This window comes from Sinohyriopsis cumingii, unplaced genomic scaffold, assembly GCF_028554795.1.
Source record: "Sinohyriopsis cumingii isolate HCF-2022 unplaced genomic scaffold, ASM2855479v2 utg000349l, whole genome shotgun sequence".
Classification (NCBI taxonomy): Eukaryota; Metazoa; Mollusca; class Bivalvia; order Unionida; family Unionidae; genus Sinohyriopsis; species Sinohyriopsis cumingii.
In genome coordinates, this window is record NW_028315889.1 from 1,453,499 (window position 1) to 1,705,572 (window position 252,074).

General features: G+C 35.8%; 2 protein-coding genes across 3 annotated transcripts; both read left to right on the forward strand.

Moving 5' to 3' along the window:
- The first annotated feature begins 848 nt into the window (after positions 1-848).
- On the forward strand, positions 849-7,221 carry LOC149774314 (uncharacterized). The gene is made up of 2 exons (XM_089945436.1): positions 849-929; positions 6,753-7,221. Exons 1-2 carry the CDS (start codon positions 927-929, stop codon positions 7,179-7,181), a joined length of 432 nt encoding a protein of 143 aa, XP_089801562.1. The 5' UTR covers positions 849-926; the 3' UTR covers positions 7,182-7,221.
- A 35,713-nt stretch (positions 7,222-42,934) lies between these two features.
- Positions 42,935-164,914, forward strand: LOC149774315 (WASH complex subunit 4-like). Of its 2 annotated transcripts, XM_089945461.1 has the most exons (35): positions 42,935-43,014; positions 44,457-44,596; positions 51,512-51,677; positions 56,373-56,529; positions 60,624-60,672; positions 63,684-63,787; positions 64,701-64,821; positions 66,623-66,740; positions 72,422-72,549; positions 76,056-76,216; positions 89,227-89,344; positions 89,785-89,910; positions 92,722-92,829; positions 94,564-94,654; positions 97,184-97,239; positions 101,938-102,017; positions 102,976-103,081; positions 105,708-105,824; positions 107,656-107,824; positions 108,606-108,760; positions 109,250-109,324; positions 112,937-113,041; positions 116,298-116,387; positions 121,079-121,123; positions 128,447-128,555; positions 133,434-133,587; positions 135,968-136,031; positions 136,822-136,905; positions 141,723-141,819; positions 143,215-143,309; positions 145,633-145,731; positions 147,455-147,551; positions 148,482-148,532; positions 151,522-151,540; positions 162,846-162,964. In XM_089945461.1, the coding sequence occupies exons 1-34, from the start codon at positions 42,960-42,962 to the stop codon at positions 151,527-151,529; spliced, it is 3,498 nt and encodes a 1,165-aa protein (XP_089801587.1). In that variant the 5' UTR covers positions 42,935-42,959; the 3' UTR covers positions 151,530-151,540; positions 162,846-162,964. The 2 variants fall into 2 exon arrangements, with proteins under 2 accessions (XP_089801587.1, XP_089801586.1); XM_089945460.1 differs by lacking the exon at positions 151,522-151,540 and having other exon boundaries at positions 162,846-164,914.
- The last annotated feature ends 87,160 nt before the right edge of the window (positions 164,915-252,074 follow it).

Here is a 252,074-nt window from a genome sequence, read left to right on the forward strand (position 1 = left end):
AATTAATAAAGTTTAGAAAACATATTTACCAGATGTGGTGCAATAGATAGTTCAACATGTACAGAAAGACATGAGACGAGAATATGAATATTCTAGACCCTTGATTTTGTGGATCATCATAATATTTTGGATTCAAATTGTGTAATTATTATTATTATTATTACCAAAATGCTGGGAGAATTCTGTTATTGTCTTCATCATAAAATACTTCTTATGACCAATACAGGCCTTACTACCTATTTTCAGGAACTACTGCCAAGGTTGATCAAGACTGAATAGAATCTATTTTATTTGCAAAACGTTTGTGCAGAAAAAGTGTTGATGTTCAATTTCTAAGTTTTATTCAAAATCCTAATCTCCTTTCCACTAATAGATTATTCATAAGTGTCAGTGGCATTTCATTTTTTCACCAGATACAGACTTCGTATTGCTGTAACTGCATCAAAGTCTGTGGACAACAAGGTATTACATTTTTTCAAAATATAAGTCATTCTTTCACACACTTACTTCTAAATGGTGCACGAAACTTAACTAAAAGAAATGGGACATCATCACTATTACGATAATTTGAAACCATTTCTTCACAATCAGACTAGCACCCCTCACCCTCCTGTACTGAATTTGGTATTACCAATAGCCTGAAACTATTACTGTGTTACGTTTTATTGAAAGTGTAAATACCCCATGAGGAACACCATTCTTTTACCTCTATTACTCACCACTAAAGACTAAACTCTGGACATAATTGGTCAAGTCCTCAGTCATCCATAAAAAACAAGAGACACTGATTGGTTGGTTTTTAGCAGAGACATATATATATACCATGACGTTGTGTAGAGACAGGCTAGTTCTGCCCATGCTTAATCACACGAGACCTGATCATATACAGAACCACTGACATATCATTGGAAGCGAAGAAAATTGACATGGTATGTAGTTGGTAAATGCGTTAAGTTGTTTATTTACATTATTTAGGTCCATGGCTGCTGTTCTCTTAGAATATGATTTCATATTTTGTTATAATGGTAGGACTCGCAACACTTTAAGGGCTATTGGTAATTCACAATTCAGTAGAGGTTTTACAACATGGTAGCAGCGTGCAATCAGGTGTGAAAATCGCTGGAGAAAACAGCCGCTTTTGATGTGATTTAGATTGCATTTTGTATATTTCGAATGCGTATGGTTTTTGTGCGAAACAAGACTGTAGGAAACTTTAAAATTTTGAACGATATCGTTTAGGTTTGCTATCTTTTGAGTAGTTTATTTATTTCGAGCTCTACTGTATTCATGGAACTGGATCTAGATCGAATGCTATCTTTGAGTACAAGCAGCACGGACTCCCCTGACTGGGCAAGTGTGCATACATGTACCTGTGTGTGTGTCTCGCTATTTTTAGATTAACGTTGTGATCATTGGAATGTAATGTAATGTCCAGTCTTAAGGTATTTAAATTTTCACTAAATTTAGTTGAGATGTGTTGAATTTATTTAGTATTTATTTAGTTTCAACAATGTATCAAGTATTTGTTCAAACTTTAAAATAATGACATCACTTCCCCAGTTGTATGCTAAATTAACCATCAAATTATCTCGGTCTCCAGAAACTTGCAAGCTGAATCTCGTCTATTGTTTTCTCTTTCACACTATTCTTATTTTCTCTATCTCCTTCTATACACAATTGCAGTAACACGGTGTTGTACAATCAGACTATTACATGATTTTAAAATATCTTAACAGAGAACAGTTGCCACGTAATAAAATTCCCAATAATAATGGATAACTCCATAACGAGGTATAGAATCTCCATTGATATTCAACAATCGTTTGATAAAATGGGAAAACATTATGTTCCCCAAAATCAAGCGTCTGGAATATTCATATTCTCTGCTCAAATGTCTTTATGTACATACTAAACTATATATTGTTCCAAAATTGGTAATTCGGTTTTCTAAACTTCAATAATGAATTCTGAGTTTAAATCTCTAGCCACTTTCTTGGTATTCTAATGGGATCCACTTCAAATGTACGAAATCTTAGACTTTGGTCTAATATTTTCGCTTTATGCAGACCACCAGCCACATTAATCTGCCTCGTTGTATTCTGGCTTCTAAAGCACCAATGTCTCTGCAAATGACGACACCCAACAGCGATAAAAACAAAAACTAAGTTATTCAGTCTCTTTCAAATTTTCTACAAAAACAGAATAAATAACTAGTTGTCACAAATGCACAAACGTCACTAAATCACCACATATATATGTACATACATAATTGTACATATACGTATAAAACTATCTTCCTATACGTGGCCCATGCGACTCACCGTACAGTCCAATAAAGAAAAGCACATGGATATGTACATCATTACATCTCATATTCACCGTCCTTAAACACGTTGCGCTATATTTCATTTAACCTTAACGATTAGTGACACTCGTAACAGCCACCAGAACTGTACCATCTTGTAAACTATGCAACTGCTAATATATTTTACCGAATATGTTTGTAAATCTTTTTAAATTCCTTTTCACAATTTTATAGACACTCCTGTTTTGCTGGAAGTTTCTCACAATCTAGCGGAAACACATACCACATCTTGAATAGTTCTCATATTTGCAAACTAATTCATTATACATCATTAAACATGCCATTTATGCATGCATAAAAGGTATATTTAAGAAAGTTAACGGCAGGTATTTTTCCTTACCATAAGATGGATATTAAGAACGAAAGACTGATGATACCTGAAGATAGACACTTTGGCGGATTAATACTTACTGAAGTACATGCAGTTAAAGTTGTGATAAACAGAAGTAAAATGTAAACAATCAGATGTATAGTATGTATTCCAGAAATGTTTTGCAATTGCTATTACCGTTACCGACCATAACTGTACTTTCAATATGGGGTTTGATAGCCATCGGGTTGAATGTGTATAATATGACTCAGTCAAGAAACCGGATTGACTCAGAAAAGATTAATATGGCAGCGCCCATTGCTTGGCATCGTGATGTTTACCACATCATTGTGTGCAAAACCTTATGCATATGCAAAATGTAATGCTCGTTCCTTCTTGAATAATCTTCATGGAACAAGAAAGTTGCATGCAATAGCTCAATACTATCTCAATGCCATGATCTGCTACGCGTAAAATGCAGTATTATATTGCATATTTTAGCTCAAATACATGTTCCGCAACACCTATTGTACCTGTACATTTAAGCGAGTTTTTAAGTACTATACAGGATTTTTGATTATACCACACCCACCCACTCGTTAAGCCAATTCGTATTATCAATAGCCCTTACTAGTTATTTATGTTCTTTTGTGTATGACATTTGGACACGGGATAAATTAATTCTTATGGTTGTACAGTGTCGTCATTTGCAAGGATACTTTAGAAACCAGAATACAAGCAGTTTAATGTAGCTAGTGATACATAAAGGTAAAATGTTAGATCAAATTATAAGATTTCGTACATTTTGCCTCAAACCAATATTAGGATAGCAAGACAGGGGTTAGAGATTTTAACTCAAAATTCATTAATTAATAAACTTTGGTAAGCCGAATAACCAATTGTAGTACAATAGACCATTCAGCATGTACAGTAAGACATTTGAGCAGAAAATATGAATATTCCGGTCTCTTGATTTCGGGGAACATCATTTTCTTTGGAACTAGCATTATGTCATTGTCATTATTAATCGTACTAGTATTATTACCAAAATACAGGGATAATTGTTATTGCCTTATCATAAAATGTCGTATATGGCCAATACAGACCTTCATAACTTTTCTAAGAGCTATTGTCAAGGTTGTTAATATATTATTTTGAAGTTAATTGCAACTTAACACGTATAGTCTTACCTAAACCTTCAGTTGCATTTTTACTTGAATTTAGTAGTTTTACTGATTTGTAAAAATGTACATTAGCCTCAGTATGTTTTTCAGTGCTATTGGTTTTGACCCTATAAAGCTGTGTTGATAGCTAAATTATTCTATTTTCAAATGTTACAAATATTTTCCCTAAAAAGCGGTTTAAATGATGTTTTCAATTACTGCGTCTCTCGCGTTTCTTACTTCTAGTACAAGAGAGCGTATGGTTAAAGTTACCAAGTAGTTCCTAATACCCTATACTATTTTAGACACGTGTCGTGCAGTGTGGAGAAGCCATGTAGCATGGAAAAATACTGCACGATTCTGACAATGTAAACGGTGAAAAAAATGAGCATATAATTGTCACAGTTGGAATTTGACCATTCCATAAAGGTAGCCTATATACTAATTTCCATTAGCACAAGAACGGTCTTATCGGGACAGAAATATGTGACCAATCTGCACAGGATTCCGGTCCGGTGGCCTAATGGTTAGAGCGTCTGCCTCGGATGCGGGAGGTCGTGGGTTCGATCCCCGACCGAGTCATACCAAAGACTTACAAAAATGGTACTAACAGCTGCCTCTCTTGGCGCTCAGCATTAAGAGGTTGGTGTTAGGACTGGTCGGCCTGGTGTCAAGATAATGTGACTGGGTGGGACATCATGCAACATGTCTGCGGCATGATGCCACAGTGCTAGACATCACTATAAACTGTTACACTGCAGACATCGTAGCGATATGACTGAAAAATTGTTAAAGCTACGTTAACAATCCAAATCACACACACACACATACACACAGGATTCCGTGTTGTAGAGGAGGAAGTTCAAGGGCCTACCGTTTTCTGTAGAAAAGTAATTTCACCAGAGTCCCAAAACAATTTTCATAACAGATCCGTCTCTTGGCAATTAATAGCAAAGACAAAAACCGACTTGGTGAATGTACAAAATACGAACATTTTAAAAGCGATCAACACAAAACACGAGAAAATAGGTTAGTAATATGATACTTTATTGTATGAAATGAAATACTTGGCAAATGATCTAAATATACATATGCATACATCCATCATGCTTCTTCCAGTAAGAACTCGAAGCAAGCAATCCACTTTTTATTTCAAAAAAATACCGCCATTTCCTAACTGCATAGCATGCCATAAGCAAACAATGTTAAAAATCAGTTCTTGGAAAATTTACTCTGAATATGTTAAACAAACCGCCATTATACTATTACTTTATTAAAACTCGGCTTCGTCCAGTTTCGCATTGTAGAATCCGATTGTATGTAACCTATTGCATGGACGATTATGCTTTGCATAAACCGAGATTGTGGTTGCGTACTGAGCCGTATACGACTTTAACAAATATCGACAAGATCCACTTGAGTTAAGTTTTTAAAAAAAATACTTTATTCCAATTAAACCCGCAATAACGACGTCACAAGAAAAATCTCTTCAAACCATATGAATAATACTGAATCTTGAAAGATATTGGTCCTTAGCATCGATGGTTTCTATTAAAACCAGATAATATCGACGTTACATCACATTTAGAGCCGTGTAATTTCTTCATCGTCTACAAATTAATCCAATTTAATAGACGCCATCCGTGGGTCAACCGATCCCAGTCGAAATCTGGAACACAAGATTTGATGACGTAACCGTTGTCGCTATAAAAGAAGCCAACCCCACGATATGTCTGATTGTTATCAGCCCAAGTTCGCTATTCAAATTATTTCAGCATCCCAGCTAGTCGCCAATATTCACCAGAGTCTTACTTTTATCTGATGCACGCTTTTTCTTCTCAGATCTGATTTAAAAGCTGATTTGCCTTGTTCGTTCTCTCCCGAATAAATTCGTATAACACAACTACTTTTGGGGCACACCCTAAAAAATATCGGAATTACGAGCGACTAATTTACTAAATAAAGGGGAGGCATCGATTAATTCTAAACTGAATATTTGAACGTCCTTTGAACCTACCATCTTGATTATTTCAAGAACGGTTTATGTCGGATAGCTTTACTACAAACGTAATAAGTGACATGATTAATTTAAACCCAAGTAATGTGACTTGTAGAGTGCTGATACTGTTATTAATAATCTGTTAATCGAGCGAGATACATGTCAAAAGGTTATTAATACAAAACGTACGTAAAAGACGCTTTTGTAAGACACGAAAATCACACTGCGTTGAAATCAGAACTTGAATTTTCTCAGTCTCATCCACGAGCTTGACATTACGTGACAGTAGTAATATATATGGTAGTAATATATATGTTGGAAACCTCTGCTAAACTGTCTGAAATACTTGTAATATTTATAAATCGTCTAATATACGTTCAAAAATATTAAAACAAAGTGTAGGATTTGGTTCAATTTCAGAAAAATTTGAATGAAGTTTTTGAGTGGTTAAAATTATGCTCGAATATGCCGTGTTTTGTTCTTCTAAAACTACTCTTGAATTTATTTGAACCCAAGCTCCTGGAATGTCAATTAAGGATCAAGAGCAAGACTGAGTTATCAATGCAAATACCCTTATTCCACTAGGAATCCTTTTATGGACTTGGCGGAAAACGATTTAATTTGTACTATATATTGATAAAACTTCATCAATAATGATAGATTTTTCGTATCGACTAGCAGCCAATGCCATTGTAAATCAGTGATGTCTCAAACCTTTGCCACCGATAGTATTGATCGGCGATACATATGTATTGGAACGTGTCAGAGATTTCGTTGATCTGCGATAGTTAATTACTGTATGATATGATACTTAGATATTTACTCAGAAAATGTGTTTGTAGTATTCACAATAGCACTAATGTGTTAATGCACAATCATCGTATTGCAGACTTTTGAATGCTGATTTGTTTGCAGGACGAAGCAGACACCCACCTTGTGGCTCGCATTGTGTTTGGCGAAGCGAGAGGCGAGACCGAAGAAGGACAGCTTGCCGTTGCATACTCTGTGGTTAATCGCATGAATCTTCCAGGGTATCCTAATACCATATATAAAGTTGTGTACCAAAGATGCGGCAACAAGCACCAGTTCGAGACACTAGATGTTAAGGGTCATGATGAAGCATGGAAAGACGCTGTAGCGCGCAATACCGATGAGTACCAAAACGCTATAAGAGCCGCAACCGATGCTCTCCTTGGAAAACGGCCTGATCCCACTCTTGGCGCTACAGACTTTTCCATACGTGATCCAGATCCTGCAACATCCGACAATGAGCTTTACGAAGCTTCCGGCAAGATACAAATTGGGGATCATTATTTTGTTTGCAAACGTCCAAAATCCAGCTAAAATAACAAAATATTTGCATCATTAAAGTTAAAGAAGCTTATTTTACAGACTTGTCCTTATAAGTGTATATGCTTACATTAAGAATCGATCTATTGCAAGGTCCGTGGGAGTAATATTAATAAGGCGATGTAAGTAAATGATAATTGTATTTTATTGTTCAATAGTTCATTTAATTCTAAAATAATAATAATAATAATAATAATAATAATAATAAATTCCAAAGTCAATTACTTTAGCACATAAGATAAGCGCAGTTCGAATCCAGCTAAAGTGAATCACAATTCTCTACTTTATTTCATTGATTCTAACAGGAAGAAAACCCACACAAATTTGTTGAAGCATGATAACTATCACTTCCACCAACCTTAGACAAAGCAAGTTGATTACATACCATGCCACGTATCCACTAATCTTAGACTTAACTATTAGATTACATACCATGCCACATATCCACCAACTTTAGACATGACAATTAGATTCCATACCATGCCACGTATCTACGAAGAATAGACTTAACATTTAGATTACATACCATGTCACTTATCCACCAACCTTATACTTGACAATTAGATTACATACCATGCTACGTATCCACCATCATTAGACTTAATATTTAAATTACATATGAAGCCACGTATCCACCAACATTTGACTTAATTAGATTACATACCATGCCAGGTATCCACCAACCTTAGACTTAACAATTACATTACATACCATCCCACGTATCCACCAACATTAGACTTAACATTTAGATTACATACCATGCTACGTATCCACCAGCCTTGGACATAACATTTATATTACATACCATGCCACGTATCCGCCAACATTAGACATGACAATTAGATTACATACCATGCCACGTATCCACCAACATTAGACATGACAATTAGATTACATACCATGCCACGTATCCACCAAGAATAGACTTAACATTTAGATTACATACCATGTCACTTATCCACCAACCTTAGACTTAACATTTAAATTACATACCATGCCACGTATCCACTAACATTAGACTTAATATTTAAATTACATACCATGCCACGTATCCACCAACATTAGACTTAACATTTTGATTACAGTTCATGCCACGTATCCACCAACATTAGATTTAACATTTCGATAACATATCTTGCCACGTATCCACCAACATTAGACTTAACATTTAGATTACATATAATTGCTACATTTCCACCAACATTAGACATGACAATTATATTATATACCGTGCCACGTATCCAGCAACCTTAGACTTAACAATTAGACAACATACTAATTGTTTGCGATAGTGCAGAAATGGCAAAACTGCAGTCTTGTCAGTGGTGTATCCTGCATACCTAGAAGCGAAATATTACCATTTTACAATTCAATGAATTTATATATTTTAAGTACCACCCAGTCAGCGCTATAACATTAACAATTTAATATATAGTTTTATTTCAAAAGCACAACATTTTATAATTATTTTGTATTAGCCACTATGATCAACGTCTGGATGTGTGAAAAACCACCAAATGATCCGCCAACCAAAAAACACCTCCCCACCATAACAGTGGTATTTATGTCTTAGGCTACCACCACCGTGTTTCTTCTCCATCAAGAATCACACATACTCTCGGTACTCGCTTGTAAGTCGGATCCAACTGCAAACAAAGTTGATCATGATCTGAAGTCTGATCTGGGTCTATATAATGCTTATATTCTTAATTAGACAAACGGTTTCACAAGCCCTATATAAAATCGACCTCCTATCAGGTTTTTGACGCGATCGCAACCCTTAGCTAAACGAATTCGAGTGTGTTGTGTGACAAATAATGGACCTAATGTTTAAGAAATGAACTACAGCAGATCATACTGCTTCTAAAACTTGGAATAACAAAGAAATTACACAAATATTTAGAGCAAGGATTAACAAAGAAATTGGACATATATTTACAGCTTAGATTACAAAAAATTGCACAAATATTTACAAGGTGGATTAACGAAGTAATTGCACAAATATTTACAGCTTAGATTAAGAAAGAAATTGCAAATATTTACAACGTAGATTAACAAAGAAATTGCACAAAAATTTACAGCTTAGATTAAAAAAGAAATTGCACAAAGATTTACAGCTTAGATTAGCAAAGAAATTGCACAAATATTTGCAACGTTGATTAACAAAGAAAATGCACAACTATTTACATTTTAGATTAACAAAGAAATTGCACAAATATTTGCAAAGTAGATTAACAAACATATTGCACAAATATTTGCAGCGTAGATTAAAAAAGAAATTGAACAAGTATTTACAGCTTATATTACTAACGAAATTGCACAAATATTTACAACTTAGATTAACAAAGAAATTGCACAAATATTGACTGCTTAGATTAACAAACAATTGCGCAAATTTTAGAGCTTAGATTAACAAAGAAATTGCACAAATATTTATAGAGTTGAACGTTTACTACACTGAACAAGATTAGTTTTTTAAGTGATAATATTAATCGATATGAATCTATTAACTGAAGATTCTCATACGCAGAATAGTATCGGACTGATGCAAATTAAATTGATCATTGTCTTTGTATATTTAAGGTGGTAAGTTCAAAACACAAAATATAATGCACCATAATTAAGTTTCAGAAACAAATTTACTTTAGAATTGTTGATTAGAGTCCAAGATTATGAAATTGATGAGAAACAAATCAAGAAAATATATTACAGGAGTATATTTAAGATTAATAAATGAAGCTGGATTACGCAGTTGTTGGTGAAGTTCTATTTTTATTGTATAGCAATACGATTATACAATTGGGAAGCATTTTTTAATAAAACAAATATTTCTAAAATCTAGGATTAAACTCTTTTGAAAAAAATGTCTATACAACTTCCTTTTTAGAAATAGTGATGGTAGCAAAGGTGGCCATTCTGTAAATTAGATCTGCACCAGATTCATTGACTTGACATCGTTTAAGTATTCAGTGAAAAATCCATGTTTATATGACTGTTAATGATGAACAGCAATAATAAGATTTTCAGATGGCTGTTGTGGTGGCCATATTAGATGTCCAACAATTAATCAATACTCGTGCTATAACAAGTATGAGTTATAATTTTACGAACTGTCTCCAACCACTAACCGAAAGGTAGACACTTAAACAAAAAGTAGAAAATGTAAGTAAATTCAATATATGAAAAAAGGTTGGTGACATACTTCGTAGTTGAACATAATTTAAGAAAATATCAAATTAAATAATCGAGGGTTTGATTTATATTGATGGTTGTAGGAGTTTAATTAACTTTTTAAAAATAGGTTCTGGATTTCTAAGCCATTTTGTTGATGCATCCACACCTCTGATCAAAGATGCAAGCAAAAATGAAACTAATGAAAGTAAAAACAAAAACTAAATTAACAGCAAATAAAGAATCAGCTTTGCATTATTATGTAGATAGTATTGGGCACTAGGTTTAAAGTCTTAATGAATTCTATAATAAACATTAATTACAATACATGCGTAGCTTTTTTTTATTATGAAGAAGGCGAGAGAGTAATAATATAAATATCAGTTTGTCAAACTTTTAGTTATTTTAACTTGTATAGTTATTAATTAACTAATGTAGAATAAATAAGACTTATACGAGAATTACCAAATATACGAATACACAAACTAATAAGAACAAGCAAAATGAGGTTAGACAGTCTTTAGGTTGAAATTGTAAGAATGTTGGATGATGCCTTTGAATAAGGATTCAGTATTTTCATTAGACGTATAAAAACAATCTATCTTAGCTCTACACAATAAACTTTGAACATACTTGACAACCGACTAATTTCCGCTAACTAAAAAGTTTGAGGAAAAAAAAAACAATCTTCGTTGTCTGTTTTGTTTGGTGTTGGTGGGGGCTGGGAGGTTAACGCCATTTTCCGCGCACAATAGGCTATAATGTCGGCCAGTTTAACAATGGCTACTGGCAAGCGTTCTCAAATAACGTCATCGGCCGAGCCTACGTCTCGAACCCACGTAGACTGGGGAAGATGGCAATATAAGTACCCGAGGAAATTTTCTTTGGGTGTGTGGGCAAATATGTAGTGGTCACGGTTAAAAACGGATGTAAGCAAATCAAACTGTTTATATGTGAAATCGGGGGTGAGGAGGGGCAAGCGCCCACTTTTCCTCTATGTGTTGGAGCCCATGGATGGCAGTGATCGGTAAAGGCGAGCGATTTTGCCCCACCCCCAGTCTTGATTGTATTTGACGTGCAACACAGCAGCAGTTTTTTTAAATATTTATTCTTTCAAATCTGGTCATTTTGTCATCATTTGTGTTTCCTGTGTGCATATTGATGTATAAAGTAGTGAAAAGACCACTGCATGTAGATGTGACTTCAATAGATTTGCCAGAAAATCGTTTAGTGATACCAATGATTTGTTGCGCAAACCTTTAAATTAACTAGAAAGATTTAGATCGGTATTTTTGAAATAGTGTATTTAGAAAGCAAAACGTTAATTAAAATGCATTAAACTATAAGCTTTCTTGAAAAGTTTTTGTGAGTGAAAAATCAATAATGTCAGCAAGAAGCTTGCAACTATTCGAGTTCAGCTGAATTTTGCAGATCTATTTCAGACATGTGCATCATCACAGGTGAAATCCTTTTCTATTCTCGTAAAATGTCTCGTTGACAGGACTCTGGTCAGAATCTAAAAAGAAACGAAGGAAAACATTAAAACAAACATTAGTCCAGAGTATTTAAACGTATACATTGTTTGAATTTTGACACATTGGAAAGTTCACTACATATATCAATTTATATAGAGAACATATGTGAAAAGAAATTACGCAAATTTGTTGCAAAGCTGTAAACTGATATTTTATACATTTTCTTCGCTTCTTTTACTTACTAGTGCAATGTATTATGTGTATTTAATTTATCTGGTGTAATTGACCTGTCATTGGTTGAGGATATAGTTTGGCTTGTTCCCCCCCCCCCATTTATTTGGTGTGCTTGACCTTAGTCCATTACTGAGGATATAATGTTGGTGCCTACCTGCTTTTTATTTTGTTTGTAAATTATAAATTGATAGTTACATGGGTTCAAGACCTAGACTTGATTACAACCTTAGAATGTTCTAGAAACGAATTTGTTTAGTTTGAGGTAATTTTTTTTTATTAAGTGGGGAGATATACATGCCTGAAATCAACAAGATTATTCATTCATCCTTTAAGATCAGTCTGGAATCGTTTACTGTTGTGTTCAGATATAATGTTAAAGATATTTTTTGGGCCCCGAGTGGCCGAGTGGTCTAAAGCGCTATTCGTTATGGATCACTGCCATCTCACCTCTGTCTGCGTGGGTTCGAGTCTCGGATTCAGCCAATGTGGGTATGTGAGAAAGCTTGCCAGTAGCTTCTCGTGGGTCGGTGGTTCTTTCCGGGGTTTTACCGGGTTCTTCCTCCACCATTAATACTGGCCGCCATGTATAGCCTATCGCGTGCTGAAAAATGGCGTTAAACCCCACAACAACAACAACAACAACAAAGAAATTTATTTATTTAAATTATTCATTGGAATTACAAAGTGCTCATTTCCTATTTGGACTAAAACACTTTTTGTAATTATTGTGAATTCATTTAAAGAAATTATGAATTGTATAATTGTGCTACATCGAGACTGTTGGCACATCAGTTTGTTCAAGACTGCTGGTAAATCAGCTCATTCAAGACCTGTAATTCATTCTGAACACTATTCTTTGGGACTTGTGGTAGAATTGTTATGATTGTTTGGGATTTATCTCACAATACTCTTAAGTTCCTTTGAAATTTTCACTTTGTTTTTTAGGAAATTATTTGTTGAATTTTACTAAATTTGTTGGCTTTGTTTTTTCTATTACTTAGTTTAAGACGATAGAGTGAAAAAACTGGTTTATTTATGTTGACTGTTTGCATTACTATTTCTTCCAGCATTTTTGTTTGTTGCATTTAATCATGTTAGGTTTCTTCTGCGTCATAAGGGTTTTTAAATTCTATCGTGAAATTCATCTGTTACTACAGTAGCGGGAACCATGTTTTCGTTTAAATTGATGACTTAGAGAGAAAATATGTTACCTGTTTTTATCCCTATCCAGTGTGCCAGCTATTTGAGTATCTCAGCAGATATAGATTTAATTTTCGGTTCTGTTTTATTGTTGCTTGGATAACCTATACTTGATATTCGTGTTTGTGTTCCGTCGGTCCATACTTATGCTTTGTTTTCCAGTTTAAAAGCATTTATCAACTAATATTTTTCTTCATTCATTAGTTACCTAAATGTAATATTACTTTTTTTAATTAGTAATTTTTTCTGGCTTAAAATTTAGCGATGGAGCATATCAGGAAAACGTGTGAAATCTTTGTCGGTACCAGATATAAATTGTTATTTTTTAATTCTATCGGCAATAATGTTGTCAGTTTTTGTAATTCTATCAGCAACAAAGCTGGTTAGTGCATTTGTACAAATTGATGACTTGGGTAAAATACAAAGAGGTTTTTTGAACACGACATCAAATGGTCATGGATACTGTACGTTGTTTATTTCGTTTAAGTTATAAGTAGGCGCTACTTTCGTTAATATTCAAACGCGTGAATTTAGGTAACACGACGTCACGAAAATAACAGAAAAGACAGACTAATTCATGTTACACATACTATCTTCAGCAATAAAGTTTAAAGTTTAACAGTTAACACTTTGTCACGTGTTCTTGATCCTCTTTTCGTTGAAGTTTAGCACATTTAGATCTGTTATTACTTGCTTTTAAATGCATCGTTTTCGACCAATGAAAATATTATTTCTTTTTTTCTGGATCAGATAAATCTAACGGATCACAAAGAATAAAATTATATAGAATGCTGCAGTTTCGCCTTTAAATCTGACCGACGCTGCTGCAGAATAAATCATTAGAAAGAATTCCAAAATAGCACACAGCAGAATTTGACCATCTTCGACATAAAACATCCTGATCCTATAACAGTTAACATATGATCCTGATGTGTCATCATATATAAATTAAGGAATAAAGACACAAGAAGCTTTGAAACAACTTTGTTCATAACATATGCAATCAACAAAATTGGAGGAGATTTCCACAGATAGCATATCTACAGATCCTGAATTTTATGTCAACTACTGTTTCATCTGGTTGTCAGGGATATGTCAGCCAAGTGGGCGACCTCGGGCCCATTTAACCCTAATGTTTCAGTTCTATCAAATTCGTCATAGTCATTAATTATATACAATCATACATACTCGTATGTCTATAGTAGTATGATTATGCACACAGTTTCATAGCGTATTCAAAAGGGATAAATTACCCCAGACCACCTCATTCCATAACTTTGTTCCATAGCACCACTTCATTCAGCTCAAATTATGCAGAATAGAATTATCGTTGAATACCACGATTTATCTCCAGCGCACTGCATACATTTGGTCTCAACTTCCTTTGGGCTATTTTTGCTTCAAAGAGTAAACAATGAAAACTCGTTACAGAGTTATGCACTCATCATCAAGCCACCAGAACAAACCATATCCCAACATGTGTCTAGTACTACGCTGACCAAATGTCTAGCCACACACGCGCGCCATGCTAATATTGACTATATGTGTCACTATATATTGGAGCATGCGTTTTACCACTATATTATGTATAAAGTACATCAGACTTGGTCTCATGCTCCACTTAAGTTTCATCCTTATACTTAAAGCAACATATACTGAGTCCAGCCCTGATCCACAAAAGATAAGAAAAACCTTGACATATATACGAGAAGCCTGTTCATTGGAAGCAACGAGTGACAGCATGCGATAACTGCTCTGATTGGTACCAAGTAGCATGTATGCATACGTCTTCGCTAGTGTACCGGGCCCTTGAAAACAACAGATCATCAATATATTGTTGCTGTGGCATGAAAATCTTTTCGCTATGTTTTACGAGTCCTTAAAGGCTGATACTAGCAACCTTTACTCACATCTGAATCACGCAGTGTATAGTCAATGAATTGTTCTAGCTCAATACATAATCTCAATTAAGATGAATCATCACGTCCACTTCTAGTCTTCATAATTACTATACAGATTGTTGTACCCAAGGGAAAACGGTAGACGTTCAAACAATAATATTGATTATGCATCAGCGTTTACACTCTTATCTACAATGTATGCCATACATTCATTGTCACTGCAATATGGATAGAAGACTTAAACCTACATTACAAAGCGTTGGTCCACGAACACGATCAACAATTACGAGTACATAACATCACAACTGAATCATACCAATCATTCAAAGAAGATCTTAGACTTACCCTATTAGTGAACTTTCCCACCTTTGACACAAACATCTTCTTCACAGTCCGATCCTCGTTTGTAAATCGTTTTGAACCCATACGTAGTATCATTTTAATAGACTAGAAGATATCCATTCGGCGACATTGACCACTAAACAGCAAAGTATATATGTGGAAGAAAGCTAACCTGGAAAGCATTCATTATGCAGGCTATGCAAATTCTGAAGACCTCATAAACAAATTCAGCATAGCATCCGACATAAATGTAATTTGGTACGACTTTAAAGATTGGTGTACAGACGTTCGGAAACCACTGTTCTTACTTGAACCATATCTCAATAATAAACCACCAATGCATCAGCATACCTATATGACGACTGAACAAAAGCGAGAGTTAGTGGCAACAACGTGCTAAGTCGAGAAAATACGGTCACAAACCATTAAAATCTCTAAATCACAAGACAAAAGAAGAATATAAGCGGACGCGGGACACGTATAAACGGCATCATCTGCAGCGAAGACTCCAGTCGTACAAGTTGTGACATTTTATCAAATATATAAAGAATGAACATTGGAGAAGTCTCTGTTTTAAACACAGGTAGCCTCACGTATAGCGATTATACAACCACTGCCATATATCCTTAATATGCAGTTCGCATTGGTGTTAACCAGAGACGATATAATATGTCAGACCTTGGAATTACTTCTGCTTTTCATGTATCTCTTATTACTGTGTCTATATCCCGTGCTACCAAGCTCCTCATGAATATAAATCCCAGTAAAGTCATTGGTCCTGACAATATTCTCAGTTGATTGCTACGTGAAACCGCAATCTAAATCGCTCCTGCACCCACCCACATCATCCAAGAAACAGCTAATCAAGGCAAGGTACGAAAGACTGGAAAACGACACAGGTTGACCAGGTATTTAAAAAAGATGACGTGAAATTCATCCAACTTACATCCCGTTTCACTGACCTCAATCTGCTGCAAAGTTGCTGAACATATAGTAGACAGCCCTATCTGACCAGCATGGCTAATAATCAGCCCATCCTTTCTATTCAAGACCTAGTAGCACGACTCACCATTGGTGAGCAATGGACGCTATTATTTTTTACTTCTTCAAGATTACCTACGCGTAGGACTCCTACTAAACATTTCACCGTTATGGAATGAAGGACAACGGACTGTTCTATACTGGAACTTTCTGTCATGCAGAACACATTAAGTAGTGCTTAACGGTAATATAACAACATCGTGCGACATGATTGCAGCTGTACCCCCAAAGTAGTATACATTGACCCCTACTTTTCTCGGTCCATACATGGCTTACCAAACTGTACAAAATATCCGGTCCTCCTCTTTGTTGTAAACGTCTCTTATACAGGAAAGTTAAATCAACCGAAGAAGTATCTTGCAAACTTCCAACTTTGGGAAAGTATATGGCAGATGAATTTCATTCCAGACAAGTTCGAGGTACATAAAAGAGAAAATGCATGGAAGCACAATTTATTCATTCCACTATCTTATCCTATGAAAGTTAGCAATGTCAAGTGTCTAGGAGTCAACATCAATATAAACATGTCCTGTAATTCGTCAGTATATACCATCACCAAAAAGGCTAATTCCACTCTTGCTGTTCTAAATCAAACCATGATTATGTGCCAACTTATATATAAGTCTAATACTTTTAATCCAATTTCCATGATTGGATGGAGAAAGGTCATATAAGCTTGAATTTTGGTTTTTGGTTGGCACACAATCATGGTTTGATTTAGAACATATGTATATACGCAGAGGAACATCGAAAATGTGGACAGAGTAGAAAAAAGGCACGCCAAATTCGTCGATAATAACTATCATCAAACCATGTGATAAACATGTTACAGAGTTTGGTATGGGTAGACGGAAAGGATGGGAAAAACTATATGCCCGTCGATGCAGATGTCAAACTGTGACGTTAAACCGCATAATTCATCATCTAGTGGATATACCTGTCAGTAAGCATTCGATTATTTCGGATTTCACAAAAGAAGAGACAACATAAAGTTCCTCCAATCACATGACAGAATTCAAGCATGATATTACTCCTTTTTTTACCTAGGTGCAATTAGATTACAGAATATGCCGCCACAGTCCGTTGTGCAGATTGACTCCCTGGAATACATATTCATGTTCTGATTTTATCAGTTTTTGTTCTTTAAAAATATTATTATTAAATTTTGTTGATGTTTGTTTTATTTTCGTTAAATTTCACATGTTGTTTATTTATTTTAGTTCGTTTTTTAATTTCAGGCACAGCGTATGAAGTATAGCAACTTTCATTCTTATTATTAAATTAGATGTTTAAAAATTAATGCAAACGAAATAGACTACAATATCTGTTTAACTTAAAAATCTCGAGCAAGCCTGTTTGTTTGTAAACCCTCCACCTCCAGAATTTAAAAACGGAAGGCATATAGGATATAAAAAATGCACAATACTTAGTCATTTCATTCACTGATTTTTAAGCTCTTACCTGATTGTCTCCAGGGTTTCCCTAGCACTGAACATGGCGTTTCGAATTAATCGAGAGTTTCTTTAGCAACACGATCACCATATTTGCTATGGCCAGTCTATTGTCAAACAACAGGTGTGATGTAGTTCACCGTTTTTGAAAATCTCAACAATTTCATAAATTTTGTTGTTGTTGTAGGGTTTAACGCCATTTTTCAGCACACGATAGGCTATACATGGCGGCCAGTATTAATGGTGGAGGAAGAACCCGGGAAATCCCCGGAAAGAACCACCGACCCTCGAGAAGCTACTGGCAAGCTTTCTCACATACCCACATTGGCCGAATCCGAGACTCGAACCCACGCAGACAGAGGTGAAATGGCAGTGATCCGTAACGGAGAGCGCTTTTAGACCACTCGGCCACTCGGGGCCCCCATAAATTTTTTTGTATTTATGTCTATTTGAAAACATGTATACTAGAGTTCCTACTATTTCTTTGTTCAATTTGTTTTACAAATATTAAAACTAGACATTACAAATATTTGACGCATACAACAGTTCTTACTGAAATAGATTATTCTAGAAACCAGAAATGATAGCGAGCAGTCTGTTTAATTGCTGACACCGGAAGCTTCCGTTTGCGTTGAAACGCCAATAATTCGACCTTGTTAGGGATCCCTTGGTGACAGTCAGATTCAAAATTATAAGTCAATGAATGAAATGACTTAGTTTTGTACATTTTTATACCCCTGATGCTTTCCATTTTTACAATTGGTGGGGGGTACAAACAAACAGGTGGGTCTGCTAATACAAAATAATAGAAATTTATTCTTATATCATTTACAGAGTGGATTAACTGATTGAAAATGTTAAAAATTTTAAGAATTAATTGCTAATATTTTTTACTCTTTCAACGGATTAAATTTTGCAAGCTGCATTATATGTTTCGCTGCTTTTTAGAAAGGGCCTTTCAATGATGCTGGAACAGAATCAGTTGCTTTATTGCATCTAAGGCTGCTGGTGATATTAGTTTGTTGTTAGGTCAAACCGGATACGGTCAATTACATGAGGTTGGTTCAAAATGGCGACCGACAGCCCACGACGGGAATTTTAGAAATATAAAGATGGCTCTCGAAATCTGTTAGGACTATCATGATAGGTGTATCTAAATAATTACAACTAAACACCCCCACCACTAAAAAAACCACAAAAAACTATGCGTCCGTCAGATGCAGAATTCTGTAACATTGCTTTGGTTAGCATAAAATATAACCCGAATTAGAGTTGTACATTTTCTAGGTTAAATTTATCCTCTGAATCGATGAAACAGTTACCTTTTGCCATCCTTATTGTCATACTTTTTAAGAATAACGCTAAATAACCACTTTAAAGAGTACAAACGTATTTATTTTTTGTATTTGTAATGTGTAAAGTTGAACACAATCCTCAGATATAGATGAGACTAAGTCGAACAGGTGCACAAGGTGAACTAGTCCGAGTTTCCTCTGACCCCTCACTTTCCCATTTTAGTTAGTATGACATTTATGTTGGGGTGTGGGGTCAGAGCACCAGGCCTGTCAGAAACTTCTAAAACATGAAATAAAATAATGTAATGTTTGTAAAAGGTGAAAGGACATATAATTTTCAACACATTTATTTCGAGAACAACAAGGACAAATATGTTGCTGTCACAGCAACCTAGATAAAGCCAGATTCATCAATGAAAGACAGTATCTGAATGTGTTTCATTACTTATAATTTTTCCTGTATTTTCAGTGTCAATGAGTAAGTGTGAGCAGAATTTATCAAAACAATGCTACAGTGCAGGCTGAGTATTAACAATTATTTGCAAACTTATGATAATAAATAGTGTTTGGTGTTGATATTAGAGACCGATTTGATGTCAGCCGTCAAAATGTGGAAGGGAAATTGAAACAGATATCTAAATCAATAAAACAAAGAGAATATTTACACCAACCTGATAAACTTTAAATGAGTGGATTTACCGCAGTGCAAATGTGGCAGTGTTATTATCAATGATAGGGTAAATGATTCTGTGTAAACGTTTTTTCTTAAAACATTGATTCGTAGATCTGTACCAGATCATAGTGATAAACTTAATTTAAACAAATGAATTTACCAGTTTATCACGTTGTGGGGAAATTTTGCTGATGCTTCATGTATAAACATATCTTCTTATGCTTAATTTGCTGTTAAAAGCACCTGGGAAAATGTGAATACGTAGTTTGCAAGAGTACGAATATAGACCCGATTCTGGACACAAAGAAACTGCATGTCTGTTGTTTAACTATTACGCAACGACCCGTCCATGTCAATTCAGTGGAGATTCTACCACCAGGCCGACCAGGTTTAGACTCCTATTTGTTTTGCAATCAGGCAGTGATGTCGCGACCGACTTGGAAGCAATATTGGGTTTATGGGGACCGGAAACGTAAGAGTAATAAGTAAATAATGAATTACCCAAGGGCAGATTTCAAAGACAGCAGACCGTATCCAATCAAAACCGAGAGATTCAAATCTAGGGGGGGGTCTCAATAAGCATCCGCTTATGTTCGGACTAAATCCATTTTTCAACCAGTACATGTGTGAACCTCGCCAGAAGTGGATCATAGAGAAGTTGAGAGGCATTAGACTGTACTCCCTTTTGTCCGCTCGTTAAACGGCGGAAAGAAATTCTAGTGAAATTTTGGTTTGGATTTGCGAGAAAGGTTTCTCGAGGTAACGTATCTTAGCCCGAATTTGTCTTAATTTCATAAACAGGTGTTGTAAGATTCATACATTATTATGTACATTTAATTTATTATAAATGGAATCTTCCATGTATAGCTGAATCATCAACATATCGTAACGTAGTGTGTAGCGAGTTAGTCACGTGCAAGATTAACCTATATAGAATGTTGGATTGAAATCGAAGTAGACTGTAATTTACTGTGTTGTATCGTAATGTATAACTGAATTTATTCGAGAATTGTGCTAGAACATGTACTTGCTTTAGTATATAGATTGTGAATTATGCCTAGTTAGCCATTGTCTGACTTAGATACGCATAATTAGGTATTTGTATATTTCTATGTGCCTTTTATAATTTTTAGGGTAGAAAATGCATATGATTGCTATTGATGATGATAGTTACTATATCAAGAAGTTAACAAACAGGGATCTGTATGCATGTGTAGGAGATCGTTAATAATAATATTGTTATAACATAAATATCATGGAACAAAGCGCGTATGCAATATTTAGACGAGTGCGTGAGTTGGCCTGCTAATTTATTTTTCATTATTCTGATGAAAGGTATGTGAGAGTGTGATTAATTCTTCTGAGATTAGAGCAAGGAGACAATATCATGCGTACCTTCTGATTCCACAGGAAACTTTTCAGGTGGGTATTAGATTCTACATTCAAGGATCGGAGACATGGGAAGAGAAGTGGAGAGCACGTGATATGCGTTATTGTGAAGTTAGCAGTTTGTGTGCGAGCGCAGTGCTGGACTAAGCACGTGATATAGAGTACCGGATTTGTCGAAAGGACGGATCCGGAAGTGTAATTAGAGCACGTTGCCAAGGGTACTGGAAGTACCAAAGAGAAACCAGAGGCGATCAGTGATTGACAGATGAGTAACGGAGACAACACTAAAAGGAAGCACTCTTACTTAAGACCTTTAATTTCATATCATGAAATAGTAATTGACAAATGTGAATACATTGATTGTAACGTTCGAAAGAAATTGCGACTGAGAAATTTGTTGTTGAAATTATTGAATACATTGGATATATTTTTTTGAATTGTTATACCTTTCACCTTTACTTATTTATATACCTAGACCATCGGCATTGCTGACTGAGTGCTCGGAATTATTTAAATTTTAATTGTCCACCTTCTCCAGTATTAGAAATAATACCGTAGCAAGCACGTGACACATATTAATACATACAGTAGATTCAAGTTTATCTATTAAGTCTGTCAAAATATTGTTATGTACATCTATAATTTTTTACTTTTTATTCATGACTATAAATTGTAGTCATTATGTATAACTTGAATTGGTCTGCTTGCATGGGGTCTTTTTTAATATGTTAAGAACTTACACTTGCGTAGGATCTATAAATAGATGTTTACGTACGTGTTTACAGTCACTAATAATAAAACCACCACTAAAGATGTTGACAAGTTTCGGGCTTTTTCCCATTGGATAGGTTGGTTAGGTGGTATCTTAAAAGAACTAATTTAATTTCCATTGGTTGGGATAAATCAAGTCAGTTCTTTTACGATGCTGCAAATTTGCGATTTGTCACGCAGGAGTAGTGACACTGCGTGTTTTAGCCATTCACCTGTATATAAATAGTTAAGACTGGACAATAATCTCATTCTTATTTCTTGTATTCTTTTTTCTAATACCAAGTCTGCTGACATATTTTTGTTTTTGTGTTTAGATAGTATTTGAGAGGATAAACATTTATTTGAATTAATTAGTGGAGATAGAAAGTGCTCATTGGACTGTAATATTATTTTCGAACTATTGTGAATTATTCAAAGGAGTTCTGGACAACGCCATTTTGATACGTCAGGACTGTTGGCGGACAAGTATATTCTTGGATCTGAAATTTGTACTAAACTTTTCATTCTTTGGACATTAATATAATTTTTTCAGGAGTATTTTGAATTTAATTATTAATAATGCAACTTCCTCTTAAATTTTCATTTTATAACATTGATAAATAAAAAAAATTGATACAAATTTGTTTTGCTTCTTTCTATTACGTAATTATGACCACAGGGTCTTAACAATATCCAGCTGCAGTCGAAAGGATTAAGGATCTATATCCATACATATTGGGGACCACCACTGACAAAACTCAAAATCTTGTCTTTGGGTTGTTTGACCGTCCATACTCCTAAGCGACCCGTTCGATGTCTGGGTGAGGTTGATCACGGTAATGGATGTAGATGCAACTGTCCGTGTAAAAGTACAGGACTCGATCTCCTCGAAGTGATAAGGCATTGTATAATTTTAGGCGAGGTTATGCTGTCACATAGGCTTCAATGATAACATTTACAAACTAGTCGGAAAGTGCAAACTCTGGCTCTTCTTCGAAATTGACAAGATCATATCTTAACGAACGCGGTCCCCGTGTTTCATTCGTTATCCTTTTTAGTTCATCAGTTGAAAGCAGCGGTATGGATCTGCCAAGTACGCTGTCTTAAAAAAGCACCACGCTGAGCCAGCTTTTCCCACCAGCAAATAAGCGTGACATTGGCAAATGAACTTCTTCATTCGTTCTTGTTCACGTGGTCTGAAGAGATGCCTTCGATGGGACGGTTCTGTTCTTCGAATTTGTATTGGGCTTCATGAGTGTGAAACCAGGAGGGATAGCCGCTGGCTTCTTGTTTTAGTATTAAAAATGTGTTGACGTATCCCGAGAAAATGCCTTTCTGGGAGTCGTTGTCCTTTTGGTAAAGTTCTGTGTCTGGAAAGTGGTCAATTTAGGAGACTTTTAACAAGAGTATCCCAGATCCAGACGTTCCTGTCAAAAGCTAAGTGTCATGATAGGTTTCAGCACAAGTACGGCACTAATTAAACATCAATTTTCCTTGGTAATAGTGTGGTAACACGGAATGGTATAAGTCGATGAGAGGTAAGATTTTGCATTTGATCAAGTCTTCGTATCGACGAATGTGTTCCATGTCGATGTATTCTGCCAACATTTGTGTGTGCCCTGGTGGAAATCAAACAATATTTACAAACCCAATAATACACCATGCGTACTTTTGACAATGCGTCTGAACTAGTAGGGATCGGTTATGAAGTGTCGATTGTACTCATGCTCCCACATTTATACCACTCGGTAGCCTTGTTGTTCTAACTTTAGGCGTCATTGGTCTGTTTTCGTACAATTCTTCCATGGTGTATGTTCGACCCACGACGATGACCCGGGCTAAGCACATCTAGACTTGGGAGTTGGTAATTTGGACGATGTTCTGTTTGGTGTTGTGAATATTCTCCACCAATAACACTTTGCGTGGTCCGCTCCCTTTCGGAGAGGGAACGTGGGTAATGTAAAGTGTGGCTTTTCCATCAGTGATGTGAAACTATTTGTTGGATTGTTGAAACTTGTCAATGATTTGGTGGGGTATCCATTCTGCCGGAGTGTCAGACTTGATCCAGACGGCCGATTTCGAGCTGTCATGATGAATGGAGAGTCTCAAAAGATTGTCTCTTTTGGCTCAGTTTCGCTAACCAAGAATCCCACAAATTGGTGATTAAACTTTTGATTTTTTGGCTCGGCAATTCAGACTTGAACTCTTTAAATTTCACTGTGCAAGAATAAGTGATGGTTCTAAATTTTCTGGATGTGCGTTTTTACGTCTCTCGAATATGATAATACGTTTCTGGAGCTACCGAAGGACTTTCTTTTGGGTTAAACTCTCGTGGTCTTGGGGCTGTCGTGGAGGGCGTTGATTCAGGTTCGCTCGCTCGTGTCGTCTTCGAAATCGCTTGCATAGATTTGAGCCAACACCTCACCTTGTGTGTGAGGCGGTATGTCACGTCCTAGCATCTCCTTTCTCATTGAAATGATGCGATCGTTTCATCTTGATCGCGAAATTTCATTTGACTCAGTTTTAGACGTATCTGCCCCCTATATACAGAGCCCTAATATTATTCATTCAGCTCTCAAAGGTTCGAGATGGAAGACTCAACACAGCTGAACTTTCTGGTCGGAGATCTGGCACAACAAACCGCTGTTACGATCAAACATTCACGTCAGAAAATAAGACAGATTACTTCTCCTAAGGAAAAAAAAAAAGAAATAAAAGTCGAGATACGTTCAATGTCCGTCAGGAGAGAGAACATTGGGCTCCATAATGCCTACAACATCAAAACAATAGAACGACAGGAGAAAAGAGAGACAAAAGTAGAAATATTTTTATCACTGTCAAGAGAAAGGACATTGGTCTTCAGATTATCTCAACAACAAAAAAGTAGAAAGAGAAGAAAGTGGACAGACTTTCAAAAGATGAAGAACCCATTCCCGTCAAGAAATCGAAGAAATCTAGATCACGAGAAGAAGCAGAAGAATACCCATGCCAGTGGAGGAATTTAAAAGTAGAGACAAACGGTGAAAGAATAAGAAAATCTACTTTGTGATGTTTTGTGAAAATTTGATTGTGATCAACAAAAAAAAGAGAAAAATTCCGAAAGGAAAACGTAAGTGACTCTTCGTCTTGCTTTTTTAAACTTTAGATAAACACTCACGTACTCACACTTATACCATTTAATCATGGGGAAACAGATTTTGGATAGTGTGTATGGATTGTTGGATAGCATGTTTGTGCGATTTAATTTCCTTCAATTAAACTCTGTTCTAAAAAAGTTATGACTTTGAACACCCATTAAAAGTGCATGAAAAGTCGAGTGTGTCTTTTTTAATCAATGTAATGACAAGATAGAGCTGGTGTGCTACGAAGATTTTTGGATTGCAACAACTGTCACACCCCTTTCTCAGTCACACCCTTATCTCAGTCACACCCCTATCTCAACATCTGTTTGTGATAATGACTTTCTATGCTCAACACTTTCCGGAGTTGACATGTCTACCTGCAACAGAAGGCAATGTGGCTTTAGTTTTCAAACTTGCACAGACTCACAACTTTACATATATCACGAGAACAAAAATTATCAGATTTTTACCATTTTCCAATACGTGCACACTTGCACTTTACCAGAAATCTTCACTTCATTAAAACCTCAAATTCACTAGATTGAAATTTTAAAAAGAACTAACTGGTGTAGCCTCTCTCTCTCTCCCCCCCCCCTCTCTCTCTCTCTCCGTATGTGAGTGTGTTATGTAAAAATGTCTAGGTGAGAAAATAATTTTGGTCACTTTCAAAACGGGAACCAATATTGTTACAGTTCATTATTTAGTGTGCCAATAACAAATGTTACTGCACACATCACAGGATTGCGGATTTACTAGTCTGTAGCCCTGCATTTGTAAAACGCTACAGCATATACATTGCAATTGTAAAACGTTAGAGCATACACGCTGCCTTAGAATAAAACAATTCGTCACTCATTGCAAGTGACTTCGTTGGAAAACCAATATTTTTCACTGCCCTATCATTGAATCGGCTTCAGTGACTATTCATACAGAAACAAGATGAAACATTTTTTTTTCTTCTTCTCCTAACCGCAATGCTTATAAACTGGTAGTAGTGAATGGGGGCACCCTACGGACAATGGGAATTAGCATTAAAAACACCCCTGGGGCACTCTACGGACAATGGAAATTTAACATGGAGAAAAATCGTGGGGCACTTTACGGACAAGGGGATTTAACATGGCAATAAATCGTGGGTCACTCTACGGACAAGGGGAATTTAACATGGCAATAAATCGTGGGTCACTCTACGGACAAGGGGAATTTAACATGGGATTTTTTTTCTTTAAATTTTTTAAAAAAAAGGAGTAGGCAATGGAAAGGCTATCTCTTTTCGAGAAATATGGCTGGCCCTGAAAAGGGCCTTTGGGTTTTCTTCTTCTTCTAATTTCTTCTTTTTCTCCACCAAGTTCTTATTTTATCTCCTACACTCTTCTTCCCTTTCTTTTTTTCTTCTCCTCCTCTTCTTTCTTCCTCTTCTCATTTTCTTCTTCTTTTTCAATTTTTTCGTTCCATTTTGTGACGATCGTCGATAAATACCTATGTATCTATAATCAGCTGAAATTCCTATGAAATCCCACTATCTATTTATAGCTCCAACTTGTGGGTTTTTCCTTTGGAAAATCCCACTGTCTTTTTATAGCCTCAGCTTGAGTGACGTTCCTGTTTATGAATTCTAGTATATATGTATAGCTACAAAATGTGGAAATCCCCAAGTCGATATTTATAGTCTCGAAATTTCCAGCGTCAGTGACGTCACTGTACTGAACACTAGGGATAAATATCAACAGTGTTGCAAGTGGCTGACCTGAATACGCGCTACTGTAGGTAGGTAGGTAGAGTGTATCTGATAGGGATAAAGTGAGTTTTATACGGACAAACAGAGACCAATAGACACACACAACGTACGCGCGCAGACACACACACACACACACAAACACACAAACACACACACAACGTACGCGCGCCGACATACTCACACACACACACACACACACACACACACACACATACTCACACACACACACACACACACACACACACACACAGAAACACACAACGTACGCGCGCAGACATACTCACACACACACACACACATAAACACACACTATAAAATAGATAAAATTAGTAACTACTTACAATATCAACTTCTGTGACGATCGTGGATAAATACCTATGTATCTATAATCAGCTGAAATTCCTATGAAATCCCACTATCTATTTATAGCTCCAACTTGTGGGTTTTTCCTTTGGAAAATCCCACTGTCTTTTTATAGCCTCAGCTTGAGTGACGTTCCTGTTTATGAATTCTAGTATATATGTATAGCTACAAAATGTGGAAATTCCCAAGTCGATATTTATAGTCTCGAAATTTCCAGCGTCAGTGACGTCACTGTACTGAACACTAGGGATAAATATCAACAGTGTTGCAAGTGGCTGACCTGAATACGCGCTACTGTAGGTAGGTAGGTAGAGTGTATCTGATAGGGATAAAGTGAGTTTTATACGGACAAACAGAGACCAATAGACACACACAACGTACGCGCGCAGACACACACACACACACACACACACAAACACACAAACACACACACAACGTACGCGCGCCGACATACTCACACACACACACACACACACACACACACACACACACATACTCACACACACACACACACACAGAAACACACAACGTACGCGCGCAGACATACTCATACACACACACACACATAAACACACACTATAAAATAGATAAAATTAGTAACTACTTACAATATCAACTTCTGTGACGATCGTGGATAAATACCTATGTATCTATAATCAGCTGAAATTCCTATGAAATCCCACTATCTATTTATAGCTCCAACTTGTGGGTTTTTCCTTTGGAAAATCCCACTGTCTTTTTATAGCCTCAGCTTGAGTGACGTTCCTGTTTATGAATTCTAGTATATATGTATAGCTACAAAATGTGGAAATTCCCAAGTCGATATTTATAGTCTCGAAATTTCCAGCGTCAGTGACGTCACTGTACTGAACACTAGGGATAAATATCAACAGTGTTGCAAGTGGCTGACCTGAATACGCGCTACTGTAGGTAGGTAGGTAGAGTGTATCTGATAGGGATAAAGTGAGTTTTATACGGACAAACAGAGACCAATAGACACACACAACGTACGCGCGCAGACACACACACACACACACACACACAAACACACAAACACACACACAACGTACGCGCGCCGACATACTCACACACACACACACACACACACACATACTCACACACACACACACACACAGAAACACACAACGTACGCGCGCAGACATACTCACACACACACACATAAACACACACACTATAAAATAGATAAAATTAGTAACTACTTACAATATCAACTTCTGTGACGATCGTGGATAAATACCTATGTATCTATAATCAGCTGAAATTCCTATGAAATCCCACTATCTATTTATAGCTCCAACTTGTGGGTTTTTCCTTTGGAAAATCCCACTGTCTTTTTATAGCCTCAGCTTGAGTGACGTTCCTGTTTATGAATTCTAGTATATATGTATAGCTACAAAATGTGGAAATCCCCAAGTCGATATTTATAGTCTCGAAATTTCCAGCGTCAGTGACGTCACTGTACTGAACACTAGGGATAAATATCAACAGTGTTGCAAGTGGCTGACCTGAATGCACGCTACTGCAGGTAGGTAGGTAGAGTGTATCTGATAGGGATAAAGTGAGTTTTATACGGACAAACAGAGACCAATACACACACCCACACAACGTACGCGCGCAGACATACGCACACACACACACACACGCACACACACATACACACATACACATACAGAGGGAAGAGGAAAAAACAAACCCCAAATATACTATCAACACAGAAGGGAGATGATACAAACCCCAAATAAACTATCCACACAAACGTACGCGAACGCATACAAACCCCAAATATACTATCAACACAGAAGGGAGATGATACAAACCCCAAATAAACTATCCACACAAACGTACGCGAACGCATACAAACTCCAAATATACTATCAACACAGAGTGAAGAAGTAAAAGCTTTTTGAAAGCACCTAAGCCCTCACCTGCAATGACCAACTCTGCCAAACACCTACACCCCACCCACCCCCACTCCCAACACTACAAAACCCATTTAACCCGTTATTTTATGGCATCAGCGTGTGATTTAGGAAACATCACACAAAATAATGGAGGAATAGACTGACTATTGTTTACCGACTTGCATGCCTAAAGAGCGTGCGTGAAGGAAAACATCCTTCCATTTCAATTCTAACTAAAACATGATCCAGAGGGATAGAGATAGGTGAAAGGGCACAATTTCATAAAGTGTGAGTAGAAAACAAAACACGCCATCCTTATTATACAATGTCAAGACCAAGAGACACTTACGTGTTCTTTCTGGTCTATTCTCTTTTAGAAGGTAGTATGAAATTTCACATCAGGGCCAACGCATCGGCTCACATTGTCAATTTTTCCATTTCCATGTCTTTACTGGCACAAGTTCTTCATCATCTTCAATTTCTTCTTCTTCTGAATCCCTCTTCTCTGTTTCGTCTTGTTTTTGTTTATTCTCTTTTCTCGTAGGGCACTCTGAATTCCAGTGTCCTTTCTCCTGACAACGATATTAGGTATCTTGACTTTTGTCTCTCTTTCTTAGACGAAGCAGGTATTCTGGAGACAAATACCCATTTACCTTTGCAGATATAGCAAACTTCATTAGCACTTACACACTTTCGTATGACTCTTATCAAATCAACGACCAAAAGAGTAAGTTTTGTTGCCACTTTCGCATGTGAATTATGTTTTCGTATGACTTTTAGCAAATATTTGACCAGCAGGTCGATCTGTGCTGACTCTTCCATCTTTGATCGTTTGAGAGCGAAATGAATACTCTGACGCTAAGACACTCTCCTTATATACAGAGACCTGCTGCGTATGAAACCTAGTCAAATGTAATTTTGCAATAAGATGAAACGATTTCATTGAGGAAGTAAAAGGCAATGATGTACCGTATCGCCTCACACAAAACCTGAAGTGTTAGTTCAAATCCGTGTCAGCGATTTCGAAGACGACATAACTGGGCTTTAATCAATGCTCTCCATTTCTGCCACAAAACCACGAGTCCTGATTCACGCCAAAAGAAATTTCGTTCGGTCCATAAAAAATAGTATCACATCCGAGAAACGCAAAAACGAACTTCCAGAAAACTGAGAACGACGGCTTACACCTACAACGTGAAATGTATGAGTTCAAGTAGTGCGTAAAACTTAGTCAAATTAAATTTTTATAGTCAAGACGAAACGATCTCTTTTCGAAGAAGAAAGCAGACACCAAGCGACAATGGCGATCCGTGTCACACAACACTTTTCAAAATGTATATGATCAGAGGTTTGTTCTAGCGATCTGCACGGTTAAATTAAATGTTGATGTATTTTGCAATAAGACGGACAATGGTCGCCCATGGAACCATTGTTCGTGCATTAGTTTAAATTTTTAAAATATTTTTTTTATATAAATCGCCTATAGGATAGACCCAGTAAAGCATGGCCATTCTCGTCACTGTGTGAATAGCTGCTCAAGTCAATTCGAAGTGAACGCGGTAAGAAAATAAGTATAGCCAATGAAATGGCTTACAACGGGTGATGCATTGTTTTGTTCTAGGACTGTGTGGCATAATAATCCCTATGTTCTTGCGTTGTTACCATTACAGTGCAGACAGACTGAAATGTGAACTTACAAGCCCTCTTTGTGTGTGTTGTACCATTTCTTCTTACCACATCAAAATACTGAGCGTCACAGTATTGGTTCGCGTTTTCAAGCTGACCATTTTTTTTTATATCTCACTTAAACATTTTAACATAAACACTCACACTCACATCGGTAAAGTCAGAACAGATGTGTTACAGTATTGAGGGGCATGTTATCTTTTTTTTTCAAACTAATAAATTTGGGGTTTGTATGAAGTAAAGAACCGAAAGTACAGTGAAACTCAAGGATGATGACCCAATCTGTCTGTCTATTGATGCGTGTATTTACTTAAGAAGAAATATGACCTCTAAAACACAAAGAGATACGGCGAGCATGATTAGAATGAACATAACGATGTTTTCCTTCACGCCCGTGTAATTTAGAGCTTCAATCCTCTTTGAAGACAAACTTGGTCTCCTTTTGTAGGGCTTGAAATAATAAAAAACCTGAAAAAATCTTAAGCACTTTGCTATAGATAATTTCATCAACAGACTAAACAACATAAATACCCTTACAACACTAGAAAGCCTTAAATCTTCTATCAAAAAGAAATGCATAAAAAAATTAAAGATTAACGATAACTAACCAATGAAACCGAATTTAACAAAGGCAGTGACATGTGAAGAAATGGCTCTCACTTTGGAAAGGTAGGCGAACGTACTCTGTCATGCACCATCAACTTGAAAAAAAAATTATAAACAGAGAGAAACCTGAATTCAAAATTCAGTTTTTTTTCTTCTTCAAAATTGTTTCGTTTCTTTTTTCTTTTTTTTTTTTGGAACAAATCTAAGCACTAATATAGAGTGGAAAAGGGAAAATGCACATACAAGCTTTGATATTTCTGAAAAAAATGAGGGGATATTCCTAACGTTCATAATCACCTATATATGCTTGGACTTGTCTGTGACTTATCCACAAAACAAGATGTACATATTTCTGGTCAAGTTGCAAGTGTGTGCGTGTTTTTGAAAATGGTAAAAATTGGATATACAATTTTCTCGTGACACTTATAAAGTGAAGAGTCTGTGCAAGTGTCAAAAGCCAAAGTCATATAAGTTTTGTATTTTGTACGGCTTGTAAAGATTTCCACTTTAGAAAATGTGAAGTATCACAAGTTATTATCACAAACAGAAGTGGAACATAGGGGCTTGCAAGAAAGAAAATAACCCAGACAGTTGGTGTCATCAAGAGTGCTAGAGACGGTACCCGAACTTGCTTGCTTGCTTACTTGAATTAAAGTGATTTTCGCTCTAATGGAGCATATATCACTGGTTTAATAACGCACCGCGTGATTTTTAATTACTCCTGGGGAAGGAAAGAGAGCCTCATCCCCAGGCTTTTATGTACTCACAGACTACTTTTAAATTTAGCCACTCAGGTGTAGGACTAACTAGTCCTTAACAACCTGACTGAAAGGCTTTAAACATGAGTGGGAATAGTCTCACCACACACTCATTTTTCTGTCCGAGCGTGGTAAAGGAGGAAAAAAGGTGCTCAAAAAGACAGCCATGGGTGTTAAGTACTCAACAGAACGCTAGCCCGTACTTATTTCAAATCAAGTCCCGTTTTTGCTAATAGACAGTAAAAAGTACCAATAATGTGTTAACCACTTGTGCAATTAGTTCAAATCTAACGAGTCTGTTAAATTTCCTACTTCCTAACATATCTATCTAATATTAGTACTTAGTGTAGTGTACATAAAAATAGCCATACTGATCTTATTTAAATTATTATGTCTAAGAGACATATGCCAGTTTGGTCACTGTTAGGTTTAAAAAGTTAAGTTTGTTGCGGTGTTCCAATGGGTCAAGTTTGTTTCGAGAATAGTTTAGTCAAGGAGGGATACCAAGCCAAATATGGTTCCCTAGTTAATAAAAAGCAATCTTTTGGAGCCCTAAAAAAGGCTGTTTTTTTCTGTTAGAAGGTAACACGTCTCTCTTTTGCTTTCACGTTCTTTCTCGCACTCCTAGTCTCATGATTCTTGATATCAGGAAATGCGTAGCCATGATGGGCGGCAATGTAAGCAGCGGCTTCTACCAGTTGACTGAGGGGGTATCCAGCGTAGGTTTGTTTGTAGAATTGGGGAAGAACTCTGACCCTAATCCCCATTGAGAAGGTCTTGGTTTAAAGGTGTCTAGAGATTTGTAGGCAACGTATTGTATGACTCTAATAAACTACCCTGCTTTGTTGACGTCATACAATGCTTGATCTAGTCCCATTTCGGTGTACATCTCAACGAGTGTCAGCGTCCCCCTCCTCCTCCTCAACCGCCTCAATTTCCTCTTCTGGTTCTGATACTAATTCTTTAGTTGAGGTAGATAGTTTCAAGTCCGCTGCTATGGTGTCTGTCGCTGTTATTGTTGTTGTGGTTGTTCTTTCAGCTGAGATTGCCTGCAGTGTCGGAGTGAGAAAAGAACGTTGTTGTTGTTGTAGTGTTTAACGCCATTTTTCAGCACGCGATAGGCTATACATGGCGGCCAGTATTAATGGTGGAGGAAGAACCCGGGAAAAACAAGGAAAGAACCACCGACCCACGAGAAGCTACTGGCAAGCTTTCTCACATACCCACATTAGCCGAATCCGAGACTCGAACCCACGCAGACAAAGGTGAGATGACAGTGATCCGTAACGGAGAGCGCTTTAGACCACTCGGCCACTCGGGGCCCCAGAAAAGAACGTAGTGCCTCTGATGATTACATTTGAGTTTGCCATACCGTTTGTCTAACATAATTGGCCCTTTGTTTTGCCACCACTCTTTCCGGGGCAGGTTGTTTGTTAGGTATAGTCGGATGTTGACTAGATGTTATTTGTGTTCTCGAGGTGGGTGGAGTGCTAACTGGCTAGGTCTGCATTTCTTGCTCCCGCTACTGTTGTGTATATTTCTTCCCTCCACACCGAGTTCTGGGCCTAATTCTTTTAATTTCGTTGTAACCGAACTTACATTATCCATATTATCACCAACAAAAAAAAAGGCACAAACCTAAAAGAAACACTCACTCACTTTTTTACAGAACATTACTATTTTTTTAAATTTTGATAAGCGACGGAAACGAAGGACTTAGAGTCGCACTTTCTAACCAAGATAAAGAAATCATGTGCTGATAGACTCACTTCTGTATTTTTTCTTCTAACTGACTAACATATCATAGGCAATGGAATGTTATTTCTTTTCGAGAGCATGGGGTAGCCCTGAATTTTATTTTTTTTTTTGAACTTGAAGCTATGGCGGTCGCTTAGGTTATAAGATGGCGACCTCCTCTGACGACAGGCTTTCTCACAGGATAAGGTCGCCATCTTATAACCTAAGCGACCGCCATAGTTTCAAGTTCAAAAAAAAAAAAAAATAGCGGGAGCAAGAAATGCAGACCTAGCCAGTTAGCACTCCACCAGTTTGCCAGTAGCTTCTCGTGGGTCGGTGGTTCTTTCCTTGTTTTTCCCGGGTTCTTCCTCCACCATTAATACTGGCCGCCATGTATAGCCTATCGCGTGCTGAAAAATGGCGTTAAACACTACAACAACAACAACGTTCTTTTCTCACTCCGACACTGCAGGCAATCTCAGCTGAAAGAACAACCACAACAACAATAACAGCGACAGACACCATAGCAGCGGACTTGAAACTATCTACCTCAACTAAAGAATTAGTATCAGAACCAGAAGAGGAAATTGAGGCGGTTGAGGAGGAGGAGGGGGACGCTGACACTCGTTGAGATGTACACCGAAATGGGACTAGATCAAGCATTGTATGACGTCAACAAAGCAGGGTAGTTTATTAGAGTCATACAATACGTTGCCTACAAATCTCTAGACACCTTTAAACCAAGACCTTCTCAATGGAGATTAGGGTCAGAGTTCTTCCCCAATTCTACAAACAAACCTACGCTGGATACCCCCTCAGTCAACTGGTAGAAGCCGCTGCTTACATTGCCGCCCATCATGGCTACGCATTTCCTGATATCAAGAATCATGAGACTAGGAGTGCGAGAAAGAACGTGAAAGCAAAAGAGAGACGTGTTACCTTCTAACAGAAAAAAACAGCCTTTTTTAGGGCTCCAAAAGATTGCTTTTTATTAACTAGGGAACCATATTTGGCTTGGTATCCCTCCTTGACTAAACTATTCTCGAAACAAACTTGACCCATTGGAACACCGCAACAAACTTAACTTTTTAAACCTAACAGTGACCAAACTGGCATATGTCTCTTAGACATAATAATTTAAATAAGATCAGTATGGCTATTTTTATGTACACTACACTAAGTACTAATATTAGATAGATATGTTAGGAAGTAGGAAATTTAACAGACTCGTTAGATTTGAACTAATTGCACAAGTGGTTAACACATTATTGGTACTTTTTACTGTCTATTAGCAAAAACGGGACTTGATTTGAAATAAGTACGGGCTAGCGTTCTGTTGAGTACTTAACACCCATGGCTGTCTTTTTGAGCACCTTTTTTCCTCCTTTACCACGCTCGGACAGAAAAATGAGTGTGTGGTGAGACTATTCCCACTCATGTTTAAAGCCTTTCAGTCAGGTTGTTAAGGACTAGTTAGTCCTACACCTGAGTGGCTAAATTTAAAAGTAGTCTGTGAGTACATAAAAGCCTGGGGATGAGGCTCTCTTTCCTTCCCCAGGAGTAATTAAAAATCACGCGGTGCGTTATTAAACCAGTGATATATGCTCCATTAGAGCGAAAATCACTTTAATTCAAGTAAGCAAGCAAGCAAGTTCGGGTACCGTCTCTAGCACTCTTGATGACACCAACTGTCTGGGTTATTTTCTTTCTTGCAAGCCCCTATGTTCCACTTCTGTTTGTGATAATAACTTGTGATACTTCACATTTTCTAAAGTGGAAATCTTTACAAGCCGTACAAAATACAAAACTTATATGACTTTGGCTTTTGACACTTGCACAGACTCTTCACTTTATAAGTGTCACGAGAAAATTGTATATCCAATTTTTACCATTTTCAAAAACACGCACACACTTGCAACTTGACCAGAAATATGTACATCTTGTTTTGTGGATAAGTCACAGACAAGTCCAAGCATATATAGGTGATTATGAACGTTAGGAATATCCCCTCATTTTTTTCAGAAATATCAAAGCTTGTATGTGCATTTTCCCTTTTCCACTCTATATTAGTGCTTAGATTTGTTCCAAAAAAAAAAAAAGAAAAAAGAAACGAAACAATTTTGAAGAAGAAAAAAAACTGAATTTTGAATTCAGGTTTCTCTCTGTTTATAATTTTTTTTTCAAGTTGATGGTGCATGACAGAGTACGTTCGCCTACCTTTCCAAAGTGAGAGCCATTTCTTCACATGTCACTGCCTTTGTTAAATTCGGTTTCATTGGTTAGTTATCGTTAATCTTTAATTTTTTTATGCATTTCTTTTTGATAGAAGATTTAAGGCTTTCTAGTGTTGTAAGGGTATTTATGTTGTTTAGTCTGTTGATGAAATTATCTATAGCAAAGTGCTTAAGATTTTTTCAGGTTTTTTATTATTTCAAGCCCTACAAAAGGAGACCAAGTTTGTCTTCAAAGAGGATTGAAGCTCTAAATTACACGGGCGTGAAGGAAAACATCGTTATGTTCATTCTAATCATGCTCGCCGTATCTCTTTGTGTTTTAGAGGTCATATTTCTTCTTAAGTAAATACACGCATCAATAGACAGACAGATTGGGTCATCATCCTTGAGTTTCACTGTACTTTCGGTTCTTTACTTCATACAAACCCCAAATTTATTAGTTTGAAAAAAAAAGATAACATGCCCCTCAATACTGTAACACATCTGTTCTGACTTTACCGATGTGAGTGTGAGTGTTTATGTTAAAATGTTTAAGTGAGATATAAAAAAAAATGGTCAGCTTGAAAACGCGAACCAATACTGTGACGCTCAGTATTTTGATGTGGTAAGAAGAAATGGTACAACACACACAAAGAGGGCTTGTAAGTTCACATTTCAGTCTGTCTGCACTGTAATGGTAACAACGCAAGAACATAGGGATTATTATGCCACACAGTCCTAGAACAAAACAATGCATCACCCGTTGTAAGCCATTTCATTGGCTATACTTATTTTCTTACCGCGTTCACTTCGAATTGACTTGAGCAGCTATTCACACAGTGACGAGAATGGCCATGCTTTACTGGGTCTATCCTATAGGCGATTTATATAAAAAAAATATTTTAAAAATTTAAACTAATGCACGAACAATGGTTCCATGGGCGACCATTGTCCGTCTTATTGCAAAATACATCAACATTTAATTTAACCGTGCAGATCGCTAGAACAAACCTCTGATCATATACATTTTGAAAAGTGTTGTGTGACACGGATCGCCATTGTCGCTTGGTGTCTGCTTTCTTCTTCGAAAAGAGATCGTTTCGTCTTGACTATAAAAATTTAATTTGACTAAGTTTTACGCACTACTTGAACTCATACATTTCACGTTGTAGGTGTAAGCCGTCGTTCTCAGTTTTCTGGAAGTTCGTTTTTGCGTTTCTCGGATGTGATACTATTTTTTATGGACCGAACGAAATTTCTTTTGGCGTGAATCAGGACTCGTGGTTTTGTGGCAGAAATGGAGAGCATTGATTAAAGCCCAGTTATGTCGTCTTCGAAATCGCTGACACGGATTTGAACTAACACTTCAGGTTTTGTGTGAGGCGATACGGTACATCATTGCCTTTTACTTCCTCAATGAAATCGTTTCATCTTATTGCAAAATTACATTTGACTAGGTTTCATACGCAGCAGGTCTCTGTATATAAGGAGAGTGTCTTAGCGTCAGAGTATTCATTTCGCTCTCAAACGATCAAAGATGGAAGAGTCAGCACAGATCGACCTGCTGGTCAAATATTTGCTAAAAGTCATACGAAAACATAATTCACATGCGAAAGTGGCAACAAAACTTACTCTTTTGGTCGTTGATTTGATAAGAGTCATACGAAAGTGTGTAAGTGCTAATGAAGTTTGCTATATCTGCAAAGGTAAATGGGTATTTGTCTCCAGAATACCTGCTTCGTCTAAGAAAGAGAGACAAAAGTCAAGATACCTAATATCGTTGTCAGGAGAAAGGACACTGGAATTCAGAGTGCCCTACGAGAAAAGAGAATAAACAAAAACAAGACGAAACAGAGAAGAGGGATTCAGAAGAAGAAGAAATTGAAGATGATGAAGAACTTGTGCCAGTAAAGACATGGAAATGGAAAAATTGACAATGTGAGCCGATGCGTTGGCCCTGATGTGAAATTTCATACTACCTTCTAAAAGAGAATAGACCAGAAAGAACACGTAAGTGTCTCTTGGTCTTGACATTGTATAATAAGGATGGCGTGTTTTGTTTTCTACTCACACTTTATGAAATTGTGCCCTTTCACCTATCTCTATCCCTCTGGATCATGTTTTAGTTAGAATTGAAATGGAAGGATGTTTTCCTTCACGCACGCTCTTTAGGCATGCAAGTCGGTAAACAATAGTCAGTCTATTCCTCCATTATTTTGTGTGATGTTTCCTAAATCACACGCTGATGCCATAAAATAACGGGTTAAATGGGTTTTGTAGTGTTGGGAGTGGGGGTGGGTGGGGTGTAGGTGTTTGGCAGAGTTGGTCATTGCAGGTGAGGGCTTAGGTGCTTTCAAAAAGCTTTTACTTCTTCACTCTGTGTTGATAGTATATTTGGAGTTTGTATGCGTTCGCGTACGTTTGTGTGGATAGTTTATTTGGGGTTTGTATCATCTCCCTTCTGTGTTGATAGTATATTTGGGGTTTGTATGCGTTCGCGTACGTTTGTGTGGATAGTTTATTTGGGGTTTGTATCATCTCCCTTCTGTGTTGATAGTATATTTGGGGTTTGTTTTTTCCTCTTCCCTCTGTATGTGTATGTGTGTATGTGTGTGTGCGTGTGTGTGTGTGTGTGTGCGTATGTCTGCGCGCGTACGTTGTGTGGGTGTGTGTATTGGTCTCTGTTTGTCCGTATAAAACTCACTTTATCCCTATCAGATACACTCTACCTACCTACCTGCAGTAGCGTGCATTCAGGTCAGCCACTTGCAACACTGTTGATATTTATCCCTAGTGTTCAGTACAGTGACGTCACTGACGCTGGAAATTTCGAGACTATAAATATCGACTTGGGGATTTCCACATTTTGTAGCTATACATATATACTAGAATTCATAAACAGGAACGTCACTCAAGCTGAGGCTATAAAAAGACAGTGGGATTTTCCAAAGGAAAAACCCACAAGTTGGAGCTATAAATAGATAGTGGGATTTCATAGGAATTTCAGCTGATTATATATACATAGGTATTTATCCACGATCGTCACAGAAGTTGATATTGTAAGTAGTTACTAATTTTATCTATTTTATAGTGTGTGTTTATGTGTGTGTGTGTGTGAGTATGTCTGCGCGCGTACGTTGTGTGTTTCTGTGTGTGTGTGTGTGTGTGTGTGTGTGAGTATGTGTGTGTGTGTGTGTGTGTGTGTGTGTGTGTGTGTGTGTGTGTGTGTGTGTGTGTGAGTATGTCGGCGCGCGTACGTTGTGTGTGTGTTTGTGTGTTTGTGTGTGTGTGTGTGTGTGTGTGTCTGCGCGCGTACGTTGTGTGTGTCTATTGGTCTCTGTTTGTCCGTATAAAACTCACTTTATCCCTATCAGATACACTCTACCTACCTACCTACAGTAGCGCGTATTCAGGTCAGCCACTTGCAACACTGTTGATATTTATCCCTAGTGTTCAGTACAGTGACGTCACTGACGCTGGAAATTTCGAGACTATAAATATCGACTTGGGAATTTCCACATTTTGTAGCTATACATATATACTAGAATTCATAAACAGGAACGTCACTCAAGCTGAGGCTATAAAAAGACAGTGGGATTTTCCAAAGGAAAAACCCACAAGTTGGAGCTATAAATAGATAGTGGGATTTCATAGGAATTTCAGCTGATTATAGATACATAGGTATTTATCCACGATCGTCACAGAAGTTGATATTGTAAGTAGTTACTAATTTATCTATTTTATAGTGTGTGTGTATATGTGTGTGTGTGTGTGTGTGAGTATGTCTGCGCGCGTACGTTGTGTGTTTCTGTGTGTGTGTGTGTGTGTGTGTGTGTGTGAGTATGTGTGTGTGTGTGTGTGTGTGTGTGTGTGTGTGTGTGAGTATGTCGGCGCGCGTACGTTGTGTGTGTGTTTGTGTGTTTGTGTGTGTGTGTGTGTCTGCGCGCGTACGTTGTGTGTGTCTATTGGTCTCTGTTTGTCCGTATAAAACTCACTTTATCCCTATCAGATACACTCTACCTACCTACCTACAGTAGCGCGTATTCAGGTCAGCCACTTGCAACACTGTTGATATTTATCCCTAGTGTTCAGTACAGTGACGTCACTGACGCTGGAAATTTCGAGACTATAAATATCGACTTGGGGATTTCCACATTTTGTAGCTATACATATATACTAGAATTCATAAACAGGAACGTCACTCAAGCTGAGGCTATAAAAAGACAGTGGGATTTTCCAAAGGAAAAACCCACAAGTTGGAGCTATAAATAGATAGTGGGATTTCATAGGAATTTCAGCTGATTATAGATACATAGGTATTTATCGACGATCGTCACAAAATGGAACGAAAAAATTGAAAAAGAAGAAGAAAATGAGAAGAGGAAGAAAGAAGAGGAGGAGAAGAAAAAAAGAAAGGGAAGAAGAGTGTAGGAGATAAAATAAGAACTTGGTGGAGAAAAAGAAGAAATTAGAAGAAGAAGAAAACCCAAAGGCCCTTTTCAGGGCCAGCCATATTTCTCGAAAAGAGATAGCCTTTCCATTGCCTACCCCTTTTTTTAAAAAAATTTAAAGAAAAAAAATCCCATGTTAAATTCCCCTTGTCCGTAGAGTGACCCACGATTTATTGCCATGTTAAATTCCCCTTGTCCGTAGAGTGACCCACGATTTATTGCCATGTTAAATCCCCTTGTCCGTAAAGTGCCCCACGATTTTTCTCCATGTTAAATTTCCATTGTCCGTAGAGTGCCCCAGGGGTGTTTTTAATGCTAATTCCCATTGTCCGTAGGGTGCCCCCATTCACTACTACTGGTCTATGTAAAGGGTTTACTTTGTCATTCCACCTTCCACTCATTGACGTCATTGCATTTTTATGCGGATCCTTCCGATTTCATATGGTACCAGAGAATTTTAGTGTGGTCGTAAAAAGCGATGGCTTACTGAATAGAGTGGGCCAAGTTGATCTGCACTAAAGGACACACGGTACTAATTCAACTCCAATAGTAAACATATGGAAACACCATCATATTCAGAATTCAATAACTTAAAATTTCTGGGTGCTGATGATAAGACCTATAATTCTCCATGCACATCTAACCTTGGTGCAAGCTTATGTGTGGAGAACACCATATGACCCGCGGCATTTTTTTTTACATACATGTGCATGAAACACGTGTTATTGATTCTGCACCAAATGAATCAGGTGCTACTTTCATTATTGAGTACTCCTGAGCCAAGCCTGTAAGAATGCTAAAATTGCATCAGTAGAAATTTGTCTATATTTCTTTAAAATTACATATAGGATAAGCTCTCAAAAGATATTTTTACTAAAATTTTAATTTTCATTATTAACCAATTATGGACCACCAAACCCGTAAATACTCTATTATTTCTAGACTGGTTCACAGTTCTTCCGTATAATTAGTACCGTGTGTCCTAAATTTGTCAACGTACTTGAGAAATTTGACTGATGCTAAGGAATAGTCAGTGACCGAAATATTACGGAATGTATGCACTCATAAATCTTTATCCTCTTCGCATGTTCCACTGACGATAAGTAGATAGTTAGTTTGACATATTTAAAGTCTTTCGAGCATCCTTTGTTTGCCAGACAGTATTTTTATAGTGCGATGATGTATTATAAGAGGCATGCTGTGACGGCAAATGATGGGGGACGAAACGTTCATACACACGCACACACACACACACACACACACACACACACACACACATACAAACTTATATACATATATATATGGCGATGGTGTTGCACCAGGAAATTATAGAATCCATCTTACGCATTCAGGTGTATATATATATATATATATATATATAGAAAGAGAGAGAGAGTGAGAGAGAGAGACAGAGACAGACAGACAGACCGAGAGGGACACAAAGAGAGACAGAGACAGAAGTTGTGGTGTTCTACTATCTATTGGATATACCTGCCAACCAGTGCGTGACTCCCTCCGGATGTCACACAAGAAGACGCAACATAAAGTTCCTCCAATAGCATGTCTAAATTCAAGCATGTAACAAATTCCTTTTTCCCTAAGTGTGTAGAGATTACTGAGTATGCTGTCCGCAAAACACCGTCAACTGTTAAATGGTACATTTTAAAATCGACAAATGTAAATGTAGTCTTTGTATTAAATCCAATTTACCTTATTTCAAAACGTCACAAACATGGCAGTAATAGTATAATAATAGAATGACGTTTTTTTTTTTGCAGATGTATTTAACAAAGAATGGTGATATTTTAACAAATATTATTATTTAATTTTGTTGATTTATGTTTTTATATTTCGTTAATTTTTCACGTGTTGTTTCATCATTTTAGTTTATTGAATGAAGGCGCATGATACATGACAACTCTAAAAAATATTATTTAGATGTTTGTAAATACGAATTATAATTATGCAAACGATGTACACATTGTGTTTAACTTAGAAGAAATGTATTCTTATACTGTTTAATGATACACAGATGGATGAACTGACTGAAAAGTAACAAATATTAAGAATGAAATGCTAATTTTTGCCCCTTTCAACAGATGAAATTTTCAAGTTTTCTGCTTTTCAGAAATGACCGTCTCAGTGATAGTGTTCCAAAAACAGCTGGAATATCGTGTCTGTGACTGCTGGCGATATCATTTTGGTTTTAGGTCAAACCGGATACTGAAAATCACATGATAAGGGTGGTTTCAAAATGGCGACCGACAGTCCAGGATGGGAATTTGATAAATTTGACGACGGCTCTCAGAGTTTGTTGAGGCTATCATGATGTTGTTATCTAAATAATTACAATTAAACAAACAATAGTGCGTCAGTCAGATGCAGATATCTATAACATTGCTGTCGTTTACTTATATACATTGCACTTTTCACGACTCGAATTTGTGTTTTACATTTTCGAGGTTAAATGAGTCCTCTGAATTTCTCTTTGCTTTCGTCATCTTTATTGTCATAGTTAAATAGTTTCTTTAAAATTATATAAACATATTTTCTCCTGTATTTAAAAATTTGAACACAATCCCCAAAACTTGATGATTTAGGTCTTTTAATAAAAATCAGTTGACCTTTGAATTTTCTATTGTTGAATTGCTCTGGCATTTGCGCAGGATGTTTATATAGGAATACTTAAGGAAAGGTGATACATGTTTTACTAAAGTTCTGTACCAAATTCCGAAAAACAAGCTTTCTTCCAATCCCAAAAACACCAAAAAATAACAAACATTGGCTAAAAATAGGAATTCAAAAAAACGTCTTGTGTCCAACTCTGTTGGGATGAACTTGGCATGGAATAGTGTCGGAGAGCAATCGGAAACTGTAAAAACCCAGCCAAACGACAGAATTTTTATATTTCTTGTATGCTTAGTGTGGTTGAGGGTCTGTTCACTGTGACACTTAGTATGCATAATTAATGCCGTCAGTGGTCACCCATCAGTGATCTTGTGAATTTAACTTAAAATGCTTGCTGGGTTTATGTTTAAAAAAAATATTGACCATGACCAAGATACACACATTCAGTTCAGTCTTCCTTCATCCAGTTGTCATACATTTGGCTCATATTTTATTAATGACAATGGCATAAGAAGGTCATTTTCTTTCCTGTCTCAGTCTCAGAAATGACATGCCAGTGATGACCTGCCAGGACCCTCACACTCCAGTTATTGTAAATATCAGCACATTTTCCCACCACTCAATGGCTGATCGAAGTCTTTGAATTTGCCGCCCAGCTATTGTGTTATGTTGTTTTGATGTACTGTTTTAATGACAACATGTACATCTGGGGGTCTTTCAGCCACAGTTCTGTCATTGTAAATAGTGGCACATCTAAATTTATCATTGATCAGCACATTTTCTCAGCAGGTAGTTGAAGCAAGACTGGCAAGTCTTTGAATTTGCCACCCAGCTATTTTGTGTATATGAAGCACTTTTGCATAAGTGATTTTCAGTGCCCAAGATGAAAAATTTGTGTCAAAATGTGAATGATTAAGCATTTCCTAGACCTCTGTGTATATATATATATATATATATATATATATATATATATATATATATATATATATATATATTCATTCGAGTTTATTGCAGATATTTGAATCTTGATCTTTTTTAAAATAGCTTGCATAAATTTATGTAAAATAAGACTTTCTTGTATTGAAAGATGTTTCTTTGTAAAGTGCTTGTGTTTCTTTCACAGAGATAGTTGCAGAGCTGCAGCTGAAGAAGTTTGGAAATTTTTTGGAGGACTATGCCACCCAGCTGAAAGAGATTGAAGATGCTTTAGGAGACTCTGTGGGGGACTCCTGGGACATGACTCTTGATACAATTGCACTTCAGGTAATAATTACCTCAACATAAAGAAAATCCTATATCCTGCTGTTTACCATCTTTGCTAGCCAAGGTTTCAATATGTTAACCCTATCTACACCTTGATAGATCAGTTAGATATTTCAGTGCTTTGTACTGGCGACATCTGTTGGATCTCACGAGTTGCCTCTTTCAGTCTGTAATGCCAGTGAACCAATTTTTCGTAATAGTTGTACATTGTACTTTGGCCAAAAATAGATTGAGTTGATTTCAAAAAAATATTTTGTAAGTTTAACAATCGAAAGTATGACTGTATGCAAGAGAGAACCCATTACTTGTGTATTTGAGGGAAAGGATAATTTGTTCAAACACTGACCAGAAGTGGAAAATTGATTATATATGAGTCCATTCCATTTGTGTGATCCCCTTATCTTGATCATGTAGGAACAGCTTTCAGATTTCAACAACTTGATTGATTGGATGCAGTGGCTTGCCACCACATGCAATGAAATTCACAGACCTGTAACACTGAAATATCTAACTGATACACCAAGGCATAGATAGATTAGGAAAATTGCTGTTCACAACACACACACACACACACACACACACACACACACACACACACACACACAGAGCAACAACATTTTAACAATAAATGGTGCCACTTGATCAATATTGTCAATAACTTAAATGTGAGATTGAATCATCATTGTCTTGAACAGTTATGGGTTTTTGTTAAAAGTTTTCATTTACTTTTATTTCCTAAACCCATTAGATCCTCTTCATAGCTGGTACAAAATGTTGATGGGATGTTGACAAGTCATTCTGCAACATGTTTGCTTGCCCTTTTTTGTTGAGATCAAGGTCTTGGTCATAGAAAATTTGTGTTAAGGTTTTGGTTAGAGTTACAATCATTTTCATATATCAGTATTTCCTAAATTCATTGATAGATTCTCATCTATTTTGCATATGTAGCAAAAATAATTGCATGACACCTGTGACCTTAACCAATTTGTGTATGCAACTGAAACTTGTATTAATGTTTATGTCAAAGTTTTTTTGATTTGCTTATTTTTTTCTAAACCCCTTGATGAATTCTATTCAAACTTGAGATCAATAATTATAAGATATATTCATGCTTGTTCCATTAAACTTGTGATCTAGATCACAGTTGTTGAAAATGTATGTCTTGTAAAAAATTTCTAATTGCTCATATTTTCTAAACCACTTCATGTATTGCTTCAAAATGAATCATTATGAAGCAAAGATGATCCATTCTGTGATATGTTTATTTGATTGATTCCACAAGACCAAGTCTCAGGTCATCTGTTTCTTGGTTGAACAACATGATGACATCAGTTGGATTAAAAACCTTGATGTCGGGCAAGTTAGGGAGCATCATCTTTGTATTAATAATGTAGCTGGTTACAGTGAACTCTTTCATTCTGATTTAATTTTTTTCTTCTTTCTCCCAGCATTTCAGGTACTTTCTTTGTCTTTCTCTTGATCACATTTGCAATTATTGTGATCCCTCTCTGTCTCTTTTGTCATTATCTAATTTGTGTCATTTTGATGTACACCTTTCCACATGTATACAGTTGTCACCACAGAATGCATTAAATGTTTATTAACAACAATATACATATTAAAAGATGTTGTCAATATAATTCTGGAAACTAGTTTTTGGAAATAATCATACTAATTTTCTTGATGGGTGGATGAGCAGTTTGCACCATGAGCATTTATTGGACCTTGTCTAGTGCAAGATGTTTTTAGGTTTTGAATTAACAGATAAATTAAATATTAAAGTGAATTGTGTCTCACAACCACTTTTAACTGTTATGATGGTGGCTGGCAGTAATTTTCACAGTTGCAACAGATTAGTGACAGTTATTTTTTATTTAAAATCTGTTGGCAAAAGTGAATAATGGTGGGGGGGGGGATTGGATCAGCATCAATTTTGAGTCCTGCTTATTTGGTATCACTTGGCTAATTGGATCCATTTTGTTTTTTGAAAGTTTTTTCTGCTAATTGTCTTAGATGTTAATGAAGTTAAAACATTGTTAATTGCTATATTTAACTTCCTTTTGATCAACAAGTTTGATACTTTTCCTTTCCTTGCATATTTTATGTACTGGAAGCAATATGTATAGTTTGTTTAATCTGGTGTCAAAACTTCCAAAAGTGTAATGTACCTCAGTATTCTTGGAAGAGAGAAATCTTTCCCATCAAAAGGTATGCCCCTCAGGCACCACTGTATCCATATCTCTGTCCCATTTAGTGCACTTCTCTACATTCGTGAGCATCAAAATTTTCATTTTTTAAATTAAAATTGTAGTTTTTAATGCACCTCAATAGTTAAATAGGTTGTTTGGTTAATTTCACTCTTGAATTACTTAATTGATTGTATATCACATTCTGTTTTGATAAAACACTAAGTGGTAAATGTATGTTGTTGCACGAGCTTAGCTTCAAATTCAAACAGGGTTTGGGTGGGGTTACTGCAAGCAGTTTAACTTGGAAGAGTCTATTTCATTAAAGTTCACTAAACTGAAAGATTATTTCTTTCAGACACATTAACTTATAAGTGTAAGAGAGTAAAACTACTGGGCATATATCAGTTTGTAATAAAACCAAATGGAACAGTAAACCTTACCATTTACCACAGCTGTTTGGGTTATATTCACCATAAGCATGCCAAGTGAAAATGCAGACCTTTCCAGCTTGAAAATCAGACTTTGTTTGAAGCACAATCATTAAATAACCTCTTTTTTGGGACAAACAACACCTCTTCCGTGAAAGCTATGTTTTATTCACATTTACATTCTGTATGAGGTCAATGCTGTCACAGTTGTATCAACATCTGCCCTGTTACTTGATCATTGACACTCTTACTTGATCATTGACACTTTTACTTGATCATTGACACTCTTTCTTGATCATTGACACTCTTACTTGATCATTGACATTGTTACTTGAGGTCAATGCTGTCACAGTTGTATCAACATCTGCCCTGTTACTTGATCATTGACACTCTTACTTGATCATTGACACTTTTACTTGATCATTGACACTCTTTCTTGATCATTGACACTCTTACTTGATCATTGACATTGTTACTTGATCATTGAAACTCTTACTTGATCATTGACATTGTTACTTGATCATTGACACTCTTACTTGATCATTGACACTATTACTTGATCATTGACATTGTTACTTGATCATTGCCAATGTTACTTGATCATTGACATTGTTACTTGATCATTGACATTGTTACTTGACCATTGACACTATTACTTGATCATTGACACTATTCAGCTTTATTTCATGTGAGGCTGTATCTGCTTGGCTAGTACAACATGAAATATTGAAATATTGCATCAATAAATATGAGTAAAACATAAAACCATGGCCGTTGACATTGCATCAGTTACTGCAAACTGTGAATTAGTTATGACAGTGCTCACAGAATTTGTTTTTGACACATGTCTAGGACTGGTGGCTTAAAAAAATCACAAGCCCTGACTTGGAGTTCCACATGCCTGTACTCCATTTCCATTTGCCCAAAATTTCCCCTTATTTGATATTATTTGGCACACAAAGTTGCAATTGCTACAATTCAGATATCAATTCAGTAGGGGCTTTGAAGGTAATGCATGTGTTATTAGCGTTCATCACTACACTTATTAGAAACTAGAAACCGGATTGCCCTTGTGTTTAAACTTCTGTGCCGGATTCTCTCAGCCCAGTCATGGTCAGAACCAAGTTGAGTTATGTCAGTACATGTATGTTGTTTGCATTATGTGCAAATAATTCATTGCCTCTCCCACACATTTTTTTTTATTTTTACTGGCATGTTTCACAAATTAAAATTCCATCAGCCAGTTCTGAAGTTTATTTTTGTTGGGCTTCACTGATACTGTTGATAGCTAATTACTTCCTAAAATGAATCACTTTTGAAAACTATTCTGATAACTGAAATGATCATGGTTTGCATTTTTTATCTATGCAGTAAATCTGACTTCAAAGTAACATTGCTGCTCTTCACGAACTTGTCAAAAACATATAATACATATGGCTTAAATTTTAATCAGAATGTGCTGTGTTATTGCAGTTTCTCTTTTGTCACCCTTGATGTTGCTTATAAGTGCCACTTAATATGTTGAACCATGATGCATTACACTAGTGCAAGCGTGAGCAAGGTTACAGCTCTGTTGTTATTCATCTAAATTTGACTTTAACTTCAAACGTCTTGAAGTTGAACAATGCAATAGCAGTTAAATGAGACTATTTTTAAAAAATCAAGATATTCAAGTTGTTTCTGGAGAAATAACCTTTACGCAGTTTTTCCTTTTAATCTCACCTCCACCAAAGGATAGCCAATTTTTAGTCAAAGATTCAAAAGCCACCATAGACCACCTTTGATCCCTTTATTACTTATAAGAATTCAAAGAACATCCTGTATTTGGTCTTAAACTCCCTAGATTACAACAATAAAGTAATCAGTTAACAGCTCATTGCGTATACCATAATCCCCTTATTCAGCCATGCATCACTGCAATTACTGCTGAAACAGTTCCATTTCCGACTAGACTGATTCTGTGTGGTTTCTGTAATGCACATAAATGGTATTTTGTCCTACAACAGGTAGACATAGATGTTAAATCCCAGTGTGGACTAATTATAGTAACCCAGACAATCATTTTCCCACTCATCGGTTGCATGCTTCACTTCATACAAAGTTTGTAGTGTTTGATAGTATGGAGCATTCCAGGGGATAAATATTATAAGTCTTCCAACAGTTTGACAATAAATTTCCTCATTTCATCAGGACAATAAGTGTTTTTTCAGGCAAATCAGATTTTTTGACAATCCTGAAAGACTCCTCACTTGGAATACAGGAATTTATCTGGAAAGAGGGAAAGACATAATTTTTTAGACCTGATTTTTTTACACCAAAAATTTGCCCATTGTTAGAATCAGAATTTGCTTCTGGATTTCAGACTTTTTGGCAGAGATCTAAAGAAGAGGGGTTAATGAATTAAGAAATAATTGCATATGAAGTAACAACGGTGTAAAAAAATGTTTGAAATATTTCTTTACATGTCTTGTATGTTAAAATAAATCTTGATTAAACTTTGTTTAAAATGATATAAATAATCACAGTACAGATAAATAATCACAGTACAGAGCTGTGCAAAATCTTGTAATTCAGATTATCGTCTGTGATTCTGTGATTTTTTTTGTGGAATCTTTTTAACATTAGATTTCTCAGCAGTGATCGTAGAAGTCTCCCTCATTTTAACCAATTTTAGATTACTTTCACTTTTTTTTCTGAATTGAAAATTGTTCTCTTCTTCGTCAATGACATTTGCAGTTGTAAATTCCTCCTAGGAGACTACCACTGTCAAAATAATGTGCAGCTTTTACAAAAAATACTTTTTGTTTACAAAGGAAGTGAGCTTGTAATGTGAGCAACTGAAAAACAAGAAAACTATCATACCATTATTATCTTTACTGGTTATTGACAAGAAGGATTTGTGGTTGCATGCTGTCCATTGGCCCATTGGCACAAGCTTGTTATTGCTACTTTTCTTTTACTACTTGCCATAAAACATTACACACAAAATTTCTATTTCTTCTGAATGTAAAGTTTGTTTGACATCCTGTTTTCACCATAAGATTTCTTAATGATGTCTGCATTTACCTAAATGAAAATGGTACCTATCTAAAACTCATTCATGTCTACCATTGTGTGTGATAACAGCCATCTTGAAAATCTTGTTGTTGTTACCGGGTACTCCTTCTCAGTGTATGCTCATATCAACATGGGATTTCCTTGGAAAGAATTCTTGAGATGTCTAGTTGGTTCTAAAAGAAATGGTACCAGTCTGATTTCCATTATGACTGCAACAGTTCCCATCTTCGAAGTCTTATTGCTACTCCTTCTGAATTAAGCATTTTACAGTTGAAAAAGGGAATATTACTGGGGAAAAAGATCTGGTGGAATGTAAAACGCAATCTGGTCTGAGAATAAAACATTATCCTAAAATGTCTTATGAGATACACTTACATGTCACATTGCAAAAACATCACCATAGTGTCACATGCAGCATCGGTCAGTGATGTAATGAGAAGTCATTCAACAGCTTTCATTATAGGTATTACCTGTTTCATATTAATAGCAGTAAATGTTGTTGCTACTGATATAGAGTAACATTTTGTATGGAATAGTTTTTTTTTGTATCCCTTTAAAGTTTACGACTGAAAATAAAATTTTGTTACCCTTCTATAGTGTAGGCAATCTATCTGGCAATTGATCTGTTTAATGTTGATTTGCAAAAACAATATGTATGCATTGATATTTATGACATCTGAATGTGTTTATCATTTCAAATAGCCATTTGAATATTTCATTCTTAAATCCTCAGCCATGTATTCTTTCATTTCAGACAAGAATTTCCTCATTCATTCTATACTTGTGGCTTCACCAGAGCCCTGGGGCTGGGATTTACTGGGATTAGTGTAGCTTTTATAGCTGTTCAAGAAACTAATTAGATAGTTAATGATTTTTCAATGTGATAAGCACTGTTTAACTGTACCTTTGTTTTATAGTGTCATATTTCAATTTCATAAACTAAAAGACGGTTGATTATGATTCATTAATACTTTGATCCCATAGTTGGGGATGCAGGGTGACATGAATCTCACATTTTTCCATCTCACAGTAAAAAGTTTTGCAACAAAATGAGACTTTTCACCCTAGTCACCCATTAGGATGATTCCTTTCACCTGACCTGAGGGATATTTATAGAATTATGTACAAGTTATGGCTAAATATCATGCATCCCATTTTCATATACTGGCAACGCACTGAGTTCAAAAACATTTAGTTAGACAGGTTTAGGATACTTATAATTTATATATTTTTTCCTGTAGCTTGCCCCCTATGAGCAGACCACACTGTTACAACTGATAAAAACGGACAATAAGATTTTCAACAAGATCATCACAGTGTTAGCATCACTGTGCAGTGAGATGCAGCATTTGAAACATGAGGCGGACACCAAGTTCTTCCCAGCACTTCTGTACTATGGAGAGGGAGGTAGGTTTTCAGATATTATTTTTATTTTAAATGTGCTTGTAATATTGAAGAACTGATTATGTGTATAATTTGATAGATAAGGCATTGGGTTTTGTTTGATCTGTGATGTATGGTGAGACATGTATAATGTTTATTTTGATAGATAATTCCCTGGCTTTTGTCTGACCTGTGACAATATTGTGAAACATGTATAGTGTCTCTGCTCTGAAGATACGGTCAGGCTTTTGTCTGACCTGTAACAGTATAGTAAGACATGTAGTGTATCTCTTTTGACAGATAAGGTCCTGGTTTTTGTCTGATTTGTGACATTATGATGAGACATGTATAGTGTGTCTGTTCTGATCGATAAGGACTTGTTCTTTTCTGACTTACGACAGTGCAACACATACTTACATATCTAGTACATCACATACTGACATAGGCACATTACATTACAGTAAAGAAAAACAAGAACTGAGTAGTTTTTAATGAAGGGTACAATACCGTACAGTGCCCACATAATTACAACATGCTGCCCTTTTTCTGGGTGAGATAATGCACTACATGAAAATAAGCTAATTATACTTATTTTGCTCTTGCTTACACAAAATGCTAATTGGCAGTATTATGTGTGCATTGACATTAAATACAGGGAAATCAGTAGTGACTGTCTTAGAACTAAGGGGTGAAGTCAATTTACATTAAAAACTGTATTAAATGAAACTGCATTCACATAGTGAAAATATTTCTTTTCATTCATTTGTTATGAAAATATGGATGACAAAGCAAATTTTCTTTCTTCCATATTATAGTGTTGGAGGAATAACCAGACATTTTACCCTTTGACCCCCATGAGCTTGATCTGTTCAATCACTTCTAAAATGTATTAGTGATATCTCAGGAATAATTGTGGCAAGTTTCGTCTCTATCCTTCAGCATAACATGGTTGCTATGTTGATAAAAATGCAATATGCATTTTTAAAATTACTTGCTTCTAACCATAAGGCTGGGCTTGTGTGGGAACTGCTCACTTCTAATCATAAGGCTGGGCTTGCGTGAGAATTGCCCACTTCTGATCATAAGGCTAGGCTTGTGTGAGAATTGCCCACTTCTGATCATAAAGCTAGGCTTGTGTGGGAATTGCTCACTTTTAATTACCCACTTCTGATCATAAGGCTAGGCTTGTGTGGGAATTGCTCACTTTTAATTATAAGTTTGGGCTTGTGTGGGAACTGCTCACTTCTAATCATAAGGCTGGGCTTGTGTGAGAATTGCCCACTTCTGATCATAAGGCTAGGCTTGTGTGGGAATTGCTCACTTCTAATTATAAGGCTGGGCTTGTGTGGGAATAGGTCACTTTTTAATCATAAGGCTGGCCTTGTGTTGAACTTTGCTTCTAATGAATACTGTTCTGTGAGAAAAAAATCCACAAGAATTATTCAAAAGGGCTGTTTTGATGCTTATGACTTAGTGTTTCAGTAATACAATAATAATACCTACTGGTATGTGGTTTTTATGGGGGTACTATACAGATATTATGAACTTCTGGGAGACTGATAGGTGTAGGGTAACTTTGCATTTACAACATGCTCAGTGGAGAGAATGTCATGTAATGTGGCTGATATTTCATTGGAATTCGTCTACAATACACTATCTACTGCAGTTATTAAAGGAGGGAAAACAAATTTTTCCAGACTAGACAGTACCAGTTTCTGAAAGTGGAATAAATGAATTCTCAAATATATAACTTAGTGATCAGCTTTTATTTCATTATCTTAGTGATCAGCTTTTATTAAATAAAATTTACCTCTGAAGCCTAGGAAGTGAAAATGACAGAGCAGAGCAAGATGTTTTTTTAATATTTGCACATCTGAAGTAAGGCCAGGTTGTGTACCCTATAACTCAAATTACACCCATCAATCATACACCAACATAAAGGGAATTAAAAGTTCTTTTAAAATATCCAAGAGATACAATGTCTTTTTTTAAATAACCAGTATAACTGGTGAAGAAAGCATGGAAAATGCTTTTTAAAAAAAATCTAACCCAATGCAAAATATGAAACTGTTGAGCACTGCCATTATGATTACAGTACTTAATTCATATCTTTTGTTCGTTGATTCAGAAAATGATATTAGTTCTGAGGGCAGTAGTTATCATCATTTTAGAATTCATCTAAAATTCAGAAATAAAATTTTGATAATGTTCTTTATTCGGAAGTATACAAGTAAATGCTGCTTAGCATTGCTTGTTTGTATTTAAAGATGAATTTATGTAATTAATTTGGTTATTAATCTTATCTTTTTTTGTATCATTTCTAGTTTGGTCGTATGGTCCAATTTACTGAACTAAAATCTTCAGACATTTAATAGAGTTAAAGGCAAATGAATTAGCACTGACCTTGTTTGTGACTATCCTAGATTTGTTATGAAAGGTTAACATTAAACAGGAACATACATATTCAGATCCATTAGAAGTAATGAAAACACATATTACATGTATCAGCAATCAATGCAATTAGAGATAGATTTCATATCCCTGGCAAATAGATTTCATATCCCTGGCAAATAGATTTTATATCCCTGGCAAATAGATTTCATATCCCTGGCAAATAGATTTCATATCCCTGGCAAATAGATTTTATATCCCTGGCAAACACACTGGCTTAGCAATTTCTGTCCATATACAAGGCTTCATTGATAGATATGTATTCAACATATGTTTAATAGAGTAATAGGTAAACAATGCTACAAATGGGAAGATTTTACTCTTTTATGAAGCTCAAATTGAACCAACACTCAAAAAATAGAATCTGTTTATTGTACAGAAAGTACACATATCATCAGTAGGTGCTCTTGTCACAACTAAGTTTGCTTAATAGTAGTTTCAATAGATGATGACTGTATGATCTATGTCCAGAAGAAATTAAGTAGTGCAATATGAAACAAACTTTTTCCCTGCCCGCACTTACTGACTTACTGGCCCCACCCTTTTTTTGTGCTGTGTACATGTATGTCATCAGGCATTTTACCATGGATTATAATTGCTTTTAACAGAAACTGATATGAAAAAAGTAGTTCCAAGTAAAATTTCTGTCAGTCAGAATACCATTAACACAAATATGAGTCAAGCTTCATCAAATATAACCTATCATCAGATGATAATGAACTTAAATTTTCTTTATCAGTTGACTGTTTCAGTGGTTAGAGCAGCTGCCTCACTTGATGCTCAGCATTAAGAAGTTAGTGTTAGGACATGTCAGCCTGGTGTCAGGATAATGTGACTGGGTGGGATATGATGCAACATGTCTGTGGCATTCCCTACTATTAACTACCACACTGCAGACATTGTAGTAATATCATTGTAAAATTGTTAAATGTACATTACAAATTCAAATCTCTCTCACACACACAAACACACACACACACATACACACTGAATGTGAGACCAGGCTGTATATAAAGAGATAGGTTAGAAAACTCCAAAAAGCGGTTTATCAGTTGCAGGTCTGAGGTTGAAATAGATGGAAAATGACCATTCTGTCAGACTGGTGTAGATGTGCTATTAAAATAACTTCATGCCTTCTTATTGTTGATCTTCTGTATGCGTTTGCTAAAATGTCGGGCGCCCCGAGTGGCCAAGTGGTCTAAAGCGCTGTCCATTACGGATCACTGCCATCTCACCTCTGTCTGCATGGGTTCGAGTCTCGGAATCGGCTAATGTGGGTATGTGAGAAAGCTTGCTAGTAGCTTCTCGAGGGTTGGTGGTTCTTTCCTGGGATTTTCCGGATTCTTCCTCCGCCATTAATACTGGCTGCCATTTATAACCTATCGTGAGCTGAAAAATGGCATTAAACCCTACAACAACAACAAATAAAATGTTACCTTACACAATTGATTCACCACTCATATTTTGTTGTCAGTGTCTGCGGCAACCAAGTTATTTGGGCTTGACTTAAGTTTGAAATGGTCATGAAACTTTTTTATAAGGTCACTTGACAGTTACTGAAGTTTAATAGGTACTTGGAGCATAGTTGATTGATTCATTCATTCACTTCTTTATTTGCTCATTTATTTGTCATCCATAGATTTTAGTAAATTGTGTCTGTAATGCCTTTCATAATGCTATAGTAATTTGGTTGTGTAATGCCATTCATACTGTTGTAGTAACATACCTGTTTAATACCATTCATACTGTTGTAGTAACATACCTGTTTTATACCATCCATAATGTTGTAGTAACATACCTGTTTAACGCCATTCATACTGTTGTAGTAGCATACCTGTTTAATACCATTCATACTGTTGTAGTAACATACCTGTTTTATACCATCTATAATGTTGTAGTAACATACCTGTTTATACCATTCATGCTGTTGTAGTAACATACCTGTTTTATACCATCCATAATGTTGTAGTAGCATACCTGTTTTATACCATTCATACTGTTGTAGTAATATACCTGTTTAATACCATTCATACTGTTGTAGTAGCATACCTGTTTCGTACCATTCATACTGTTGTAGTAACATGCCTATTTTGGACCATTCATACTGTTGTAGAAACGTAACAATTTTATACCATTCATAATGTTGCAGTAACATACCTATTCTATACCATTCATAATGTTGCAGTAACATACCTATTTTATACCATTCATACTGTTGTTACAGTAGTAAATTGCCTATGTAATCCCATTCATACTATTTATACACAGAACCAGAATCTGGATTACAGGATGGTGAGGCCCAGATCCAGATAGGTCGGATGATCCCACTTTTCCAGGAATTGTCCTGCTTTGTCGCACGCTGTAATGATGTGGTCAGAAATGTCATTCACCAGTTCTCCTGTCTGTACTCAGTACAAGTATCAAGGTACACCCATGATAATTATTATTGTTGACTTTATGCTGAGATGACCTGTTTTTATTTTTATTTCTTTACAGTGTGAGAAGATATACATTTACACTTATTATTTGCATAAATTACCTCATCTTGAAATTGTATAAACAGCTTACTGAATCTTCATATTTAAAAAAAGTATCTTTCACTTAGTCCACCATAAACCATATGTCAGTAAGTTTATACCACATTTTATTTACCAAGATAAGCACATTACACACAGACACAGACACAGACACACACACACACGCACACATATATATATATATATATATATATATATATATATATATATATATATATATATATATATATGTCACTGTTTGTGCAAAGGGTTTGAATAGATAGCAGGTTATTAAGAATAGACGGTAGAAAGGTAACTATTTTCATACATGAAATATTGTATTTTTAATAAAAACAATAGGAATAGATTCTGCTATCAGCTGGGAGTTCATTGTCTGCAAATATGTATGTTAAATGTAACTATAACCACTTGACTGTGAGGTGGGCTGGATTGGACAGTAAGTTGATATAATCAGGAAAGTTGTCTGGATTGGGCAGTGAGCTGGAATATACGTTAAAGTTGTCTGGATCGAGCAGTGAGCTGGAATATACATTAAAGTTGTCTGGATTGGGCAGTGAGCTGGAATATGCATTAAAGTTGTCTTGATTGGGTAGTGAGCTGGTAAAGGTGTCTGGATATGGCTGTGAGCTGGAATATACATTAAAGTTGTCTGGATATGGCAGTGAGCTGGAATATACATTAAAGTTGTCTGGATTAGGTAGTAGACTGGTATGTATAGTAAACTAGGCAGTATATTGGTATATGTAATAAAGTGTGTTCGAATGCACAGTTAGTTGGTATATAGAGTAAAGTGGACTGGATTGAAAATTTGGCTGGTATATATAGTAAGGAAGGTTGGATTGCACAGTAAGCTGGTATGTATCTTAAAGTGGGTTGGATTGCACAGTAAGCTGGTATGTATCATAAAATGGGTTGGTTTGCACAGTAAGCTGGTATGTATCGTAAAGTGGGTTGTATTGCACAGTAAGCTGGTATGTATCGTAAAAGGGGTTGGTTTGCACAGTAAGCTGGTATGTATCATAAAGTGGGTTGGATTGGACCACAAACTGGTATTTATGGTAAAGTTGGTAGGATTGTGCTGGAATGTATAGTAAAGTTGATACATTGGATGGTAAGCTAGTATAAACAATAAAGTAGGTTGGATTGTGCATTAGGTTGATATGTATAGTAAAGTTGCTAGATTGCGCTGTAAGTGGGTGTATACAGTAAAGTGGGCTGGATTGTGCAGTAGATGGATGTATACAGTAAAGTGGGCTGGATTGTGCAGTAGACGGGTTTATACAGTAAAGTGGGCTGGATTGTGTAGTAGATATGTGTATACAGTAAAGTGGGCTGGATTGTGCAGTGGACGGGTGTATACAGTAAAGTGGGCTGGATTGTGCAGTAGATGGGTGTATACAGTAAAGTGGGCTGGATTGTGCAGTGGACGAATGTATACAGTAAAGTGGGCTGGATTGTGCAGTGGACGGGTGTATACAGTAAAGTGGGCTGGATTGTGCAGTGGACGGGTGTATACAGTAAAGTGGGTTGGATTGTGTAGTAGATATGTGTATACAGTAAAGTGGGCTGGATTGTGCAGTTGACGGGTGTATACAGTAAAGTGGGCTGGATTGTGCAGTTGACGGGTGTATACAGTAAAGTGGGCTGGATTGTGCAGTGGATGGGTGTATACAATAAAGTGGGCTGGATTGTGCAGTGGACGAATGTATACAGTAAAGTGGGCTGGATTGTGCAGTAGACGGATGTATACAGTAAAGTGGGCTGGATTGTGCAGTAGACGGGTGTATGCAGTAAAGTGGGCTGGATTGTGCAGTAGACGGGTGTATACAGTAAAGTGGGCTGGATTGTGCAGTGGACGAATGTATACAGTAAAGTGGGCTAAATTGTGCAGTAGACGGGTGTATACAGTAAAGTGGGCTGGATTGTGCAGTAGACGGGTTTATACAGTAAAGTGGGCTGGATTGTGTAGTAGATATGTGTATACAGTAAAGTGGGCTGGATTGTGCAGTGGACGGGTGTATACAGTAAAGTGGGCTGGATTGTGCAGTAGATGGGTGTATACAGTAAAGTGGGCTGGATTGTGCAGTGGACGAATGTATACAGTAAAGTGGGCTGGATTGTGCAGTGGACGGGTGTATACAGTAAAGTGGGCTGGATTGTGCAGTGGACGGGTGTATACAGTAAAGTGGGCTGGATTGTGTAGTAGATATGTGTATACAGTAAAGTTGGCTGGATTGTGCAGTTGACAGGTGTATACAGTAAAGTGGGCTGGATTGTGCAGTGGACAGGTGTATACAATAAAGTGGGCTGGATTGTGCAGTGGACGAATGTATACAGTAAAGTGGGCTGGATTGTGCAGTAGACGGGTGTATACAGTAAAGTGGGCTGGATTGTGCAGTAGACGGGTGTATGCAGTAAAGTGGGCTGGATTGTGCAGTAGAAGGGTGTATACAGTAAAGTGGGCTGGATTGTGCAGTGGACGAATGTATACAGTAAAGTGGGCTAAATTGTGCAGTAGACGGGTGTATACAGTAAAGTGGGCTGGATTGTGCAGTAGATGGGTATATAGAGTAAAGTTGCCTGGATTGGGCGGTAGACTGGTATATTTAATACTGCTTCTTGACTGGGAAGTAAACATCAGTACTGTAGGCTGATATATACATTAAAAGTCTGAGAACTCAAAACATTTTTCACATCAGTTAGCATCACTTTGATTAACAGGTCTTTTATTTGCATATATTTCTCTTTCCCATAAACACAAAAACTTGAAACAATCCAAAAATGGAGGGGCCTTACTAGGAAGTTTAGCCCACATCCATGTAATTTTGCTTCATCATACCAGAAAAGCCATATTGACTTCACTTAGCCAAAAATTACCAACCCTTTCTCCAGTTAAACCCATGGATTCTTTCAAAATTAGTGAATCTTGTATTTTATTTTCTATAAAGCTTGTGTTTATCAGCATTAAAACAATAGAAACATATTTTGAAACAAACTTTTATGCTAATATGTTTCATAAAGCATCAGGTATCAGTTTGTAATGATTTTCAATGTTACTGACAACTCTATAAATGGGAACTGAGTCAGATCTTGAGTTTTTTTAACACCAGTAGCAAATGAACAGTATGGAATAAAAAGTGTTGAGACTAAAAACAGGCAAGAGATTAATGAATTATCCAACGTTTTATATTTAAACTTGGTGGGATGATGAGCTGCCCTGCCTTCAATGTGAATGTTTCATTTATATTTGGTAAGATATACCTATTTTTTGTTACCATTTGATGCTACTCATAAAGTTATCAATTAGTTTTTCACATTTAAGAAAGAAAGTTTTAAGTATTTTCTTAATATATGATCAGTATTTTGTGAAACTGTTTACAGGAAACTTGTCTAGTTTGCTCTTCCAGAATTTGACTTATAACTCAATCCAGCCTTTATACAGTTCACTTCACCTTGTCTAGAAGCCCTGAGTGGCCGAGTGGTCTAAAGCATTCTCCATTACGGATCACTGCCATCTCACCTCTGTCTGCGTGGGTTCAAGTCTAGGATTCGGCCAATGTGGATATGTGAGAAAGCTTGCCAGTAGCTTCTCGTGGGTTGGTGGTTCTTCCCGGGGTTTTCCCGGGTTCTTTCTCCACCATTAATACTGGCTGCCATGTATAGCCTATCGTGTGCTGAAAAATGGTGTTAAACCCAACAACAACAACAATCACCTTGTCTACAGACAGAATGGAGAATTTATTTAGTCTAGCATGACACTTGGTTAAGGATGCGAAGATGAAGTAGAAGTTACAGCCTAAAATGCACAGGAATCTGGAATACCCAAGGTCCAGATTAGACAGGTTCCATAGTGTATACTTTGATCTGGTATCATTGTTTGTGTTTGGCATTTTACATGTCTTTATATCTCAGTAAGACATATGACTTCATAAAATTTAGAAAATTTGCATGGAATTCAGAGTCTTTCATACTTATTTTCCAGTTCCAGAAGTGGACCCAAATTAATTGATGTATCTGATGTCCATTTCCAGGTAAAGAAAGCAGTGAATTAAGCTTTATGCATGATACAAACATAGACTTCTAATTATGAATGGAATGCTCTTAAATGTTTGTTAGCATTACTCTTCTCCATAGATACTGTGGAAGAAGTAACTTTTACCTGAAAATGTGGAAAACTATGACACATGAAATTAGAGAAATAGACTTTGGAAAAGCATTTAAATTAACAATTTTTTTATAAAGAAGTCAGTGAAAAAGAAAAAACTGAAAGATATATTACAATTTTCGATCTGCAGATAATAAAATAATTAAGCCTAATCTCAGTAAATTTCATTGCAACTCATTGCTGAGATAAATTGTATTAAGTATTTGCATATTAACAATGTTTCAGTTTGAATGATTTGCAGGAGTCTTGTTTTAAGGTAGCAATTGGCAGCATGATTAGAAAACTGACATCAAAATTATATAAAATATAAAATGAGAGACATAATCCACATGTGTAAAAATTTGGTTCGTTCCAAATAATTTACTAGTGAAGGAAAACAGAGAAATAAATGTATATGCATAATGGATGCCAGATTTGTTAGTAAAAAAAAAATAATACTGTATATATTCACTTATAAATTGAGTTAATCTCCAAACAACATAGACCCTGATTTGCCATCACATAATGCAAACACAGATTAGGGTCTGTGCAATGGGGGCCCTGAGTTGCCAAGTAGTCTGAAGTGCTCACAGTTACGTATCACTGCCATTTCATGTCTGTCTGCATGGGTTCGAGTCTTGTGCTGGGAAAATGTGGGTACATTAGAACGCTTGCCAGTAGCTTCCCATTGGTTGGTGGTTCTTCTTGCAGTTTTCCAGGTTCTTCCTCCTCTACTAATACTGGCTGCCATGTATAGCTTATCATGTGCTGAAAAATGGCATTCTGCCACACAACAACAACAACAGTAGATCATGTAATGGCACATCTGGGTCTGTGTAGCTTGCAGTTGGACTTATAAATGAGATTATTCTGTTTATTTCCATAATAATAAAGAAACATAGTCTGTAACTAAGAAAGCTGTCACCATCTTTTTCGTAAGTTTTCAGACAGTTAAAATATTTTGTTGGAACAAATTTTAAATGTGCCTTGGAACAAATTTTAAATGTGCTTTAGAATTTTGGAATATCATGGTTTATAATTTTGACCCTCATTTTTGGACAAACTAAATAAGATCAGTAACAATTCTCATTAAGATATTAACCTTGTATTTGTGACTTAAAGCTGTTTCTTCTTTTAACATTCAAGAGCATGAGAGAGAGAGAGAGATTACAGTTCTCAAACATAATGTTCACCCTGCTCAACACTAGCTAACCCATTTTTAATGTTCACTCTGCTGAACAGTAACCAATCCAGTCAGCATAAAATTTGAATTGTAATAAACAACACATGGCAATAATACTTGCACTTATGTCACATGTCACTTTATCAATAGTCATTTCCATGTAGGACCATGCATGTGTCGTGCTGGAATTTCACATGAACAGTTTAGGAAATGAATTATCTTACCTTCCATGATTTTGGAATATCAAAGCCAGACATATGATGGTAGTCCATAAATTAATGACTTCAACAACCCTGTGGAGTTTTGTTGCCGAAACAGCGGAGGTTTAGGATAATGATGGAATCAATGTGCCTGGCTGAAGAATCACATTTCTCTTGTCAGACTTTTGTTGAACAATAAGCTAGAACTAATGTTACTGTTCATTATTATAAGTTCTTGGTTATGTAGAACTTGTTATTTAACTTAATGTGGGGTGCCCCGATTTGCTGATTGGTCTCAAGTGCTCTCCATTATGGATCACTGCCATCTCACCTCTGTCTGTATTGGTTCAAGACTCGGATTTGGCTCTTGTGGGTATGTGAGAAAGCTTGCCAGTTGCTTCTTGTGGGTCAGTGGTTCTTTCCGGGGGTTTTTCATCACCATTAATACTGGCTGCCATGTATAGCCTATCGTGTGCTGAAAATGGCGTTGAAACCCTACAACAACAACAACTTTAATGTGCAAAATAGTATGCATTTGATAGGGACTATTTCTAACGATATTACGACTCATTGCATCATTAGTACATTGTACTCTCACTCGATTCACATTGAAATTCACTTGTCTATTTCATTCAGTTCTATGTAATTATAGGTATGAATATACAAATAAGATTAAAAGTAAAAACGCATAAAACAGACTTTGAGAAGACAACTTAATCGTGTCTAAATTTTGTGTTCAGAGGGATTTTTCCATGCAGTTTGAACAGTTGACTTGGTTGCTGCCATGGCTAGCCCTGAGAAGGACAAACATTAATTGGCTAACTAAGGTCATGTGACATGAATAGGAGTCTATAAATACGAGTGCAGACAGTGCACTGGCAGATAGCTGTCAGAGTGGCAAAGTATGAACATCTAAGTAGAAAAGAATTTCGGCCATATATTCCAAATCCAATCGAAAACCATAAATTATATTATTTTACATAACCGACATTGACTTTGGCACTATAAAATCTCAAAACTGAATCAAATTGTTATAAGAAATTTTAAATAGATTTATTACATGATTGCTATTGAATTTAAATGCTTTATAATTATGATATAATTCTTTATAAAGCCGCTGCTCAAGTACACTAGTACTAAAATTATTTTTTCATTGAGATCACACTACTATAACTCCAACGGGTTGTTGAAGTCACTACTATATCAGAATATGTTACAGTCAGTCTAATAAATTTAGCTGTTAGTATACACATGAATATAAAAATAGAGTTCATTTCACCATAATATGGTGTATTATAACATTGTCTTTTGGCATTTAGACAAACAAGTTTGTTCTGTATTATCAGAAATTGATAGTGTTGTGACAGACACTGTGTTTATGTAAAGTCACTATGCGGGATTGAATAGCATGTTCTATCTCACCTTTTTTTATATATAAAAATTGTTTTTAAGTCCTGAACTCTGGTCTTTTCGATATTTAACACACAGTTTACAAACTGTTAATTCCAATTGCAGGTTGTGTTTGAGCACCTTGGAGATTTACTTGCTGTGCTGATTTACCTAGATGAGATTATACAAAATCAGACCATGCTAACTGATCACTGGACGCTTTACAAGAGGTATATACGCAGAGTTGGGTGAAGAGAAGACTTAATTTTGACAAGGTTTTGAACTGAATGGATGGAAATATAGACTTAATTTTAGCATGGGTTAGAACTGAGTGGACAGGACTGTAGACTTAATTTTAACAAGGGTTCCAACTGAGTGGACAGAAACTATTGACTTAATGTAATTTAACAGGGGTTGGAAATGAGTGGACAAAACTGTCAACTTGACTAAATTTTAAGAAGGGATTGAACTGAGGGGATAGAACTGTAGACTTGACTAAACTTTAGCAAGGGATAGAATTGAGCTGATTGAACTGTTGACTTTACTAAATTTTAACAAGGGATGGAACTGAGTGGACAGAACTGTAGACTTTACTAAATTTTAACAAGTGATAGAACTGAATGGACAGAACTGTAGACTTGACTAAATTTTAGCAAGGGATAGAGCTGAGTTGATTGAACTGCAGACTTCACCTAATTCTAAGAAAGATTCATCAGAAAGGTGTATCTAGTGGGGTATTTTTTAATTATGGCCTTGAACAAAACTATAACACTGTTGAATCTGCCATTACTATCATCAGCATCACTGTTTTTTATTTTGCTCCAAGAAAGGTGAGACAAATATTAAATAAGGAAATGTCTTCTAAGGAAATGCAAGGAATGAATACATATAAATACTAAGGAAGTTTTTTATTAATAGTTTGCATTTGATGTTTACATTGTATTCGTTAAATTTATTTTAATATGACCTGAACTGAATTGCATGTAAAATTTTATATTAACATAAAATGATCAATTGAAAAGTAATACAAAATTGTAAATACTTGTGTTTCTCTTTTCAGAGTCAAACTTCTAAAAATAAAAGTTGTCACATCTTGTACTGTCAAGTGTAATTTATCGTACAAATCTGTTTGTGTATTATCAGGATGTTGAAGTCAGTACATCATGATGGAAGGAAGTTTGGTATCACAGAGGAAAAGCTGAGACCTTTTGAAAAGTTACTGATAACACTAGAAGGACAGCTTTTGGATGGATATATCTTCCAAGTATGGCATAACAGGGCAGAGAGATAGAGAAACATTCGGGACTATCTTGTTACCAAAATTTTACAGTTATATCATTACTAGAAGCAATCACTGTAAAGTACAGTAGTCTTTTCTTTTCAGCATGGGCATATTTCATTTGTCCAAAGTGTATGGCATGTTGTTTACTCTCTGTTGCCAAGGAAACTTTGTTTCTGAAATATAGTTCTTTCTATATCTTGCTCATCATTTGGCATGGAAGGCCAGTCAAAATATATAAAGGGAAGTAACTCATTCAAATCCTGAAAGGAAATGTCTTATTTGTTACCTCTCCTGATTTGGTTTGACAGCTTTCTATGCAGAACATCAAACAGAAAGACAAATTTCGTTAGAAAATGCTTACCAGAGGTAATTACTTCAATATATTGATGAAAATATGCTTTGAATTGTTAATAAAGTTTGTCAATAAATAAAGAAAAGTAAAGACTTTAAATGTGTATAATTAATACTACATGTATTTAGAAGGACATTGGGATTTGCCTGTTATCATGAAAAATGGACAGAATTATTTATATCTGTCAACTTATATTCATGTCTTTAATCCTGTTTATAGTTAATAGAACACTCCAAGTAATCTGTACTTTGATTATTTGATACATTGCTTCAGAAGAACAATGAGTAAGATATACAGGGGAGAAAATGTTATGTTGAGACGGATAAAGTCGAAAATGTATTTACAATTGAAAGAGACCATGATAGGTGGCCTAAGTGATTAGAGAGGCCTGTCTCAGATGCAAGAGGTGATGGGTTTTGAACCCCAGCCAAGTCATAGCAAAGACGTATAAAAATGGTACTTGCAGTTGCCTTGTTAGGTGTTCAGTATTAAGAGGTTAATGTTAGGACTCATGGGCCTGATTTCTTGATAATCGGACTGGGTGGGACATCATGCTACATGTCTGTTGTATGCTGCCCAGTGCTCAACATCGTTATAAACTGCCACCTAGCAGAAATCTTAGCAATATGACTGCAAAATTGTTAAAGCTGCATTAAAAATCCAAATCACAGACACACACACGCACGCACACATACACTTGAAACAGATTTTCTTTCTAGGTGAAGACAAAAAATAATTTTCAGTTAACCATGGATACAGATTAAAAATGTCAGATTAAAAATTGTTTCTTTTGTTTCTATGCTAGAGAAATATGAATCTGAAGGAAATGATCTATGTTAACACCTACCATGTTGCACGAGAAACATATATTTAGGTTTTTGTGTATTGGCAGATGGAATGATTCTTTTCATTTACCTTATTAAAAGTTAAGTGAGCTAATGGCATGGCCCTGTATCAGTCATGTATTCATCCGTCTTTCCACATTTGCTAATTTTGACCAGATTGGATCAAACTTAGCAGCACTGTTCCTTAGGGCATGCTTTACCAGACTGATGCTTAGGGTGGTTCTCTTAACAATGATGTGGATTGCATAGCAACTTCCTCACAATGGATTAGCTGATTTATATCAAATTAATTTCCACAGCATAACTTTACATGGGATTCATTCATTTTAACCATTCACCTTTATATTAAAAAGATCTTGTATTAAGTGGATTTCTAGCATTTCACAACCTGATTTGTCCAAGTTATTTTGAGGAATATTATCCCCAGATTGTCAATCTTTCTGACTAAAAAACATTTAAATGAGCTGAGCTGATGTTAGTAAACTGTAGCAATGCGGCTAAACAACACATTTCCATCATTTGCTTTCAAATAGCTTGAAATTCCCAGGTGAGCACTATCAGGCATACATGGATCTCTTGTTTTTAGAACTGTGTGGAACAGCCATTTGACAATACAACTGTTCATGTGACAAAAAATGGAGCATTTGCTGAGGAGTTTGCTGTAAATATTCGACAGTATTTAATGGAAACAGAGTCCAAAATAGGTAAGATTTGTAGTAATATAATAGGTTGGTATCCCTCCTGGTAAAATATACAAAAAATATGATAACCACTAAATTTGTGTGGATTCTAGTGATATAAAATAAAAATAATATAATGCGTATGTATGAAAATATTGGTATATAATCAAAGAAACATTTTGGACTGTTATATGATCATATCAAATATTGCATTTTAATTAATAATTTTAGATATCATATGGTATACTTTGAATTCATTTATTTTTTATGGGATGGCAGTTTTCGTGGGATACCAATTTTTTTCGATTTTGTGGTTGTTAAAAACCATGAATTTTAAACTCCAGTCAACAACGATTCATGATCCATGTAGTAAGGAAGACCACTACAAACCATGAATTTTAAACTCCAATCAACAACGATCCATGATCCATGTAGTAAGGAAGACCACTACAAACCATGAATTTTAAATTCCAATCAACAACGATCCATGATCCATGTAGTAAGGAAGACCACTACAAACCATGAATTTTAAACTCCAATCAACAACGATCCATGATCCATGTAGTAAGGAAGACCACTACAAACCATGAATTTTAAACTCCAATCAACAACGATCCATGATCCATGTAGTAAGGAAGACCACTACAAACCATGAATTTTAAACTCCAATCAACAACGATCCATGATCCATGTAGTAAGGAAGACCACTACAAACCATGAATTTTAAACTCCAATCAACAACAATCCATGATCCATGTAGTAAGGAAGACCACTACAAACCATGAATTTTAAACTTCAATCAACAACGATCCATGATCCATGTAGTAAGGGAGACCACTACAAACGATGAATTTAAAGTAATTGTTGTTGTGGGGGTTAATGCCATTTTCAGCACACAATAGGCTTTACATGGAGGCCTGAGGAAGAACCTGGAAAAACCCAGGGAAGAACCACTGACCCACAGGAAGCTACTGGCAAGCTTACACATGTACTGACATTGCCTGAGCCTGAGACTCAAACCTGAGCTGACAGATGAGATGGCAGTGATCCAAAATGGTGGGTGCTTTAGACCACTCTGCCACCCAGGGTCTCTTGAATTTAAAGACCCAATCAACATTGGTCGATCATTGATGCAGGCAGTATGACCACTACAAACCATGAATTGAAAGACTCAATCAACAAAGATTCATGATCGAAGCAGTCAGTAGGACTACTTCAAGTCATAAATTGAAAGACTCCGTCACCAATGATCCATGGTTGATGCAGTCAGTAGGACCACTTCAAGTCATAAATTGAAAGACTCAGTCACCAATGATCCATGATAGATGCTTGCAGTAGGATCACTTCAAGTCATAAATTGAAAGACTCAGTCACCAATGATCCATGATTGATGCAAACAGTAGGACCACTTCAAACCATAAATTGAAAGACTCAGTCAACAAAGATCCATAATTGATGCAGTCAGTAGGACCACTTTCCTCCCCATACAAGTCAAGACGCTCAAGACTACTTTTTCCTTTTGACCATGTTCCCAGATCACATTAACATTAGGGATATAAGCCTGCTATCTCCAGAACTGTGCCTTACTAAATGATACAAATGTGTCTTTTCTGCCCATATCATATTGACATAGGGCAATAACTCTTGCCCATTACTTCCTCATGCTGCCACCAGGTGTTTCTAGTTTGTAAGCTTTGCTGTATTGCAATGCAAGTTCAAGGCCTGAGAAGATATGAGTCATTTTAAAGGGGCTTTGGCTTTCATTTATCCAACCCCTCCTTTTTCTTCCTCTTCTCTTCTGATAGACATAAGATTGGGAGAAGGATGATATTTGACAAAAGGAGATGTGGTCGCACAGTGACAAATGGGCAGTGAAAATTATGCAAAAATAGTAATCACTGGAAATTTCTTCAAGGCTTTTCTCTGTACAAAAGGTCAGTGGGAAGTTGAGACTGATTTTCGACCGAATATTCTCAGTCAGTACATTCTTCCACTGATGATCAAGATGGAGATGGCAAGGTTGATACGGCTGTCCATCAGAAAGGACAAGTGTGCTATCAATCTAGATTCGAAGATGTTTGTTTTCATGTCCCGATTCATGTGGCATCATGAACATGTATTCATTTTGCTTACTGTAACAAGGTTTACTAGTTTCTAATTCTTGTGTTTGGCCTAAACTTCAGCAGTGATGGTGGCATATCTAGACAGCATCCTCCAGCTTCATTTACTGTGATTGTGGAATATCTAGACAACATCCTCCAGCTTCATTTACAGTGATTGTGGTATATCTAGACAACATCTTCCAGATTCATTTACAGTGATGGTGGCATATCTAGACAACATCCTCCAGCTTCATTTACAGAGATTGTGGGATATCTAGACAACATCTTCCAGATTCATTTACAGTGATTGTGGCATATCTAGACAACATCCTCCAGCTTCATTTACAGTGATTGTGGGATATCTAGACAACATCCTCCAGCTTCATTTACAGTGATTGTGGTATATCTAGACAACATCTTCCAGATTCATTTACAGAGATTGTGGCATATCTAGACAACATCCTCCAGCTTCATTTACAGTGATTGTGGTATATCTAGACAACATCTTCCAGATTCATTTACAGAGATTGTGGCATATCTAGACAACATCCTCCAGCTTCATTTACAGTGACTGTGGCATATCTAGACAACATCCTCCAGCTTCATTTACAGAGATTGTGGCATATCTAGACAACATCCTCCAGCTTCATTTACAGAGATTGTGGCATATCTAGACAACATCCTCCAGCTTCATTTACAGTGACTGTGGCATATCTAGACAGCATCCTCTAGCTTCATTTACAGAGATTGTGGTATATCTAGACAACATCCTCCAGGCACATATTCTGAGTTCTAAATTTTTCAAGGGCAGTAATTTCCTATCCCTTTTGAATCATCTTGCACTTTTTTCATGAACTGGGAAAAGTCCAACCTTCATCCACCCCAGTGTTTGTCCATCAGGGTATGGAGTTTATGACCATTCTCAATATCAATCTAGTACACATTGTCCAACTTGTTAAGTTTCTTTCCAACAGGTTTTGGATCTCAGAGAGGTTTTGCTATTTCTAGGATTTTTCAGTGTGCAGAGCGGACCTGATCTCACTTTTCTGTCTTATTATGCACCCTCACAGGTGACCTTGCTGGCTGGACAATAGTGCCCATTTTCCAATCCACTCAATTAAAAAGTCAGGATCATGAATGAGGTATGATCATTCATGTGTCATTGGCATAATCACAGTTGTCTCATGACAGGAATTCATCTGGAGAAGCCCCAACCAAAATTGACATTATGCCATTTAGTTCCAGAAATACCAACTCTCCAGGAAAACAGCCCTGATTATGTTGGACAAATCTGTAATGGTGAGCTACCTCTTCAAAACTGGGTCACCAAATCTCCAGACCTGTGCGTTCTGATTTGGTAGTTTATACATTGGTCCTAACAACTCCATATCAACATACAATTCAAGAACATTTCGGTTGACTCAAGTCATTCATATAGAATGGTCCCTCAGCCAAGAACATTTCGGTTGACTCACTGACCTGACCTACACTCTCTCTCTAGAATGGATCAAGTCATTCATATAGAATGGTCCCTCAACCAAGAACATTTCGGTTGACTCAATGACCTGTCCAACACTCTCTCTCTAGAATGGATCAAGTCATTCATATAGAATGGTCCCTCAACCAAGAACATTTCGGTTGACTCAATGACCTGACCTACACTCTCTCTCTAGAATGGATCAAGTCATTCATATATAATGGTCCCTCAATCAAGAACATTTCTGTTGACTCAATGACCTGTCCAACACTCTCTCTCTAGAATGGATCAAGTCATTCATATAGAATGGTCCCTCAACCAAGAACATTTCAGTTGACTCACTGACCTGATCTACACTCTCTCTAGAATGGATCAAGTCATTCATATAGAATGGTCCCTCAACCAAGAACATTTCGGTTGACTCAGTGACCTGACCTACACTCTCTCTCTAGAATGGATCAAGTCATTCATATAGAATGGTCCCTCAACCAAGAACATTTCGGTTGACTCAGTGACCTGACCAACACTCTCTCTCTAGAATGGATCAAGTCATTCATATAGAATGGTCCCTCAACCAAGAACATTTTGGTTGACTCACTGACCTGACTAACACTCTCTCTCTCTAGAATGGATCAAGTCATTCATATAGAATGGTCCCTCAACCAAGAACATTTTGGTTGACTCAGTGACCTGACCAACACTCTCTCTCTAGAATGGATCAAGTCATTCATATAGAATGGTCCCTCAACCAAGAACATTTTGGTTGACTCACTGACCTGACTAACACTCTCTCTCTCTAGAATGGATCAAGTCATTCATATAGAATGGTCCCTCAACCAAGAACATTTCGGTTGACTCACTGACCTGACCAACACTCTCTCTCTAGAATGGATCAAGTCATTCATATAGAATGGTCCCTCAACCAAGAAAACTCCTGTCACTGTCACTGAAGAAGCCTAAGAGATGAAATCTAGAAGACTACCAATGAAGTGCAGAAAATCAGTAAGACTCTTTTGCTAGTTTCCCATGTCAAGACCTCCAAGAGGACTCATTTCCTGTCTTTTAAGTCAAGAGGCCCAGGAAGACCCCTTTGTCTAGTAGTGAAGTGAAGATTCTAAAAAGGACACCTTTCCAATGGGGCCCTGGGTGGCTGAGTTGGCTAAAGCACTTGCCTTTAAATGATCATTCAAGTCACTGGATCGGCCATTGTGGTTATGAGAGAATGCATTCATATAGTTTCCCATGGGTCAGTGGTTTTCGTGGGTTCATTCTCCACCAGTTATGCTGGCCAGCATGTTTAGTATATTATGTGCTAAACAATGGCGTTAAACCAACAGCAAAATCCTTTACCACTCTGTGAATTCAAGAGGAACTGTATTCATGAATTTAAGTGATTATAACTGATGAAAATGTTATTTTTATACAAAACCATGACAATGAATATCCATGGAACAAAATGCATGCATATTATTTCAACAGGCCCTGGGAGTAGACTCAAACCTGAAACAGATATCTTGTTTACAATTCTAAGAAATTATAAATCGTGTTACAGTACTGGCATTACTATTCACAGTAAAATAATTTCTTGACTTCATCATAAATCTATACAGGAAACCATGGTCATTACATAAAGGTAACAAGCAATTTATCGTTAGTACAAAGTGAATGTGTAATCTCAATGAAGAACATACATTTTGTATAAGAACATAATCTAATTAATGTATACAAGAAAGTAATTTTTGGTACCTCAGGAATTTTAAATTTGTTTTCTTTTAATGTTTTCACATTATTTTATTTCTATTAAGCATGTAGAATTATGTTTCTACTAAGATGTAAAATTAAATTTATGTTAACATGTATAATTATGTTTCTGTCAGCATGTATAAAATTGATGTGAATTTTATCATTTGGCTAAATTTATGGATATTTCATTAATGACTTTTTTAGTCACTTTTAATGATAGTTACAATTCAGAAATGAATAACGTGTGTATGTAAGTGTGCATATATATATATATATATATATATATATATAGTTGCCTAGCTTAAAATATTCAGAGAAGCTTTACTTTAGTGAACTGCAAAAAACCCACACAAAATACCTACATGAAATATTTTGGTTTCCAGGTGAATCAAATGAGCTGGATCATCGGTACAAGTTTGTGGGGATATGTGGACTGTATGTTCTTCACTTTCAGTTGTTTCGAATCATGGATAAGAAAGTCTTCAAGACTATCTGGGATGTCTACAAAAAGGTGACATGACATACTTTTCAAGTAGATATAAAAATTCCTTTAAAACTGATGCCGCAGAAAAGTGGTGTTGAATCAGATTGTTTAGATTTTTCCAGTTCATGGAGGAGTAGCGATTCAAATTGATAAAACTTCTTACCACACACTGCAAGTTTACCATGCCACATATTGCTTGTGAACCACATACTGCTAGTTAACCACTCCCTATTAGCTGACCACACACTGCTTGTGTACCACACACAGCTGGTTAATCATATACTATGAGGTTACCACATACTGTTAGTTTACCACGTACTACAAGCTGACTACAACTGCTTGTTTACCACATTCTGCTATTTAATCCATTCACTGCTTTTTTTACCACACACTGCAAGTTTAGCACACATTGTTAGTTTACCATATATGCTAGTTTACGACATTTTATTATTAGTTTACCACATGGTCCTTGTTTACGACATGCTGTTTGTTTACCACACTCTGCTAGCCAACCACACACTGCTAGTTTACCTAACATTGCTAATTTACCACGTGTTGCTAGTTTACTATATGCTGCTAGTTTATCACACAGTCATTTTAGCACACACTACTAGTTAACCACATGTTGAAGTAGATAAATCAAACAAAACCAACAACTGAAGTAGATATATGAAAAATAATGAAGTAGATGTATGGAAAATAATAAAGTAGACATAAGGAACATAATAAAGATGACATATGGAACATAATAAAGTAGATGCATGGAACATAATAATGTAGATGCATGGAACATAATAATGTAGATGCATGGAACATAATAATGTAGATGTATAGAAAATAAAAAATTAGATGTATAGAAAATAATGCCAACAGCTGTGGTAGATGTATGGAACATAATAGAGTAGATGTATAGAACATAATAAAGTGGATGTATTCAACATAATAAAGTAGATGTATTCAACATAATAAAGATGTATGGAACATAATAAAGCAGATGTATAGAACATAATAATGTAGATGCATGGAACATAATAGAGTAGATGTATGGAACATAAAAAATAGATGTATGGAACATAATAAAGTTGATGTATTGAACATACTACAATAGATGTATTGAAAATAATAAAATAGATGTATGGAACATAATAAAGTTGTTGTTGTTGTTGTGGGGTTTAACGCCATTTTTCAGCACGATAGGCTATACATGGCGGCCAGTATTAATGGTGGAGGAAGAACCCGGAAAACCCTGGAAAGAACCACTGACCCACGAGAAGCTACTGACAAGCTTTCTCACATGCCCACATTGGCTGAATCTTAGACTCGAACCGCCGCAGACAGAGGTGAGATGGCAGTGATCCGTAACGAAGAGCGCTTTAGACCACTCGGCCACTCGGGGCCCCAACATAATAAAGTAGATGTGTTCACCATAATACAGTAGATCTATTCAACATAATAAAGTAAATGTATTCAACATAATAAATTTTGTATTTATGGAGCATAATAATGTAGATGCATGGAACATAATAACGTAAATGTATAGAACATAATAAAATAGGTGTATGGAATATAATAATATAGATGGATGGAACATAATAATATAGATGTATGGAACATAATAATGTATATGTATGGAACATAATAAAGTAGATGTATGGAATATAATAATGTAGATGTATGGAATATAATAATGTAGATGTATGGAACATAATGTAGATGTATGGAACATAATAATGTAGATGTATGGAACATGATGATGTATGGAACATAATAATGCATATTCATGGAACATAATAATGTAGATGTATGGAACATAATAAAGTACATGTATGGAACATAATAAAGTACATGTATGGAACATAATAATGTAGATGTATGGAACATAATAATGTAGATGTATGGAATATAATAATGTAGATGTATGGATCATAATAATGTAGATGTATGGAACATAATAATGTAGATGTATGGAATATAATAATGTAGATGTATGGATCATAATAATGTAGATGTATGGAACATAATAATGTAGATTTCTATAACATAATAATGTAAATGTATGAAACATAATAATTTATATGCATGGAACATAGTTACTTGGTGTTGTACCCTTGCACTGAAATTAGATTTGGAAATCATTTGAAATATAAAGCTCATGATCTGTTCATCAGAACTAGTCATCAAAATTTATTTTAATTGGAAATATTTTGTGTTTTTATAGACAATGTCATTTTCACATAATTTGTAATGGTTAAGTTGCTTACATCTTGTATCTTCATAAATAATGTCATTTATACACAGTTGGTGATAGTTGCTTACATCTTATATAATCATAAACAATATTGTTTTCACACAGTTGATAATGGTTGCTTATATCTTGTATGATCGTCAATAATATCGTTTTCACACAGTTGGTAATGGTTGCTTACATATAATCATAAACAATATTGTTTTCACACAGTTGATAATGGTTGCTTACATTTTGTATGATCGTCAATATTATCGTTTTCACACAGTTGGTAATGGTTGCTTACATATAATCATAAACAATATTGTTTTCACACAGTTGATAATGGTTGCTTACATCTTGTATGATTGTCAATAATATCGTTTTCACACAGTTGGTAAAGGTTGGTTACATCTTGTATAGAATCCACTTTGTTTGAATCACAGTGCTAACTCTGGACCTTTGCTACTCACGTGAACACACTTGAACTCTGATATCCAAGCACTATGGAACAGTTACGTTTTGGTCTAATTTATCTTAGCAAATGGGATTAAGCACATTTTGATATTTTAACATAAACAGAGAATACAAGGGCTTTCCTAAATATTCTTTATATAACATTTTCAACAATTCAATAGCAATTAAACAAGTAAAACAATTAAACTGCTTACTTAGGAGTTTCATTTTGTCACAGCCAAAGGTCAGCACATCTGCAGCAAAGACTGAGAAACCATCGTTGACAACCTTTGATCCTGTTATTACTTATAGCATCTCAAAAAAATTCTTCATTTGGCCTTAGACTGTCTAAAGACTGAGAAGCCATCATTAGCCACCTTTGATCCTTTTATTGCTTAAAACACCTCAAAAAACACTCCACACTTGGCCTTAATAGCAATAAAGTAACAGTTTTGATCGGTTTACTCAGCCACACATCACTGCACTGGTGTAAGATTTCATGTCCTTTGTAGACTTGTTCTGTATTTTTCTCTAATGTGTTGATATAATGCTTAAAGATGCTATGGTTTTTTATTACTTTTTTTAATCATATTTTTAAAAAAGTTCTTGTAATTTTCAAGAGTTTTAGATTTAAGGGATGGATGGCATTTAAAAATGTCATTTTTGACCTATGGCCTGTAAAATCACATATATCATTGTTTACTGATATGCTTTGTTCTGACTCCTTATATTCACCTCTTACACGCAAGTTTTTACCTTGCTACAGGTTTGAGAACTCTAGAGAACTTGATTGAACATGCTGTGCAAACTTTCACTGTCAGTATTTTGTGTGAGTCTCTTGTTTTTTCTCCAGATTCCTGCCATTCATCTGATTGGCAGTGTGATGTGGTTCCCCAACCAGTTTCTTCTGGCCAAGATCCCACAGCTGGCCAAAGTTGTGGACAAAAAGGCACAGGTGACAGTCAGAGCACATCAGGATGCCTGGATACAGGGCAAAAACCAAATGCTGAGCAGGTTTGACTGGAATGTTTTTTATTCTCACAAAGCATATATGAGACAGAAATCTTCTCATTTTTTTCAGTAGCATTGTATTATTGCATGAGCAGCTATCCCAGTTACTTTTCATATTTAGGTGTTTTTTTTTGAAAATGCTTGAAAAGAGTTTCAAATATTAGCAACTGCAAGTGACAGTGGGCTGGGATTCGGCCATAGGTAAAGTTTAGGCTGCCATTTCATTCCAAAGATTTTAACTTGCACAGAAATTGTACAAAGGAACGATTTACTTTTTTATGTTACACAGAAATAATACATGGGAATGATTTCCTCAATTTGTGTTACACATACGTAATCAAAGGAACAATTTGCTCTTTTACATTACACAGAAATAATCCAAAGAAATGATTTATTCTTGTGTGTTATGTGGAAAAAATACAAAGGAATGATCTACTCTATTTGCGTTATGCAGAAATAATACAAAGGAACAATTTAGTCTTTTATATTGCACAGAAATAATGCAAAGGAAAAGTCACTGTATTTGTGCTACACAGAAGTAATACAAAGGAAAAGTCACTGTATTTGTGCTACACAGAAGTAATACAAAGGAAAAGTCACCGTATTTGTGCTACACAGAAGTAATACAAAGGAATGATTTACTCCATTCATTTTCTTGTATGTGCAAGATGTATTTATTGGTATTTTTATTTGAAATAATGTGTTTATTATGGGTATGAGTTGTACAATAAATTATGTCTGAAATTTTATAAGTTGTGAAAATTTACAAGACTAATGAGATATTACACAAGTAAGTATTAGAAGTAAAATTTGTGAAGTCCATACAATAATTGATATTCAGTAAGTGTAAAGCCCATGGAATGATTGAATTGCCGTAAGTGTAAAGTCCATGGAATGATTGATATGCCATAATTGTAAAGTCCATGGAATGATTGGTATACCATAAGTGTAAAGTCCATGGAATGATTGATTGCCATAAGTGTAAAATCCCTGGAATGATTGATATACCATAAGTGTGAAGTCCATGGAATGATTGATATCCAATAAGTGTAAAGTCCATGGAATGATTGGTATACCATAAGTGTAAAATCCATGGAATGATTGATATGCCATAAGTGTAAAGTCCATGGAATGATTGATATGCCATAAGTGTAAAATCCCTGGAATGATTGATATACCATAAGTGTAAAGTCCATGGAATGATATGCAATAAGTGTAAAGTCCATGGAATGATTGATATGCCATAAGTGTAAGTCCATGGAATGATTGATATACCATAAGTGTAAAGTCCATGGAATGATATGCAATAAGTGTAAAGTCCATGGAATGATTGATATCCATTAAGTGTACAGTCATTGGAATGATTCATATGCCATAAGTGTAAAGTCCATGGAATGATTGATATACCATAAGTGTAAAGCCCATGGAATGATATGCAATAAGTGTAAAGTCCATGGAATGATTGATATGCCATAAGTGCAAAGTTCATAAATGATTGATATGCTGTAAGTGTAAAGACCATAGAATGATTGATATGCTTAAGTGTAAAGTCCATAGAATGATTGATATGCCATAAGTGTAAAATCCATGGAATGATTAATACGTCATAGGTTGCTTCCAACTTGTGAACTGCTATGTAGTAGAATTTACATGTAAACTTTGAAATACAAGAAGTTATTATTATGTGTTCATTTAAAAAGTTTTTTTTTCTTTTTTCTTTGATCAGGACAAGGTTTGTATGCATCCAGTTACTTTGAATTCATTTATTTTTGTTGGTACTAAAATATTTTAATTTGAAAAGGAGGTACTATTATTTCCACAGAAGAGCTTTGTTTATTATTAAGTTCATGGCTTGTAACAGCCATGAGATCAGAACAATAGTTATTTGTTGAAAAATAGTGAATTCACAGTAACTTCATTTCTCATAATGATTTGCATATAGTGTTTTTGTGAGCATGAGCTTATGAACCAGGGGACCAAACTACAATCATGTTCTCTTGTAGCTTCGTAGTTTTGTATGTGAACATTTATTTATGAACTTTGAGACCAAATAACAACCATGTTCTCATGTAGCTTCATAGATTTGTGTGTGAACATGAATTTATGAGCTTTGAGACCAAATAACAACCATGTTCTCATGCAGCTTCATAGATTTGTATGTGAACATGAATTTATGAACTTTGAGACCAAATAACAACCATGTTCTCATTTAGATTTGTATGTGAACATGAATTTATGAACTTTGAGACCAAGTAACAACCATGTTCTCATATAGCTTCATAGATTTGTATGTGAACATGAAGTGATGAACCTGAAGTCCAGAATACAATCATGTAATTAGAAGGAGAATTTTTTTTATGCAGTGAAACATGCCAATGTGGACACCACACTTCCATATATAGAACACCAGGGTTTTACATCAAGTTTTGCACTTTTAGGGTTCAACACGCTTTAAGAATATCTTAACTTTTCATACTTGCAGACCATGAAGATTGTTCAGTTTCAGAACACTAGCTTTTCACACTTTCAAAATATTAGGGTTTTATACACTTTCAAACTATTAGGGTTTTATACACTTTCAGAACATGTTTTTACAGTTTCAGAGCATTAGGATTTTTACACACTTTCAGAACATTAGGGTTTGATACTTTCAGAACATGAGTTTTTTTTTTGCACTTTCAGATCATTAGGGTTTGATACTTTCAGAACATGAGGTTTTTTACACTTTCAGATCATTAGGGTTTCACACAATTTCAGAACATGAGGGTTTTACACACTTTGAAAGAGTTTTTATATAATTTGGGATGAAAGTTAAAGGTGTAAGGTAGCATCATGTTTTCATTGTAATTTGTATGGATTGCATATTATTTACCTAGGATAGTTGTGATAGAATAGTTTGCTACTGATGTTATGTGCGATGTACAGCTCTCGTTTTTACATGGTGGTCAGGTTCAATCACTGCATTATTTACTGAATTATGTTATACAGAGTACCGTGATATATACAGAACCACATTATATTGAAAATAGCATCATAAACAGAACTATGGTATAGCTGGCTCTATCATACTCACTTAAATAATGATGCTTTGAAAAGGAAATGAAGATATAAGACTAAATTTCACCTTGTTTTCTTTCAATCCTTATGTTGGAATAATTTAGGTCATGATCTACATAGCATTACTGCATTGTATCCAGAATCACATTATAACAAGGCGCATTATAACCGGGTAGAGATGTAACTATGCAGATAGTAGTCTTAACAGGTAGCATGCACCAGACAAATGCAGTAAAACACTTAAGTTCAGTATTGACTTGAAATTAAGGGACACTTTTTCAAACTACTGCCAGTTGAAATATATAACTGGAACACATTTCCAACTTACTTCACAAGTTCATTGTGTTTCAGTAAGCTAATGGAGGGATGTGCCAAACATACCTACCCACCCACCTACCTTCTTACTCTATGCCCCGGCCTCACATTGGCACTTTCATTAAATATGCCTAGAAAATTTTGTCTGGTTGCTTGTTTTTTGAAAATATAACTGTGATTGTTTAGTTTTATTTTGTGTTTTATGGCATAGCTACACAAGTTGGTTATATGGTTGGTTTCATTTGGTGTTTTATGGCATAGCATTACATTTAGGTTATGTGATTGTTTGGTTTCATTTGGTGTTTTATGGCATAGCATTACATTAAGTTAAGTGATTGTTTGGTTTCATTTGGTGTTTTATGGCATAGCATTACATTAAGTTAAGTGATTGTTTGGTTTCATTTGGTGTTTTATGGCATAGCATTACATTAAGTTATGTGATTGTTTGGTTTAATTTGGTGTTTTATGGCATAGCATTACATTAAGTTATGTGATTGTTTGGTTTCATTTGGTGTTTTATGGCATAGCATTACATTTAGGTTATGTGATTATTTGGTTTCATTTGGTAATTTTTGGCATAGCAACACATTTTGTTTAGTGTGACACAACTTAAGTAAAGTGCTTTGCCCATTTTAATATATGAGTGACCACCTATTGAATTTGACCAATAACCATGTTTTTATTTTTTTTAAATGCACTTAAACACTCCTGTGAGCATGTTTATTGTAAAACAAGATATAAAGACTTTAGACTTTTGAAACCACAATTAATGAGCAGAGTATTCAGGTAGAGTATAGTTTATTCCAAGCTTACAAGCATAACAAAAATGAGGGAAAAACTTTAGTCTGTTTAGTCGTTTTTAAGGTCTTTATTCTTTTTATTATTTTAATGACTGTAATTAAAATTCACAAATGAGGCTGAACTTGACATGGTCATAGATCACATCACATGTTCGCCTTTTCACAACTGTGAGCCCTTTTGCTTATTGAGTTGATCCATTTATCCTTAGTACAACTGTTAATCCTTTTGTTTATTGAGTTGATCCATTTATCCTTAGTACAATGTTAATCCTTGTTTATTGAGTTGATCCATTTATCCTTAGTACAGTGTTAATCCTTGTTTATTGAGTTGATCCATTTATCCTTAGTACAACTGTTAATCCTTTTGTTTATTGAGTTGATCCATTTATCCTTAGTACAACTGTTAATCCTTTTGTTTTTTGAGTTGATCCATTTATCCTTAGTACAACTGTTAATCCTTTTGTTTATTGAGTTGATCCATTTATCCTTAGTACAGTGTTAATCCTTGTTTATTGAGTTGATCCATTTATCCTTAGTACAACTGTTAATCCTTTTGTTTTTTGAGTTGATCCATTTATCCTTAGTACAATGTTAATCCTTTTGTTTATTGAGTTGATCCATTTATCCTTAGTACAACTGTTAATCCTTTTGTTTTTTGAGTTGATTCATTTATCCTTAGTACAACTGTTAATCCTTTTGTTTATTGAGTTGATCCATTTATCCGTAGTACAACTGTTAATCCTTTTGTTTATTGAGTTGATCCATTTATCCTTAGTACAACTGTTAATCCTTTTGTTTATTGAGTTGATCCATTTATCCTTAGTACAATGTTAATCCTTTTGTTTATTGAGTTGATCCATTTATCCTTAGTACAGCTGTTAATCCTTTTGTTTTTTGAGTTGATCCATTTATCCTTAGTACAATGTTAATCCTTTTGTTTATTGAGTTGATCCATTTATCCTTAGTACAATGTTAATCCTTTTGTTTATTGAGTTGATCCATTTATCCTTAGTACAATGTTAATCCTTTTGTTTTTGAGTTGATCCATTTATCCTTAGTACAGCTGTTAATCCTTTTGTTTTTTGAGTTGATCCATTTATCCTTAGTACAACTGTTAATCCTTTTGTTTATTGAGTTGATCCATTTATCCTTAGTACAACTGTTAATCCTTTTGTTTATTGAGTTGATCCATTTATCCTTAGTACAATGTTAATCCTTTTGCTTATTGAGTTGATCCATTTATCCTTAGTACAGCTGTTAATCCTTTTGTTTTTTGAGTTGATCCATTTATCCTTAGTACAATGTTAATCCTTTTGTTTATTGAGTTGATCCATTTATCCTCAGTACAACTGTTAATCCTTTTGTTTATTGAGTTGATCCATTTATCCTTAGTACAATGTTAATCCTTTTGCTTATTGAGTTGATCCATTTATCCTTAGTACAGCTGTTAATCCTTTTGTTTTTTGAGTTGATCCATTTATCCTTAGTACAACTGTTAATCCTTTTGTTTTTTGAGTTGATCCATTTATCCTTAGTACAACTGTTAATCCTTTTGTTTATTGAGTTGATCCATTTATCCTTAGTACAACTGTTAATCCTTTTGTTTATTGAGTTGATCCATTTATCCTTAGTACAACTGTTAATCCTTTTGCATATTGAGTTGATCCATTTATCCTTAGTACAGCTGTTAATCCTTTTGTTTTTTGAGTTGATCCATTTATCCTTAGTACAACTGTTAATCCTTTTGTTTATTGAGTTGATCCATTTATCCTTAGTACAATGTTAATCCCTTTGTTTATTGAGTTGATCCATTCACTCTTTATATCATAGATGAGTTATGTTTTGGTCTTTGGATATTCATAAAATTATGGAGTAATTATCATCATAGCAAACTTCAAAAGTTGTGGTCAGTATATATATATATATATATATATATATATATATATATATATATATATATATATATATATATATATATAGGTTACAGTTAACACTACAGTTAAGATGCCATAATTCCAACAGGCCACATGTGATCTTCAAAAAAAAAAACTATAATGTTTATGATTTATATATTGTAGTACTTCATAACCTTTTGATACGACTGCAAGATCTATGAAGAAAATACTCAAAATATGTTGTATTTTACTCCCTGGTTTGGAAATAATTGCATTTTTGACAATTCGATGTTGTATTTGGTGAACACAGCAACTTAAGATCTCAGATAGTCTTAATCATCCAGACACTAATTATGCCTTTCAGACTGTGTTGAACAGCTTAGTGACCATGACTAATTAAAGGTGCATTTGATTATATGGCTCTGTTCGAATGAGTGTTCTCATGGTAATGAAGTGCTGTCATTTCAAGTATGCATAGAACATCTATAACTTTTTCTGATAAGTTCATTTTGATTGAATATACTTTCTAAAAATCATCAACTGTGCTTATGGCTGGAGCAATACACTGGCAACTTTGGTTTCAGTATTAAAAATTAAAATGTTCCACATAATTTTCATTCATTAAAATATCCTTTTGCATTTTCAATCAGTTTATGTAAAAAAAAGAAAATACAGCTACACTGCATAACATGAGCTCTGGAGAAATAACAAATTATGCTGGACATATACTTTTTTTAAAGGTCACTTTGCCAAGAAAAGTAGCGGCAAATCTTTTTTTCAGCCCTAATTTCAAAGTGGACAAAAATAAATGTCAAATATGGATGAAGATACAAAAACAGAAAATCCTTGAAACACTTGTTTTCATAACATATGCAGTAACAAGAACTTTCTGTAGAAAGAATCCTGATTCTAGTCTGATATCTTTACCAACTGCTATTGCATTTGGCTATTATGCAGATTTATAGGTCCACCTTGGCCTCATTTTATGATGTAAAACCCTGGTTATGAACTCTTTTCTTATTTCAACCATGTTTTACCATTTCTAAGGATACCTGTCTACAGAGTACCAATTGTTTGTTTGTCCTGTAAATATGTTATACAATCATATTACATTAGGAATATGAGCCTACTACCTCACAAATCTAGCCCAACTAAAAGATGAAAGTTTTTTTGCCTTTTCTAGTTTATATAGATAAAGGGCAATAACTCTTGTCTATTACCTCACCTTGCCACTGCCAGATGGTGCTAGTTTTTAGCCTCGCTGCTGTACTGATAATATCATATATTTTACCTCTGACAATCCAAGCCATTTTAGTGTTCAGATTGGACCATCCAACTTCCATTTTGATTTATTGTGTTGACAGTCTTTATTCTGCAGGTTATATATATTATTTTTACAATTTCTGCCAAATTTGAGTGACTTTGTCACCTTGATGGACTTCGTCTTTTAAAGACCCAGTTACGGCAATCTGGTAAGTCTGGTGGTGGCAGCAGTGACAGCCACCAGACCCAGTTAAAACAATCAACTCAGCCTATCAGCTTTGCTGGATTTGCCAGTGAAATTTTATAGGTATGAAGATTTTAATAATTATATGTAGGGGTCACAGATCAAGTGACTCTTGGCTGTGTTGCTTAATTAATTAGAACAAGCTATTGTTCATATGTGGAATCCAGCCATCATTTCGTAGAATGATACCTCAGGCAGAGATTGGATGCTGAGCATTCCCTCCTCCTACTATATATTCTCCTAATGTAATGTGGTTGCAGATCGTATTTGAAGGAGAAAGCAAATTTATAAGTAAATTATGTTTCTCCAAGAATACTTACCCAGTCACATTACTTTAAAACCCTTCCAACCATGCTGCAAAGCAAGCATCCCGTATCTCATTCAGCTAAAAACTAGTGACATCTGATGGTGGCAAGAAGAGGTAATCGGCACGAGTTATTGCTCTTTGTCTATTTGAGATCGACAGGAAAAGGTGATTGTCATCGTCTAGTAAGGCAGGATTCATGAGTTAGCAGGCTAATATTCTTAACAGAATGTGATTGGGTAAGTAATCTGAGAAAAATAATTTAATTTAAAATTTGTTTTCTTGAGTGACTTTATTGACAAGTTTCACTGTCATAACATTTTTTTCAGATTTCTTCGTTTTGTCTTTGTGACCCTGAAATGTATCATATATATACTCACAAGTCAAGTCCAGCTGCAGATCTGTCATCAAATAATGCACCTACAGATCAGGGTTTGTATTGTTTGTTCTATTGGTTGCTGCTTACAAACTACATAAACCTAGATCTGCTGGCACTTTATGTGAAGGCAAATCCGGGTCTGTGCAACTTGCTGCTGGACTCAACTTATTAGCAAGTATATATGGTAATTATCACAAAAACAGTCACCTTGTGAATTGAATCAGTTAACTTTGTTTTTGTTTTGCTCTTATGACTATTTACAGATAGAAAATGTCTTTGAGTTTAGTAATATAGATGGATTCATCAACTCATGTTTCTGCATTTTGTGGTTTTGTTTTTGTTTAACACCAAAAGCAGCTTCTTTTGTGAGTAACTAACTTTTAACTAAGTAGTTTGTGTTTGTTAAGCTTTTATGCAAATTGGTTTGGAATATCTGAACAGAAAATGTAATGGGGTTGCTGATGATTTTACAGTGAAAAACATATCATCCATTTTTTTCCTGTAACCTTTAATCATGTATTATATGCACTCAGCATAGACCAAAATATGTAGTAAAGGAATGCATGGACCAAGATCTGCAGTAAAAATAGCCTGGACCAAAATCTATATTATACCCAACATAGATAAAAATCTGCAGTAAAAACAGCATAGACCAAGATCTTCAGTTAACAGCATAAATTAAAATCTACTGTAAAACAGCATGGACCAAAATCTGCAGTAACACAGCATAGACCATGACCTTTAGTTAACAGCACAAACTAAAATCTACTGTAAAAACAGCATAAACTAAATCTGCTGTAAAAACAGCATGGATCAAGATCTTTCAGCAGTAAAAGCAGCATTGGTTACAATCTATAGTAAAACACTGCATGGACCACAATATGCAGTAAAACAGTGTGTGAAACAAAATCTGCAGTAAAATAAAAAGTACATGAATCATAACCTGCAGTAAAACAGTGCATCAGAATAATCTGAATTAATAACAGCATAGACCAATATCTGCATTAAATTCAGAATAGACCAAGATCTGTATGAAATTCAACAGAGCAAGATATGTAGTAAATTCAGCAAAACCAACATTTGCAGTTGATTCAGCATAGAGCAAGATCTACAGTAAAATAACAGCATCAACCAAGATATGCATTAAGACAAAATCATAGACCAAGATCTGCACTAATAACAGAATATGCCAAGATCTGCAGTGAAAACAGCACATACCCATATACAGCATGGACCAAGATATGTAGTAAAAACAGCACATACCCAAATACAGCATGGACCAAGATCTGCAGTGAAAAGAGTTGCACTAAGATGTGCAGTAAAATGTCAGCATTTGCCAAGATCTGCAGTGAAAACAGCACATACCCAAAAACAGCATGGACCAAGATCTGTGGTGAAAACAGCACATACCCAAATACAGCATGGACCAAGATCTGCAGTGAAAACAGCAGCACTAAGATGTGCAGTAAAATGTCAGCATTTGCCAAGATCTGCAGTGAAAACAGCATTGACCAAAATCTGCAGTAAAAACAGTATATATCAAGATTTTCAGTAAAATATATGATCCAGATCTGTCAGGTCATTGTAATGTGTTGGATCTGTTTGTAGTTGGGTTGATTGTACACAGGGCCAATTAGTCATTTAGTTTTCAACGGCAGCTTCACATTTGGTTTTTATTCCATTATTTTGTTCAGATGCCAAGCAAGTGATATTCTTTCAGCAACATGGTTTTGACATATGTTGATTTATTAAGAGTATTTAGATCCTAAAATTCATAAACAACATCATATTGTATCAAAAAAACTTGTTTTTCTGATATCCTACACACCTTTTTTTAGTAGTAAATGATTTCTTTCTTGATATAAATGTTACACACTGGCAAAAAGATCATATTTTTATAAAGATTTTTTTTAAAAAAATTAAAAGTATTTATCCACTAAAATAATTCAAACATTTAAAGCAACTGTTTTTACTATGCATGCTTTTTTTTGGTTGCCTATGCAATGCTTGAATATAGATGTAGATAAATATCTATAGTGATTATACAACTGGTACTTTTGCAGTTTAAAATTTCTCATTAAGTCTTCTTTGTATGGTTTCACCTTTTTGTCAAAAGTCTTATTTTGTAATTCTTTTCTTCTGAAATGTAACCTTCTCTTGTTAAGGTCAGATCTAACCTGACTTCTATTTGATTCTTGTTTATTTAGTTCCTTGCTCCTGAATTATTTTGTTTAGGACACAGCCAGTTAATTTTTTTTCTCAGGGTATCAATTTTCAAGTTTTAGCAAACTTGAGATTTGTTTATCAATACACCTATTTGTGGTTTTGGGACAGGGTTCTCATGTATTCATAGATGCAATTGGTTGATTTGTTTATAAATTTGTCATATGTGGTAACCACAAAATAATTAAATACTGGTACCACACACAATATTTTGAATTTATATTAACTTAAAGCTCTATTTACAATCAGCATTAATCATTAATTACAGTCAGCATTAATCATTAATTACAATCAGCAATTATTTTTTTAATGAACTGCATGGTTTTAGCACTGCTTGGTAAATTGATAGTGTTGAAATATTTGTAAACATATGGCAGTGGACAATAATTATGTTGTTTCAGATATTCAAGTAACATATATAATATTAAAGTGACATATTTAAAATGTTAAAAGTACATTTTTAAAATATTGAAGTAACATGTTTATAATATTAAAGTGATAATTTTAGAAAATTAAAGTGACATGTTCAAAAATTTAAAGTGACATGTTTGTAATATTAATATGACATGCTTCTGATATCAAAAATGACAAGTTTCAAATATTAAAGTGACATGTTTACAATATTAAAATGACATGTTTAAAATATTAAAGTAACATGTTTATAATAAATCAGAAAGTAGTAACCAATAATTTGCTTACACTTAGATTTAATGTCTGCTATGAGCATATAAACCATGAGAAAGAGACTGTGGTGCAGTTAAACCATGAGAAAGAGAATGTGGTGCAGTTAAACCATGAGAAAGAGAATATCATGCAGATCAACCATGATAAAGAATATGGTGCAGTTTAACCAGGAGAAAGAGAATGGTGCAGTTAAACCATGAGAAAGAGAATGTCATGCAGATAAACCATGAGAAAGAGAATGTGGTGCAGTTAAACCATGAGAAAGAGATTGTGGTGCAGTTTAACCATGAGAAAGAGAATGTGGTGCAGTTTAACCATGAGAAAGAGAATGTCATGCAGTTAAACCATGAGAAAGAGAATGTGGTGCAGTTAAACCATGAGAAAGAGATTGTGGTGCAGTTTAACCATGAGAAAGAGAATGTGGTGCAGTTTAACCATGAGAAAGAGAACGTCTTGCAGTTAAACCATGAGAAAGAGAATGTGGTGCAGTTTAACCATGAGAAAGAGAATGTGGTGCAGTTTAACCATGAGAAAGAGAACGTCATGCAGTTAAACCATGAGAAAGAGAATGTGGTGCAGTTTAACCATGAGAAAGAGAACATCATGCAGTTAAACCATGAGAAAGAGAATGTGGTGCAGTTTAACCAGGAGAAAGAGAATGTCATGAATATCAACCATGAGAAAGAGAATGTGGTGCAGTTAAACCATGAGAAAAAGAATGTGGTGCAGTTTAACCATGAGAAAGAGAATGTCATGCAGTTTAACCATGAGAAAGAGAATGTGGTGCAGTTTAACCATGAGAAAGAGAATGTCATGCAGTTTAACCATGAGAAAGAGAATGTGGTGCAGTTAAACCATGAGAAAGAGAATGTGGTGCAGTTTAACCATGAGAAAGAGAACGTCATGAATATCAACCATGAGAAAGAGAATGTGATGCAGTTAAACCATGAGAAAGAGAATGTGGTGCAGTTTAACCATGAGAAAGAGAATGTGGTGCAGTTAAACCATGAGAAAGAGAATGTGGTGCAGTTAAACCATGAGAAAGAGAATGTCATGCAGTTTAACCATGAGAAAGAGAACGTCATGAATATCAACCATGAGAAAGAGAATGTTATGTTATTATTCACAAAGTTAAAAAACTATTATTTGCTACATTGTCACACGCTTCAAATAATATGACTAATAGTTGAAACAATAATAGGAATACTAATACCTCAACTACTTCTACTGCTACTCATAATAATAATAATAATAATAATAAAAATAAAAATAATGATTCCATTAGTTAAAAATATTTATAAACAAATACAGTCAGACCTCATTGCAACAGAATATTTTAGTTCAGGAAGAAAGTTGATGGGCACAGTTATATTGTGAAGTAAATTTGATTACTTTAACAGTATTCGTCTTTTGATTTATGCAACGATTTCTGGGTAATGTGCATTTCCTTTATATGTGACACCTTACAATGATATCGTCTTCATTAACTTTCGCTGTTAGAGAATAGTCTTTAGATGTATTTCATTCAAAATGTTGCAATTGAGCATAAGAATAAACAAGATATTTAAAACAGTATTTATGATAGCATGGTATAAGAAACATATAGTTATATTTCTGACTTGTTCTTTTCATTTATTCATGCTCGTTTGACATTGAAAAGAGATGGACAATAACTTCTCACAATTAAAGACAAGATCTGTTATTATGACACAGTGATTGGAAATGAAATTAATCATTATTAAAAAAATTAAGTCTATATAAGATATCAAAATATTTTTACTTATCTTTGTTCTTCTTCTTCTTCTTCTTCTTCTTCTTTTTATTATTATTATTATTATTATTATTATAGAGAGGTGCAGAATTTCCAAGCACAGGTGGGTAGTTGGATGGTAGAGATGGAGTCCTATCTGGGAAGAGGTAAAACTCTCTTGGATGATCTTAACATCAGATCTGCCCTATTTTTACAGGTAAATTACCTGTATATACATATATGTACATTTCATTGTCTGCCTTTCCTTATGTCCTAAGTGTATTTACATTATCAGCTATCAAGACACAAAATATCACTTTTCTCAATTTTATTGTAGCATTATATACATTTTTATAGTATGCAGAGTGAAGACAGTTCTTTACAGCACAGTGTTCCTCTATTTGTCTCTTGAAAGAAACAAACTCCTTCTTTATTTGTCTATTTTTCAGTCAGTTTAAAAAAAAGTTGTTCTCCACTCTATCTCTGTCGTTTAGTCCATATTGTGACTTATTTTTTAACGTTTAAATGCAGTTTTCACTGTCATCTTGTATGATCAGTTGGTTTTATTATTTGTTGCAGGGATTATTTTATCCTCAGTTATATTTATTGTTTTGCAGTTATTATTTTATGCTCATTTAGATTTATTGTTTCTTGCAGGGTTTATTTTATGCACAGAATATTCAGCATCTGATACGGACTGTTATGAATCTGCATGTTAGCTTGCAGAAACCCATGACCAAAACTGCCGTCCTGATGCTCTGTAGGCTGGTGGAGCTGCTTAAGGTGAGAATAATTATACTTGTCTCTGTGAAGTAGAGGAGTGCGTTTGAATACCCCGGATCAAATTCAGGATCCCTGATTATCACATGTAAATTTACATTATTTTAAGACATTGAATACGGTAGTGCTGTTAACCACAAATTGTTTTAATATATATTTTGCTTTTAAGAAAATAAAACATAATTAGTAATCTAACACTCTCATCCAGAAGCACTTTCTAATGTAGTTGTTAAAAGCAAAGAAACACTTGACTTTAAAAATATTCTTGCACAATTTGGTACATGGTTAAGTATGGTCAGGTTATGGGAATTGAACCTGCAACCTCCTGGTCACAAGTCCAATGCCTTAACCACAGAGCCATCAGAACTGTCATGTATGGGATCCCACTCCCAATGGTTTTCCAAGTTATGACTGCAGGAACAGGGTATAGGTAACCCGTGAATCCATGCTGATGGCACGAGTTAACTCCCCTTGTAATGCAGAGTTATTCTGTGTACTAGAAGGGTAGGGGTGTGACAAATTTCTGTTATGAATCGGTGCCCAAGTTTTTGTATTTACCTCATGGCTACATCGGTTTTTTTTGCATCCTGTAATGAACCAGATAGTTATCAATCCAGTTTTATTAAAACCAAAATTGTAATAATTTAAGTAATTAAAAAAATACTCTGATATCAAGAAAGTTTTTTTTAAGCCAGTGAAAAAACAAGTTGGCATGCTTAACTTAGAACAAATTACCATTATGCAAAAACTGGTAACTTTGAATAGTTTAATGCAAATTTATGACATGGGTGGTGATGTTGACAAGAAGCACTAAATACTGCTGACATGACCCACAATTTGTGATCAATACTGCTGACATGACCCACAATTTGTGATCAAGCCAATCTCTAAACAAAGTGAGCCACAAGCTTATTTAACATCATAGTGAAGGAGAAACAATTGGTAGAATTAATGAATCACTTTGAGAACTGTGAACTCTGGGACTATCAGTGTTAGATTGAACTAATATATGGTTGCTGGTTTTTTTTTTATATATTTACCGCTGGAGAGTATCTAAGGGTAGATCAAGCAGTCATACATGTGAATAACTATTTTTGCAAAAATGGATTAATTTGTGTGATTCAAGTTATTATCTTTGTTTTCCCTCTTTCCAGTAGACTTGTTGATCTGGCCCCATATCATATTTCAGGCAGTCTTCTAGAAGACACTGATTTTTTAAGGAAAATATGGATTATCTTTCAGATTTTCAGATGTAAGATAATGTGAATAGATGTATATTATTTTGACAACACATTATGTATATTATTTTGACAACACATTATGTGTATTATTTTGACAACAAATTCTGTATATTATTTTGACAACAAATTATGTATATTATTTTGACAACACATTATGTATATTATTTTGATGACACACTATGTATATTATTTTGATGACACACTATGTTATAAAACGGATTGATCTTAGAACTGGGTCAAATTCGTAGACAAAGTTTCCACCCAGACTTACCATCAGTGGCATTATTTGTATACAATGAACAGTGTCATAGTTTTGTAAACAGTAAGAAAGAATAGCAAACACCAAAAATGCAACTAGATTTCTTATTTCTTAAAAAACATTGAAACATTATAATGTAGGTGTTGTTTATTGGCAAACAGGGATGTAATACAAGCGGGTTTACCACACTAGATGTTATACCTGCCAGGGTCATCAATAAATGATTGTGACAATACATATATTAAGTTTCCAGTCAAGATTTGGTAATACATAATTTTTATTGCAACACAGATTATCGAAAGAGGCAGAAAAGTAATTATATTATCATGTTTGAATATTTGGGTCAAAGACAGAACATACTGTTATACATGGGATTATGAAACTTGATGCAGAGATGCACACTGCTTGGTACTGCACCATCATCACAAAATAGGTCACTGTAGCCCATATTTTGTACTTTACTAACTTTGCTTAAATTTTGTGTTTAATTCTTTGAGTAATTTGTACTACAGTTGCACAAAAAGTATTCACAGAAAGGCTTTGAATACATTTCATCATATGATTCTGTACAAGGCCTGTACTGAGTGCATTTTTATTCTGTACAAGGCCTGTATTGAGTGCATGTCTATTCTGTACAATGCCTGCATTGAGTACATGTCTATTCTGTACAAGGCCTGTATTGAGTGCATGTCTATTCTGTACAAGGCCTGTATTGAGTGCATTTTTATTCTGTACAAGGTCTGTATTGAGTGCATTTCTATTTGTACAAGGTCTGTATTGAGTGTATTTCTATACTGTACAAGGCCTGTATTGAGTACATGTCTGTTCTGTACAAGGTCTGTATTGAGTGCATTTCTATACTGTACAAGGCCTGTATTGAGTGCATTTCTATACTGTACAAGGCCTGTATTGAGTACATGTCTATTCTGTACAAGGCCTGTATTGAGTGCATTTCTATTATTTATTTGTTGTTTATCCTTGGATACTGAGGGGTGTTTGATGGTTTCAGGTCTTGCAAATGTATTTCTTTATACACATGTTGTATATTCCTCTAAAGAAGTTATTTATAGTTTGCTTTATGAGCAACAATCAAACTGACATAATGATGATCACAAATTATTTTTGTTTTCAAAAAATACTTTGAAAGGGTAATGTATGTATCTGAAAAGGATCCATCATGATGATGTGAAAGTGCTTGATGGAATAAAGTAAAATTGTGTATATATATATATATATATATATATATATATATATATATATATATATATATATATATATATAATCATACAATTTAATTTAAACTTGTTTCTACAGGGAATAGAACACACATATCACAGGAGGACCATGATGATAGCTGAATATGTGAACCACATTATACAGGCCATGAGTTTCCAGCTTCTCAGCTCTATTTCAATGGCAAAGGTAATGTTATGATTATGATACACTGTAAAATAAAGTTATTAGTAATAGAAGTATTTCACTTTGGGGGATAATAGTCATGCATTTGAAGATTTTGAATTCATGTATGGATGTTAAATTTACTGTCAGCAGTTTCAACTGTAAAACAGCTATTTATTTCACATTCTCAGATGCTCCAATAAAAGTTTGTTATCACTATTTATCTCATTTAATTTGTGCTGAAAATTGTAAAATAATAGTCATTGTTTGTAACTTTAGTTACAATGAATCACATTACATCATTGGTGCCAGAATTTCCATCAGCATAGCATTGATTTTATGGATGCAGATATTAAAATTCAGCCAATCAGGCAGTGCTTTACTGTCAACATTAAAGCAACCAGGCAGTGCTTTACTTTCAACATTCAACCAATCAGGCAGTGCTTTACTTTCAACATTCAACTAATCAGGCAGTGCTTTACTTTCAACATTCAACCAATCAGGCAGTGCTTTACTGTCAACATTTGGCTAGTGAGCTAGTGCTTTATTTTTCAACATTAAACCAGAGAGGTAGTGCTGTCCATTTGCATACAAGTTGGACTGAACTTCTCACACATATCTTGAAGTGGACAGATTGATACCATATACTTTATTTTATTTTCTTTGACAGAAAAAGTAAGTGCTGTAATTCAGTACACTACCATTTCAGTACTTTGTAAGGATGAATGACAGCTACTTTTGAACTTCTCACTTCTGGGTCAGACTTTATGTGAGCTTAGAATCTCAAGTATGTCATGTATTAATATCAACACTGTGCTTTCAATACAAGACTTTAGGAGCTGTGGTGGCTCAATAGTTAGTGTTTTAGACTCATGATCGAAAAGGTACAGGTTTGAATTCTACCACTGGACCAGCCTTAGTCAACTACTATGAAGTGTCATTGGGCAAGTCACTTTGCTCCAATTGGTTTGGCCCTAAATAGCCTACTTGTTTTGCTGAGCAGTAAAGTACCAAACCAAAAGACTTTTTGTGATTTCTAGTTTGTCCTAAATGAAAATGTTGCCACTCTGATACACCATGGCAGCTATCTTGAAAATTTTGTTATTGCTTCTCCCACAAACTCAGTCTTATCAGCATGGAGTTTTCACTAGAGGCTAAGATGTCTTGTTGGTCCTAAATTGAAATGCTGGTCTGATGTTCAATATGGTTACCATGGTAGACTTCTTTAAAATATTTAAAACAGACCCTCAATATGGTGGCTACATTGACAATGCTGTTATCTCAGCACCTCCTAAATGGATTCCCATATCATTCATGGAGTTTTCACAAAAATAGGATTCCTTTGATACCGAGTCGGTCCTAAATGAAAATGGTGCCATGATAAATCCAAGATGGCTGCCATGATGGCCATCTTGAAAATCTTGTTGTCACTCCTTCCTTTGAATGGATAGTCATACTGACATTGGATTTACACCAAAAGACTTCTGATGAAGTTTACTTTGTTTTAAATGAAATTGTGCCAATCTGATTCCAATATGGCTACCACCACAGCTAATGTGAAAATCTTAATATTACTGAAGAATATCAGTGATACTTGCAGCACAGTTAAAAGGAACAAATGGTCTTATCTTGAATTCTTGGAAAATTGTTTAAGCCATTAGAGTGTCAGAACCTTCAAGGGTTTTTGTTTATTCCTTCATTTTCCTTGTTCCTCATCACTAGCTAATTAATTAACTCCATCTGCTCATTTTTATTCAGAAACGGATCATTTCTGACAAGAAGTACAGTGAGAGAAAGCTAGATGTTCTGTCAGCCCTAGTCCTGGCAGAATCAGCACTTGCTGGTCCTGGTAAGTTGTCTCCCTTGTCAAAAGCTCTCAAGTTTTAAGTTTTAAAGAAAAAGAATTCCCCAGCTTTCCTCAATGGTTATACTGGCTATTTAAAAATAACCTTGTATATCTTAGGTATAATTCAAAGAACCTTTAATTCCCTTTATTTTGGTGTATGATTCAAAAAAGTGCTAGCTCCACTTGGTCATTTTCACTTCCTGAACTGCAGTGGTAAATTGTATAAAAAAAGCTGATCACTTTTTTTACATTTTATATATTTGGTAATTCATTCATTGCACTTCAGAAGCTGATATTGTCTAGTCTGGCAAAATTAATTTTCCCTATTTTAGTAGCTGCTATGGTTAGTGTACTTTAGACTAATTCAGGCTGATTTTTTAGCACAAGGGAGCAATCATTTTAGTTAGCAGTGTACTTAGATCATGTACAATTTCCAAACGTACAATATCCTAAGAAATATCATCCACATTACAATAATGTAGCATTGAGGTATGCCAACATTCTCTCCATTGTGCATGTTTTAAATGCAAACAACTTCACCTTACATACATCATTCACTCAAAATACATAATAACTGGTGAACGCCCCCCCCCCCTTGAAAAGTATTAATAATCAACACAAGAAAATAAAAAGGAATATTCAGATTCTTGTGAATAAAATCTGGAAGGAGCACAATTATGTTTATTGGACATAAAAGAAGATTTTCAAGATGGCTGTAGTATGCAGGTGGCAATATTGGATGTCCAAGCAGCACTGTTTTCACTAAGACATCATAACGTGTCTTCTTAAAAAAAACTATTGTTTATAAGACTTTCTGTTCAGGAGGAGTAATAAGATTTTCAATATGACTGTCATGCTGGCCCAATCGGTTGTTTAGATCCACACCATTGTCATATAGGACCAGCTACATATCTTGATGAGTCTTGTAGTGAATACCTGAATTTATATTTACCTGATGTCAAGAGGAGTAGCAATGACACAGTGTTCATCTTAAAAATCTTGTTATCACTGCTTCTTTAAAATGGAAAGGCATATTGGCATTGGGTTTTCACCAGAATTATTATGTTTTTCTAGTTGGTCCTAAATAATAATAGTGCTAATCTTATACCCATTATGGCCACCATGGCAGCCATCTTGAAAATCTTGTTATTGCTACTTTTCCAGAACTGGTGGTCATGGGTTTTCACCAAAAAAACTTCTTACGATAGCTAATTTTTGCTATGTGCAAATATGGCTGGTATGAGAGCCATCTTGAAAATCTTGTTACCAGTACTCCTTCTGAATGGACAGTTGCATAGGAGTGGGGTTTACTCCAAAATTCTTTTAATCATGTCTGAGTTTGTTCAAAATAAAAATGGTGCCAATCATAGAGCCAGTTAATTTGAAAATCACATTGCTCAAGAATATTGGAGATAGATTCAACACACGGGAGTGACAAATACGAAATAGTTTTTATCATGCATTCCTGGAAATTCGTTATTGGACACTAGACTGTCAGTTTGTTTCTTTGTTCTATTAGATCATATCAGACTTGTTAAAGACAGCTCATTCTCATTATAAATCCATGTGGGTTTCTTGTTCAAACCCATGGTATATAAAAGAACCCATGGTATATAAGAGATGGCATTGCAGTTCTTGTTCAGACCCATGGTATGTAAGAGATGGCATTGTAGTTCTTGTTCAAACCCATGGTATATAAGAGATGGCATTGTAGTTCTTGTTCAAACCCATGGTATATAAGAGATGGCATTGTAGTTCTTGTTCAAACCCATGGTATATAAGAGATGGCATTGTAGTTCTTGTTCAAACCCATGGCATATAAGAGATGGCATTGTAGTTCTTGTTCAAACCCATGGTATATAAGAGATGGCATTGTAGTTCTTGTTCAAACCCATATCATATAAGAGATGGCATTGTAGTTCTTGTTCAAACCCATGGCATATAAGAGATGGCATTGTAGTTCTTGTTCAAACCCATGGTATATAAGAGAACCCATGGCATATAAGAGATGGCATTGTAGTTCTTGTTCAAACCCATGGTATATAAGAGATGGCATTGTAGTTCTTGTTCAGACCCATATCATATAAGAGATGGCATTGTAGTTCTTGTTCAAACCCATGGCATATAAGAGATGGCATTGTAGTTCTTGTTCAAACCCATGGTATATAAGAGATGGCATTTTAGTTCTTGTTCAGACCCATATCATATAAGAGATGGCATTGTAGTTCTTGTTCAAACCCATGGCATATAAGAGATGGCATTGTAGTTCTTGTTCAAACCCATGGTATATAACAGATGGCATTGTAGTTCTTGTTCAAACCCATGGTATATAAGAGATGGCATTGTAGTTCTTGTTCAGACCCATATCATATAAGAGATGGCATTGTAGTTCTTGTTCAAACCCATGGCATATAAGAGATGGCATTGTAGTTCTTGTTCAAACCCATGGTATATAAGAGATGGCATTGTAGTTCTTGTTCAAACCCATGGTATATAAGAGATGGCATTGCAGTTCCCTTGCCTTCATTTCAGGAACTAAAGAAAGAAGGTTAATAGCCAAACTTGCATTGGCTGTTGGAACAAAAATGGTAAGTGTATTCATAATATGTATAATATGTCCATAGGAAAATCACACACACACACACATCTCTTTCTCTCTCTCTCTCTCTCTCTCTATATATATATATATATATATATATATATATATATATATATATATATATATATATTCATATTTCAGTATTGAATATTTAAATTTTTAGAAAAAGGTTGCAACTAAAACTTATTCATTTTATGTGAATCAGGAGGATGTAGGAAATGGGGAATAAGAGCTGTAAATACAAAATTAAAATTTATCACTCAGTTGGCTAATTTGTGCAATCAGAATCATAACACATGCCGTTCTGTGCAATCAGAATGAAAATTAAAGTGCTATATTTTACTCATTTTTTCGTCTAAAGAATAAACCTACATGTAACTCATATATAATGAATACTAGGAGTAAATCTGTTTGCGTGTTTAATATATCAATATTTATCATGATACATATGTTTCACTCTACAGTAAATATCAGTGTACATAGTGAAATGTATCCTTGTGGGTTCAATGTTTCTTTGTTTATATAATGATACACACCCCATAACATAATACAGTATTATATATATATATATGGAATAATAGTTCAATGTTTCTATGTGGTGGTTTCACATTGAATAGGTTCTGTAGGTTCTGTTTGAATATTTGTATCACACTTATAAGAATATAGATATTCAATGGATTGGATTAATTACAAGAATATAGATACTCAATGGATTGGATTAATTACAAGAATATATATACTCAATGGATTGGATTAATTACAAGAATATATATACTCAATGGATTGGATTAATTATAAGAATATAGATACTCAATGGATTGGATTAATTACAAGAATATAGATACTCAATGGATTGGATTAATTACAAGAATATATATACTCAATGGATTGGATTAATTACAAGAATATAGATACTCAATGGATTGGATTAATTACAAGAATATAGATATTCAATGGATTGGATTAATTACAAGAATATAGATACTCAATGGATTGGATTAATTACAAGAATATAGATACTCAATGGATTGGATTAATTACAAGAATATAGATACTCAATGGATTGGATTAATTACAAGAATATAGATACTCAATGGATTGGATTAATTACAAGAATATAGATACTCAATGGATTGGATTAATTACAAGAATATAGATACTCAATGGATTGGATTAATTACAAGAATATAGATACTCAATGGATTGGATTAATTACAAGAATATAGATACTCAATGGATTGGATTAATTACAAGAATATAGATACTCAATGGATTGGATTAATTACAAGAATATATATATACTCAATGGATTGGTTAAATTTGACTAACTGCTGACTTTAAACCTGCTAATAAACATTCCAAACCTACAAAAACACAGTAATGACAGAAAATCTATCTGCAACAAAAAGGGTGTCATAAAAACAAGGACTACAGAAAGTAACCAATGGAACATCTACAGATATTATCAAATTGTTAATTCCTGTTTGGATTTTATCCATGAATATAGAATATATGGATTTACCAGATACATGTACTTCTTGTTTAGGACTCAACTATAGAATGTATGGATTTACCAGATACTTCTAGTTTAGACTCGGCTATAGAATATATGGATTTACCAGATACTTTTTGTTTTAGACTTAACTATAAAATATATATAAAATATATTGATTGACCAGATACTTCTAGTTTGGACTCGAATATAGATAATATGGATTTATCAGATAGTTCTAGTTTTAGACTCGAATATAGAATATATGGATTTACCAGATACTTCTAGTTTTAGACTTGACTATAGAATATATGGATTTACCAGATACTTCTAGTTTGGACTTGAATATAGAATATATTGATTTACCAGATACTTCTAGTTTAGACTCAGATATAGAATATATGGATTTACCAGATAGTTCTAGTTTTAGACTCAACTATAGACTATATGGATTTACCAGATACTTCTAGTTTTAGACTTGACTATAGAATATATGGATTTACCAGATACTTCTAGTTTTAGAATCAACTATAGAATATATGGATTTACCAGATACATGTACTTCTTGTTTAGGACTCAACTATAGAATATTTGGATTTACCAGATACTTCTAGTTTTAGATTTGACTATAGAATATATGGATTTACCAGATACTTCTAGTTTTAGACTCAGCTATAGAATACATGGATTTACCAGATACTTGGGGCCCCAAGTGGCCAAGTGGTTCAGCCAGTGTGGGTATGTGAGAAAGCTTACCAGTAGCTTCTCATGGGTCGGTGGTTCTTTCCGGCTTTCACCTGGGTTCTTCCTCCACCATTTTTACTGGCCACCATGAATAGCCTATATTTTGCTGAAAAATGGCATTAAACCCTACAACAACAACAACAACAACAACAACAGTTTGATACTTCTAGTTGAGATTTAACTATAGAAAATATGGATTTACCAGATACTTTTCTGTTTATGGATTTACCACATACTTCTGGTTTGGGACCCGACTATATAATGTATGGATTTTCACCAGATCCTTTTAAGTTAGGACTCCACTACATAACATATGGATTTACCAGATACTTCTTGTTTAGGACTCCACTACATAACATATGGATTTACCAGATACTTTTAAGTTATGACTCCACTACATAACATATGGATTTACCAGATACTTTTAAGTTATGACTCCACTACATAATATATGAATTTACTAGATACTTTTAAGTTAGGACTCCACTACATAATATATGAATTTACTAGATACTTTTAAGTTAGGACTCCACTACATAATATATGAATTTACTAGATACTTTTAAGTTAGGACTCCACTACATAATATATGGATTTACCAGATACTTTTAAGTTAGGACTCCACTACATAATATATGAATTTACTAGATACTTTTAAGTTAGGACTCCACTACATAATATATGGATTTACCAGATACTTTTAAGTTATGACTCCACTACATAATATATGGATTTACCAGATACTTTTAAGTTAGGACTCCACTACATAATATATGAATTTACTAGATACTTTTAAGTTAGGACTCCACTACATAATATATGGATTTACCAGATACTTTTAAGTTAGGACTCCACTACATAATATATGAATTTACTAGATACTTTTAAGTTAGGACTCCACTACATAATATATGGATTTACCAGATACTTTTAAGTTAGGACTCCACTACATAATATATGAATTTACTAGATACTTTTAAGTTAGGACTCCACTACATAATATATGAATTTACTAGATACTTTTAAGTTAGGACTCCACTACATAGTATATGAATTTACTAGATACTTTTAAGTTAGGACTCCACTACATAGTATATGGATTTACCAGATACTTATTGTTTTGGACTGAAAACTATATAATATATGCATTTAACAGACACATCTAGTTAGGGCTGAACTGTATAATACAGTGAAACCTTGTTAATCCAAACTCCATTCATCTGGACGCAGCTCGATGGGAATGTATTCCTAAATGTTAATTTGCTTTGTTCGTCCAGAAATTCACATTCAGGATCTGGAAATCAAAATAGCGACCAAAGTGTAAAATTACGGTAAAACTCAATGATCAGAAATAATCTGTCCAAAAATAAGAAAATTCCAAGAATCGTATATGAAAATATACTGTCAGTCAAATAACACAGATTCACCTGCACAAATTTGGATGTGTGTCAGTTTATCACTCTCTGATTGATCAAGTTCTAGTAGCTAGTTGAAGTTATAAATTGATCATTGAAAAAAGTTCAAGTAGCATGACCATATTTTAACCAGTGAATGTATAAACAATGCCTGTTTTCACTATTCATTGACAAGGGTGTTAATTAAACACACTGGGTTCAAATTGTTCACACTTTTGATATAACATACTATAAATCTACTAAGTGTGTCATTAAGTCTCTTTGTAGTTTACCAATTGTATGTAGCATTGACTTAAGCTTTGTACAGCATAGGGCTTCATTTCAGAATAAAAGCGATGTCATTTATTGGCTCATTAGCAGCCGTAACAGTTGTAAAGTACATCTTATATAAAGGACTGCATTTTAATACTTTATAACAATGCATTAACTGTGAGATATCAGTTTGCATTCATTGTACTTTGTACATTATTTTTATGGCTACACCATCAAGCAAGCATAGATGAGTAAAGATACTGGCTCACATAAAACAGATTTGACAGCACAAGGGAGATCACCCAAAAGCTAACATTCAAGATATCTGCTGGCATATTATATCTGACTCATCCTTAGAGATTGGCAAGGTGACAAATGCAGACATTGTAAAAAACCAAGGATGAATGGTTGTCTGTACCAGTAAACACAGGTGACCTAACTGGCTCTCACCACTGCAAATATCAACAAAGTTGATGATGTCGTATTCATGTGGTTCTTAGACCTGTCATTACTAGTTACATTAATGCTAAATAAACACAATTCAAAAGATGTATATATTAATTAATTTCAACAGCTATTTAAAATACATTTCAGTATATGTTCAGGTTGCAAATACAGTATGATGACATTATAAAATTAAAATATGCATGATTCAGTTATCTGGAAAAATAAATAATATGTACATGTTCATTGAGAATGAATATGTCTGGATTAATGATGTTCCAGTGTATATGCATTTACCAGATACTTCTAGTTTAAGCATTTGTTTTCATGCCTTTTTCAGAAAACCTTTAAAGATGATGAACTGGCCAGTCTTCATGAAAATTTTAGCAAACTGGACCTTATTTCCGACCTCAGGGAAAAGTAAGATATTTTATTCATCTTAAATTATGCCACCTCAAATTTTCAGCCTATTTTACTTGCTTTTCTAATGAATCTTTTTTTTTAACTTTCTGATACTTCACTATAAAATGGCACTTGAAAAGATTTCTAAACTTGTTTGAAACAACCCCTGTACCATGTACATGAGAGTAAATGTGTCTTAAGTTCGTATTGTTCATCCTAATATTTTTTTTCTGACCTATATAATTGCATTTTAAAGCTAAATCTTCAATAATATAATATTGAGACTTTGGTTTCTATGAATTGTATATTTTTCTTAATAGATTTTCCAAATGTTTTATGAAACCTGACAGTCTAATAAAGTTGTATTTCCCAGACACAATGATGTCCACCAGTACCTGTATTAGACAGATTCACTAATGGTTTGAAACTGAATTTATGAAGAAAATAACATACATTCATTAGTTAAAATATTCAGATCACCAATTCTGTTCTTAAAACACAAATTGCTATTTACATACTATTGTTTAAGTTTCGAAACATGACGTTTGTATCTTTTTATTATCAAAAGATAATTTGCAGAAATTGGGCAGTAATAGTTGACAACTTCCTCAGGAAAGGGTTAGGGTCAATTAGCTATCAAAACACATGCCTATGAATGTGCAAGAGTTTGTTTGTCGCATAAGTGAAATCAACACCAGCAATTTGATGGCTTGATGCCAACATTTTGCCTTGAGCAACAGCATAATGCTGGAACTTACCTGAATGGTCACTAAGTGTACCACTCAAAAAAATCACAGGGTGAAGTCATTTTCACTTTCCTTGCAAAACGCAAAGTACATTTTTTGGCAACTTTGTTGCCCACTTCACCTGGCAGCATAACCCCTGTGGACTGCTAGTTACAGAATGAAGATCGTTGTTTGGGTAAGTTGTAGTTCATTACTGTGATTGATTAATTAATTTCATTTCATTTTTTCAGATTGAGGCATGCCTGTGACTGCAGATTCCTGTACTGGCACAGAGTTGTCATTCCCATATATCTGACAGACCTGTTTGACACTGTCACTGATACACACAGAATTCATGTAAGTCACACTAGAGATATACACAGACAGACAAGGAGGCAGACAGACAGGGACAATGTATGTTCTCACATATCCATGACATGTCACGTAAAACACATCCACATAACTAAAGATAATGTACTGACTAATGCCAATTAACTGACCTTGACACAACCCCATTCAGCACTAGAGCATTGTTATGTACCTTGATTGAATAAAAGACACAGGAGAATTATTGTAGTTTTAGCTCATGTGGCTTATGGTATAGACTGTGCATTATCTGTCTTTACTATTTCCAACTTCTTAAAAATGATGGCATTGTTATTAACAAAATGTGGCAGAGAGCATTCTTTCAAGTTTGTACAAATGATGCCAGTCTTAATCAAGTATTGGTAGTGTTGTTAAAAATTGAAAAATCTTTCAAGGACTTCTCAAAAACCACTCTTCAGAATTTGACTAGATTTTTCAGAAATTTACCAAAAACATGGTGCCAACCCATTATTAATTATAGTGACTTTTACTTTCAATATAAAACCCTTTAAAGGGCTTATTCCCCAAAAACATTCTCTAAAATTTGACCATATTTTCCTGTAAATATTCTGGCATAATGACCTTTCAATGTAGCAAAAGTTATACCAGTCTGCAACTAAATCTGGCCACTGTTGCAAAAATTAAACCAGCATTTAAACTTCATCTGAAAAAATGTTCAGTTAAATCTGACCAAATTTGACAAAAAGTATCCACCTTTTAAAGTTCTCACCAGTCATTCCGATCCACCATCAAGTGGCCACTGTTTTTAAAAAAAATAATTAAATTACTTAACAGAAAATGACAATTTCATTGAGCCCTGGCATAATGCCTTTCTATTTATTTTCTTACAAATGATGACAGTCTGTTATGAAATATAGCCATAGAAACTAAAAATATAAACAAATTGTTTAAACAACTTTTCAAAAATGGCTGAACAAAATTTTGGTAGGAAACACTCTGCCATACAGACTATTCAGATTTATCCAAATGATGTTGATCTTCTTTGTGGCTGCTGTTAATAGAAATATAAAAGCCTTAATATTATTAGGTTTAAAGACTGCACAGTAGAATTAAACAGTTTGACAGAAACCATACTTGCATATGGTCATTCAATTTTCTACAGCTGATTTGAATCAACAGATTTTGATGAAATTTTGAGTGTAGATATGCTTCGAATCCAAAACTCTTTTTCAGCTTGTATTTGACCATTGGGCCTGGCAATATGTATGTATATGTATTTAATGACATGTTAGCACAGTAGTTGCTGATTAAAGCAGTACGAATGTAAATATTAAGAATCACAGAAATAAACTATTAATGTTTCAACTTGAACATGAAGTGTTTAGAAGACAAAACAAAAAAGAAAAAATATAGAATATAAAAAATGCAAAACAGGTTGGAAGATCATCTTTTCCAAATAATTGTAAATGTATAGCACAAAAAGGTAAAATATAGAAGGTCAGGCTGATAAAATTCTGTATAAGATATATAAAATAAAAGGTAACGGTAAAACTATAAATTCCTTAATATATTGGGCTATATTTTGCTATATTAACCTTAAGTGATCCAGATTTATTGTTTATTGGAAACTCAGCATCTTGTTATAGATATATATGGGGATCTATAATGGCATGATGTTAGAGGCTGTATAAATGTAGTCATGAGATACTATATGGAAAACAGAATTATTGAATGACTGCATATGAAGAGTTTCTTGTCTTAACTTACTTGGTTTCCCATGTAACAAAGTTAGACAAATCTTTAAATGAATCTTTCTTTTGAAAACCTGTTCAGCAGAAATTGGCAGAAAGCATCATGATTTAGAGGGCTTTAAAGTTTATATAATGAATGCCAGTTTGCTAGCAAATGTGGAAAGTGTTAAAACTTTAAATATTTTCCTTTTTTTTTAAAACTGCTGATCAGAATTGCAATATTATTGACTTAAAGCATGAAGTTCTTTCAGATTTGTTCAAGAAATGGTGATCCACCATCAGGTACAGCTAACATTACTGAAAAAAGAAAAACATTTCATTTAGTTTTTCTCTAAAGCCACTGAAAATGAGTTAACCAATTTTGATGGAAATCATCTTGGCATATTGCATATTGGGCTTTCCAGTTTGTACAGCTGATGCTAATCTGCCCTCAAATGTCAGTCATTATGAAACATAGAAACAGAAGGCTTTTCAAAATGTCTGCTCCAGACTTCTGACAGAATCAGATCCTATTTGTTAGAAATCAATATGAAGACATTCAAATTTATACAAATGATGAAAACATGTAAACCTTGAAAACAACTTTCTAAAAAACTGCTTGACAGAAGTTGACCAAATCTGACATAGCATCATGGCATAAAAGGGCTTTTAAGTTTATCCCATTCTGCTATCAAATGTGGCCAGCATTACTAAAAACAGAAAATTTAAAAACCGGCTTCTTCAGAATTGCTGAACATAATTTAGTCCTATTTGACAGAAAGCTCCTACTTCTCTTGCATTTGGCTTTTAGGCAGATATTAGCCAGGTGAGCATTTTCTGGCCCAATTGGGTCTCTTGTAAATTTCTAGCTTCTTGATTTTCTTCAGTTTCTACAATATATTTTCTGGACATAATTCCTTTTGTAGTATATTATTGGTGCCTTGCGTGATTCAGTGCCATCCATGCTGACTGTACGGCATCTATCCTCACCCCAAGTCCTTCTGGACAAATTTGACTTGGAGATTTACAACATGTTGAAAGAGGTAACATTTTTATATGCTCATTTTTTTCTCTGTTAACTTTACATTGTCAGAATATCTCAGTATTTTTTATATTGCACTCACACGCACTTCATATTGAACTCTTGTGAATAAAGGAAATTCTTTCTATTTGTAAATAAACAATGGATGCAGACACCATCACTTTTGATTTATTTTATTTGTCTGTGGATGAATTAAACCAACTGTTTGAGCCATTTGAAAGTAGAGATGCCAAAGTTGATGATGTGGATGAATTCATAAACTCACAAAAGAAACTTTCAAGGAAGCAGGTAACTGAACATGATATCAGAAATGTGCAGTAATGGCTGTATGATGACTACATTCTATAAAAAAATCATGTACACTCACATAGTAGGCGCTTTACATTTTGGTTGATTAAATTTGTTTCTGAATGAACTAAAGCAGATGTTTTGTGGACTGCCACATAGCAGCTGCTTTGCCACATTCAGTGTTTACTTTTTGACACAATGTTTCTAATTTAGGCTTGTGATAGATGCCAGATTTCATAAAATTGCTGGGTTCCTAAAAATAACTTGCAAGTGACAATACATAAACTGTCTTCTTTAGCTGGTAATAAGAATGGCAAAAAATATACTTACAGTTTTACATCCTGAATTTCCTCAAAATGTACTTCCTTAGTTCTGCAAATCTGAATTACATGAGCCATGTCAAGGGTTCTCAAGCTTGACTACACATTTTGAAATTGTACTGTAATTTCGACTTTTTTCCAAGTACAGTTACATCCTCCTTACTGCACTCAAAATGAAATAAACATTATATTCCATAGCGTCTTTTTGATAATTGCAATTGAAGGACTTCATATTTTTCCCACATGATTTCAAACATTCAGTGACACTTGCAGATGTCAGCACTGCTTCATCGCCGCTGAAATCTGATGTACTTCTTGCAAAATTGGCACATATAAATCCAGTCCATAATCATGAAATTTTGTAGAAATGACATGATTACCAAAATCTGTAAATTCCAGATCAAATGGAAAAGTTGTTGCAATGCGCATTCATTCACAATATGACTCAAAATTTCAATCTTAAGTAGACCAAAATGACATTTTCTTTCGAAAGTTATGTCTAGCACGTAACTAAATTCAAATTTATCTGGGCGGAGTTATGTGCGCATTAATAATGTTGTTGTGTAATGATGAATCTGGACTTGTGTATTTAGTTTGGAATATGGCATACATTCATTTACTTTGTTTTTTGTAGTGTATTTTTGTTTATATAATTAAGCCTTAGCTAGAATAAGAAAATGAGCGTATAATAAAAAGGTTACTGCATTTGTATGGGAAAATATGAACTCGTTTTGTCAGATGGATACACTGCACTCCCGAGCTCATGCAATATTTCCATCCAAAAAACTTGTTCATATTTTCCCATACAGATGCAGTAACCTTTAAATACTGATCCTTGTTTCAGTGCAATGTTAATGATAGGAGTGTGTTATATTTAAACTTTATCTGTAAGAATAAAGATGACTATCCTTCATTATATGTTAGATTTATATTGAAATAAAGAAGTGGATTTATTAAATGGATATGAGCATCACCATATAGTGGTCTTGAAATAAGAAATGCATTGTAATACAAACTTTCATTTACATTTACTGAAGAAGTTGTGTTTCACAACATTATTTCCAGAGCTTGAAATATAAATTTTAGTAACTGGTTACCAATTCCTCCTTTCTTTTCTTCCTCTTGAAATTATATTAATGGTATATATAAAAAACAGCAAAAGATTTTAAACTTTTTGTGTGCTGTATGTGATATTATGATTTTCTCAGTGTTTCTTGTTTACAGCATATGCTTGACCCCCTGTGTCGGGAGATAGAAACAGACCTGCGTCTACAGATTCATCTCCATCTGCAGCTGGATGATAGGAACCCATACAAAGTGGGTCTGAAGGACTTGTCCCAACTTCTAAAGATCCGACCAATTAGATTGTTTGATAGATACATCAACATCAAAGGTATGACAAATTAAGTTGTTTCATGGACTCATCCTCTTTTTTTTAAAGGCATGACTGGATCAGACTATTTGGTATTCAAGATATAGCCATTCAGATATTTTATTATCCATATTTAAAAACTAACCAGTCGGATAGTTTATTATACATATTTAAAAACTAACCAATCAGATAGTTTATTATACATATTTAAATACTAACCAATCAGATAGTTTTATATATATATATAACATTAGCCAGTCAGATAGTTTTATATACATATTTAAAAACTAACCAATCAGATAGTTTTACATGCATATTTAAAAACTAACTAATCAGATAGTTATATATATATATATATTTAAACACTAACGAAGCAGATAGTTTTATATACATATTTAAACACTAACCAATCAGATAGTTTTATATACATATATAACATTAGCCAGTCAGATAGTTTTATATACATATTTAAACATTAACCACTCAAATAATTTTAGATTTCTATTTAAACACTTACCAATCAGATAGTTTTATATACATATTTAAAAACTGACAAAGATTTTTAGATATGCTAATGTCAAATGTATGACAAATCAGACTGTTTGAGATTCAAGATCTGACCCATAGGTAGTTTTTGAGGAACATCAGAGGTTCAGTCAATGAACTGTTTGATATTTCTAAATTAAAGCTGTGTCCAATCATACTGTTACATTAACATGATGGTAGTATGTAAGTAAATAGATTATTTATCATTGCATTACAATTATGTAGTAAATGACAGATATTTTTTTTATCTGTCCAGTATATGTGGAGCACTATTTGAACAAGACTTTCTACAACCTGACAACAGTGGCTCTTCATGACTGGAAGACATATGGAGAAATGAAGAACATGGCAGAACATAAGTACAGCCTGACTCTTCTTGAGTCTCACCTGCCAAGTCAGACTCTGGAACAGGTACCTTATTGACAGAATTAATATCTTTTTTTTACAGTATTTGTCTCATGAAATGTGTAGGGAACCAGTCTTGTAAAGTGGGATCACATCTTCTGATACATAAGTGCCAGGCTTATCATTAGACAAGGTTTTCTTAAAAAGAACCATGTCAAAATTGTGTCAAAGTGGTGAATGGGCTTATTATCAAGCATAGACATATCTTATGACAATGATGGTAATTTATGAATGGCATATTGGTTTTTTTAGATACCATTTCTTGATGGATCCATATTAATTACTAAACAGAATAAAGTTTTGCTTCATACATACACAATTCTTCAATAAAGATTTGATCCAGTATGTCTGCTATAAAATAGTCAGTCATACTAGAAAGTCTGAGGTGTATAAATACTTTAAAGTTTTACCAAAAGTAATTTTGTTTTAAAATATGAGCAGTGAGGCCACATGGAGTTCATCCAAGGGATATTATTTTAATTCCACTTTTTACAGGGTCTGGATGTGTTAGAAATTATGAGGAATATTCATGTTTTTGTCTCCAAGTACCTGTACAATCTCAACAATCAGGTGAGTGATTTTTCTCCCCTAAGTTATGTTGATCAAATTGTAACCTTTTGTAGTTATCAACATTATTGGCTTTCATCACAAAAAATTTAATTATTTCAAAAATGAAAACTTGGTTGCCAAGTTTGGAATTGATTCACCCAAGAATTTTCAAAATAGAGAATTGGCATGATAAAATACTCCACAAATTCATTCTTTACCAATCAGGCCCAAAACAAAGAAAAACTTGGATTTAATCGTTCAGAATATCAATTGTCAACAAAAGGCAGTTTTGAATGATTCTTAACTCTTTACCTCATAGAGTTTATGGCTTTTTAGCCAATGAAATACATGTAGCAAAGTTACCCTGTGCAGTGCACTATAAATAGAACACCTGTTATCTATTTGACTCCACACACATACGCCTGCCTGTTAACTGTTAAGCAGTGTAGTATATGTGATGTTTAACATAAATTTGATTGATTTTACATTTTTGGTACACATATTATGTATGGAAAGATTTAAGAGTATAATCTGATCATTATAGCCGTATAATTATTTTTCATGGAAGAATTTTTTGTGAGCTTTAAAATTTTGAGAGAACTCTTTCACCATCAAGTCATTGAAGCCGCATGATCAACTGTAACTACCATTCTCATACTTAAAATTTACAAGTTCTTTGTCTGCGTCTACATCACTAAATCATCTGAATTTGATAACTTATACAAACTAATTTCTGCCTACATCAATATCAGATCCTTTACCTAAGTTATTGAAGCTTTCATAGTTGTGATTCTAATTGTGAAAACTCAAATAAGTACTGAACAAAATCCGTGACCTCCATTTTGGAGAGTGGAGAATACGAACCAGTTACTTTAAATAGCAGCTTTCGACCAGGTTTTAAACAGCAACCACATGATCTGATGTAAAGGTCATTCACACCAATGAATGTAGTATCTAATAGAGGGTTTTCCCCAAAGGTGGCACTATGAAAACCCATTAAAAATGGCTGGAGTTTACAGCCAGCATCAAAAGGCACTTCCATGAGAATCGTGTAGAGGTGTCCAAAGGTGCTTCCATGCGAATTGGTTAGAGGCATCAAAAAACTCTTGCATGCAAATGAAGTAGAGGCATCCAAAGGTTCTTGCATGAGGTAGTAAGTGCTACCAATACATAGTTGTTGAAACGATTTCTGATTAAATCCACAACATCTCAACACTTGAGTTTTTCCCTAAATCATCTAGATATATATCCTTTAGAGAGGATAGACAAACTGTTTCTGGAGATTTGGAATTCATAGAAGACAGACTCTTTGATTCTGATATATGGTCTTAGAGAGGATAGAACCACTGCATCTGGATATATGGTATTTAGAGAGGACAGACCCACTGTTTCTGATATATGGCTTTTAGAGGGGGATTGACCCACTGCATCAGAATATATGGTCTTAAGAGAGGACAGACCCACTGCATCTGGATATATAGTCTTTTAAGCCAGTAGACCCACTGTAGTTGGATATATTGTTTTTAGGAAGGATAGACCACTGACACTAAGGAGGTGGGGTCATTTTATCCTAAAATCATCTGGATAAATGGTCTTTAGTGAGGACAGACCCACTGTATTTGAATGTATGGTCTTTAGAGAGGACAGACCCATTGACAGATCAGGAAGTCAAGTCTATATACTTGTCAAAGACAATTATTGCAACTGAACGAAAACAATTTTAAACATATTGGAAAATCATTTGGATTACAGTAGAGACGACTATATGCAAGCCACAACTGATTGCCTTCTGTTACAAACCAAAAGAAAACAATAACACTAGTGGAAATCATTACATATTAAAGTCAACTGAAAAGGAAACATCTTGATTTTAGTCTAAATCATTACATATTGAAGTCAGTTGGCCAGGAAACATCTTGATTTTAGTCTAAATCATTACATATTGAAGTCAGTTGACAAGGAAACGTGGATTTTAGTCTAAATCAATTCATATTGAAGTCAGTTGACAAGGAAATGTGGATTTTAGTCTAAATCATGACATATTGAAGTCAGTTGAAAAAGAAACCTGGATTTTAGTCTAAATCATGACATATTGAAGTTGGAAAAAAAACGTGGATTTTAGTCTAAATAATACATATTATAATAAAATGAAAAGAAAACATCTGGATTTTTGCCATGATTTAAATTGCCAGTAGGACAAACATGCGTATATATATATATATATATATATATATATATATATATATATATATATATATATATATATAGATATATATATATTGTTGATGATAACCAGTTATGACTTGAAATGGAACCAACATATCTCAGAAGTAATAACCATTGCCAATGTAACTCTCAGCTATCTCCCAACAATATTTAAAAACTAAGCATGAAGAAATACACTAAACTTTTTATAGGGGCCTTGGTGAGACTATAATTATTAAATATGTCTCCATTGTCTGGGACCCTACACAAAAATTTTAGCATTTAAAAATCACAAATTGAAAATTAAAATAACTGCTAACAAACTGCAATTGCAACTGCTTTGCAAAACAAGTTGGGTTGGCAATCCCTTTAAGATACATGCACAGATGCTTGATTGGTTTTGTTCTACACATCATACACAAATTCATGGATATTCCCTTACAGCCTTGTATAAGACGACCAATGAGAATGAACCCTTTTTTATTTGTCCAGATTCAGGCAATGGCCAGCTAATATAAATGCTCCTTTTTTCCCCTCAGAGCTCATATTGTACAGTGGAACAAACTCCCAAAATCTATTGCTGTCTTACTTCCAATCAGCTGACTCATTTCATACCCTAAAAGCTATTGTTTTACTGTTTATTGTCACAGTGGTCTTTTAAAGTTCTTCACACTGGATGCTATCATATTTTATCCTTCATCATCTGGTTTATACTCTTCTATTTTTTATGTGCACAGATGTGTGACTGGTCTTTGCTTTTCTCCTATTAATATGCACAGATTGCAACTGGTCTCTTATTAACATGCACTTGTGCCACAGATGTGCAACTGGTCTATACTCATTTCTTTTATTAATATGAACAGATATGCAAATAGTCTATATTCTTTCTTTTATTATGCACAGATGTTCATCTGGTGTATACTCTTCTTTTATTAGTATGCACAGATGTACACTTGGCTTATACTCTTTCTTTTATTAATATGCACCAGTGTGCATCTGCACATAATCTTCTAGAGAAGGTGCTACATTATGGAAAGAAAGATGATGGATGAATGGATGTGTATTTGGTTTACAAATTCTCATGATGAGGAATAATTACCATTACTAAATTTTGGTAGCATAACTTTGGTAGCAAATTTAGTTAGGTATTCAGTGCATTAGAAACAGTTCTTTCAGAGAGAAGAAGCCAATTGAAACTATATTATTCAAGGTATCCTAAAGTTCTTAGTTAAATAATGGAGTTTTTACAAGGAAAGGATGTTAATAACTTTATTATTTTGTGTAACAACCAAAATGCCTATAATATTAGATGGTATTGAAATTTTGAAACAATTTGTGCATTTTATATTCACTGAGACAATGTTCAATCTATCTCTAATCTATAATATGACACATTTAATTCCTTTACAATTTAATATTTTATCACAGATATTTGTGGAGAGGTCCAGCAATAACAAGCATTTGAACACCATCAATATTCGCCACATTGCTAATTCCATCCGAACCCATGGCATTGGGATTATGAACACCACAGTAAGTAATTGGGCTCATAATTACATTTTCAAATTCGTATTATTTCTTATATTTGAACCAATGGTATTGCAGTTATAATCACCACAGTAAGAACATACACTTATTTTTACATATTTATGAGTTGGAGTCAAATATGTATTATTTTTCATGTTCACTACTTTTAATACTTAAGTTGCATTGAAGGGTGAAAATAAACATGTCAACTTACTGCAGATGTTCATTATGACATTTTAAAGTTAAAATTTATACAACTTCCTGTAATTTATTTCCGTGTCACTAGGAGCAATATATTGGCTGTATTATTATGATTTACTTATTTAAAACATAGATAAAATATTTCTATTATGACTTATTATTGCAAAACATAGATAAAGTATTTCCATATGCAAAAAGAGATGAGACTATACTGTATTTCAAAATTATATGAACTTTTGATGAACTATCCAAAGTGACCATTCTGCGTTAACTCATTAACCCTTGACACCATGTTTACGCATCAGGAGGTAGTAGCCTACTGCCAAGCTCTGTAGCATCAAGGTCATGTTTGATGTACACTAAAGTATGTGGTATTACAAAAAAATCAGACAGATATAGTTCTACAATATTACCAAATAATCTGCATGTTCTAGTTGCACTAAAAAATACAGAAGGAAAACCTAATTTTTTGGACCCGATTTTGTTTCTCCACCCAAACTTCGCCCATGGTCAGAATCCGATTTTGTGTCCGGATTTTAGACTTTCTAGCCTCAGATCTAAGGCAGACTGGTCTGAACTGCACACAAACAGGTGAACCTTTGCAAAAAGTAGGATTAGATGGGCATTTGGAATAAAGATTGGTCTTGTTACGAAAATGATGGGTCCATTAAGCAAAAAAAAAAACTCCAACTTTTACCCTTCTGCTCATGCACGAACAAAATAGCCAGTGGAAAATTATGTTTCTAACAGAACTAGGCATTAGGTTAATGGGAAATCTATTGGAAGTCGATGTATTAGGATGTATTAAGAAATAGCCCCCAAAATGTGTTTCCTACTCGCACTTCAGGCAAAAACAGCAAAAACCTCTAGGGGTTAATGAGTTAATGGGTGTATTTTGATGACATCACCAAGTTTGAATATTGCTTGCATATTTAATTACTTGTGCATTGACAATGCACATAAATTACAAATTTAGCCATTCCTTGACAATTTGTAAAAAAATTGTCAAAATCCTTGTTAACTCATTAACCCCTGGTGCTGCCTTTATGTGTCAGGAGGTTGTAGCCTACTGCTGAGCTCTGTAACATCAAGGTCATGTATGATACACTAAAGTGGGTGCAGACCTGCCAACTCTTATGATTTTGCTGTAAGTCTTATGAAAATTATGGAACTAAAATTTGTGTACTGTACTTGTGGCAAATAAAGTCTATTCATACTTTACAAATTTTTCATTTGAACATAATGTTTGTCGTCGCTGCTCATTTCGAATACCGAACTTATAATTGTGCTTTCCAGCTTTACAATAGCAGTTTATGATATTTTGTTACACCTTACTGAAAACTGGTCAGGGTTGGCAGGTCTGTGGGTGGTATTACAGAAAGGTAGGCAGATATAGCTCTACAATGATCCCAAATAATCTTGATGTTCTAGTTGCACTACAAAATACAGAGGAAAAACCTAATTTTTTGGACCAGATTTTTTTCCACCCAAAATTCGCCCGTGTTTGGAATCTGATTTGTGTCTGGATTTTTAGACTTTTTGGTCTCATATCTAAGGCAGACTGGTCTGAACTGCACACAGACAGGTGAACCTTTGCAAAATAGCCAATGAAAAAGGATCTTTCTAATACAACTAGGCAATAGGTTAATGGGAAATCTCTTGGAAGTCAATGTATTAGGATGTGCTCAATATTTGAACAAGTTGTAAATATATAAACCAAGTGAAATGGGAACCAGTAAGAGATAATTTAAACATTTAAATGTATTTACACTTAATCTATGTCATTATTTTAATTTTATTAATATTGCTACGAGCCATACAATTGTTTCTATCCTCTATTCTAAATTTCCTCTTTCCATTGCTTCATGTGACTTCATTTTTCCATCATTTATAGGTCCAGAGACATCATCACATGACACAGACAAAAATCCACCACACTAGTTTTTTTTATACAGATTTTTGCTGGTATCTAATAAGGAGGGGGGGGGATATAGAGACACTGTGGTATAACATGCTGACAGACCATATGAGAGGGAGAGATATGTGGTGGTGGGCTTGGAGAGACTCATCATAAAGGCATTATTCATTATCCATCTGTGTTTCTTTATTGGTCGCTTTGTCTGGTGCTTTACCAACCCACACAATGATAGAGAACAGTCGAGTGAGGGTAGAGCAGCCTTCTGAAATTTTAATATTAAAGAATATGTTTACTGACTGTTATTAATAGGCTTTATAAAACATGAAAGAAATAAAAAATAAACAGACCATTAAATAGATTACGATATATGTATTCCTCCTTACATATACATGTACTGTAGAAATCTTGACTGGCCCATATGAGCTCCCTTGTGCATGAGAAAGAGAGGATTTCGATGGAATTCTGTACCAGGTTTTATTCATTTAAGAATTGGATTATTATTTTTATCATATTTTGTTACAACACTAATGATTAATTAGTGGAAAGTCCTCAAAATTTAGAGAATGTAGAAGCAATGGCCTACTGTTGAAATATAACCTAATATTTGAAACAGTATTTATGCATGCATATTAATGTGCCATGGGCAGATCACAATTTGATGAACTGTCATTAGTATTGGTTGTTGTTGTTGTTGTTGTGGGGTTTAACGCCATTTTTCAGCACTTGATTGGCTATACATGGCGGCCAGTATTAATGGTGGAGGAAGAACCTGGGAAAACCCAGGAAAGAACCACCGACCCACGAGAAGCTACTGGCAAGCTTTCTCACATACCCACATTGGCTGAATCTTAGACTCGAACCGCCGCAGACAGAGGTGAGATGGCAGTGATCCGTAACGAAGAGCGCTTTAGACCACTCGGCCACTCGGGGCCCCCATTAGTATTGGTATATCAAATTGATTTACACCAACACTTTAACAGCCATGTTGTTTTTAATGTGTATATATATATATTCATACCTTTTTGTTCATATGGAATGGAATGTCTCCAATCCATGATCTATGATGGGGATAACAAACTAATGGAAATGTGTGTTTTTTCATTTTAAAGTATGAATGAAAATCATCTGTTTGTTTTGTTTTAGGTGAATTTTACATACCAGTTTTTAAGGAAGAAGTTCTACATCTTTTCCCAATTCATGTATGATGAACACATCAAGTCCAGGCTCATAAAGGTATTACAAAAAGATATTTGAAATTTCTTTTAAAGAAGGCAAGTATCATATCTATAGTTATTGAGCAGTAGTAGATACTGTCAAACATGCTTGAGCAGACAGCCATCTTAGGTTTAGTTGCACAATGCACCTTCATTGCAAAAACTTTATCTGATGCCAAAACTTACTAAAAACATTCTGACCAATCAAATGGCTGCATTTGTTAGTTTCAGTTAAGATTATTTAAGTATGGAGTAATGATTATTACTTGAAATGTTCCGTTAAGATTATTTAAGTATGGAGTAATGATTATTACTTGAAATGTTCAGTGAAGATTATTTAAGTATGGAGTAATGATTATTACTTGAAATGTTCCATTAAGATTATTTAAGTATGGAGTAATTATTGCTTGAAATGTTCAGTTAAGATTTTCAAGTATGGAGTAATGATTATTACTTGAAATGTTCAGTTAAGATTATTTAAGTATGGAGTAATGATTATTACTTGAAATGTTCAGTTAAGATTTTCAAGTATGGAGTAATTATTGCTTGAAATGTTCAGTTAAGGTTTTCAAGTATGGAGTAATGATTATTACTTGAAATGTTCAGTTAAGATTTTCAAGTATGGAGTAATGATTATTACTTGAAATGTTCAGTGAAGATTATTTAAGTATGGAGTAATGATTATTACTTGAAATGTTCCATTAAGATTATTTAAGTATGGAGTAATGATTATTACTTGAAATGTTCCGTTAAGATTATTTAAGTATGGAGTAATGATTATTACTTGAAATGTTCAGTGAAGATTATTTAAGTATGGAGTAATGATTATTACTTGAAATGTTCCGTTAAGATTATTTAAGTATGGAGTAATGATTATTACTTGAAATGTTCCGTTAAGATTATTTAAGTATGGAGTAATGATTATTACTTGAAATGTTCTGTTAAGATTATTTAAGTATGGAGTAATGATTATTACTTGAAATGTTCCGTTAAGATTATTTAAGTATGGAGTAATGATTATTACTTGAAATGTTCAGTTAAGATTATTTAAGTATGGAGTAATGATTATTACTTGAAATGTTCAGTTAAGATTATTTAAGTATGGAGTAATGATTATTACTTGAAATGTTCTGTTAAGATTATTTAAGTATGGAGTAATGATTATTAACTTGAAATGTTCCGTTAAGATTATTTAAGTATGGAGTAATGATTATTACTTGAAATGTTCCGTTAAGATTATTTAAGTATGGAGTAATGATTATTACTTGAAATGTTCAGTTAAGATTATTTAAGTATGGAGTAATGATTATTACTTGAAATGTTCCGTTAAGATTATTTAAGTATGGAGTAATGATTATTACTTGAAATGTTCCGTTAAGATTATTTAAGTATGGAGTAATGATTATTGCTTGAAATGTTCAGTTAAGATTTTCAAGTATGGAGTAATGATTATTACTTGAAATGTTCCGTTAAGATTATTTAAGTATGGAGTAATGATTATTACTTGAAATGTTCCGTTAAGATTATTTAAGTATGGAGTAATGATTATTACTTGAAATGTTCCGTTAAGATTATTTAAGTATGGAGTAATGATTATTACTTGAAATGTTCAGTTAAGATTTTCAAGTATGGAGTAATTATTGCTTGAAATGTTCAGTTAAGATTTTCAAGTATGGAGTAATGATTATTACTTGAAATGTTCCGTTAAGATTATTTAAGTATGGAGTAATGATTATTACTTGAAATGTTCCGTTAAGATTATTTAAGTATGGAGTAATGATTATTACTTGAAATGTTCCGTTAAGATTATTTAAGTATGGAGTAATGATTATTACTTGAAATGTTCCGTTAAGATTATTTAAGTATGGAGTAATGATTATTGCTTGAAATGTTCAGTTAAGATTTTCAAGTATGGTGTAATGATTATTACTTGAAATGTTCAGTTAAGATTTTCAAGTATGGAGTAATGATTATTACTTGAAATGTTCAGTTAAGGTTTTCAAGTACGGAGTAATGATTATTACTTGAAATGTTTCAGTTACGGTTATTCAGGTATGGAGTAAGATTATTACTTGAAATGTTCAGTTAAAGTTTATGAACAAGAGCATGGTGTAATGTATAAAAATTGGTAATTGATTCCTGATTTTCAAATGTTGATAAATGATTGAAGTAATCACATATAATTTGTAATCAGACATTTATTAATAAAAATAATTGTAATTTAATTAATTATATTCAGAAATATCCAATGATAAGATTTCTTTCTTGATTACTACATAGTTGTATTCTCAACATGTACTGTTTCAGTAATTTTGAAGCTTTTGCATGGAAGGAATCAGTATTTGATTGGGAGAGATAAAACGAGTGTGTAAAGAGGAGACTCAAAATGTTTTGTTTTAGAACACAAAACAATTTTGTTTTATAATGTGAAATACACAGATTAAATTAGATTTGTGACTTCCTAGAAAATTATTAAATGTTATTGAAAGGTAATTATATTATACAACATAATTTAACTGAATTAATTACTCTGCTTTAAAATGAATAATTCTGATTGTAATTTTAATAAAAATTTCAGAAGTAGTTGTAATTCAGTTTATTACAGTTCTGGTAATACATGCTTGAGACCCAGGGAAGGCATTTTCATTCTGGATTATTCAACCATAGAGGCAGTCTAGAATTTTGTATCATTTTCATGTAAACTTTGAGAAATCTGAATCCCATAAACATAGACATAGTGGTCACATATATTGTTTGTCTTTAGAGTTAATCCATATTGCTGAGGGTGAATAAGATCCTTGTATAATAAACCAGCAAGAGAGAATCGTTTATGGAATTCAATTGATAGTGTTCAAGACGTGATATTTTTTTGTTTTTCCCCCTGATATTAAATGATTACATCCCAATCACAAAGCTATCATCTATTCAAGTTGGTGCAACCAGGTCACACACTTTGCTTATAGAGTTAATCCCTGTATGTCATCTTTGATTAAAGCCGTTGATTTTTGTTTCTGAGTAAATGGTTCTGTTTCTGGATAGGTAATTGTTTCTTTATATTTCATTAATTGTTAGATATGCAATACACATATATAGATTTTTCATATTTTCCCAATACCCAGTCAAAACTGTCTTTATGTTCGATATTACAACTAAGCACTAATAATTTTTACACCTAGAACCTTAATAACAATAGACGAACCACCAACTAAAAAGAAACAAATTTTAAGGCTGTAGAAAATAATTATTGTAACTGAAATAAGTGAAATAGAGCAGACCACTCACAAAAAGTGGTTTAAAAGTTGCTGAAACAAATTTAGGTCGTTATAAAGAAAAACGAGTAATTCAGAAAAACAATTTCATATGCTAAAATATGTGTGATCTTTAAATGTAAATGTGATTTCATGTTTAATGATAGAAGTATATCTTTATTGGGGGAACCGAGTGGCAAGTGGTCTAAAGCACTCTCCGTAACGGATCACTGCCATCTCACTTCTCTCTGCGCCGGTTCGAGTCTTGGATTCAGCCAATGTGGGTATGTGAGAAAGCTTGCCAGTAGCTTCTCATGGGTCGGTGTCCCGGTTCTTCCTCCACCATTAATACTGGCCACCATGTATAGCCTATATTGTGCTGAAAAATGGTGTTAAACCCCAAAACAACAACAACAATATCTTTGTTGCTATATCATTTTGTTTTTAGATGAATGCGCACAATATTTTAGCAAGAACTATTTTTTAAAAAAAGAATATATGTAATGTGATTGTGGTTATTTTTCTTGAAATTATTCTGAAACTAGACCTTGGAAACTGGTCTTTTTGTGCAAACCTGCTATGAGTGACCACCTGTCTTGAGAGACCGCTTTTTTTTGGCAGAAGGGGTGGTCTCTCATAACAGGTTTTACTGTAAATACTCAGTTATAAGTCAAATAATAAATGAACCATTACAACCTGTCTTACATCTATAATATCAATATAAATGCAATATATACTCAGTTATAAGTCATGTCCGCCACTCTGGTGGCCAGAGTGGTTAGAGTGTCTGCCTCGGATATCAGAAGGTCATGACTTTGAACCTTGGTCGAATCATATCAAAGACAAAACAGTGGTACTAGCAGCTACCTCGTTTGGTGCTCAGCATTAAGATGTTTTATTAGGAATGGTCGTCCTGGTGTCAAGATAATGTGGCTGAGTGGGACATGATGGCCACATGCTGGACATCACTATAAACTGCCACGCTACAGACATCGTAGTGATATGACTGAATTTTTTTAAAAGTTAAGTTAAAAATTCAAAAACACACACTTAAGTCCTGTCCAACTGCAATTTACTTAGATCCAAATTTGCCATAGCCTATTGCAGTATCAGATCAGGGTCTGTGTTGCTGTGTCGTTTGTTCCATTAATTATTCCTAACAAACTGCATAGATCCAGATCTGCCAGTACATTATTCGATGACAGATTTTTATGTGTGCAGTCTGTGGTTGGATCTGGCTTATTAGTGTGTGTAGCAGTTATAGCTGCCTTGCTAGAAATGTAACAGATCATTGGAAATTACACCTGTCAATTGTATATTACCAAAATAGTTTCACAGATTGTTATGATTGTTTGTTATTGTGCTGGATATCATGTATGCTCTTCACTTGTACAATACTTTATGAGGTATCAGAAAGGACATTTAACACACATAATACTTATGGTTTTTAATACTCTTTCAGGACTGGAAGTTCTTCAAAGAAAATCATATGCAAACTGACCAAAAGGTGAGGCATAAATTTTGCTCATTATAATATTTATCACCTTTACAGCTCTCCCCATTATAACATAGTCTGTGTCCACAACTGCTGACTGCATTATGTTCTGAACATCGATATACAAAAATGATAAAAAATGTTGAGTGTACTTGTGTATTAGGCAGGGTAACAAAATGCCATTTAATCGTAAAGTAATACTGTTAGATTATTTTTTTGGAAATTATATAAACACCCCATTTTAATAGATATGCTTGCCAATTATAATTTCTATCTACAGCTGCATCAAGTTTGAAGTGATTAAAAATATTGTAATCACTTGCAAAAAAAGTTATTAAGTTTAGGTTTCTTTTGAGGCCAATGCCACATAACATTAAAAGTTTTGTTCTTTTTTAATTTGGAGCACATATTTGCCACTTCTACACCCATTTTGCATTGAAATACATTAGCGTCTATCTGTAACAAGTGCATCATGTAATGTCATCATTTTTTAATCAATTAAATATCCCATTTTCAGTTCAAAATATCAGTTACATACAATAATTACTTAGTGAGTGCCATCAGATTATGAGTAGCATGATTTTAGCAATTCCAGAACACTGAATAAAATAAATACACCACTCCCTCGATAACTCGTGCCGGGATAACTCGCGATCCCGCTTATAACGCGGTGTCCGGCTTGGCTCCCGATTTTTTCCAGAGAAAATGTATTTAAAATATCTTTAAAATATGCTGAACATGAAAAAATTACGATAAGAATTGATAAATTAAACCTTGATGCATTGCTCGTTTTATCATCGAAAATGGTGATTAATGCCCGTAAAAATATAATCCATATTTTGAAATTTGCAAGTTCTAAAGAAGAATTAATTTCAGAGATCTCGAAAACGCTTAATTACGCGTATGTGGACGCCAATTTTTGATCTGGGATGCAGAAAACACTGAGGTGGGAGTCCTCCGTACGCATGTAATAGGTGCATGGGAAAATTCAAAGATTTGCCAGTCCTGTTTCAGCCACCTGCTTTGTGGGAAAATGTGTTGATAGTTAACTGTGCTGATATTTACAATGACAGAATTGAGTGACTGAAAGACTTTGATGTACTGTTGCCATTTTATAAGAGTACATTAAAAAAAAAAAAAAAAGAACATGATGCAACAGCTAGGTGGCTAGTTCAAAGGCTTTGACTAGTGGCCAAGTGAGAAAATGTACTGATATTTAGTGATTGAATTCAGAGGCAGAAAGACCCAGTTTTAAAATCCTAGCGAGACCTCAGTTTAAAGATATCATATATTATGTAAGTTTTTATGATAAATAGTTGTCAGTATACTGTAATTAAACAATCTGGTGAAATAGCGATCAATGAAAACTTCTGGTAAATGCTAACAGGTGGCAACAGAGAATGAAATAAACACCAATTAAACGTCTTCCTGTGTGAAAGTCACATTCTAATCCTTTAATTCCGTTTCAGTGTAAACATTATAATCACAACATATTCTGTTCATTGAAAACATGAAAAGAGTCAATTGACCGTCACATCGAAACCCGTGAGTACTTCTGTGAGAACCTAATTACATGTACATGCCGGCTTTGTTTTCATCAACAACTTGGGGAAGTGTTTGTTGCATAAAATAAAAAAAATCGATTACAAGAGACCTCGGGTGCTGGATTAAGGGTCTTGGAGCTGCCTTTGACGTAAAGCAAAACAGTAACAGAGACAACGATGATGATAGTGTCTTCGAATGTTTCAGTGAAACTGATGTCATTAATGCCGAGGCTGTTTGGGAGAAATTTGTACAGACTCATGGTCCTGAGATGGGCGTTTCTCTTGATGATATGGAGGAATGGATTTGTGCTGACATTGATTGCCCCACAGCCGAATACATGTCAGATGAAACTATAATTATTTCTATAGCGAACAAATTTGCAGCAGAAGACGATTCTAACTGGAGTAACACAAGTGTTGAAAGTGATGCAGATGCAGATGTTGCACCCCCCACCCCTCTGCACAGGAAGCAATCAAATATTTTGATATTGCCATAAGGTGACTGGAGACCCAAAATGTTGACTACGTAAAGTTCATGCAGTTGAGAAATCTGAGGGATTTTGCTCGGCAGCAGAGAAACGAAGGAGTAACACACACACAAAAAAAAACTGATTTTTTCAAAAAGTGAATTGATATTTGTCAAGCGTGGCACAAACAGCAAGTATTAACTTGTTCTAATTTGCATTGTTTTAAATTTGTAGACCAATTAAATATGTTTGTACTGATTAACCCTTGTTTTGTTTTTTTTCCATTTTACTTCTATCGCATTCAAAGCTATCTATCTATCGTTCGATCGACACTGTTTCTCGAAAAGAGTCGATCCTTTGTATATAAAAAAATGTCTAATTTGGATCAAACAATAAAACTAGAATGTATTCAATTCAACATAAAAATTAGTTACGTAGTACACAATGTGTGAGGTGGTACACATGTTAAGCGAACATAAACCACGTGGAATAATGTTTTCGATGATCGCCTCAATATACTGTAATTTATCCTGAAATTAATGTTGTCCTATGAGGAAATAATAAAGTACACCGTTATGAAGAGATGTTTATTAACATCTAATCTCAGAACGATTATAAAGTGAGTATTCAACAGTATAATTTGCCTACCCCCCCCCTTTATTTCTCCGTTATGTCGTCAATCACTTTATTGGTTTTGGGCTTATTTTATAGGTCCCTCGATAACTTGTGCCTCACTTATAGTGCGGTCGATGTTTCTGGACCCCTATGTGCGCGAGTTATCGAGGGAGTGGTGTAAATGACAAACATACATACATGCCTGTAATCCATGTAATATCTAATGATGAAACAAACACATTTGTGCACAAAAAGTACTAATAAAATAAACAATATCCACTTGTATGATGTGCATTTCCTACAGGTAGTATTTTTTTCTTCATGAGTTTAGATTGTTTGAGACTGGATCGTTTTTTTTAAATGTTGTTAAAGCAGATTCTACAGTATTTCTCAGATGTATAATTTTCAAGGGCTTAATGACCTGGCTGTCTAGTCCTTTCTTGAATACAAATATTGCTTCGTAAACAACATGGAGTGTTTCCTGTGGGTCCTCCTGGTCACTCCTTCTTCCTATTGATTGGGATCTAAATTTTCTCTTTTGGTACCTTGGAAGAGCTGGACAGTGTCAGCATTAGTCTTATATTCAACAGTGGGGAAGTCCTTATCAATTTTAATCCGGAGCTGAACATACTCAAAGCTGTGAACTACATTGAAACCTCTCAAAAAACAAATTTCATAATCTTTTTTGGATTTCTTTCCACACTAAAATCTTGCAAAATGTTAAATCTGACAACCCATTAATATTCCAGATCTTACAGAGACATTGTGTGTACATACTATGTGGAAAAAATCTTCCATACGGCTGTTGGCTGCCAAGTCACATTGGTGTAAAGCATAATGAAAAGCAGCCAAAGCTGTCATAGTCTCCTGTTTCTGAATGGAAGATTCCATGTACTGACTCAAATATTGTACAAGTCAGCCTGTTCCTCATCCTTGGCAAAATATGTGGAATAAAAACTGCACAAACCTGTTATCGGAGAGCAGCATTCCTTATATATAACAAATCATTGGGATGAAGTGGCATTGTGCCAGTTACATATCAAACCCGCATACCTCGGTACCTGACTCTTGCATACTTCCTGCGAACCTCAACCTGAATGTATACAAGACCATTGTCCACTGACACTGGAACATATCCTTGTTGAGTGTGTCAGCTTCCATCCTGTGAGACAGAAGTATTTTGATGTCAACTCCGTGAAGTAACTTTATGGTGTTCCACCCAAGAAACTCAAACATTTGAGTGAATGTGGTATATACAAATACATATGTTTTAGATATCTCTCCTTTATCTTTTATGTTATGTATAATTTACAGAATTTCAACATATTTTACATTTTATCTTCTTGTAGTTCAGGTTTGCATTTATTTTGAAATGTTTATTTTAAGTTTTTGTGCAATTCTTCATTTTTATACATACCCTTTACTAACACACTGTAAGGAAGCAAACTGTGATTTCTCAGCAGAATTGTGGTACACTGTAAGCATACATGCTAAACATCATGCTTTTGGCATAACCATTACGTTTTTTCCCCACCAGATTACATCTTACGCTCACCTGTGTATGGATTATGCCTTTCCAGTAAATTAAAAAAATAAAATGAAAATAAAGCTATACAAAGTTTGTCATTTATATTATCTTTTTAATTGCACTCATCATAAAAATTTGAGAATATTCTAAAATGAATGACTGCAGCATATAAAATGTGTTAAAAGCTAATTTTTCCATCATAGATCTACATGTACTTTCATTTTTTTATATAGCAACTGTATATGACTAATTGCAAGAAAACAGACAAGTTTCTTTAATTTGAAATTTTGCCTGAAAGATTCATTATATTCATAGTCAAGTCAGTTAGTAGACCAGTCTGTACTTTTAAAGAAAATGACAGATATTAAGTGAAACAGGCTTTTCATGGTTTGAATTGTGGATGAAAATTCTTAGAGCAGATGGGTCTTTTTAAACTTCAAAATATGTCCAATTAGAAAATGGACAAATCAACTTCACTTTACAAATTTGAAAAGGAGAATATGAGAATGATGCAATACAGAACTCAGATTGAGCACTTTGTCATGCCCATTGCAGAATTTGTGGACTTATGATCGTTTGGCAAAAGTTAGACATGTAGACTAGTTAAAGTAAGTGTTGAATATAAATACATTTTAGCATATATTGTATTTGTATTTTGGTTTTGATCTGCATTGAGTTTGTACATTTTTGTCAACTATTTTGACCTGCAGATTTATGCTAGTAGTAAAAATTAATATACATTTTTCATACAGTATACCATAATTATGGCACGTAATATATTAGCTGTGCTATCATGGCATCAGTGAAAAAGAGGTACTAATATTAGTACTGTTAATATATAGATTACCTTTTTTGTGTTCTGATTACACTTTTCTGCCCCTTTATTAACCTTTTGGGGTTGGTATGAATGTGTGAGGAGGGAAACTATGATTTCTCATCACATTTGTTTCACTGTAAGGAAGGAAACTGATTTCTCAGCATAATTGTGACACACTAAGGAAAGAAACTGATTTCTCAGCAGAATTGTGACACACTAAAGAAGGAAACTATGATTTCTTCACAGAATTATGTCACACTGTAAGGTAGGAAACTGATAATCTCAGCAGAATTATGATACACTTTTAAGAAGGAAACTGATTTCCCAGCAGAATTATTACACGCTGTAAGGAAGCAAACTACGATTTCATGGCAGAATTATGACACACTCTAAGGAAAGAAATTATTATGATACAATTTAGTGCAGGAAACTGATTTCTCAGCAGAATTGTTACACACTTTAAGGCAGGAAACTGATTTCTCAGCAGGATTAAATGAAGGAAACTTATTTCTCAGCAGTATTATGACACACTTTAAAGAAGGAAACTGATTTCCCAGCAGAATTATGACACATTGTAAGGAAGGAAACATATTTCTCAGCAGGATTGTTACAAGCTGTAAAGAAGGAAACTGAATCCTCAGCAGAGTTATGACACACTGTAAGGAAGGAAGTTGGATTTCTTTGCAGAATTATGATACACCGTGAGGAAGGAAACTGATTTCTCATCAGGATTATTACACTCAGGAAAAAAGCTATGATTTCTCAGCAGAATTATGTCAGACAAACTTTAAGGATGAAAATTCTGATTTAGCAGCATAATGGTGTATTGAATATTTTTTAGCTTTAAGAGAGACTCTGTCAAGTGTATTGGTATCTTACATATTCAGAAACATCTTGGACATATTGCAGAAGAGATTCCAAATGGGAAACAGATCTCCCAGGAGTATAGCTATCTTTTCCATGGAAAATAATCATTACTCTGGCTATCACAGACCATGGACATCAAAGTTACAGAGAACAAATGACAAACATTTAAATTCAAGCTTGAAAAAAGACTACATGAAATTATATTTAGGTCTGTTTACATTCAAATTGTTCTTGATATTGGGGACTCTCAATATTAATACCAGGACTTTAGGACTCCATACCCATGCAGTTGCAAGCTATGGTAAGAGCCAAGGTATAAATTACCATCAGCTAGATGCAAGTACAATTACTTTTCCTCATCATCGTAAGCTGCTTACTTTTAACCATTGGTAACTATGACCTAACATTTATGCTTGAGTGACTTTTTGGTATTTGCATTCTTTTACTAATCAGACTTTGTTTTGACCCAACACATGATGTACCTTTGTTGATTTATGTTGATGAGCATTTATTTACACTAATATTTCCCCCTTCCAAATTAGAGAAGAATGTTTGTGTCCAGATCATTCTGAAGCAACTACCACGATGTCATGCTGTATCTCTTTGCCAGGATCCTTACTACCATTGTTTCAGTCCTTCATACCAGTCTGTATAGTTAGTTCAGATAATAATAATAATAATAATAATAATAATAATGACTTTGTATAGCGCCTGATCTTTAGAAGCTCTAAGCACTTTACAACTTTAGACAACACCTATAAGATAAGAAACATAATAATATTATTACAAAACCAAACATGAAATTAGAAAAACATTTTGTCTTAAAAATAAAAAACATGCTGAGAATATTTCAGGTAGGAAACATTATTAGGTCTTTAAGTTTGTTCTTGCTGTCGAAATAAGTGAGTTTTGAGAGCCCTCTTGAATGTGATCACTGTGTCTTTGTGTCTAAGTTCAGTGGGCAGTTATTCCACATTGCTGGGCCCTGGTATGCAAAAGAACGCTGTCCATATGACTTTGTTTTCATACTTGGAATAATGAGCATACGATTGTCAGAAGAGGAGCATGCCATTGGTACCAGCATTTAGAACATTTTCGGATTTTGGGGGTTCTTTTCTTCTGATATATTATTTTTAGTACGATCACATGAAAACTATCTTTATTGCACATTCCAGTTCAGTTTTACAGTTATGACAATTACATACAGAATACAGTATTAATGCCTGACCATATTGTTTCTCATTATATCATCAGTCATCAATGACATTATCAAACTGCTCTCAGATTACACTCACTTTATTAATTAGCACTTCAAGACAGTGAGAAGGCACTTTTGTGACAATGTTACAACTGATACATGCATGTTACAAATGCAGTATATTATATTTATTGGCTTTGTAGTTTGCATGAACAATTAAAATTGGATTGGAAATTACAATTGAAAGTCATGACCTAATATGATACTAGTATACCACTTTCAGCACCTTTTTTTTACAGTACCCATTTGAGAGAGCTGACAAGTTCAACAAGGGGATCCGCAAGTTGGGGTTGACACAAGATGGAGATAGTTTTCTGGATCAGTTTAGGACATTACTCAGTCAGATTGGTAAATTGAACCTCATTGATTGATTTATTGATTTAATTATTAGTGCCCCTCTCAACAAAGTTGGCTTAACCATATAGTGGTATTCAGCTTTATTTTGATGCAACCTTGAAAAACTTTTAGCAATTATGTTATTACACCATTTACAGGAGTTATGCCTCCTGACTGGCAGTTCCTGTAACTATGGGTTCCACAGCTTAACTTTACCAAGGTTTGTTTGGTTTTAACCACATTTACTGATAAAACCTTGAAAGTGCTGTTAAAACCAACAACAACAACTACAAATCAAATGTCTAGTTGGTCCTAAATGAAAATGGCACCAATCTTACATAATGGCATTTTGAAAATTACTGGTACTATTTTACAACAGATGGTTATGTTGCCATGGATATGTCACCTAAATGCTTCTTATATGTCTGTTTTGTCGAAATGGTGGCATTAAATGGGGTTTTCATTAAATCACTTCTGGCAATATTGGTTCTGAATGAAAATGGTACAGATCTAAACACCAAAATACATAAACTTTTGGGTTGGAGCCTGAAAAACAGACCTTATTGACCTTAGAGTCAACTCAAAGGTCATTGTTTGCATTTCTGTACTTCATTTTCCTTATGTGATATGTACATATACAAGTAAATTTTGCATTTAGTTGCATTCCAGTGAACAAGTTGATAGTCAGCACTCCGGCATTGATTTTAGGGTCAAAGGTCTTGTCTTAGATTTTTAGCTGTACTGGCTTGTACCCATAATAAGACAATCAGGTATGAATGGAAGTTTATCAAACCCATTGGAGGATGAATATATCTAAATATTTCAAATTATACCACTTAAGTGACTTGTTTTTCAAAAATTAATACTTACAGATTTACTCAAAGTTAGCATGTGGTTATATCTTGACATTGTCTGGGATTCAGTGATCTTCAATCCATGATATCAGGATCAAGGTCAAAGGCCATGAGAAAAGTATTCACGAATAGTTATTTTATGAATATATTGACTCAAACATAAGAAAATGGTTTTGTTACTACATTTGGTATGCTGGAGTTTCTGAATAATATTAGAGATTATTTCCGAACTCTGGAGACAAAAACAAGAAATGACTTATCCTGGATTCCTGGAAATTCATTTAAGTCCTTAAGGGACTATTGATACTTATTTTACTCTCATAATAACAGAAGTTGCAGTAAGTCACCGAGACAAGTTTGAAAGGCACAGGGACGACATGGAGTAGTTTTGGAGGTAATAGGACCTAATCATGGAAGGTCAATCTTATTTTGCCATCTCTTGGAATATAACCCATGTCTGCAGTGATATGCACTATCCGTGTTGCGCAGTGGACAAAATGGGTCTTACACAGCTTGCTGCAATTTTCTCCAGGACTTCTACTCCAGCTTCAAATAAGACAGTCACAATGGCCTTCTTGAAAATCTTGTTCTCACTACATCACCTAGGTGGCTGGTCATATTGACATTTTGTTTTTACCAGATGATTTTGTATGATGTCTTGTTCATGCTAAACTAAATAGAAATGGTGCCAGTCTGATATTAAATGTGGTCACCAAGGCATCTGTCTTGATAATCTTGCTGTTGTTATATCTCGAAAAAATGGAAGGTCATATCAACATGGGGTTTCCACCATGCCTTGTTGGACCTAAATGAAAATGATGCCGATTTGACATCTAATATGTCACCATAGCAACTAATTTGAAATCTTGCTGAAGAATGTCAAAGATGGTTTCAACACTCCACAGTTAACGGAAGAAGTGGTCTTATCTTAAATTCCTGGAAATCCTTTGAGCCAGTTAGAGCATCAGCCACTTCAGTGTACTCTTTTATTTAGTCAAATCTTCATAGGCTCTCAAAGAGTCCTGGATAAAACTATAGGTACAGTCATTTACTGTAAAAAATGGAAAGGACAGGCTTTGACCAAACTTTGTAGATTTCTTGTATTTAGGTTATTGAAAAAACCTATCAATGTTGGGGTCAAAAGGTCATTACTTCTATGTCCCACTTGTGGTTAGCTTGCACATGGGTTGAAATAGAAGCCTATTGATTTTAGGATCTAAAGATCAAAGGTCAGTGTCACTGACTGAAGGAAGAAAAATGGTTTCTGCACAATAACTCTAGTTCTACATCATGTACCTGCAGCACACCTATTAGACAGCTTGCACATGGGTTAAAAAAGAAACCTATTGACTTGGGTGTCAAAAGGTCAAAGTCACTCTGCTAAAAGGAAGAAAAATGATTTCTAGACAATGACATTAGTTAAATGTCGGAGACTGGGATCAAACATTGTGGATAGTTTGCATTAGGGGTAAGGCCAAAGCTTCTCATTGTTGGAGTCAAAAGGTCAAAGGTCAGTGTTATTTGAGCTGAATAAGAAAAATAGTTTCTGCACAAAATCTTCAGTTGTCAACCATGTAACTTCTGTTCTGTATATTTCATTTGCATTGTTTGTTAGGTTTTTTATTTATTATCTGCTGTGGGTTATGTAAAATTGTATCTATAACAGACCTTGTCCAAAATTAAGTTTATTGTGTACCTGACTAAAATCATTGATTTTTTGTTTTAATTCTGTAAACAACTAATACATAGCTAACATTTTTCAATGAGTATGGGTTTAATATTAGGATCATTATCAATAGAAGTAAACATATTTATCTTGGTCTGAGTCAAAGACTTTGTGTTTACTACATTCTATAATATAATTTTAGTAACAGATTTTATCTTGTAAACATTTGAAATCTTCTGGATGAAATTTTCCAAAAGGTAATAATTTTTTTTTAAATTATGCTAATTGTGACCAAGGTCAGGTAGAGGGGTATAAAATTTTGTTACTGGAAAATTATTTATCCATGCTATAAGATGTTGAGGCAGAATAATTTGTTGTTGTCAGTGCTTACTTTGGGCTGAAATTAATTAAGTCAAATTCTTCTTCTTTGGAAATACAAAGTCCTCTGTAATACTGGAAAGAGACATTAACTGGAAATTATAGTGAATTCAAACGAGGGAACCTTGGATTATATTACTGTGATTCAACATAAACACTTTTGGCATATCTCCGCTTTACAGGTCAATACAGGCACCTTCAACATTGGAAATTATTTGGAATACCACTGAAGTTTATTCAGAACTTTATTCATTAGGACTTGTGTTAGTAATTCTAGGATTATTTGGGATTTCATTCACAATACCATGTTCTTTTTACCTTTTCACTTTGCATTGTAGGGAAATGAATTATTTTTGTTAGATTTTACATAGCTTGTTGCTTTTTGCTGTTACTTTGTTTAAGACCATATAGTCATAACACTTACCGGTACAAAGTTTGCAGAAGACTTGCATATTGAGTAAGAAGGGAGTCAAAAGGTCAGATGTCAAGGTGACTGTGGCTGAATGGTTTCTGTTCAATAACTTGATTTATACGTCACATTAGTTTTAGTTCTAATGCAGTTACCTTCACCAACTTTATAGTGAAAAAAATTAGCGAAAGAAAGAAACCGTTTGGGTAAGGGTCATAGGTCAAAGTTTAGGGTTACTGTGACTAAAACCGGAAACGTGGTTTCTGCTGCACACAATTTTTTTTTATGTCACAGATGTGGACTATACTTTGTGGATACCTTGTGTTTGTGGTAAGAAAAATAGTCTAAAGATCAAAGGTCATGCTTACTGTGAGTGAAAGAAGAAAAATAGTTCCTACACAATAAGATTAGTTCTGCAATACAGACATGGACCATTCTTTATGGAAGGCACTTGAGATAAAGAAGTTCATCAACTTTGGATTTAAAAGGTCAGAGAAGAAGGTCATTGTGACTTAAAGACAAAAATTATTTTCTGCACAAAAATTCTGTATTTTACTGAAATCCCTCTCAAAAGTTTGTCAATTGTGAATGACTTGCATGTAAGGTAAGAGAAAAGCCTATTGAGTTTGGGGTCAATAAGTCAAATTCAAGGTCACTGAAAGGTGAAACATGGATTTAGCCAAATAACTTTGGTTCTAGCTCATGTACCTTGACCATAGATAGTGGAGCACTTGCACTTAACATATGGAAGAGGCCTATTGTTTCTGGGGGTCAAACTATCAAAGGTCAAGCTCTTTGTGGTTGAGAGAGAAAAAAATTCTTTAGAATAACTTTAGTTCTAAAGTAAGTTCCTTACTAGTTCCTGTGCAGAGGACTATTAAATACAGTAGTTTTGTTTCATCATGCTCTGATGCATTTTTCCAGACTTGGGCTTCCTTTTGGGTGTTAAATGTATATACTCCAACATACACATATTGTCCTGTTATTATACACTGATTGCATTTGCATTTGTTACAAGACAAAGTTATGTTACTTCTTGTTGTTTTTGTTGTTACAGGTATATGCTATATATTGTCATTCTTAGAGGTACAACTAGTTCCACACAGTTTAATGAATTGCCCAGAAATTTGACATTATTGACGCTGGTTTTTGTTAGGCATTATTGTTACCAGGCAGTTGGGTTTTGGCAGACGTTATCGATGCCAGGTAGTTGCATTTTGGCAGACATTACTGACACCAGGCAGTTATGTTTTCTTCTTATGCTCTGATGATTTTCTAAAGTTATGTCCTCTTCCTTTTTTAAAAATGATTTGTAAGTGTCATTGCTCTTTTCTACTTTCATCACTTATTCAAGCATGTGGTTGGGTGAGACATGGGCATCTGTGTCCTGTGGACACATTTGTATTTTTTTAAATACATCTTTTATTCCTTGTGTCGTCACTAGCAGGATAAACTTGAAACTTGATTAGGCTTTGTAAATATGCACAATGGTCATTGAATTTTGATTTATACTCAGAGCTTGAATACTGCTGGCTGGAGATTTCTGGTTTATAATCACTATTACCTTTTTCCTGCTTCTAAAGGTAATGCTATGGGCTATATCCGCATGATCCGGTCTGGCGGCCTCCACTGCTGTAGTAATGCCATCCAGTTTATCCCTGACCTGGAGGATATCGTCACTTTTGAGGAATTGTGTAAAGAGGAGAATCTGTCCATGGAATGTCAGATTGCTGCCAGGTATGCTGAACTGTTCACAGTAAAAGTCACATTTCCTAGAGGACAAAAGAAATTATTATGTAAAACTGATGAATAATGTAGTTTTGGAACAATTGATAAAATTGTCTGCTTAATAAAACACTGAGTGGGCAGATAACTCTGTAAAATGGGGCCATTCAGTCTGCTTTGTACATGGAATTAAAGAAAGGCAAAGTATGCATTAATACTTTACATAAATGGTTTAGTTATTATTATTTGATTGTAATGCATTTAATAAAATGAAGGCAGTTTAGGAAATCCAGTTTATTTTGTAACTTACATAATGGTACTTATTAAATTAGAGATACATGTAGTATAATTAGAAGATTTAATCTGAAGAAATTGATGGTACAAAAAGTCAGTTTTATGTTGTCTTAGACATGCAGGAAAATTGATGGCTCCAAGATCGGTATTATGTTGTCTTGGACATGCAGGAAACTGTATGGCTCCAAAGGTCGGTATTATGTTGTCTTAGATATGCAGGAATTTTAATTTCTCCAGACATCAGTATTATGTTGTCTTTGACATGCAGGAAAACTGTGTGACTCCAAAGGTCAGTATTATGTTGTCTTAGACATGCAGGGAACTGTATGGCTCCAAAGGTCAGTATTATGTTGTCTTGGACATGCAGGAAACTGTATGGCTCCAAAGGTCAGTATTATGTTGTCTTGGACATGCAGGAAACTGTATGGCTCCAAAGGTCAGTATTTTAATTTCTCCAACATCAGTATCATGTTGTCTTTAGACATTCAGGAAAATTGAGGATATGATGAGAGTCATGTATTTTTGATTGATTATCTAATGTTGTGCATGTAGAATCCAGATTAACAAAGATGCAAAGTGAACTTGTAACTGCTATGATATCCATTTGTACTTTTAAACATAATAAATGCAAACATTTTGGCCAGAAATTATCAAATGCTTGAATATTTTCATGAAATATCACTATTTCATTCATCAAAGCTGTTTTTCTTTTAATAAGAGGGTGACTGCATTGTTTAGAAATCAAACCATGTATATCACTGGCATTTTTGTATTTCTTGGGCTGTTGAATACAGTAGTTGTGTGATTTTTTATGTTTTGGTATCCTACTGATTTCCTAATATAATAACACAACCAATCAAAATTCAGTATGATACAGGGAAATTTTAACTGATGTGATGAACTCAACCCAGTAAGTCTTTTATCCAAATCAGGTAGGTAGACCACTCTTGGTTACACGAAAATATTTTGAGTAAACTCTGTATTTTTTATTCTTATAACCTACTCAAATTCACATGGTCTCTTTGAATTCTGTAAATACAGCCTTTAACAGATTTTCAGCAGTTATTGTGCACACCATATTGAGGCAGATTAGTAATGAGTTGGGGCCTGCCTGATTGATGAAATTGTGAATAATTTTTTACATGAACTAGTTACTTTGCTACCAAATATATATTGAAATCAGAAAATACCTTCAAACAATCATAGGTCAATAGAGTGCCCTTTATTGACAAAAATGGACTATGGTTGTCACCAATCTTTTGGACTATTTGCGGATTAGGAAATCCCCAAATAGACTGAAGTAATTGAGAAATCTTAAAATTCCATGAGAATAAAACAGCTGGTAACTCAATCATTTGTTAACCAATGTTAATGACATTTTCTAAAAGGTTAAATCATGCAAGTTGGATAGAATGTGCAGATTTCAGCCAGTTCTAAACTGATGAAAAATACAGTCTTTAAATGACAATTGCATCATACAGCATATCATTATTGGAAAAAATTAAGTCATAGAAATATAATTTATCCAACAGTCTCATAACTGGACCTTTTGTAGAAAGATATTTATAGATGTTTTCCACTCTCTTGACTTATGCTATTATGTTAAGTCTGCAAGGCAATATGATTCCATATCAAGTCTTTATCAAATTCCTCCTAATCAGTGCCAATTTGTACAAGCCAGTACAAATTCATTGTGATAAGCTTACTGTTTATGCTTGCTGATAAGTCAAGTCCAACTTTAAATTTCACAGACCCAAATCTGTCATTGCTTAATATACCAGCAGGTCAAGGCCTTTGCAGTTTGTTAGGAGTAATCGGAGAACAAACAACACAGAGCCTGATATGCTGGCACATTATGCAACAGCTCTATGTTGTTTGCAGTTTGACTCAACTTAAAAGTGAGTATATTTCTTTATTTATCAGTTGGGTTTTTGCACGAAAAAATTCATACAACAAAAATTAAACAATTTGTGAAATTCTACTGTCTTTACAGATTTTCATTGTTATTTCTGGCAAAGCACACATAACATTTGGAATCTTCTTGTCTGGCATGCTTTCAGAATGCATGACAATTATTAAAACTATTATTGTCTTTCAGAAACCTGGATAATGTAATTGGAAATCTTGCCAAAAATTTTGCTGAAGGGACAGAGTACTTTAAGGTATATGTCAACATTCTATTGAAGTTACTAAGATCTTCTACAATAGTATTACAATGGGATCACTGCTCTTGAGAGAGTATGCATTTTTTGTTGACTTTTTTGTTGAAATGTTTTAAAGGAACCCAGGCATACAAGAAACATCAGGGACTTATTATCTTGTTCCTTTCACTTTTTTATATCTTCATTTATTCTACCAGTATAGCATTGTGCAAGTACTAGGTCTGATAGAGTCTCACTCCATTCTGTATTGATTTTTGTATGATATTCCTTCATTCATTTTTTTATTACAGCAGTTTTTCTTAAATATTTGTAACCTTGATAAAGGTTGCTTTTTTTAGTAGTAGTATTTGTAAAATCTGGTCAGTGCAATATAATGAGTTTTACCTATGCGATGGTCTGTTACAGAAATAAACATTTCTGTCAGACAGTGAGCATGTTCTACATTACAGTATGCATTAATGAGCAAGTTTCATCGTGCAGTGTCAGCTTTTACTTGAGTGCAGACATGTATGCAGGATCTTAATTAAGTGATTTCATATGCAATTTATAAAACAGTTTTTAAAAATTTGCAAGAAAATATTGAAATTATAACACATTTCAGACATTTCCTAATGGGCATAAATAGAAGTATACAAAATGTGGGTTGTCTTTAGATGCCTCATTTTTTATGCTTATACCATGCATGATGTTCACATATGACACGACTTGTTTAATGTCAAATACAGGAATATGGGCTTATGAAATGTGATACCAATGGTATCATATGATGAATTTCTGTTTATATTATCAGATGCTGGTTGATGTATTTGCACCAGAATTCAGGAACACAAAAAACATGCATCTGAGGAACTTCTTTGTCATTCTTCCTCCTCTGGTAAGTATGTATTGTCTCATCCATGTTAGCAAATTGCCAGATATGTTTATATCACATTATGGTGACTATGGTAACCACAACAGTAGCAGCATAACAATGTGTACATTTTTTTAAAATTTATACACCTTACAGCAAAACCTTTTTTTACATGGGACCCGCTTTTATGCCATTTTTATGAATGTTGTTTTTATTTTATTGATAGTGTAAATAACTGGATATTCACCCCTTTTTCTGATGTAAATTACATGTACAGTAGAATGGTCCCTTATTGTAAAGACCCTCAGTATACTGCTGCCCCATAGTAGAATGGTCCCTTATTGTAAAGACTCACTATACTTATACCCCATATTAGAATGGTCCCTTGTTGTAAAGACCCTCATTATACTGTTACCCAGGTAGAATTGTCCCTTGTTATAAAGACTCACTATATTTCTACCCCAGAGTAGAATGTTCCCAGGTTTTAAAGATCTCAGTATACTTCTGCCCATAGTAGAATGGTCCCTTGTTCTAAAGACCCTCAGCATACTGCTACTCCATAGTAGAATGGTCTCTTGTTGTAAAGACTCTCACTATACTGTTACCCCAGAGTAGAATGGTCCCTTGTTGTAAAGACTCACTATACTTCTGCCCCATAGTAAATTAGTCTCTTGTTGTAAAGACTCCCAGTATACTGGTACCCAATAGTAGAATGGTCCTATGTTTTAAAGACTCACTATACTTCTACCCCACAGTAGTATGTTCCCTTGTTGTAAAGACCTTCATTATACTGCTACCTTATAGTAGAATGGTCCCTTGTAGTAAAGACCTTCACTATACAGCTACCCCGTAGTGCAATGGTCCCTTGTTGTAAAGACCTTCATTTTATTGCTACCCCATAGTAGAATGGTTCCTTGTTGTAAATACCCTCACTATACTGCTACCCCATAGTAGAATGGTTCCTTGTTATAAAGATCCTCCCTATACTGCTACCCCATATTAGAATGGTTCCTTGTCATAATACCCTCCCTATACTGCTACCCCATAGTAGAATGGTCCCTTGTTATAAAGACTCATTATACTGCTACACCATAATAGAATGGTCCCTTGTTGTAAAGACTCCTAGTATACTGCTACTCTGTAGTATAATGGTCCCTTGTTGTAAAGACCTTCACTATACAGCTACCCGATAGTGCAATGGTTCCTTGTTGTAAAGACCTTCATTTTATTGCTACCCCATAGTAGAATGGTTCCTTGTTGTAAATACCCTCCCTATACTGCTACCCCATAGTAGAATGGTTCCTTGTTATAAAGATCCTCCCTATACTGCTACCCCATATTAGAATGGTTCCTTGTTATAAATACCCTCCCTATACTGCTACCCCATAGTAGAATGGTCCCTTGTAGTAAAGACTCAGTATACTGCTACACCATAATAGAATGGTCCCTTGTTGTAAAGACTCCCAGTATACTGCTACTCTATAGTATAATGGTCCCTTGTTGTAAATACCCTCACTATACTGCTATCCCATAGTGCAGTGGTCCCTTGTTGTAAAGACACTTGGTACACTACTACCCCACCAATTACACTGGTATGGATACCATTCAATTGGTCAAATTTTGTTTTATCATGATTGTTTAATTTATTTGAGATTGTATTATTTCCTGGCTTATAAGGATAAATTATAATTTGATTTAAATTTGAATATTTTATTTTTATTTTAGAACAGAAATAAATCCTTTGATGTTAGTTAAAATTACAGTTGATTTCAGATTTCAGGTTTACCATCCCCCCCCCCCAAATTAAAATTGGCTATGTTATTATGACTGCTATCTATTATGAAAGGATTTTCTTGGGTCCCCAAATTTCATATTGTCCACATTTAGCTGTGTATAAACTTTCATGGACAAATTTTATTCCATATGAGTTTGTTAAATTTTGGTTTTGAGCAATATTTTATAAATTCTCTTTTACTGCTTATTACAGAAATTGATGGCTTTCAATTTTCAAAATGTCTTTGTGATACATGCAATCTGTTTAATTTTCACAGCTTTTCCAATTTTTCCTGTATAATAGGATACATAATTTTCTTCATAATACATGCTAGGTAAATATATTCTCCTCAAATTATTTGTCATGATACTTTCACAGTAAATATATTCTACCCAAATCTGGTTTGTTACATGATACACCTCTCCCTCAAAAATTTGTGCCCAGATAATTTGTGAACACATTTATAATGCAGGATCAGGCATGCATCCCATTTTTTCTCTCTAGAAAATACCAAAAGAATTGGCCTGTTTCTTGAACTTGAAAGGCTCAGTCAAAACATGTAAATTAAACTTTTGTATTTCACTCATCTTATCCTTAAAAGTATTCAGTGATAATTTTTTCATCCTTGAAAATATCAATAATTCCTACTGGTAGCAGCATGTTAAGAAATAAATGCCAGTTAAATAAGTTTTATTAGGGAAATTTTTTGTTCTAATTCTGTCTTTTAATTTGGTTTCAGTATAATCATAAATGCAGTATGCCTTCTTGTATTCAACCATGAAATGTGTCCATCTTTCATCATAGCTATGTCTGTGACCATTTCTGAGAACCTGTTTTTATCTCCATGCTGCAGAAGTGTTTCTTGTATTTTTACAGTCAATTAAACATAAATCTGCTTTGTATTATCACATTAATTATTTCTTTTAAATCAAATCAAATAAAGGGGGTGGAATAATAAAATATTTTTTATTAAAATACTTGCAAATCCTACCTGCGTAAGAGCTAGTTTCCATGATAGTGTGCAAGATCAATTAATTTTAATGAACCAATTGCACACTGTTATCAGTAGTATTATATAGGTAGCATAATTAAAGTATCTAACATAATCAGTGGTTTATCCAGCTAATTAGCAAATGTGATCAATGTTAATAATTGAAGTGACTGAAAGGAATACTCTGTGCTTAAAAAGCTCTGTTTCACAATTACATTTTATTATGAAGAAATGAGTTTAAAAGTTTGTAGTGAACATAAAATTCCTAAATTGTCACTGAAAGGATGAGCAGAAATCAAAGCATTAATATTTCACTAAAAGAACAACATAAAATAGCATTGAGTTTTAATGTTGACAGTTTTTTTCACAAAGTAAATGTCCCTAGTTTTTGAAAAAATGAAATCTTGTTTTATTGTGAAATCAACAGTAACACTCGAATTATGAATATTCACATGCAAAAAGCAGTGATTTAATAGACAGTGTTTTCATAGGTACATGTGTGATGTGTGTCTACACCTTTTGGGGTAATTTTTCAAATGATCTTTTGGGGTTTTGTTATTGTGAAAATAAAGTTAATTAATACAGAAAAGTGAACAACATAATTAGACAAAGCATTTTGTTGAGAAAAAAATTCTCATTACATTTATAAAATGAGTACTAAACTATTTAACAGCACCCCAACCCCATCTTCTCTATCGATGTCTACCCCAACCCCCATCTTCTCTGCTGATGTCTACCCCAACCCCCATTTTTGTTGATGTCTACCACAACCCCCATCTTCCCATCTTCTCTGTTGATGTCTACCACAACCCCCATCTTCTCTGCTGATGTCTACCCCAACCCCCATTTCTGTTGATGTCTACCACAACCGCCATCTTCTCTGTTGACGTCTACCACAACCCCCATCTTCTCTGTTGATGTCTACCCCAACCCCCATCTTCTCTGTTCATGTCTACCCCAATCCCATCTTCATGTTGATGTCTACTGCAACCCCCATCTTCTCTGTTGATGTCTACCACAACCCCCATCTTCTCTGTTGATGTCTACCCCAATGCCCATCTTCTCTGCTGATGTCTACCCAAACCCCCATCTCTGTTGATGTCTATCCCAACCCCCATCTTCACTGCTGATGTCTACCCCAACCCCCAACTCTGTTGATGTCTACCACAATCATATATAACATACACTAGTTTGACAATATTGTTTAGAAGGACATACACTGGTTTGACAAGAATGTTTAGAAGGATATACACTGGTTTGACAAGAATGTTTAGAAGGACATACACTGGTTTGACAAGAATGTTTAGATGGACATACAATGGTGTGACAAGAATATTTAGATGGACATACACTGGTTTGACCAGACTGTTTGGATGGACATGCACTTGTTGGACAAGAATGTTTAGGAGGACATACACTGGTTTGACAAGTTTTTTGTTGTTTTTATGTCATTTTACTTCAAGGGTTTAATACAAAATTCATTGCATGCTTTGATTATTATACAAATGCAATTGACTGACTTGACTGCTAAAATGTTTCTTATAAAGGCTCGGAAGGCAATATGGTCAACGGTCCTGGCAAGTATGCTTTACATGAAATGTGTGTGTGTGATTAGGATTTTTAATGTAGCTTTAACAATTTTTCAGTCATATCGCTACAATATCTGCAGTGTATCAGTTTATAGTGATGTCTAGCACTGGGGAATCATGCCGAAGACATGTAGCATGATGTCCCATCCAATCACATTATCCTGACACCAGGCTGACCAGTCCTAACACTAATATCTTTATGCTGAGTGCCAAGCAAGGTAGCTGCTAGTACCATTTTTGACTTGGCCAGGGTTCAAACCCACGACCTCCATCTTCCAAAGTGGACGCTCTAGCCACTAGGCCACCAGAGCAGTCCCTTACATGAAATAATAATGACAATAATGAAAACAGTATTCAGGACACCTTTTCCTTTTATGATAAGTAATATTGTTTATCAGATGAATGATCAGTTTTGTAAAATATTTTGTTCAGCATTCCGTTTCCATCATTGACACTAGATAAAATCTCCCTTAATTTCTTTGCATAGACTCTGAATTTTGTTGAGCACTCTATTGCCAACAAAGAAAAGATGAGCAGGAGGAACAAAGTTGGAGCAGCATTCACAGATGATGGATTTGCCATGGGTAAGTCTAGATTTTACTGATGATGGATTTGCCATTGATAAGTCTAGATTTTACTGATGATGGATTTGCCATGGGTAAGTCTAGATTTTACTGATGGTAAATTTACCATAGGTAAGTCTAACATTCACTGATGATGGATTTGCCATGGGTAAGTCTTACATTCATTAATGGTAAATTTGCCATGGGTAAGTCTAACATTCATTAATGGTAAATTTACCATAGGTAAGTCTAACATTCACTGATGGGGGCCCCAAGTGGCAGAGTGGTCTAAAGCGCTCACCGTTCCGGATCACTGCCATCTCACCTCTGTCTGCGTGGGTTCAAGTCCAAGGCTCGGCTAGCGTGGGTACGTGGGAAAGCCTGCCAGTAGCTTCTCGTGTGTCGGTGGTTCTTCCCTGGGTTTTCCAGGGTTCTTCCTCCACCAGTTATACTGGCCGCCATGTATAGCCTATCTTGCGCTGAAAAATGGCGTTAAACCCTAAAACAACAACAACAACAACAACATTCACTGATGATGGATTTACCATGGGTACTGTACTGCTGAAATATAGTGTAAACAGTTAATGGCCATAAACAAGTTGCCACTAATAAAAATTATTTCATTTAAAGAAAATGAATATTGATTATGTATTAAGTCAAGATATTTTATGTAGAGTGTATAAAAAAATAGTAGAAAATGTTCACCAATAACTATTCTAACCTTCAAATTTGGAAAAACAGTATTTTTCATTGCTAAATATTTGCAGATATTGAATTTTTTATTTCATTCATTCAACATTATTTATGATTCCATTCAACATTATGTATGATTCCATTCAATATTGTTTATGATTCCATCAGACATAATTTATCATTCCATTTGATATTATGATTCCATTGGACATTATTTATGATTCCATCAAAGATTATTTAGGTATTCCACTGAACATTATTTATAATTCCATCAGACATTATGTATGATTCCATTGGATATTATTTATGATTCCATTCAACATTATCTAGGATTCCATTGGACATTACTATGATTTCATTCAATATTATTTATGATTCATTGGACATTTATTTATGATTCCGTTGGACATTATTTATGATTCCATTTAACATTATTTTTTATCATTCCATTCAACATTATTTAGGATTCCATCGGACATTTTTTTAAAATTCCAGTCAACATTATTTATGATTCCATTGGACATTATTTATGATTCCATTGGACATTATTATGATTCCATTGGACAATCTTTTTTATTTCAGTCAACATTATTTATGATTCCATTGGACATTTATTTATGATTCCATTAAATATTACAATATGATTCCAGTCAACATTATTTAGGATTCCATTGTACATTTTTTTTATAATTCCATTGGACATTATTTATGATTCCATTTCAGGTGTGGCCTATATTCTGAAACTTTTGGACCAGTATCATGAATTTGACTCTCTACACTGGTTCCAGTCAGTCAGAGAAAAATACCACAAAGAAAAGGTAGCAGTGGCATTTTACATTTTTTTATATGCTTTCTGTTATGTCAGTAAGAATTGTTAAAGCCATGCCTGTCCATCTGTCAGTTTTTTGGTTTCCATGCCATAATTATGTTAAAGCCATGCCTGTCCATCTGTCAGTTATTTGGTTTACATACCATAATTATGTTAAAGCCATGCCTGTCTATCTGTCAGTTATTTGATTTCCATACCATAATTATGTTAAGGCCATACCTGTCCATCTGTCAGTTATTTAGTTTTCATACAATAATTATGTTAAGGCCATGCCTCTCCATCTGTCAGTTATTTGGTTTCCACACCATAATTATGTTAAGGCCATGCCTGTCCATTTGTTAGTTATTGGTTTCCATAGCATAATTATGTTAAGGCAGTACAAGACGAACTATCTATGATTTGCTTTCCATCCAATAATTATGTGAAAGCAATGCCTCAACAATTTGTTTCCGTATTATAATTATGTTAAGGCCATGCTTGTCCATCTGTCAGTGATTTGGTTTCAATGTGATAATTATGTTAATACAATGCCAGTCCATCTGTCAGTGGTATGGTTTTCATGTGATAATTATGTTAAGGCCATGCTAGTCCTTCTGTCAGGGATTTGGTTTCTATGTGATATTTATGATAAGGCCATGCCTGTCCTTATATATCAATGTTTTGGTTTCCCTATTATAAGTTATAATAATGTGAAGGTCATGCCTATCAGTGTGTAACTGATTTGATTTACTTGTGATAGAGTACCATTTTACATATTTCACCTAACTTTACAATGTGTTTTCCATTAGTATGCAAAAAGGTTTAAAGTTCAAAGGTTGAGGTCATTTTGAGCTACACAGCCAAAATGTCATCCGTGCTATAACTTGAGGTTTAATGTACAAACCTTTAACTAAATCACATGGATATGTTACCTTGAAGATACACAAAAATCTTCCAGTTTCAGGGTCCAAAGGTCAGTGGTCAAGATCATTATTGCCTTGTAGAATGAAATGATTACCATACAGTAACCTGAATCATTGTTTATGCACAATACTGAATATAACTTCTGTAAACTTCAAAGATGTCTTGCCCATGAGCGTACAAAGAAAGCCTTGCAACATTGGTTGGAATAGTCAAAGGTCACAGTTATAGTGACTTCAGAAAAGGATAACAGTATAATTTAATTTTTGTTGGCACACAACTTCAGCTCAACTTTTCAGTAGTTGCTTGTTCTTGACAATAAGAAGAAGCATATAGATTTTCAGATCAGAGGCTATGGTTGCAGTCACTGGAATCTAAAGGCTGTGGTTACAGTCACTGGGATCTTAAGGCTGTGGTTACAGTCACTGGAATCTAAAGGCTGTGGTTACAGTCACTGGAATCTAAAGGCTGTGGTTACAGTCACTAGGATCTTAAGGCTGTGGTTACAGTCACTGGGATCTAAAGGCTGTGGTTGCAGTCACTGGAATCTAAAGGCTGTGGGTACAGTCACTGGGATCTTAAGGCTGTGGTTGCAGTCACTGGAATCTAAAGGCTGTGGTTGCAGTCAGTGAGATCTAAAGGCTGTGGTTGCAGTCACTGGAATCTAAAGGCTGTGGTTACAGTCACTGGGATCTAAAGGCTGTGGTTGCAGTCACTGGGATCTAAAGGCTGTGGTTACAGTCACTGTGATCTAAAGGCTGTGGTTGCAGTCACTGTAACTAGGAAAAGATTTCATTTATAGAATGTGTTATTTGCATTACTTTTGTTGATTGCCAAAGTTATAAATAGTTCATAAATACATTAGACCATTAAAATACTGAAAAAAAATCAGTGTTCTAATATTTCCGTTTTTCTCAGATTGAGTGACATGTATTTTCTACTGTCTTCTTTGATATTTAAAAAGAACTGATTTTTAGTTGTATTCATATTGGTCATTTATAATATTTAACTGAATATCAAAATGACTTTTAATTGTTTTTAAGATCACTATAATTTCATCATTAAAAGTAACAAATATCTATGCTAACACAGTAATAACATATTTGATATGACCTTTCATAAATCATTTGATATTTTTTTATATGCTATGTTTGAAATCATGGCATAACACTTTTGTAAGTGCAGTGTTTGAGGCATGTGAATGTTTATCAGTTTATACCACTAAATGTTTCTTCTCCACAGTTTACTGGACAAAATGGCTGCATATTTCATCATGGGATGAATAAAAGCTTGGCATTTATGCCCGTATCAAATAAATTTATTATATTGCTTTAATAAAATCTATGAAACTCCTTGAACACTTTCCACTGAAATTACCAATATGGAACATCCTCTGTCTATTGTTTGTATAGGACCAAATCCTGAAGCAGCAAACTTCTGGCAGTAAAATGGATGAAAAGTTACAGCAAACTATGACGCTGACTGTCAAGAGACTAGACAACCATATTCAGGTAACTTTGATAATATCAGGCAGTACAGTGGTCCCTCACAATGACAGTTAGGGGAAGCCTTAATAATGTTCCATCTTATAGATTAGGTTGTCATATACTTGCATACATTATAAGCCAGGCTGTATAATAATGGATATATGAAATCACATCATAAAGGGTTATATTAAATTAAGGACTGTAGATTAGTGACTTAACTTAGGAAGTAATTGACTGAGTCTGTGGATCAATGACCATTCATTGTTAATGTACATATTATACAGAGGGAACATTTTATATGGATTCACACTTTCCATTTTGGAAGGTGTCAGCCTAGGTTTTGATAGGCAGATACAGGTATTGGGTAGCATAACCTAGGATTTGATAGGCAGATACAGGTATTGGGTAGCATAACCTGGGATCAGTTTGTTGTCTAAACTATTTTGTAATCATGTGCTATTTATGTCATAGTGGTTTGTGTATAAAAGGAAACATCTTCATGCAATCTCAGAGATGGACTTGTCACCATGGTAAAGAAGGATTATCCTTTGGATAAAGATTGGATAATCCATTGCTTGAGTTACACTATGCTTATAGAAAACGGTATGCTTTAGGACTTGCTATTAGGAACAATAATTTAGTTACATGTTTCTTTTAATTTATTTATTTTTTTTAATAGACATGCAAGGGGCCCCGAGTGGCCGAGTGGTCTAAAGCGCTCACCGTTACGGATCACTGCCATCTCACCTCTGTCTGCGTGGGTTCGAGTCGCCGGTTCGGCCTATGTTGGTATGTGAGAAAGCTTGCCAGTAGCTTCTCGTGGGTCGGTGGTTCTTTCCGGGGTTTTCCCAGGTTCTTCCTCCACCATTAATACTGGCCGCCATGTATAGCCTATCTTGTGCTGAAAAATGGCGTTAAACCTAACAACAACAACAACAACTTTTAATTTATTTATTTTATTTAATAGGGAATTACCAGAGACAGATACAGAACATATTTCTATTTTTTCTATGCCTGGAGTTTCAAGAATTTCAGCAATCTCACTGTGGTTCTTTCTCATAAATTAAGAAAACTTTAAGCACCAAACTTATTTAGAAAAGGTGATCTCTAAAAACATGATTAATGAAAATTTGTATGTAGTCAGATTTGTACAGGTTTTCTACTGTGCTCAAATTTGTATGTTTTATATCATACTCAAATTTTTATAGGTTTTATTCCATACTAAAATATTGACAGGTTTTATAGTATGTTCAGATTTTTACAAGTTTTATACCATGCTCAAATTTGTACAGGTTTTATATCATACTCTAATTTGTACAGGTTTTTACCATACTCGAATTTGGACAGGTTTTATACCATACTCAAATTTGTACAGGTTTCATACCATACTCAAATTTGTACAGGTTTTATATCTACTCTAATTTGTACAGGTTTTATACCATACTCAAATTTGGACAGGTTTTATACCATACTCAAATTTGTACAGGCTTTATACCATACTCAAATTTGTACAAGTTTTTTATCATACTCTAATTTGTACAGGTTTTATACCATACTCAGATTTGGACAGGTTTTATACCATACTCTAATTTGTACAGGTTTTATACCATACTCAAATTTGTACAGGTTTTATATCATACTCTAATTTGTACAGGTTTTACACCATACTCAGATTTGGACAGGTTTTATACCATACTCAAATTTGTACAGGTTTTATACCATACTCAAATTATTCACACTGTTTCAGGAATTTGATCTGCTGTTCTACTCATTAAGCAGTGCCAGAATTTTCTTCCGAGCTGACATGACTGCTGCAGAGGAGAAGGAAAAGGAGCTTAAGAAAGGTGATTATTTTTTATTCATATTAACTGTAAGCAAGATATAAATATAATTTGTACCATATTGATTGCAATCAGATTTAGATATCATTTGCCTCAAATTGATTGTAATCAGATACAGTTATCATTTGTCTCACAATGATTTTAAACATATATATCTACCATTTATCTGACATCTCCTGGCCAGTTTAATTAGCATATAATAGCTTTGTATATCCATGTGGGTTTTGGTATGTTCTGACAGTGGCTTTTGTAATTAAAAAAGGAAATATCTTAAAGGAGTATATTGTCAATGAAATATAACCAGTCACAATAAAGTAGTGACCTTGTAAAATAAGAAAATAACAATTGCCACGAAATCCAAATCTCTAAGCATACAAGGAAGATTACAATCTCCATGTAACGTCTCTGTATATCCCACACAAACCACTGCCAACATAACACACCATGATGATCTTAGATACAGACACATTGATGATTTCTCTCTCACACACATGGAGTCATTCTTTATTTTGTATTTAATTTGATGCATGAGGTTGCTGGATGAATAATGAGGGCTGTTCCATTAAAACATACATGGGACACAGGAAGGCACTTTTAAAGTGGGGTATTCACCCAGTGATGCAATTTAGAAATTTCTTTTCATTTTAATATGAACCTGTGAAATCAAAGTACCCTGACATATATTTTTTTAAAACTGCCTTCCCTAGGGACCATGCATATTTAAATTGAATAGCTCTGAGTTGTATTTAACTACCTTAATCTTTATTTCATGTTGGCATATTTGACAGGGTGATAGGGTTTCCAGTTTTTTCTTTATTCTTGCATATTTTGGTCAATGTTAAATTGTATACCTACTAATGCCATTCAGCACATTGTTGTAAGCAATGATTTTCTGAGGTAAGATCGTTCATCTATATATCTTTTCTTTTGCAGATGCATCAAAAGATGGTTCATCCTCCAGTACAGAGGGTCAGACATCAGGAGGTATGACTGTATTATAATTGTTTTTTATATACATTCCCCAGTCACATTACATTAGGAATATTAGCCCGCTACCTCGTGAATCAAGCCCTACTAAAAGACAACATTGTCTTTTCCTGTATATCTCATATAGAGTTGGAAAAAGATGCAGAAGTAAGTGAGAGAAATTGAGGTAATATTTGGCCAGATGTTAGTTGCTTCATTGTCGTCTCCTGGAGCAGGAGGTGCATCTGTTCTAAGGCAGATGGTTGCATCCTTTCCACATCATCTTCTCCTGCCACTGATGTTAATGTGTGTCATGGCTGCAAATGACGAACTTTTGAATGGGGGTGTCCCCAGTATCCCCCACAAGGCACGCAATGGAGGTTGACTTGGGATGCATAGTATGGATGTCAATACTACCTTTCCTTAATTTATATTGTCTTTCCTTCCCTTTTAGCTGCTTTCTGGACTACTGCAGTCCAGACTTCCTCTGACCACGTATTACATATGCTACATTGCATCGACAGTATACATTTAGAACTTACAAAAGAAGAGTCCGTCATCTTCCATTGCTATGAAGTTTTTGCATTTAATGCATTTGGAGGATGTTCCCCTACAAGATGGGAAAAGAAAGCATAAATTTGTAATGCCGAATACTACTAACTTGCTAATGTCACTTTTGTTACTAATGGATAAAGTGAAAATAGAGTTGTATTTTAGATGCTGTTGTCACTCCTGTTACTAATGGAAAAAGCAAAAATAGCTTTTTAGATGGTCTTCAGACTATGCTTTGAACTTAGGCATATAGATGCCTTGTTAACGTTTCTATAAAAATGACACAAGAAAAACAAAGCGTATTTTAGCAATGCAGCATGTTATTATTATACCATCTCCATTACTAACTGAATAAGAGAAAACAGTCAGTCATGCTAACTCGAAAATGACATCATGAGGTCAGCAATAGCATGGCCTAACATGGTCTTAAATGGACATAGTCCACGAAGATGATAAAATCAGTCAAATTTGGAAGAAATTGTTAAAATAATGGATACAACCTGCAGAAGAATGATTGTCCCACACAATAAATCCAAAAGGAATGTTCAGTGGTCCAATTTGAATACTAAAATGGCTTGGATTGTCAAAGGTAAACTGTACAATGTTATCAGTTCAGCAGCAAAGCTAAAAATTAGCGACATCTGGTGTTGGCATGGGGAAGTAATGGGCAAGAGTTATTGCCCTTTATCTATCTGAGAAAATGATTTTCATATTTTTGTAGGGCTGGATTCATGAGGTAACAAGCCAATATTTATAACATAATGTGATTGGATAAGTATTATTGGAGAAACATAACTTACTTAAAAATTAGCTTTCTCAGATTCCTTATGTGTATGTGTGACATTCTTTATTCATACAAGGAAGTCATGTAGGATGCCTTTTTCTCTCATACAGTTAACACATATTAGTAAGACTTATGGGATATACCTGTCCCACATAAAGACACTAACATTATTGATGAATCATTTAGTATATGACATCATTAATGTCTGCAATATGTCTTGAGTTTTTATTATTGAAAAGACAAATTTTATCTACCAGTAAAAGTAATCCCTGTTACAAAAATTTAGTTTGTAAACTAAACTTTTAATGCTCTTTCTAATAACATATTTTTAAAAAGTAAGAAGTTCTATATTTCAAAGACTGTACCCATACCAGTGATATGCCATTTTCCATTTTTCAAAGGCTGTATCCATACCATGATATGCCATACTCCATATTTCAAAGACTGTATCCATACCAGTGATATACCATACTTTCTGTATTTCAAAGGCTGTATCCATACCATGATATGCCATACTCTGTTTCAAAGACTGTATCCATACCAACTATATACCACACTCTGTATTTCAAAGGTTGTATCCATGCTGATGATATGCCATATGCCATATTTCATGGGGTGTATCAATACTGATGATATACAGTACTCCATATTTCAAAGGTTGTATCAATACTGATGAATTGTCAAACCCTGTATTTCAAGGGCTGTATCCATACTGATGATATGCCATACTCTGTATTTCAAGGGCTGTATCCATACTGATGATATGCCATACTCTGTATATCAAGGGCTGTATCAATACCAATGATATGCCATGCTCTGTATTTCAAGAGCTGTATCAATACTGATAACATATCATACTCTGTATTTCAAAGGCTGTATCAATACTGATGAAATGCCATACTCTGTATTTAAAGGGCTGTATCCATACTGATGATATACCATACTCTGTATTTTAGAGGCTGTATCAATACCAATGATATGCCATACTCTGTATTTCAAAGGCTGTATTAATCCAGATGATCTGCCATACTCTGTATTTCAAAGGCTGTATCAATACTGATGAAATGCCATACTCTGTATTTCAAAGGCTGTATCAATACAGATGAAATGCCATGCTCTGTATTTCAAAGGCTATATCAATACTGATGATATGCCATACTCTGTATTTCAAGGGTTGTATTTGTACCAATGATATGCCATGCTCTGTATTTCAACGGCTGTATCTGTACAGATGATATGCCATACTCTATTTCAAGGGCTGTATTTGTACCAATGATATGACATACTCCATATTTCAAAGCTGTATCAGTACCAATTATGTCATATGCCATATTTGCAAGCCTGTATCCATTCCAATGATATGCCATGCTTATGGAAAAAAATGTGTATTTTCATATCATTGCTTCCAAAATTTTAATGTCCTTGCGATTAGTAAAAAATATTTTAAGAAAACAGCATTTCCAGCATATTTTTGAAAAATCTCATCAGATATGTATGAGACAAATGATTGACATGTAAATTTGCAGGCTCCTGTCCTAATCATTTGTTTAACATTATATATATATATATATATATATATATATTTGAGAGAGATGATAATACATAAACAGACGGTAAGGTAAGACATCACGCGTATTTAATTTGGAATTTGTCTACATGTTTTGTTTATAGCATCATAGCAGGAAGAAAGGTGAGATATTATTGCATGTTCATTTGGCTGTATGAATACTTGCTAACATTTTTCATCTGGTTCTGGATATATTAATTAGTGTAGAGGATAAACATTTCAAGTCTTTGTCTAATCATGTTATAATCTTCCTCACCTAGGCACATTCATATCATATAGTTGTGCTCATGAAACTTTACAAGAAAAGGACTTAAAACTTGAAGGTGTAATAATAGAATGACCCACCATCCCTTCTTTCACAAATCTTGACAAAAATGTAAACTTACAGTACTTTTCCATTTATAAGCCCAGTTTGAATGAGATATGGTGGATTGGGACAGCCAGAATGATATTTTTACAAAGCAGATAAGCACAAGTGCAGGGCATGGTGGATGGGATCAGCCAGAATTATATTTTTACAAAGTAGATAAGCACAAATGGTGGGATGGGATCAGCCTGATAATTTTTCACCAGGTAGATATGCTGAGGTGGAGGATTGTGGGCAGACTCCTAAATCTGTCATTAAGTGGGTTAGTCCGGGGGGGGGGGGGGGGGGCATCTAATAAAGGTTTCACCAGGTATATAAGTGCAGTTTGAAAGAAAGGAGATAGCCTGATAAATTATTTCACTAAATAAATAAACCCATATGGAGAGTAGAAGGGCAGCCTGTTAAATGTTTCATTAAGTAGGTAAGTGTACTTACCTAGCATGATAATTGGATAATTTATTTACTAAGTAGATTGGGTGGAATGGGGAAGCCGGATACATTTTTTTAAATAGAAGGTAAACCAAGATGAAAGATGAGATGGAGCATCCTGATAAATTTTACACCAAGTAGATATGTGCAGTTAAATGGGGATAGGTGGCAGCCTGATAAATGTGTAAACCCTACTCGATGGGATAGGTTTACCCTGATAAATTTTTGCACTAGGTAGATAAACCTAGGGGGAGAGGGATGGATGCAGCTAATTAGATAAGAGCAGTTGTAGGGGTAGATGGACCACCTGATACAATTTTCAGGTGGAGGAGGGGAGGGAAATCTGATAATTTGTTTACCTAGTAGGTAAGCATGGATCGAATGGAAGGGGGAGAGGTGGGGTGCAGGACATCCTGAAAATTTTTCATCAAGTAGGTAAGCCTGGGTGGAATGGAAGTGAGAGGGGTGGGGTGCAGGACAGCCTGAACATTTTTCATCAAGTAGGTAGCCTCGATGGGATGAAAAGAGGGGTGGGGTGCAGGAAAACCTGAAAGTTTTTCAGTAATCAGGTAAACATAGGTGGAGGGGTGAAGGTGGATCAGGCTGATAAAATATGTTACTAAGTTTAGGAGAATTTTTAATCAGACATAGATATCTTCAGTAAATATTTATAATTAATTCTGTAAAAAAAAAGGGGCATCGGTTTAGCATGAGATGAATACAGTATCCAAGTTTTGATGGATGGTACACTTATGAACAGACAGATGAATACATAAGGGTAACACATTTTTAATTGGATGACATAAAAACAACCAAAAAGGAGAAAATTATATGAATAATATCTAGCAATGAATGCTAAAATAATCTTAATACATTGTACTTCTGGAATGCTTTTTTCTTCTTTTAATCTAAAGTTTTCAAATATTCAAATTGTGTGAAAGAGATGATGGTGGTACTAATTTTGATGACATTGGGGTGATCTGGTTCATTTCTACATTCTATTTACTAATATCTCCTATCTCTCATTTATTCTTTGTCCTTGCACCAGTATTTTCTGTAATTCTAAAATATGGTTTGAGGCACGTTTTGAAATCCAGTGTAGGCATAAGCTAGCAGTTCATGATCTATGTAAAACGGATGTTTTCTTCTTCTTAACAAATTTTTTTTCTGTTGCCAATTTTAAGAAGATTCTTGCACTGCATGTATGTAGATTTTGGTGTCAATATTCTTAATACATATAGTTTGTACTTGAGGAATGCTTTTTATTTTTTTAAATCTAAACTTCCCAGGTAGTGAGAATGAGATAACAGTGATACACACTAATTTTGCTGACATCTGGATGAACTACTTTGTGTCTATATTCTAATCTTTGCTAATATTTTGTATCTTACTCATTCTTTATTCTTGTACCAGTATATTCCATAATGCTAAAATATAATTTTGGGCTTGCTTTGACATTAATGCCAGCATAACAATAAACTGTTCATGATCTGTGTGAAACTGATATTTCATTTTTCTTGACAAGGTTTTTTTGATCTATGGCCAGTTTTAAGATCACCCTTGCATTGCATGCATGTAGATTTTGGTGTAAACAGTTGTTGTTATTAGCTTTGAGCTCCCACAACCATTGCTCACAATATTAGTTTAACTGGTTTATGGAGTACAGCTTTAAAGAAGTATGCTGTTATTATTTTGGGGTTTATGGAATACAGCTTTAAAGAAATATTGTTATTATTTGGGATTTATGGAATACAGCTTTAAAGTATGCAGTTATTTTAGGGTTTAGGGAATACAGCATTAAAGAATTATGCTGTTATTTTAGGGTTTAGGGAATACAGCTTTAAAGTATGCAGTTGTTATTTTAGGGTTTAGGAATACATCTTTAAAGTATGCAGTTATTTTAGGGTTTAGGGAATACAGCTTTAAAGAAGTATGCTGTTATTTTGGGGTTTAGGGAATACAGCTTTAAAGTATGCATATGTTATTTTAGGGTTTAGGGAATACAGCTGGGGTTTTAGGGAATACAGCTTTAAATAAGTATGCTGTTGTTATTTTCAGGTTTAGGGAATTACAGCTTTAAATAAATATTTGTTTATTATTTGGGATTTATGGAATAGAGCTTTAAAGTATGCACTTGTTATTTTAGGTTTTAGGGAATACAGCTTTAAAGATGTATGCTGTTGTTATTTTAGGGTTTAGGGAATACAGATTTAAAGAGGTATGCTGTTGTTATTTTAGGGTTTAGGGAATACAGATTTAAAGAAGTATGCTGTTGTTACTTTGGGTTTTAGGAAATAAGTTTTAAAGAAGTATGTTGTTATTTTGGGGTTTGATACCATTTCTCAGTTCAAGATAGGCTGTATGTGGTTGCCAGAGAAACCACAGTAAGAACCAACAACCAGAGGGAAGCTACTGGCAGCATTCTCACTTGTGCACATTGGCTGAATGTTAGGCTCAAATCCGTGGGGAAGCAGTGAGATGGTAGTGATCAGTAAAGGCTTAAGACACTCAGCCATCAAGGGCCCCAATGAAGTATGCAGAAAGACACAATGTAGCAAACAAGATCTTGGTAAAGTGGGTAGAAACTGGCATCCTTAGCAACCCAATGAAGTATGCAGAAAGACACAATGTAGCAAACAAGATCTTGGTAAAGTGGGTAGAAACTGGCATCCTTAGCAACCCAATGAAGTATGCAGAAAGACACAATGTAGCAAACAAGATCTTGGTAAAGTGGGTAGAAACTGGCATCCTTAGCAACTAGGTGGGAAACCTCTTTTCAGCTTCTCTAGAATTGCTGAACCAATTTTGATCAAATTTAGTAGGAACAGTTTTTTAGGACATGTCTCAAAATTGTGTCTAGGGTGACTTTCTTTGCACTAGTTTGGCTTTCATATCAGCCATATGAAAACCTAGTTTGAACTTCTTTTCCAAACCTTCTTTGCGAATTTGGATCATACTTAGTGTGAATGTTTGAACATGCTGTGTTAAAATTGTGTTCTGGTGTCTCCCAAAGCAAGGATGTGGCTCACTTAGCATTCTGGTGGAAAACCTATGTTTGACTTCTCTAAAAACAGCCAAAACAGTGCTGTCAAAATTGTGTCTGATTTGGCTTCCTAGCAGTAGTGTGGCTTCCATGCAGACATGAACAACTTTTCAATTTTCTAGCCAGTATTGATTAAGCTAGATACGAATATTCTTAAGAAATGCTCTGTCAAAGTTGTGTCGAAGGTGACTTTGCTAGTAATGATTTGACTTCCATATCAGCTTAGTGGAAAATGATACTTGTCTGCCGTTAGACATTGTTGCTAAATATATTTTTTAAAACAAACCTCAGAATGACTTTCTCTTATAAACTGTCTTTTCATATCAGACCAGATGTGATAGGTGGAGTTCTGTCTACCATGACACATTCAAACAAAGCATGCCATGGCACCATGTAGTCTAGCAGTAGTTACTTAAGTAAAAACACCAGCATCATGTCAAATACCACCAGATTCTTCCATCTACCATATATACATGATTATAAGTTAACTGTACTATAAGCTGAACCCCCACTGTAGAGATGCAAAATTATAATTTTTCTTTCACCCTCCGGTATGTCATGGTCTACTTTGCAAACTAAATCCATGTGTAATGGGTAACTTGTCCTAAGTAAATCAGAGCATTGCAGGAAATAAACAAGTAAATTTAGCCTGAGAGAGAGAGAGAGAAAACCAGTGTATGCCATTATATTATAGAGTGGAATATGTCACAAATTGTTGTTGTTGTAGGGTTTAACGCCACTTTTCAGCACATGATAGGCTGTTCATGGCAACCAGTATTAATTTGAGAATGAAGAACCCGGGAAATCCCCAGAAAGAACCACCAACCCTAAGAAAAGCTACTGGCAAGCTTACTCACATACCCACATTGGCCGAATCTGAGACTCGAACCCATGCAGACAGAGGTGAGATGGCAGTGATCCGTAACAGAGAGCAGTTTAGACCACTCGGCCACAATTTAAATTTTGTCCATCACTGTGTAATAAAATACTTAAAATTCATAATGCTTACCATTTTAAGTCCATTTACATGATATATCCATGAATTATATTACAGGTCTCATACCAGTATGAAAATAGTAGCCCAGAATGATCCATGAATTATATTACAGGTCTCATACCAGTATAAAAATAGTAGCCCAGAATGATCCATGAATTATATTACAGGTCTCATACCAGTATAAAAATAGTAGCCCAGAATGATCCATGAATTATATTACAAGTCTCATACCAGTATAAAAATAGTAGCCCAGAATGATCCATGAATTATATTACTGGTCTCATACCAGTATAAAAATAGTAGCCCAGAATGATCCATGAATTATATTACAGGTCTCATACCAGTATAAAAACAGTAGCCCAGAATGATCCATGAATTATTACTACATGTGCCATTGGAATTGGCAGTGTGTTGTACATACTGCAAACATCTTGAGTTATTACTATATTTACCATTGGAATTGGCAGTATTTTGTACATACTACATACATCTAGAGTTATTACTACATATACCATTGGCATTGGCAGTGTTTTGTACATACTGCAAACATCTAGAGTTATTACTACATTTACCATTGGAATTGGCAGTGTTTTGTGCATACTGCAAACATCTTGAATTATTACTACATATACCATTGGAATTGGCAGTGTTTTGTATATGCTGCATACATCTAGAGTTATTACTACATGTACCATTGGAATTGGCAGTGTGTTGTACATACTGCAAACATCTAGAGTTATTACTACATTTACCATTGGAATTGGCAGTGTTTTGTGCATACTGCATACATCTAGAGTTATTACTACATATACCATTGGCATTGGCAGTGTTTTGTATATACTGCATACATCTAGAGTTATTACTACATTTACCATTGGCATTTGCAGTGTTTTGTACACACTGCAAACATCTAGAGTTATTACTACATGTACCATTGGAATTGGCAGTGTTTTGTACATACTGCAAACATCTAGAGTTATTACTACATTTACCATTGGAATTAGCAGTATTTTGTACATAGTGCAAACATCTTGAGTTATTACTACATTTACCATTGGAATTGGCAGTGTTTTGTACATACTGCATACATCTAGAGTTATTACTACATTTACCATTGGCATTTGCAGTGTTTTGTGCATACTGCATACATCTAGAGTTGATACTACATGTACCATTGGAATTGGCAGTGTTTTGTACATACTGCAAACATCTAGAGTTATTACTACATGTACCATTGGAATTGGCAGTGTTTTGTACATACTGCAAACATCTAGAGTTATTACTACATTTACCATTGGAATTAGCAGTATTTTGTACATACTGCAAACATCTTGAGTTATTACTACATTTACCATTGGAATTAGCAGTATTTTGTACATACTGCAAACATCTAGAGTTATTACTACATTTACCATTGGAATTGGCAGTATTTTGTACATACTGCAAACATCTAGAGTTATTACTACATGTACCATTGGAATTGGCAGTGTTTTGTACATACTGCAAACATCTAGAGTTATTACTACATTTACCATTGGAATTAGCAGTATTTTGTACATACTGCAAACATCTTGAGTTATTACTACATTTACCATTGGAATTAGCAGTATTTTGTACATACTGCAAACATCTAGAGTTATTACTACATTTACCATTGGAATTAGCAGTATTTTGTACATACTGCAAACATCTTGAGTTATTACTACATTTACCATTGGAATTGAAAGTGTTTTGTACATATTGCAAACATCTAGAGTTATTACTACATTTACCATTGGAATTAGCAGTATTTTGTACATACTGCAAACATCTTGAGTTATTACTACATTTACCATTGGAATTGGCAGTGTGTTGTACATACTGCATACATCTAGAGTTATTGCTACATTTACCATTGGAATTGGCAGTGTTTTGTACACACTGCAAACATCTAGAGTTATTACTACATGTACCATTGGAATTGGCAGTGTTTTGTACATACTGCAAACATCTAGAGTTATTACTACATTTACCATTGGAATTAGCTGTATTTTGTACATACTGCAAACATCTTGAGTTATTACTACATTTACCATTGGAATTGGCAGTGTTTTGTACATACTGCATCCATCTAGAGTTATTACTACATGTACCATTGGGATTGGCATTGTGTTGTACATACTGCAAACATCTTGAGTTATTACTACATTTACCATTGGAATTGGCAGTATTTTGTACATACTGCAAACATCTAGAGTTATTACTACATTTACCATTGGAATTGGCAGTGTTTTGTGCATACTGCATACATCTAGAGTTATTACTACATATACCATTGGCATTGGCAGTATTTTGTGCATACTGCATACATCTAGAGTTATTACTACATTTACCATTGGAATTGGCAGTGTTTTGTACACACTGCAAACATCTAGAGTTATTACTACATGTACCATTGGAATTGGCAGTGTTTTGTACACACTGCAAACATCTAGAGTTATTACTACATTTACCATTGGCATTTGCAGTGTTTTGTACATACTGCAAACATCTAGAGTTATTACTACATTTACCATTGGAATTAGCAGTATTTTGTACATACTGCAAACATCTTGAGTTATTACTACATTTACCATTGGAATTGGCATTGTGTTGTACATACTGCATACATCTAGAGTTATTACTACATTTACCATTGGAATTGGCAGTGTTTTGTACACACTGCAAACATCTAGAGTTATTACTACATTTACCATTGGAATTGGAAGTGTTTTGTACATACTGCAAACATCTAGAGTTATTACTACATTTACCATTGGAATTGGCAGTGTTTTGTACATACTGCAAACATCTTGAGTTATTACTACATTTACCATTGGAATTGGAAGTGTTTTGTACACACTGCAAACATCTAGAGTTATTACTACATTTACCATTGGAATTGGCAGTGGTTTGTACATGGTGTAAATGTCTAGAGTTATTACTAGATGTACCATGGCAGTGTTTTGTAGATACTGCAAACATCTTGAGTTATTACTACATTTACCATTGGAATTGGAAGTGTTTTGTACATACTGCAAACATCTAGAGTTATTACTACATTTACCATTGGAATTGGAAGTGTTTTGTACATACTGCAAACATCTTGAGTTATTACTACATTTACCATTGGAATTGGCAGTGGTTTGTACATGGTGTAAATGTCTAGAGTTATTACTAGATGTACCATGGCAGTGTTTTGTACATACTGCAAACAACTAGAAATATTACTACATGTACCATTGGAATTGGCAGTGGTTTGTACATGGTGTAAATGTCTAGAGTTATTACTAGATGTACCATGGCAGTGTTTTGTACATACTGCAAACAACTAGAAATATTACTACATGTACCATTGGAATTGGCAGTGGTTTGTACATGGTGTAAATGTCTAGAGTTATTACTAGATGTACCATGGCAGTGTTTTGTACATACTGCAAACAACTAGAAATATTACTACATGTACCATTGGAATTGGCAGTGGTTTGTACATGGTGTAAATGTCTAGAGTTATTACTAGATGTACCATGGCAGTGTTTTGTACATACTGCAAACAACTAGAAATATTACTACATGTACCATTGGAATTGGCAGTGGTTTGTACATGGTGTAAATGTCTAGAGTTATTACTAGATGTACCATGGCAGTGTTTTGTACATACTGCAAACAACTAGAAATATTACTACATGTACCATTGGAATTGGCAGTGGTTTGTACATGGTGTAAATGTCTAGAGTTATTACTAGATGTACCATGGCAGTGTTTTGTACATACTGCAAACAACTAGAGTTATTACTACATGTACCATTGGAATTAGCAGTGTTTTGTACATACTGCAAACATCTTGAATTATTACTACATTTACCATTTAGATCACTGTATGCCAGGCAAGCTGTATTAGGATGCCCCAAACCAGCTTGAATCATTTTTTGAAAGAAGTCACATATTTTATGAACATTTCTTTCCTCATAAATATGATATGCCTTCTTTTGTTCAAAAATAAAAAGTGTAATTGGCGGTTGAAGAGATGTCCTCAAGCATTTCAATGAGAATATAATTAGTTCCAATTGTGTTTTTATCTGATACATGTGAAATTGTTTTTTTTTGTTGTTATTGTCAAATAAAAGTAGACCTGCTTTCTTTTATCAAATTAATTGTGTCTTTTGTATCAACTCAAGTAAATCTTTAGAATAAAATCCATTGAAAGGTACACAGATCCTACCTGCATCTAGCTAGCAGTTGTGGTCAGTGTCAAATAACTCATTTCATTTGACCAGTTGAATACTGTTTTAAATATTGCTATGCAAATAGCATCATTAAAGTATGTAACATTAATCAGTGATTTATCCTGATCATTAAAGTAACTATGTAATTTTCAATGATTTAACCTGAGCATTGAAGTATGTAACTTTAATCAGTGATTTATCCTGATCATTAAAGTATGTAACATTAATTAGTGATTTATCCTGAGCATTAAAGTAACTTTAATCAGTGATTTATCCTGATCATTAAAGTATGTAACTTTAATCAGTGATTTATCCTGAGCATTAAAGTATGCAACTTTAATCAGTGATTTATCCTGAGCATTAAAGTATGTAACATTAATCAGTGATTTATCCTGATCATAGAAGTATGTAACATTAATCAGTGATTTATCCTGATCATTAAAGTATGTAACTTTAATCAGTGATTTATCCTGAGCATTAAAGTATGTAACATTAATCAGTGATTTATCCTGAGTGTTAAAGTATGTAACATTAATTAGTGATTTATCCTGAGCATTAAAGTATGTAACATTAATCAGTGATTTATCCTGATCATAGAAGCATGTAACATTAATCAGTGATTTATTCTGATCATTAAAGTATGTAACATTAATCAGTGATTTATCCTGAGCATAGAAGTATGTAACATTAATCAGTGATTTAATCTGATCATTAAAGTAACATTAATCAGTGATTTATCCTGATCATTAAAGTATGTAACATTAATCAGAGATTTATCATGAGCATTGAAGTATGTAACATTAATCAGTGATTTATCCTGAGCATTAAAGTATGTAACATTAATCAATGATTTATTCTGATCATTAAAGTATGTAACATTAATCAGTGATTTATCCTGAGCATAGAAGTATGTAACATTAATCAGTGATTTATCCTGAGCATTAAAGTATGTAACATTAATCAGTGATTTATTCTGATCATTAAAGTATGTAACATTAATCAGTGATTTATCCTGAGCATAGAAGTATGTAACATTAATCAGTGATTTATCCTGAGCATAGAAGTATGTAACATTAATCAGTGATTTATCCTGAGCATAGAAGTATGTAACATTAATCAGTGATTTATTCTGATCATTAAAGTAACATTAATCAGTGATTTATCCTGATCATTAAAGTATGTAACATTAATCAGAGATTTATCCTGAGCATTGAAGTATGTAACATTAATCAGTGATTTATCCTGAGCATTAAAGTATGTAACATTAATCAGTGATTTATTCTGATCATTAAAGTATGTAACATTAATCAGTGATTTATCCTGAGCATAGAAGTATGTAACATTAATCAGTGATTTATCCTGAGCATTGAAGTATGTAACATTAATTAGTGATTTATCCTGATCATAGAAGTATGTAACATTAATTAGTGATTTATCCTGTTCATAGAAGTATGTAACATTAATCAGTGATTTATCCTGATCATAGAAGTATGTAACATTAATCAGTGATTTATCCTGATCATAGAAGTATGTAACATTAATCAGTGATTTATCCTGAGCATAGAAGTATGTAACATTAATCAGTGATTTATCCTGATCATAGAAGTATGTAACATTAATCAGTGGTTTATCCTGATCATAGAAGTATGTAACATTAATTAGTGATTTATCCCGATCATTAAAGCAACTATGTAATTTTCAATGATTTATCCTGAGCATTGAAGTATGTAACTTTAATTAGTGATTTATCCCGATCATTAAAGTAACTATGTAATTTTCAATGATTTATCCTGAGCATTGAAGTTTGTAACTTTAATCAGCAACATTAATCAGTGATTTATCCTGAGCATTGAAGTATGTAACTTTAATCAGTGATTTATCCTGAGCATTATAGTATGTAACATTAATCAGTGATTTATCCTGAGCATTAAAGTAACATTAGAGATTTATTCTGATCATTAAAGTATGTAACTTTAATCAGTGATTTATTCTGATCATTTGCAAACAAGTTTGCAAGGGAACAAGTGAAGAGCATACTATGTGTATGAAAACCTTAGTTTTATAGGCAGGATTCATTACAGAGAAGCAAGATCAAAAGTTACATACATTCCCCAAACATTCTAAGTTGAGATAATTTATTGACATGATTTTCTCATTGAATATTAAATACATTTTTTTTGCACAAAAGTAAAGGAAATTGGAAATAATCTTAGAGAGAACCAGTACTATGTGGGAGTCAAGATGACATGCAAGAAGGCTAGGGTGATTTCCAGTATTTACATTTACGATAGTGCTTTAAATTCTGTTTACAATAACTAGGCTGTCAATACTTATTTCTTCTTTTTCAGATGCATTTCAGCCAGGAGGACAGACTGGTGCTACTACATCCTCCTCTGTACCACCAAAGACTGGAGGAGTTCCTCCCCCTCCCCCACCTCCTCCTCCTCCAGTTAGTGGTATTCCTCCCCCTCCTCCACCTCCACCCCCTCCACCTCCACCCCCACCTCCACCCCCTCCTCCACCTCCACCTCCACCACCACCACCTCCTATGTAGAATGTGCCTTGCTTGCAGTTAGTCAAGTAACTAGGTCCTTGATTAATCAACTTGATGTTAAAGTCGTTCATTTTTGCTAATATAAAACTGAAAGTTGTCTAGAAATTCAGTCAAAATCTTCTGATGATAATTGCATAGTGTTTCCAGTCCTAGCTACCACAACAATATTCTTGCAAATTTCTGTACCCTGATAGAGATATGTAGTAACCTTTTGTCTGTCTGTATGTCCTTACATCTAGCACTTATGAGTGCTGCTAGTCACACAGATTTTGATGGGCTGCCTGATACTTGGCCACCAAGAGGTGTATGTTAAAGAATCAATGTGTTTCTGTAACTTTTGTTACAGTTATTTGTCGTTAGCTCTTGCAGCTTAACAGTATATGGTACAGTCTCATTGATGCAACACATCTTGGAATTCATCTTGAATTTTTCTTTGGAATGCTGTGAAACTTGCCACGTATTATGGTCATCATCTAAAGATGCACATATTGGTAAATCTTGGTTCTTCATTCTCCTATGCTAACAATTATTGCATTTTTGGACTGGCAGCTGGATGCAATATAATGCAACAGATTTTAGTGAATGCAACTACTCTTGCAGATTTTAGTGGACTGCTGTGAAACTTATTCCATGTGATAATATGGATTATGACAAATCTCCATTGTAGTATAGGGGTGGGATCGGAATCATCGCAGGATTAAATGGTGCTCTGGGCTAGCACCACCTTTGGCACCCCACCCCCCACCTCACCCTACATGTAAAAAAAATGTAAACTTCACAGAATGGCTCCACATGGTTTCATAATTTATATACTGTTTTGCAGCAGCTTCAGCTTGATGTACCAATTTAGCTTGGAAATCACACATGTATTTAACCTTTTAGCAACAATTTCTGCATCTTTACCCATTCCTTATCATCTTCACAAGATATTTAAAGACACAGATTAGGATATTTTGTTAGTTATTGTACAGCCCTGAATATATCTATAACAACTCCTTCTTTGACACCACCATGTGGCAATGATCTACACTACCTCCTGTTTATCTTGGAAGTGGACTTAATTAAAATTGTTGAATTCTGCTTACTGTATACTATATGTGGATATAAAACTAGGAACAAGATTTACATTTTGTATATTTCTGATGAACTATTTTTGGAAGGAAAACCAACTCCTAAAGAAATTATAGAACTACCCTTTAACTCTAGTATAGACAGTTTGTTGGGTTGTAAAGATCCAGATAGAACAATATATTTTTTACCTTTGCTTACAATAAACTTATGTACATATATCACAGTATATTAATGTGAAAAGTTAAACTAGCTTTATGATGATTTAATTTTTTAGAAAAATAAGTTTGACAAAGCTTTTACTGTTTTTATACTGTAAGAATTGTCTTTTCTTGACAACTAATTGGACCAAATTTTGGGTTCTGTATTTTGTGATTCCGTATCTTAAGCAGTAAGATACAAATAATTGTTGATGAAGTACCAGTCTGTTATTGCTGAAGACAATATTTTGTTTAGTATTTAAGAACAAATTGGAGGAAAAAAGTGCAGGTATATATGGTATTGATATATTTCTTCCTGAAGGAAACTGGTTAGATTATTCCATTATCATACAGTTTTTAAACAAGGTTAGGTAAACTTATGCGCATTCTTAGAATTTTTATTGAAGGGAGAGTTTCTCTAGACACTTATGGTGCAATACAAATGAGTCTAAAATTGCAATCCATTTTGTATAGCATTGACTGATAAGAACTTAATAATGTTATGTATTTTTGTGAAAGAAATATTATATATATCCACTTAAAATAATAAATCATATGTTAGATTTATGCCGTGAATATATATTTATTTCTCTAACCTCTGTGTTTGTTTTCTGTTTTACTTTTATTAATGACAGTTTTCATGATAGATAAGATTGGTACTTTGCAGGTTTCTTCTATTTCTTAACTTTTAATGTTCACCCACTCCCTCACTTCTAGAGGGGAGGGGACATATTGTTTTAGCTTTTGTGGTCAGAAGTGTTTATGTGATGGCTTCTCCATCCATTAGCACAAGTTTGTTATTGTTACCCTTTCAAAAATATTACGATGATTGCCAGCCTAAAACATATTCCACTGGCATAGTTAGATCTGGATGAAAATGATACTCCTTGGACATCCAGTAATGCCTTTATGATAGCCTGAATGAAAACCTTGTTATTACTACTCTGTCTTAATGGATGGTCATATCAAAAATGGGTTTTTCACAAAAATACTTTTTATCTTGTTTAATTGGTCCTGAATGAAAATCTTGCAAATCTGTTGTTGTTGTTGTTGTAGGGTTTAACGCCATTTTTCAGCACACGATAGGCTATACATGGCGGCCATTATTAATGGTGGAGGAAGAGCCTCGGAAAATCCCCAGAAAGAACCACCGACCCACGAGAAGCTACTGGCAAGCTTTCTCACATACCCAAATTGGCTGAATCCAAGACTCGAACCCATGCAGACAGAGGTGAGATGGCAGTGATTTGTAACGGAGAGCGCTTTAGACCACTCGACCACTCGGGGCCCCTTGCATATCTGATTTCCAGTATGGCTGCATTGGTGACCATCTTCAAAATCTTATCACTTTTCCTTCTAAATGGTCATATTGACTTGGTTTATAAAAAAGAAAAGACTTGTGATGAGATGTTGGTAATAAGTGAAAAATGACATTGATTTGATGTCCAACATGGCTAGGATAATGACCATCATGAAAATTAGGTCACTGCTACCTGTTCTAAATGGATGACCATAGTATCGTGTGATTTTTAACAGAATACTTACTGTGATGTCTAGTTGTTCCTACATGAAATCTTGTTGTCACTACTACTCCTGAACAGATGGTCATTTTTGGACTTCACTGAGCTCATGAACAATGTGTCTTGTACATGTACAAATGAATTTTGTGCAGTTTATAGTTGCATTTCAGTAAACAAGTCAGTACTCACACATTTCTTTTAAGGTCAAAGGTCTTGTTTCAGACTTTTAGGTTTACTGATTTGTAAAAACACTTACACAGACAACAAGAATATTATCAAATCAGTTTGTAGGTATATTGGAATAATACTTGTACCATTGAGGACCGTATTATAAAATAAAGGGAATATTGTCTTGAGAGCATGTATTACAAATATTCCTTTCCACAATTATACACGTTTTTATTACATATTTAATCTTGCTTTATTGATCTGTCATTTGAAATATCAAACTCTTTATATCTGTATTCTGAATTGGAACTACTTGGATGTCTTCTTTGCATGTCAATATTTGTAAGACTTTTTAGAAATCTCAACTTATCCCTACACCATATCAAATTTGTTCTTTCCACTCAGAACAAGACACATATGGAGTTCTGTGGTTTGAACATGACAAACATGCACTTAAAGATTTTTGCAGTTTAAAGTATGCAAAGGGCAACAACAGTGATGTACCTGATAGTGTTGGATACCATGAAACATTTCAACTCCGGTATTTCTGAACGTAACGTAATACATACTATGGTATACTGCAGTTATATTAGGGACTAACAATTCAATATTCTTGTGCAAGGCCAGAAACGTTTTTGTTTACTGTCTGTCTGTAAGTAGCTAGCAAAAACATCTTGCTCAGATTTATAGCAAAAAGCACCATATTATACCCATTAGATGCCAGTGCCATTTAGTTGCTGAATTTTATTTGAAATTATTTTATTTAATTGTCCTTGAATTTGCTGGATAGTACATATTGACAAAATCATACTGTGAAAAACTGGTTGTCTGGTTGGAAGTACTCCAATATTTTTGTTATTTAAACGTTGGCAAATACAAAAAAGAAAATTGACCTAAGGTTGTCACATTTTAAACTGTCTTACGAGGAAAGGAGATATTAACTGTGACAGTTAAATTTGAAAGATTGTAATTTTAATGCAGCAAAGCCTCACCATCATTTGCTTTCATAAATATGTAAACATAATTATGGTAGGCACAGAATATACCATTTATTCATTAATTTAATGGGTTTTTTTTACTAGTATTAATGATTGGTGATTACTGTGTGAGGAATAAGTATATGTAAATGGCAGTTGTTTATGGATTTTATAATATTATACTTCTTCACAGAGCATCAAGTTCTGGAATACTTGCACATTTATAGCCGGTTTATTTAGAGTTTTAATTTCTATTCTGTATCTTTAAACCCATCTAAGATAAATGGATAGAACTTGGTATATGTATTGTCACTAGAATTGTATTATGTGCCTTATTTGGTGTGTCCCATATTGGATGTCATTTGCATAGGTTAGTATTAAATAGCCAATATCATTGATCAAACAGCTAGAGAGTTTAATATAGTAAAAGGTATAGGATGGAAATAAAATGTTTCTATGGTAATTATTGAAATTACAGTATATGCAGTGTGTGGCTTTTTGTATCCTAATTTTCTTAATCTGTGAAAATATTAAATTTATTAAAAGAAAATTAAAATTTTGACATTTTATTGGCAGTAAGTGTCTAAGTTGATCAAAGTTCTTCGGTAATTATTGAAATTACAGTATGCTCATTTCTGAGAATAATGCATCAATGGAGGATATATTGCCATCTTACATGTACATTGTATATTGTCTAATGTATTCATATCGTGATACACATAAATGCAATGGAAGAAACTGGAATTTAATAGTCAGCATGAGTGGACAATAATTAAAGTAAAGAAAGGCTTTAACTGTTAAAATCTCATCTTAGAAAGAAAAATCATTAAATTTTGCAATTGTATCCAGAATACCCGACGTGAACTCTGCACAAAAAATATTGGGGAAGAAAATGTGCAGTGTGTGGCTTTTTGTATCCTAATTTTCTTAATCTGTGAAAATATTAAACTTATTAAGAGAAAATTAACATTTTGACATTTTATTGACAGTAAGTGTCAAAGTTGATCAAAGTTTTGACTTGGATGGTGGTCCTGAGCTTTTCAATGTCATAGTTGATCAAAGTTTTGACTTGGATGGTGGTCCTGAGCTTTTCAGTGTCATAGTTGATCAAAGTTTTGACTTGGATGGTGGTCCTGAGCTTTTCAGTGTCATAGTTGATCAAAGTTTTGACTTGGATGGTGGTCCTGAGCTTTTCAGTGTCAAAGTTGATCAAAGTTTTGACTTGGATGGTGGTCCTGAGCTTTTCAGTGTCATAGTTGATCAAAGTTTTGACTTGGATGGTGGTCCTGAGCTTTTCAATGTCATAGTTGATCAAAGTTTTGACTTGGATGGTGGTCCTGAGCTTTTCAGTGTCAAAGTTGATCAAAGTTTTGACTTGGATGGTGGTCCTGAGCTTTTCAGTGTCATAGTTGATCAAAGTTTTGACTTGGATGGTGGTCCTGAGCTTTTCAATGTCATAGTTGATCAAAGTTTTGACTTGGATGGTGGTCCTGAGCTTTTCAGTGTCATAGTTGATCAAAGTTTTGACTTGGATGGTGGTCCTGAGCTTTTCAATGTCATAGTTGATCAAAGTTTTGACTTGGATGGTGGTCCTGAGCTTTTCAGTGTCATAGTTGATCAAAGTTTTGACTTGGATGGTGGTCCTGAGCTTTTCAGTGTCAAAGTTGATCAAAGTTTTGACTTGGATGGTGGTCCTGAGCTTTTCAGTGTCAAAGTTGATCAAAGTTTTGACTTGGATGGTGGTCCTGAGCTTTTCAGTGTCATAGTTGATCAAAGTTTTGACTTGGATGGTGGTCCTGAGCTTTTCAGTGTCATAGTTGATGCAGGTTGAAATTACTGATTTTAGTAACAGAAAGAAAACATCTGGACGGCATGTGTGTAGGTGGTTATATTTATTTTTATAACGTAGTGCTCCATTTTACAATTTCTTTTTGCATTTAATTAGATTTGAAGGGATCATTCATTTATAATGACCAATTTGAGTTGGTGTCAGTTCAATTTCATGGATTTAATCGACTTAGATTTTGAGAGAAAACAATGACTATTCGCAATCAACAAGAATGATTGGGTAACAGTAGAAGCATACATGGAAACATCAATTCCAAAAGCATATGGCATATGTAAAAGATTGAACAGTTTGAGATAATATTGATCTAGTAGCTAATGCACCCAAGGAAATATTGCACTAAGCACAGGTAAGGTGAATGAGTGTGATTAAGTGACTGACATGATAAGTACTTGATAAATACTATGATTTCTCTTGTTTCACTGAAGGTATATGGTAAGTATGCTACAATGGGTTATCTTATGTGAGGGTATACAGTAAATATGCTACAAAGGCTTATCTTTTGTGAGGTTTTATGTATATTTAATTTGCATTGTTTTTTAATTATTTTTTTTTTTAAATTTTTTTAAATTTTATTATATGCTATGGAAAAATTGTATGTTGGACATGACCTTGTCCAAAATCAAGTTCATTTTCTACTTTATTTTTTATTTTTTATTTTTTTAAATAATTCTGTAGATAACTAATACATAGCAAATAGTTTCCTATGAGTATGGGTCAACTATTAGAATTATTATCTTGGCCTGAGGCAAGGACATTGTGTTTACCACATTTTATATTCTAATTATAACAATGATTTTTTTGTGTAAACATTAGGAACCGTCTAAAAGGTTATTTTCCATTAGGTAATGGCTTTTTTTTAGAGAATGCTAGTTGTGATCTGAGGTCAAGTAGAGGACTATATAATCCTTTTATGTAGAAATTTTTCATTCACACTTCAAAATATGAGCATAACCAATTGTATTAGTGATGTGTCCAGTGGTTCATTTGGACTGGAATTTTATTTATTCAAACTTTTTATGCACAGGAAATAAAAAGTGCTCTTCAAAAAAAAAAACATTAATGGAAATAGAGTCTTGAATTTATAGTGAAATTTCAAAAATGGATATATTCTTGGATTGTATTATTGTGACCCAACAAAATACTGTTGTCACATTACCACTACACAGGCCACCACAGGCACATCAACACTTTTAGTATTGGATTTGCACAAAAGTTTATTCCAGATTTAATCATTTGGACTTGTATCTGTAATTCTAGGATTATTTGGAATTTAATTCACCTAAGTTCCTTTTTTTTTGCATTTTCAGTTAGTATTCTAGTAAATTTAATTATTTTTTGAATTTTACAAAGCTTTTTGTGCTTCTTACTCTTTTCTATTGTTTTAAGACCATAGAGTTAAATCCGCCCTTCACCCGTAATGATATTGATTTTCGGGTGAGGGGTTGATATCGACTATTCATTAAAAGCTGCATTTATCTGCTTCCAAATTTGACTGCACACATCAGTGTACATTTTTTACACTTACCGGTATTTCTCATGACTGCAGCTTCCGTCGGCTAAAGGGTTCTTTTTGGTGACATGTACATTATATTTCCGGAGCATGTCATATGCTTGGTGACTTGTAAATCCACGTGGAATAACACGACCATCTGTCCTGTGGCCATTTTGAATTTCGCCCATGACTGTTAAACAATTGCCTGTATGTGTCTAAAATGTATGCAGGTTTGTTCCAGAAAGTTTTGCATGCAGCGAAATTGCACATTTTATCGAACAGGTCACATCAGACCCACATATCGTCTATCAGTATCACCACAGATTTGGGGGATGATTTATCAGACTATAATAGAATGTAAGTATGCAGAAGTCGGCTTATGTGAAGGTATATTTTAAAGACTCTGCACACAACTGCATCCCACCACATGCAGACATAAAGATTGGTTTGACAAGAATGATAATGTCATACAGACACTTTTGAATAAGAAATATTGGCTCCAGAAGCCCTGTTTAGAAGATAGCACTTTATTATACAAGAAGGCTGCCTTTTCAACAAGAGGACTTTCCAGTGCAAAGTCCACATGAAATTCAGTTCTGTGCAGAGAGGAATGGCATAAAGAAATTGTGTTATGATTTGAAGACCATCTTTGGAACCACAGTCATCAGGAAGATTTCCACTGCTGAGTGCTGACAGTGCCACACTACTCACTGACAAAGAAAATGTACTTGAAAAGATCAGCAGTACATTTCAGCAATATCCTCAATCAACAGTCATTTATCAGTGAGGAGGCAACTGATGGACTTCCCCAAGGGGAAATCAACATACCACTTGCTGATTTTCCAATGCTGACTGAAACTGTGGATGAAATTTGATTGCTGTCAAATGGCAAAGCACCTGGAGCAAATGCAATACCAACAGAAGTCTACAAAGCCAAAGGCTCACAAAAGGCACAGAAACTGACTGAACTCTTCTAGTGAATGTGGACTTGGGAAGTTTGCCCAGAAGTATATGGCTGCATCCATCGTCCACATGTACAACTGGAAAGGCGACAGACAATCCTGCGAGAACCATACAAACATCTCCTTGCTGTCAATAACTGACAACATACTCATGAGAAGTCTGCTTAATTGCCCTATGCATCACATTGATCAAGGACTCCTGCCTGAGACACCGTGTGGTTTCAGACTAGGTGTCAGACACTAGTACCTTCACTTTGTGCAGCTTCTTAACATGTCCCTGGCTTTACTCTGATGAATCATTAACACAGTTCACAGAATCATCAAATTTTATTTGATCTAGTGCATTTGTAACCTCATTATCTTCATCAAATTCATCATCACCTTCATTAGCCCCTTTAAGTTATTGAACTAATAAAAAATGGAATAATGTCCACTGTAGAAAACAAAAATCTTAGTCGGATTGAACACAAAATTGCAATTATTCTACATCTTGATATACTAAAACGACCAGTCTTGAACCGAAAAAAAAAGTTATTACAGTTGAATGTAGAATGAAATAAATGTCTGAAATTTAACTGGGAAAAAATCTGGACAATAAACAGTTTTAGATTTGATATGATTGCCAGATTATTGTCATGCATTAGTCTACACTCTAACATATTTCATTAGATTTCTTCAAGTCGATCACTTAGTTTATGGAATGAACTGAAAGATGATTACATTACATTAAATGGTAGCATCTGATACTTCAATGGATATTTGTTATTCAAACTGATAGCGCTGTCTGCATTGAATGTAAATTTGATAACATTCATCATTTACATTTTCTAAAAGTCAGCAGAGCATAATGTAAAAATATAAAATATTGGGAGAGGGTTTTATAAATAAAATGTGTACTGGTTGCTTTTTGTTGATGCATTAATGTTATATCCATCATTGTTACAATAGTTCCCAGTAACTGCTTAGCATGAAATAATGTTTTGTAAAACAAAAAAGATAACACTGATCAAAATCAAGCCTTAGGCAATGTATACTTGTACAAACAAACTCTCAGTGATGAAGTAAGTTACCTTCAATCATATATCTTATTTTACGTTGTGTCACGGTCTCGGGTATTGTATTATGGCAGACATTTGTGCTTTAAGATTTCTGAGACCCCAATCAGCTTAAGCCGACATTCTAAACACATATGATAACAACAAGGCTCAATATATGTCAAATTTTATAAAGAAATAAATTGAAAAATCAAATTAGTAAATACAGGAAACACAATCTCTACTCATTAAGATTCTCACTTGGTCGAGCTCCATTTAATCAATTTAGCACATCATGCGAAGGCCTATGGTTTATTTGTGACAGTATCGATCGTTCTTGGGTCGTCTCTTTGCTCGTCTGTTCTTCTGTCCACATCTATTATTCTCCTCCCATGTATCCTTCTTTTCCACTTCTATTCATTCCTTTCCTCTTTTCTTCACTTCCTTTCCTTTCTTCTCCCTTCTTTGGCTGGGCTGCTCCTGTTCTGGCACCATGAAATCTTTCTGTAGGAATAGGACGAAGAACATAATTTCTTGCACCGTTGCGCTACCTCCAGGCAATGGACCCACTTCTTTCACAGATTTTTTCATCAGATTAATGGGCCACCAACCTTACAAATTCCAATACACAACTACAAATCTCCTTACATAACTTATACAGTTTTACGTAAGAATAACTACTACTTATATAAATATGGTAACACACTGTCTATATATTAAAATACAGTAATCTGCGTGCAATATAATCAAAACACAAGTTATTATAAAATTCGGCCAGGTAATCATCTTACCTTTAGATTTAGCTGTGGACTCGTCTTTGGCCTTTAGATATGTTAGCTGTCAGCATTTGAGGTGTCCCCGCATGGTCCGAAAGTTTTGAAAGTTTTTTATATATGTTTATGTCCCCGTCCCCCCCCCCGTTTTTGTGGGAGTTTTTCTTTCATAAAAAGAAAAGAAAAAATACCCTGGTAAAAATTTATTTGGAATGGGGTTTCTGTATTTTTATTTTCTATGTTCTTCAGGTCCCTTTACTTTCCTCGCCTTGTCCTAAAGAATGATGTATATAAATGGTTTGTACTTCTTTCCTCCGGCAATATGACTTTTGGCTGGTTTCCTTTCCCATTTATCAGGCTCAGTTGGGGTTGTTTCTTCGATATCATCTCCAGCTTGGACAGCACGACGTCGGTTGACTCTTTCCAGATGATGTTCTGTTTTCCCTTCAAGGCTTGTGTAATAGACTTCTCATACTCGCATGCACTTCATGTTGGTTGGTTCTTTCTTTCCACGCAATCGGCCACGCTATATCACTCGTCGTTGTTATATGAGGATTATTTCTCAGATAAATTTTTCTGTGTATTCTTGCTTTAAGACTCGTCCAGAATATTATTTATTGCCACCATTCATGTTTTTCGGCTCAATTACTTGTGTCCGGATGGTGTGCACCTTTCGGAAATTAGGAATAATTGGAAATTCCACTAAATTGTAATGTTTTTTTTCTTTTTTTCTGGCCATATTTAATTAGTAGCTTCTGTAGTGTTGATATGAGAGATAACAATACAAAATTACTAACAAATAATGGAAAAAACAAAGAAAATCAATTAAAAATTAAAATTGAGCATGTTTAACTCTGTAATGAGAGGGTATTCTTTATTTTCGTTCGTATCAAAAGTATGTTTTTTGTTTATTGTTGTATGATGTTCATTTTTTTATGGAACTTTGGTTAGTATAATGTACATAGATGTTTTCCTAATATGTTTGTATTGTTTATCTATGTGCCGTCTCCTCAGTTTTCTTGTGCTCCTCTACGGGCCTGTCAATCTAATGTGAGTCACATAGCACAGACTTGCAATCTATACGCCATGTTCTTCCCAGGGAGCACGGGGTCCTGTCCCCGTCTGTATTTATTTATGTACTTGAACGAGTGTTTATGCGTGTTTTGAATGAGTTGCTTTTTATTTTAGACCTTTGCTCTAGCGGTCTTTCCCTAGGTATTCTATTGGGTGGGGGGGAGGGGAGTCTTCATTGTCGCAATTATTATTAGTAGTGAATGGGGTCGATATAGGGTCTATGGGAATTAGCATTAAAAAACACCCTGGGTCACTATAGGGTCTATGTAAATTTAACATGGACAAAATCCCTGGGTCGATATAGGGTCTATGAGGAATTAGCATTACAGACCTCCCTGGGTCTGTATAGGGTCTATGTAAATTTAACATTAATCACCCTGGGTCTGTATAGGGTCTATGTAAATTTAACATGGACAAAAACCCCTGGGTCTGTATCGGGTCTATGTAAAATTGAAACAGGGAGGGTCTCTATTTTTTTTTTAAAAAAAAAAAAATAAATAAAAAAGGGGTAGGCAATGGAAAGGCTATCTCTTTTCGAGAAATATAGCTGGCCCTGAAAAGGGCCTTTGGGTTTTTTCTTCTTCTTCTTTTAACTTCTTAACTTCTTCCACCATCCTCTTATTTTGTCCATCATTCCTTTCTTCTTTTTCTTTTCTGTTTCCGGCAACCAGTCTGGGTGGCCCATGGCCCGGAACTTCTCTTGGATTTTCATCCAGTTTGTGTTCAGTTTTTCGAATTCATCCCTTTTTTTCTATTTTCTTCTTCTTTTCTTTCCTTTGACCACTTTTCTTTGATCTTCTTGACCTCTTCGGTCAGCACATTCCTCATTAGTTCTTCAGCTTTCTTAAGTTTTTCTAACCCCCACTTCGCGAAACACCAATCTGTCCATTCTACAATGTCTTCTAGAAAGCACCTTGCACTCGTCACATGATCTATCGCTTCTTTTAACTTACCCACTTTGACATACGGTGGGTTAATTAAACCTCTGATTCTCTTCTCCTCATCCTCTATCATTTCTTTTACAATATTTACGGATAAGTGGAGGCTGGTTACTTGTCTTGAGACGAAGTCTTTTGTCACTGCATACCTCCATTCCTGTTCAACCCTTTCTACTACACTCAATCCATCTACCATCCAATACCAACTTCCCATAAGATCGTTGTGTAAAGCTGAAGCTGCTGGCATCTTCTTGTTTGCTTATTCCGTAGAATGGGTTCCAATGGCCAACACTGTTAGTTTTATACTGAAAGCGCGTACGTGAAGGAAAACATCCCCTAAAAACATAAAATTGATCTTACCTAGATCATGACCGAACAACGCGCGGATGTGAAGGAAAACATCCCCCTACTTTTTCATTTCATATAATATAACCCCAACTATACTCTCCACATTTGCTAAGAAACAATAAAGAAACCCATAATCTACTATTCGCACAAACATACCTTTACTCTTACAAACACAAACACATACCCTCACACTATCTTAAAAAAGAGTTAGTGTTTATATACACACTACTCTACCTACGCACATTGGCAAATCGATAGTTATTTCTTTTCTAGATTATTGGGGAGCCCTGAAAAGGGCTGTTGGTTTTTTTTTTGAACTCCTGATGCACCTATCTAATGGTTGCACCGTCCTGGCCTGGCGCCACACACGCATCTTCTTCCCCAGTCTTCTTTCACCTTTCTTCTGGGGAGCGCAGAGGGAGGATGATTCGCTTCAACACCCCAATCCTCTGTCTCGGGAATATTGAACGACATCCTCTCTTCTCATTTCTTTTCCTCTTCTTCCCTCTCTCTTCTCTCCTCCTCTTCTTTCTTCATTCTTGCTTCTTCTACGATAGCCTCCGCTGATAGTTCGTTTAATATGCGCCTGGCATATTCCAGGTGCATCTGGAGTTCTAGCAGCTTCACAATCCTTGTATTCATTGTCTTGCTGTTAACAGGTCGACGATGGGCCCAACTGACGATTAGTTTTTAATTTATACTGAAAGCGCGGACGTGAAGGAAAACATCCCCCTAAAAAAACATAAAATTCATCTTACCTAGATCATGACCAAAAAAAAAAAAAAACAACAACAATGCGCAGACCTAAAAGAAACACTCACTCACTTTTTATGCTACCCATCACTATTTTAAAATTTTTTATAAATCACTTCAATAGACTATCCACATACGCAAAGCAATTCAATCTAACCCTAAATATACACCTCTAACAGCCAAAAAAAACAAAGATCATTTTTAATCTACTATCCATACCAACTTACTTAAGCACTTACTAACACTAACACACAAACACACAAACACATACCCTCACATTTTTTTAATAAAGAGTTAGTGTTTATTTTCACACTACTCTACCTACACGCATTGGCAAATTGATGGTTATTTCTTTTCTAGAGTATTGGGTAGCCCTGAAAATGGCTGTTTTTTTTGTTTTGCTATGGCATTCTTTTTTAGTTTCTAAGAATGCGATGTCCTCTGAGGATAGACTTTCTGGCGATAGGTCTGCTTCTTTGGAAAGAGAAGAAGAACTCTTTGGTGTCGATACGGCAATCGACAAAGCCTCTGTCAGCTTCAGGTTGTTGCTGCTGTTGTTGTTGTTGCTGCTGTTGCTGCTGTCTCTGAAGTCTGTACTTCTCTGTCCATTCTTCTTTTTCCCTGTTCATTTCTTCTCTGAAGAGTTCTTCTATCAGGTCTTCAGTGATTTTTAACATTCTCACATTCTCTATTTCTTCTGGCTTCGGTATCAGACTGTGTCTGACCCTATGCAGATTCACGTAGGCTTCGTTGAGCTTAGCTAGTTTGGAGCACATCTTCTTAGGAGGATGAGTCGACAATGGATGGTTAGACTGGAAACAACCCCGGTTCTTAAAGTCAAAGTGCGGACGTGAAGGAAAACATCCCCCACACGGTTTTCTAGTCTCAACGTTTCAGTGAGTGTCATGAGAGGGATAGTAAGAAATGAAAGAGCATCAATTCAACATTCTTATAGCTAAACAAACCACAAAGGCATTTTTTTTCAAAACACAACATTTTTTATTCAAAAATCACTTACCACTAAACAACAACATTTCTAACATTTTTTAACAATAATCCAACACTATAACATCAAACAATTTTTTTTCAAATCACAAACATTTTTTTTTCTCAATGGACAATCTATTTTGAACAGGGCTGACAAAGTTGTGAATGAAATTGTGATTTCCACTGTTGGAAATCATTAGGCCATTGATGGACACTACGTTTCCTAGCTTGAGACAAAAGATAAGCATAATGGTCACAAAACCATCGATCTACTTTCACATCGTTTCTAGCAGAAGAACGAGGATCAAAATGAGTCACTAAATGTTCTAAGGAATAGCCCAGGCTGCGATGATGCAGAAAATACACACAGTATTGTCCACACACCAAGGAATCTGAGCCTTGTAATTTCACATTATTGAATCGGGTGGTTTGAGCATTTCTTCTCATAAAGTCGATGATATCGTCTTCCAAAGGCGGCAATCCGTACAAATCGAAATATTCCACACATCCTTCTTGAGGAAAGTAGACGGCTACCCAGTGGGTTCCTGGGAGATGACTGTCGTCCGTGTTGATCACGTAAGCTTGATGGTCTTTAGGTTTGCGATGAGGGAGTTCATCTTTAGCACAGACAACAGGATTCCAAGAAGACGTATACGAACTGTGGTTCAAAAGGTAATAAAGTTCCCAGGTATCCATTGTTTTGTGTGTTTTTTTTTTTTTTCTTCTTCACAGGTAATAATAAGTCGTCAATTCGATCCTGACTTTTTGCTTGAAAATGTCTGACGAATAAACGGTTATTCGTTCTGTTTCCTCACTCTGATTCAGGAGAGCTTCGATACGATGGATCTCTTGAGTGGTTAATGGTGGACAAGAATGTTCACGCAAGTCTTTATACCACTGGTGCAACACGTCTTTGTTCGAGATGAGACTCCAAGCCTCGTCCAGATACTCATCCAATTTTTCTTCTTGACTTAACATCAGGCATTTATCGTGTTGAATTTGACTGGGATGATCGTTTTGACATCCATAACAATTTTTCTTGATCAATTCCGTCATTTTGTCGACCAAGTGTTTGGCAAAACAGGAGACTAAATGGGCTTCTTGTTCTGGCCATCTTGACTTCATCATGATCACTTCTTCTTTTTCTACGGTCTCCTCACATTCCATGTCCAAAGTTTCTCCACTAGGTAAAGAGGGATAACAGTCTTCCATGGCTTCTAATAATCTAGAATGACTTCTCTCAAACTGTTGATTTCTATGGTATTATCGAATTCTGCATACAGGATGACGTTCACTGTGTCTGGTAGAGCACTCGCAAACTGAAGTTCCACACGAATCTGGCCAGATTTTATAGGGTGGAAATGTCCCTCGTCGCTGCCCTGGTCAGGAGTGAAATCAAAAGCCCACAAAGCATAGCCTCCGTCATATTCGTCGTACGTAATGCCGTGACTGGTGTTGGTTCCTAACTGACCGGTGGCTTCGTACAGGGACAAGTACGATCTCAAGTAATTCGACTTAGTCCTATCGACGTCATTAAAGACAGGTTCGAAAGGCCGGGTACACAAGGTCTTGCCGTCGCGACTGACTTCGATCTTGGACACTTTGTAATGTTTAAACTCAAAAGGATTTTCGTTGTAGACACCATTGAAAGCTGAATTCTTGACGATACCAACAATCAAACGTTTGGGTAACTGTCCTTGGAACAGATGATCTTCGATCTTGGATCGGAGTCCAGAGGCAATGGTGAACGTTTTCACTTCCACGCGTCGTATGGGATACTTGGCGGTTGTTCTGCTCAATGTCTGACTGATGTCGTTACCTACTTTAGGCAACACTTCCACGCGACGCACGTAGAGCCTGGCTTCTTGGATGATGGTTTTGTAAGTGGCATCAGTAGCAGCCATCAAATGGAAAGCGGCACTGCTACGATTCAGTCTCAGGCGGACATCCACCCCGTTCAGCAAATACTTCTCTTGTAACCACATGTCCAAATGCAAGCGATCCATCAGTTCTAAACTACGACTTTTAGCAATTTTCGCTCGTCGGTCTACAAATCCCTTTGAATGTGAAGCATCCGCAGCAAGTACAATAGTGTTGAACTTAGTCGCTAGGTCAGGTTTCCATACCACGCAAGCATCCAGATGACTGTCCTTGTCGTTTTTTCCGTACGTCAAGAGATTTTCCAGGTAGGCTTGATAAGTGTAAGTATCCATGCTGCTGCTGACCAGTTTGTTATTCAAGTACAAGTCCACTTCGCTAAACAAGGAATGCATGAAATTATTGACGGGAGCTACTGCATCATCATCGGCTAGGTCATCGTTGGGTGGTTCGATCACTTTCACTTTTAAGTATAGGTAACTGCTATTCAGATCGATGTAATCTTCGGGCTGTCCTTTGATTTCGAACTCGATGGGAGCAGAATCGGTCAATGAGGAGATGGGATTAAATTCCACCCACTGGGATTCTTGCATGGTCATCATGGTGGGGGGCATGGCAAACAGATCCAGTTCCGTCTTGGAACAAGCGCAAGACTCTCGGTGCATCATTTTTTTCTCTTTCTCAATAATCGAAAACGTCTAAGTCTCGAACAGTTCTTCTTTTCTTGGCCTTTCTCGCTTGAAGTCTGGTGAAAGGGTGTTTTCTTCGTCGTCTCTTTCTGCCTTGTCCTTGCTGAATGCCAGACTCGGTAGCGTGCAGGGCATTTATAGGTGTGTCTCGTCGGCCCAAAATGTCTTTTCCCGTTTGCAGCAAGACATTTTTGCCAGCCCTCATGAAGGCTTCTTTAGGGTTTTGTTTGTCGATGATGACATTTTGGAGAAATTCTTTGCTTTGCGTCAGTGCCGCATCTTTCAAGGCGTGCAATCCGCGTGTCACCATCGGTTTCAACACCGGAGCCACCGAACGAAAGGCCGATTTTAACATGTCTCCTAAACCGTGTCCTCGCTGTCGTGCAACCCCTCGGTACACTGGATACATGGCTTACTTATGAATCGTGAGAGAACCGTTTTCGAAAATGGAGTTTCACCGTGACTTTTCCTTTGGTGAATGGAATATTTTGTCCCAAATCTCCTTTTATAGTAATGTTGACCGTGTCCAAATACGACTTGCTGACCGGCAAATAGTGAGGATGGACAAATTCGCGGTGGACGTGGTAAGTGTTTCCACCTTCCTCGTCAGCGTTCGTGGCAGAATCTACTTTGAAAGGAATGACACGCAGTAACGGCACGGAGGTGTGTCCCACCACGTTGTATTCCACCACATCGGAATACACAAACATCAAATTCAGTCCTTGGTTCAGTTCTACCGGGGTACGAAAATACTTGACAAAAGAATCGTTGTCGTGAATGATGGTTTTTTCTTTTAGTGTTTCTTCTGTTTTCTTCTTCATCTTCACGTCACCACCCAACATGTCAAACAATTCATCATCAATGAAATTGAAACCCATGATTTTGTCCCCCTCAGGAAATTTTATCAGGAAGCGACGAGCTGTTTTGTGGTATTCCATGGTGAGAGCTTTGGCCTTGAAAGTCTTAAAAACTTCCCCAAACACGCCATTAAACTTGGTGACTATGGTGTTGACCAAATGTTGACCACAAAAATAATAGCCTGAGGGAATGGACAACTCATAGTCGGTCCAATTTGGATTGACTTTGTTAGTTTTTTATGGGGATATTTGCTATTGTCATTCATCCACTTTTTCAATGTATCGTCATAAACTTCCACCACAAATTTATTTTGATTGGCAACGACATTGAGGACTTGGGTCGGGTGAATCATTTCTACTAAAGCCACTTCCCAATGGGCTTCGTGATCTAAGGGGATGGCTTGAGGTAATTTGGCCGTGTAACAGCACAACGTGTTATTGGGAAACACCTCCATGGAACTGTCACTGGGTAAAGTTAAGTAAAATTGGTTTTGGTGACTCATAATTCCAGAGTTCTGTGGCTGTCCGAGGGGTTAGTGGATGTCAGAGGCGTGTCTCCGCCCAAAATGGGGTTCTGGTTGTGATTGGAGTGGTGACTGGCACTGGTACTGGACACGACGTTCCCGTTCGAGGAGAATTTCAGGGAGGGATTAGGAAGCAGGTAACCGATGCAACTGCTCAATAAAATGGTCCACAATTGTTTGTCTCCTTGTTGCAAACTCAAATTGGCGATGGCTGCCCCGATGACACAATACACCACGAAGATTTGGCAGAAAAAGACGATTTGCGTTTTAGGCACACGTTCTCCACACCACACCCACAAGGGTTGTTTTTGTAAATCTTGCACAGAAGAACTGGGTGAAGAAGGAGTGGTCGACGTAGCTGCGTCTGCTGTGTGAAAGGGCATGATGATCACTTCTTCTTTTTATAGTCGATGACTTGCGAAGCGTCGATCCAAGAATCGAAACTGGGTGGATATCCTTTCCAACGTACTTTGACTTCTTTGACACGTCGTTTGCCCACTTTACGGGTTCTGCGTTCGAGAATGCTTTCGATGTCGTACACGTCGTCTTCTTTTTTGGTGACACGTTGTAACTCGGGCAAATAAAACGTTCCTTTGAGTACTTCTCCGTTCATGTCTTCCAATTTATAGACGGCAGGATGACGGCCATGCACTCGTCCAGTGACGCGAAACAATTCGGTCGTCCAGTTAGGTAAGTAACCTTTGTCGAAAGTGCGTTTGGTTTTGCCAATGCGCACCCAATCTCCTACGGTCAACTCTCCACTTTTCTTGGGGACAGCCCTCGTCGGGGACGTACCAAACAGGCGCTCAAGCACCAGCACTTCGTTGTCGGGAGTCACGTCTTGCGGGGCACGTCCGATGCTTCGATGGTAAGATTGGTTGTACGCTTGCACCAGGTGCGGTAAGATGTCGATGTACTTCAGAGTGTGGTGATGCGTAAAATATTTCCACATGCGTTCTTTCAAAGTGCGTTGAAAACGTTCCACGATGCTGGCTTTGGTTTCGGGATTCTCGGTGGTAAAAAAATGAATGTCACGTTTCTTTAATTCTTTTTGGAAAGCTTGGTTCAGAAATTCGGTGCCTTTGTCCGTTTGCCATCGAAGAGGGTGACGACCGCTTTGTTTCAACACCCGTTGCAGGGCTCGCACTAACTCGCTGCTCGATTTGGAAGTCAAGGGCACGACCCAGGCAAATTTGGAAAAGACGTCGATGACACAGAACAAATATTTGTAGCCACGATTGTAGCTGGCCAAATGAGAGACATCGGCTAAATCGGCTTGCCATTGATGATCGATGCCTTCCACTCGGGTGCGACTTCTGGAAAACTTGCGTCGAATGGGTTTGTGCAAAGTGTAGGTAGCTTGTTCTTGTAACCATCGTTGCACTTGAGGTAAACGGAGACTTTTCAGTCGCGTTTTGGCAGCACGATACAATTTTTGAACTCCTGCGTAACCTGCAGGATGGGAGGGATCGTAGTAAATGCTGGCTAAGACTTTTTCCATTTTTTGTGTTGATTGGTGTCTTAATAAGGCACCCACTCTTGGAAGAGGCTACTCTTTTTCTCTTGGGGTAATTTCTTGGATTGCAAGGCTTTGCGTGTGCGACCAGCAATAGGTGTGGAAGAGGAGAAGGATGTCTGAGCAGGGGATATCGGTTCTTGTTTCACTTCTGTCTTCACTTCTGTCTTCACTTTCTTTTTCTCTTGTGAGGAAGAAGGGGTGGCCATCATCTTTTTAATCCTTCCAATTCTGGAGGTAGGTGGTGTTGTTAACTTGCGTACTTTTTCTGGTGGAGTTTGAAACCCTTCCTCTTCTTCTCCTTTTTCTGTCTTGGTCACGGGTACTGGTGGTACTGGTACTGGTACTGGTACTGGTACTGGTGATGGTGCTGGACTTTTCATCAAGGTCTTAAAATCTTTCAAAGTGGGTAGAGCTGTTTCGTCTAAAGCTTTCTGGTGAAAGAGTTGCAGTCGTTGCAAGAGTTGACCGTACTTTTGCGATTTTTCTGTTTCGGACAAATCTTGGCGATCCATCAAGGACTGCAATTCGTGTTGTAACTGGGACATCTCGCTCAAATTGGGATTGGGAGGTAAATGCGGGGTGTGTTGTTCTTGCCACCGATGGTATTCGATCCATCGTTTGTAAGGCACTAAAGCTAGTTTTCGTCCTTCCATGGGGTTGTCAGGGGTCGATTCTGAGATCTTGGGACTTCCGAAGGTCTTTTTATCTTGCTCCCACCAGTCCTCCCAACATGGTTCCCAAGACTCCTTTCAGTATTCTTTTTTTGACGAATGGGAATTTTCTTTTGAACCATTTTCCGAAGAACGTGACGATGTTTGCCTAAGCATTGTTTCTGGTGTTTGGACAAAGGGATCGTGCCTTTCAAAACGTTCAAACAACATTCGTACACGGTATCGATGACCTCTTTGGAGGCCGTTTGAATGAGTTTTTTTTCGTAGGGGTGGAGAAGCTTTGGACAGGACAGATAACAGGTCCCCATGTTTGGCTAAACGTGGTGGCAGTCCTTTCCTTTTCTTTCCTTGGGGTTTTCTGGAGGGTGACATCTTTGAGTCTTTAGGAGCACCTAAAAACACTGATACCCTACTCGGCCACAGGCCTTTTTTATACTGGAACGCGTCGCCACTGATTGTCTTTACGGCGTATTAGTTTGAGGACAGGCATGACACGTCGTGCAGGGGTACGTAACGGACTAAATCGAGCCAGTTCTTGCTTGGACAAATCCAGTAAACTTTGTAACATACCCGATCTTTCATGGACTTTGATTTTGGGAGAAGGTACTTTGTGAGCAGCAGCCACTGCCGCTAAATTGGAAGGTCCTGCCACTGGGGAAGTTCTTTTGGGGGTCATCAACGGAGAAGTTCTTGGTGTGATCAACGTCTCCAAGTACTCTTCAGTTCCTGGTGACATCAACGGAGAAGTGGATAAACGTGAGGCTGTCGGAGACGCAGTCACCGCTGTGGCAGGTCGTGGTTTCCGAGTGTAAGGTTGCGTCCTGGCCGAAGTGCCTCTTTTGTGACTAATTTTTTTTGGTGGACTTTTTCTTTTTCTGAGGACTTTTTCTCTGTTTCTTTTTCTGGGGGCTTCTTTTCTTTTTCCGGGGTGGTGGTGTCTGGTAAGAGGAGGGTCCTGCCACTGGAGAAGTTATTCTTCTTGGGGACCTGGTCTTTTTCTTTTTCTTCTTGGGGCTTCGTTGGACTTTTGTCTTGGGGATAACTTTGGGGGCATTAGGATCCCATCTTAAGAGTGAGCGAATGATGACCCCTCCTAGAGTACCGCTCCCTCCAGGTTTCAAAATGATTTGCTTTTGGTTTGAGTGACGATGCGGGGATCGGCCAGTTGGACCAAAGCAACTTTGTTTCGATCGAAAAAGCGTTGGGTTTGATGAGGAATCTGAATGATTCCTTGGATTATTTGACGTGCTGTCACCGTGAACCATCGTAAGACTTCTTTGAGACTAGCTTCTAAGACACGAGCTCGTGTTTGTGGATTTTTTTCTCGACTGATGCCATACAAGGCACGAATCAATTTGACGGGAAGATGCGACTGAAGGTACGTCATGTTCACACTGTGTGAGGCAAACGAGAAAGGGTCCGAGGTTTTTATAGATTTTTTTATGGGGAGTGAAATGAAGTCGAGGACGGAGACGTGTACAGGACAGGCCCTCCGTCTTGGCACCAGTGGTGAAACAAGTGGGTACGAAATCGCAAATCATCGGGGGTCGTAGGTTTCAAATCGACGAGTAAATAGGCGTGTGGCGTTTGAGTGGCATCGTCGTACGCCTGAGTTAGCCAAGGCGTTCCTAACTGTTTGGCTAAGACTTGCACTTGCGATTTATCTCGAGGGCTTTTAAACAAGACCACGTAATGCGCATTGAGACTGATGGTGCGATGGGCTTTACTTTGTTGAAACAAATTTTGGGTGATGTAAACGACACTGGCATTACGGTGATGCCCTTTGCGCGTGAACCACAATTTAATTTCTTCTTCGTCTTCTCCTAACATGTCGTCGAAAATGACCAAATGGGTTTGACGGGAGTCAGAGACGATGCCGTCGTCTTCTTTAGGAATGCCTTCCACAAACACGATGGAATCGCCTTGACTTTCTCGCAAGAGGCTGTACGCCGATTGCCACTCTTTGTAACACCACACGATCCGTTGAGGGGGCCGATCGATCAAATGATGTTTATGTTCGATCAAACGTTTGACGAATTCGGTTTTGCCAGAACCGCTAGGTCCAGCAATGAACATGTTAAAGGGATGGCGAAGATACAAAGCCTCCCAACTGGCACGATCTAAGTGTTCGTCGATGACTTTGACAGTAGAGGAAGAGGGAGTAGAGACAGTAGAGGTAGTCATGGTGTGAGAAATGTCACTTGTGACACTAAAACAAGCAAGACAAGAGTTTATATACTTTTTCAGAACACGTTTATTGAATGTTTTTTTTTTTCAAACATGAATACGAAAGACAAAAATACATAAAAGCCAAAGGCTTAAGTACAACAATAAAAGGCACATGGTAACGATGAACGTGGAATAAACACAAGTGTCTGTACAACAATCACATGTTTTGGGTAATGTTCTAACCAGTTCTATAGTAGGGGGTAAGGTCACACAAGTGTCCTCCCGAAAGGGTCTTTCAGGCCTGTCCACGACAGTCCTGTCCTGGGTGACGGGTTCTTCTGGCACCGTCACTAACACGGGTTGAAAAGTAACTTTTTTTCCTTGAACAACTCTCGTGCATACTGGGCCACTTCTTGGGTCCAAGCCTCAAAACCCCATTCTTTCCAGGCACGGACATCTGTCCAATGGGGATGTAAGTCACAAGCTACACACACATCGTCATACACGTCTTGGGTAGCTAAAAGTTGACGAATCTTTTTTTCCTGTTGAGGTCGAGAAGTATCCAGATGAAATCGCAAGGCTTTGAGCAAAAGGAGTTTTTCGTGACCATTTAAGGCCATTGAGGTGGTAAGTACTGATCGTAAAGAGTCCACAAAGAATCGGCTGGTAAACGAAATCCCAGAAAACAAGTCACTAAGACACACACCACTTGTCGTCCCAAATTGAATGGATACAGTTCTTGTAATAATTGATGGTAATGATCCACGGTTTGAATATGGTCATTGAGTTCCTTCCACGGAATCTGTTGGATGACATGTGACATAAACCGTGGCATGGCAGCCTGTTTTTATATTCTCTTTTTTTTGGATGCAATACACGTACTTTCTAGCCAGAGATCTTCGTTCTCCAGTAGGGAATCTAAATCTTGCATACTGTAACCGAAACGTCAGAGTTCGTTTAGAAGTTTCGTCTTCCGCTAAGTAGATTCCACGTAACAAATGTTGGTAATCCTTTAACTTGTCTTCCTCAATGCCTTGCACTAGGTGAATCTCGAAGTAACCATAATTATGAACATGTCGATCATTAGCGACCTCAAAGTGTTGAACAATGTCTGACCATTGAAAGAATTTCTGACGAATCAGTTCTCTTATACCATTCAGGTACCAGTGGTTAAAGATCTGGTGACGTATCGGATGCAATTGTTCTTTACGTTTGACTTGTATTTTGACCAGCTCTCGGTAAATGCATTCTCTCAATTCCACAGGCAAGGCACGAATGTTCTCTAGCAAAGTATCCATGAATAGGTCATACTAAATCCTCTTTGGTCTGACACAAGAAATGTACTGTTTGCACAAACATGGTTTTAATTCATTGTCGAATCTAAATCGTTTCACCACTAATCTACACATTACAATTCGTTCAGAAGTTTCCTCTTTCACCAAGTTGACATTGCGTGAAAGATGTTGGTAATTCGTTAACTCTTCCTCTGGAATTCGATGCAGTACGTTTACAATGTAGTAGATAGAATCGTCAATACCAAACCATTCCTTTTTATAACCAGGAGGTCGTTGATCAATGTCTGCCCAATGGAACAGTTTCAACTCAATCAGTCCTTGTATAGCCTGAAGGTACCAGTGGTTCAAACACCGGTGACGTAACGGATGCAATTGTTCTTTACGTTTCACTTGTATTTTGACCAGCTCTCGGTAAATCCTTTCTCTCAACTCCACAGGCAAAGCACGAATGTTCTCTTGTAAAGTATTCATGAATAGGTCAGTCCGTACAATTCACAAAAGTAATCCACATAGTGAGTAATTTCTGACCACTGCCATTCAGGGTAACGTCCAAGAATGTCACTGAACTCTTTTGATGTAAACGGTCTAAAGCGATACAATAGGAGGAATTCACCCTTGACCCAAAGAAATCTAACACACTGGTTGACTTTTTTCACTTTTCTCTTATGAATTTCTCGACACAAAAGTTCTACAGTGACCCATTGAGATTTCACTCTGGCAAACCCCTGCCAAACTTCCTTGTAAATCTTCTCTTGTAGTTCTTTAGGTAATGATTCAATATCGTTTTTGAAATGAAGTTTAAATACTGGTCTCGGTGATGTCCAACATTTGGCTCCTAACCAATCTGGTTTCTTCTTCGTCAACGACATGGTAAGTTACTTCAATGTCTCGGTCCCACTAAGGGTAAGTAATGACAATTCGGTGACCATCGAGCATGTTCTACGTAGGCCGAATCTTGCGGTTCCCAGTGGTGAAGTGACACACCGCAACTGAAGCACTTGACTTTATCTCCTTCGCCCAAGTAGAAAAATCCGGCTCTGGCTAATTCTTCAGGGGTCGGTCCTCCCAGATACTTTGGCCATTTTCCTTTGAACGATTGAAGACGATTTTCAAAGTCGCAGTATTCCGACAAACGCACAGGAAACGAATATTCGTCTTTCACAGGTTCGTTTCGATGAGGGTTGAGTGACATGGGTAGGAGTTTGCTCAGGGCTGGATGACATCCGTAGAGGGGTAGACGTGAAGGTGAACATTCCCCTTTAAAACGAAACCCAGTAAAATGTCCAAGAGGACGAGCAGCATCGCTTTCGCATCCCACAGGTTTGACACGCACAGCATCACTTTCCATGATAGGGGTAGGGGCACTAAAGTTCCCATGATGCTTTACGGCATCGCTCAGGTCACAAGGTACAGCATCGTATCCATCGCAAGGTTCACAATCGCACTCGTCTGCAAACTCCGTTACGCAATTACAATGGTAACCACATGGACAATCGCAGTTTCCTTCCGGACATTTTCCGTCGCAATGTCAGGGTCTTATCCATTCAATATTAGTCACACTAGAGGAAGATACAACTTTTTTACAATCCCCAAACTGGAACGATGTCTCTTTTAAAGTATTCATCTTGTTCGCTCGGTCTTGGTAGTCACAATGAACTATCGATTTTGCCTAGGGTTCCTTTTTTATATACAGACCAATACCGACGTGACCGTACGGTAAGGTGAAATGATTGGGAAGTCGAACTCGCTTCTGGTATACAATTTGATAGACTTTTTCCAAGGGTCGACTGACGATGTGGTGAGTGGGTAAACGTACAATTTTGTTCGGTTGGTAGGTGGTCACTTTAAAGTTTCCATCCTCTCCCGATTGCAAGGCTTCTTTCAATACCCCAAAGTTGACCACTCGACTGGTACGATAATTCAGAGTCAGTCCTTTCACTTTGCACGTCGTGTGCACTTCTCCTTGTTTGTCACGGTATTCGTAGCCGTAATTTTTGGGACCGCCACTGACGAAACTTAGAATCTTGTCGTCGGGATGCTCGTCTGTCCAGGCTCCTAAACGGTCTCCTTCGATGTCAGGGTGATGTTGAATCGGGTGATGGATGTAACTGCAACTGTCCGTGTCAAAGTACAGGACGCGTTCCCCTAACAGTTCTAAAGCTTCGTACAATTTTAAGCGAGCATGAGCTGTCACGTAAGCCGCAATGATGACATTTCCAAAAGGGTCGTCTTGTACAAAGTCCAGATCTTCTTCGTAATTGACCAAGATCAAATTCTCTCGAACGACGTCCACGTGTTTCATGTATTTGGTTTTGTCGTGAATCATCTGGAAGTAGCGGGAAGGTTCTGTCAAATATTCCGTCTTGGGTAAACACGGTCGTTGTGCCATTTTACCCCACAAGCAATTTAACATCACTTTGGCAAACGATCGCCTGCCTTCGTTTTTCTCGATGTGGTCTAAAGAGATGCCTTCTTGTTCGTAGTATTTCTCTTTGAATTGTATTTGGTCTTCGGGAGTGTGACACCAGGAAGGATGGCCGCTGGCTTCTTGTTTCAGTTTCAGAAAGGCATCCACGTAGTCAGCGAAAATGCCTTTCTGACTGGGATCACCCTTGTGGTACTGTTGTGTCTTGGGAAAGTGGCAAATTTCGTACACTTCTAACAGTTGGTATCCCATGTCCAGAGCTTTGAACAATTCCACGCTGACCCATGTCCCTGTCAAGGCCCGTTCTTCATGGGTGTGATGGCAAGGCTGGTCTTGGTTGCACGTTTCGGCACAAGTACGGCACAAGGGAAACATCAGTTTGCCTTGACAATGGTGAGGTAAGACGGGATGGTATAGGTTCGTGGGAGGCAAAACTTTACACTTGATCAAGCCTTCGTATTGTCGAATGTTTTTCAGGTCGATGTGTTCCGTTAACAATTGCGGGTGCCCTACAGGAAAGCGACAATATTTGCACACGTAGGGATACAGCGAACACAAGTCCAAGTATTTGATTTCTTCTCCTTTCTCTTCGTCGGCTTGGTACAGCAAACAAGTGGCATTGGTCCTTCCTCCGTACAAACTATCCCTCGGGTTCAGCGGGTCCATGAACTGGCAACTTTCCACGAGGCGTTTAAACTCGGGATCGGTTTTCATACGGTGATCGTACTCGTGTTCCCACATTTCCACCACTTGGTATCCTTCCTGTTCTAACTTTAGGCGCCGCTGACAAGTGGCCTGGTACAAGTCTTCCGTGGTTCGTTGCAAAAACTGACTTTTAGTGCCACGGTCAGGGTAACAGACGGGACATCCGTGAAATAAGCAACCGTTAAACTCGTACACGATCTTGGGGTTTTCTAAGTCCCAGCCATCGACCGAATACGTTCCGATGGTCTTTTCGCCCCCTCCGTTGCGGGCATGCTGAATCCACTTGTCTTCCTTGTCGCACAAGTAATGTAACCAACGTAGGGCTTTGACCGAGTATTGACGTTTGACATAGTGGGTCGTTTGAGGACTGATGACAGCCACGGTGTTTTCAGGCATGAATCGTTGTCGATACACTAAGGAACACGCTTTGGCAATGGTGCAAGCTTCTTTCAAAGGATCGACCCCTCCGTGTTCCATGAACAGTTCTCGAAATTTTCCACAGCAACGCCGTAAAATGTCCACGTCGGAACGACAATACTTTAACATTTCTTCCTGAAAGTCGAAAGGGTCCGAAGCGTGAGCCTGGTACCAAGCGTAGAAAGCTTCTCGTTGTTCGGTACGCATGTTGTCGGGGTCGTAATAGTGAGCCTGAGGCAAATGGGGTAGAACGGCATGTTGATTGGCTTCCGTATTGAAAAAGTGTGGAAAGTACCCTTTAGCCATTTCTGTCATTCCAAACGTTTTAGGCATTCGACTCAAAGGCATGGCCAAGTAACTCATCGAATCTTTAAACTGCACTTGTCCCACTTGCATGAAAATGATTTTGGCTCCGTTCAAAGTGACTTTAGGACGTTCGGTGCCATGTTCCGTATAGTACCTCAAAAGAAACTCTCCATCGTATCCGGAGAAATTGTGAGCCATCACTGTGGCATGGCGATGACAATCTCGGTAACGTTCGATGTCCTCTTTGCTCCATGTCTTGTCGATGGGGTCTAAGACCCATTTGGCAAAATCGTCTACTGTCTTTGGTCCTCGAAAGATTTTTTCACGCCCTCCAGGAATTTTGCTGCAGTGAGGGCAATGACTGAAGATAGGTTCTTGAATACACTTCTCGCACGCTCGATGAGCCACGCAGAAATTAGGAATGTGAATGCCAGTCTCTTGCATGCATTCGAAATCGAAAAAGATGAAATTGCCTTTCTTCTTGTGACCGTCCTCTTTCTCTGGTGGGGGTTGGTATTTTTGCACGTAGCATTGGTGTTCCAAGTCCACGATGTGGTGACAAATGTGACATTTTTTCTTTCCTGAACATACGTGTGCCTTGGTATTATTGGTACGTATGCCTTGTCCACACGCGGGGCACAATCTCAGCAGTTGACAAGCGCATTTCTTCTGTGAACCTTGCGTCTTCAAATGTTGTTGGTAACAGGTAGGGCTGACAAACGTGCGCAGACAAGTTGAACAAGGCACTGGTTCTTCGCTCAGACAGGATTGAGAGGCCAAACATCCTGAGCATTTCCATCCACAATGTTTGTGTTGCTCTCGATTATTATAACCATAGTCACATTTCTCACAATAATAAACATATCCCAGGAATCCGGTGATACTGGTAATGGTATCGAAATGTTCATCGTGATGATAAACATGAATGTATTTTCCGTCCTTAAAATCTTGCCCTCGAAACAACAAAGACCCGCGCACTTCTTGAGGGTGCACTTTCAAGGTGTATCGTGGAGCTAGGGCATCTTGCAATTTTTGCATCTCAGGAATGCCACAGGGTGTGTCTTTGGACATGCCAGCTTGTCGTAACAGGAGTTCTGCTTCACTTCGTTGTTTGGCTCGGTCCGATTGTCGAATGTTCTCCCAGTCTCTTTTCCATTCTACCGTGTCGTTCTTGTTGGCATAGGTTCGTCCCACCACGATGGCACGGGCTAAACACATCTGGTCATGAGGATTGTGAATTTGGACAAGGCTACGCTTAATGCTGCGAAGGTCGTTCACCAATAACATCTTTTTGCGTCCGGTCCCTTGAGGAGGAGAGACGTGGGTCATGTCCAATGTGGCTTTTCCATCGGTGACGTCAAACTGGTCATTAGATTGTTGCACGTGTTGAATCTTGTCCATGACTTTGGAAGCGGTCAATTCTGCAGGGGTGCTAAACTCGATCCAAACAGGGGATTTCAAACCGTTGTATGGAAAGTCTCAAGCGGTCGTCTTCTTTGGGTTGACATTGTCGCTTGAGTGCAGTGAGCAGAGAATCCCACACTCCGGTGATGAACCCTTCTGCTTTCTCTAACGGTACTTCGGACTTGAAATCTTTAAACTTCACCGTGTATTTGTAAGCCGTGGTTCTAAATTTTCTAGAGGAGCGCTTTTCCGTCTCTCGAATGGAATAGTATTTTTCAGGGTTGACTAAGGGTGGTGAACTTGGTTTAGAGGTTTCAAATTCTGGTTCACTCATGTCCTCTTCAAAATCACTGGCATGAATTTGTGCCAAGATTTCAGCCCTGGTTCGAGGCGATAGATCACGTTTCTGCCTCTTACTTTCTTCTTCTTCTTTCTTCTCGAATGAATGGGATCGTTTCATCTTGAAAGCAAAAAGTCAAATGACTCAAGTTCAAACACCATGAGCTACTTTATAGTCATAGCAGACCAGCGTATATAAAAGGGTGTGTGTCTTATCCTTTCACTATTCATTTCACTCTCAAGCCGAGCACAACGATGGAAGAGACTAACCAGATGGAACGTTTCGTCAGAGCTTTGCGAGGGGTCATTAGAAAATTCTCTTCAGACCAGCCTACGGACTACTCTCCTTCCTTTCGAGATAAAAGTCAAGATACTTGCTATATCTGTCAGAAGAAAGGGCATTGGTCTTCAGAGTGTCCAGACCGTCAAAAAAGAACAAAAACAGGGACTAAAAAAGACAAAAGTCAAGATACCTGTTATTATTGTAAAGAAAAAGGACATTGGTCTCCAGATTGCCCAAAAAAGAAACAAGAGGAGTCAGAAGAAAAGAAGGATTCTTCAGAAGAAGAGAGGGATTCTTCGGAAGAAAAGAGGGATTCTTCAGAGGAAGAAGAGGAAGAAAAAAGACAATTCTATTTACAAGAGGCAAAGAAACAGGAGAAGAAGAAAAGAAGAAGGGAAGAAAATGAGGAAAAGACGGTGAAGAAATTCAAAAACAGAGAGACTAAACAAGGAGAAAGAAGAAGTCAATGAACTTTTTATTAAAGGGTTGTGTTGTGAATTGTGAATTGGATTGTAAAAAATGGATAAAAGAATAAATGAATGATATAAGGTAAGTGTCTTTGAGTTTTGATTTTAAAATAAGAACGTACACTCACGCACTCATACACAGACACGTACTATAAGGGTAAAATGGGTGGGGGTTTTTTTTGAGTTATTGGCAAATTGAAATTGTATTTCTTTTCGAGAAATGTGGGTGGCCCTGAAAAGGGCCTTTTTCTTCATGGTGAAGGGGTGAGTTTAAGCAATCAACTTTAACTGCCTTATGCCTTTGCCACGGCCAAGGCCTACTTCTGGACTGCGTAATGTTGATGATGATAATGATTGGGTTGAAATCACTAAGGGTGGTACGGTAGGCTTAGTCACAGGGTTGACGTGTTTAGCTCGGGAAGGTCGTATTCTCTTCGGTCGTGATAAAGAAGTCTGATACATTTGTTTCAGACTTCTTAACTCCGCTAAAATGTCCAACAGTACCGTGACCGTTTGATTTTCACCCTCTTGTTTCTTTGCTGCTACTTCTTCTTGCTGTTGCTGCTGTTGTTTTTTTCTTACCTCTTCTTCTTGTTGCTGTTGCTGTAGGAGAAAAGCCTGTTCCGCTTCCTTTTGTCGTTGTATAAATTTCTCCAATTCTTCTTTCTGTCTCTGTCTAAAATTCTCCACTTGCGGTAATGAAGAAGGTAACGAAGGTTCCGGAACAAATTCTTGCGAGGAGAGAAAATCCACAAAATCCCAATTCACCTCTTCTGAAAGTAAGTCCGGGTTCCCTTGGGCGGTCTCCCCTGCTGGTGCACCCCATTGGATCGTTTTCTGAGTTTCCGTCATGTTGAATCACTGTCGCATAGATTGACTGCACACAAGCGCTAGCGAATCTATATAGACTACGTGACGTCAGAGACTGCTCTCTTCGGATTGGATGCGGGCTGACTGAATTCTGTAACGCGTGTTCGGATTGGTGAATGAACTCAATCCGTTTCAATCCTACCTCTGCCTATAAATAAGCGCAGTTCAGTGCATTGATTCACCTGTTCTCGTCGCTCCAAGATGTGGACCACAGTTGAGTCATCCACCCTTGTGTCTTCCATGATGTTTCGGACAGACATGCTCATGTATGTCCGATCCAAGTGGACCGTTGTCCACAGGACAAACACCAGCCTGTGGATACGTAGGATCTACGTCGAAAGACAAGGATGCCTGAAAAGAGTGCTAATTTACGGGCCAACAGTGAGACGCAGCCTAAGGACAAGAAGAAGACCAATGCGGTGCCCTTTATGTTAATGAATACATTAACATAAACCCAAAGGCCCTTTTCAGGGCCAGCCATATTTCTCGAAAAGAGATAGCCTTTCCATTGCCTACCCCTTTTTTATTTAGTTTTTTTTTTTAAAAAAAAATAGAGACCCTCCCTGTTTCAATTTTACATAGACCCGATACAGACCCAGGGGTTTTTGTCCATGTTAAATTTACATAGACCCTATACAGACCCAGGGTGATTAATGTTAAATTTACATAGACCCTATACAGACCCAGGGAGGTCTGTAATGCTAATTCCTCATAGACCCTATATCGACCCAGGGATTTTGTCCATGTTAAATTTACATAGACCCTATAGTGACCCAGGGTGTTTTTTAATGCTAATTCCCATAGACCCTATATCGACCCCATTCACTACTATTATTACTGTGAAATGAAATCACATGTGTTTTTGTGGTACTTATATGAAGTTTTTTTGTTACATATATCAGGTAAGAAGTGTAAGTTTTTGTTGGAAACTGTTTCAAACATGTAGTGGCTGGAAGAACCAACACGCAATTGCGATGCCGCTCCCCTAGTGGGGCGCCTGTTGGATTCCTTCCCCATGCAGTGGTTCTGCTCCACATTCCTTGGGAGGGTAATATTTTCCCGAGAGATCGCCCCTTTTGCTCTTAAGCCCAGGGTCTTTTTCCATAGAAATGTTTCCCTGCTTCCTATGAGCTAGAGTTTATTGTGTTACGTATATTTGATTTAATTTATATTTTATTTAATTTAATTGTTTGTAAGTTTTTTTAAAATTATTTTTAATTTCATTACATGTCAGTGTAATGTAATTTTGTTTACAAAGAATTTGATATTTTCCAGAAAATTCGGTTTGACCTGAATCTTTTTATAAATACCTAATAATAGAAACACTTTTTCTATCATTGACTTAGTTTCTGATCTTCATTTAGAAATCACTGAGACAATTAAACAACTTTCTATTTTTATTTTATTCTCGAGTAAAATGATTGGTTTTTATCAAGGTCATATGTGATTTTATATGTAAATAGCATATATTTCGCAGTATTCAGGTTTTATAAGGATGTCTATAGAGAAATTAATTAGTTGGGCTTTTACACTGGAAAGTATGTGGTTGTGACAGTTATATTTTAATTTTGATTCAGATTATTTTGATTCTAAAAGACAATTCTTTTTCCTGGAAATATTTGAGTGCTCATACAGAATTCTTGGACAAAGACATTTCTTTAAATTTTATTCGGAAATTCAAACACCGGAATATTGTTTGTGGATTTAAAAAGAACTGTAGACACATCTGTGCAATAAAGGCTACAGTATACGTCATCGCCTTCCATTTTGGATTTTTTCGTCGGGACTCGAACTTAAATTCATTAGAACTTTTTATTACTAGAATTTCTAAATTCCATTCGTGGATTATTCTTGGATTATTTTTGGATTTGATTCTTAAAACCGTAAGTTCTTAAATTTTTTTTCTTCTTCATTTTTACAGTGTTTTTCCAGGGAAATAAATTATTTGTTACATTTTTCAAAGCTTGTTGTATTCGTCTTTCTTTTGTTACTGTTTATTAGAGCCTAATCACGTAACATAAGATTTGTTAAACACGTTTATATGTTAATTGTTCTTCTCATATATTCTACTATTCACATTGTTTCTCTCTGTATGTCCCTAATTCCTGTACGTTGTTGGGTTTTTTTTTAAATTTTGTTTCTATCTGTTTGATGACCGTGCAATTTAGTATAATATGTTTTTTGGTAAAAAGCCCTCTCTTGCATAGTGGTCAGTCCGATATGACTCTTATGATATGTCTGCGTGTGGCTACAGGGACCGTCATCCTAACGTCATGAAAGTATGTTAGTAACATACTCTGCTGTTTGGTTGATTTTATTACTGCCCACTTATTCCATACTTGGGTCCAAGTTACTTCCTGATATTTTAATTGTACATTTATGAGCATTTTCTTCGTAAATTCTCACTTTATATTAGCATATGTCTCGTAGTTTCTCGTTTCTTTCCAAACTCTCTCTCTCTCTCTCTCTCTCTCTCACACACACACACACACACACTCATGATATTTGCTTTCTATTTATCTTAAATATGGTATATTTTGTTCTCACTCTATTCTGTACCTCTATATGAATATCCATTGTCGGGTAATGCAATTTCCCATGCCAAATAAAATATACTATCTATCTCTGTAGAATACAACATATTTTTATCATGTAGCATTGACATTGTCCACCCTGTCTAACTGATCTTGCTGTATGAATTGTTAGGGTTTTCGCTCCATTGACATGTACTATTGAGAAACTGATTGTGCTCAGAATTTTAGTCCATCGTCAGCAAATGTTTCAGAAGCCGTATTTTTTCTAGAATTTTTCAACAAAGTTATTTTCAAGTCTGTCGAAGGATTTATCTTCATCAAATAGTATCATGGCTCTGTTTCCTTCCTGAGTATTTAGATCAAGAGTCTCAAACTCAACCATCCTGAGGGCCGCATGTGGAAGTCACTAAGACACACCACACGACGACCCCAATTCAATGACACAGTTCTTGTAATAAATGTTGGTAATCCTCCACCGTCTGAATAGTGTCATTGATTTTCTTCCACGGGATTTGTTGTATCACGAGTGATAAAGGTCGTGGCATGGTAGCCCGTTTTTATACCCTCTTTTGTCGGAGGTAATGAGTGTACTTTTTGCACAAAACTGATCATACTCCAGTAGCCAAAGCAAATTGTTTAGTCACTAATTCACACACTACACATCGCAGAAAATTGTCCTCTAGAGACCAAATTCGACAGCGTAAAAGATTTTGGTAACCCTATAACTCTTCCTCTGGTACTCGTTGTAGTATGGCCAACGTCTAACAAGTACGATGAGTAGACACCAAAGTCTTCTGGTCCTCGTCCGGTTGAACAATGTCTGACTATTGGAACGTTTTCAAATGAATCAGTCCTCTTATGGCATTCAGGTAACACTGGTTTAAAGATCGGTGACATAACGGATGTAATTGTTCTTTGCGTTTCACTTGTATTTTGACCAGCTCTCGGTAGATGCGTTCTCTTAACTCCACAGGCAAACCACGAATGTTCTCTTGTAAATTATCCATAATCATGTCATACTAAACCCTCTTTTATTGGAAGTAATAAGTGTACTTTTTGAACAGCATAGGTTTTATTTTAGTTCCGTACCAAAATGATTTAGTCACTAACTCACACACTACACGTTGTACAGAAGTCTCCTCTTCAACCAAGATTTCTTGGTTTAAAAGATTTTGATAATCCTCTAACTCGTCCTTTGAATTCGGTGTATTATGATCACCTTGTAAGTAGAATGAGTGGCATCCAAAACTCTATGAATCTCACGCGAATCATCAATGTACGACCAATTGAACACTTTGAAATGAATCAGTCCTCTTATACCATTCAGGTACCCGTGGTTTAAACACCGGTGACGTAACGGATGAAATTGTTCTTTGCTTTTCACTTGTATTTTGACAAACTCTCGGTAAATGCATTTCTCAACTCCACAGGCAAACCACGAATGTTCTCTTGTAAATTATCCATTCAGGGATTACTGATATCGTCCCACTAAAGGTAAGTAGTGACAATTCGGGGACCATCGAGCATGTTCCAGGTATGCCGAATCTTGCTGTTCCCACTGGTGTAGTGACACACCACAACTGATATTTAGGCCATTTTCATTGGAACATTTGAAAACGATTTTCAAAGTCGCAGTATTCAGGCATACGCACAGGACAACGAATACTCGTCTTTCACAGATTCGTTTCGATGAGGGCAGGGTGAAATCGGCACGAAGTTTGCTCAGTTTTGCATGACATCCGTAGGGTGGTAGACGCATGGCATCACGTGAAGGATGATATTGACAATGAAAACCAGTAAAGAGTCCACGGTAACGAGTGGCATGGCTTTCGCATCCGTCAGGTTTGACACGCACAGCATCACTTTCTATGGTAGGTGTAGTGGTAGTTATAACAAAGTTTCCATGATGTTTTACTGCATCGCTGAGATCACAGTATATGGCATCGATCCCATCGCAAGGTACAGCATCGCACTCATCTTCAGAGTCCCCAAACTTGAATGATGTCTGTTTAAAAGGATTCATCTTTCTCACTTGGTCTTGGTAGTCACAATGAACTATCGGTCTTGGACGTTTTCTCTTTTTATATGCTGACCAATATCAACGTGACCGTACGGTAAAGTGAAGTGGTTGGGAAGCCTCACTCGCTTCTGGTACACAATTTAATACAGTTTTTCCAAGGGTCGACTGACGATTTGGTGAGTGGGTAAACGTACAATCTTGTGCGGTTCGTAGATGGTCACTTTAAAGTTTCCATCCTCTCCAGACTGCAAGGCTCCTTTCAATACGCCAAAGTTCACTCCTTGACTGTTGCGATAATTGAGAGTCAATCATTTCACTTTACACTCGATGTGCACTTCTTCTTGTTTGTCCCAGTATTCGTGGCCGTAATTTTTAGGACCACCACTAGCGAAACTTAAAATCTTGTCGTCGGGGTGTTCGTCTGTCCAGGCTCCTAAACGGTCTCCTTCGATGTCAGGGTGACGTTGACCCGGGCAATCGATGTAGATGCAGCTGTCCGTGTCAAAGTATATATATATATATATATATATATATATATATATATATATATATATATATATATATATATATATATATATATATATATATATATATATATATATATATATATATATATATATATATATATATATATATATATATGTGTGTGTGTGTGTGTGTGTGTGTGTGTGTGTGTGTGTGTGTGTGTTTAAGTATGTTTGTATGTATCTGTGTGTTTGTGTTTGTGTGTGTGCGTAATTTCTTATAATATTGTTATACCTGGTCTAAGATGCTTTCTTTATCCGAATATATGGAATAGTCTTCCTTTTATATTAATATCATAATTTCCTCTTTTTGTAAAGGCCATCATTTTTATCCATATTTTCCCGCCCTTGGTACCAGCTATTATAGACTTTCTAATCAAGTAATTTTAGATACAGTCTATCAGTTTTTCAGTGAATACTTTTTGTACAGTATTTAGATGGTACATACAAATGTAGTATATGCAATGCATTGGTCTATATGTGTAGTAGTCTTATTTTCAAATAACCCCGTACTGTGAAATTTTCCCATTGGATCCGGAGTTTTTATATTTTTTAAATTATTGCTACTCTCGTGCAGATGTATCCTAGGTTATTGTTTATTAATACTTTTGCGTTAAGTTTATTTTCTAGTCTTGTTTTTATTTCACTATCTATATTGCGCGTCTCTTGCAACATTATGACGTTACAGAGTTAAATTCGTTAGTTTCTTTATAAACTGTTTTTTATTTTTTCTGCATTTATAATGTTCACATTTAAAGTAATCATTTGGACGTTCTGTTCCTCCATGATTAGGGTGAGACGGTATTTTGTTCTCTATTAATTATTAATTATATGTTATATTTCTAATTTCATATTATTTACCATTATTTTAATATTATATTGTAGTTTTTCATTTTTTTCACTTAAATCGTTTTCTGTCATTACTTATTGCCCTTCATATTCGTATTGGTTGTCCGTGTTTCAGTATTCGCTAATTTTTCTGAATATTCGTCTGTCTCGTTTTCTTGTTGTCTCCGTTTGTCCTTGGTTTCCTGTATATATTTTTGGTTTGTCCCTGAACTTTTCTATTGTTATCTTCTGTTTAGGGTTTATTGTCACCAGGATTTAAGTTTCTTTAATTGGGACCATTCCCCAAAGTTTTTGTTTTTCCTTCTCCTTTCCTTTTCCTTCTTTATGTTTGTAGGAACTCCGATCCTTGCTTTCAGTTCCCTCCACGTCATCATCATCATCTTCATCTGATGAGGTTTCCATTTAATCTACTGATGAGCTCTCCTGTCTGAAGTAATGCCGAGCTGTATGTACAACCCAAATTACACGCATCAATCCTACACCAAACTAAAGAGAATTAAAAAGTTATTTTAATAATGCCCAATATATACAAGATCTTCTTTTTAGATGGCCAGGATAACGAATCAGTTAAACCTGGGAAATTATTTTCTTAACAATCTAACCATATGCACAATACGAAGCTGTATAACGTGACCTTAAGCGAGTAACTTCTCAATCTTTGTTTGCACCTTCTGACAACTAAACATGGCTCAGGAACCTTTGTAATGAAGATGCAAATTCCTGGGCTGTGCTGTGGCGGTGCACCTTGTAGACTATGTATAGTGCAGATCCTAAGCGTACCGCCATTCATGAAAACACATTCGGTCTGAAAATGCTAGACTTAAAATCTGTTTAGTTAACAAATTATCCAAGGGTGGCCGAGTGGTCTAAATCGCTCACCGTTCCGGATCACTGCCATCTCACCTCTGTCTGCATGGGTTCGAGTCTCAGGCTTGGCTAACGTGGGTACGTGAGTAAGCTTGTCAGTAGTTTCTCGTGGGTCGGTGGTCTCAGGCTTGGCTAACGCTCAAAGTACTGGAGTTAAAATCTATTTAGTTAACAAATTATCCAAGGGTGGCCGAATGGTCTAAATCGCTCACCGTTCCGGATCACTGCCATCTCACCTCTGTCTGCGTGGGTTCGAGTCTCAGGCTTGGCTAACGTGGGTACAAGCTTGTCAGTAGTTTCTCGTGGGTCGGTGGTTCTTCCCTGGGTTTTCCAGGGTTCTTCTTCCACCAGTTATACTGGCTGCCATGTGTAGCCTATCATGTGATGAAAAATAGCGTTAAATTCTACTACAACAACAAATTATCCAATTAATTTTCTTGACACCTACAATATATTATTTTGAATTGTGCTTTGATATATTTATTTATATATTCTAATCATATTTTTAGGTATTAACGTCTGCTAGCCACCTAAATTTTTTTTTTTTTTTTTTTTTTTTTTTTTTTGTCGACGCTTTCTGTCTTCGTCGTCTCTTCTCTTATGACCGCAGTACGGGATCCAAATACATATAATCGGCATTCGAGTCTGCTTGAAGTAGAGTCCGAGAAGCGTTTATTGTACACAAATTCTTCCCAAATTATCCCTCACATTTCAGACACTTATCAGTCTAATTACTGGCTACTAAAGACAGTAATTAAATTAGTAACCCATGCAGGAAATGTAATCGTATTTTAAAAATAGACTCAAGTATCGAGTATGGCAAGCCTCAAAAACATAAGCCTTTGGTTAATGATATTTTGAACGCTGTTTATAATCACTATTCTAATTCAGAAGATACCGCTCTGGTGGCCTAGTGGTTAGAGCGTCCGCCTCGGATGCAGGAGGTTGTGGGTTCGATCCGCCTTGGATGCAGGAGGTTGTGGGTTCGATCCTCGGCCGAGTCATGCCAAAGACTTACAAAAATGGTACTAACAGCTGCCTCGCTTGGCGCTCAGCATTAAGAGGTTAGTTTTGATGTCCCAGTGCTAGACATCACTATAAACTGTCACAATGCAGACATCGTAGTGATATGACTGAAAAATTGTTAAAGTTACGTTAAAAATCCAACTCACACACACACACATACACTAATTCAAAAGATATTGATTTATTCTTCTGCATGGCTTAATTAATAAACGGTTTATACAACTTTAAATACTACAAAATACCAGTGAAGACCAGCATCAATGTACATATTTCTTTCAAGTTCATGCTCGATCAAGAAATTTAACAATTTCTCAGATAGGGGTTTCCTATAGATTACAATGGTGTTTGTGAAAATAGTCGCACACGCGTAATGATAAATAAAAAAAAAATCTATATAAAAAATACAACAATAAAAAACAGTTATCGGCTCGTTCATCAGGAAGTGAATTTATTTTTTTAAGATGCATATCTGAAGTAAGACTAAGCTGTATACTTTATAAACCAAATTACACCCTTCAATCATGCACCAAAATAAAGGGAATTAAATTTTCTTTCAAGAAGTGTTTGAGATATCTAATGTCTTTTTTTAAAAAAATCAGGATAAGCAGTAAATGAAAACCTTGGAATTTTTCTCTTCTTACAATATATATCTCTGTGCAAAATACAAAATGTTAGAGCTAGACCAAAGTAATTTAGCGTCTCTCACAGGACAATTCAGTGTGCAGTCCAAGTCAAAATTCAAAAATTTCGCTGGAAGGATTCAAATAAGAGAGGTTATTTTATATCTCTATGCTCTATCAATAATGATGTTGACAAAATTATTACGATCTGGGGAATGAAATATAATTAAAGTACCATTTCGTGGATGACCACAGTGGCTCGTATCGTTACAATTTAACTACCAGTCATACATGTGTTATACAATATATAATATATTATATAATATAATGAGGATCAATGTAAATAGTAAAAATTGCTCACGTTTTAAAAGGGACCGAATACGAACTTACAGACAAATTTAGACATACTACTGATGTTTTGACGACGTTTTTATATGTGGCCCTAAGATCAGACTTACTAATTTTAGACGGTACATATGTATCTTGTTGGGTATTTCAGTTGTCATTTATTTGAGCGATTTTACATGGGCTGACGTTCTTTCAGTAGCGAACAAATCCTTCAGGAACTAGATATTCTTTAACAAAGATTCTTTGCGGTATGCAAGAAGACGAGGAAGAAAGCCTGGAGTTTGCAGGTGTCTTCTTCAGTACATGATCTTTGACTCAAAAATTGTCTTCTGAAAGATTACACGAAATTCATAGTTTAATAAACTTATGGTGATTAACTTAATCGCCACAAGTTTATTAAACAAAGAATTAAGGCAGTAGCTACCATACAAGAAATTCAGTCGTTAATTGGGAAACAGCGCGGGGGGGGGGGGGGGGGAGGATGAACAGACCATTTTTAGAGCGGTCCTTTTTGGAAAATAAAATTTTCTACGAAAATGTCACAGAGGCCTCTAACTGACCAAATTGGTTATTTTATTGTTTGCTTTTTCGTTTCCCTACCCGGACACTCACTGTTTGTCGTCACCCCCCTGTTGCTGTCTCTTAATCAAATTTTTTTATCGAGACCTTTGCGATATCGTGACCGAAGATCACGTAAATTTATCGTGATAAATCGACGAGGAATCGCTTGCGCTTTTGAGAAGAAGTTTATGAATTTAATCATATCCATGTCTCCTAAACACCAAGTCTGATGGGTGTTTCTTAGTGTGTGGGTATCAACACCATTAATGACAACCAGATTTCAGTTATCTCTGATCACTTTAGGTATTTATGTATGTCGTTGAGTAAAATATATAGTATCGGTGTTTTTTGTCTGCCTCGGGAAAATATCCGAGCTGGATTTGATTGTTTGTTCAGCATCACATCATCGTATACTACAAGATTATTTAAAAAAATCCATCGACATCATCCACAGATGGAGCTTTATCAATATCAGTGATAAAATCAATAATATCATTACCGTCTTCATTCAATGACTTCGCTTCTTCATTAAAATCTTTAAGCACGTCGTAGCATCGCTGATCATCTACAGATGGTGCCACTAAATACATTTTATCCCACATGAGCCATCTCATTATCAGATTAAGCAACAATTGCATCTTACCAAACCTAGATGGACCTATGATATTTGCTCTGATAGAATTTGGTAGCGCTGCATGGTGCTCGATTGGCTCTTGCTTTCGTGTCGCTGAGAAATCAATGATATCCATGTTGTAGATTTATAATAAATACTGAAATCATGAATTTGCATCCTTACTAAACTGTATGCTTACTAAAGTGATCACTATGTCTTGCTATTTTTCTTTGTTCTCAGGCATGCTGCTTTTGATTAGAATAATAGTTAAATCTTGTATTGCTTTAAATGTGTGGTCAGATTCTATGATTCCTTATTATTATTTTTTTCAATAAATGTTTTGGTAAACTTATAATACATGATTTGTCAGAAGAAAAAAAAAACACATTGATGCCTGTGGAAGAGATGTTGAATTATTCCTGTCTACTTTTACACTGTATCATTTCTTGTAAGAACATCTTTTTTCAGTTACCGATGTCTTATTTTAATGCCTTGCTGAAAGACTAATATAAAGTCATAAAAAATATAGCAAGTCAAACATTTATATATCATAAGTTAGATTTGTAAAAATGGATGAAAGTCAAGGGATCATTTTCCCCAGAGTACTCATAAAATCAATGTCATTGCACTTAACTGTATTGTCAACAGCATCATCATCATCACTGATGGCCGAGCAGTAACATTCTGCACTTTCAATCCAGTTGTCACAGGTTCCATCCCCCACTTCTAGTCTTTCATATGAGACTTATACCTATGATCTAAGGGGCTTTCATGGCAGAGTGGTGTAAGATGCTTGTCTTGTGTTACAGATTTGAGGGGCTTTCATTGCAGTGGTACAAGATGCTTGTCATATGATTACTTGCCTCCAATGTGTAAATGAGAATGTTGCCAGTTACTTGTGGAAGGTCAGTGGTTCTACATAAGTGGTGTTTAGTGTCTCAAAAGGACTTGGATTTTCTTCAGCAGTAAAACTGGCTGCCATATATAGATTCTCTTCATCTGAAAATGGTGTAAAGGCCATAATGATCTACCAAAACCCGAGATCGCATGCCTAAATGACTTCGGCTGTTGGAGATAAACGTCAAATCAACAGAGGCTCCATGTGCCCAAGTGTACTAAAGTGCTTGCTTTTACATCACTTGCACATCTCACAGAATGAGTTTGTGTCACAGATCAACCAATTTAGGTTGTTGGTCTTTCGAGGTTCTTCCTCCATCTAATATATTGTTAAAAAATCCAAAAAGGTAAAAGGTAAACCAAACCAAACTAAATCAACCAACTAATCAACTGGCAACAACAGCAAAGGTACTAGTCAATCATTTTTGCCACAGTTGTACGAGTTTATAACTTTTGACTCAAGTAATTTTTGTAGACGTTTGAATATCGTCAATTGTGCCTTACTGACAGTTACCTAAAAGTCATCATCAGTTGGTACAAATGGATTTTTCGTGGTGAGCATATGAGATGGAAAAGCCTTGAGCAATCCAGCATCACACAGTGCCGAAAAGTTTACATTTTAGCTCACTTAAATTTTCTCTAACAATGTTCATTGTTCCAACTAGAACTGTTATAACGTATTCAAGCTATATTCTCCAATATCTGGAGATATGCTTCTGTAATAAACATTTGTAACAAAGTATGAGAATGCATCAGTGTTTTACAATGATGCATTTGAGTTGCGTAACAACCACAATCAACAAACCAAGAAATAAAATTATTCACATCTCTCAGGCAGAAGCAGTGTATAATCATAATCTGCCAAAAGATTTTTCAATTTTTAAATTTGCCAAATATTTTTCCAACCATACTGATTCAGAGGACATATCACCAGAATGGACAGAAACAGACCAGAAGGTTAAAATCAATTTGATACATCTTTTAAGTAGCTAAATTCATATTGGTTTAGTTAACTATACACCCTTTATTGTCTTCCTTTTGATGAAATTTCTTATTGAAGCTGAGAAAATGTTGCACACATAAAAAGAGGCACACACACTTCTACTCATTATTGTTTTTATTATGCTTCTCCATTCCAGCCTGTTCTTATGATCTTGTCCCCACCCCCCCCACCCCACCCCCACACACACACATACTGTTTATCTTGTTTATATGTATCTAAATTTCTCACTTACTTTTCCTACTACTATGCAGATGTTCTGTGAATATGCATATCAGTGTGAAACGCAACGGGGAGACTAAATCCAAGATTGAAAACCTCTAAATTTCTGGATGTATTCAGCTTGGATTCCATATTTCTCTTCAAAACTCAAAGAGTTCAGGACTCTCTGTACTAATTCAGTTCCCACTGTAAACCTTTGCAAACACCATGATATTAAAATTCAGTAACTTAAAATTTTGAGTGCTCATGATCAAATATGTATCAGTATAAAAACATCTATGACGACAGCTTTTGTGAAAAGAAAACCATAACAGCCGCACCATTTTCTGGATCTATACAAATTTGAAATGTGTGTTTTCAATACTGCACCAAAGAGTCAGCTGCTGATTTCAGTACTGAGTCGTCTAACTCAGGTCTGCAAAGGGACGGAAATTATGTTAATAAAACAATGTCCCTCACTTTTTTCAGTTACAAGTAGGACAAGCTCTCAAAAGATTGTTTTTACTAAAATTTTACTTTCATTATCAACCAATCAGGGACAGTCAAACCCATATGTACTCCATTTTATCTTCACTGATTTATAGTATGGTTCTCGTTCTTTCACATCTGTAGTAATGTGAGTCCTTCCTTTAACAACTCTCAATGGTTCGACCATGCTGACTGGCCACACTGTAAGATAATGTTCAAGTAACAGAAATACCATGGAATAACCAGAGACAAATAAAATCGAATGGTCAAGTTATCTCCCCTGCAGGGATGCTGCCAGGATTTCAGGATTTACTCTACGTTTTGTGTGTGTGTGATCTCCAATGAGGAAGTGGTGGCGGGGGGAATAACCATTGTTAAATATCTCCCTTACACTTAAATATCTGTCACTCTTTCTTACTGTTACACTCTGTTAAGGCTCTACTGAAATCAAAATTATCGAAGAGATGTCATCTCTAGCTGTATAGCGATTATTACTGTGATGTCGTTGGGCATGATCACGTGGTTGTGGTGGGGTCTTGGTTGGGATGATAGAAAGACCATAGGCTTCCTCCATACTCGACAGCTAATTACGATGTTGTCAAAAGAATTTAAAATTTTCTAACAATTCAATTGGACTCGGTTACTTGATTCATAGTCAATGAACAGGTTCTAAAATTGATGTGTTTATTTTGGAGCTATGTTCCTCCATCACATTCAAGATTTGGATATACCAAAGGTGAACTTAGTACAGTTGCATCCTAAACTACTATCTTGGCTACTTCAAATGTTATTTAATGTGAGACTTTAATGCAAGAACTCGTAGCTTCAGTGATTTTTGAGTTAAAAAATTAATTTCTTCTCAAACAACTCAATTTGGTGCAGATTACATTGTTTTTTAATGATACTGTGAGAATTCTTGATGTGTAAAAATTGCACAAGAAATGAACAATATCAGATCAGAAAATTACTACCACTGGGAAAATACTGAGAGGAATATACAATAATGATATTATTATTTAAGTAGAATGTGTGGTGACAATACGAGCGCTAGTTCCACAACTTTGCAAAATACATCTTGTACAACTATTCTGTTGTTTCTAACAACACTGTAATATGGCAATAATTTCTGCCCACATTTTACTTTAGTCCTTTGCTAATTAATAGTTTTAGATTTTACAACACTAAGAACATTTTACCTTTTGACACATCATTACAAATATTTAGATTGCAAGAAAATAGAAGTTACAATTTTATTAAAAGCACTGGTACCAGTAGGACTAAAGGAGGACACTGCTTAAAAATGTTGTGTACTAGATAATAGACTTTTTTAGTTATCCAATTTGTAATACATATACCAAATGATGGCTTTGAACCAAGTGCCAAAAAGTCTGCAGACAATACCACCATGATCAAAATATACATAGAAAGAAACGAACACAAACAGGACAAATTTTATCCATCTTGCTTTTGAGTTTACACAGATCAGTCTCTTATGTTTAATTTCATTTAATTTTTGCACATAGAGAGCATGTACGTGTACTTCATTTGGTCATACATCTGCATGATATAAAAGTTTGTCTCTTTATTCTTTTGTTGCCATAGCGGTTCTGACAACTAGAGATCTACAAACACGTAATTATGTTGTATGGGGATTCTCTGATGTTCCCTATGAGCATTAATGTATAATTGTTTCTGAATTTAATATGATCCTCCTCCACTATCTACAAATAGTATTCTGTGGTGTGAACTCCTTTCATTGCCTGCTGTCTGAAACGCATATGCATAACTAGCCTGAACAAGTTACTGTTCTTTATGGTTATTCTCTCTTGGATATCTCTGTTCCAAAAAGAAACGTTTTTGAACCAGAGGTCTCGTTAGGATTTTAAAACTAAGAGTCCATGGCTCCCATTTTGGTAAAAATATGAGCCCCACCAGCAAAAGTTGCAGTCCCCTCCCAGAAAACTATGCAAATTATAAGAAATACTGGTTGCCATAGAGTTTAATTTCTACATTCTTTATAACACTGACATAGCTCTTGTTTGTCCATCAGAGTGAGTCTGAATTTTTTCGATCCAATGAAGGTCTTATTCAAAGCACTAAGCTAGGCATCACACACTTTCTTCCAAACCATCAGTTCATGCAACTTTAGCACTCTCCTGAATCTCGTTACAATCTTCGTCACTTTGCCGTTGAAATCCAAAATACTCGTTCAAGTCTAAGTCTCAGCATGTCATGATTCCGAGGTCACGTGCACTGCTTATTCCGTTACACTCGGAAATGAACACAATAATGAAAGCTAAAGTTGTTTATTTGATGTACTGTTATAAATGACCACATGTACATCTCGGTATTTCTGCCTCTGAATTTAAGCACTGTAAATATCAGTAGATTTTCCAACCCAGCTGCCAGTCAAAGCCTTTGATCGTGCCGCTCAGCTATTGCATCATGTTCTTTTGATGTACTCTTATAATGGTGACGACGGGGGGGGGGGGGGGGGGGGGGGGCTTTCAGCCACTAAATTCTGGCAAGTCTTTGAATTTTACCGCCCACCTAAATAAAAAAGTGGCGTCCAAATACGTGATTATAAGCGTTTCCGAGACCTCTGTCAGTTTTCACTAACATGAACACTGCCAAAGATTCACTTCCTTGAATCAGTGCTTAGCTGCCTCTTATGCCAGATTTTTCTCTTCCATAATGCTGTATTAGGGTTTTAAGTCCAACATTCCCATAGTCTGCTTGGTTAGACATGGGTATCTTTAATAAATATAACCTGCATATTGTCCATCCAACACGTACATCGGACTCAACATCAATTTTGGGCTCAAAATCACACACTGGTATTTCCAGTGACATTTTCCCAATGTCCAACAGACCGATATGCATGATATTCATTGTCATCATAGCTATCACCAGCCAGTACTTGCCGACTGAAAACGTCGTCTGAAGACAAACCGTGTTGTGATTCAGCCATTTTGGTTTCCTGTGTGGCCCTTATTTGAAACACGCATTTGTAAAACATTCATGATGAAAGTAAGGCTAAAACTACCATAAGATGCTTGTTCGAGGGCCCAGTGAACCAATCAAATTTAGTTTAACAGCCATTCATATCGAACCGAAGTATCCATATATCTGGATGTCGCAACAAGCGCTGAGAGACAGCTGCGGCAGCGCGAATTACATCGCGAAATGCTTTTTTAAAGCTAAAAGTTTAATAAAAATTGCATACTGCGCAAAGCACATTCTTTACATCCGCGACGTTGACGTAATTTGCTGGAACTGTATCACTGCTTTAAAAGTACGCGAATTACGTACAATTAACGTGCACTCGCGTGTACTGGCATAATTTGCGGACCCAATGTTTTATTCACGTTAGACCGCTAGGAGGGGGTTAGATGCGATTTTAAATATATATTCGGTTTTTTTTTTCTTCTGAAAACCCCACCAGCGATTTCTCATTTTGTTAACACAAGCCACAACAGAAGTGATTTTCCTAACCAACCTTCTACCGTCAGAATCAAAATAGTTTGAAACACAGCCTCCTACAGAAGTTTTTTGGAAATGCCGTCCCCGGGGGGATATATGTTTTACTGGAACAGCCCTAATTACAATAGTGAATTATTATGAAGTCTCACCAGTACAAGAAAAAGATTACAAAACCTTAGTTTATTTTTATCCTATAACAGAATAAGATTAAAAAGTCACATCTTATAGAAGTATAAGACTATGGTGTCTTGCCATACCAAAATTAAGGTTAAAAAGCATTACCTTTTACATATATAAGTCTAGGGTGCCTTTCCCTGCACCAGAATAAGTTTATACATGCACTTTCTTACCCTATCCCAGAATAAGTTTATACATGCACTTTCTTACCCTATCCCAGAATAAGTTTATACATGCACTTTCTTACCCTATCCCAGAATAAGTTTATACATGCACTTTCTTACCCTATCCCAGAATAAGGTTAGGAAGTCTCTTTCTTTACATGGGTGTCTTACCCTATACAAGAATAAGTTTAAAAAGTCTTATAAAAAAAATACAAGAATAGGGTTCTTTTTACCCTTTACCATAAGAAGGTGTTAAAGTGTCACCTTGTACAAGACCAGGGAGGCTTACGCTGTAACAGAGTAAGGTAAGAAAGTCTCATCTTGTACAAGACCAGGGAGGCTTACCCTCTAACAGAGTAAGGTTAGAAAGTCTCATCTTATATCAGTGTATGCATCAAGTTTATTACCCTATACAAGAATAAGGTTAGAAATTCATATCTGATACAAATACAAGATTCTACCAAAACAAGGTTGGAAAGTCTTATCTTATACAAATACAAGACTAGGGTGTCTTGCCTTATACCAGAATAAAGTTAGAATGTATCAAACAAAGACAAGACTAGGGTGTCCTTCCTTATACCAGAATAAGATTAGAATGTCTCATCTTATACAAAGACAAGACTAGGGTGTCTTGCCTTATACCAGAATAAAGTTAGAATGCCTCGTCTTATACAAAGACAAGACTAAGGTGTCTTGCCTTATACCAGTATAAGGTTAGAATGTTTTATCTTATACACGGATAAGCATAGCGTGTCTTCCCTATACCAGAATAAGGTTAGATATTACAGGTATAATGATTTCTTACTGTATACCAGAATAAGCATAGAGTATCTTACCTTATACCAGAATAAGGTTAAATAGTATAATGTTACATAAGTTTAACACCAGAGTGTCTTATCCTATACCAGAATAAGCATAGAGTGTCTGACCCTATACCATAATAAGGTTAGATAGAATCATCTTATACAAGTATTAGCATTGGGTGTATTATCCTATACAAAAATAAGCTTAGAAGAAAATTATACAAATATAAGGATAAGTGTTTTGCCCTGTACTAGAATAAGGTTAAAATATCTCATCATAACATACATCATAGAACTTGTACTATCTATATAATTGTTATTTGAAATTGAAAAATTCAAATTCCGAGAAATCAAATAATTTCTGAATTTATTTAATACACTAATTTAGATTATGGAAAATGTTCTGTCTTTCATTTAGTTACATTTTTAGTGGCCTAGTGGTTAGAGCGTCTGCCCTGGATGCGGGAGGTCATGGGTTCGAACCCTGGCCGAGTCATACCAAAGACTTCTAACAAAAAATGGTACTAACAGCTGCTTTGCTAGGTGCTCAGTATTAAGAGGTCAGTGTTAGGACTGGTCAGATAATGTGACTGGGTGGGACATTATACTACATTTCTGCGGCATGATGCCCCAATGCTAGGCATCACTTTAAACTGCCATACTAGAGACATTTTGGCAATATGACTGGAAAATTGTTAAAGCTAGGTTAAAAATTTAAATCACACACACTTTTTATGTTGTTGATCAGAAGAAGAAGAAAAACTTTTATGTATTTTCTTGCAAATTTGAATTAAAATTGTGGTAAATACCAATGATGCACATAGAATGAGGTAAAGAACATCTTCGCTTAGCCAAAGAATTAAAAAATGATTATTTAAAAAGTTGCTGAAGAAAATATCTCACTCTAATTCTTCAGATTTCAATGTTGTGCTTTACTGTCAGCTTAATTCAATGTATTTTACTAAATTCGTGTATTCATTGATATTAAGCAGTGCAGTAATGTTTCATAGATACAAGGATTCAACCTTGGAAACATTTTTCTTCAGAATTTGGTTTGATATAAAATTGTTCACATTTGTAAAGTTTTGGAAACTTGTTGTTGTAATGCAGATGGTACTATTTAATGAGAAAATGGCGTTTCAAAATTGGTTCAAGAAAAGTTTTATTACTCTACTGTGTATGGTACAGTTACCATTGTTAATAAAACATCATATTTTGACTGTTCTCAGTATTTATATTTTAGTAGGATTGCATTTTATAAAGTTATTGTTTCTGATATATACAAAGAATATATTTGGATAAACTTTAGTTTGGATGAACAAGTTTAGGTTATTGTTACTAGATACATCCATGTGGACTTGCAAGATGTACATTTTTGAGAAACAATGAAAAATGTCCATTGTCTAGATATATCTTGGTGAAGTAGATATAGTCAGGATAATCAGTGGTCTGGTTAAGGAAAAATATTTGACTCATAAAGCGGAACTGAATGGAAGTCTCTGGAGTATGAGTCCAATGGGTTGTTTCTACAGATGTCACGATCGAGTACGCAAATACCCACAATGCAACGCGTGCGCACCTTGCGCCGCTATTTTGTGACGTCACGTGAAAACAACAGATACTTGTATGTTTTACTGTGTATGTATCAGTAAGTAGGTAAACATTAACGTTTTATTGACATGTCAAATATCTTAGAGTATACAGAGTTTGAAACCTAAAGAATGCCATAGGGCCTTGATCAAGGTAAACTTGACTGACATAGATTCTATTCACCCTGAAGCCAGTTAGTGATTAACTTGTATTACCTGTTAAGTCACCAATTATTGTTGATTGACAGTCAGTCATAGGCTACATGATGCCTTAGATTGGGTCCTCTATGAGTCTAATAATGCTTGATTAGCTTGGGGTTTATGTATGACATATTGTCACAGCAGTGCTCACTTAGAGAAAGTCTGGTGTAAGAATAAACTTTCTATAATTGAAAATGTAGGTCATTGGATTGTGTTTGCAGGGCCAGCCTTAGGCCGAATGGACCCGTTTGGCCCAATCGGGCCCTGCGTTTACAGGGGCCCCATGCATCAGCAATTTTTTAAAATTTATCTATAGAGAGAATGTAATTTTAAAGTTATGGAAGAAAATGTTAAGTTCAATACCATATAAAACTTGTTTAAAGTTTATTTCCAAATGCTGTGCTCACAGGGGGCCCTGCACATAAATCCTGGTGGCCCCGCCAAAATGATCCAAATCGGGCCCCGCGTTTGCTAAGGCCATTACTGTGTCTTTATGTTAATTTCTGTTACTCTGTTTATATTTTCATCTTGATCAGAAGTCAAAATTTCACATATGTTTGTAGTCTGTACAAAACAAATAATAGTTGTCCAGATAATTTATATTTATGTATTTGCTGGATATGTCCTCTTGGATACAATATCAAATTAGCAAACGGTAGATCAGTTTGCATCTTGGTCATTTTCTTGGTTACTATTGGCCACATTGTCCTGGAAATTGAGTATCATGGTGTATACAACTTTCTTTCAAAATGAGGTCACTATGACACATATTTGGTGTTTTATTTTTCTATCTGCCAGTTTGAAGTCCACTAGTCCTAAAAGAGTTAGACCCAGATCTTGTGGCACATCATACAGTGGCAGATCTTGGTTTGTGCAGTTTGAGTCAACTTATAACATATACCAGTAGATGTTAAGCAGTTGATGATACCAAATAGGTGGGTGACTTAAGGATCATCCCAAGCAATGCATTTGCATATAATAATTATCCCATCCATGCATGATGGATTTTATTGTCTGACCTGTGAAGCATAGGTAAGACATGGTTTTTCTCTTATTCATACACATTTGTTATACAGTTTGCCCATGTGAGAAACCCAATTGGGATACACATGCTTGCGATGTTGTGATCTACAATGATCTTCTATTGGTTTTATTAATGAAAAGAAATATTTTGCAAGCCTGTATGAAATAGACTTTGAGTGCAACAAATTTATTGTTGTAACTAAACATTTTGATGCACTTTTTAAGGATGTAAAAAGCATAGGAATGTGCTCTGTATTTCTAAAGCTGTATCTTCACTTATAATGCATGATATTATTTTTTCTTTAAAAAACTTGTGATATTCCAAAAGCGCCATTGTTGTCCCAGTCATAAATGCTAACTGCATTTTCAAATATCAAAATTCACACAGTTAAAAAAATAGGTCATTGTGACCTGCATTTCTTTCTTTTGTAACTATGTTAGGAATTTTTGCCAAGCAATTGAGCAGACAAAACATCCGATTCCACTTAAACCTTTCTTTTTTCAGCCTTCAAATACACTGATTTGTTTCTTGAAACCCTAGTATGCTGTATAATCACTCGATATGTAAGGTTTACTGTGAATTCATTTATTTCAGGGGGTGGGGTGTATACTTTTTTTGGTCTTGCAAGTTGTGATTTAATGCATGGCTAGGAAATGGGACCTTATAGTCTTTATAAAGATGGATCACAGGTAATTGTTCTGTAAATTTTCTGGCTTTTTGCAATGCATTAAGTGAAAATTCGCAGTAACTTTATAATCTATGGAAATGCACAATAGTATCTTTTGCATCAAAAGCATGCACAAGATTTAAGTGTAAATGTCATAGAATTGATTGTGTTGTTTGGCATTGGCAGTTTAGTTCAACATCAAAGTGTTTCCATGGATAATCACTTATCCCGATAATCTACATGTCAAAATGCACTAATTAAGCAAATATTATAGTGGAACTCACTTGGTTACATAATTTAGTGTCTCGCTATCCCTCCATCACATTATACCACACCACCATTGCAACCACAGTTGACTCATATATATATATATATATATATATATATATATATATATATATATATATATATATATATATATATATATATATATATATATATATATATATATGTATGTATGACCAACAGGTAGAATCAAAATTAAGAAGCTAGATGGCGCAACAAAGCCCGCTAGCATTTAAAATGAAAACATTAACTTTACTGAAACAAAAATTACTGTCCATGTATTTTCTCATTATAATATTTACTTTTTTCAACACATTACATACTTAAGAGCAGAAAAAAGTAGAAACCATAAAAGTATTATTAAGATACTTTAATTAAATACATAAATTCATGACCAAAGTGTGTATGTAAATTCAAGGTATGGTCATGTGAAGGCAAGTGTCAAAGAACTTGGATCAAGGTATGGTCATGTGAAGGCATGTGTCAAAGAACTTGAATCAAGGTAAACTCTGCTGATATGGATTCTATTTACACCTGTGCATGAAGGTGATTTATCACCTGTTAAGTTACCATTTAACATTCATTGACAGTTAATTACATAGGCTTGGAATACCAAATGCCTTCAATTGCACTGCATGACAAATTATGTATTGTTTCTGCAGCACTTGATTAACGACGGCCAGCTGTAAGAATACATTTCCTGTTTTTATCTTGACCCCTTTTTGTCTCATCCCCCTTTTTTCTTCTTCTCATGATCTCATTTATTTTTACTTTGAAAAAAAAGTTATTTATTATATTGTTTTAATTATAATGTTATGAGATTATATTTCATTTCATTTGTTTCTGACTTTTGTTGCTCTGTCCTTATTGGTATAAAAAGCAGTAGATGTTTTATTTAGATACCTGTTTGTTGTAACAAGTATAAATTTTGGGGGACTTAGAAGCAGTTTGTAAGAGCGAATAATCAATCTCTGGATAATTAAAGTTTTATTGTATTTTCATGCACAGCTATAGTATTTTCATTGGTGGACCAAAAGCAAGCAGAAATGTTAGGATTTTGTAAATATTACTGTTGACAAGAGCAGTTGTTATATACATGCTTTTGTGTGCTATGTTTGTAGAATAGGCCTGATACACTCTCCTGCATGTTGTAAGATGAGACTACTGGAGACAAGAGCTGCTTTGGCTCAGTGTTTAGTGTGCCAGCAAATGAAAGAATGTGGGTTACCTTACCTTTGGATTGGCCCAGGTCTGCTACCATAGTGTGTCCTTGCACAAGGCACTTTGCTCCAATTGCCTCTGCACTAAATAATCAATTTGTATTACTATACTGTAAAATACCAAACCAAACCAAACTGAATATACTGTTCATAAAATTTTCATGTGACAAATACTAAATATATAATTATAAATTAAATACTAACAAACATATAAAATTAACTGAAAAAGTGACACTGTTTTCAACATTTTATAACAAGGTTACATGAGAATATGCATAGTTGGAACCTTTTTGGGCAATGTCTAAAGAAAACACTACGTAATTATGCTGGCCAATCTGATTAAAATCAGATCTCCACTGTCCTATGTGAAGGTCTGACCGCGACTGCTTGGAGGTCATGTTCTGGTGACTTTTAAATTAGCCAATGGAAACGCAGCTTTCAGAAATCTGAAAGTGAATCAGATCATTCAGCACGTATTGATGCTCTTCAGCCATACTGCTCCATCTCCCAAACACGAAGATATAAGATTTCATCTCATTGGTTGATAAAATTAGTGATTATGATAGCAACATAAGTCACCATAACATGACCCCAAAGCTGTCGCTGTCAGGTCTTTACATAGGAGAGTGGAGATCTGATTTAAATCAGATTGTCTTACTGGCAATATGTTCTCAAAGCCATGTTGTAGGTCTCACTGAATTAGCAATGTTTTGAATTTTGTCGATCAATATCACAAGCATCATGAATTTGAGTATAGATCACATGTTATAAAATTCATGTATCAGTCATATCCCATTAGAAAAGACAAATAATACATGTATAAAAAATAGTTCTTGTTTGATCTGTATCCCTATGTCAGCAAACACGTGTCACTCAACAGTTCATTACAAAATAATCACCAGTATCGCGTGGCTATAGTTTTTTACATCCTTCATGTACATGTACTTAAATTGGCCTAGATTTTGATCAGCTGGAGAAAGGTATCATCTTGCCAAAGCTACATAGGGAATGAGACTGTTTATGGGAAAATGAAAATGTGAACAAATTAAAACATTTAACAAATATCTTTGTGAGGTGCCCCACTTATATTTAAGTTTTACGGCCAGATATCTATGGTTACAAAATATTGTAAATTTAATTTGCATTTTATGCTGCCATTGGTAGCAATAGTAATCATACACTTTCTATTCCTGCAAAAAAAGGAAACTTTCATGGCACAATAAGCATGTTCCGGTCAGTTTAGAAAATACAACAATCCATTAGATTCCATTGCTTTTATTTAAGTTTGGCTCTGACTTCCTTTAATGAAAGGTTCTTTGTTTTTGTTGTTAATTGTAGTCTGCCTGCTTCGAAGGGTGCATTTGTTATTGAAGTCACTGCTAAGTCCAACGATGAAGGACCAGACAAATGCCCATTTGTTAGTGCCGCTTCAACATATAAAAAATTGTAAAACATTGATTGAGTCTGGGGTTTTTTTTCTTCATTTGTTTAGTATTTATACAGAACGATTGGTACTTCAGAGGTACATGTAATCAGTTTTCTTCAAAGTTTCAGCACAGCTGTTTTGTTTTGGTTACATTTTTAAAAAAAAGAAGAAGAATCCGTTGATTGGTTGATTATAGCTGTTCCTGTTCCTGTATTGAAAGGTTTGTCCACTGTATCTATTTGAGTGTATCACAGCTCAAGCAGATATAACAATTCACTGTTGAGATGGTGTGTCAATATGAACAAAGGATTTGTTAATATAGCAGTAGATAAATTCCAGTACATTTTATATATCAAGTTTGCAGCTTCCTTTTGTGGAGTTTTGAATTTCTCCACTTCCACCCCAAGATTGTAAATAAAAGTTTTAAAAAGCTATTTTAGTTTTCACACACAAAAAAATCACCAGATGGTATATTTTGATGCCTTTAAGGACAAGATTGGGGCAGTGTGATCCCTGAATAAACTTTTTACACATTATTTTTCATCCATTCAAGAAGAAACAAATTCAGGAGCCATATCATGATCATCTTGTATTAGAATTCATATGTGATCCTTTCCCCAAAATGATAATAAACCTTTTACACAATATTTATCGTACTTTCAAGAACAATTTTTTTCTTGTACTTGAAAAATACATGTATATGACCTTTCTGGAGCCACACCACGCTCGTGGAATATTCAGATTCAAACTATATTGGAGCATGCTATAGTGGGTCTCTGTTTATATATAAAACCCTAGGGAAAAATGTAAGAACTTGACATGTTTGCAGAACTTGAATACAATGACCTTCAATGTAAATTCTATAAGATATTAACTGACATGCAAAGCTGAATATAAAAGCACTAAATATAAATCTGTTAACAAATTTTGATAAGAATGTTGTATTGACCACAGCACATTCCAATATGCACATATATAATTTGGCAATGAACAGGATATGTGAGATTACTGACCTATATGTATTATAGTTGTCTTTCATCGACCAAACGTTTCCACGGACAAAGGAATATGACCATGCAGACAAGGAGCATGAGAAACTTATCTGGATGCAAAACTTAACCAATAGGTGACAAACAGGTGGGCAATGATGAAACTGGTGACTAGTACCAAAACAAACCAGGATATTAGAAGTTGCTAAATGGAAACATTCTCTGGAAAAAGGATATATTTATGATCTTGGTATAAAACCATTAGATGCAGCTGCACAAAATGCAACAGCTCCCAGTATCCACACCTGCTGCTTTGCTGCTCACCCATTGCCACATGATTGAAGGAAATATCTAGTGGGGGGGGAGGTGGTAATGTCATGACAGGCATGTGAGTTTGATTTAAATGAGGGGAAAGTTACACCAACCCTCACATGTCAAGGCTTCTCTGAATCCAGTGGCCCAACAGTGTTGAGTTGAATGGAGACAAGTCTGGATGCAGAGGATGTTCATCAGTTCCTACTGCTTCTGAGATGATGCTCTACACTGTCCACAGAGATCTTGCCATCTGTCCCTATAGCTCAGAGATGAGCACATCTGCTTGGCCACCTGAAGGAGCATTCCAGATGGAACCTTTGTGGCTGTTTAAACTGGATCAACAGTCACAAGTAGTAATGTCTACTGTTACTTCATTTAGCAGGCAGTGCTTGACCTGAGTCATAACGTGACATGAAGTTGATGTTGGATTTGCACTTAGATTACAGCTAGTTAGCAAGCTCCCAAAACTCCCAAAGGGCTGAATGACAGACTAATACAAAGAGACTCTCACTATCTGGAAAAAGACCTGCAACTATCATCAGTGCCTATACACCCAGCATTACAAACCAAGATGAGATCAAGGACAGATTTTATGAAGACCTGGAATCTCTTATTGCAGGAGTCCGAAAGGCAGGCAATCTCATCATTCTTGATGACTTCAGTGCTAGATTGCACAGATCACCAGACATGGCCAGGTGTCATTGATACAATGGACATCGCAAATACAACAGCAACAGATTCCTTCTGAACATCACCTCCAAATCACTTAAACAGCATTACACCTTCCATACTGCAACAAGACATCTTGGATGTAACTATGCTCCAGGCACTGGCCTCTTACTATATCATTGTCAGAAGAAGAGACAGTAAAGGTGTCAAGTGACAAAGACCATGAGACGTGCAGAATGCTGGACTGACCACAGCTCATAGTTTTTAAAGTATGTATCTGAATTCAGCTTAGCAAATGTCCACAAGGCAAAAAAGTGCCCAAAAATGAAATCTTACCACTTTCTGATCCTCAGGGATGACCAATGTAAAATGGTACATGATACAGAAACGGACTGTAGTTTAGCAATCAGTGTGAACTCTTGGGGGGTGGGGCTATGACCCAGGGTACAAAGAAGCACATATTGTCTACATTGTAGCAGAAAGGCAACAGACAAGATTGTGATGACCATCAGGGCATGTCATTGCTGTCAATAGCTGAGAAGATCCTTATCAGAATTCTGCTTGATCGTCTTAGGCATCATATCCTACCAGAGAATGTAGCATAAGGAAAGGATGAGGGACGAAATACATGGTGTTTGCAGCTCATCAACTCCAGGAGAAATGACAAGAGTGTAACTCCAACCTGTACACGACATTCATTAACCTGACAAAAGTTTTTGAGACAGTCAGCCATGGAGATCTTTGGACGATCATGTCAAAATTTGGTTGCCCAGAAATATTAGTTGCAATAGGTTGGCAATTCCATTATGGCATGCTCACTTGTGTTGTTCATGATAGCGAGTCATCTGAATCATTCCCAGTCACCAATTGAGTCAAGCAAGAATGTGTGTTGGCCTCAACCATCTTCAGCATGATGTTCTCCGTCATTGCTTGCTGATGCCTTCCTTGACTATAACACTCTGATTGATAGATACTGGACTATCAGCGAGCTGTTAAATCTGAGAAGACTACAAGCAAAGACAAATGTTACAAGAAGTGACTGTTCGAGATTCCCTATTTGCCGAAGACTGATCCCTGAATGACAAATCTGAGTCGAATACACAACACAGTATGAACCATTTTTCTTCAGCTTGTGATAATTTTGGTCTAACAGTTAGTGTTAAGAAGACATGTGATATACCAAACTGCACCAGGAAACCTTATGTACAGCCTACCATCACAGTAAGTGGCCGATTCCTCAGTGCAGTGAACAAATTCAGCTATCTCAACGCTGTGCAATCCACGTTGATGATGAAACCAGTTCCATAATTGCTAAATCAAGCGTGTCCTTTGGCAGACTACGTGTAAATGTGTGGGAGCGCAGATGTATCAGTCTACAAGCACAATGTAAGGTCTCCAAAGCCATTGTATTGCCAACCCGGCTGTAGGCTTATGAATGTTGGGCGGTGTACAGACGCCATGCTAGGAAGTTAAACCATTTTCACTTGGGCTGCCTGAGGAAACTGATAAGGATAAGATGACAGGATACATCATCAGGATGTCAGAAGAGCGTCTACCAATGACGGTTTTCTATGTCAAACTGAAAGCAATCTCACGGTGGTCAGAAAAAAAAACTTCAAAGATTCCTTCGAGACGTCCGTGAAACACTTCAACATCGGCCCTGAGTCTTGTGAAGATCTCGCACAGGATCTCTCCTCTTTGAGCAGTGTCGTTATACTTCAGCCACCAATTTTGAACCGAGGATAACTGTAGAGGAAGTGCAGAAACATGAGCAACATAAATCTCAAGAAAAATAGCACATTGTCCATTGACCAGGGAAATACAGTCGGCATCTTCTGTCAAATGTGCCACAGACAGTTCAGATCACAGCTTGGTCTGATCAGCCATTCACGCATGCACAGAAACCAGACCAGTTAGTGATGTCATGGTCATCGTTGAACACGAAGGAAGAACAACAATTAAGCTGTTGCAAAATAATTCTTGTTCACTGAGAAAGACAACTTTCTTTTACTGACAATTTATTTTTTAGATGTTGTGAAATTGGATATTGCTAAATTGTAACATTCACTAGGAAACATCAAGATTCTTGTTGATAAAGAATTTGCATTTCTGGAGTGCTGCAATGATGAACATTTGGATGATTGTATTCGCTAGGAAAGATGTTGATAGTCACAACGGGAATGATCATGTATTTTTGTGTAGTTGCATAAATGGTGATTTAGAAGTCGCCAAATAGTTTTATTTACTTGGCAGTGACCGCATTCATGGTATTGCCGACAATGCATTTTTGTCTCCATGTTGGAAAGGCCACACAAGTATTAAATGGCTAATACTACCATATAACAACTATTTATATTGTAAGGTTTTGTTTTCGTGTGAAAGTTGTCTTTTTGAACACAATAATTAAATGATTATTATAATATTAATTTAGGAATTAAACATGATATGGCATTTATATCTGCACGTGAAATGAGCAGTGTTTCAGTTCCATTATGCTTGGCCTCAGTATGTGTTTATTACATAGTTGTTGCAAGCAACAACACAAATATTTGGTACGGAACTGGTGATAATCATTGCCAGAGTGTACAACCCAGTAAAAGAACAACAACTGCATGAAGCAATAAACATGTTGTTCATGAAATTAAAAAAAATAACAAATGATCTAATATATGCCTTGATTATTACAATTGTATGATCTGCTTATCAAAATAATTTAAAAACATGCTCAAGATATGCCGCAAACTTTCTGTTTTTAATCATATATAGAACGAGTTTTACAACAAAATAAAAATAAGATGCCTTTTGTGCAAACCAGTAGTACAATTTGAAAGATGCATATTGATTTAAGCTTGGGTTTCATGACCATTTAGCTTATATTTTCAGAGATAAGGTTCGAGTGGTTTGGCGTAATTTTCAGACTTTTTAAAAATTCAGAAACTTAGGAAAGTGCATATTTCATTGTCTGCTTGCTGTCAGAATTATAATTTGTTTTAATGTATTTTACATTTCCTTTAAAGAATATGTGATTTATCTTCAAAACTGTTATCTTGCTATAAATTTTAAGCAATGAATTTATTGTCGTATTTATTACAGGCATTGTTCACAACATGGTTGAAAAATGACACTGCATGTACTACAACCAGAACACCGAGTGCAGCTGCCAACTAGGACGATAGAACACAAAAGAACATAATTATATTTGTTTGAAATATGCAACAAAATCACATAGTATGATAAATAATTAATATACAATGTATTGTTGCATAAATGAATGAATAATGGTGAAAAAAATATGTGTGCACATAAATCCTTGGAGAGACAGACAGAGAGAAGGTAATCTAAAATGGAATGCATTAGACACGTATGTACCTATGTATTCGAGTTGTTAAATGTTCATTTTTTAGTAACTGAAGTAGTGTTTACATGATTGGGTTCTGCCAATAATAAGGATCAATTTAAGATTTTCTAAGCGAGATGTGTGGAGGACAGATTAAGACTAAATGATATTCATCTTCTATTTCACTGTTTACATCTTTATTTGTATGTCACACTCAATATTTTTATTACCATTTGTATTGTTTTGTTTTGTTTTGTTTCAAAATATCCTGGTTCTGGTAAAACAGGATAATGGATCGTGTGATTTAGAGATTAAAAGGCTGTCAGCATAACGAAATTTAAGTATAAATCATTTTTCACCGGTATTGTCATCGCAACCAAGAATTCATGTGTTGCCTGTGCCTGTTTCTAAAATCATGTCACCTGTTAGTGTGTCACCAGAGTTCTAACATAAGACACAAGTTGCCTGTCCATATAAATGTGCTTTGTCAGATTATAACAAGATATTTTTTGCTTAGTACATAGTATTCACTGGTAGAATCTTCTGTGTTGATTATTTAATGTTTGCTCATATAAAGATTCACATGCATTTTATTGTCATCTATAACAGCACGCATACCTCTGTGCAGATGATCACTATTTCATTCTTAATGGTGACCAATTCTGATTTAGTTCGTAATTGGCTACATTATCACTTTATCACCAGTTTCGACAGGATAAATTGTTCCAAAAATCATAGCCATTTATATTGTATAATTGTAGAACATAGTATGAAAATAGTGTGTGTAGATAGATTTATCGGTCTGCCAGGTAGAGAAAAGGTATTTTAAATGTTATTAAATCAGTGTATAACGAACCATATAAACACCACACAATAAAATTAATCATAAAAATGAGGCGAAATGGAAAAAATATTTTATTAACTCTGAAAGAGATAACAAAACTGAAATTTGATAATGAACTTGACTATGATAAAGTACATAGCAGGCACATCACACACAGCAGATTGTACTTATAAAATTATCTGGGATTTGGTGCCTAGTGTTGTCTATAAAAAAATCATACTAAATTTTAGTTCTTGCTTATGCATATTAATAACATGAAAAAAATTAAAAATAATAATGTTATATTCATCCGTTTTTTTAGTTTGAAGCAAATCAACTGCTCTCGAAAGACTTATTATTTTGTCTTTAATTTGATAGTCCAAGATAGTTTTAGTTTTAATTTCATAAGCACGTGATACATGCTATTGTCTGTTTTACATTGACTTTTATGCTTTAAAAATAAATGATTGGTTTTGAAAATATTCAAGATGTAGTCATTTTAAAATTTGAACCCATTGGGTTTATCTTAATTAGAGAGAAAGTATATAATAGTAATATAAAAGGAATGAGAAATTCAAGCGCAGGTTGAAAGGGAAAATTATATCAGTACAGAGGAATGGAAAATAGTTTTCAGCAAGTTAAGAATGGTTTAACAAATAAAGAAACAATAAAAATATTGACCTATGCAGCTGAAAGAAACTAATTATTAGAGTGAAATGATTCTACGAAGCAGTTGGACATGGATGCAAGGAAAATAAAGGATGCTGAAACTTTAAACAAGATGACAAAGATGAAATGTAGACTTAGAAAAGTTCTTGAAAAAATGCAAAAAGATAAAAAAAATGAAAGATAAGAAAAAACAAAAGAATTGACTTCTTTGAAAGAAAACATTTGTTCCAATACAAAGAAGAAGTGTGACGAAAAACAGGCTACTGTTAAGCCTGTACCAAATTCAGAACAATCAAATTAGTTGTACAAGCACCTATGTAAAAACGAAGAACAATATTTAGGTGGAAAAAAGTTGAGACCACAATATAAAAATCAATCGAAGAACAAGTCTGAAAAAACAAACAACAAATTAGAGGCCATTGCCAAAACCAGCAACAGTCAAACCATTATACATGCTCCTGTACTAAAACCAAGAACATCATTTTGGAAAGGCAAATATCAAAAGCAATAACAATATGGGGAAAAAAATAACCATGCATTTTAACAAAGGTGGGAATATTGTGATGTCATTGTGTCTATTTCTCCTGCCTCTTTGAGGGCTACATTTCTGCGCTTCACCGGTACTGAATCATTGCGTGATACAACAGTAGTGTAATTTAGTGTAGTATATACCAAAGTGGACATTCGGGAAGAAGAGGGAACACTGGTGAAACTAAACCCAAATCTAAAGAACAGACTATCATTGTATTAAAAAAAAGTCTTGAAAAAGTAACTGAGATGAGATGCATAATGGATTTTTAAAAATAATATAAATGAAAATACTGGTGTGCCATTTTAGGTTTCAGCAAACCTGAAAAATCGGATGACTAAATTTAAATACATTTTGCAAGCAAAATGACACTATTTTAAATCCAGCAAATAAAAGGTGCGTTATATAAACCTATTGGCAAAATATATGCTGATGTTGATAATCTTCAAGTCAATGAATCCGACTGGTGTCCAAGCCTTAGGCATTAATATTTCAAAGTATGTGCCATTTCCTGGCGCATCATACCCACCCACCCACCCACCAAAAAGGAACAAAACCCTGTGTCAGTGTTAATATCCGAGACTATCATTGCTCGAAAGTACCATTTTGTCCTCTTTACCTCTGCCGAAAAAAGATGTACAGCGTTGCACAAAATATAAGGAATGGTTTGGGAAAGAACTGAAATTTGATGGTCCAGATATGACAGTATAATTAAAAAATATTACGATATATTAGAAGTGAAACAACATATTGATCAACGTGTCTGGATATGATAATGTTTTATACTCATTCTCATTACTCATTAGCAATATTTATTTCTGATATGCGAGGTAACCGAAGTTCCAACTTATCATTACATATTGAATTCAGAATCTATCAAGACTGTTAAAAACCAGAACGGAATATATATATATATATATATATATATATATATATATATATATATATATATATATATATATATATATATATTGCATTTTAATGTAACAGACTATAAAGAATGATTATTTACAATGTCTTCATTCATATTGAAAATGGCTTCGAGTGAGTGAGTGGTCTGAGGCGCTCGCACATCTCCCCGGGTATTTGTATTAAGTAGCTTAACGTGAGCTAGTGGTTTTCCCGGATTCTTCCCCCACCAAAATATACTGTCCGCCATGTGCAGTCCATTATGTGCTGTAAAAAGAACCTTAACCGAACAAACCAACTTAAACCAATGATAATAAAAAGAGACTCTCCCTGATACTTTATTATTTCTCAGCCTATTGTAAGTGAATGGACACATTAAAAACACTTAATTCAAATCTGAATCCTTTACTATAATTTTCTAATATAGCTTTTAAAACTTCATTAACATACATACATACATACATACATACATACATACATACATGTATGTATATTGCTTCTTATAGATAAAGAGTATCATTTTCTGGCAATTAATGCATTGCTATTATTGTTGCTAAAAGAACGATCGAACGTAAAATCAGAGCTTTAACTAACAGCTCCGGTGGCCCAAGTGGTTAGAGCGTATGACTGGGTGGTAGATGATGCGGCCAGATGCTCCAGTGCTTAACTTCACCATAAACTGCCATACTGCAGACATCGTAGCGATATGACTGAAAAATTATTAAAGCTACGTTAAAAATCCGTATCACACACACGCGCGCGCGCGCACACACACACACACACAGAGTTCCTTTGACTTGCGAAGGTTATACATCATTATTCCATGCACGTTTTTTAGATTTACAAGAGTGTACTTCGATTTAAAGCTAAATTATTGCGAAAGATACATCTTCTTTCTCATCCCTTTGTATGATGGATATTGCTGCTTAGTTGTCATATAACTGGATTACAGAAGACCAATTAATTATAAAAGCTGTCACGTGGCATATCTCAAACCTTCTGTACACATGTCGTCTTACTTCATATTGATACCTGTAGTTAGTGAAGAGAAAATTTACAGTCTTTAAAACATAATGTTTAGGTGACTTGTCAATTTTTCAAAGAACAGATCACAAAGAATAATAAACTATCAGACAACTCGGTTATAAGGGAAAATTGTAAACAACCTTGAGTGAATTATCACAGGTAAATAAGTACATCTGTATTACTCTTTCCTCTCTTTCTACATCGTGGCTATTTATTCTTTAGAATATTGTTCTTTACAATTACCACATCCAATACTTCCTCAAGGAATTTAGCAATTATATAAAAGTGGACCGCACACCAGAAAAAAAAAAAAATTGTATCGTACTCCTCTTTGAGCAAAGGTAAATATGTGTTGTAACTATGTCTGTTGATTTTAAATGGAATGAAGAGGTAACGTTTCCAGCCCGATCCTCGAGGAAAGCAACGCGCGGGCGCGCGTAGCGGTCTAGGTACGTGAGGAGACATACTATGCAGGCTAGCTGAACTGGGGCTATTACTCTAATGGTATGTGAACCCGACTGCTAGATAAGACGATCGAATTTGATTCCCGACTTTGTCACTATTACCTACCTAGACTTGTACATGTATTTTGGAATTTTTGATGATATATGTGACGATCGGGAAACGTGTGTCTTACGACACAATTTTTTTCCCTATTGACTTCATCACAAATGCTTCCTGAATTATCTAAGCAATGTCAGCGTTACGTTCTATGCATGATCAATCCACTTTATACACAATAGTAAAACAACCATGGCGTATTTGCAAACACCTTCATTAATGCATCGTGCAGAAGAGACAGGCAGGCAGATAAAGAAATGGAGGAAAAGAAGGAAAGACATGCACGGGCAAGTACTTAGCAGAGTGAGCATGAAAGCAAGCCAGGTGATAAGTTCTGTCGCACATTATTCAAATGAAAACAGTGTGGCAACTCGTTAGAATAGTATTTCAAACTAACATTCCATTATTAACTGAATTAAAACATTCGGACGATCTGGCTTCAGTCAAGATAGGCGACACGTACAACAGTCCCTGTCTATCATACTTTCTTTGATGCAGAAAGGTGATACCGTGAGAGTAAAAACTGTACGGTAACTGTTGTAATTGCCCAAATGAACCGCCTGTAAGACCGACACAGTCTTCATAAATATAAATCCAGACCAGCTTTTGAGACCTCAGAAGAAAATTTTAAGTCTATATTACTCGAGTCTAGACAGAAGTAATCGTTCCGAAACAACATATTTGTGTCGTCGCATTAAGCACAGCTTCCCGTTTATTTCGAGGTGATCACATATGAATTCTCAGGCATTCAGCATACTCATATGATTCATCAACGGTATGAAGCCATTCAGGTTTAGACAGGTACATTTCCTTTTCTTTTTTCACCACTGCTTTCTCACCTGACTGTTTATCATCGTCTGTGGAATTGCGTCACCTCTATTTGAAATATTCATCAACAAATAATTAACCCTTTGTGCGCCCGTCATTACTGTCTCGTCTACACAAAGCCCTCTGTGCGTCTAGCACTTTTTTGTGCTTCTTTTCTTACGCATACGCCCATCCCATATACTAGTTTGCCGACGCTAAATTAAACAAATTTCAGCAATGAACAATTTGAGAAATGATAAAATCCCTCTATTTACTTTATCCACTGCTGCAACAAGTAAATGAACAAATTTTCTTTAAGCGTAATTTTTAAAATACTATTTTTAAAAAAAGAAAACAAAATCACACCTAAAGCAGCTCAAAGAACAACGCACGGTAAGAGAAAAAGTCCTATAATTTGAAGTATCGCCGATTTAAATGACAATTTGATTATACAGTGCTCCAATTCAGCCTTGACTCGTATTCACATGATTGGTCTCAGCCAAGGTGGTTGTTGAGCGTTATTTAATAATATGTTTTTTATGCACACGCATTGTAACAAAGGTGGGATTATTGTGATGTCAAATTGTATGTTTCTTCAGCCTCTTTGAGAGCTAAATTTCTGCCCTTCACCAATGCTGAGTCTTCGCGTGATAAAACAAGTTTGATTTCTCGTAGTAGTTACTTCAAGAAATTATTTTTATTTTTAAAAAAATGAACCGTATTTTACATGAAAAGTCGTTCAGTTGCTATAGTAACAAGTACGGTAAGTGGAATAAAATTGCAATTTTCCGTTACAATTGAAGAAAACTACTGTAAATATTTATTTGCTGAAATTTTTAAACAATTTCATTTAGCGAAAACTGTAAAGAAAGTTTGAAAGAACTCTTTTCGCATATCCCTCTCAACCTTCATCTTCGTGTGCTGTCGTGTGCCTTCGTGTACCATCTAAAGATAATGTCCATTACTCTCAACTAGATTAATCTTATCGTTTTTCTCCAGAGCACTTTGATGCCATGGGTGATAGAGTGGTCTAAGTAGCCCTTGGTGGCCGAGTGGTCTAAGGGGCTCGCCCTTACAGGTCACTCACACATCTCACCTCTATCCACGTGAGCGCAAGTCTTGGATAGACCAACGTGGATAGGTGGGACAGTGGCTTTTCCGAGGATTTTACTCCAAAAATACTGGTCGCAATGTGTACCAAACATGTGCTTAAAAAAGGCGCCAAACCCCACAAAATCAAACCAAACCATATAAAGTATTTGATGTATTATAGGGCACAGCTACTCATGAGCAAGACCGTAATACTCAACTTAATGCTCATACAGTTTATACTCGTTTACAAGTTGAGTCCACTTGCAAACTAAGGGTACCAGGTGGCCGACTGGTCTAAGGCGCTCGTCTTTACATAACACACACACACACACACACACACACACACACACACCTCTGTCAGCATGGGTATATAAGAAAGCTTGTCAGTAGGTTCTCATGGGTAGGTAATACTTCCAGGGCTCTTCCTCCACCACATGCACTGTTCGCTGGGTTTGGCCTTTCTTTCGTGTACTGAAAATGGAATCAATCTTCACCCACCCACCCACCCCAACAAAACAAAACAAAGCATGGAACCGAATCTGCTGTGCATATTGCATCGACTTATCAGTGTTTGTTCTATTAATTACCACCAACAAACTGCATAGATCCAGATCTGTCGTTGCATAATCTGGGTCTATTGAACCTATGTAGATTATGTGACGACACATCAGGGTTTTCCAGTTGGACTCGACCTATAAGCAAGTATATAGGATACCAGAATTTGATTTTACAATTTCATGTTTAAACGCTCTTTTCCGTCGTGCTAGATTAAGAAAGAAATAGTCACAGTAACCTTCTTTCTCGAACATCAGTGAAACTGACTTTTCGGCAGAGTTTTGTATCCGTCAATCTTATATTGCATAACACAGATTCCAATCGACCTTCGTGGACACATAGAAATAACTTATACAATGTCACCTCTTTATAACTTCGACATATTTTATCTAATGTTCAAGACAGCTTACAACATCGTCCATTCGTCTGGTGTAAACATTTTGTTAGTTCTTCCTCTTTTCTATAAATCCGAGTTTCAGTCGCTGGGATCTTCATAAACCAACTGATATTTTTGTCGTTTTCTCTGATAGCATATACAAACATATTTTGTCACTTTTTCTGGCAGTTTTGCCAAACATCTTCTGTTATTTTCTCTGATAGCCTTTACAAGCACTCTCACTTTCAGGGAATTTGTAGGCTTACCATTCATTGATTTTAGCAACAATAACGACAATAATTCGGCCAATTCCAAGACTTTTGGTGTTACAGAATATAAATATTGAAAGTCAAGTTTTGTCATTGTTCATCAAACCTTTTTTGCGTTTTGCATCCAGATAACTTCCTCTTGCAACTTTTGTCTGCAAGATCATATTCATTTGTGCGTGGATGACAGTGAGTGAAACACCACTGCAATACAAATAGGTCAGCTTGACTTTGGTTCAGTTATGGGCAGTAGTACTTTCGCGTGTTCTGTTCGCTGCCGAGTCACGCCAACATAGGGTGCATTTGGGTGAATACAGTACACTAATTAAAAGCTGTCTAGTTCTTTCTTTCTTTCTTTCTTTCTTTCTTTCTTTGCCATCCTAGGGCTAGACAGGACACAATGATGTGTCCATATACATCATATATAACCTTTATCCATTGAATAGTTCGCGTCTATCGAGCACCGTTGTATGATTCAAACTACGTCTTCCACTTATAATATTCAAGTTCACATGCGCGTTAACTTGTTGCAGTTGTTGACAGGTTACACGTCGATGTCAACCGTAAGATGGTATTATGCATTTAGAAGAGTGATATAATTAATGCAAATAATTTATGTACAGGTGCATGATAGTATGTTAATCTGTTTGTCTTTTGGGTAATAAAACGTGACGGTTTTGTAAAGACAGGTTTACCTGTGGATCGCATATGACTAGGACATAACTTCGCAAGGGCATATAGAACATTGGTCTATGCGTACTATTGTGCGTGCTAAAATAAAGTGACAAGCAGACAATAAGACTGCATACATTTAAATTCTTTCATGCATTATATATATATATATATATATATATATATATATATATATATATATATATATATATATATATATATATATATATATATATATATATATATATATATATCTTTTGCGTTGAGCTGCAGATAGGCAGTCGTGAAAACAATACACGTGTATACTGACTGCAATTTTAAAAGAACAAGACCAGTCAGATGAGATGTAGTATTATTATAGCGCATTAATGTCCGGCACGACGAACATAGATGTAAGTCTAGCTGATAGATCATAAGGGGAAAATGTCAGTCCCGGAAGTCATTAAATCAGAAGAAGACAAAAATCATTTTGAATTTAGATGATGTTGCCAGTACAGAATAACAAGTTTCTTTAATATAAAATTAAATACAAAAGTTGAAGACTTGATTGGTGAAGGCACATTAATTAGAGACTTTGCGAGTTTAGAGCAGACTGTATGTTATTCTTGATTGATGAGTTAGTAAGTTGATTAGACAGAATGTACTTGCGATCTTATATCCAAAATTGGCAATGCTAAACAAATGGCGAGTGAATTAATGATACATTTGTAAACACTGGCTCAAATGTTAAAGTCATGATAAAAACACTATTAATATTCATTAAAAGTTTGTGCAAAAGGATATAAAGTAATATAAAATAATATACAATAATATAAAAATCCACTAGTGCTTTAATTTGTTTTACCATTAAGAATACAAGCTTTCGGTGGTACCATGGAATTAAATGAACAAAATAGTGATAATCACGTGAAAACACGCCAAAATTCAAACATTGTTATTGTTTTAAAATTATTTTACCAAAGTCATGATGCGTACGATACGTATTTGCTTGATCAACAACAACTGTTGAAAGGTAAAAGAAACACTGAAAATGAACACGAGGAGGTAAAATGTACTTTTTTATAATTAAAAAAAAACTGTGAAGGCCACTTAAAAGCATTACATAGTTTAAAATATCATATTTTGTTTCAAAAAATCATTTAGCAATGATACACTGCATCAAACATATCTGCAACATTTGTACACAGGCCCATGACAATGTGTGGAGGTCAGTAACATTACGAAGAGTAAGGTCATTAAGCTGAAAAGATGATTTGAAAACTTTGTTTTTAAAAATTAAAACATTATTACAACAAATAATTTTCTCGAAAGAATGCACACGACACATACCAATTATGAACGCACAACTGACAAAAGTTTCCAGGAAACACACTGAAGATTGTTTGAGCATTTGATCAAACAAAAATGAATCATGATATACGAAGAACCGATAATTGCTAAACAATATGGATCCCGTTATTTTTGGGCGGGGCTTCCACGAGTGGCGATAATTCTTACTGAAGAGACTATCTGGTGTAACACTTACAATACATTCCCATTTCACAATTCTAAAATACCTGCTGTAGCACTTTTAATGCACTCCCATTTCACAGCTGTAAAATACCCGTTGTAGCACTTTCAATACATTCCCACTTCATAATTCTAAAATATCCGGCGTAGCTCTTTCAATGCATTCCCATTTCACAATTCTAAAATACCCGTTGTAGCACCTACAATACACTCCCATTTTATAATTCTAGAATACCCGCTGTAGCACTTACAATACACTCCCATTTCACAATCCTAAAGTACCAAGCGTAACGCTTTCTATATCGCCCCCTTTAATTCTAAAATACTCTAGAGTACTGCATATTGTATTTGGTATTGTGCCAGCTTTTTTATATATAAAAAAACTCCATTTGTTTTTGAAAACACATCTCTTAAATGTTGTATTAAAATGAACTAATGTTACTATTTGTTGGGGAAAAATATAAAGTTCAAGACATGTGTCCCGAGTGGACTAAGGCACTTTACGCACACATATGACCTCTGTCCGCATGAGTTCGAGTCTTGGCTCGACCAACGCGACTGTGTGAGAAAGCTTGCCAGCAGCTTCCTGTGGCTCGTTGGTTCTTTCTGGGGTTTTCAGCCACCAAATATAATAGCCTGTATAGCCTATAATGTGCTGATAAATGTCGCTAAACCTCACAAAACCAAACCGGACTTGACATTGAAGACGCACAATATATGGATGCAAATATTTAGTGTATATACGGATCGTATAGGAAAAAGAAATCGTGGATTAATTAAAATGGACGGGGTGGGGGGGGGGAGCTGCAGATCTAAATGACGTGCAACCAGTATAATAATGGTATACATTAACAATTAGCATACAGTCAGTTCAACCAGCATTTTATAAATGTTTCTCCTACTATTTTGCATTAACTGCATCCGTAGATATTTAAAGTAATGAAATACTGGAGGAAATCCAATCTTATCTATAGCAAATACTTTGCCCCAAAAATGTCAGTGAAATAGTTATGATAGTCGAAGACGTTTCTAAATTGGAATATTTTAAGTGTAGTTTATCCATAGATACACATATCGTATCATTAGATAATTAAAAGTATGTAAATTGTCCATGTACCATTTAAGAAAGAGAGGGTGGTGGTGGTATATGGTTGCCATGGAAACAAGAAAATCTTTATTTATTCATTCATATGTATTCAAACCAGTTTGTAATATTTCTTACAGCGGGCGAATAGTGCACTACATGAAATCATATTGATAAAGCCAATGTACCTGTACAGTGAAAAAGTACATAAGTACCTACCACTGGAAACAAATACCGCGGTAAACCGGTAATACCGCAAACCTCAGCTATTTAATATATCTTCAAAGACACGTTCATGTACACTCTTTCCTAGAGTATGAACCATTGATGTTATGTTGAACATATTCCACTTTGTGCACAGGAAACATGGTCACCACGCACCCTGTCAATGTATTTCAAACGCGTACGTGTACATTTATCAATTTATTAATTGATTTACTTTATGTGACAGTATTTGTATCATATGTAAAGACGCCATACATTAGTGACACATATGCCCCGCCCCTCCACCTCAATCCACCACGGCACATACATAGATTAGGTGAAAAAATATCTCCGGTTAGCGGTTGTAGTACGTACGTCATGTAAGCTGGACGCTACTTTTAAATTTTTAAAGAAAAAGTGCGATTTTTGGTGCATATATGTTGTTAAATATATTTCATTGCCGTAAAAAAAAACAGTCATTGTTTTCTTTATATTAAATAAATGAACATAATTTTATCGCGTAATAATAATGATAATAATAATAGTCATAATAACTACAAACATGATAATCGCCATTCTTTCTTTCTTCCTCTTCTACTTCCTCTTCTTCTTCCTTTACTTCTTCTCATTCTTCTTCATCTTCTTCTCCTTCTTCTTCATCATCATCTTCTTTCATCATCATCTTCTTCTTCTTCTTCTTATTATTATTATTATTATTATTATTATTGTCAGCACTATGTCTCTGATAACACCTATAAAGTTGATAATTAATCTTAAGCTAATTTACTGACAAAATGCGTTACCGCAAACTGTAAGAACACACAATATACCAGCAGCAGAGAGACTGAGCCCACCAACTATTCCGTCCAACAGAACACTCTATCGAGAACACTCTTGATAGAGGATCTTATTTCACAAAATAAACCCTCTATTCAGAAAACTATGATAAATAAGCCTTCTCTGCTGACTAGAAGAGTTATTTCATGAAAGATAACTAACTATAAAAATACTTCTTGACTCCGGGGGTGGGGGTAGACGAAACACTTGGTGGCTCAGTCTCTCTGCTGCTAAAAATTCTAGAATTTTTAATACAAAGTATTTCTAACTAAAAATTGTATCTAACCCAACTCGATACCGTGTCCGAGGATCATGTAAATTTATCGTTACAAATCCGTGTGGTTTTGCCTGAGCACGACTAAAGAAATTTCTGAATTTATTTATATCCATGTCACCGCTGCACCAAGTCTGATGAATATTTCGTAACGTGTGTGCGTCAACGCCGTTAAATACCGCGAGAATGTTACAGTTATCTCTGATCACTTTTGGTATTTGTGTATATCGTTGAGTTACATAAATCACATCAGTGTTTTTGTGCCTGCCGCGTGAAAATATCCTGGCAGGGTTTGATTGTTTGTCCAGCATGATATCATCGTACACAACTAAATTATTAATACTCCCATCAATATCATCGATACTCGGTGCTTCATCAATATCAGTTATAAAATCAGCAACATCTTCTTCACTTATCGATTTTGCACTTTCGTTAAAATCTTTTAATACCTGATAACATCGCTGATCGTCCACTGATGGTGCTGTCAAATATAATTTATCCCACTTCATCCACTTCATTATTAAATTAAGTAACAACTGTGTCTTACCCGACCCAGATGGGCCTATAATAATCATTCGAATTGAATTTGGTAGCACTGAGTTATGTTTGATTGGCTCTCGTCGCTTTGACGCAGAAAAGTCAGTAATCTCCATTAGATATATTATAAAAATAATATGAAATTATATTGTGTGAAATGCCGAACATATACCCCAACTGGGATATGACAACAATTACAACATAAAATAATCGACAAGCGCTTACAGGCAAGTGTGAACGATGCGGTATAAAAAAGTTTAAATTTATTTTTAAAAAAAGGCAGGTGATATCGCAGCCAAGTTAGCCAAGTTACCAGGGGCTCCGTGGGCTAAATACCCAGGAGAAAAACATCTTCCAGGATATAATTACTGTGGTCCAGGAACCCGACTTGATATCAGACTTGATGACCAAGATCAACCTAAACCAGGTGAGTATCCGATAAACGCTATTGATAAGGCGTGTCATGCGCATGATGTAGCTTACCGAAGCAAGGATTTGCAACAGCGCCATCTCGCGGATGTGAAATTAATTCATGCGTTAAATGCCATCACTGATAAATCTCTCAGCGAAAGGTTAGCATCCTGGTTGATAAAATCCGCAATGAAAGGTAAATTAGCGCTAGGTACTGGTATATAATGGAGTCGATTTATTATTCCCCAAGCGGATATTGGAGAGGTAGCGCAGCAATTAGTAAACTCGCTGAAGCAGCAAAAGTTACAAAAGTTACTGCTAAAAATTGGTTATCCCAACAGGCAATATGGCAAATTTATCTGCCGCGTCCTAAACAAATTCACTGTAGTTGATGTTGCAAGTAGATACAAAGATGCTGAACCGTTAACGACTAAAACAGCATCTGAGGTTGCTTCTGCGTTTAAACGAATTTATCAACGTGGTCTACGTTGGCCAAATTTATTACAAGTTGATCCTGGCAAAGAATTTCAGGGTGTAGTATCATCGTTGATGAAGCAACATAACGTCACCATCAGACGAGGACATACTGAAATTCATCGCGATCAGGCAGTTGTTGAGCGATTCAATCGAACACTGCTGAGCGGTTATTTGGATATCAATACGCGAAGGAATTTATTCAGGATACGAGATCGCGCAAATGGGTTGCAAGATTACCAAGCGTGATAGCTGCACTAAATAGCGAGATCACACGAACAACCAACATGAAACCTGCCATCGCGATCACAAAAAAAAACATATACCCGTACGACGTGATTCTTCAGCACAGCCGATACTGGGTAATGTTACAGTTAGATATTTATATGAACCGGGTGAATTTGAAGGTGGTAAAAAAGAGCAACTGATCCTATTTGGAGTGTTACCACACACAAGATAACCACCGTGACAAGATCCACTGGTAGACCAGCAATCTATAGGTTGGATTCAACTGCTCCTCAACGTGGATTCACACGTGAGCAACTACAGGTAATTCCCGAGGACACACAATTACCACCAAAATCACTTCAGTGATTTCGATCACTTAACTAGCGCCTCTACGTCGATTACACTCAAGACAGGTCAACATGATATTATCACGTGTATGACCGCGATTGTTATCTTTTCTGTCTACGGTAAATTGTCTTGAATTTTTATTCGAATACTGCCACAGCATTCTACAATTACAGCTCGCACAGTAATTATTCTGCTGTTGTTTTAACTCAATAATAAAGTCAACATCAAGGTCGAAATCGCGATTATTTTTTTTTTGTCACTCTGTTTGTAACCGGCGAGTTTTTTTCTTATTACATCACCATCGCTGTTGTTTTCATTATTAATTTTATCAGCGTTTGATTCATCCAAGACAATCCTTCGCAGTTGAGATATTCTTCTGACTCTGGACACAGCCAAGTAGACCAAGTTTGACCATTCGATTCGATCATCAACAATCCAGACAGTTGTATCACTGATAGTTAGTCCTTGAGATGAATGAATTGTCATTGCGTATCCTAGCGTCCACGGGGATTTATTCATTTTTAGTGCATCTTTGACAGCATTAATATCTTCAACTAACACAATATCATTCAATACTAAATTCTGTTTCTCTGTTTTTCCAGGGATATCAACATCTATATTCTGTAACCGCGTATCAGCTGGTCTATAACATAACGGCACTGGCAGCATTGGAAACTTTTCTTGTTGTAATTGAAATAGCTGTTGTTGAAGTGTGTCTCTGACTATCTTTCTACTTGCCACTATCAAATCGTCTGGTTTCCACACATCCCAAAAGTCGCTCATCGAAGTTTCAGGAATCATCTCGCGCATAATTTCACATTGAATTTTATTCGGTTGTAATCTGATTAATGTTTTAAATTCTTTCAACGTTGCATCAAGTGCTCTATGATCATCAGATACTTCTTCGTAATAATCAACAAAATCTTTTAACCAATCATGCGGAGATGCGCCGACAAACGGAGGTGGTTGACCGTGATCGCCGCACATAATCACTGCAGTATTTTTCGTTAGCAGCCAGTCAAGAAATGTTTTTAATGTTTCCAGCGGCACCGTACATATCTCATCCCAAATTATTTTCTCGGGAATATATTTTGTTCCCATTCGATCTGACGTCCACACACCGCCGCTATATTTGAAAAAGCTGTGATAAGTACAAGAATTGACTCCTCGTTGTTTCATCTCCCTGGCAAGCCTGTGTGTACATGTTAGCACAATCATATCCGATTTTCCAAATAATTCCATCGCTCGAGTTGTCTTACCAGACCCACCCGGCCCGTTTAAATAAACGGTTTTGTGTCTAGTGATTGGATCATACACAGATGGCAACATCGAAGTTGTCGAAGACATTTCTGATAATTTACAATAACCATCCTTAATTGCAACATCAGCGGATTCACAATATTCGTGTAACATCTCCGCTTTTATTCTCCACGAACTCCATGATTCATCAGTGCTTGTAAAACGAGCCAGTAATTCTGAATATCTTTTATTGATGTAAAATGAATCCGTTGCAACTCTAACTGCGGTGTCAGGAAATCGATTTATCATTGATAGCAAATTTATAGAAACATAACCCAGCATTAAAGATCTTAAATGTGTGTATTGAGGCGATTCTCCGTCGATATAACTACAATTGTGCCCAATTTTTTCCCGTCGGACAAGAACACATCCTCCCGATTACAAAATATATTTTTTGCAACAGCGTCAGCAATTATAAAATCCAATTCAGCATCATCGATAATCAGTCGCGAGTGATGCATTTTATGATCAAATGCTGCACCCTGAGTAAATTTACCGATTATTCTTCGTCCAAGATCTTTTGCTATTTTTTCACTATTGCTATGTTTGATCTTGAGAACTTTAGGAGCCTCACTGACAATGACATCCATCGGAGTATTTGGACTCTCTCCTGCATACTCGCCGATAACTTCATCTACACTGACACGCTACGGTGTTGGCAACCAAACTGTGGTCTGCGGTTGATATGATATGATTGCTTCACTGACAGTCAACGATACCAGTATTCGGCTGTCAAGCATATATCGCAATAACACTATTGGTACCCAGCGCTTTTCACTGAAGTGTCTGCCAAACCAAACATAACAGCACGGATGAAGCCCTTTAGCAAATTCAAACGAAGTCACACGAGCAAATCCCGTCAGGTCAAAGTCGGGTAAAGGACCGTTTATAGCAACTCGTGTCATCGAGTTCGTGGGATGTCCAAATCGCTTAAAGTATTCGCTGCACTCGCCGTTCCCGAGAAAGCTTCCTGGGTAGCAAGCAATCATATCCACGGAAATCATATCCCGGTAGTCATACCGGGTATTCCACAACCCGCCATGTCCATACTCGACACAACTTAATTGTATATCCGAGAGAAACTGACTTCGGGTTGGTCTCCACGAATTTCTTTCTCTGGCGGCGTGAGCGGCAACACTTGGAACTGTAAAACAATTAACCAATAACTGATCGATATCTTCAGAAACGCTTGCGTTTCTCACATATTTCTCTGCGAGTTTTTTCATTTGTTGTTGCAACGACTCCGTCCGGTATAATTCCCCGTTGGGTTTTACAAATTGATCATACTCGGAATCTTCGGAACTCTTAAATAACCACACTGACACAGGGTCGGTTTTACTCAGTGTGTAAATAACATCAAATATGTTTCCGGAATAAAGTTTGACAACACGATCTCGTGGAAATATTGTAACTGCATCAGTCCAGGCATGGGAGTTATGATCAATAATTTCAATCGGTGATCCTGACTGTTTATAATGTTTGGAATTATATAATATTTCCCCGGTTAGTGTTTTTAATGTTATTGAAAATTTTAATTTACTTGATAACACAGCAACATCATTTATTGTTTCCCAAGTATCCTTGACTTGCTCAGCCCATGCTGTTATTTTTTCACGTCGCAGATCGGTTAAACCGTTTCCTCGTTTTGCGTTTTTAAAATGTTCCATTGCTCGCTCGGCTACACAATTCAGCACAAATGACGTCTTCATCGGGGCGAGTTTATCAATTTTTGTTTTTTTACCAGATAGATTCCATAAACGACTGCGGTTGCAGGATACGCTCGAGCGTAATATGGTTTATCAATCCCGGTCAGTATTCCTGGTTTGGAATCTTTACTTAACAGAATGGTCTTTCCGTTAGCAAGAACAGGGTCGAGTTTGTCACGGATAATCCATTCATCGTCTTCAACGTTGACGATAAATTTTATTCTGAAAAAATATTTCTTACTGTGTTCATCGCTTTGATGAATATCAAATAGATAATCAATAATTGTTTTTGCTCGGGCATCAGTCATTGTAGCATCGATGACTTCGTCAACGACATTGACAGAGTCAATATCGCGGATAATTTTAAATGACGACCATACATGAGATGCGCCGTCGTCGCGGAATTCTTTTTTGGCATCCCTGATAATATTAAATAGATCAGTTAGATTCCGCCGTCGTGAGTCTCTGTTTAGCCTGTCAAGATCGAATCTCCCAGCGCCAAATAAACCCTTCATATTATATTTAAAACAAATATTTAAATAAGAAATATTATATATATATATATATATATATATATATATATATATATATATATATATATATATATATATATATATATATATATATATATATAGATATAGATATATATATATATACAATGAATAACTGCAAGTGGTTAAAAGTTGGATCCGTAACAGTCTGTAATAAGCCTTGCAGGAAGGAATTCTGCGGTGAACATATACAAAGCATCAAACGAGGAAGCACAGGACCTATCCCATGCTTGCGATGTGGCATTGGTGTTAGGGGTAAAACACAATTATGTGCGTGATGCGGGGGGAAACGATACCTTGAACTCAAGCGATATTACAATAAAAAAAATAATGGAAATGCGCTGAAATCCGAGAGTGATTATATAACTAAGTTTTTAGACAAATTATAAATTAGACAAATACATGAAGTATAAATGAATCAAGAATTTGTCCCACATCCAACCATTAGGAATTATGAAGCATCTCGCGAGGGAATAGTGAGACATTGCAGATTGAAAAAACCAGTTGGTGCTGTTACTAATGCTGGTTATCTCCATTTTAGGGTTTCTGGGGGTAAAAGTTATCACATTCACAGGGTCATGTACGAGTGTTTCCGCGGAGAGATCAAAGATGGTCTTGTAATTGATCACATTGATGGACAGAAACTTAATAATAATTTATCCAATCTGAGAGCTGTGACGCAGAGCGAAAATTGTAAAGCTGGTAATACTGGGGGGAAGAGAGAGTATAGGGCAGTTGTTTCCATAAATTTAGATACGAATGAACAAATAATATTTCAATCGATGAATGCAGCCAGTAAGCATTTTGATATCTGTGCGGCTTTAGTACGAAAAGTCGCAGAAAAAATATATAAATCCGCGTTGTCAAAAAGATATAATAATCAGAAGATTATATTTTCTTATGTAGATAACTCTACAGCGACTGTGTGAAAATCCGAAGGATTTTTGAAGTCAATGATACAATTATTTCCCCTTGTCAGGAAGTGTTGCGCAACACTCCTTGACAGGTAAATTTATCCAGTGCGTTCTTTTTTACATCCAACTGTACACACACTGCGTCACAGTCTCGCGTTTGTCAGTATTTTCGTAAATCAGAGCTTAAATTCAGTGTTTAAAATTCAATTCAGAATTTGTTAACTGTCTGTTACCACTACAGAGGTATATTATTTTACAGGTAACACAACGAGCAGACGATTTTCTGCACAAGGACGTAAATAACCCACCTGTATAAATTTCACAGCAGGTAGATCGGTATATAATAATTTTTAAATCCTATATTATCAGATTAGACAGAGACACAGTGGTAACGCGTTTGACTTTCGTCCCGACGTTATCAAATGCCATGTTCGAATCCTCGTCACGGACATATTGTTCGACGGGCCCATTTGGGGGTTTTATAATAGTTGGGGGCTCCAGCAGGGGCCTTGTGTACATATCTCCTCCACGTCGAATCGTGGGGGTACGTTTTACCCCTGGGATTCGATTTAGGGGGTATGTACACAGACAGTTTCACTTTTGCTTGGAGCCCCCCAAAATAAACAGCAGTCATTAGATGCATAAGCTCTAAGGTCAAAAACAAAATATGGCTAAAAGAACCGATCACGAGGATGCCGAGAAGCTATAAGAAAAGCTCTGTAAGACTGAGATAAAAAAAAATCTGAAAAATAAAAAAATCACCTTGACAAAGTGTTTCAATGACAAAGTCAATGACAAAATCAAGGAAGTAAAAAATCTCAAGTCTGAAAGGACCTCGTGGAGACCCATAAGCCAGTATAAGACTAACCGCTCATCAATGACTGCTGTTTATTTTTTTTTATTTTAAATATATAAAAATATATATAAATATGAATCACGAAAATATCAATAATGTGATTGATGCTATTAAAAAATTAGAAAATTAAGGATTTAATTTATCACTAAATCCTGAAAAAATTCTGTCTGATTTTGAATCATTATATGAATCTAAATGCGCAGGGCGTTATATTCTTCCTGCTCAATATTGATTCATAAAGATGATTCAAAATAATTTGTATAAATCACTGGCCGGCGTAGAAGAAGCACAAATAAATGAATTTGTTCCATTGTCTCGTGCAATTGAAAAGATCAGGCTGGCATTGGCAGGCGAGTATGAGATGAAAAAGATAATAAATAATCGCGTCCGAAAATTGAAACATTGTATGTCCGCTGACTTCGTCACTGACGAGGAAGTAAATACCTCACCTTGATTTCGTCATTGAAGTCAAATACTTGGAAGTGAAATCGAAAGTAAAAAAAAGGAATATTTTTTTACTGCGTAAATTATGCAATTGTCCGATTTCGTTGGTTTTTACTAGCAAATACCCTATCAAGGGTAGCAACTTGGACAATTTCTCTGGTTTTCACTAGCTGATACCCTATCAGCGGTAGCAACTTGGACAATTTCGTTGGTTTTTACTAGCTGATACCCTATCAGGATTAGCAATGTGGACAATTTCTCTGATTTTCACTAGCTGATACCCTATCAAAATCAGTAAAATTGTCAGTGTTGTAAAAAATATATATAAAGTAAAAATTCTTTAGAATTTTCAAATATTTTTACTGCACAAAAAATAAAATTATCGTGAAATCGTCCGATTTCTGTGATTTTTCCCCCATTGACAAAGTCAAGGACGCTGTCAGTGAAAATCCTAAAGGATTTTCAAAAGTGCTTGCGTTTTCACTGCAGTATCTTATCAAGATGATCCTGTGAAATACACGAGTGAGCATAATTCATGATTTGGTCTGGAAAACATGTGATCGCTATGATATGATTTTCTTGTAGTTGTTTCAACTGCGATTCTGTCAGTAAAAAATCATCATTGCCGTATTTATCAATAACTATTTTAGCTTCACCTAATTTCATCATTGATGAAATCGACGACGTTCCGCTGAATATTTTCCTGATATATTCTTCAAGTGTTTGTTTGTCGTATATGAAACATTTCACGTGCTGATACATGCTATATTTTTTTAATCATTTAATATAATTTATTGTGACAGTGCTGTCATTGATGGTGATGACAGAGTCATTATTGACAGAGTCATCATTACTGTCACTAACAATAAAATCACTGTCGTCACTGTCAGTGGAAATACTTTGTGTTTCACTGTCAGAGACATTTTCATCATCATCAAACTTCTGGTAATTCTTAGAATTTCTCGGAAACGCTTTGCATTTCTTGTAAGTCGAAGATTTTTGGGACATTATTATGATATGATATTATTAATTGAAAATCGTTTCAGGACTTTACCAGCAAATTAATACTAATAGTTACATTTCTCAGGTCCAAAAGTCTACCCTGTTGGTCAGTGACTTTAAAATTCATCCTTGTCAGCATTGGATTTAAACACTGCAGAAATACTGGATTGATTGGCTCTTGTACAATCAAAAACCCAGGTGGTTCTTTAGGAGTAAATGAATATAGTATAAACCCTTGCTGGGCTTGATTTGATACTGTTGTGTCTATGTTGTAACTGCCATCGATTACGTCACACACAAGATTGACCGCGACGACATCAGTGATATTTATGATTCCCGGAGAAATATGTCTGCCATCGCTCGCTGTGGAATTGTCATATCTGAGGATAGTTGGCGATGGCAATATTCGCTTGTACTGGTCAAGTATGTCATCGAAGTATTCATCGATGACATCAATGATAAATTTTCTCAAGATGATCGGGGAAACGTATCCTGGTAATTTAAAATTCGGTAGTTCAGCTTCTTTCAGCGGGAACTTATTTAGAAATCTTTGTTTTTCACCGGGTTTACTGTCAATTACTGTTTGAATTGCTCGCTGGTTAATATATTCCATATCTGCGGCAAGCTGATTTAATATCTCAATTTGTTTAATAATTTCGCTCCGTGAACTTATATCGGAAACGTATGCGCTTCCAAGATGTTCTTGGAAGCGTTGCCGTAGATGCGCTAGTTGTGTTTTATGTAATTGATTAATAATTTTAAAATATTCACTAATTTCGCTCAGGCGAATATTAAATCCTTCGTCTGCTGCATGAACAAAAACCCCACACAATATCACTGCCATCTTCATAGAAGTTAATCAAGTTATCCAACGTTGCACTTTTTATATTGTCAAGATGTTGTTTGTATGACGGTGTAATTCCGTGATATGATTGTTTATCGGTGATATAATCAGACTTTTTTGGTTCTGGTGGTATCGGTGGTGCCGGTGGTGGATTTTCAGGCCATCCTAATACTGTTCTGATTGAACTGTTATAAATGTCTACGGCGTAACCCGGTGAAGCGACTTCGATGATCGTTGACAACGTTGGCTCGTGGGCGGTTATTGATATTTTTGCTTCTTTTCCGGTGATACGCTTCATTTGACGCTGTATTTCTTTGTTGATTTCTTCTATCTGATAAGACCCTGTTGGTAAATGAATGACGTTCCAATCTGGAGTACCGTCGGGGTTATTCTGATACGAAAATGCAAATGAATTATCTGGCAACTGTCCGTGAAATGATGTCGGCCTGATGTTGGGCCAACTGTGATATACTCGTAATTGTGCCAACGCGATTTCTTTTACTGGAATTGCAGTTGGAAAATTAATATTAAACTCTGGTTGCGTCGAAGATATTGTTATCATTGATGTTTTTACCGGAGTTGTGTTTGCGGCTATCTCTTGAAGTATCTCCGTCATTATTTATTTGCTGTCGTTTCAAATCAAAGTACTTTGAAAAACACTTTGTGTTTTCGTAATCGTTATACGCGGCTGCCATCTGCGCGAATTCGGAATCTGATATTGTTGTATCGTCAAGGCTGGATGATATCAACGAGGACAATTTCGAGTAGGTGCTTGTGGCCGCGCTGTTTAACTTTTCATATTCGTGTAATTTTGTTAGCGCACACGAGGATATTTTTTCGCAATAATATTAGCAACTCCTGCAATTGTCGTTGATGTTGAAACTGTAATTGTAATTGCGATTGCAGTTGTCACTGGTGTCAGCGCTGATAATAGCACCCCAGTAGATGCAACTACCGCGGATACCGAATACACTATTGTGTCTAATACAGTTACACGCCGTTTGTATTTTTTTATCTTTGTTGCGCATTTGTCAATAGTGTTTTTTTTAACTCTGACTGCCATTCGCGTACTTGATCATATCTATATTGCTGAGCATTTAATGACAGTGTTGTCGTTGATGCTGATTTCATTTTATTATTTTACGCGGTAACCAACTGAGGCGTTTCAGCTACAAATTCCAAACACCACCAGTAGGATGTTGTGGTTAATTTCTTGTCTGCGGCTTCCAGTATAAAATCCTCTTCGGTTCCCTTGTTTAATATGATAGTCACAACCCCGGAATATTTATCGGTGGAATGTCTCCAGGGATATGTTGTAAAGATCTCAAACTTAGCGGCACTGAATACAGACAGTCTATACACGCCAGTGGCTGTTGCTGTATATTTGATAGTATTATTTTGTCGGGACCATGTTGCGAATCCAGATGATACTGTGTATACGATGTTGGTGATATACCCGGGGGTAACTCCAGTTGGGACTTTAATCAGACTGGTTTTGTTAACGATCTCAGGAATACCCGATACGATATCCTGCTGTGTTTGTTTGATCGTGTCCATGCTATTTTGTATCAACGCGATTTGATCTGAAAAACTTTTATCTGTTCTGACTACACCTAACCTGGTATTAACCGCGTTGATGTCGCTGGCGTTACAGTAAGTTTTTGTTTGATTTCAGAAAGTTTCATATCGATGACTGGAGGAGTCCCAAAGAACTTATCAATGGACTCATCAGCTTTTGCGAAGTTTCTTCGAAGTCTTGTAAACGCGCTCACGTGAATATCATACTCTGCCCGCAACGTGGTTAGTTTACCGTCAATGGTGTCTACATATTGTTTATTTGCGGCATCTTCCGGGGATGTTGGAATCGCTAACGCGGTTATTTTGTTGTTGCCGAGATTGAGTTCACCTGTCATTGTATCACCGGTCTTCGCTACACGGGCTAGTGCAAGTTTTTGCATATCATCTTGAAGCGCCGCGATTGATATCGACGAATCTCTGATTCTGCCGCTGTCAGTGAATACAACGATGTTGTCCGTGGTAGCTCCAATAACCCTGCGAATTATGTCATTCCACCTAATGTTACTGGTTTTTAGCCTGCCATGTCGATCTTGAAAAATAACAACCTCATCTGGGTCTATCCCGGTCAGATTTAAAAGATTATCGATTTCATCTTTGGTCGCATACTTTGATAAATCGATATCTTTTTTTTTTTTCCTTTGTTCTGCTTGATCTTCCGTAAATATCAACCATTATTAGTTATGGGGTTGTTTAAATTTGGAAATCACATCTGTGATTTCAACGTGTATTCATGCACGACTTTGTGAGGAGAACTCGCTGATTTCGAGATTGCATCAAGAACATTTAATACTTCACGGCCACATATCGGAGGATCAGTTAATGTTTGTGTTGGTAACGTTGAATACCAAACTTTCGTCGTTGTCAGGGGGATATTTTTTGTATATCGAAGAAACTCAATTGGCGGTGCTAGCCCGTACGAATCAAAATAGATAATTCCACGTGGATCGATCGCGTAAGCAACCCAGTGAGTTCCTGGACCGTTGCTGTTATCAAGATTAATAATTCCGGTTTCTGGATTATTCGGTCGTGCTGGTAATTGATCTCGCATAAAGACGCCTCTGAAGTTCTTTATAGGCAATTGTTTAACAGCATCAAGTAAATCAAAGCTGGACATCGGTGTGAAAACATTTAAAACCTTTTTGGGTACCATGAGAGTGGAGTTCCTGGGAGTCTTAGCCCTGATCCGCTCGCGAATCCTCCCTTTTTTGTATCCTCGTCCTGTGGCTTTCTTTAGTGCCATTCCAGCAGCTGTTCCAACAGCCCCTAACGCGGCTGCTTTTGCGACTGCGGGAGCAGCAGCAGCTATCAGTGCTGGTATCGCGGCGAGAAGAGGAAATATACCACCGGTTTTAACCATATCTTTGACCGCGGCTGGAGAGAAATCAAGTTGAGTTCCAGTCGTTGCTTGCTTTGCTTTATTGAAATGTTTTAGTTGGGTTCTAGTTAATGACAGTTTGTTTGGACCGCCCATTAGCTGATCGTGTTTTAGTGTTATTGTTGTCCCACATGTGCTCGCGTTCTTCGATTGTAATTTCTTCACCTGACCAGGAGTCAGAGTGACATTAACATGACTGTATGACATTTTATTTAATACGAGATTGATCTAATTGTTACATATCTTCGGAAAATATTGCATATTTTTGGAAAACCTATAGGTTTTCTACTGGTGCATCAACGAGTATCATTCGGCCACCAGCACCTTCAAGCAACATTGCTTTATCGGAAAGTATGACCGCGATTACTCTGTAATTAGCTATAACTCCTGCGTCTCTATTCACGGTAGCCCGAAAGTGAATGTCAACGACATACTGTCTGGTTAAATCAAGATGCTCCAGCGAGAAGTAATAGATTGGATAATGAGATATAAAATCCGATTGTGATATTTGCAAACCAGTGTCGATATTTAGATCACGCGCTAGATATTTTGTCAATCGTTGATATGCACGTGCAACATGGTTGTTACCAAAATTTAGCATTATGTTCTCGGATGGTTCTTGATGTCCGTTTATTCTCAGAGAAACGTCAGTGATACCAAGTTGATCAAATATCATATGCGAACGTGTTTGATTGCACTGGTCAACAGTGAAATCATTACTGACTTGAAAAGGCCCTAATCTGTAGTATTTTGGTGTGCCGAACACGAATATAACCGTGAAAAATTTGTATTGGCTCTCGTTTTGAAGATATTCATATACCTCATTTTCTATGTTTCACTGTGTAAATTTCTCCAGTAGGACTGCAGCAACATCCGGAATAATGATGTAACATTGCATAATACCATCATGCTCACATCATCCACAGTTGATTGCATCATTTTCTGATGCAATGCAATACTAATGCCATGCGGCTGCTGAAGTAAGTTGACGTCAGCAGTGTACTATACATGTGTAGGCCTATTATACTAATGCCAGGCGGCTGCTGAAGCTGACGTAAGCAGTGTACTATATAAAGCCCAATCAGATAGGTTCAGCATTTAAAATATTTTAGACGTTGTGCGAGACAGTTCAAGCTACTGTTACATAAAACGTATTATTTTATCCATTTACGTACAATAAAGAACAGTAATGCCTCGAAAGTGTGTTAATACCGCGGACAATTTTTGCTATATTTGTGGGGAAGTGACATTTGCCAACCAGAAGAAAAGTATCAATTCTCAAGTGAAGAAGGTATATCATCTTTACTTCGGATGCAAGGTTGGTGACCAAGACAAGCCTTGGGCTCCGCATATATGCTGTGCTACATGTACAACACAGCTTTCACAGTGGTTGAATTGCAAAAGGTCATCAATGCCGTTTGCAGTCCCAATGGTGTGGAGAGAGCCAAGCAACCACCTAAATGACTGTTACTTCTGCTTGGTTCCTCCTCTTTCCGGCGGAATAACGAAGCGAAAGAAGTCGAGAATAGTCTACCCAAACATTCTGTCTGCATTGAGACCAGTTCCACATGGTGAGGGACTTCCTATTCCAGAACCTCCAGCAGAATATTCTCTTGATTCATCTGACGAAGACAAAGGTGAGTCGACCTGTTCTTCTCCTGGTCCATCAGCATGCAGTGATCCAGATTTTCACTGTGGTGCATCATCAACCCCACACAGAATAACACAGGAAGAACTAAATGACCTGATTCGTGATTTGGACTTATCAAAGAACAAGGCAGAATTGCTAGGATCAAGACTCCAACAATGGAATCTTCTAGAAGAAGATGTCACAATTACTGCATATCGAAAGCGCCACCAGCAATTGGAGCCTTTCTTCAGAAATGAAAGTAATCTGATATTCTGTTCCGATATTGAGGGCCTCATGAATGCTTTAAAAATCACTCATGACCCACAAGAATGGAGACTATTTGTGGACTCTTCGAAACTGAGTCTCAAGGCTGTGCTTTTGCACAATGGAAACATTCTTCCATCTATTCCAGTAGCGTATGCTGTCCACATGAAAGAGACATACGATAACTTAAGGCAGCTACTGAATTCCATTGAGTATAACAAGTACAGCTGGCACCTCTGTGGTGATTTGAAGGTAGTTGCCCTTTTAATGGGACTGCAGCAAGGATATACAAAATACATGTGTTTCTTATGCGAGTGGGATAGCCGAGCAAGGGAAATGCACTACATGAGGAAGGAATGGACTCACAGGCAGAATGTAGCCATTGGAGAGAAGAATATCCAACACCCAGCTCTGGTTGAGGCTCAGAAAATCTTGCTACCACCCCTTCACATCAAACTAGGTTTGATGAAGAACTTCGTGAAAGCCATTGACCGGACTTTGCCAGCATTCCGATACCTGCATGAAAAATTCCCTCGACTCAGCGAAGCAAAGATTAAAGAGGGAGTTTTTGTGGGTCCTCAGATTCGAGAGCTTTTCAAAGATGACCGGTTCAACAACTTGCTGGAAGGTGACGCGAAACAAGCATGGAATGCTTTTCGCCTAGTTTCTACAAACTTCCTCGGAAATGTTAGGGCAGAAAACTATAAGGAACTAGTAGAAGACATGTTGATGAAGTATAAGAAACTTGGCTGCAATATGTCTCTAAAGATTCACTTCCTTCATTCCCATTTGGATTTCTTTCCTAGCAACTGTGGTATTGTTAGTGATGAACACGGCGAACGTTTTCATCAAGATATCGCAACAATGGAACAAAGATACCAGGGAAAATGGTCCACTACAATGCTGGCTGACTACTGCTGGACACTCCTCAGAGATGCTCCCGAACAGCTGTACAAGAGACAGGCGAAGAAATCTAAGATGTAGTCAATGACTTGATTTTTTATAGGTAGGCTATTACAGTTGACCTTTTGCTATTGGAATGCATTTCGTTATGTAAACATTAATTTCTTGCAGATTACAAAAAAACTAGAGCCAATTTTGCAATTTGACTGTCATATTCGTGTTCAGCACATAAAAATTGATAAGAATTGACTAATTTTATTTCAGTAACATGACTTTTGTAAAAATTTGTTGTCCAGTGTTGCCTACTCGTGCAGCATTTTGAAGAGCAATGAAAATATGTCGCGGCGCGGAAACCCCCTGCTGTGATGCTATATGCCATGTAAATAAACCATTGATGTTACTTTGAATACTATCTGTGGTTGTTGTAAGCCACGATAGCAGCGTTTTACCACCTTGATCCATAAAAGAGAGCAGTCGTTGTTCTTCGGCGATTGCAGGAGTCATTACCGGCATCCACAGTGATAGTTTTGTTATGTTTACCTTACCAGCGTCACCTATAGGTCGCCATATAGCATCACCGTCGTCGGCTTTTCTAACAAGCGTGACCGTATGTTTCGCTCCGAAAATCACCTTTCTGACATCTCTGCAAAATCCGAAGATATGCGATAGCGGAATCGCACAAGAAAAATTTCTACGATTACCTCTTAGCATTTGTCTACGTGCAGCGAAACCTAAATTAAATTCTGCATTATGCGCCAATAATCATGTCTTTGATATCATCAGGAGCAGCACGATCTCTTGGTCGTCTAATAATAAAATGATCACTGTTAGGATGATCAGATGCGTCCTTGGCAAATATCATTGATGGACCAGCTGATCTTGTATAATCTTCAGAATATCTTGCTAGACCAATTATTGTTGTAGCAACATCGACATCCTTTTGAACTGATTCGATATTTTTTCCATCAATGCTGTAAATGGCACTATCAAACAGCGACATGATTCCGTTATTGACAAAACCGATTTTAACATCAGGGAGGTATTCTGTATCATCGGTTTTTATAATTTCACCTTCGATTTCAATAAACGCTTCAGCAGGCAGGAAATATCTACTTGTATCCTGAACCTGAAGTTCAATTCGTCCTCGTTTATTTGGCGTCATAAGAATAATACTGATAATCACGCACTGATTCATTTTTAAGAACCGTTCGTCTATGTTGAATGCTGGGTCGGATTCCCGTTTAAACATTTTATTATAGAAGTTATCGTCCAAAACGAAGACCACTTCCCGCAATCAAACTTGTGTTTATTTGTTCAGGATTTATCAGCGCTTCTAGTTTTTGATTTGCGGATTCATTTATTACTTTACTAACATTTGCTGGCATGTCTGCGGTGGCTGGTAATTTTACCGGTGGAGGTTTTCTACGTATCAGTCGTGCTAGTCTGTCCTTGATTACCAGGAATGCTTTACTGGCAGCGCTACCAACAGCGCCAGTAGCTTTATCTTTAATAACATCAATGGCTTTCATCGATAATTGTTTTGCGATCGGTATTGCTTTAGGTGCCATCCTCGCAAATAAACCCTGAACAACATCGCCTAATCCGTT

Bases quoted from the DNA above. Each gene is read 5' to 3' on its own strand.
- LOC149774315 (XM_089945460.1), top strand. From the start codon at position 42,960: ATGGCGACCGACAGTCCAGGATGGGAATTTGATAAATTTGACGACGGC. The intron at 102,018-102,975 runs GTAAGATATTTT...TCATTTTTTCAG, and splicing joins ATTTCCGACCTCAGGGAAAA to ATTGAGGCATGCCTGTGACT. The intron at 136,906-141,722 runs GTAAGTATGTAT...TTCTTTGCATAG, and splicing joins TTGTCATTCTTCCTCCTCTG to ACTCTGAATTTTGTTGAGCA.